The 288,358-nt window shown below is 32.1% G+C and overlaps 12 protein-coding genes and 7 non-coding genes across 52 annotated transcripts in view; 10 read left to right on the top strand and 9 right to left on the bottom strand.

The window, feature by feature from the left end:
• Positions 1 to 59,084, bottom strand: part of LOC116776079 (probable nuclear hormone receptor HR3) — a 63,815-nt gene extending 4,731 nt beyond the window's left edge. The window contains exons 1-8 of one of the 14 annotated variants that reach the window (XM_061525293.1): positions 41,937 to 42,081; positions 37,869 to 38,049; positions 5,158 to 5,271; positions 4,485 to 4,598; positions 2,399 to 2,567; positions 1,540 to 1,715; positions 961 to 1,428; positions 1 to 13 (exon numbers count right to left, since the gene is read on the bottom strand). The exon at positions 1 to 13 is cut by the window's left edge and continues 102 nt beyond it. In XM_061525293.1, the coding sequence (XP_061381277.1) occupies positions 1 to 13; positions 961 to 1,428; positions 1,540 to 1,715; positions 2,399 to 2,567; positions 4,485 to 4,598; positions 5,158 to 5,271; positions 37,869 to 37,974 (1,160 nt within the window). In that variant the 5' untranslated portion in view covers positions 37,975 to 38,049; positions 41,937 to 42,081. Of the gene's footprint in view, positions 14 to 960; positions 1,429 to 1,539; positions 1,716 to 2,398; positions 2,568 to 4,484; positions 4,599 to 5,157; positions 5,272 to 10,494; positions 11,629 to 27,391; positions 27,432 to 37,868; positions 38,677 to 41,936; positions 42,082 to 50,622; positions 51,143 to 58,859 lie in introns of those variants that run through there. The other 13 variants (XM_061525292.1, XM_061525297.1, XM_061525290.1 and 10 more) reach the window with 13 other exon arrangements.
• A 3,910-nt stretch (positions 59,085 to 62,994) lies between these two features.
• On the top strand, positions 62,995 to 118,990 carry LOC116776136 (bromodomain adjacent to zinc finger domain protein 2B). 16 transcript variants are annotated; one of them, XM_061525388.1, is made up of 53 exons: positions 62,995 to 63,012; positions 76,609 to 76,714; positions 83,742 to 83,827; positions 87,072 to 87,221; positions 89,331 to 89,490; positions 89,995 to 90,074; positions 90,766 to 90,879; positions 91,645 to 91,733; positions 92,185 to 92,273; positions 92,501 to 92,518; positions 92,934 to 93,018; positions 93,680 to 93,799; positions 94,100 to 94,205; positions 94,312 to 94,401; positions 94,511 to 94,624; positions 94,696 to 94,773; positions 94,863 to 94,955; positions 95,078 to 95,235; positions 95,565 to 95,703; positions 95,923 to 96,047; positions 96,516 to 96,649; positions 98,008 to 98,140; positions 98,459 to 98,545; positions 99,191 to 99,868; positions 100,444 to 100,509; positions 100,605 to 100,649; positions 101,117 to 101,134; positions 101,514 to 101,683; positions 102,016 to 102,164; positions 102,721 to 102,837; positions 103,131 to 103,277; positions 103,757 to 103,897; positions 104,403 to 104,580; positions 104,832 to 104,950; positions 105,910 to 106,133; positions 106,737 to 106,870; positions 107,208 to 107,323; positions 108,174 to 108,344; positions 108,793 to 109,517; positions 110,159 to 110,394; positions 110,650 to 110,779; positions 111,045 to 111,185; positions 111,434 to 111,651; positions 112,165 to 112,235; positions 113,000 to 113,133; positions 113,328 to 113,449; positions 113,960 to 114,110; positions 114,537 to 114,655; positions 114,876 to 114,982; positions 115,054 to 115,119; positions 116,506 to 116,602; positions 116,821 to 116,964; positions 117,201 to 118,990. In XM_061525388.1, the coding sequence occupies exons 3-53, from the start codon at positions 83,749 to 83,751 to the stop codon at positions 117,340 to 117,342; spliced, it is 7,317 nt and encodes a 2,438-aa protein (XP_061381372.1). In that variant the 5' UTR covers positions 62,995 to 63,012; positions 76,609 to 76,714; positions 83,742 to 83,748; the 3' UTR covers positions 117,343 to 118,990. The 16 variants fall into 16 exon arrangements, with proteins under 16 accessions (XP_061381372.1, XP_061381369.1, XP_061381373.1 ...); XM_061525385.1 differs by lacking the exon at positions 62,995 to 63,012 and adding an exon at positions 63,027 to 63,117; XM_061525389.1 differs by lacking the exon at positions 62,995 to 63,012 and adding an exon at positions 63,096 to 63,117 and having other exon boundaries at positions 76,612 to 76,714.
• A 194-nt stretch (positions 118,991 to 119,184) lies between these two features.
• On the bottom strand, positions 119,185 to 123,293 carry LOC116776191 (DNA ligase 1-like). The gene is made up of 8 exons (XM_032669314.2): positions 123,150 to 123,293; positions 122,886 to 122,928; positions 121,900 to 122,056; positions 121,687 to 121,795; positions 120,712 to 121,151; positions 120,451 to 120,570; positions 119,650 to 119,748; positions 119,185 to 119,463 (listed from the first exon to the last, which is right to left on the bottom strand). The coding sequence occupies exons 2-8, from the start codon at positions 122,897 to 122,899 to the stop codon at positions 119,335 to 119,337; spliced, it is 1,068 nt and encodes a 355-aa protein (XP_032525205.2). The 5' UTR covers positions 122,900 to 122,928; positions 123,150 to 123,293; the 3' UTR covers positions 119,185 to 119,334.
• A 1,978-nt stretch (positions 123,294 to 125,271) lies between these two features.
• On the top strand, positions 125,272 to 144,141 carry LOC116776360 (serine proteinase stubble). The gene is made up of 10 exons (XM_032669562.2): positions 125,272 to 125,491; positions 129,950 to 130,188; positions 134,407 to 135,921; positions 139,193 to 139,495; positions 139,820 to 139,912; positions 141,184 to 141,361; positions 142,058 to 142,210; positions 142,558 to 142,673; positions 142,759 to 142,914; positions 143,378 to 144,141. Exons 2-10 carry the CDS (start codon positions 129,984 to 129,986, stop codon positions 143,539 to 143,541), a joined length of 2,883 nt encoding a protein of 960 aa, XP_032525453.2. The 5' UTR covers positions 125,272 to 125,491; positions 129,950 to 129,983; the 3' UTR covers positions 143,542 to 144,141.
• A 2,605-nt stretch (positions 144,142 to 146,746) lies between these two features.
• LOC133319796 (U6 spliceosomal RNA) lies at positions 146,747 to 146,853 on the top strand. Its single transcript, XR_009753291.1, has one exon. It is a non-coding gene; the product is annotated as a U6 spliceosomal RNA (small nuclear RNA).
• A 1,341-nt stretch (positions 146,854 to 148,194) lies between these two features.
• Positions 148,195 to 148,301, top strand: LOC133319795 (U6 spliceosomal RNA). The gene has a single exon (XR_009753290.1). It is a non-coding gene; the product is annotated as a U6 spliceosomal RNA (small nuclear RNA).
• Positions 148,302 to 149,649: 1,348 nt separating this feature from the next.
• LOC116776422 (U6 spliceosomal RNA) lies at positions 149,650 to 149,756 on the top strand. The gene has a single exon (XR_004353924.1). It is a non-coding gene; the product is annotated as a U6 spliceosomal RNA (small nuclear RNA).
• A 1,346-nt stretch (positions 149,757 to 151,102) lies between these two features.
• On the top strand, positions 151,103 to 151,209 carry LOC133319794 (U6 spliceosomal RNA). The gene has a single exon (XR_009753289.1). It is a non-coding gene; the product is annotated as a U6 spliceosomal RNA (small nuclear RNA).
• A 9,021-nt stretch (positions 151,210 to 160,230) lies between these two features.
• Positions 160,231 to 160,337, bottom strand: LOC133319793 (U6 spliceosomal RNA). The gene has a single exon (XR_009753288.1). It is a non-coding gene; the product is annotated as a U6 spliceosomal RNA (small nuclear RNA).
• Positions 160,338 to 161,685: 1,348 nt separating this feature from the next.
• LOC116776423 (U6 spliceosomal RNA) lies at positions 161,686 to 161,792 on the bottom strand. Its single transcript, XR_004353925.1, has one exon. It is a non-coding gene; the product is annotated as a U6 spliceosomal RNA (small nuclear RNA).
• Positions 161,793 to 163,140: 1,348 nt separating this feature from the next.
• On the bottom strand, positions 163,141 to 163,247 carry LOC116776428 (U6 spliceosomal RNA). Its single transcript, XR_004353929.1, has one exon. It is a non-coding gene; the product is annotated as a U6 spliceosomal RNA (small nuclear RNA).
• A 656-nt stretch (positions 163,248 to 163,903) lies between these two features.
• LOC116776135 (proteasome subunit beta type-4) lies at positions 163,904 to 166,373 on the bottom strand. The gene is made up of 5 exons (XM_061525409.1): positions 166,132 to 166,373; positions 165,838 to 166,050; positions 165,437 to 165,572; positions 164,336 to 164,481; positions 163,904 to 164,090 (listed from the first exon to the last, which is right to left on the bottom strand). The coding sequence occupies exons 1-5, from the start codon at positions 166,266 to 166,268 to the stop codon at positions 163,931 to 163,933; spliced, it is 792 nt and encodes a 263-aa protein (XP_061381393.1). The 5' UTR covers positions 166,269 to 166,373; the 3' UTR covers positions 163,904 to 163,930.
• A 349-nt stretch (positions 166,374 to 166,722) lies between these two features.
• Positions 166,723 to 168,150, top strand: LOC116776350 (large ribosomal subunit protein uL14). Its single transcript, XM_032669542.2, has 4 exons — positions 166,723 to 166,851; positions 167,037 to 167,120; positions 167,470 to 167,597; positions 167,931 to 168,150. Exons 1-4 carry the CDS (start codon positions 166,839 to 166,841, stop codon positions 168,126 to 168,128), a joined length of 423 nt encoding a protein of 140 aa, XP_032525433.1. The 5' UTR covers positions 166,723 to 166,838; the 3' UTR covers positions 168,129 to 168,150.
• A 2,369-nt stretch (positions 168,151 to 170,519) lies between these two features.
• Positions 170,520 to 172,817, bottom strand: LOC116776356 (RNA-binding protein 8A). Its single transcript, XM_032669556.2, has 5 exons — positions 172,604 to 172,817; positions 172,231 to 172,330; positions 171,844 to 171,961; positions 171,360 to 171,473; positions 170,520 to 170,898 (listed from the first exon to the last, which is right to left on the bottom strand). Exons 1-5 carry the CDS (start codon positions 172,662 to 172,664, stop codon positions 170,794 to 170,796), a joined length of 498 nt encoding a protein of 165 aa, XP_032525447.1. The 5' UTR covers positions 172,665 to 172,817; the 3' UTR covers positions 170,520 to 170,793.
• Positions 172,818 to 173,395: 578 nt separating this feature from the next.
• LOC116776307 (uncharacterized) lies at positions 173,396 to 178,503 on the top strand. 6 transcript variants are annotated; one of them, XM_032669478.2, is made up of 13 exons: positions 173,964 to 174,105; positions 174,203 to 174,293; positions 174,563 to 174,669; positions 175,136 to 175,366; positions 175,796 to 175,972; positions 176,201 to 176,262; positions 176,640 to 176,790; positions 176,868 to 177,009; positions 177,237 to 177,630; positions 177,715 to 177,789; positions 177,858 to 177,935; positions 178,026 to 178,168; positions 178,284 to 178,503. In XM_032669478.2, the coding sequence occupies exons 2-13, from the start codon at positions 174,269 to 174,271 to the stop codon at positions 178,424 to 178,426; spliced, it is 1,728 nt and encodes a 575-aa protein (XP_032525369.2). In that variant the 5' UTR covers positions 173,964 to 174,105; positions 174,203 to 174,268; the 3' UTR covers positions 178,427 to 178,503. The 6 variants fall into 6 exon arrangements, with proteins under 6 accessions (XP_032525363.2, XP_032525362.2, XP_032525367.2 ...); XM_032669472.2 differs by lacking the exons at positions 173,964 to 174,105; positions 174,203 to 174,293 and adding an exon at positions 173,396 to 173,778 and having other exon boundaries at positions 177,288 to 177,630; XM_032669471.2 differs by lacking the exons at positions 173,964 to 174,105; positions 174,203 to 174,293 and adding an exon at positions 173,396 to 173,778.
• A 28,560-nt stretch (positions 178,504 to 207,063) lies between these two features.
• LOC116776370 (uncharacterized) lies at positions 207,064 to 216,027 on the top strand. The gene is made up of 9 exons (XM_061525401.1): positions 207,064 to 207,201; positions 208,082 to 208,211; positions 211,589 to 211,693; positions 212,000 to 212,135; positions 212,714 to 212,790; positions 213,165 to 213,374; positions 213,623 to 213,836; positions 215,576 to 215,661; positions 215,734 to 216,027. Exons 1-9 carry the CDS (start codon positions 207,106 to 207,108, stop codon positions 215,922 to 215,924), a joined length of 1,245 nt encoding a protein of 414 aa, XP_061381385.1. The 5' UTR covers positions 207,064 to 207,105; the 3' UTR covers positions 215,925 to 216,027.
• An 11,188-nt stretch (positions 216,028 to 227,215) lies between these two features.
• LOC116776294 (endoplasmic reticulum junction formation protein lunapark-B) lies at positions 227,216 to 241,070 on the bottom strand. The gene is made up of 11 exons (XM_032669455.2): positions 240,842 to 241,070; positions 235,958 to 236,193; positions 235,128 to 235,260; positions 234,571 to 234,679; positions 232,888 to 232,997; positions 231,117 to 231,246; positions 230,845 to 231,036; positions 230,317 to 230,388; positions 229,661 to 230,094; positions 229,477 to 229,552; positions 227,216 to 227,500 (listed from the first exon to the last, which is right to left on the bottom strand). Exons 1-9 carry the CDS (start codon positions 240,866 to 240,868, stop codon positions 230,024 to 230,026), a joined length of 1,080 nt encoding a protein of 359 aa, XP_032525346.2. The 5' UTR covers positions 240,869 to 241,070; the 3' UTR covers positions 227,216 to 227,500; positions 229,477 to 229,552; positions 229,661 to 230,023.
• A 1,938-nt stretch (positions 241,071 to 243,008) lies between these two features.
• Positions 243,009 to 254,053, top strand: LOC116776134 (NAD kinase 2, mitochondrial). Its single transcript, XM_061525405.1, has 11 exons — positions 243,009 to 243,327; positions 248,533 to 248,650; positions 249,035 to 249,199; positions 249,560 to 249,661; positions 250,470 to 250,578; positions 250,831 to 250,940; positions 251,239 to 251,347; positions 251,637 to 251,770; positions 252,104 to 252,243; positions 252,849 to 252,974; positions 253,367 to 254,053. The coding sequence occupies exons 1-11, from the start codon at positions 243,279 to 243,281 to the stop codon at positions 253,483 to 253,485; spliced, it is 1,281 nt and encodes a 426-aa protein (XP_061381389.1). The 5' UTR covers positions 243,009 to 243,278; the 3' UTR covers positions 253,486 to 254,053.
• Positions 254,054 to 254,341: 288 nt separating this feature from the next.
• LOC116776219 (cuticlin-4) lies at positions 254,342 to 287,795 on the bottom strand. The gene is made up of 10 exons (XM_032669355.2): positions 287,528 to 287,795; positions 268,101 to 268,177; positions 266,012 to 266,156; positions 264,897 to 265,038; positions 258,514 to 258,692; positions 257,756 to 257,834; positions 257,393 to 257,535; positions 256,775 to 256,931; positions 256,350 to 256,475; positions 254,342 to 255,519 (listed from the first exon to the last, which is right to left on the bottom strand). The coding sequence occupies exons 2-10, from the start codon at positions 268,168 to 268,170 to the stop codon at positions 255,322 to 255,324; spliced, it is 1,239 nt and encodes a 412-aa protein (XP_032525246.1). The 5' UTR covers positions 268,171 to 268,177; positions 287,528 to 287,795; the 3' UTR covers positions 254,342 to 255,321.
• Positions 287,796 to 288,358: the final 563 nt, after the last annotated feature.

Here is a 288,358-nt window from a genome sequence, read left to right as displayed (position 1 = left end):
ATTTCACCTTCCGCTGTAATATTATTATAACATTCATATTCGTTTAAAAACGAGAATTGAATTTAAAAAAAAAATTGCATTCATTCAACTAGAGATATCAGCATTCCATCGAACATTTAAAATCAGAATCTAAATGAAATAACCAACATTCAAAATAAAATGTGAATTGCATTCATTTAATGTGATATATGATACATTTTATACAAAATAATACTCGTAACTCTATGCAACATAAATTGACAGCGAAATAACAGAAAAAACAACATATATATATATAAAAACAAAAAATGTCAAATCATAAACGTCACAATGGACTATTCGGTGTAAATAAGAGAATGATTTGCTTTCCACGAAATGGCTCTGGATCCGCTCTCCGTGATACTACTGAGTACGTGGATCATAGCGTGCTGGCGTGAGTCACAAAATATACCAATCAACAGATATATCTCAATATTTTACTTTGTAACATATGTACTTTTATTATCTTACTTTCCCTGTCATATATAAAATTGTATAAAACTATGTGAGGCGTATTCGGCAACACAGCTGAGTATGTATTTGCTCCGTCCGTACGTGTACTGAGCGTGCGTTTTATTTCTCAGCATGTATTCTACCGTGCTGCTTCCCGTTCCTGCCGTATCCGGTGATAATTATTGACGGCAAACGACGTAACATTAACGATGTGAGTACCGAGTAATGTTATCGTATATCGTATATAAATAAAGTCATCAGCACTCATTTATATTATTTTACAGACGAAAGCCAACGAACGAACGAGCGACTACGTATGTTTCACGAGGAGCGGCTTCATGTTCAGGAACAGTGCGCCGTTTCAACGTCATTAATATGAACACTAGAGCTACGTCACGAAATCATCTGGCATGAGAAAAAAAAACAGAATATACGTGTATATATATGGGGTCTACAAAACATAGCGTGATAGCCTACAAGCCGACTTACACGGCAGGTCGTCCGCGCTGCCCTGCTGCCGCCGCGTGGACACGGCGTTGGGGTTCACCATACCCATGCCCGACATGTTCATGTTGAGAGGATCCATCAGCCTGGCGTTGCTGTTCGTGAGATCGTCGGGGCTGAGCTCCTCGCTCGTCAACGACACCGAGCTCTGGCCGCTCACTAGCACCGAGTTCTGTATGTCCATGGGACTGTTCAGGTTCGACGGACTATGAAGGAACGTGGTGGAGTCGACGTAGCTGGCCACTAGATTGTCTACGCCCATGGAGGTCTCCGGTTTGATTTCCTGTTTGATAGCTATGACGCTCGCCGGCGGGCTCTGGATCCTCTCATCGTATCTGTCAAACTCCTGCACCCTGGGTCTGTTGACGTCGCTCATGGACTGTCTCATTGTCGTCGTCGCTGTCGTCGCTGTTGTCGTGGATGTGGACGCTCGGATAGTTTTTTGTTGTTCGTCTAATGGGATTTAAATGTCTGGATATCTAATAGTTTCTGTGTTTTTGTACGCTAATATATATTCTGTGTCGTATGTCCCGCTGTCCTGTGGCCAAACGATACTATACTCACCATGGTCTATGAAGTCCGTGTCGAGGAAGCCGGGTTGCTTGGGCTCGTACGTGGTGGAGTCCACGTAGTTGGCCGACACGTCGTATTGGGGAGGTTGGGCCTGAATGTTCAGGTTGGAGTTGAGCGGCGCGTTGTATCCGTATGACGACAGCGGGGAACCGTAGTTCTGGTAGCTGCTGAGCGGAACTGAGCATTAATTTCTGAGCCTTTATTTTTTGTACTGCTTGGTCGTGTGTAGTCTATCTATATTATCTACATATGTCTCTGGTCAATTTTTATTTTTTATTTATTGTTTTTTTCTATAAAAAATTATTAATAATATTGTATTGTTATTGATGCACTGATAATAAAATACAACAAGACTACAAATGTCGGCTGTTTTATTGACATCGCATACATATTTCTGTAACGTTGCAAGATTAAAATTAAATATAGCTGTCGGGAGAATCAATACGTAATTTACGAAACCGCCATCTATCAGCGACCTCAAGAACCATAAAGTCCCGCTACCCGCTGCCAGATGGCGCCGAGTACCGTTAGCTGTCATTTGAGTAACGATCCGTTAGACGAGACGTCGTTAGTCGTTACTCAAAGACTCGCTAACGGTAACAGGAGAAAGCAACGTAACGGTCGACAAAAATACAAGGGATTTATACATACTACATACATAGAACAAACTCTATACTGTCTAGGAATTGACGGGTTATTGCTGGAAGGAAATATTTTATTATGTATATATGTATATATATATATATAAAATATTTGTTCCATAAAATATATAAAAGTTAACCTAGCGGAGTACAGTCATTAAATCAATGTATTATCAGATAAGTTCCGTCCACTGAACGCGAGATGTCACCTGTTATAGTGTCCGTGGAACTGGTCGCTGGAGCTGGGCGTCTGTTGCTGCGCGTCGTACACCGAGTCCGGGGCGGCGTCAGACTGCGCCCTCATCTGCGCCTGGTGGAACCTCACCTCGTCCTCCACCTTCTCCCGCTGCTTCTTGGACATGCGACCGAACTTCACCGCTGGAATTCATGTTTATTCGTATCTACTTCACTTGTATTATGAACGTCATTAATATACAGTCGATCGTATCAGACGCCTGGCGGAGATTGCTGGGTTACGTAATTATAAATAAAAACTATATATTCAATTAAGGCTTGTCTGTGTGCGTGTGTATGTGTGCGTGTGTGTGTGTGTGTGTGTGTGCGTGTCCGTCCATTGGCACAGTGCCTAGTGGAACAATGAACTCTAAGCATGACGTCTGACGGTCGTAAGCCGATCCCGTTCTGTAACCCGGCCGTGTTGTGAGGAACACATCTCAAATATAATCGCGACATCGATCTGTACATTTAAATCGGTCGCATTAACATTTTCGGTCCTAAAGTTTTCTTTTGTCGGGCCGTTCGACGACCTCGTGTAGTTTGAGCCGTGCGTCCGTACGATATGTTAGCTTGAACGGGTCATCTTATTTGGTTGCGTGTAACCGACTTATTGGCCTGTATTGTTGTGTGTTTTGTACGGTGTTTTGGGTCTTGGTATTTTTGCTAAAATTTTTTGGAACACTGACCTCTGCTCGCCGTCCTATTCAGTATAGTATTGTACAACATTTTTTGTATGTCTGTCTCTTTAAAAAAATCTTTGTTATATCCGTCTATTTCTTCCTGTATTTAACTCTATATTATATCTATTTTAACGAGTATTATGTAATTCTAATCAGTAAGTGTTAGTAGGTATTACGTAGCACAAAAACACACATACGTTACGCTTTGCGCCCGCAGTTGCACAATGTTAGTGTTGGGAGATTGTTATCGATAATATGACGCTCTTTTAAAATTTAATCGATACATTTAATAATAATACTTAATTTACGTGGACTTCATTATCTTTAGTTGATTTAATGTTACAGAATATAATGGAATGAATATTACTAATGGGCATATTTTTGTTTAAAAATTTACTCAAAATTAAAATAACTATTAATATCTATTGTTTTAAATATTCATTAAGTTATTTCCGAACCATCATACGTGTTACTAGTGACAAATGTATGCAATAAAATATTATAATATTTATCGATACTTTTCCCATCACTATATATTACGTGCGGTTGTGCAACTTGACGGTGCACGCGAGACAAAACACTAGGACGACTTATATAAGCTGAGAACGGGTTCGAATCCCGATTGATGTACAATGTATATATATATAATATTTATCTATATATTTTGTATGTATGTATATAAATAAATATTTTATATCGTTATTGTAGCTAACCTATATATTGTTGTATGTGCATATACATATATATAAGTTTGTTTATACGGTTTTCATTTCCCCTGTTTCCCCGTAACAACAGCGTTATCAGCACTGATAACAGTTCATTGACCCCGCTTCCTTGTTAGCACGTGGAGTTATATAGTTGAAAGGCTTGATCGCTTAGCTTGTGATATTTTAAGAATATTGTGTATTAAATTGTATATAAATAGTTCGTGGTTTGTTTGTATGTATGTAAGTCACAGAATTAACCTAAACGTAATCGTTGTAAATGTGCCAGGTGTGTGTTTGTCGCGTACGACGCATCTAACGAACCGTCGTTTTAGTGTTCCGTACATTTCAATGTAAAGGAAAAAATTAATGAACAATCAAAAAACTGATCTAGTTCAAATTCAATAACTTTAAGAAAAACTATATATTTTTATATAAAATACTAGAACAATCTACACCTCTGTATCTTGTCTGAATAATAATTGACTGTGGACTTATCATCAAATAGATCGGTTTCCACAATCTTACATACATCTATAGTATAGAAAATCAGGAGTAGAAATCACGATACACGTCCAAAGTAATCGAGACATCTCTCCCTACAAGTGACTGTTATCTCTAATGGCACTCTCATCTCTTCAGTCTCATCTCTCTCAACTCCAGCTGATACTCACCATCGCGGCTCATTCCCAGCTTAAGACACTTCTGGAGCCTGCAGTACTGGCACCTGTTCCTGTTGACGCGGTCCACTACGCAGGCTTTGTTCCTCGGGCACTGATAGTTGACCACTGGAAGGTTCAGCTGTGTTAGTCATACCATTGGTGGTGGCTCATGGTGATCATGGTGGTGAGAGGTCACCTCGCCTCGAGGGACACGAGGCTCAATAGAGGCCAACGAAATAAATATATATTGAGATTTGTATAGAGAATTTATACATTAAATTCACCGGTCTTAATATAAGTAGTGTTATAAGTCAAGCCTTGAACTGCTATATTATAACTTGTTATCATACGTATATTTCAGTAACCAGGAATCGAACCCGGTCTACGAATATTATATTATATGAAAATATATTATAAGTATATAAAATTTTTTTGTAAAAATTTTATTGCGGTTAAAATATATTACAGTACTGAAAATATTACACAAACAAACATACAACACAGAATAGAATTTGTTGAATTAAACCTTAAAAATAAAATATTCAAAAACAGTACGAAACGTGTTGAAGCACAGGAATTATTAATTTTATAATTATATATGACGTAAATTAAATATTCCTGTGCACAGAACTATATGCAAACACAGTACTGTGCTGGGAAATATAATATAATAACGGCGGCCGACCTGTGCTCTGTGATCTCCTGAAGAATCCCTTGCAGCCCTCGCAAGTGATCACCCCATAGTGGACCCCTGAGGACTTATCTCCACACACTTTACAGGGTATGATCTCGATTTGGGCTGAAAACAAATTAATATCATTAATTATTTTAAATGTACTATATTGACATCCGAGTTTTTCTGTCAATAAGAAAATACTTTAGTCTTAGTAATAGTTTGAAAACGAAATACCGTCAGTATTCTGTGTATCGTTCATTTAACCTCACAATGATAAATAATTGGTAACCGCATGTTTTGAATCTGAGAATATTTATGTATAACTTTATATAAAATAAACACACTTTATTCATAAAGTGAAATAATTTGATATATATATATATATATTAAATCTTAATACTATTATTACGAATTAGCATAGTAAACTTACACACCATCATAAATAAATCGGTACAAATTTAAAATAGTCCCTAGAGAAAAGGGCTATTGCAAATTAACAGAAATTTATTATGTCTGTTTGTTAGTCACAACATAAAAATATATTCGTATTTTCTTAATGCATAACTCGGAAACAACTTAATGCTATTATTAAGAATTTAACATTATATTCTTATTCAATATAACTGTTAAAAATTGTTAATTCAATAGTAATTGAATGTTCTTCGTCAAATCTGTGATAAAATCACCACATTTTGTTTTGTATGTATATTATTATTTATATAATTCTCGTTTATAATAAATTTTTTTCACCACCCTGTATAAAATATTTCTATGCTATCTTTAGAGAACAACATGTATCTCTGGGACCACTTTGGCGACAGCCCTAAACGTCACGGCACAAAAAGCAAAGATATACATTTAGTCAATATAACTTTATTAAATAGAATAAATACATTCGACGCTTCCAAATTCAAACAACGAAATAAAACAACCAAAAAGGTTAATTCTTAATAGACATTAGAGGGCAGAAAAGAAAAACATTTGACAGTTCCAAATTCAAAATTCCATGCGAACGTTTTCGGTCGAGTTCATCGACCCCACCGCAAGGTCGGAGCGCGGGCGATGACTCCGTATTGTATGTGTGTTGTGTTGAAATACAATCAATAACCGCCCTTATTTATATACAACAAGGTTTATATTCTATTGACATATAATAGCCGTCCATGTGTGCGTCCATGTTTGGGAGCGTACGGGATCCTAGACCGATTTGCTTTTAATTGGAAGCCAGTATCGTAATGCAGGTGTCGGTTGACAGTTTTTTTTTTATCCTATTACGCATCCGTCCATAGTATACATCTTTGTATTTATTAATTGTTACATTATTAATCTGTTTGACTAATGTTATTTTAATCGTTATTTTATTTGTTATTAAGCTCTAGCCACGTGTGTGACGCAATAAATAGTTACACTATTTCGAATCGAATATTGTGTGAAGACTTCTAATCTTGATTTAGAACTAAAAATGATTAAATATTAAAGAGATGTCTCCTTTGAAATAAAAAATATATTTTAGGGGAATCGACTATATAGTATATGAATCTCGTGATGAAAATTTAAACATAAGTTGTATATAAACATTAATTAAATGTACAAATCTATGAGCATTGTTTTAAAGTTTTTTGTTACAAAATAACAGTATTCAAGAGGAAGCTCGAAACAATGGCGATTGAAAACAAACACAAATAGCGGATTTTGATAAAAATAATGTACACGTTAAATTAAAAACAGACAGGATATTTTTTATCTGTGCTCATTATAATGTGCTTTTATAGACTGTGGCGATTTTAAGTACTCTATTGGTACTATGAGAAGTAATTTATAACATATTGGGATTCTCCGTAACTCGTTAGTAACATATCCTTGTTAGAGCGGGACGGATGACGCGATGCACTCGGTCAGCTGTTCGTGACGTCACAGTTCACTGAACCCCCGCTCGGATTGTATCATGTCCGTGACGTCACGAGGGTTGGGAATTCGGGCGGGGCTTACGGTATTCCAATTTTAAATATTTCAATCGTCACAAATTGACACATGTCATTATGACATTCCATCATGTGATGGATTTTTTTTTAATTCATTCGATGCAAAGCTTCACGTTATGCGTATCGTGAATAAGAAATTTAATTTAATTTCTTCTATTAATTTGATGTAATGTTTAATTATAACAATATTGATGTAGCAATGTTTAGTTTTTACCATTTTTTTTTAGATTTGATTTGTATACTATTATCTATAATAAAATGTAGAAAGAGTACAGTAAATATTTTTTACTACCATGCGTAAGATTTTTAGTCCAATAGGATTTTGTTGAATGGAATAAAATATATTAACCGTATAGGGGTCCTCTCATAACATAATATAGCAAAATACAACAACCAAATGATATCACTATCACACCCACACCGCGTCACAGTTCAACAAACTCAAACCAAATCCAAGACTCGAATTTGAATTTTAATCTAACGGCCTGTACGGTACTCGGAAGTCCATTGTAATGTCGTCTTTATTTCTATAGCAATAAGAGCCACCGAGCCCTCCTTAAGGTGAACGCCCGCAGATGTCCGAACGAACAGCACAACTTTAACTTATCTATCATATATTTGTTATAGCGCATCTATTTCAATGGGCTACGGTTTAATTTCGTATGACAATTAATTCACGAATATGATTCATCTTTGTATAGTCCTTCGTCTTCGAAATTCGAATAGCTCTCAGAATAGGTTTTATATTACCAAATTTTTTACAGCCTCCAAGGACTGGCTGAATACAAAACTTTTGTAAAAAGAGGTTCAGACGAATGAGGTTACACAATACACTGTTCTATAGAGAATTGTGATTTATATGATTTAAGAACATTTGAGAGCGAACAAAAAGCCACTATACGAAATCAATGCTGTGTTTCATTTGTACGCTCAGATTCGTCATCCTAGTACGAGTTTAGTTAACGACGTCTTATTAGTTTTTAGTAATGATTTATAATTAATAAATATTTTTTTATAGCTCTGTTTACAGAGTCTTGCTGAATATAACATTATTTTTAGTTTTGGCTTTAGATCAGCTGACGCTGCGAGTACGTTGACCCCGCCTGATCGATACGTGAAACCGAAATACTCTGAATTACTTAACATGTGTACATTACATTCAGTATTATTTATATGTTACATTAAATTTTATTTTCAGAACTATCATATAATAATTCACATTACGATAGAGAAACAGTAATTAATATAAAAAACCTTTTACTTGTTATTTGTCATAACTGGCAGTATATAATAAAAAGCTTTAATTAAAATTTAGAACGTCAAACTGAGGACCTATTTGTACTGCATAGTATTTACGGAGCTCGTTCGTATTGGGTGCTTTTAGTGTCGGGACGTAACAATTAATGATGACAAGGACGTTTGTGCAGTACGCGGTGCCGACACACTAAACACCACATATATGACAGACTCTCTCGTATATAATATATAGGAGTAGTATATATATTATGTATGCGGTTTATTGGTCGAATTTATCTCGATGGCACAACGGCAATGACCCAATATCGTTCAGAACATTATCAGATCGAAACTGAACGTAATATTTGCTGTGACGTACCGTGACGTCACTAGGTCGATGAACCAGTTCCGAAAATTGCCCAACTATATTAATATGGAATTTCTATATTTATATTAATTTTAATAATAAGGATATTTAAATTTCACTTTTTTTTTACCTTTCGCCATCGCTCACTATAAAGTACCTCTCGCCAAAATGTCCGTGTTACGTGTGCGTTAATTTGGTGCGCTCCCTAAAATAAAAGTGACAGTGACGTCATGTCACAGGTCGATGACCCGCAAGTATTTTTCGTTGAGTCATTTTTTACATTGTTCAACAATTTATCAAGTATATTGTAATGAAATTTTAACATATTCTAAAAATTATCTGGTTTAAACGGACAGACTAAAAACCTATTATGAAAAAACAAATCATGAATTCAGAACTTTGAAAAAAAGGCCAAAATTAGGCAGAAAAACCAAACAAACCATTTCACCCGAAATTCAAAAAATTAAATTATTTTGGCGTATAAAAAAGAGTAAAGGAATAATCGCATTCAAGAAAACAAAGTACCAGGGATGTATGAACGAAAAGGAGTTTCCACCAAACTATAACATCCAGAATTACGGGTTCATAGTAAAGTGCACTCTAACATGATCTGTATAAAATACAATTTCCAATGCACTTAATGCACTTATAATGTTCTGAATTCAAATGTATAATGCACGTGCCAGTTTCGTGGGGTGAATGCACTTGACACAATTTGCACTTTGACTTATTACTCAATCCTTTTACAGCTGTCTGTAGGCGCGTTCCATTCAAGTACAGGCATCACGAATGCACTGTCACACACATTTTATAAATATTTTCATGATATGTTTGTATCATATGCAATTTAGGTGCGTTGTCTTAACCCAAATTTTGTCACAATTAACACCAATACCGAACAAAGAATAACTAATGGCGACAAACAGATCCAGGTCACTCATTAGACATTTGGAGCGTTTTAAATAATTAACAAATTAAAATATTTGGAACGACATATTGGAATTGAGTTAACAAAATATTGACACGTTTCAAACCATTTGTCTTTATAAGAACTATGTGGCATTTAGATTTATTATCGTAATATATAATTATAATTTTTTATAGTTCATACGATAATGGGAACAAACAGGCAAATAAAGAACTTTGTGTTTACTAAATCGTGAACAGATAATGTATTTGTAAAGAGCGATACAGACGGGGCTGGTTATACTGGCAATGATATAAAAATGTTCTTAATATGAATTTGTTACTTTAGAAGGTTATAAAATTAAATTGTACACCGTTTTTTGTATGAAAAAGCGTACAATTCAATAATTGTTATACGTTTAAAATATACATGTGTCTTAAGACACGACGCGTCGCGACCGTCTCAAGTCTGCTCTTCAATTAATTTATTACAGTTACGATATATGAATATTTATTTTGTTATTATTTACTCGGTTTATCCGAAGCGTTTAAGTAAAGTTCAAATTAATTTATTAGCTATAATATATAAGGCTATAAGTTTAAGACTGGACGTGGTTTAAAACTCAGTAACTCGGCTCCAGACGGCCTACATAAGCTTTTAAGCAAAAATCAATGTGAGATTGCGTAACTCGGAGAGACAACTTAGCTCTTAACTAGACCTAACTCTAAATGTACTGCGGCTTTAGTCTCTGTGTAGTTAGAGCTATATATGATAGTTTGAACCGATCAAATGTAACCAAATTTATATCGGACATATAAAATTATTCGGTTATTTTCCATTAGTGAGAAATTTACCTCTGATAGAGTTAGCGGCCTTTTTATCCATGAACATTCCCGAGATGGAAGATCCGAACATAGATTCACTGTTTCCAGGGGGCGGGGAGGTACTGTCGGCGACGGAGCCGCTCGTGATGTCCATGCCCATGGAGTGCATCCCGGGCACGTCGTGGGGCTCCCTCTTCAGTTGCATCTGGGGCTGCTGCTGGCCCTGGTGCAGCATCGTCGTCGCCGACGAGTGACCCCCGTGTTGGTCCGGAGGCCACTGAGACCCGAACAGCTCGTGGAACTGATTGTTGTTCATCATAGTTCTTTTTTTAAAAGTTTATATAAAAACTCTTCTAAGTGATTTTCGGCCAGTGATGATGTTGAACGAATCGTATTCGCATTGCGGCTCAACTGGCGAGTCGGCTGTTGGTGTTCCTTTTTTAAAAAAATGTCTTCAAACTTTGTCTAAGGCAACTTCTTTTGTATGACCATGTGAATTTTTCTTCGAAAAACTATGGCACTCTGTCTAAGGTTTATTTATTAATTAATTTAATATTTTTTTGCAACTTTGTTGACTTTAAGCACCACTGATATATATTATTTTAACTGATGTATATATTCCGGCCGAGCGGCGATGTAAGATTTCTTTTCGCGAAGTTTATTTCTGGTATCAACTTTTTGAAAAGCAACAAGTTCTTTGGCATTTTGTAGCCGTGGTTTCCGTTTTTATTCTCTTTTCCACTTATATAAACATTCTACTAAGGCACTGTTTAATTTATTGTAATTTATATTCACTTGTTCCCGTATACTGTTTTATAGAACACAGAACAAACAAAAAAAAATCTGTAAAAAGAAAACCGAAGCAGAAGCGAGAGTTTAAGAGAATTAAGAAATAGAAACCTAAATGTGTTTTTCAAATTTGGAACAGTATCGATTTTAGAAAACCGAAACACGTTCAATAATCTAAAATCAAACTTTACGATTATTTGTTTCTTATTACAATCCACGCACTAAGGCACTGTCACATTAACATATAATATATATATATCACAACACTGTGATGTTTGTACTTAGTATTTTGTACTATAGGTTTGTTCACAACTCGGCTGCGTTACAAGATGTCGACGCCGCGGCGGTTCAAGCGTTACTGACGCATTGACGAATCTCGTGCCAGTGTCGACCGAAATTATTGTATATTTTTTTTTTCACTCCGTCCGAATAAGTGACAAGGCTAGTTCACTAACACCCGAAACTTAATTTTTAATCTTAATAGGTTTTATACGGGTTGCTGTTACCCCGAAAGTGGGTAAAATAATTAGGACCGGGTAAATATTTGCAGGGTGGGAATAATTAAGGTATAAAACTTCTGCTTGTCAGTGTGTGTGTGTTTATACGTGTGTGGGTGTGTGTGCGGTCAGACGGGCGTGTTGGTGTGCGTGCCGCGTGTCATTGACCCCGGGACCCAAACAGTGGATTTCGGTGAAATGTTGTTGAACTCTAGTTTTGAATATCGGATGTTTTGAGCCTGCATTTTTGGCAATTGAGAAAAAAATATGTTACGTCACTGGGTCAATGACCCCGAGGTATTCAAGACTCCAAGCTCATATAAGTGTAATAATATAATATATATTTTTAATACTAGAATAAATATAGGTAATTTATAATGTGTATAAGTAAATAAATCCATATATATATATATATATATATATATATATATATATATATATAGTTATATAGGTGTATTACATACCTACACAATGCTTCACCAACAATATTTTTCCTATATATATGTATATATATACATGTGTGTGTTCATGTGGTTGTTTCCCGGTGACCTTGTGACGTCATCGCGGTATCGACCGCTCTCGTGACCCGTCCCGCACATTATATTCGGGACTGAGTCTCAGACTGTGCTGAGACTGAGTCTAACAGTCAGACTAAGTAAGGTAATAAGTTATATGAAAGAACAGCACTTGTTTTATTATTAAAATATTATAAAAAATATATATACTCGTCCCACTTTAACTGCTAAACGTGATTTTACAGATACATATAGGCTTATATGGATTGAAGATTGTAAGTGAAGCTGCGGTCAAAATTAATATAAAACATAACAGAACTTTGATCGTATAGACAGACTATTGTTTAACAAAGCGCTATCAAAATCGATCCAGTATAAATCACGTTAATTAGATAACGATTTCATTGAGAATAATAATAACATCCAGTTTTAGTAAAAAATAATCAGATTACATCAAAACATGTTCTGCCATTTTATTATGTGAGTAAGACGGATTTACGGACAGACAAACAAGTAATGTTAAATATATGAATTATCTCCAAAGAAGGCCTTTTGTATTATAATGTCTTTTTATTTAGAAGATTATAATTATATTATTTATAAAAGGCTTTATATTATTTTATATAAGGGTCACTACACATCGTATTTTAGAACATCTCTGACAATCAACGTGAGTTGAAACTCGGAAACTGTAAGAAGAAATGTCTACGGGTAGCCTTATTACGAACTAGTTTTTGGCCACGACCTCGTCCGTGTGAATTTCAGTATCAAGGAAGTTAAAACAATAGGCAAGTTTAACCAACAGGCAGCGTCTGGTGACTTTTTGATGTGATCCCACGGGAGTGAGACGAAATTCCGAGATAATTTATAGTCTATATCGTATTCTGATATGTAAGCTATATTATTGTGAAGTTTCATCATTATCTATTCAGTAGTTTTTGCGTTAAAAAGCAACAAACATACATACGTGTTCACAAACCTTAGTATTTCTAAGAGTAGGATTAAAACAATTTATTATAAAGCTATGAACACATGGAGTATGGCTTGACAGCAGTGACGTCACGACATAAGATGAACTGAAGATGTTGATACAAAACTGTAGCTGATGCTGGGTCGAGATGAAGATTACACGAAAGTTATTGTTTTAAGATATATCAGTTTGTGTATTTCAATTCATTTAATTTTATTACGAGTTTATACTTCATTTATTGTACGTAAGGGAAGTATGAAATACTATGGATAAGTCTTGAATGATACAGCTTTTGAACCCGGTTTTTGTTAATATTTTTTTTATATAATTTTGATTATATTAAGGTTTAATAAATTTCCGATTGTCGTTAGTGTTTTATATAAAATAATATGAAAAAATCAAGTAAAATATATGTAGTAAATTTAATGTAGGGCAAAAAAAAGATAAGCAACAGTAAGTCGGATCACCTAGCTGATGGGTAAGATCTTTGTATGACGATACGTTGTAAGAAGAATGGATCCACCTCTGATTTTAAGGAAATTTCGATCATAAATTTAAGTCATTTTTAAAAATGGAATGTTCCCAAAAAATCAAAAATATAACCGATTACTGGCTGGATATTAAAACAATGTATTCGGAAGTTTAAATTGAGAACATTCGAAATTCAAATCTGTTCGGTGGCGGGAAGCGTCCAACGAACTATGAACCAACGTTTGAACTTGGAATGACCTATGACTGTTAAATAACTATTATACACTAACCCCCCATATGTGACTTTAAATTAATAAACAGAGACATAGTACAACAAATATAAAAATACCAACATTATTTAGTTATTATATAAAATAAAAAAACATAATGTCAATTTTATAGTAAGCATTTAATTTAAAAAACGCCTAATAATAAAATCGAAAAAGTATTTATGTATTGACGAATAAATTTCCTCTATTTAATGTGATGTTATATCAAAAGAAAAAGAAATCCTATAATCTAGGGGTTAATTTCCTAACTAGATGTGACGATGAACTCAATTCGGGGGTTCGCTGACCGGGCGCCGAACCGAGATAACGATATTGATCGTCGATTTACAAGTGACAGTTATCTACCGTAGCACCACTGACGCGTCGCGTTCCTTTTTTGAAAAATTCCTAGTTCAATGCTGGCCGGATGACTATAAAACCGAATATTTTTTTTATTTTTCATGTTTAACTCTGGCCGGTTGACTTCTGACATTTTATTACATCCATGGTTTTTTTTATTGTTCGACGTGTAAAACTGGCTGGCTGCTTTTGCTTTACGTTCTATTTTACCATTGATTATTAATTTAAATATTTAATTTTGATGTTCGATTTTTAAACTACATGTTTTTTTAGACTCATAGTTATAAAGAAAAAAAAAATTCATATTGTACAGTTGAATGTTTTAAGCATATTATATATATAATAGTTTTATAATACGTAAGGGTGTTTCATTTCAACTAATCCAATGTAAGTGGTTTCACTGTTCCCTTCAATATTTCGTAATACGGTTTCGGAGATTATTCCACCACAATGAATCTTTATCGGTATAAGTCACTAGCTTATTTTCTATTCTAACAGACAATACATTTTTTTTTGTTCCAAAACTTTGTTTTGAGATATTTCGTCACATATATCCTTCATAAATATTTTACTATATTGTTGTCACTCCTAATACATACAAGTTTGAAATACTTTCACACCGAAATTATGATAAAATTGATAAACATAATAATCACCCCGCTGACCTCGGAAACTATCGATGAAAAATATTTTTTAAAACGTATCACCCATCATCTGAGCTGAACGAAGCCTTAAATATTTTATAATCAATATAAAACCGTTCAATCAATCCACAGTAACCAATAATTATTATGGTGTTTTTGATTCCACGTTACTCCACTAAAATAATAGCCTATGCCCAAATAGGTAAAGTTATTGAACAAACATCGCGCTAAGAGGCTAATAAGCCTAATAAATCATTTAAATGTGTTACTGTTACATTAGAAAAGTGAAAACACTCTCTGTTCCACGTCCTAAATTAAATATCCCTATAATGTGAACGCGGCTTAACTGATTACAATAACATAGTGTACTACTGCCTTAATATTTATTTTTTATCTATCAAACATCGCATCACCTATTTAATACTTAACACGTGCTTATTAAAATAATGAAAAAAAAAAAACGAAGCTTCGTGGATGGACAATTTAAGTTAAAATAAATTCTGTTTGTACGAAATTTAAAAAAAAAAGGACGCGAAAGCGCGGGAGTTATGAAACAAAAATGGCACCGGGAAGCCACCGCGCGATAAGACGCCATCCTACCCACGTGGTGGGTCAACGGCTGCTCCACTGTGCAATAGAGTTCGCTGAACGCACTCACACACACACAGACACACACAGCACAGCACAGAGACAGACACACACACGCACGCACAACACGTACAGACACAGACAGAGGGACACACACATCGACACCTCCGACTCGCAGGTGACTAATTGTTTTTTCAAAATGGTCTTTTATAACGTCTGCCTTACTTGATGATTTGTTTTGTATTGAATATAATATATTACTCACTTGCCGCGATTATTCCTATTGAAACATTATGACTCTGTATATAAAGCGGTAAGTAGTATATATCTTGCTATATATATATAGTTTGTTTGTACATTGCAAACATCCGTCATTGTACGCCACCCTTAGTGGTATCGGCCGCGAGGTCGTCTAATGAACTAACATTAGGGCCGTTACACTAAATTCGATTCGGTAAAATCAAATGTCTCGTACAGCGGGCGGGGGATGTATTGGGTGACCTTTTAACCTTGAAATGACTGAAGATAATGAGACTGAAGTATCCAAATTTATTGGTAAATTTAACCCACAATTATTAGTTATTTTTTTGTCCCGAAATATGAAGACAAATATGTTTCTTCCTAGAAAAGTACCAGGGGTTCATGGGCGTACAGGAGCAAGGAGTCGTTGCACGATGCTGAACTATATATACATGTACGTCACCGCGACCTTGCCGCCCATTCGGTTCCCCGTACGTCACCTCACTAACGAACTGCGCGCCGTCACTAATGGGATCTGACAGATGACATTATAAAATTTGACGTTTAGAAAAAGTAACGTCCGAATATATTTATATATATATTGTAATTTTTTTTTTAATGACGTCCAAGAAGTATTAATATATTAGAAGCTATTTCGACAAATGACAATTGTTTTAACACTCAGTCAGACGATTTGGTCTTGAGTGTGTCAAAATCTTTTTTAACTTTTATTTTTTATATATCGACATCATACAGATATTTATACAAATATGTTTTTGTTAAATATCACCATATATGTATAGAAATAAATTAAATTAAAATGACTACTGAGAATTTCATATAAATAGCTTTCCACTGAAGCATATGAAAGTAGGTATGTACCTATTACCTACAACAATTTAAAAATGAAATCTTAATCCGTTTGTTGTATTTAAACTTTGAAATGGCTGTACCGATTTTGATACAACTTTATCTTATAGATAGCCGATGTAATAGTTATAACATAAGCTACTTCTATTCAATTTATTTTATAAAAGTATTTATTCTGCGAGTGCGAACTTATGTACTACAACTACTTGTATAATATATTTATTTTTTATTTCATAGTATTATTAATTTTTTAATCCAGCCAGTACACGATGTGGACAATCATTATAATTAATGGCCAGTCTTTGATGGTAGGCCAAATTAATCCCAAGTAATTTTCATCGTTTGTCCAAACACTGGAATTAGTTTGACAGAATTATTTATCACTTTTATACACTTATGTACACTTTTGTACACTTTTTGTTACAACTTCAAAAAATTTTTATAACAAATAAGAATTGGAACTTCTGATTTGTATTAAAGTTTAAAGTAATGGATTATTTCAATTTAATTTTAACGTTAAATATAAAAACGTTAAATTTCAAAATATGCTACGTGTTTGTGAATATTTTGTTCGTCGTAAATTAAAATGCCACTTTATTACGTGTTACGTATATATATTTATAACAATGGTTTTATTAAAATAATCACTAAAACAAACTTAACCTGAAAAATTCCGATAAACATATGAGTTGACATAAAATTCTTTGTATACAAAATTTTAAAATGTTTTTTTTTTTTTAATTAATATATTTTTATATACAATGTATTCTCAATATAAAACAACACACGCATATCATGTTGAAACAACTGTGAGCTGTGACGTTTATATAGAGAGTACGATAATAAATTTTTCATAAACAACATGTTTTATTAAAAGTAATATTTACAAATATACATATATATATATACATATAAATAAATCTGTCCGAAGATCCTGTAAATCATGACAGTGATGAAAGACTGAGAACCGTCGAACCCGGCCGCTATCCGTAATGACAGTCCCAAAATTCGTGAACCCATCACCAATATTTCTCAAAACCCAGCACCAGAAGGACCTACGACAACCGTACCTGACTTTGCGGAAGTACAACGGTCATCGGACAGTGTCGTTCAAATTTCGGCACATTCAACCCGTGTCATTGAACCCGCCTATACAACATTGCCATTTAGAATAGTGTACGAGTGGATACTCTGTATTCAATAGGCTAGAATTTTTTTTTTGTGTGTTTTTTGCCTATATGTGTGCATGTGAAGAATTTCACTGACATCGTCTCAGTTAGGATATCACGTGTAACAGACAAACAGACATACAGAATTCCAATATTATAATCAGATTAATAATTATTATATAATATATATATATATAAAATTAATTCTTCGTAAGTAAAATAAAATTAATATTACTCAAATAAATATTTAAATAAAGTTATGAAAATAGAGTAATTGTATGAAAAAATAACTTTGTATGTAGAGAAATTCTTTGATATTAATTTAAAGAGTATTGAAGTTACTTTCGTTCGATCACCCGGAGGTGAACGACCGCCGAAAATTCGCCATCTAGTAAACTCGTTGTTACAGAGCGTGTCGTTAAATAAAAACCCAAGGATAACAATAGATTTCATGTGTTATTTATATTAATAGGCTTTCTCTGTAATTTCATTACATTTTTGGGTGCAATTTTTTTTTTTAATTTACGTTTTTTTTACGAATCATATATGTTATATTTACTATATACACGTAACGAATTAATTATATATTTTTTTTTAATTTTCTCAGCAACGACCAAAAGAGATACATCTGTATATAGAGATTGGCGAAAATGTTCATGAAATAGCGAAATTGAACAGTACATTAAACTTAGCGTCGGACGATCGTTGAACTTACGTTTTCGGGGGACGTTGACCCCGTCATATTTATAGTGAAAAAGGCAAGCAATACTTTAGCATACGCTCGAGAGGGACGGAATTTTATTATAATTTTTCTATAATTAATCAATTACAGCAATAGGAAATGTGTGATTCTGTCGAATTAATTCTAAATATATTCTAAATATGTATAAGGAGTTACTGAACACAACACACGTTATCAACAAATTTACTTTTAATTACAAACAATTAATAAAATTGACAAGATATTTCCCGGTTCATTGACCCTACGTTGATAAAGACGACAATAACAAAACGTCCCATCAGCCTGGGTGATGGTGACGCCCCACTATTATTCCCCATCAATAATCAAATCAAATATCTATATATATGAAACCTCATCAAAATGTGTTCAGTAGTTTTATTAGGACTAAATCTATTTTGTTCGTATAAGATGTTGTAAGTGTAAGTTTGTAATTTTCTCCCATACTAATATCGACGTATCCCTAACCTGATAAGGCCAAGGTAGCTGACCTCAAACACGAACAATGTGTCATAATTACATACTAACAAAAGAGTGCAATGACCCAGAAAAATATTGTGAAATATAACATATGTACTTAGAATACTTGCGGTTCTTGTTAGAAAATTTAACGGGAGGTTCAAGTTATTTTTTCTATAATAATTAAATGGTCATCATTAAGATGAAATTTCACAGATGATCACACGCAGATGCTTAAAACGTGGTCCAGAATTAATTATTGTATAAATGAAAAATTCTCTACAAATATTAATTTACATAGTAATGTGTATATAAAACACGACGAGGACGACTCCGATAAAATAACAAATCAATTTACACAACCGGAAGGGCATTAATATAACACTTTCCTCATATTTTGAACATGATCAATTGGGGGTCAAACACTTTGATAGGAGCAACGCACCCGCGGCTCGGATGCGAACCCGCACTTGGATACGAACCCTCGACGGGCGCCATCTAGGGCGGAGGAGCGGAACTAAAGGTCAATCACAGGATAATGACCGCTCGAGATTATACAGGAGACTATTTTTAAAGGACTTAATAGATTTAATACAATGTATGACTTTAATAATTACTAATAAGTCACGTTTGAGAATTGTATCGATAACCTTATTGTGTATTTAGGGTTGTCTGTTCAGATATTATATATGTATATATAAGTTATACAATATTAAAATTATATGTAACATGGAAAATTTGTTAATAATATATATGTCAAGATTGTTTCCATTACAATACATAAGTTGTTAATAACTAAATCATACAACAAAATAATAAATGTATAAAATACCTAAATGAGAGTGAATAAATTACTTATCAAAGATATTTTATATGCTCTTATTATAAATAAAGAGATGTATAAATACAGTTTCATATTAAGGAATCTTATATAAATGTAAATGAATTTTAGTAACAAAAAACGTTTAAAACCACCGCCATCTCGTGAGTAATAGCAGTACCAAAGTTCAAACGTTGCCAAACCTGAGTTCGACGACCTTTATCTCAACAAAGCCGATGATGACTTATATTTTACAACCCGCTTATTACTGACGTCAGGTTTTAAATATAACTCGATATTATATTGAAATAAATGAAAAAGAAAATAAGGAACATTTATGTATATTATATGAGCGGCAAGTTATAGGTACTAGTAATTATTAAAAATCAACAACGAAAGCTACTAATATTTATATACACCATAATCTTAATTAAGAGAAAAAAAATATATCTAACCGCTTCACTAAAGAAATCTTGTAGAAAGTATGATTTTTTAAGGAATATATGTATATTATATATTATATGTTTTCTGGAATACCTGCGTCTGCAATGACGTACTAAAAAAGTTTCCTTTAATAATAAATACGACTTAGTTTTTTAGCAACACGAATATACCTGATACCGTAATGGGAAATTCAGAATAAAATTGGGAATCTTGAATCCGATACTTGTGTTTGTTCTTTGGATATAATTCATATAAGAAAAGCGCTAAATATATATATATATATATATATATGTATGTGTGTGTGTATGTGTGTGTGTGTGTGGGTGAGCGTATGTCATATATATATATATACTACCTATGACTACCTATGACATACTACCTATATATATACATATATATCTACCACTTAATTATCAACTTAATTGATTAATATTTTTGTAAAAAAAATATTATGTTTCTGTGGTAATTATTTCCTTGCCTTATTAATTTAATAAGAACTATTTAATTTTCATTTCATTACATTATATACGAGTGCCTTTAACACAACAAGAACTACAAGTTGTTAGAGACGTTATAATAGTGATCGTAAAGCCATTATAATATATCTATTATCATATTATATACATATATTAATATATAAGAGAAGTATTGTATATTTTAAAACATGAGTAATTGTATAAAAATATTCAAATAAGCAATTAGATCATAGATAACTGTTTTAAATGACGGCGGCTGGACCGTTTTTTATTGAACTCGTTCTATGATTGATTGTCACAGATAATGAAAATAAAAAAAGTGCTTGATAAAACACTGTATATAAAAATTAAAATTACCGAACAAAAGGGGATTCTGATTTATTGGATTGTGGAAAATTTATGTTGTGTGTGCTTTGACTATAGACGGGAAAGTTTGTGAGGATGTATGTTTGTTGGTCGTTTACACAAAAAGTAGTGAACGGATTTTGTTTAAAGTTTATAGTAGCGTAGCTTAGATATGAGAATAGGACACGAGGCATCAATCATCCCGAAATTCAGTGTAATTCTCGCGGGATCACAGTGTAATTATATTGTGTATGAAGCCACTTCACACAGACTATACAAGTCACTGACGGTTAGTTAATATATATATATTTTAAACACCTCTTATATATTTCTCTCCGAGTCCAATTTCGAAGTTGCACGGACGAAGTCGCGGGCACAAACTAGTTATACCTACGTAAATTATTTGAAAAGAAATCTTTAATTTTGTGCATATAAATAATTATTTGCTTTTTAAATTTTTTTCCCAATAATTTTTATTTAAGTTTAATTTCTTTGTATGTACGTATATAATTTTATTATATCTTAAATTATGTGTAGTTGTATGTATGTTTGTGGAGTTACAGTGCGCATTATCTCCGTGATTAATTTTTTTATCTATAAATAAACACGTAAATACATTAGAGGCCGTGAAATAAGGACGCTGGCTGTATAAGAATCACTATAATGGTATGCGACTGTGCGGAGGAAGGATACATCATTGAAGTTATCTTCTAAGAATTCATATTCCCCATTAAATAGTATGTATGCATTGAAGTTTAGCTATGATAGGACGTTCCTGATGAAGTTCTCATATTTTTTTATACCTTAATCAATATATTTTTTCGATGTTATCTGTTAAAATAAAATACAAATATGATCCTTCGATTAAATCGTTTACATCCTGATTTTATGTTTATTTTTTTTTCATGTCGTATTAATTCTATATAAAAAAATAATATTATTTTTATTTATATATTATAAGTATACAATGTGTATATCATTATTTATTATTAGATTATCGATGTATAATTATGGACAACGATAATAAGGAAAACATTGCAATCGGTCAACGTGCGATTAGCGGGGCTTAGCGACTGGCGATAAAAATGCCATAATGCGTCACTCGGGCATTACAGACAGCGCCATCTATTGGCAGGTTTCAGAACCAACCATCGAACAAAAATGCAGAGCTTGTGAAACATTAAGTTAATCTTGTTTATTAATATCTTAATTATAATATAATGTTTTGTATCTATTTACATATTTCATTGCTTCTTGAATGTAATGTTGCTACTGCGCACTAGATGGCGCATTACGTTTACCATACATTTTTAACAATATTTAAGGATCCCCGATGAATAGTTGAAATAAATTGAAATATAAGTTGCATTTTTAAAAAAAATGTACAAACCTTTATACAAAAAAGGTTTTCAGAAAAAAATTCTGACGACTTCAACTCTCAAAAGCTTTTCTTGTAAGTTTCTGAGACCCTACAAGTTTGAAGGTCAGCCTCTACAAAAGAACCCTTTAGACCACAAACTATTCAACAAAAAAATCTTCTCCACGACATATTGGGTATTTGATACTATAAAGGCAAATCCTCGTTTTACATTTTATATAAAATCACTGTTATTCGTACGTGATTACAGAAATTAGATCCGTTAAATTAGAAAATATTAAAAAAAAAATATATAGCATATTGTCATAAAATTATAAAAAATTAAAAAAAATTAATTGATTATAATAATAATATAAATTATTATTTAGTATATTTTCTTAACATGAACGTGTTGTATAATATCCGTCTTAACGTTATGTGAGCCGCACGTGTTGCAGACAGTGTTGCGCAATCGGCGAAATCGCGAAATGTCTAGTGTTGGAATAATGTTCATAGACATATTATTAATTATAATTTAATAAAAAAAATATCTTTAATTGATATATATATTTTATATTATTAATATAATTATTTCAAGGTTTGTCCGTTTGTTTGTAAAGTTTTGTATATGAATATCACAGTACAAATTGACTATAATTTTTGGATTTCAATGTTTTGGTGAATTTCGTCCTTTCCGAGTTAGAAAGAAACAGGAATTGGACAACGATAATAGAAATATTTTACAACTAATTCAATTTCAATTCACGAGTCATTTTTTTGGTAAATATTTTTAATAAAATGCTTATACCCAAATACATTATATAAAATTTTGAGGCAAAATCGTTATAATTAATATGGAACGGAACTAATGGGAAAGCAAATCAGGTGACTGTAGTTTAGTAAATAAAATAAAAAATAGGAAAAAAATATATATTTTTTCGAGCAAATTTTTTTTTTCCAAATAATTTTAAACGAGGTAGGTGATCAGTGAAACACGGATAAGGTCAACAGCAAATGAAAATCGCAAGTTTTTAAATGTAATCAAACGATTTGCAACAAAAACAAAGTGGGTCAGGACCGAAATTGTGACCCCAAGCCGGTGAACTTGAGGCTCAAGGCCGCTGGGGTCAGATTAGGGCATTCCAGACCAAAATGTAGAGCGACCTTTGACCTGTATACGATTCAAGTTTGAGGTCATTGTGACCTAACCAGGAAGCACACACAATTAGATATATTATTACTATGTAATAGATATGAAGCGAAGAATGAGATGAGATGAGATGAGATGAGATGAGATGAGATGAGATTCATTAACTCCTATACTACGGCTTGGATTGAATGGAATTGACGGGACATTTACTTTAGGGAAATAAAGCCAGAAACATACTATTATGATGGCATACGTAGTGTATATATGAGTCAGTACTATATGTATATGTTCGTGATAATAACACAAAACAAAGTCAACTAACTATTCGCAAATCAACGAATTCAACATTTCAAGAAAACTGCAGTGCACCAACCGTATTGTTGTTTGTACGACTGTTTGTACTGAAATAATTTTATCAAGTAAAATATATACAATGAAACCTTTAATTCAATACTACGCGGATTTTTGTAAGGACAGAGAGGGTTTTGATGAATGCAATGAAATTTAACAAACTTCTATGAGCACGTGAAACACAAACGGACAAAGGGAAAGCATTTTCATTGATGCGAGGGGTGCAGATGTGAGATGGATCTCAAAGGAACACGTGTGTAAGTTTAAAAGAATCATACGAGGGGCGAAACATATAATAGACAATAAATAGTATACGAAATATAAAAATAGAAATATATTAAAAAAAATAAAAAATAAAATATCCCTGTACAGAGTGTGATAAATATGTTCTACGTGTGATATTGAATAATGTGTTTAATGTAACGAAACAGATCCCCAATTACGGGATGTTCTTTTCACACAGTCGTACCGCAGCCGCATACAAATCCGCAGTCACAACACAAAAGTTGCTTTCATTAAGCTGAAGTCCAAAGGAAATTACTTGCTTTTCAACCACGTGGTAGAAATGGAGCACCCTTTATAATGTTCACAATAGAGCCGTTCCTTACCAACTCGCAAAATAAACCATCGGCGAGAGCAGGATGGATGTACTCGGCTCGCATTATAACAACTATTATGATGTTCGGAATATTTTATCTTATTTAAACCTTATATCATTTATATAGAGTTATTTAATATTCTACATGTATATCATTAATATTAACGTAATTTCTTACACTAACTGTTATGTAATGTGTGTTTGGTTGTTTGCGCAACATTCCTTAACGGGTGAGTTATAATGAACAAAGTAACAATATTAACATTATTACCGAACCAGTTTAGTGGAAAGAAAGAAAATTATATTATTTATAGTAAAAAAAAATATATATGTATATGTAAAAATAGTATCACATATTAATGTTGAGAAAAAAACGTTTTATTTTAAGTCAATTAACTTACTCATATTTGATTATATATATATTTTTTATTATTTCGTACCCCTCTATATATTGATTTTAATTTACGTTTTCATAATAAAATATTTTAGTCATAATAGTATCTTTTTCATGTTACAGTGTCCCGACTTGTGTTGTAACTATTATAAAGGAGTGATACCGCAAAATATGTGATAATGAAACTTATTTTGTTGTATTTTTGGTGTAAAATCGAGTGAATTACTTTTACTTATCTGTAATAGGAAAACCGAGATATCGGACCCAATATCAACTTCTGTGTATGCGGTTTTTATGTTCCCTATTTTCAGAAAAACAGTTACCGTATCTATTTTAATATATAACAATGAATTAATATATTGAATATTTCTTTATATATAATTTGTAAAAAGCAAACACGTGTTCGGACAGAGTGTTCCGAGAATTTAATAAAATGACTAAATTAGCACGCGTATCGTAACACACTCGGGCCGAGGCGAATAATTGAACTTTAAAATAAGAACAGTTAACAATACACTGACATAACGTTAATTATAAACGAAATTCACATGAAAATTAACCACTAATTAAAGCAATCACACCAATTATATCTCTAATGAAAAGCCTCGGCTCAAAACACAATACGTTACATCAAAACCGAGTTGTGTAAAACCTATTCTACCAAACCTTCTTTCATTCCAAATAAAACTTTTTTTTATCCACAACACAACACTGGCCACTGACACTTCACTTTTAAAATATTATTTTTAAATTTCGAATATTGCCGCCGAATAAGGACCCGCTCACATAGATGTTGCAAGCGGGCCATCGGGGGAACAACTAGGAAATGTACGGCCGGCACACCACTGCACTCACGCACACAGACACACGCGTCACCACCGACGTGTGTATTGAGGTGCATTTGACAGGTACATGCGTTTATTTATAGGCCGTTCCATTTTTGAAATACCGAAACATTTTTTTTTAAATCCGTCGCAAGAAATCCAAGGCGATGATTAAAAATATAGGATTAAACGGAACAAGGGAAATAATTAAAAATTTTAATAGCGACCCCAGGAATCGTAGATGAAAAGTCTTAGCATAGAAACAGCGTAGCGGAGAAAAATGTTACAGCTAAATCACAACAACCGTTATTACATAACAGTATAGAGCGAGAGGGGGATACAAAGTACGTGGGTTAGAGCGAGAGGTCGGAGATTGTGTAACCCAACACAGGGAAAGCTCGTACGTACTTTCTTTGTACATAATCACTACCTTTGCCTTTGGTTCTTTAAGTGTAGTGACTGTTAGTGTGTGTGTGCGCCTGTGTATGTGTGCCTGCGAACGAAACAGCCCAAGTGGAGAGGGATATTATTACAAAATGGACTCTTTCCTGATGTAACAGGGATCAAATTCGGATGTCACTCGATGTCTCTAGAGCTATTTTCGTCTAGCAGTCCGAGCTGGCAGCTTTTTGAAGGAGTTCAATGACACCAGTTTGGCATGAATCTGAGCCTACTTATTTTTTCCTCAGCGTTGTAGTCCACAAAAGACGATATTTCCACAAAACGGAAACTAGGGCGTGCGTAGTGCGGTATTTTTTATCGATCTTCTACGAAATCAAAGGATAAACCGTCAAAATGGCTGGAGCTATTCGGTACTGAGTGGCAGAGTGAATCGTCCGAAAATGAGGGCATGCTCGAATGATAATAAATTTAAATAACAAATATACGCTATTCATCAATAGATGGCGTTATTGAAAATAATGATTGTTTTATTGACAAAATTGTATCGTCGCTGGCTAAAGACGCCGACAAGAAAATGTCGTCAATCGTGCATTCAAATCATACCAAAGACTTCGCCGAAATATGGGTCAGTTACTAAGTTTCCCGCCAAAATCTATCTCTACAAGTAACTCGCTTTACTAGACACACATTAAACGTATAATAACTATTGTCTCATACATTCTATTATGATGAAAGTCTAAATTTTAATTGGCTTTGTCTCAAAATAGATGCTTATATTGTAAATTATTGCATCACAGAGGAAGTGAAATAACAAACATAATATTTATATAGCCATCTCTTCCTGCCCGTATGAATCCGTCTCCGTCGCACACGTGCGACTCCACGTAAGAGCTAAGGAAGCGCGTGACGCGAGTCTGCACTCCTCCCACTCGGGGGATGTCTGTATATCTGTCTCGCTCGGGCAAGGCAACGGAGTGCGTTGACCTGTCCTTGCTGTATCTGTGTGCGATACAGTTATATACAGTTTGTGTGTGTGCGTGTATAAGGATCGATCCACACGACGTCAAACATTTTCTATTATTATAAATATATATAATATAAATTTCATTGTCCTCAAACATGGCCTATGTCCAATAAGGATTCAAACACGATTATAATATTAAAGCGTAATTTCCAACCGTCAAACCTGTTTTTGATATGGAGGTCTTCATTTTGATCATGATCATGCCTTACCTGTAAGACGAAATAATATATATTAATAAAAATAAAAAATATAAGCAAGAATCGTGTTAATTAAATGCCAAAAGAATCGCCCCTAGCGATTGTAAAAAAGTTGCGTCAGAGTCCATAAAAAATGTCTGCGAGGCGTCAACGTAGCATTACATCACTGCTGGTGCGTGTGTTGGTTTTGCACACAGCCTCGCGTACTGTTATATACATATACACAAACACACACACACACATGCACTCACACACACGCGAGCATCTAATCTTTTGTGGAATGTGGGTTTCATACCTTAACGAGTAGTTTTAAAAAAGTCTGAAAAGGGAAACTCTTTGAGGCCTTAAATTTCACTTCTGCTAACATTATTCCGATTTCATACGTCATATGACCCATTAATATTAACGAATGACCATTCCATATATTATATTGTATATATAGATTTTAAACTTATTATAAATATATGTATATATATTGTAAACTTATTATATATATATATATATATATATATATATATATATATGACGTTATTTGTGACTCATATCAGTATAATGAACAAATGGACGCTAGCACATTTGACTTGTTAAATTTTATGAAGTTATATTAACTGACTCATTTATCTCATAACCAAAAATTTTCAATGTACACCGTTCACGTCTCTGATGCAGATAAAAAGTTTTTACGTTTTATTAAAGAGACGAAAAGTAAATCTATATATAGTTCTAAAAAAAAAAATGTCACAGCCTTTTATGAATGGAGTACTGCAATGCGGGTGGTCTTAAAGAACCGCTTTCAAACATTTAAAAAAAAGCCAAAGTTTTTTTTTTTAATGGTAACCAAATGTACTAAAATCATAATTTTTTCATTAAAGCCTCTCTTAATATTCGTGGAATATTTAGCTGTGGCTATAAACGACTAAATTTATGTAAATATGTTTATTATAAAAAAAATAAGTTTATAGAGGAAGAGATGAAGTAAAAAGTTGTATTTCAATTAATTTATAACAAATGTTCAGTATGAAGCGTCCCGTCTCTCTCACACCGACACAGATACAGTTCGCGACCTCGTTACAGGCTTCTGTAAGCCATTTGATATATATTTTTATATTAATGCATTTGAGATCCGCGAAATGCACAACATAATTGATTTCCTTAATAAAATATCAGAAATTACCAAAATTAGGCTTAAAATATATTAACATACGTAATTTTTCATTTATTTAAATTTATATGCGTATTTAAATTCATACAAAGAACGCAATCGGGTTCAGGGGTGTGAAACTTTTTTTTTTATAAACAAATAAAAATTAAGTTAATATGAATGTATAAAAAGCACATCGTATGAGAAACCGCGTCTTATGTATTGCTAAAACCTGACCTACAGCAACACAACACGATAACTTCCAATATGACTCAGTTCATTATATTTACGATACTCCAACATTGTCTCGTTTTTGTTTTGATGGGTAGAACAGTTTAAAGCCTTGGTTCGTCCTCGTTTGTGTTTGAGGAAAAAACATCTGAAATCCACATCCTCCATCCCGGAATGTTAGGATGGGATCTTAGATAATGTAAAGTTAGTCAGTCAATACATAAAAGTTAAATAACGTAGACGCTGTCTGTGTCATCATTGAGTCTGAATTACGACTTACTTGAGTAATGTATTATTCATTTGAATATTAAATTATATCATAAATTTTTGATTTTATATTAAATTTAATGTATATCGTGGTTAGTTTTTAATATATATATATATATATACGAGTGTGTACTTAAATAAAAAATTTCCATTGAATGGTTTTTAACCAACTCCGCCCCAACATATCGAGGGCCCTCGACTATTTCGTAACATTCAAACTTATTGCTTCACAACTACATTGACACAATGCCTCTAATTGTCATATTTAGAGACAGATGCCCTGCCGAGGAGAGCGCTGCAACGATTAACATCTGATATATTATGATATTTTCATAAAAATAAAGCAAGCAATCGCTAGAACATTGTTATCGGAAAGGTTCAATGAACTTTGACATATAAATAAATTCGTGTATCAATCCGTTTATACGATCTCGGTGACCTTGATGAAATATAAAACCGCTGCGTTACGTAAACACACCAAGGAGATATAACATGTAGAAAGGACAACCGTTATTATTAAAATAAACAAACATTTCGATGTATGTAATATATTGAAGAAATATTTTACGGTACCTCCAAATATTATTATGTCACATAAAACTTGTGTCCGAAGTTAAACGTTATAATAAGTACGTAATGAAATGCAAAATATCAACAAGATGGCTGATGGTTGGTATTTCTCAAAATCAACATTCACACAGTAGAATAGTTTTGTGACAGGAATATAAAATGTTATTACGCCGATAACCTGCCTGGCTGGCTCCTTGGACGGGACATCTGCATAATTAGGTTTTAAGTTTAGGCCCGACATTAAAACAATTGGTCAGTGTCGTATCTATAATGACCTGTGTCTATACGTAACTGTACGTTTTATTCATGGCTATATTATTCGTTCGAAAACATTAAAATAAATATTTATTTATTTGAAACTTATAATAAATTTAATTTAATTTAATTCATATAAAATAAGTGAAATAATTACTTAAATATAACGACCATTCTATGTCCGATATCCGAATACAAGCGTGTCATTAGAATCGCGTAGTGTGAAAGCAACTACTTTTTTCCGAATGATGCGTGTGCGTGTGTGTGTTTGTTTGGGTGCGTGTGTGTACGTATCCTTGTATGTGTGCGTGTGACCTAGTTCCGAGCGCGCTCGGCAGTCGTCGGGAATTTCCGTCGCACATCGCCATCTTGTACACGACAAGCGTAAAATGAGCCGCGACGTCCTCAAACATTAAATAATAGTATATGTTCGATACGGCTCCTAACATTTTGGTTGTTTTTTTTCTTTATATTTCGTGTTGACACCACTTAATTTACTTCCGAATGTACGAATTATATGGCGACTTTCAAAACATTACAGTCACTTTCGTTTTTATTGAAGATACAGACACTAAAAATAACTCGTGCTATATTATATAATTATTATATTATGAAATAAATATTTATTTTTATGTACCTATTTTTGAACCGCCCATTGAAATTGTTTCAGAGTTGAATATTAGGCTTTTAAAAATTGACCTTGAAATTTAAAAACGACAAGTGATTCTATTCTCATAAGTAATTTATATGAAAAAATATTTATAAAATGTTTTTACATAAACACACACTATAAAAATTAGTTAAATTATATTTTTAATGTTCATTAATAGCTTATTTTTGTTGTTGTCAAAAATTTCAACGATGTTTCTGCGATTACCTTTATATCTTACCCAACGAACAGATCATAAAAAATATATTCTGCCAACAGAAAACAAATTCACATGCGAGATTTTAAATTCAACTTTCGAATGGTGAAAGTGGTGTGTTGTAAAAATTTGACACCGGAAGTCAAGATCTGAGAGCCGCGGAAGTGACGAATGCAATTACCGATTAGATACTCTTTACATACATATATCTATATATATATTTGAAATCTTAAATATTTTGAATAAAGATCTAAAGAACTGAGAATAGTTAACTACATATATATTTTTTTGGCTACTTAGTTAGTAATTTTTTTTTGCATATGTCAGTTTCAAATATTTAATTTTTGCTTAAATCGATTGAATAATAAATAATTTTTAAATTTCCCTTTACAATTCGCAATTTCGTCCAAACTAATATATTATAGAAGTAATATAAAATTTGACAAAATTATCTCCATACAATTATTATTTATGATTAATCTAGTGAAAAAATTTACTATGGTGCGTACATTCCATATAAATTCCCCGTTTCAGCTGTTTTATAATATCTATTTTTTGTACATAAGTTATAACCCGTCCATCACGGACACCCCGTATGTCCGTGCACGTAATGTAATCTCGACCGGAAACGCCTAGGCAGGTGTAATCACAAGTTAACATCAGCTGCCTAAAATAAAATATACATAATATGATGTGAAAGTTAGTTATCGTTACAACATACGTGCACATTAATGGCGTCGCCATCTGTTGGCGGGGGATCGGAAGCGAAATTTGAAAATGGAAAGCATTTCCTCGGATTACACGAATTCAATGTGACGCCATCTGTTGATGGAGAACCGGAACTATATTGAAAAATTCGACTATACAACAAAAATATTTAATATACAATATGAAGACATGTCGCAAATGTTAGACTTTCACTTCGTTAGATAACAAACGGGTTGATAAGGCGCGGCTGGCTTCGGTCGCGTTTGTTGTTTGGGATTTTCCTTAAGCATTTGGTAACCTTTAACTGAAATTAAGATTCCATTTGTATAAAAATATAATGTTTGTGTTTAACTATGGTTTAGGGTTCAATGTACGTCTGCAGACTTATTAATTAAGGACAAATTGGTTTTAATAGCGTTAACACTATCTATCACTTGGCGTTCTCGCATTAAGTTCTTCGGAAGCTTTTTAATACGATATTCATCAAAGATACCATTCGATAATGTGTGAATTTAAAAGACAAATATAATGTATTTAAAAAAAAAGATAGAAATACTTCCACTATCAATGTAAATTATATCATACCATAATGAATAGATAAATTTTTGACTTACTGAAATACACCCATATGTTTTCTATGTGTTAAATGAAATATTTAACAAAAAAAAATTATGTCACTTAGAAGATTAATAAATAGTTTTCTACAGACTTTAAGCAATTAACATTCAAGTTTATAAAGTTTCTACCTACCAACAAAACTCAATAAAATCAAATAAATTGATGGCAGTATAGTGATAATGCTACAAATGACCCGATTTAAAAAAACGAATAGTTATTATACATATTTCATTAACAATAATTCAAACAACAACATGAGTGTAGATTTATACCTGGTAAATTTATATATTTCCCTAATAACAACTCTACCAACAACGAGAGTGCAGTCACGTACCAAAAGTTCTCAAGTTCTATTCGCGTGTTATCACGAGCCTTGATACACGCGAATAGAACCTCCCCAGCCTCGGAACATCCGATATCAATATAACAATTACGTTATAATAAAATTTCAAAAATGGAAAACGAAATATTCATATTAGAACTCCGTGGTGTGATACTTATCACACATAATGGAATTTTTTTAGATAGAAATACATTTTTAAAAATAGAATCATTAAAACACAAACCACTTTCTAAAGGAGTAATATGAAACGAATTCTTAATTTGAATTCTATTAATATATTTCAAACATTCCTTATTAGCTATTTGTTATCGTATAATGTTTATTTGTGTGAATATTTCTGAATAGTGAACTCTATCATCCTTTATGAATGTTTCAATGTCAATTAATTTTTTTATCAGCGCCTAAACCTTCCGAGGCTGCGAGCCTCGAAGGCCGGGAGTGCACGCAACTAATATTATAACCGCTGGTAATTTATATATTTAATTACACTTTATAATGTATAGAGGACGGGGGATTCGAAACAAAAGATAATGATTAATGAATGATTAGAAAAAAATTACGAACGAATGGTTGAATGAAAATTCAGTTATTTCTTAACATCTGATGGTGTTTCTGTTCGATTTTTAAATTAATTTTAATAATATTATTATTGCAAGCGTCGCGTCAACCGCAAATCAAACAGTTAAAATGTATGCTGATTTCACTTTATATCGATATTACATCGGTAATTGTGTGACTTTCTAATATATTTTTTTTATTAATAGAGTTACGGCGGTTATTTGAGAGTTGAATTATTATCTATTTATTACGTAATCGAATAAAGTTTTAACATTCGAGTTTTATTTGACTGTAGGATGATAATTTAAAAAAAGGAAAAAGTAAAATGTTTTGTACTACTGGATCTAGCTACGTCTAAAGGTTGCTATTTTCTCTAATTCTTTTTTCAAGACATCAAAAATGTTTTCTTTGAGGATTCTTCATCGCGTGTTGATTTTCTGTAAAATTTAATATATTTTTAAGATTTCATATAAATACTGTGAATCTCTTGACCCGCTGAGAACATTTTTTTATTTAAATTATTGTTTAAAGAACACATTGTGTAGACTTCGATGCGAAAGTTTCTGTACAATTTATTCAGCCAAGAATGCTGAATCAATTTAGATGTAGTTTTGTATGTAGGTATTAAACAATAAAATATATAATATGCTTGGCGTATGTAATACTAAAATCATCATAGGTAGCGTCAGGAATATAAGCCGAGTCTTATATAAATTGCACTTAAAATTGCATATGTATTAATAGTTATGAAACGAGTATTAAACGGTTTGAGACAGACTCCAATCAAAATAACTTAGATTTAGTCCTTTATTTATATCAATAATAATACTAAAATATTATTACCCATATGCATATTACAAAAGAAGTTATAAAAGAATATATATTGTACAGTTGTTATTTATAACATATATTAAAAGTTTAAATAATATACAGAATGTTTTTACCGATACCGATAACCGTGTGCTGATGACGTCATAATCCTAATTTCAAAAACTGCGAAAATTGAATTTCGAACACGATTTAAATAAACGATAGAAGCAAGGGACGCACATCCGTACTTCGCGCATTCATAGATAGTCCGGCCTTGCGAGTGCTATTCAACTCTGTGACACACTTTTGAGTTGGCTTCGAGCCGTCGCCGGCTGCGATCTAAAAGCGTCTCTATCACTTTCACCGTGAGTCTATTCTTGGATGACGCAGGCCATTTTAATTGAGACGCAACTTTATCCTGCAAATTTCGAAATTTGAATTTCGCGCGAATATTTTATTCTTAAGGGTGTGTAGTGCGGTGGAGGGCTGGGGATTTAATTCATGCGATTATAGACCTTATACTTAACAATTAAACGTTATAATGGCATGCGTTAACGTGCCATCTGGCTACGATTACATGTGTTATGTAATCTTTTTTTATTCCAAATCACACATAATACGCATTGTAAAGTATGTTCGATTAATAATTTATTATTTTAAATGTTTAAATACATTTATGATATTCCAGCTTTATAAACTAAGTTTAAGTTATATGACTTGAGTTATTATGTAACGGCAGAGCATTAAATTAACCGTACACAATAACTTCGTTCTGAATGGGCGTCGGATATATAATGGACGAGATAATTAAACATACTACAAATTATTACTTATTTTTAATAATATTGAAATAAAAATTATATAATACCTAATCATATCTCTCGTGTATAGTAAGTAGTTGATTGAAAGTTGCACCGAAGCATATAAAAATAAGTCTAAACGACAAAAAATATATATATACAAATACTTTTAACAATTACCAAAGTGAAATCCGACCTTCCAAAGACAATTTCAATTTTCGCAACTTCCCTTCAAGGCGACGCTTTTTATTGATAACCAGAACCGGGTCAAGACACTTGTAATAGCAAAACTATTAAACTATTGTCATTTATATTAATATAATATAAAAACAGACGATAAACATGTGAAACAAAAAAAAATCTGTCAAAAATTCAAAATTGGAACTAAACTTTTTAATTTTATTCCAAATTCAAAAATATCCTGAAAAACGATATAATGCTTACTGCTAATAATAATTTAAAATTTTATTCCTTTAAGGAGATCAATTATTTATTAAACGTATGACAGCCTTGAGTCAAATTTCAACTTGCATATTGATGATGTATTTTATGACAGAAACTTACAAACATGAATTCTAGCAAAAATATATTATATAATATATATACATATTTATGTTTATATATACTAGAATATTCCAATAATAACCTTAATTGTAAAGTCATTTGACTACAAAATAAGTGACGTCACGAACGCACGCATGTCGCGCACTGTGTGGTGCTTTGCTTTCAGTGCCACTAGGCTCGCTTGAGTTTTTTCTAATATTAAATATTTTTTAACAATCTTTACTGATGATAAAATTATAAGTACTTTTATTATAAAATAAAAGTAAAATAAGTACAATATATTTTTAAAATGTTCGGATCGTTTTAATGTATTAGTAAGTTGTTAATTCCAGTATCCGGTCGAGTGGACGTGACAGTTCAAACGCTCCCCCACGCACACACACGACAGTTATCAGTTGTACCTGAGCGCATGTTCCACGCATGCGCATAAGTAATGTGTAGTTCGGACGAACCTACTTGAGAATTGAAAATAAAAATTATTTCAATAAAAACATTTATCATATATAACATAAAAAAATATGTGACTGAATATTTTAAATATATTTTAAGTAAATTAGATTAATATTATTGTAAAGTTGATAAATTGGTCTGAAAAAACATATTCTGTTTTATGTATGTACATAGATGTATAGAAAATAATATTAAAGAAAATGTCTTAATTGAATACCAATATTGGATATAGTGGTATAGGTTATACGTAATAGTTTCGATGTGTATATTAAAGTATCAAGACGATTCGCGTCACGAGCCTGCTATATGGGTCTTGGCCAGGCAACTTTTTCTCGCTAGCAAACATGCGGCCCTAACGCTTGCTATGTTCACTGTATTTGGGTTATCTCTTTGTGGTTATGTCCTCCTGGTACTTTTTAAATATCCCTTTTACGATGAATGAATGAAATGATGGATGAATGATCGAATGAGCTTCGAATAACGGTTAGTGAATGAGGTGCAATATTATTATTATTAGTCATTAAGGAAAATTCTCGGTATCTTTCTCATGATTATTGGTAAAACCTTTTTGCTTAGATTTTTATTATATTTTCCTCAAACTGTAAGTTTCAACTGGACCCTATTTGCTTTGGATCTCTGGATATTATTAAAAAGAAAATTTATCGTTTTAAACACATGTGTATGTGTGTGTATTTGAAGCAAATATTTTTTGCTGACCATAGATTTTTTAGCAAATTTTTATTTTATTATTTTTTATATATAATATTGTAATATTATAGTATTTAAATACTTCTCATTTCATATTTGTACATTGAAAAAAGTTAAATAAAAAAGTGACAACATTTTTATTTTATTTTATACGAATTATTAAAAAAATATGTTATACAAATTTTATTGTAGAAAAAAAAAACTTTTAAATTAAAAACGAAATACAATAACTAATTATAGAATAGAGAAGTTGCATATTTTTTTACAGGAGATATATACACATATGAATTAATAAGAAATTATAAATTACAAATGTGTACTTATTTAAAATAAAAAGAATTTTTTAATTTTTAACTATCAAAAATATAAAAGATAAATTGTGTTGCCATAATATATTTTTGTTAAAGATAAAATAGCTTAAATATTTTAATAAAAATATATATATATATATATATATTAATGTTACGTTTTATATAACAGTTATATATAATTCGTAACTTGCAACTACCAGTTACTTGTTGTTTGATAAATATGTGCATAAAAAACATACAAATGTTACAAAACTTGATTCAAGAAGTCGTTTTATTTCCCAATTCAATCATTCTTGTTCTGACCTATAAATCCGTTAAACTAGAAATTTTATTATTGTCTACTGTTTGTCCGCGGATTTCATTCAATATAACAGTAATATTTTATTTATTTTTAATTTTTCAACTATTTATAGTTTATTTTTATAATATAAAACCTAAATAAATTATCGTAATTCAAAACCAACTGGCAGATAATATATATTTTTTTATTATGACAGTGTTCTTTTTTTAAATAATTCCAACCGGCCGTTATCCGCTGTGACGTCACACGATGAACGTTCTCCAAAAAGTAACCAGATTTCGTTTCTCGCAAGGAATTGGCGGCATTTTATTACAATTTCGGTAAAGGGTGAAAGTATAAATATATCTTGACGTCTTTTACTTGTAGAATTTAATTCACGAACTTTTTAATGCGATATTGACGAAAGTTTTAATTAATTTTTGATTATATTTTTGACATTTTTGAAATTACTTAATAATTTTGTACGCTTTTCGCATGTCACGTGTTTTTTTAAAATACATTTTAAAGAATGTAAGTTTAAATATCGAAGGTTTTATGATCTAAATTAGTATGCGGTACTATAAGTTTTCTGTATAGATAAATGATTAAATCATATTTTGTATACTAAGTATACGAGAAAAAATTTAAGAGTATTTTATATAGTGTTATATTATCATATAACATGTATCTGGGTGTATTAATGAGTTTATTACGCAATATGAAGAGAGAAAAGAGTAACTGTTAACGAATTTTAATTGGCAACTTTCTTTGGGCAGCTTTCGGTTGCGTAACCGTGAAATAAGAAACAATTATGTTTTAATACAGCCGAAAGGAAGTATAATGTTTTGGTAGAACTTTCTAGATATTTTTTAACACGCACGTATGTTGAAATGAAAGGCGGATCATTTTGCTTTCATTTTTGTTTTGTTTTTTTTTTTTTCGTTTAATTAATTCGAAATTACCTTTAATGCTCCCACCTGAGGTGTGTGGTTGCTGAGACTGGACATTGCTCTGCGCCTCCAACTTCGTGCTGACAGAATTCCACATATCAAACATGTTTAACATCATTGGCCCAGGGACCCACAGACACAGCGATTATCACTCCGTCAGACGCTCATCCATATTTCGTGTGCACTGCGAATTCTTTTTTTTTTTTGTTTTGTTTGTATTTTTTTTTTCTATATTTCAGTCAACGATCAAAATTGTTCGTCCGTCGTATAAAACTTAAGGCTATCACTGATCCCCGGTTCTTTGTATCGCGTATTGCTTTATCACTAACAATATTTATATATCTATGTATAAACTTTGTCAAATGTTCAACTAATGTAAATACGCTATGTTATCATTTATCATCTACTTTATTCGGATTTAATATCAGTCTAGAATTTCGTTCGTAAGATTGGGTTCATGCGGGTACATTTGCGGGTAACTATATATGTAATTATTTTTGTGAATTTATGAATGTAGTAAAAACTATTGTAATATATATATATTGTAATTTTTTTTTCTTTATGTTTTATCGTGATTATATATTCCGTATAAATGTCGTGAGTAAACGTGTCTCATATATATCCGAGGTGCGTTATAAAATGTTTCGGTGCTCGCGAACCTTTCTGGTGATTCCGCTTTTTCCTCTTCATAGTTTGTCTAATCATTTGTTTCACTGCACACGCCGGTCAGAACCGGGTCCGGGGCATTGTAACCGAGAAAAAAATATGTTACTGCTTTGATGATTTTTTTTTTATGGTTATTTTTTTTTTATGATGCGTTTCAGTTTTGGTAGTTTTTTTAGCCGCGTTCTCGGATGCACTGAAGTGCAGTTGCAGGGGGGATTCAGTTTCAGCGCCGGGGAGGCGGAGGAGGGGGAGGGGAGGGGGAGGCAGGGTCGGAAGCGGTCTGCGCATGCCTGAAATCGATCCCGCGTGGCGAGGTGTTGAGAACTAAAACACTTCTTGCATTGCTATGTTTGTATGGAGCATGGGAACTACTGTATAGTCTATGTCTATGTATATACAGCCTGTATAGTCTATGGTACACGTACATAGAGGCGTCAGTTCTCTATTATGTCATTCACTTTGATGTTTCTCCCCAGGTTGTGTATGTAGGTGTTATATGGAGCTTTGTTCCGTTTCAAATGTACCGTGTCGTATTAAAATAGATACAATCATACTATTATTTCATAAATCACATATTATAACAATGTTGTATATCGCAGTGAAAACTGTATGGTTATTAATTTATATAAAACTATTTCTGTATCTATCACTGTAATGTATATCGATCGTATTGCGGGCGACCTTTGACATTTCAGCCATTTTGATTCCCCATCTGCGGCTGCATTATCAAAATTACAGGCCGTGTTTTAATTTAATATATATTTATTTAATGTTACTATATTTAAATGTTTTGTCACATGAACAAAATTTTCCGAGATCTCAAGGCGTGTCGATGACCTTTACTAATTTTAGCGATTTAAAGGATACATCTTAATATAAAACAAATAACACGCAATCCAAAGTATTAAGAATTTTGCAATATATAATATTAATAAATTCGTTTAATGTGATAAAATTTTTATTGAATTTTTTTCCTGTAGGTGTATGTATGTTCTGTTTGAATATAACGAATTTATATCATAGACACTGATAATATATAGAGAAATTAAAAATTCATAAATTGATATTACAAGAAAAAACATGTATGAACCCAATTAATTAGACTCGGTTTTTAATTTTATATTAAAAAAAACTCACTGAAATAAAATTATAACAGACTTTTAATATACTATTGATTAAACCGCCAAAATACAAATATAAATTTGAAAATGGAATTCCATTTATGCTATCGTATTGGTAGATACTAATAATAAATATTTTTCTTTTTTATTACTACTTTTCAGGATTTTGAAAAAAGAATACCATTTATGCCGTTTCTCATTGGTCAATTCGGTAGTTCTAAAATTCAAATGTGTTCTTTTAATGACATTCTTAGCGTCTTGTTATGAGATGTATATTTGACGGCCGTGACGTCATCATTACGACACAGCATGTATTGTGTCCCAAGTTAAAAACTTAAACGTTTATCACATTTTATAGTAAAGAGAAATGAATATTATCATTGAATTTATATACGAACAATGTTTTAAATAATTCTTTTATATATGTAACATTTTTAAATGGAAATATAGTTGTCAATTTAATATATAAATTGCTATTTATTACATATTATAATAAATTTATATTATGGAATTATGTAATGTTGTATGATATGAATACTTAGAATATAAAATGAGTTGTAGCTCTTGACTTAAGGCATATCTCATAGTGAAAGTTGCAACTGCCAAAATCTGTTGTGAAAGCGGGCGAGAGTGATCGATGTCGTAATTATTATTATATATTACAACAAGATACTGAGCCGGATGTGGACATTTTGAATTTTTGAATTTCGAACAATTTGGATTTCTTTTTTTTCAAGGTCCCTTTTTCTATTCGTGTTAACATTTCCCATATTTTTTTTCTAACTCTCATTTAGTTAATTTAAACGAGCATTCTATTTGTATGTTATAATATATTTTTTTACAAAATGTATGAAAAATTAAATATTCAATAAAATGTGTTAATTCAAAATCGAGGTCAATCCTATTATTTAAATGTAAAGGACATAATGAAAGTGAGTTATTTATAATAATTAATAATTAAATATATAAACGTATTTTTAATTCGACAATATTTATTCGCGGCACGAAATAATGGCCGCTTTAAAGTTGACAAGAGTAACACGAGATGTGAAAGTATGATATCCTAATATCAAAAGCAGTCACTTTTTTGCTCATATTTTTTTTTTCTACTTCCAATATACTTAACATCGATCGATTCATTATTTAATCTATCACTGGCAACACACAGACCTTCGTGTATAACATATTATCTATTATCTATGTAACCAGTCGACATATATCACCTACTTAAATCATAGTTTTTGTACGATTGAATTGTGTCATTAGAAAACTTTAGAACGTTTCAACTAATCTAAGCACTGGAGTACTAGATATTGATAATCTTGGCTAGGCTCAGTACGTTCGCTTTAGCACTAGTACCTAAAATACAGGTTCTCAGTTCGCGTGAGCCGAGGACGAAGTTTGACGTACAGACGTTGATAATTTCAATTCAATTGAAACCACCTTAAAACTCCTTGGTTGAAATTGGCTGAATGCAAAGATGAAAGGTTAAAAAAAAACTTTCACTCGAAATATGACATATAGAATGAAAGCTGGCTGGAAAGGATTTAAAAAGTTGTTTATGAAATGCCAATAGGACATTTGTTTTTTTTTTATATTTGATATTTAAATTTGGAACTATTATTATACGTTCTAAAATGCCACCGTTATATTTAAACATATAAATACAATGTCATCGCAATGTTGTAATAGATTCATTAGCTAAAGTGCTGTACACACCGACTTATTTACGGTTTAAGTTAGTTGTTAGTTTGAAAAGCTGAAGGTTATGTTATATTAATTAATTTGTTTATTTGTACACAGATTAAATAATAAGAGTTGAATGTTACATTAATAATGCATATATAAAATATCGGCCAAGATTTAGGACGGGCAAACAAAGTGATAACAATAATCTTAATGAAACAGATAATTAAAAAAAAAATGCCCTTCAGCCCCGAAAGAGAAAAATCATGTTTCCCAAGAGTTTCCTAACATCTGTGTTCTCTGTCTAACACAAGGTCGCAGGTTCGAGCCCTCCTGCTCACACAGTATGCAATACATCTCTGCGGACCTTGATAATTTGCAAGTTTCGTGATAGATAATAATTTGTATACGGGTAATTATAATACAGGCCTCTGCATTAAAAATACAAGCCTCGTTCGTATAACAACAGACAAGATTTTAATACATACAATGATATATAAATGGACACTAAAACGCAACAGTCATTCCCACATCGTGTTACGAAACCCGTACTGGCTTTAGAGTACAACGGACGAACAATCTTAAATTTATTATACATATTACTCACATCCAACGCAATGCATTTGTTACAATCCAAAAGTCACACACAAAAAAGTTTTGCATCCACTGAAAACTCTTTAGTCAGTTATGAAGTGACAGCTGCGGCTGTCAATTTGAGATTTAAAAAAAAAAATTCGGCTGCCAAATTCGAAAGTTTCGGCGCGAAGTACGGCCGCGCGCGCGCCTTCTGCAACACAAACTGAATTTTGTAAGCGCAAGGCGAATGGTTTGGCTCAGCAAGGCAGGACTGTAAGGTACTGGCCACGATAATTTGAAGACTTCTAAACAAGATTTAAATTTCGAACACTGCAAATGTACATTACACACATACAGGAGATTTGAATTACGAACAGTCTAAAATACTGGCCGAAATTATAACTAAAATATATACTTTAAAACTCATACATTTTATTAGAGGCTTATGTCCTTCGTTTTTTTAAACTTTCAATTTAAATTCCATATAAATTCATGTTTAATTAACAGGTCGAAATTTAAAAAATTTATACCCAAAAATCAATGTTCCAAATTTAATTTTAACCCTTGAGTGTTTTCGTTGGCAAATTTAACCCTTTGTTGGTGTCCCTTTGTAAAAATGACAGTACATGTAAAATCCATTGAGCCGAAACCGGGAATACTGGTCAGAGGGTTAAAAAAAAAATGAGGGGTCAAGAATAGATTATATATTATGTAAATAAGACGGACAACTGGGCGCGGTGAGAACAAAAATATTACGACATATACACATATAACGATAGATATCGTATGAAATAAAACATTAACGAAGAACAGAAAAAATTTATATGTTGTCGTAATAATTTTTTTAAATATAATAAATAAAAGATATTAGTCGAAAAAAAACCTCTACAAACAAGCGGTATAATAAGAAAGTAAACAATATAAAACGTCTTATTAATGTATAATGTTTAGGAGATCGCGTCAGACAGACACACAGTGACCTAATTTGTTCTGATAACGATACGTTATCGTATTTCGGTCAATGACCGATATCCTATTGGAAGCAAAGATTTTGGCAACATATTAATGAACACCTGAGATACTCATTATATATATATATATACAATATTAATAACATACAATAATATATGTATAAGATTTAATTTAGTATCTTTTCTGTCATAAACATACAAATGTATTCTACATTTGTGACTTTCTTCTCATACTGTCTAAAACAAAACTAAAATTAGAATATTAATATTATCAATTAATTAAAATAATTTTATGATTATTAAAAAAAAAAACTTTTTAATTCTAATAATAATTCAGCCGACTTATAAGGGAGTTATCAGCGTGACGAGTTTGTACATAAAAAGCAAAAGTAACGTATTTAAATAACTAAAGTAATATTATTATTATATATTTTCATTAATTCAATCCATACACTGAATATATCTCAATTGAACCAAAATTTGAAAGCTATTAGACGAGAAGTATTTAAAGTTAAAATTAATATATATATACAAATAACAACTATAATAGTTGTTTCGTGGATTTGCTCATTTACTAACTTCAATTAATGTGGCCCACTAAGGATCTGGTCTCCAGGCCCCGAAACAATCAGATATTTAGATAATGACACGAGAGCAGAGTTTAGAAATGTATTGATAGGAATACAACCTTGAAAATTATTTTTCAATATATATATATATATTTTTATATGAGCATAATAATCTGTTAAGCGTCACGTGTCAACTCAAATAACATGATATTCAAAATGGCTGAATCGAAAGAAAAAAAACTATTAATTTAAAAACTCACTCATACTATATATTCTTATTGAATCGGGATAAAAAAAAATAATATCTATCGAATAAAAATTCCTTAAAATAGAAAATGATAATAAAACTGACCTGTGTCTATTTCGTTTAATGAAATATTATAATTAAAAAAAAAAAATATTTACAAAACAATCGGAGAAACAAATATAGTTTTTCTTATCTCGTGACATTTTGTTTTTAGATTTATTCGAAAATTCAAACCAGTGATTTTCATTGTCTTTGTACAAAAAAATAATTATATCTAAAATAATATAAGTAGCAAATCCTTAATTTATTATATATAACAGCTTGGGTTCACGAAAGCACAATCGTAATATGAAAAACGAAAGTGTCCGTCTGTGACGTCAGATTCAACGCCTGAATCAATTTTGATGGGATTAAGACGGAGATAGCTTGCTACTCAGATATATCATATTATAAAACGAATATTAATTGTAAATATAAATTTAGTATCGAAAATATATTAAATCGATTTTTTTCTACATACAATAAAACATGAAAGGAAATACGCGTAAAAATATAGTTAAAAAATTAACCTTACAATACAATATTTGAATATAACAAAACACATTATTGGGCAATTTTTGTCAAAGTCATGAATTTTCATATTTTAATGGCCGGTGTAATTTGACACCCTTTAGTTAGCATTCAGTTTGTTATACAAAATAATACAACTGTTGCTAACTATGAAAATAAATATAATTATAGATTATCAAAAATAGATACGAGAAAAACATGTGAATATTACTATATTGGTGAAGAAAAAGATAATATATATTAAATTATATACATATTTTTTAAGACTCTAATTGAGATCCCGTCTACCAATTTAAATTAATCTTGTAACGTACTCACGGAAACTACGTTCGTTCATAACACTATTTCAGCTTACCTGAAAATTAATAATATTATATTAAAAAACACAATTTAATTCTTGTGGCTGAATACTGTGGGCTGTGGCCGTAAATATAAAAAAAAATATGCATAAAAAAGACGGAGTCATCCTCATAGTAAGGTATCACAATATTAAATACATTGATTAAATATAAACATTGTAAAATCAATCAAATTAGTTAAGTAACCATCATTTAAATAAAGACAAGTATGTTATAGCGCGAATCGTCACACTCACACACACATGCAAATAGTAGTAACACAACACACACATCCGTAACCATAAATATTTGAATATGGAATTGTTAAAAAGCAACAACTCAAAACCGTCGGCCATAAGTCATCAAAGACCTAACAAAGACAAAATAAACATATATCTAAACAGGTTCTCATCGCGAGCCCTAACGGATTGCATCCCGGATTCAGACGCACACATAAAAATATCTACGTTATCTCATTCGTACACATCAGCTGAGCGAAACTGTGTCAGTAGCGGTACCGGCCAACGGTACTCAGCGAAAAAACCAGCCGCCGCCGCTGAGCGACAGATGGCGCACCTTTACCGTAATGAGAAAATTCTCAACTTTTATTTTCTCAGAAGCCTATCGGTAAAAGTCATATCTAGGTTTGTGAACACGAATGTTTTCAACTATACAATATAGGTCAACGATAACAACTCTTCATTCGAGACGGCGCTGTATCAGTAAATTACGTTTTATCTATAATTTATGACAAAAACAAATATTCAAGCACTTCGAGTGATGTATACTATATTCATGGAATTACACTTCGCTAGATGTCGTCGCAGTAAATAATGAATTAATCCCCGGACTGGCGATCTCGCGTCCCGTTAAACGGGTTCTTATCTGTGTCAATAGTTTAATGCTATTCGCCGCTAGATGACACTATAAGCAGATATAAAACTGTTAGTATACAATTAAAGTTTTAAATAAATTACGCAAGCACTCAATGGTTTTGTATGTAAAAGCTTTCTATTTTTGTATAATTTTTATAAACATAATACAGTATGGGAGTAAATTGCGAGTGTTTTAATATATTTCAATCAAAAGAGAACTTTAGTCTTTACGTTGAAAGACGAATCAGTGCTTTTAAATTATCTAGACCATTTACGCGAGTCCCTGGAACGTCCATTATATGAAAAAATGTTGTGGAATATAATATAAATAGAATTAATAACTTCCAAACGGTTCTTTTATTAACAAAAGAAACAGTTTTTTAGCTTAAATGTTCCAAAAAATATATGAAATTTTTAAATATATTATAATAATATTGTCATTATTTTTATTCTCAGCGACTTAACAATGCCACGGCTGTGATTGAAATATGACATAGAGGGCGTTGTTGTCTTTTGCGTAAATTATTTTTATATTTCCCATATAAAAGAAAATACAGGTCCGTGATATATGAGGAAACCTTAATATAAGTGCATGTTATAAATACGTATAGGTATTATTCCCAAACGTTTGAGTATTTATAGAAAATAGTCACAGGAAAGTGCGTACTTTTAAACGATTATTATCATATAAATTAATTAGGAATGTAATACTAAAGATTAAAATAATTTAAAATATTATTCAAACGGGGGTTATAAACATATACAAATGATTTAAATCATATTGTGTACACACACAATCACGTGTGTGTGTATATATACAAGTGAATAGTTACGAATAAAATTAGGTTTACAAAATAATCATATAAATTATAACAAGATTTCACATGTTATTTAATTTTTATTAACTTTTGTGTTATTTTGTTTTAATTCAACTCTATTATGTTTTAATTTGATTATATAAAGGTTGCTCACTATTTACTTTATCGTTAAGCGATACGTGAGGCATTATATATATATATATAATAACATATTAAAATTTTCTGTATTCTTAGAACGAGATTCGTCGTTGACCTTAGGACCAATAGTTTCTAAGTTTCTCATTCTCATTTCTCATTCATTCTATCAAACATGGAAAACTATGTAACTGTCAGTTGTTGCGTTTCGTAACTCATACTTGGCGCTGATCGATATTAATTGACAGATTATTAATATCGTGACCGAGGACGGTGTATTGATTTATTAAATTTTTAAAGTGTTACCATTGTGTTTGACTATATCTATTTCACGTGAAGATAATTTTTATATAATAAGGCGAGTGATTTTTTTTTTGGACAAATTTTTAACAAAAACAAAAAACACTCTCAATAACGTAATTATATTTTAATATTATAATTGAATATTTTAACAGATAATACATATGACAAACTATATCTTTTCAATGTATTATATATTAATAATTCATATATTTATTATATATATATATATATATAATGCCTCACGTAACGCTTAACGATAAAGTAAATAGTGAGCAACCTTTATATAATCAAATTAAAACATAAAAGAGTTGAATTAAAACAAAATAACACAAAAGTTAATAAAAATTAAATAACATGTGAAATCTTGTTATAATTTATATGATTATTTTGTAAACCTAATTTTATTCGTAACTATTTGTAACTTCGTAACTGTTGTCACAGACAGACATTATACTTCTTTATATATAATAATATATCTCATACACAAAACAATATTTAGAATTAAAAAAAATAACCAATACTATATAAAAATTAGGTATACTATAGTATTATAATAATTTTAATGTTCGTAGCTTTTAAGTCGTATTTTTCTGACTGAAGACAAAGCTGTGGTTAGAAATAATTCAGATTTAAACAGAGAATTAATATATATATATATATATTTTTTTTCTATAAATATTTTATTAACAACCCTCATCGAGGTGTTCTCGGATCATCAAAATTTAATTGAAAATTTTAACTTATTCTTCATTTTGAACAACGGGAACCGATGGTTAAGTAATTTAACGTAAACTGATCTGTCATCAGATAATTTTGATTCTTAAAGCCATACGAGATCGAGTCGATAAATCAGTGTAATAAATTGGCCGGAATTTAATAACACAACGGACAGAAATTCATAAATCAGCTGTTTAATTCATTCTATCATTCGTTCATTTATTCACTCATTCGTTCGTTCATTCGATGTTTAAAATATAGACACATAATTTTAATCATATATATATGTATGTATATTATTTACTGTATCGGCGTGTTTTAATTGTTAGATATTTTTCGATAATTGCGTCGGAATTTTCTGTATTATATTATGACTAAAATATACATAAGAGAAGAAAATGAAGTTTTTCCTTACAAAAGAATTTTCTATAATATTTTTTTATATTAAATTGATGCTGGATTAGCGCTTGGAACTAAATATTGATGGCTAAAATCCAGCTCACCTCAATTAATTCATTCCTTTCATATTTTAGAGAATATTACAATTCATTTATGATAAAAAAAATAATAAACTATATACTAACATTGAATTAATCGCTCTTATAACCAGATGTAAATAAAAATGTATATTTTGATATAATTTAAAAACATTCCTCTCTATGAAATGTGATGGTTACGTTCAACCGAATCATAAAGACGAAATATTATATATATAATGAGATCTAAGATTTTCGCGAGTATTAATTTAAATGAAACTAGTATTATTCGGATATACTACGCGGATTTTATTATTTAAAAACTACATAATCCCGACGTTTCGGTTACTTTGCAGCAACCGTGATCACGGTATATATATGTTTTTCTAACAACGATAAAAAATTCCTTAATGGTTTTACGGATAAATTTTTTGATTGTATTATTATAATCAACTTGGTTAATCTAGAGCAATAAAGAGTAATAATTTTATAGCCATCTGAATGTAATTTGGATGGTGAATCCATGGAATGCTGAGATTTCGTCTGTCTTAAAGGTTACTGAATGTGAGAAAAGAAACGCGGCTTATGTAATATAAGAATGCAAAGTTTATAAGCACACTGGTTCACTTGTGACTTGACCCAACTAGGATGAATCCGGGAGCAAAAACAACCTAGTTACATTTGTACATTATAATCTTTGACATGACACATATATATATATATATATATATCCAACTTCTATAACATGAGGTGATAAAAATCTTGGAAGATTGGACCCGATAATGAGATGTTTAGGATCTCTAGACAAATTGAATTGATTTTTTTTAATAATATAGATACAACAAATAAATTTATTATCAACCATGGTCCATTATCATCAATAAAAAGAAGTAAAAGAATATTTGATTTTACTTTATGAATGATTTAGTATAAAAAAAATATATACAATTTTATATGTTAATGAGACTCCGGTAACATTTTTCTAAGGTAATAATTTTCATAGTAATAACATTATATGCTTCTGTGTCACTGGCTGCAGCTAAAGCATTGAAATGAAACAAAAGGGAATCGAAGCCTTTAAAATGATATTATTCCATCATGTTAGTTTTATTTTTTATATTTAGACTTTATATACAATTAAAATATCTATAACAGACCCATTTCTGTGTAAATCGCTCGGTACCCTTACCACAAGTTTGCATCACACTCCATACGTATCGTTTCACGTTATCATTTAATAACCTACGTTAATACTATGTGGGAAGATTTATGAATGGAATACTGAAAACTCTGATAATGTCGATACAAGCTTATGGTAGGTGAACGTAATGAGATCTAAGACTTTCGCGAGACGAAACCTCCTTCCTCCTCTCATGATTCAACGGATCCAGCGTGCGGGTGCCGGCTTCATGCTCTGCAGGGAGAGGAGCTGCAGCCGTGCATTGGACTTGCGATACAGGTGTAGGTTAAATTTCATTTAAATGAAGCTCACATTTTTCAAATTACTACGCGTATTTTATTATTTTAACTACAAACCCCGACGTTTCGTTTACTTCGCAGCAACGGGATAACGGGCAGACGGACGGATGGTAGGCTAAGTATTGTAAATTTAATATTATCATTGATATTATACCTCTGCTTATATAATTTTTGTCACTAAAAAGTCTAACCGATTAAGACTAAGTCAAGCGATGTGACAGAAAACTCATATATTAATAAAATTGTTTATTTACATTTTCTTTTTACTCAAATGATCTTTAAAAAAAGTGGCTTTGTGTTTAGGGTGTGAATAACTAATACTCTACTATTAACTTAAAGTCCTTACTACCAGTATACTATCGATATTACATTTTAAACAAAACCACAGGACAAATAGAGTCAATAGAGTTTTCGTTATATAGGATATTATGTAAGAAAGATGATTGATGCATAGTTAATTACTGACCGTGATTTTCAGTATATCTTATAAAGTACCACAAACAAACAACAAACCGAACGTTACAAGGTATTCGTTAAAACCTATAACTATCCGTGTTTATGTAAATACAAACAATATTTGATTGTTTATATAACAGGTTTGAAATATACAATAAATTGTACTCCTTTATTGATTATGAATGTCCCACCGTTGAAGGGTCCCGGCTGGCATTTTGAGGTCTTCCTATTTGGTGGGATAATACATCATCGTAGAATTATTTATGAGACTTAAAGGACAACTGTATATATATGTATATATTTAGTTTCGGGATTCACAGTACTTTGGTTGTTCACAATATTATATCATAGTCAACTCGAGACTAAAAACTATATCCTCCTTTGCATATCTAAATAAATATTTTAGGGTCTGTGAGCATTTTTATAATTTAATAGTTATAACACACGCCAGAAACAAATTTCAAGGCCCATCCCTCAAACGCGATTCACTTAAACGAAAATTTGGACAAGACATCGACTGACGATGAAATGTCCGTGGGTGTATGTTAAGGTATTTTATGTCGATAAAATTAATCGTATTAAAGCCTACTAATATTATAAATGACCGTAACATAAATTCTTGTGACATTCCCATTATTATTCTATTAAAGGTAAAGCTTGCTAGATTTTTAGTATATCTGAAAGTGCCAGTGGAAATTAAAAATTATCGATCACAGACATCCCTGTATTAAAAGCTGATCGCGAGAAATCGTTTCCATATTACCTGAGGCGGTAGTGGTGGCCGCGGTAGTTATCGATGTGGAGGTCGATGTTTCGTTCGGCGTGGTGGAGGTGGTCATCTCTACGATCCTGTCCACGGCTATCCTGTTCCCGGGCAGGATCCCCGGATTCTCTGCTGGTGACTCCTCGATGACTTCCGTCACCTCGGCCTGAGGGCTCGGCGCCGTCTGTGTCAGGTCATTAGCGACGATGACATTGACGGTAGTCAAAGACTCCATGTCAGTGGAGTTCTGTACCGGTATTTGTGCATTATCGATGTAGACGGCCGCTGAGCGCGCGCCCAGGGATTCCATGACGCTCTCAGCGAGGGACCTCGTGGACATCTCACTGATGTCGATGTCCTGTTTGATGTCGATGATGATCTGGTGCCTCTTCCCGCTGCCGGTGCCCTGGTGGACCTGGTGCACGCTCACCTGCGCCTCCGTCACCGGCTGGACGTGGTGGATGACGTGCGTCAGTTGGCCGTCACTGTTATCACGGCCCGCCATTTTGTTTTATCGATATCGCTAACCGACACTTACATTCAAACACTATACGATCAGACTTATGAATCAGTCGGTGTATTAAAGCACGATCTATTCTAATAGAGGCGCGTTTATTAATCTCTAATGAACACAGCTATCACTAGGGTTACGTCAGTTATATAGTCATCGAGTTATCGTACTCTGGTTCCGTACATTGTTTGTTACTGCACTGCACCGCGCAGATGCATAGTAACTGGGTCAGGGGTCGACATCCTCCTAATTTTTATTGATATAGAATCTTTGTGCGTTCTTTGATAGGTAAATGGCAGTGATGGTTGCTATCAGGCACTGTGTTTCACATGGTGTTTTCCAGCTGCGGCGTGTCTGGCTCGCGACCTAGTGTTTTGTTTGGGACCTAGGGACACATTGACACAGTGTCCTATATATTCGGTACGCGTACCGCGGACGCGGCCGTCGGTCGTAGCCACTGTGAGGCCTACGAGGCGTAGCGCTACGCCGCGCAGTGTAGCGCCAGCGCGAATTTCTTCCCCGAATACATCCTACGATATATCTCGAGATATTATTGTAAGGTATGAAATTATGTCACTTATATGTTATAGTTAATATCACCATGTTAATAATAGGCAGTTTAGATCATATATCAATTAAATGTAGCACAAAAATTATGTAGAACAAATATATGGTATTCTATCCCTCGATATTTCTATTCGATTCTCGTGTAAGCCTCTGAGTACTGCCAGCAATCTTACTGCGCATGTTCGTAAAGCGGTTGTCCTCCGTCCCTCTCTAACACTATACCTGTCACACTCCTTCTTCGATCGTTCGGGAATGACGAAAAAGCATATAATAGAATTTATGTCAGTCCCTGGGCGACGTATTACCGACGTACTGGCTGGACATAATTTTTATTATTATTTTTTTTACGACAAATAATCAAAAGAGGTCGTATATATGTATACTCTTTGGTCCTAATTAATATGATTAATATATTTTATTAAAAAAAGACAAACATGTTTCAATATTAATTATCATTTTAAGTTCGTAGGCTATAAGACGCTATATTTGACAGCATAAAAAATATTATTAATAAATATTTATTTGTCATATAAATATGAACAATATTTTTGATGCTGACGGTCCGTTACATAAACGAATGATCCAACTGTCCAAAACAAGAAACTCAAAGTAAACATGCCTATGTCTACAAGTAATTCATTTTAATATGTCTTTACCTACTAGCAGCAAGGACAGATTATTAAAGTAATGATAACTTGTATAGCATCGTATGTTTTATTAAATCGAAATCTAAATTAGAAAATATACAATGAAAAAATCATCGATACGAACACACAAGCGGGATCTATCGATATCGATGATTTTTTAATTCTATATTTTCCAGTTTGAATTCCAATTTTAGTATTTCTACATTATTTTGCTTTAATGCCCGGAAAGGTTAAATATTTTTATCTTATCCCCTCTCTGTACAATTCAATTGTTGATGTATACCAGGTAGGTATACTTTTTAAGTAATGACCTTGCATGACATGGTAATATTAGTATTTCAAAATTTATACATCGTTTTAGGAATATATATTTATTCAGAATGCATTGTTAATATTAATTCCTAAGAATAATTAGTTATCATCATAATAATAGTGAAAGAAAATATTAAGAGTAAATTTTCTACTTTTCACAGTCATACATATATATTAATGCATGTATGTAAACGTGTATATAATACATATGATATTTGTATGTTTTTCTGTTCATAAGATTTTAGTTAGATTTAATTTAATAAATCTATATTGTTGATTAGAAAGGATAAACTGTCGTTTTGGAGTAACGCGGCCTCGTACGAAGAGCACACAGCCTAATGAACTTGGCCAAAAATCATTTTAGGTTTTCCTGCAAATATATTTAAGGAGATCATATATATATTAGTGCTATGGCTTCATAAGCACTGGAACTTGGAATGTTTTAACAATGTTAAAATTTGTTGCACGAATTATAAGGAATTATATATACTATAGTACTGTGTGGAGAAAATACAAAAAAGTTTGACTAATCGAACAAATCTATAAGGGTTGTAGAATATATATATATATATATATATTGTCTGAATCTAATTAAAACTTAATGTCACTAAGCCATTTATCGTTTGACATAAGTTGTCAATGTCATTAATGTCAAGACGTCAGTTTTCTTCCGTCCCAAGTATTGTATCAAATGAGGTTGTATATGTTGCGAGTCATATCGTATAATAAGCGTTTAATTTACTAACTCGATTATAACACCACTCGCCACTATCATACGGCTTCCGTTTTTAGTGATATTTTTATCTGCCTGTATTGATTCCGTTCCTATTTAGGTTCAGCTCATTTTAATACTAAGGCTGTGTTTAGGAACTTTCATATTTCATCTCAATATAAAGGCTATGTTATAATATTTATATTAAAGTGTTTATGCTTTTTATAGCTCTGAAACTACTGACGGATAAAAGTTTAATTTGTTATGATACATGCTTAATAAAAAGTTTAGTTGTTCGAAATTAGCTTATAAAGTTGCGTCCGAGTTGCAGATTTCAGCATAAGGCTTGGTTTACATTAATAGGAGCTAGCGAGGAAACTTCCAAGAACTTCTTTTTATCTATAAAATGTTACTGGTTGAGTTACTTAGTATAAAACCGATTGCCTATTAAAATACTTGTTTTTTTTTGAAGTCAGCTATATATAATAAAAATTTAATTTATAAAATATAAATAAGGGTTGCAATTAAGATATATTATATATGGCCCTTAATAATGTTAAGATTAAATATGTGTGGCAGACGATTACAATAACTTCGTACAAATATAGAGATGGCAAACAAAACATATAATATCTATATTTATATATATATAATATAAAATATATATCTATATATATAAAAATATATATTTTATATGTGTGTGTGTGTATATATATATATATGTATATATATGTGTATATATATATATAGCACCTATTTTTATTTACGAATAATCAGCTGTGATTTGTTTTTTTTTTATTTAAGGACAAAAATTTGTCTATAATAGACATCACGTGACTTATTTGGGGTCATCACTCTGAAAAGTTGATATAAAATTTGTATCGAAGATAAATATGAATGACGTATCGTTTATAGATTTTTTAATAATAATTTATTATTATTATTATTGCTAATAAAATTAAATGTGTTATTGTATACGTATATATATACATTATACAAGTTATGACTGTCTGTATGAATATTGTTCCACACAACGAATGTATGCGCTATACGAACGCCCCAAGGTCGCGGCCCGGTGAACAGCTTTTCAGGTTTAGCAATGCCAGCATTCAGAGCTTGCGGAAAACATATTCTTTACAAAACCTCCAAACGAACTATAAATACGCTTTCAAACTGCATCCATACAATTTTAATGTTTTGATGGACATATTTTTTTTTATTAGCAGTGATAATTTTTTTGCTACTAAAAACCGCTAAATGATTTGCAACAGAATATTTTTTCGGTAATCGATTATAATCAAGCCATTCGCAGTCCCATCTATCGGTGGATAGCGGTACCAAATTATTGCGAATCTAAAAGTAAAACCGTCACGTGCGCCCGCTAACGGGAAATAGCCGAACCGCGTTCATCGACCTGCCATTACGCAACTCTTACGGTAAACTATGACATTGACAGCGCCGTGGCGGGAATATTAAGTTTTTTTTTTTTATATAGGTCATGATTTTTCGTACTGTTATGTGTACAGGTTACACAAGGCCATTTGAGAATTTTTTTTTTTTAATCCTAAACCTATTTGATAAATCTTTTTTAATTCTGCATTAGTTTAACAATTGTAAGTATTTTATTCATAAAATTGGAATTATACAGTGGGTCTAACATTTTTTTTTTGTTCTGTTAACTTTCTCGAAATTGTATGAAAAATATATAAAATATAAATAGCTGTAAAATTTAATATTTTTACAAACATAACGGAATTATGTGCGTGTACAAAAAAAAACTCGTCTCTTGTCGGACCGGTCGGTGTGAATGAACTTTTTCGACATTCATAAACGATAAAAATTTGTTATTTATATTTAAAAAATCACATGTTCTGAATTAGTGAGTTTTTATATATTTCTTAGTATGATATAATATTGTAATAAATCATTTAAATATGCTGCAGTAATAATCGATATATGCACATTAAAAACACAATTTCTTTGAAATTTTGTTAATTATTTTTATATTATAAATTATTTACATTATTACTTCATAGTGCATAGAAATATATTACGATGATACGAGTTTGAGGACGAGCGGTAAGGTTCATTATAACAACTTCCTTATTGTAGGGTTAAAAAAGTATGTCATAGTTTACGCAAAGCCAAGAAAATCAACATGTCTATTTACATAGTCTAATAACAAATTAAAACTCTCGTCCCTTCCATGATTTTAACAAAGACGTCTGTAATATTTGATTAACTCTATATTAAAATGAAAATATGATGTTTTATTGCTTTTTAATTATGTAATTAATTAGGGAAATGTATATTTAGAAGAAACTTCCAGGTAGTGGGTTACAGCGCCATCTACTGTTGTATAGGGAAGTATTGTTGATGATTAAGTGGCAATTTAAGTTAATATAAGAATTTCCTCTTTCAATGCATGACATTATAAAACTTAATCAGCTAGTCCCGTTAAGGCTTTACTGTTAAATAATTTTCTCTTTGTTTTGTCTGTGAGTACAGAGTTAGTAAAAAAAAAAGTGACAAGTAATTTTAAATTATATACAAAATAATATATACGGGTATTTTTGGTCTTTAAAAGACAAGAAGAGTCTTTTAATAGGACTAAACCTCTAAGCATTCCATGGATGCATCGTGTTGCAGGGAGAGGAGCTTCAACAGTGCCTGGGACTTGCGACCCAGGTGAAGGTTTAATGGGTAACTAACTCCTAACTAACGTAATTTATTATTCTAATTTCATTTGTAAATTAACGAAATAAAGAATATTTTGATACAAATTTAATGAATGAATTAAGAATTTTTGTCAAGTACTTAAATATTTGATTGTTAAAGACAGTAATTTTTTTTCGTTTCAAAAATAATCTAAATTATAAGTTTTTATATAATATGTTAATCTTTATTTCTTTTTGTCTTTTATCTTAACAACTTAACTTGTAGATATGTTTGATTTGAATATGTCATAATATTCAAAGTCACGCAATGTCTCGTTTTTAATAATTACAAAAGACCGAATTTCAGAAATTAAACGGCGTCTAGACCTTATCTATATACTTTTAGTACAAGTTCAATGAACTTTCATTAATAAATGTACCTCAAATATAAAGAATTTAAATAAATTTCGAACTAAAAATTTATTATAAACGATAAAGTCTTAATATATATATAAAGACTTTGTCGTTTAAACCTCTTTATGATTTTCGCGCCATTTTCTTTTTTTTTATAGCAGACAAACAACGTGTACACACACACGGCCTACACCTGTCATAGGATTTTTTTTCCAGTCCCACGCCGGATCGCGACCATGTAACGGAGCGTACAGTTACACAGTATGTGGGTGAGGTTGAACCGTTAACTACGTCACGTGTAGGGACGTGACGGCATATCGATATGTCTACAACAGAAACGTGAGCAACGATCAGCCGATATGTTAATATTAGTTATATTTCACGTGTAACAGCATAGAATCTGTATAGTTTCATTTAATGCAAGCATAGTTTTTGAAACCTCGATTAGTAAAGTCAGTTAATTTAAATTAAATTTCCAAAAGGAGTATATTTATGATATAATAAATCGCCTTTATCGTTAGTATCTAACTAGACAACGCTTAAATAAATGAATTATTAAAGTCATCACCCATGAATGGGTCAATACATAAAAAGTATGTCAAAAGTTCAACAGACCCGCTCATTAAAATTCCTGTCAAGTTTATCGATATGTCTATCGACAGCCGCAATCCCTTAGTACCGTATTCTACGTCACGAAGAAAGGGACGTGCCAACGGTACAGGGCTGTGTTACAAACTATCGCTTTTTCCGCTGTTCAGTAGACACAAACTGTAAACTATATAGAGAAAAAGATTCGAAAACGAAATTCTCAGCCAAACTATCAATACTTGGGATTACATATATATTTCTAAGTGAATTAAATTTTTACTTTTATAAATTTTTACTGTATTACAATGATATATAACATGTTATACAAGGACTATTTTTAAAGTTCCATAATTGTTATTTTTTTAACAAGCCTTTTTCTGGGCTCGCCATGTTCTATAGCTAAACTTTGTTTGTGATAACAAATTTAACGAAAACTATTTAAGTTTTACTTTCAAATATTTTGATTGCAATATTCTTGAGTCATAATTAGCTTGTAGCCAATAAATTGCAATTTTCGAAGATAAACTTCGCTTAAGTAACGAATTTTAAAGAATTTATTCATATAGGTACATATATTAAAATAAATTAGACAAATAATGATATTAGAAATAAGTTTAGGATTTAACAATGTATTAGTAAACCAATTAAAACTGCTACATATCATATATTACAAATAACATATGGATTTAAAATAAAATAGAAGCAAAACGTCTTCAAGAGTTAAATTGAAACAATTATTACTGTAATGAAATGACGAGAACACAAAAAAACACTTAAATAATAATAATGATCTTGTAAATCACTTAATCTTATAAATTTCACATAGTCTGTTGCAATTTGTATTACTTGTATATTTTTACGTGAGGTCATTGACCCACCGTTAAATTTCGCTAATGTTTTACGCTCACCATCTGTTTCAATTCGAAAACATTCATTTTTAAGTTAATTTGAAGCAAACTAAAAATCTTCCGACCGTGTTTCGCTGGTTTCAAACTTTCATATTATTATATTATAAGCGTAAACTTACAATTAAACCGTCGAGGAATATCCACTCACCACTATTTTCCATATCACATATAGGTCAAGTTTTAAAAGTGTAAAATGTATGAAACGTTTTAAAATGGATTCTGTTTGCAAAAAAATTGCCGCCATAATGTTGTAAAACATACAGATAATAAATACAATTGTAGCTTGTACAGAATCCGAAGCTGACCTACTTTTTTATATTTCAATGTAATTTAAAAAAAGAAATATTTTTTATTAAATGGTCTGTCATCTTTATATAATTAAAAAGTTTTTTTTTTTGATGAATTAAATGACTTGAGCTTAACGGTAACTTCATGAATATGTAATATGATAATGATGTTTTATAATAGATACATGTATGTGTGGACTAAACGATGATTTTTATTAGTTACCCCAAAATATTTTTTGTTTTAATCGAACAAAGTCAGGATAAATTTAAAACTTCGGTTTGTATGAAATACATAAATACGAACGAAAGTGACACATTTGTAATTGTAATTGACATCTGTCGAATGAAATTCAAATTTCATCTTTGTAAACACTTTGTTTCCGTCAACACAAAAGTGCATTCACCTCGGAAAAAAAAATACCTCGGTGCAGCGGATAAAATGCAAATTTCGAGCTATAGATGATTTAATATATTTTTTGCGTAAAGAAAATCTTACGCTTATAACGTTAAGTAGCAAGATGAAGAAATTTTCTGCTTTGTAAATCCTCCAGTGAGGTATCGCAATCTAATACATCCAATTCTTGTTAACATATTAAATAAACTAAATGATAAAGGTAATAAATAAAAAACTCACCTCGTATAGTGCTCGGCATTTTGTTTTAATCCTTATAAAATCAAACACAATCACTAGAATCTAATGCATCCATATTTTATTGAGAAAAGAAAAACAAAAAAAAAACACACTAAACACTGTCAGTAGTATAGTTTCGCGCCACTCGCTGTCAAAGTCAGAAGTCAAATCGCGCGGGTTGTTAACTGCTGTAAGGCTGAACATACGTCCATGTAACTTGGTGTTGTGATTGCTTGTGCTTTTTTCGTTCCGCGCGGCGGGCAGCACTCGAGGTAACTGTAATTTTTTTTAACACAGCTGTAACGGTGAGGCCGGTTCTGTGGATCTTCAGAATCTTGAATCGATTGGTGTTCAATCAATTCTTTGAACGCGTATCTAATGCTGTTTTTGCACGACGAGGATTCACCATGACCGGATAGTTCCAACGACCCCTCGCCACTCTAAATACCGCAACTGCATTACCAATTGAATTTATTAACACATTTCGATGGTTATAAGTTCCGTAGACAAAATGTACCTAGTGTCTATAACTTGAGTCAATATCTTTAGAAGTAATTGATAATGATCCTGAACATAACGGGCAGGCTATGACTATGAAATAGAATTTAAAAAATAGACATATTCAGAAAGCAGCCCTCTAATAACCTGCATAATGACATTTGTTCTCTATGAAAGTGCCATATACTATACCTCTCGAAAACACTTGATATAACAATAGTTATCGTCACAGCTGAATTCATTGATATTGAAAGTATTAACTATAGTTTTTGATTTGATCATATTATGTAGTATTAATGAAGCTACGTACTATTTTAACAAATATAAAAGGTGTAAACCTAAAGGAATACAGCTCATTCACAAGACAACAACAGTATTATAAATGTGTGCCTAAAGTTCAAAGTACTCGTGAATATGACGTAAAAATATGTTGTCGGAATGTTATTTTTCTTCGTATATAATATAGGACAAATTAAATAAATCATGTCTCTTATGTATATATATATGTTATAAATAAAATAAAACCACGAAGAAGTAGGTACAACACGATTCCTAGCTACCTCCTTGTTATGAAGCTGGTTACAGGACATCCCAACGGCCAACACCACACTACACTAAAATGTATTTATTGTTTTATAATTTATTTCTTTGTTTTTAGCTTTATATGTTACCACAGAAAATACGTATTTTAATATGTACTTACATATGAAAAATAAAATCATTGACACTGGCGTTTTTGGGTCGCATCACTCGTCGAAATATTAATTAAACATTTGACATAATAATTATTATTTGAATTATTTTTATTACAATGATATCTAAGACTTTCGCGAGTTTTATTGGTTTACATGAAACTAATGTTTTTCGGCAGACGAGAGACGCTTGCTGTAAAGTAACCGAAACGTCGGGAGTACGTAATTTTTTACAAAAATAAAGCACGCGTAGTATATCCGAAAAATGTTAGTGTCGTTTAAAATAAAAGAATATTCTAGAATTACTAGTCCCTTGTATTAACCGAGCATCGTTTTTTAATCTGACTTAAATATCAGTTATGAGACGAAATGCTATCCGACAACATTTGAAACAAGAATAAGTTTATTTATTAATTCTTAAAGTCATTATTATTCAATATTCATCTGAGATATGCTCGCATTTATCACAGACAGTCGAATTCGGGAACATCTATAAAAACGACTGTTACTCCGAGCGAAGCCGCGGGCAATGAGATAGTGAAATAGAATTGTATGAAACGTAATATATTACTTAATTACATATACATTGAATGACTATTTGTATATATTTTTTTTTATTAATTTTTATAGAGCAGTGTTTATCGATCATTTCCGTGATGAGTCCTTTGTTTTGTGTATTTTTTACAACAAATATTCGATCATACAACAATTTAAATAATTTCCATTAATACGAATTCGAATAAATATATATTGAAATGAGTAAAATGATAATTTATAATATAAAATTATTGAGTATTTAATAAATATAGTAAGTTTTAGTGACCTCTTGCAACTCCGATGTGGAGGTTCCATGACCCCTCAGGTCGCGGCCCATTGATGTGAAGGATTTTCCTAAAATTTATGTAGAAAATGATAAATATCAAAATTAACGTACTTTTTATGATTATCCCCTATATATAACATATAAATATAAACTTAATACTTTCTTCGTTTGTGTTTTGTACTTCAATCAAACAACCGCTGACGTCTCGAATTATTGTACTCACGTTTTTGTATTAAATATTATTAAATCGAATTATTACTCGTCTTATAACATAGTAGAAACCTCGTTTAATATATCGACACGGAGACATCGTAAATAAAATTTATTTCACGTACATACATGTAACAACAAGCCTGTTTCATAGAATTATCATTCAAATATTTATAATATATAAAGGACATTAAACTGTTTTTTATATATATATTAAATGCGAATAACAATATTTGATAGGACATAAAAAAAATAATTTTAATAAATACTTCTATATGTGTTCATAAATACAATCTGAAAATTGTCTTACGTACGTAAAAAGATATGTTAAGTGCTTTATTATGATCAAAAAACAAAACCAAATTAATCTGGAGAAAGTATTGACCTATGTAATATTCTAGAATTTAAGACATTTTTTTTTTAACTAATAGTAAACGAGTGTTTTAATGTTGATCTATTGTCAGTTGTAGCTAACTGTTCCGTCTTTAGATTCGTAGGTGTCCTAGAAGGCTTTGTGATGCATATGCAGTCCGATTCGAACTCCCCTGACCGTTTAACATGCATGCATGCATTCACCATTATAGCTTTGACCTGAACCTAAAAACAGAACAATACAGAAGGTCTGTTAAAATATTAAATGTCTATTTACTACTGTAAAGTGAAGGCTCATTGAAATTGGACAATAAGTGTGGTTCACGTACAAAATCTGTAAGTCTTATATATGTTTCTTATGTATTGTACACATACATTTGTACACATATTGTACACTGATTTGTATTGAAAGTAATTTTTTGTCACATTTTGTTACTATCAGTATTTTGAGGTAGTCCTTGAAAATACGTCTATTAAATTTATTCCTTTACAAGATGTGATCGATAGACTTGAATCTTATTTACCTTAAATAAAAAAAAAACACAAAATTCGATTAAACCTCAAACTTCTTGAAATAGGTTATGTAAAAATGAAGATTCTCTAAATCACGTAGAGATTGTTTCGCAAATGATGATTTTAACAGACGATAGCCTTAGTAAATTACATTACGCCACTATAAGGCTATTTGAGAATAGATCGCAATATTTTAATATTTAATATAATCACAGTTTACCTAGATTAATATAAGATTATAAAAACTAACGAGGGTTTTGTTTTGTAATGCCTGAAGCATGGAGGTAGTTGTATTAGAAAAAATTAAATTATAATCAAAATTAATTAAGTCGTAGAGAAAAACTTGGATTCTTTTTTAGAATAAAATATAATTAACAAAAATTTTGTGAAAATTTTCTATTCGTTGTTCGCGGATCTCGGAATTCCGTTCGTAAACAAAACTTGTGAGTTCGTTCAACCCAACGGTACAACTCGACCCAGTCGCGTCTTGCGGCCTGTGACGTCACTATTATTACGTTACCCACCGCCGCTCCACACAAATGATTGGTCACTTATTATATATTATTTGTAAATTTACGACGTCATAATACAGTTATTATATCTGTTATTAATTGGAGCATAAAAAGTGCTTGATTAATTAAAATATAATTCCTGACATCTAGCGGCGAGCAGAAAAACCACTCTTGAATTATGATTTGATATATTAATTTTTTTAATATAAAAGTATGAACCCCAATATAATCTATTTTGTAATAAAATAGCACTTGATTAAATTATTTGAATATTATTAACTTTTTATTATTCTAATGTTATAAACTTATAGTATTAACGCTAATATCTTAAAGCGCCATCTATGTATTTCTATGGAACATCTGAACGGTACTAACGAAAGTCATGAGAGCTCTACACGAACTTCATAGATGTCGCTACCAGTCCTCACTCGTCAACATACACTGTCGTCAATTTATCCATGTTTGTGAGAGCGATATAATCATTTTGTTTACAATTAACATTACTACAAGTGATTTCAAGAACAACAGATTATACTGTAAGTGCCTTACCCTTGCGTCTTTAGCGTGTTATAATTAGTTCTTTGTGTTATTTCTCTGTTTTATTACGAGATGTGATTGGAGCCAGTTTAAACGTCTTGCAGGTAAAGATGTGTTTTCAATCAATCAATAAAGACTGATATATGATTGGAGAGTTATTGTTACAGACTAATTATTATTAAATATATATATTTTTTATGATATTATTAAAATAATTTGTCATGTTAAGCTAGTTTTATATTTTATGTTAGTCAAATATTTAGTAAATTAATTGTTTTATTGCGATCGCTATAATATTTTTTCGTCAGTCACGACTGATCTTAGACTTCAATTGGCGATGAGTATAAAAAATCAACATTTAATCAACATTACGTCTCATTTAAATCTCATATTAAATAATTCTTCTATACTAAAACCATGTATGACAATTCTTTTATTGAAGTATTAATTAAGAATGTAATCAAATAGTGAAATCAATTCATTCGTAACCGAATGCCGAAATCCAAGAAATGAAATGTATTGAGACCTAAGTGTTTGAAGTGGAACAGATAATGTATCTCCGTCTCGCTCTGACATATAGAATTACTAGTTTCTTTCTCACATCTCACTGGCCCTCAGACGATACATCCGAACCTAACCGCGGTTTAGGGTTGTGCATCCCATCCATTTTTTTAAATCTTCAAACGCTAAGAAAAACCGTTAATACTTATAATTATATAAAAATAATATATTTAATTCATAACAACAGTTACACTATATTAAATATAGTAAGTAATACATGTGTTATATATAAAATATATATATGTTCAAACGAACTAATACAAGTAATATTCTTTATTCAACATATTATATTTACGTTATACCAATATTGGTCGGTTCAAAATGTATATCGTTTGTTCAGCCCTGCCGGCCGCCGCCCCGCACATAAAATCAATATTTATGGACACGAATGTATTTCACCTCTGCATACTGTCTCTTACTCCTATTGATTCGTGTATTGCTTTGGCTTTAGCTTCACTAACGGGTTATATCTGTCTATGACACTTCATATAAAATATTAAATGTATCCATTAAATGAATTTACTTAGTAATTTTATTTATTTATATTAAATAATTTTAACTTTGATATATTAAGGTCTCGAAAAGTAACATTTGAAGCGTTAACTTATCTTATATACTGTTGTTGCCCGCTATACATCATATATATATATATATATATTATTTTATATAAAATACACTTCACCATATAACTAACTAAAAAACTGTAAGTATGTACGTTTTCGTACCTTAATCTTGCATAAATCGTCGTTATACTATATTAGTAAAATAAATATATTATTAATGTAATTTTTTGATGATTTTTGATATTTTTTTTATGCAATTAAATAACTACTTAATATATAATGTCACTTCATCTTCGTACGCTTCATATTTTAAATATGTAATATTTACGAAACACTTGTATGAGTGTTTTTATATATACTATTTGGGTGGCGTTAACTTATGGTTAACTTTGTTATCATTAATTTCCGCAAGTTATATTTCTGGTACAAACAGACCAGTTGAATGCTATCTAAAAGATATAGTTCGCCACAATCGCCTACATTAACGGTTAACCTTGGATTAAGTGATAGTAACCCGAGTAAAATTCTCTAATTAGTTCCCATAACACCTACTCCACTACCACCCTGGAACACCTCTGGTTTCCAGCATGCACAATACTCACCATGAGAGCCACCTATCTGATGACATTAAGCATATATCATAAACTAGTCACTCCTACAGCTTTGCTCGTCAACGTAAAAAGTTCAATAGATAATATATTTGGATTTTATTATAATTCCTTTATATACTTACCTTAGTAAAATATACGAATAAAATTAAAATAATACGAATGTTTAAATCGTTTCGTTTTATAAGAATTTATAATTTTTTTAACCGATACAACCAACTTAGTCAGCAACGTGTCTAATGTTAATGCGAGCTTCATACATTCGACAACAAAGTCTCTACCATCAGATAATTATCTTCACATCAAAACTTTTAGACGTAATGTTAAAACGCCATAACGATCGAGTTGGCGCGAGATATATGTTGAACACACTTCAACATACTACAACATTAAATAAATATTGTTAAAAATTTAGTTTTATATTGTAATTGTTACTTTAAAAGTACTATTTGTTATGTTTATGAGTAATGTTTCAGAAAGGAATGTCACATTCAAACAGGCAAACCGAGAAGTCGTCTATTTTGTCGTTTATGTCATGAGACGGCTTTCGCTTTTTATTGAAATAATTTAATGTTTTAAACTTTGTTATACCTTCAACGGTATATGTATATGTATTTTGCATGTAGAAATAACTCATTTTTTTTGACAAAATCAATATACTCCCTAATGTGATAGTTATAAGGGTGAAAATACAATGATTTATACGTCTTACAATATAATTTAGATCTTCGTATAATGTCCACAATTATGATTATTTTGTCATGATGTATATATTATATAGGACGTACAGACGACACGATGTCCTCAGTACACTGTATTATTTCACAAGAAAAGTCCAGTGTTATAAATATATTACGTGTTCTGTGTTATGACCGTTCAACTAACAATCTCCCGATAAACGCTAGAAAGAAACACACACATACAATATGTCGGTGTAAGTCTACCCATTCCAAGATCGTTCGCTCTGCTAGTACTTGTTTTATTACTGTCGCAGGTACTCAAACGAAAGAGACAAAACACATTTTAAAACATTTCATCGGCTACTTTCTTTCCACTTTCAATCAATACAAATAAATCGACATCTCGTCACGCATTATTATAACGTTACAATGAACGACACGGTCGTATAGAGCGGGAAAAATTAGCCTAAAATCATGTGCGACATGTTTATGAAGAGCGCTGTAATGTACGGACGGTTTGTCGTTTAGGTTTTGAACAATCGGGGGACGCCGTAATCTGCCATCAAAATGGAAGCCGTCGGCCATCTTAGGTTCGCCACGAGCGAGAGAGCGCGTCCGCTCGGGAATTTGGGAAATTGGTGTTTTTTTTTGTTGTAAAGAGAGCAGTATATAAGAGGTCGGAGGGGGGATCGCCTCGGTGTGAAGGGAAAGAGGTGACGCACATGATCATCACATCGGGAGACTCGTCCTCGGATATTTAATTGCATTCTTATTATTAACCATGTTTCAAATTATTTTAAATCTATCTAAGAAATTCGATAACCAATATTTATTATACTAACATCTATGAATGAATTATATATAATTAATGTTCATATTTTATTACAATTAATGTAAGTTGTGTTGTTAAATCTTATTATAATGACCTTAATTTAATGATATTATTTCTCCACTATCTCTACATACAAGATAATAATTTTGTTTAACATTATATCAGTATGCATCTCATTAACATGTAAGTATTGCATTCAATATCCTCGGATGTATGCCAGCGCCCGGCGCGGTGTACTCCGGCCACCTATCTTTCATTGCACGTACGCGGCGGGGGGGGACCGGTCGCGGCATACGTAGCCGAGCCATCTTGCTAGCGGCCGTCGAATCGTACGCGTCTCAACAAATACACTAATTCGTATTAATTAATTATTATTAATAATATATGTATATATAATAAGTTATACAGTGCCGTGTTGTAGTGTATCTGGTGCAGTGTTTGTTGTTGTTGTGTGTGTTGTTAGATGTGGATCGTGGATGTATAGGTGTAGGTGTGTAGTCAGCAGTCTTTGTGCGCGACAATTATCATTCTGATCGATTCGTCCGCGCGGGGGTGTGCAGCCGGCCCGTTTTATATCTTTTGTTGTTTTGTAACGCTGCTAAATCAATAATTTTAGTGGCTAGCGGCCATCGCGTTCTTAATTCGAACAGTTTGACGTTTAACGCTTTAGGTGTTTTAACGGTGCGCGATCCGAACTGTTACTTTAACGAGGTTCTTTGTGATGCTTTGAATATCCTACGGACGTACGAGATTCTATTATTAATATATAATAAAGATTGCTGTGACGGATGCACTCTTCCAAGGTATACTATATATAATTTATCATTAATATTTTTATAACCTAATATTGTCTCAACATTTCGCTTTCCCCGCATCTATAAATAGATCGACCAGGTGCTAAGCGTGCTGCTATACATAAATAATGCACTTGTACCTATTTAGGCATTATGTCGATTGCAATTAATGTTAAAAACTTCTTAAACAGGTATAAGTGTAAGTATGTAATACAAATATATTTACTAAGTGTTTAGATATGAACGGTGAACGACCTTGTAATGCTATGTACATATCATTTTTTTTATCTATGCCATGAATACACTGTTTAAAGTTTTCACGATGTCAATAAAAATAATGCCCTTGTAATTTATTACACTAAATAAACAACGCATCAAACGCTCTTAAAGCAATTAAATTATTTAGTGCTATCTGTGTCGAGACGTCGATGAGATGACATAATTTATTCATAGGCATTATAATACTATTAGGTAATCAGTAATCACAATACAAAGAAAACAAACTGAGATCGAGCTATCTTCATGAATAATATCAACAAAATTATCTCTCATTCATAACATAGTAATTTATGTATAAAATAAACATACACTATAGACATTGGCTGGAGCTGGTGATTTTTTTTTCTTAACCATTCAGCCTGGGATTCGAAATTCAAATTTAAGGAGCGTCTATGACGCCGAGGGCATACCCTATACAGCATGTAATAATTGCATTCGTTCAAGACCGCGCCTCATGAACGAGTCGCCGAACATTGCCTATAAGTTATTAACCGTTCGTTTTAAACTGTGACAACGCTGCCCATCGTCCGCCATCATACAGCTATGTTCTCTAATTTGTCGCGTTGCTTCGGACGAGTTCATTTTTTACAACTTTCCGACATCGGCGAGGTGCTATTATCCGACCGGTGTGGAATGTCGATCTACTTGTACCGTACATGTGGCGTCCGATGCGATTCATAAATAATACGGGTTGTCTTTTTAAATGCTGATTCATTGGTTATGGCGGAGATAAATTGTTTTTCTCTCCTTATATTTAATACACTAATCTTGTATATAATTTAATAATTATCTTACAGTTTATCCGTGTATATATAATGTATTATATGTCCTATATTTTAAAGCGACATTCAAATCCCGATTACATTTATTTGAGTTCTAGTTATGGGCGCCCATCAAATCTTCCGCCAGATGTTTTGTCGTTTGTAATTCTATACTTCGGATGTTTTTGACTACACGTATATGTATATTATTACAATAAAACTTGGTGTAATATATTGAAAATATGTTGAACTATATAAAATATTAAAGGGCTCCGTAAATTATGTATATGTGAGATATTTATTCGACGAAATTAAAGGCTGATTTAGGAATAGCTACTTAGATATTATCCAAGTGGTGTCAGGATTTCAATCGTAACAAACAAACGCACAAACTTTCGAAACTATAATTAGGATCAAGGATTTGTAGCTAATGTACATTTAAATCTAACATTATCTGTCTATGATGTCATAGTTTAATTCATCCGTCAATAATTCCACGAACTATCTAGCAATATGCAAAACCCGCATACAAAAATGCCCATATAAGACACTGATTTTGCCGCCACGTACTAAGAAATACTACATAATGCATTAAGAAATGGGAATTGTACAAATGTACTAATTGTATGCTAAACGGTATCGCTCTCGGTAACACAGCACAATACACACGTTGTATTGTAACGATGTAATTTATCGGAGCCATTCAATAGCATAGCTGAAGAAGATTCCAGAAATATCGCTAACAATAAAAGAAATTAAATTTGGTACCAAACTGAGGTAGAGCTCAACTTTTTATTGAACTCACATCGTATTACTGAAGAATGTCATGACTTCTAATTTAATGCCGTGTGATTTTGATCCTTATAACAAGCATGAAACGCCGTATACCGCACGACGTGAGTCTCAAAGTTTTATTTCTTCGACGAATTCGCTAAATTAGTTTTTGTGGTGGCATACCTGTAGGAGAAAGGACCCTTTTAACTGCGGTCCTCTCGTCCAGAGCGACCAACCTTCAAAACAATTACACATACGGAATTCCGACTTGGGAGACGTAATTATTATATATAGTATATCATTATTAAAATGTTTATTAAATCCTCTTTAGTGTTATGTAAGGTAAAACCTAGTGACAGTATCAAAGCATTCAGATGTAGGTCGGAGTCAAGCCCCGCCCTCTTCTCCTTTGTCTAAATGTACTTTTAGTCTCGGCTCGTGTTAGTTTGTTTTAAATCAGTATAAAGCATCGCTTTGTGAACGCTTCGATTGTTATCAAGGTTTATTTATCTTTAATTTACGTACATTTCTTTATATTGTAAACAAATTTTGTGTTTTTTAAAATTTTGTACAAACTGATATTACCGTTATATATATATATATTAATAATTATATCCTTTCATGCATTCAGTTCTGCTTGAAATTGCGAATTTTTAAGTGTGTATGTACGTGTGTTTGTTACCGTTTTACGCAAAACAATTATTTGGATTTAAATAAATTTTGCAATAATATATTTCGTACATTTAAATGACACGTACGTGTTAAATAATGTAAGTGTAAATCGTACACATTATAATATTATGTTTATCAATATCCAGGCGGACGGAGAAAGGATTCAAGTATAGTATAAAATATAATATAACGAAAAAAAAACAAACTTAATTGGAAAATTAATAAGTGAATAAAGGCTTATGTAATATTAAATTAGGAGTGGGTCACAACACTGAGGTAATGACATATAAATATGGTCAAAAAGAGATTCTTTATTTCATTAATTATATATTATTACTTTTTAATAATAAATATATTTCAAGTTCGTATTTTCCATTAATTGTTCCTTAAGACTATGATTACTTTTAAATGAAACTAATGTATTTCGGATATACTACGCCGATTTTATTATTTTAAAACTACATAATCCCGACGTTTCGGTTACTTTTCAGCCACCGTGATCACGGGCAGACGAGATGTGAATGTTCACATTGAAAATATATTAGTTTCATTTAAATGAATAAAACTAGCGAAAGTCTTAGATCCCATTACTATGATTACTTTTTTATTATTATATATTATTATTTAGTTTTCAAACAATTGTTCATCATAATGGAGTTATTTGAAACCTCACGTCAATACAAACTCAATCCGCCATTTTATTTTTCTACTCTACACATTCACACCACAACCGTATCCTATCATCTGTTATTTGATACAATCGATTAACGAGCTTCAAAATTAGAATAAAACATACGTCATATATAAATGAAATATAAGAACTCTTTAGACGAACATAAAGACTTTTTATATGTAAGTTGGCTGTATGCAAAAGACCGTACGTTTTATATATACGAGTTTTATTCATCACATGTGATTAAATGCTTTCGATCTGAGTTTTTATAAGTTGCGAACGATGATCGAATGTATCTGATCACGAAAGTTATTCGTATTAACATAATTAAGGTAAAAAAACCTTACGTTAATACTTAATATTAAAATATTCCACGTGAATGTGTTCGTTCGTTTTCTTTTTTTCTCATACTGATTATATTAGCAACGCATTGGTTTAAGCGGTTATTTTTTTAAGTTTATATATATATATATATATATATGTATATATGTATATATATATATATGTAAATAAATAAAACAAAACTGTGTAATAAGGATCATATCAAATATTAATTAAATCACAAAAAATCATTAAAACAGGTATATTTTGTTCCGTCTGTTTTTGGATCAAAATATATGTTAAGATTCCTTACTTACATACTGTTTATGTTAAAATATATTATTTACGTATATAATATTCTTTGAATAAAGTTTTATATAAGCTAAATGTTACAGAAGAAACAATTTTTGGTATGAGTATTCAGCGTGTACTTACTTACTTAATCACGGATAGTTTAAGCGTTATCTTCGGTTACTGCGACCTCGTACTTATGCATTTCTTTATTTAGTATACTGAGTACATATATTAAGCATATTTTAATATGAATTTTATAGTAAATTTTGTTTTTATTTCGTTGTATATTATTAAGAACGTTAAACGATTTACGAACATTATTCAAAAGAAATCCAGTTTTAGCCATCACAACGCTATAAATGAATTAGAATTGTCAAAATAAAAATAATATTTTCGGATTACTAAGCGTTATATTATTATTTTAAAAAACTACACGCACCCGACGTTTCGGTTACTTTGCAGCAACCGTGATCACGGTCTTAGATCTGACTATGAATCAGATTTATGCGTGATACAAGCAACAACATATCACAACTTGGTTACTCATACGAAATCCGGCAAAACCTGGTCATTTCACACTCATCAGTCGGAAAAGAATGTGCCCAAAATTAGCATTCGGACACCATTCAATGATAAACATAACATATGTACATTAAAAATGTAAAATTTCATTATACATCACTTTAAAAATATTAAAAGCGCTTTCAAAATATCGTCTCTGTTCTTCATGAAGCATCACGAAGCAAAGTATATGATATTTTTTTTCTAAATTAAATAAATCTTAAAACACTAGCTAAGTGAAACGTCTTATCTAGGTCACAATGAATGTGTATCTCGCTCGCTTTGTTGCTGCCTTCAACACTGTTTAACCTAGATTCAGACATAGCATTTTTAACATTAATAACTACTAGATATATTCCATAATTTTGGCTAAGAACGAAAACAATGACGCTACATGTTCCGTACAAGATAATTATCATGAAACGCGGAACCGTTTGTAAATCTATACTAAAAAAAACCACCTAAGTTATTATAGATAGAAAATATCTCATAGGATCGTTTCAATAACTAATAACGTCTTAATATAAATAAGACGAATGTTTTATCACACCAATTCTCTATTAAATATATAATAAAAATATTAATTTACACTTCACGTATAAAGCAAATATAGTCACAATAATTTGCTAAATCGTTTTTGATATAACTCAAACAGTTCTGCAACATCTAGTTTGTGCATCCGTCAGTTTTTATAAAGATAATACAACCAGCAATATATTTCCTTCTTCTGATATATGTTGAATCAATCGTTGGCTCTGGCCCAGCTGAAAAGGCGACGGCGACTTTCAAGTGGTGCGGCAAATACAATGTCTTGTTCTGACATCCGCGATATTACTGTATCATCTGTGTTAAATGCAGTTCCGTTGAACATTCGTCGAAACAGCATATATTATAGAAGTTTTTTTCTTTTTTTTTTTTTTTGATGGATTATGTATTAAGAAACTTAAGAATTCATAAATACAGTAATCCCCCCTATAACACGGTACTCTTATAACGCGATTTCATGTCCCTCGTATAACACGTGTTTTCGATATTCTTCGGACATTTTGCTTGTAGTCTTATATATTAAAGAAACTGAATTTATTAATAGTTAGTGTATAAAACATATCTTAATTATTTGCTTGTAATCTCATTTTGAAATATATTTGTTTTCATTATAAATTATCATAAAGCAATACGTAATTAAATAATATATATTTAATGTTGCTTTATATATATTGTGTTTCAATTGGAAGTAAATTTTTGATTATAATTTAGATAATATTAAGAAAAAAAAAATGAATAAAAGTTATCGGGATATCAATGAAATAAAAATATTTTTCATATAACATATGACATGTTCACTATATCTTACATAACAGTACCCTTAGTTGGAGAACAAACCGTCGAAACTAAACTCTATACTCATAGTTTTATCTTCATCCATAGTATCAAAAACGTAAATTTATTAGTCTTATTTATACGTCACGAAGAACTTATACTAAATGTATAACGTTGGGTTGAAGCATGAACTAAGAATCAATAATACTGAGAAGTCTCTCTCAATCCATATCAACCCTCCCACACATACACACACGTCCTCACAAGTTTGCCTGGCATTTAACATAACATATTATAAAGGATAAAATTAATCAGAAATGTTTATTTGAATATTATTATAAACACGGAATTAACAATACAAAGAAAGTCCCGCAACTTCACTCGTATTTTATTATACAATACTATTAAATTTCATGAGATAACATTTAATTTAATTGGTTAAAAGTTTGATACAGCTATACAAACTCTATACAATCAAACATGCAGTTATTAATAGTATTATCAGGACGTGATTGTTAAGATAATATAAAAATTATGAAAAATATCTTTGTAGTTTAAATATTGTTGAAGGCATAACTTAGTACCGGTGCGATTCATCTTGATACGGAGAATGCGAGTAGAGTAGGAAGTTCTGGCCGCTAGCAGATGTATACCTCTAACAGACTTATACCTCTAGTACCTATACACATATACGTAAAAATAATTTAAAATCATGTTTGTACATTTTAGTTGATATATAAAGTATTAGTTATATTTTTGTCACACTTTAAATTTATCGTTTCTATCTACGAAAAATCTCCATATCTAACTTATGTCATAAAGAAATAAATAATTAAATATTCGATTATCAAAAGAACATAATTTAACTAAACATTGAAAGGCAAAGTCGCGGGTAACAAATTGCTAGATATCAAGGCAATGAATATGGAAACCGAGAGCTCACTAATAAAACTAACAAAGGCTGCAAGGGTCCGATATAAGCTGCATTATGGGGCGAATATTTTTCTTCCATCTCCCTCCCGCGCCGCACGAGTGTGAAGGACAGCTGATTCGCAGAGACAATGTGTTTTTTTTTAATCCATCAGATTATGAACCCCTGTCAGGCATTCGTTTTATATATACGTACAATCTCAGTTCGAACCTGTAGCTTTTGTAATAGAACCTACTTTGATTTGTCCTTTTTTATTTAGCAGATATGGACATGCAAAATTTTAGTTGCTCTTTGTTGTGACAACTATTCCTATGAATGCAACAGACATTTCAAGTACATATACATGTATAATTTTGTATTTCTTAATACGTCTCGAATGATTACAAAACAATTGTTGTATGAACTATTATATTTTAAGGTTGTATGTCTGCTTGTTCTGTTTTATATCCTACACACATCTCCCATACACATGTTAAGTACATGTTAGAATAATAGACAAATATATATAAGTATATTTTGTTCCACCTCCTCCATTATACATTTTAAACGCACGCTAGCTAAAGAGGTATTGCTTCGGAATTAGAAAGCGTCATTGTCTTCCATGGAGTTCGCGAATTGCATTGCGAAACGATGTCGCTTTGCCGGCGATGTAAAAAAAATATATTACACTCGCAAATAAATGGTTAAGTTAGGAGCCGAAATGTTGCCATAATCAAATTACACCCCAACACAACGTCCCCGATTTAGGGGAGCACAATGCATCCATCAATCAAGCTTTCGGAGATTTTATATACCAACTACAACGGAGAAGTTTTGGAATAGTTTACAATAAAGTGGCGTGACGGTTTTATAATGTAGGATAACGTTCCTGACGATAAATTAAAAAAAAACATCGAATATTAATGCCAGGGATGACGTATTATCTTTTAAGATTAAATCTAGTGTCTATGCAGCCTATGCTAAAAGTATACCAGTAACTAATTTCTTTTAAATCTCTCTCATTCCCATGCCCTCTCTTTAGTTCTTCCAAATTTAATATATACATAAATACACATTGTAATTAAATCATATATGTTTTGGATTATTTAACAATCTATTTATGATTTTTACCAATATTATTACGATGTAAACCTAGATTACTGTCAATAGTTTAAAGTGTGACAAACATACATACACTTATAAAACAATCTTTCATTATTTTTAATCTGTAAATGGTATAACGATACCATTATTTTTTTATAAACGTAGTTGTCAAATCATTAAATTTAACAATCGTATATCGAACATTTAAAAATACATCAGTAAGTGTTTGAAATGAGGGTAGGAGTATGTTCTGTAAATACATTTGTCATTGTAATTTGATTTTTATGTATAAGTGATACGGTTCAGTTTTCTCGCTCACAGTTACATATTGTAACCCTTTGAAGACGAAGGGTTTTCCCCTTTGTAGTTTACTATAATTTCGAGTTTTCTTTTTTAATTTATAACAAATGTAAATGCTTTTTAATTTTATCGGAGTATAATGGAGTTATGTTTATTAAAATATACTTGTCCGTTTGTCCTACTATATTATACATGCGAAAGTTTGAGGTTGGGTGGAACATGGGTGTTTGTTGTTTTACGGAAAAACTACTTTAAGGATCCGAAAGAAAGGTTATAAAAATGTAGCTCTGGCATCTGAATAAGACATAGTTACTTAATAATTTATCGCGGAATTCCGAGCAGTTCCCACGGGATCAACGCATAGCTTTTGTGTTTTATGTGAAGTCACGTGACACATACTATAGTTAACTGCCGGTTAGTTACCATTTTTATTATTAAAACAGTTCATCGCTTTCCGAGTTGAACAAAGTCACGGGCAGAAACTTAGTCAGGTATATTTTTACGCATAAATATAGAAAAAATAGTTATCAATATGAAATATTAAATTCTTTACTGAAATTTAATGATTATATAACAAACTAAAGATCTTCAAAGTAATAACACAGACAGATATACCAATTGTGAGTATAATAAATCCTCCTTTAATTCTGTCAAAGCATTGGGCGTTATATTAATCTACACAGGCATTCCCAAGAAACTGTTATCTCTTTCACACAAGCCCGACTTCCGTAGGTGGGAACGGAAAAGAAAATGAATCAATATTGAAGTTTTATTTGTCGGGACATTCTGAATTGGTAACGAATCAAATACATTTCGTATATCAGAGTTATGATTTCTTTAGAACTATGTAGAATAATGAAAACCCAGAGGTTATTATATAATAGTCTGACGATAAAGCTCTGTGTATAATGCATAATATGCTACATTTGTAGTATTACAATTCATATAATAAATATTAGAAAATCGTTGATTGATTCGTTTCGTTATGTTACGGAGATGTTGTTTTTATGAAAATACCATAAAGATGTATTTAAATAAGGAAGTTCACCCTATGTTTTGGGCGCTGTATAATTTCGTTTCCCTCGGCCACCCCTCGGTCATGCTATGGGGTGGTTTCGGTCGTAATCGATGTTATAGCACCTAATATTAACCGACGGCGAAGAGTTATGACGTTTGTTATTCATAATTGTCAAATTTTTCGATGAGGTCTTCGTCATTCAGATGTAAATAGTTTACGATAAGTACTGTCTTTATAAAATCACTAGTTCTGTCCCTCGTATCCTGTTATATTACTTGCAATCTTGTATCTTTACGTGAGATCGATAGGCAGTCTGTGTTTAGTATGTTTGTTAAATTATACTACAGTAAACACTTAAATTATGGTGACCAACTAGCTATTACATACTAACAAAGAAACCATTATATTAAAAAAAATAAAAGGAACGTCTTATACAACCTCATTTTAAAGCTCAACAAAATCAGATCATTTTAGGACCAACGTCTTTTTAAATCAAGAAATTATATATTAAAAAAAAAGTTATAATCACGTGTGCTATATAATATGTGAATGTTCATTATATTGTTACAGCAGTCATCGTCATGTGAGTGAGAGTGCTGTGAGAGTGGAGTGCAGTGCAGTGATGAGTGTAGTGACGGAGTGCACCCGCACTTATGAATGATAGCGGTTATTGAAGGTGAGTTAAAAATTATCATTATACATATTTAACTTGCAGTTAAATCATTCTGAACTCTTTTGATTTTAATTAATTGCTATCATTTTGATAATCAATCGATTCCTATTCGATATTCCGTTAATATATAGATTTTCATTCATTCATTAGTTATCGTGTAATAAACAAACAGACATGTGCGTAATATAAATAATTTGATTACAATATTTTTCATACACATCACTATGGGACAGTATTTTATGTTTGTGTATTATGTGACACGTTTCCATGGCAAATTTAATGCGCTCACGCTTAATAATATCCACATTAGTTACGTAACGTAATTTCTTGTTATTTTTTTTCGTCTCAGTTATTTTCTGTATATATATAAATTAATTTTTTTTTATAAATATACATAGAAAATTTCTTTTTAATTTCTATATCTAATTATATTGCAGACGATAATAAGGTACGAAAAAATTATTAATTATTAAAATATATTTGTATATATATATATATTCTTATTCAAATTATACATATATGCTTTGTTAAGTAGTTATCTGTTTTACGTTCATAAAAATTCAGTTTATTTTGTATATTATTTATACTTTAGGATAATGAGCAATGGACAGTTCTTAGACATTGAAATAATTAAACTAGTGTTTTGAGCTCTGTCCACGTAAGTTTATCGGAGGTCAATGAACTTTGTTTTTAAGTGTTTAGGATTTTATACTTAACGTGAGAAAGGAAAAGAAATAGTCAAATTTATTTGAATAAATACCATATTTAATATTTGAGTCTCAAAACGGGGATATTTTTAGGTAATATCTATATGACATGATATGTCATAATAATTGTAATTAAAATTATTAATATATTATTATTGTAAAAATATATATTATAAATTTTAAAGTAACTTTCTATGATTGTTAAATCCATTTGAATTAGTTCAACTATTTTAACATAACCTTCCCCATGGAGGTAGTTATAAAGAAATATTTTTTTATAAACTACCTCCAGTGACTTATAAAATAAAATAATCAATCCCATATTAACTCACGTATCAATGATATATAATTAAAAACCGTATGAGAAAAAGAAATGTCCAGTTAACTTTGTACATATTCATGAAAACGAGAATTCCTCAATAGGCGATACAAACTGTTCCACAGTGACCGGGGTCGATGACCCGTCTTTGTCTCAAACACTGGCCGTGAGAAACGGCTAAGGGTGAGACTGTATACACAATTGTATATACTATTTTGTCTATTAAGACTTTTTATGTTTTAAGACTATTGCTTATTAAGGTAAGGTAAATATATTTTACTAATGAGTGAATATAGAGAAACAAATCAAGAAAATGCAGTTGGTTAGTACAAAACTACTTTTCAGTTTTTTTTTATTACTTTATTGAATTGAATTTAATATTTTTTACATTTCAGAAAATAAAAGTGTATCGCTTTTGTTTTTTTTTTTAATTGTACTTAAATTATTTTATTAGAATTTAAAAAATAATACGAACAGTAATGACATTAATTGTCGTAGTAACTTCTAACAGTACGGCGATTTTCGCAATATTCTTGAGTAAATGTGTTAATTACAATTAATTCAATTTCTGTTATCTGGTCTGTATGCTTAGCACGAGTTTTCATCATACTACACACGAAGCGTTTAACGTTTGTCATTCAAATAACCTACGTTAATAATATAGTGCAAACTATGAACGAAAAACTATTAACTCTCGGTATGTTGTATATCTTAATAAAATAATATTATAACTTATTTTGTATAGAATAATACAATATGTATTTCGTGAGTTCGTTTAAACTCAAATAATTTAACAAATTCAAAGGTAAATGACTTTTAAGTGCTACGCTTTAAAGTCAATTTTGCCGTTGTAATAACAATCATTCAAAGCGATTAGTTTGAGATTTTAGAAGATTTATATATAATAATTTTAAATACATTTGTCTCGGTGTTAGATACTCAAAAATCTAACTACCTACTGTGAAACATAGAGTACAACATGGAGTAAACTTTTCACATGAAATACGCAGATAATGTACAGAATGTATATAATATTATGATTAAAAATATATATTTGGGTCTAAGTAGTTAATCTACATTCGTCGCTGGTTCGCAAACCAATACTTTATAAGGAGAACCAGTTCCTATGACACTACTTATATATTTTCCCTTCAATGGGTATAATAAACTTATTTAAATGAGTATTTCCATATAATCCTTGGTATCTAAATCTCACACAGTCACAGCTGATAACATCAAGTTGTAACCATGTAGGTGGGTGTGCTGAACGTCGTTAGTCGGCAGTTCAGTCCGGAGCAAATATTTTTGCTGTATAATGTTCAAGTCAGTTCCCACAAGAAGTACAGTTCTGGGCTGGTGTACGCGCATATCAATTTTGAATTGACTCGGTTGTCTAGAATCACTGGCTCTCACACTGTATTGAACCTTAAGTGGCAGGAGAGATCTTGTCTTTACGTGTGTGTTCTACACCCTGTGTAATAGGATTTCTCTCAAGAATTCTTGGACATAATGCCAAGTAATACTTTTCAGTACCACAACCCTCCATCGTTAGGCTATCCATATTATAAACTGCCCGCTGAGGTTTCCAAGGAACCTTTGTATTGGTTCCTTCCAAATTGGAGTTTTAAATAAGTCAAATTTAATCGTCAAACCACAATATAAGGAAGGAAACATCTGGTAAACGCCCTTTCAGATTAATCAAAACATTCATATCACCAATGAAATTGTTATTATCATTCATTCTTTTATTCCCTAATGTAAATAAGAACATTATGTCAATAATTTGAAAGTTCAGTATTAAAAATATTAAAATGAAAATAAAAAAAAAATAGTTCAGGAGTTTTGTAACAGACATACATACATGGTTAAAGTTTTTATTATATAAATAATATTAATAATAAACGTCTCATCTATAACGACAATTTATCTAAAGGATTCAATTCATTTTTCTTTATTATTTTAAAACTATCAAAAAAGTTCAATCTATTCTAATACCATCTTTTATGAATGAAAAACTAAAAACGCTTCGTATGTAGTGTGACAGTGCAAACTTTTGGTAAACACACAGTATCAATGAAAATACTTCGCACTTTATTTCTTTATAATTATATTCTCAAATTTGTATTATAGTTTTAACTATTATAGTATTATATACAAAAATAATAGATCGTGACAAAGAAAGTAAACTTACTGAAGTGAAAATTAAGTATATTATGAAAAAACATGATTTATAATAATGTTCTGTTTGCAACATAATAACTTAGGAAGTTTTAACGTTCAGATTTTTTGCTTAGAAATATTTATTAAAAATTACCTCCAACCCGCTCGTTGGCGACTAACGAAGAAATTACCAATTTAGATAGTATTGTATTTATAATATGGTTTGAAACTAGGACGATAAAATCTACGAGAATATCACAGTACCTGAAATCCGCTATTTAAAGCTGAGAGCTGTTCGTTAAGTATTGAAGTCAAGTCACACATGATTGCAAGATATATGGTGGTCGGGAAGCCATTCCGTATGAACGACGTCAAGATAAACACGCATTTCCGGGAGGCGTAAATAAAAGCAATGTAAGAATTGACGTGAAGGTAAATTTCGTTGAATTTCTATAAAGTAGAGCTAAACATATCTCGATTGTTAGACAGCTCCGGTGGTTCAAAGTTTATATTATGGGATTTTGTTCCCAAAATACAGAAAAGTCCTATTATCATAAGACAGGTAGAAAAGAAAATGCTTTATTATTCTCGGGTTACAGACGACGATCTTGTTTTGATCTCAATAAAGACCATAATTTATGGAGACATTAAAAAATTTCTTTGCTATCAATGATATTGTGTATTTTTCTCTGTAATTAGTTATAAATACATACATACATAACGTTGAGACTAGATACGTTCGTATCACATATCAATCAATAATCAATCAAGGGTTGTCATCAATAAATTATTAAGGGAAAATATTAGCCCTTGAAGACACCAGTCAATTGTAAGGTACAATTTAAAGGGCCAACATTATAATTGTAAAACAAATACAAAACTGACATTAGAACCGAAAAGATAGTCTTAGAAAAACAATATTTCCGTACATAAAATAATAATATTCAAGAGAAAAATGCTAAGAATATCGTGATCAGTTTTAAACGCCTTAGAGAAATCGATCAAACCAACACAATTAAGTGTCCATAAAAATTTGGTATTCCCAATTATTTAGTAATGAGAAGAGCATTCAGACAAAAAATATAAATTAAAAAGAGGCTCAGAATTCTATAAGTTGTAAAATTTTATTATATGATAAAAATAATATTTTTCTATTCATTACAACCATTACATTAACATGCTTCCTACTGATATTATTATGTGAAAGTTTGTTATGATGTATGTACGTTTGTTGCTCTTTCACGTAAAAACTACTTTTCAGATTTTGATGAGACTTTACAGTAATGTAGCTTGAAGATGAGAATAAGACATAGGCTATGATTTAACTGAGAAACCCGAACAGTTCCCGCGGGGTCGTTGTGTAACAGTTGTATTGTGTATGAAGTTCTGTGACACATTAAAGATGTCGCTTGCTGCCGGATGATTACTATGATTGCCGTATCTATTGTTCTTACACGCCATATATACATTTCTCTCTCAACCTAATCTCGAAAGAAATCGCGGGCAAAAGCTAGTGGTTCAATAAAATCATTATAAAGTTACACTAACAATACAAGGCCAATGACTAGAAACTAAACGAAAACATTGAGATTGGGAATTAAAAAATATGATCATAAAAATAATTAAAAAATAATATAACTTCAATACTAAAGAATAAATTACAGTATACTATTACTAAACACTACCTACTATTCCAGTACCTCTTTACACAAATAGTGAACTCCGTAGATTAATATATTAAGTACTTGTAAGACATTTCTCATCTGCTGTTTACAACTAAACTTATAAAAGATTTCGAGAGAGATTTAGATTAAATTTGCTTGCAGGTAGTTTATAAAATGGTTTAGAATGCAGCAAAACATTTATGTTTTGTTTTAAGTACACAGACGCTAGATGGCGCTTACACTTATGATCCTATCATGTAGTTTTTTAAAACTAATAATATTATTTTTCCTTTGAATCTAAAGCCGGAGTTCTCGTGGACGAAGTGGAGAGCAAGAGCCAGTTATTATATAAACTAATGGATTACCTATCACTTTGATTTCTCGTTTCAACTTTCCTATCCTATTTTGGATTTATTAACCTGTAATATATAAATTATATGATAGACAACATCTGCCCATAACTGTGTCAGTGCTGAAGAAATGTTTTTTATTATTTATATTAAAAAAATATATATAACATTATTAAAATAGAAGAAGCCTTACTTCCTCCTCATTACCTCGGCTATGATCTAATGAAAACGGCCTCAAAATCAATTCAGCCGTTACCGAGATAAGAGATTAGCTGGAATAAACAGACAGGCAGAGAAACATAGTCTTATATACCTACTATGAACCAAAACTAAGGATTTAGTAAGAAGCGATTATATTATTATTTCACACGAACACTTAACTTTTTGTATACCTACATATATATGCATACATACATACACATTATGTTAATGTACTAATGAAAAAAAGCTTCTCACAGCTGCTGATGTATAGATATATTAAATTTAATATCATAACACATGTTTTTTAAAAAAGATACTTCTATCATATACATATGTACATAATATATTATAATGTCAGTACATTCGTTTCGAGTCACGTCACGGCCTGACCTAGGTCACTCTTATACTCTCCAGTCTACATACAACCTCCCACGCTGCGGGCTACAAAAATATCTTAGAGCGTAGGCTTTCATTTTCAGATAAAGATATGCTTTTATAATGTTTCAAAGATTATCTTTTCACACATAATGATGTTTTCTATTGAAAGTAACCTACATACTATGAATTGAATTTGTTTAAATATAATAACTCATTTCTGCTACGTATATACTAAGTCTACGTCTTGAATATTTAGGTATTGTGTCCACCATAGCCTAATTTTTTAAATCACTCGACACACCTTATTCCAGACGATTGGGCTTCGATTCCTGCTCGTTTCCCTGTCCTCATTAATAAAATTATTACTTGAAATATTTTTGTGCCTTCAATATGTTATTTATATTATTATGTTAATTTCGTTACTAACGCCTATACTATGTTAATTTTATAAAAAATATATTATTTTATCTATATATATATATATATTTTTTGTGTATTAAAGTTATATACGTTGAGCTATTTTATATATATATAATACAAATTATACATTGTTATTTGCTCGACGTAAAAAAAATTATTGCACTATAAGACATAATAACTTTACTAAATATTTTTTCCTCAAACTTCTTTAAAATGAAAAATTTTGGATGGTTTCAATCCTGATTGTTGTAACGTTTGAAATGTCGCATTAATTATCATTATATCGGTAATCGACTGAAAAAATCGATATTCTTAATATTATCGATACTAAAATATCGATAAGTCACACACGGCCTGGAGTTCAACTTTCAGTTCATCGACTGATTAAAATGACAAACATGTGCTTGACATCACTTTGTCATATTGAGAAAAATTACTGAATTTAGGTATTATCGTTAATAGTAACAAAAAGTTATATTCAATCAAAGATTTAGAATACAAATTATTTACATAATTTATTTTAATTTTATATATAAATAAATAAATAATTATATAATATAAGGCATAAAAAATATATGAATTTTTATTAGAAATCTATTCATTTATAGTTATAACTATCTACATAATGATTTAATTAATCGGCTAGTTCGTGACTAACTAACCTATTACATTATAACTTATTACGTTAAAAGAAAAAAATATATATATAATTTTAACTAACTCTGTCATATAAAGATTTAACTGAAATAAACTTACAGATTTCAATTCTCGTACAAATTTTATGGGTGATTATTTTTTGTTATAAGTCCTTTAACAGCTGGTTTTTTGCAGGTGTGGTATGGATAAGGAGAACGGCGAGGATCCGGCTGCGAAGCCGCCTCCTGATGGCCTCCTCGACCCATCAGGACTCTTCGGAGGTGAGACACACTGACATCTGTTTATACACAATTGAAACTGTGTCCCAATAACTTACCATTTGTTTCGTTTCCGGATGCCGCTTTCGTCAAATTAATTAATATCAGTACATAAATTGATAGATACTTTAGAAGGTTTTACTGAAAAAATTATGTATAAAATGATTATAATAATTTTAGAATTTATTAAATATCTTATATGTAGATATACAGCGTGTCCCAAAATGACCACTTCCCAGTGATACAGGAGTTAGATGAGCTCGAGATCTATCAGAAAATCACAATTTGACCTCAGTAAAAATATCACGGTTTTCGAGATATCAGCACTTTTTAAATATTTTTATTAGTTACTTTTCCATTCCGCACTATTCGTGTAATACGAATTATATACGTCTTATTCGGTCGATATTTATCAAATAAATAAAACATATTTTATGCCTGCATCATCTTAATTTCTCACGTATTATTTTGTATATTTCTTAAGGTTCCGTACACACGAGGTTATAAACCCTCATGAATCACTCACGTCTGTATTTCGGTTAAGACCCTCGACTCTAGCGACTAAATACTTAAGTCTAAAAAAATCTGGAACTAAATGACAGCTTTTATGTCTTTAACTGACCTTAAAGAAAGGTGATAATAATTCCGACGGTATATTTTTTATGAACCTATTTTGATCATTACAGATCCCATATATATTTTGCTTACATCGTATCTAGCTGTTGTATGCAAGGAACATAAATCACTTATCTATATGAAATATTAAAATATGTCGAATATTATTTTTCTACAAAATACTGATTAACATTCAGTCAATAAAAGTATTCTGGTTATTTAAAAAAGTTACAATTTTTATTTCAATGTTCTTCATTCAGTATGAAACTGTCTTCAAATAAAATTTAAAAATTAAATTATTTTTGTTATATCATACATAATATTCATGAAACGTCCATGAAGATTTTTTCCGTCAATTTTATTTAAGACCTATTAATCTCAGTTATACTTCTATAATACCTAACTCTGTAACCCCATACTGTAATAGACCTTTCATTTCTTCCTACGTCATGCATTACAGTTAAAAGTAAAGCACTCATTATACAATTGGATGCCTTTCCGTCTTGTCAACATTTCTTGGTGCGATCTTCTCGGTCTACCTTCAAATTAGAACATGCGAATATCAATCTTATGACATTGTGATAGAGTATATAATGATATGTGCGCTTTTAGTTAAGCGCAAAGCCAGTCGGTTTAAGAGCGGTAATCGATTTTGATCCATAAATAGAAGTAATAAGGACGAAGCGCACATCACAGTGTAGTGCGGCTTATGTCGTGATTTAAGGACATACTATTTGATTATAGTACTTATCACGTGTGTATAAGGTTCAATATGTTAGTGACGACTGTTACACCATAAAACGTAAACTCGCTTCGAGGTCATTACCCTCACATCTATCGCATTGCGAACAAATGTACATTTGCGCATACAATGATTCATATAACAATGTAATACGGCTTATTTTAGTAAAGCACATGTGTAAAACGTTTGTAAAACAAACTTGAATTATTAGGGAATCTAATAATATGGCTGTTAGGAGTTAGACGTGGAATTACATTACTGTTCCTACGGAAATAGGCTGAGTCACATTTAGAATGGAAAATAATAACATTGAAATTGACAATTAGAATAATTGTACATGTAAATTGTGTCTCAACTCTCCCAGCGCTAACTGTATAATTATTACTATTATGCCTTAAATATATCTGTCAAATTAAAATAGAGACAGTTTTAACGAGTGCGATGGACTTCTTCAGGAGAATTTAACAAGATGGCGTCTGAAAAGATTTAAAAGGGTAATATGTATTTAGAGCATTTTAATGTACTTGTAAAAATAATATACTTAATCTGTATGAAGTTATTATTATATTAAAAAAACAACTCCTGTACGAATGTTCATAAACCTTGAGTTTAAAATACTGTAATTATAAGAAATCATACGTGTTTCAGTTCGTGATTAGTGTGGCTAGAATTATTTTGAAGTCATGAAACATAAATCGTTTGAAGCATCTTCTGTGTACACACACACGCACGCACACACACACACAAACACACAGACATATATATATATATATATATATACAGATTATTAATACATTTTTGAGTGATTTAGTATAAAACTAACACAAATATTCAATTAATTTTGCTCCAATTTATATAACTACGTTATATAATTTTAACACATTAAGAAAAAATAAAAAAAAAGTTCGTACATATCCTATTACAATACTGATATTTGTTATATTATTTATTGTTTCAGACGAACATGAATATGTTCAAAAAGTACTTATTATCTTTGTCTTTATTATATATCATTATATATCAAAAACATATACATTCATCATACATGTCTCGTTGATAGCCGCCATATTGTTTTGTTAGCATTATTATTTTTTAATTTAATTTCGTCTGCTGCCTATTAACACTGTGCCCCGGCTTGGGTTGGATGTAGGTCAAGTTTAGTGTTACTGGGTTACAAGGACAGATCAAGGACGTTTTAGTACACAAAACTAGGTCATTAAATACTAATATACACTGTTTAATATATTATGTTATATCTTTATAATAATACATACATTATTAATATATTTAATTCGATAACAATATGTGTTTTCCTAATCATCGTCTGTCTGATCCTGTTGTTAATTTCCAAACTGAAGAGGGCGCTACTAGGCGTGTCCTTACAAGCATATATAATCTCAAGAGCTGTTTATCTCTTTTAAGATTTAGTTAGAATTACTCATATAGGCTACAGAAATGGTAGAAGTTTAATTTGTTTATAAAAAAATTGCGATATCTTAAGGGATGTAATAGCAATCGTCATATTTTAGAGGATTTATTCACTTCTTCATATATTCTATGTCATTTCTCAAACCCAAAACACTACACCAATAGTAATTAAGTCACCAGTCCACCTCACATTAGAGTTGCGGATATTTTTTTTTAATAATTATAATAAGATACACAGTAATTCCTTGTTATAAGTAATATATATAACATACAAAGGAAAATAATTTATCTTCATATGAAGTAAATATACTTAAAATGGCCTTAATTTAAGAAAAGTCTTATCATCTCATAGATACTGTTAAAATGTACTTTGTAAAAGTTTTTCAACATTTACCAATACCTCCTCAGGCTTGAATTTAATGGAATGTTTGCTTGTGTTGTTATATTATTATAATGTTCTAGCGTACTGGGGTCGCGAGGGAGCGTCCGCTGCGCAGGCGCAGGCTCAGGCCCAGGCCGCTCTGTTTGGTTTCGGATCGCGGTACCCCCCGCCCACAACACTCGGGGTCGCCGCTAACCAGGCCGCCTCGCTCAGCTTACACCCCGCAGCCAGTGAGTATTTAAAGCAACTATATTTTTTCGGATTTACTTCGCGTATTTTTTCCACTTTTCGCCCATCTTTCCAGTAATGTGAGGTAGAAGTGTGCGTCAGTCAAATGTGAAATAATAAAATACGCTTAGTACAGATAAGTACGAGAAACACTTTATTTTAAAGTGTACTCAAGAGCCCCTACTACTAATATGATTGCGACATGTCGTAACGATACTGTTGTCTATTGGTCTTTCACTTGGAAACTATTAAACGGATTTAAATGCAATTTTCTAATAACGTTGCCTGCGATATATTTATAATATATAGGGTGTTATTTCTGTATAAGTTCCTTGTATAGTTCCAGAAGGAACACTGTATGAAAATAGTATTCTGTATGGACTCGCCAACTATAGATGGCGCTTGCTGTTGGTTGGCATACTTGTTTTATTTTCTACATTATTAATCTTTCTCTTAAGTCGACACGGACGAAGTCGCTGTCTTGAACTAGCAACATATAAAAGTGATAAACGAGAAGTAGATTTGAATCATGTTCGTACAGACTTCTCTTTTATTTTAAATTTCTATTTTATTTAAGTATTAAACTCAAAATTTCCTTGATACTTCAAAACATAACAATACGAACACACACATACACACACACACACACACACACACACACACACACACACACACACACACACACACACACACACACACACACACATATATATATATATATATACGGTTTTCAAACTAGTCATTCAATAACCTACTTCAATACTATATCGTACGAAGATATATGAATGAAAAAATTTTAACGTTCCGTACTTAGTTACGATGCAAACTCGGACTAAGCGTATAGCCTATAGACGTACTTGCGTTTCGAAAGCAGAACCATCAGTCTAGAAGGAAAACGTGTAGAAGGTTAACATAATCATTGAACTGAATAGTCAGGGCTAAGTTAACTTAAACTGTTCGTCTTGATGTCTGTTGATATTGAAATATCTTTATAATACATAAATAAATAACGCATTTGTTGTTTCGTATTTATTCTATATAATATTGTATTTAAAAATATAAATAGGTATTTTAATATTTAAGTAGGCATATTAAAAAAATATTATAAACATACTTTGGGATGTGTTTTTTACTATGGTTTATTTTTTGTGATCTTATACTTAAGCAAAGGGGTCAAAACTTTAAAGTCATTATACTCGTTTTATGAGAGGCGTTATATATAAAAAAATCTTTACTCCATAATGATATATATATATGAAAACTACTTAGGTCTTGTATAGGATTCTTATTATATTAAATTGGGATTTTCTGTTGATAAAAACTAAAAACTTTATTCCTCACAAGTTCGCAGTGTTCATAGACAAGAGACATGAGTATAGACTAAAGTAAATACAGATAACAATATATATATATATATATATATATATATATATATATATATATATATATATATAGTTGGTACGTTATTAACGTAATATATGTATTTATGTTGTTTACGTAATTGATAAAAATGCTATTAATATCCGTATTAGTATAAAAATATCCGATTAATGAATAACGCTGTTCGCTGACTCAGTTCAGAGTGACCACAAATTGGGTTTATCTTGTTAATACGAGTAAATCAGATTATTGGCTTCCTATACAAACAGAGTCGGGTGAATATAACAGTCTCAGACGGCGCAGTGACCAGTACGTTAGCTATAACGTGGACCTAAATCAATAGAGACGCATTTTCAAATATTTTATCAATAAAAATTTAATGTCAATAATTGCTTGCTTGCGAAATTAACTTTCCGATTATTGAACACAGTACAACCCTGTTGTGTATTGTTTAGTTATTTACTTGCCCTTGAATAAATTTATTTAAAATTTGTTTTAAGTCGTGTCTTTTACTTATAAAACCGGCTCTACACATTTGTCAGATGGCTTTGTAGTACATACTCGATGTGTGATAGCAAATTTTGTGCTTTAGAACACAGGAGGTATTATGTGTGACTTTATGTACTGTAAAGCCACGTACAGACGACTGGCGTTATTGTGACTGATTAAAGCCTGTTCTACACCGCTTAACATTTAATAAAGTTTTTTCCATATATGTTCGTGTGTTCCAGGTGCGGCATGGTGGTCGATGGCGTCCCACCTCGCGGCTCAGGATTACCTGGCGCGGTTACAGGCATCCGGTCTAAGTTTCCCACCACTCGGTGACCCCTACGCCGCCCTATCAGCGCTCGCTGCCGGCAAGCACAAACAAAAGACGCAACGGAATGACGGGTAATGGTTACTAAGCGAAGCGATGAACAAACCAATGACTGAACAATACTCTAGTCACAATAACTTTAATATCTTTTTGCAATATGTCTTTAATTTTATTTCAATCCATTTAACACATTACATTATTGAAATTGTATAATTTATATACAAAAACAGTATACAGAAGGAGAATATGTGAATGAAAAGTGTAAAAAATATATAATAAAATAGTTTTATATATAAAGGGGAAGACAACAACAAACATATATGTCAATGGACTTAAATTGTAGACACTAGAAATACTACAAGATTTAAATTACATAACATATATATAGATATATGTGTGTGTGTGTAATATAAATATATGTAATATAATAATTTCAAATATTCTATAATTAAAACAGGACAGATTTAAGCTTTTTTATTTTGTAGTGCTAATATTTAAATATCCTGACACACAAACATACTAACAAATGAATATATATATATATTTAGTGTCCATGTTAGTTCATGATATATATCCAGCAGGTCTGGCCGTGGGTCGTCCGCCAAAGAGAAGCCTCCAGCTACCAGCACCAGCTCTCAACCGACCATTCCTGACTGGGGTGAGATACATTACTACATTAATACTGCTTACCTAAACAAACCTTGCGCTGTCTCATCAGACAAAACATAACACCAGAGAGCTGGTTGAGGGGTATAGGTGGTTGTTTTCAAACCATAGATAATGGAACCGGCATAAGGTGGTAATACTGACAAAACCCTGACTCAGTAATTATACACAAATAAAATATAACATTACTTTAGTATCGCGAGATCTTTGTAAAGATGATGGTATGCGATATATCAAACAAAAGATAATATTAGAAAAATTTACAATAAAATTTTCTTAAATTTTCTATCCTTCAGGGTAGATTTCTTATTTTTTGTCTTTAGTAACAGTCTTAACAGACACATCAAGAGAAGAATCATCAAAATCTGTCCATCCCTCCGCCGGCGTCAAGGGAAATAGTTGTTGTGGATGTAATTCTTATATCAATACATTTACTATTATCTCATTCTTAAATCCAAAACGCCAGTTTTATAATGTCATTTAATTTGAAATATTATTTATACATAATAAACTTATTCTCATTTTCATTGAAATGACATTATTTTGTTTCGTATATCATGCATTTATTAATTATTTAAAAACTACATAATCACAACGTATTGGTTCATGGTTGATGAAATTTCTCATATTGATATATCAGAAGCTATTTGTATACATACTTCATTGTGAGCTATTTCTTCCAGGGTCATCGTACGGATTCCCTCCATCATCAACGCCGTCTGGGTCGCTGTCATCGTTGGCGTCTCTCAACAGTCTCGCACAACAGCCACACTCCAAGCACAAGCCGCCCACTAACAGTTAGTACATCACTACTTATAATGAACTACTAAAAATATATGTCTATTGATACAATTGTTTGTTTTTTAAACACACGGATTTAGATCCAAATCTCATATATATATATATATATATACATGTATGTATGTATATATATATATATATATTCCTTCTAGTGTGTTCACAAATGGATGAACTAGCTGCACATGTTCCACTATAATCCTATCCCTTATCCCATTGTTTAAACCCATCCGAAGCCCACAACTCCTCACTCAGTCTCTCCTTGCTTGTCTTAACCATAACTTATTTCTATGTACGTGTACATATCCTTATCGTAGCAGTCGTCACATTGACTTCAATACATTACAATTGTCACAGTCTTGTTATATTTCTCAATTGATCATTAACTGATGATAATTACTAGCTATTCATATAAGCACACCGTCTACATGTCACATGTGTGTGTGTGTGTACATTAAATGTGACTGATCCTCTTACAAGTATATTTTAATATGAAATTCGCATGCAAGTATGTATTACAAAATATATTTGTTCGTCTGTCTGTTCGGTTTGAACTGTGAAACTGATTTTATTTTAATATATAGATACACAGCACAGAGGCAGAGGCATTGCTTTAAGATCTGAATCTACACAACAAAAGTGAATATGCATATATGTAAATATATATAAATATATATATATTTGAAACATACTACATGTAGTTTTAATGTAACATGAGGATTTTATATATATATATATATATTGAAACATTTGTCTTTTTACAGGAAAAAGTTCGAGTGCCAGTAAAGAGAAGGAGTCAAGGGATTTAATGCTGGCACATTCAGCGTATCACGCAGCACTCACTAAGGGAAAGGTGAGAGGACGTATCTATGTAAACCTCGAAAATATGTTGAATTTAATATTTATAGTATTAATTCCATTCAAATAAACCAAAAATATAAAATGATCTGATGCAGACGTACAACCCAGCAGCAGTTCAGTGTGGTCTTTGAGGCTAGGTTGAAATGCAGATTGAATTAGTGATTTAAAAAAAAATTAATACAAACTGTAATGTGAGCATTACAAGAGGTTACATTATCAAAAACTTTCTCTTGTATTTTCAGTCCACTTATCATTCTTTCATATATATATATTATATTATATCAGTTAAGTCAGACACTTCTCAGATGTGATATTAATAGAGACAGACCTATTTAGCCAACATCATATTTTTAACATTGAATATTTATTTCATAACAATATATAAGATAATAATTTTCTATTTCTTTATCTTAATAAATTAATATACATATGTTTATTCCCAGGGTATGTCCTCGTTGTACCCGTTCGGGACTCCTGACAAGGACCGCCGCGGCATAGATTCCTTCACGGGTTTGCCGCACACCATACTCAGGTATACAGTGTATATGATACTATACACTTTGCTGTATTGATTTTGATAAGGCTTTGCGACATATGTCGTTAGCGGTCAAGATAAGTTCCTATATAAGCTGTCGTTAGTGAAAAAAATGACTATATATAGTTAATTAAAACTCTAGTTGTCAGTCACTGATAGTTTAAAGTTATATACAAATACTCTCTTCATATATTTCAAAGACAGTAATATATTTTTCTTGCTAGTGCTGCTCTGGAAGGAGGGTGAGTTATCTATCTATATATTTTATTATATTATTGTTTGCGGACACTTAACGTCTTAAATATTTGTTCACACTAACAATACTTCTACAAAACGGCTTAACCGATTTTTATTAAAATGCGTTTATAAGTGTTCGTGTGTATGATCTGCTTCCAGTATATGTTTTAATGCCCCGGCATGAGAACTATTTATAACTAATTTTTTAACTCATATAATCAAACTATTTATTCAGTAATTTAACCTTAGTGTAATTTTTAACCTTAGCCTATGATAATAAGTCATTAACTCCTACCAGGCGTTTCTCGGTAACTTTTTGATTGTCATCTTTCCTTACGTCGATTCTGAAGCCACACGACAGCCGGAGTTGCGTTCAGAAGCTAGTGTCATATAAGTTTAATATATATAATATTGTTGTAGCGATCCCTCATCAGTGCTGGGCGGGGTTCGGCTGCCTCCGGACACAGAGATCATTAAATATACCTCGTCTCTAGCGGGGCCCAAGGTAACCATATATTAATTACAATCAAATTATTTTCCCTTACAAAGATAATATTACAAATTGTTCTTATCCCATTAGAAGTGTTGTTCTTTGTATTTACTTATCACATTGTGTGTGTGTGTGTGTTTTGTCTAAACAGCCTTACCAATATAAAAACTTTATTTATTTATTTATTTAATCGATACACCACAGTATTTGAAATATAGCACTTAAAACAAGAATACGATAAAATGACAGATGCAATTTCAAACACTTAATAGGTAAATACAGCATTAATAGTTACGTTAGCCTCCATTAACAATTTTTTTAACAATACTCTATTTAATAAATACTACAGACTGCAATATAACACGGTTATTAATTATTTAACATTTAAACAATTAGCAAAAAAAAATAACTAACAATAATTACAAACAATGACAATATAAGATTTTTAGAGATAATACCATAATTTACAAAGTCCTAATATTAAGTAGAATACAACAAACTAAATATAACAGTAAAGATACCACAATCACAATAAAGCTCAATGATAGACATGAGATATTTGTCATATTTGCTTAAAGAACTGTTACAATTAATTTTATCATTATATTACCAAAATAACTAATTAGCTAACGAACTATAAACAATAAGAATGATTAATATATGTTGTCTTTAACAGCTCGCGCCGGGGTCGACGACCCGTGGCCGAAAGAAAACTATCTCATTGGACCCGCCGCGGGTGTCGGTGCACCCGGCGTCACCCGCCGCGCCGCCCACACCCAACAAGAGACAGAAAGTGGTGGGCTATAATCTAATACTCATATATCGTATATAATGACTTTAATATGACATTCATATAGAAAATATGCATTGAAAATATTAAAGTAGAATTAAAACCTATCTCTAAAATATCGCTTAAATTCAATTTAATAGTAAAAAGCATTAAAATTTGTATTAAAAAGATATTATATTATTTGCTATATATATATAAGTGTGTATAGTTTTTCAGTGCAATAAAAATAATTTCACTAAATTGCTAAACATGAACAGCTCAATAATCATCATGAAATCTATTTACTTCATTATAATGAACGCTCAGGACGAATTCGGCAACTCCCGTTCGTCGGTGGAGGTGATCCGCCTGCCCAGCAAGCCGGACAGGAACAACGTGCCCACGCCGCCGCCCAACCTGTCGGACTACGCCGGTGAGCTCGCGTCCGCACAATCTGATGCATTACTACTATAAGGCGATACGAAACACGTGTGATATTAAGAAATATATATATGTACTAACGATGATTCAATATCCAGGTATATCACGGGAGTTACTACAAACTATCGCCAGCCAGAGCGGAGTGAGTCTAGCGGCGTTGGAGAGACAGCTGCAGCCGGCTAACAACGGTAACCAATACATATATATTAAATAATACTATGAAGTACCGTTCATATACGTATCCACTTCTCGCGAACTGCTTTGGTTAAGAAATATTAACTAATATAATTGTTGTAGAACCAGGTCTCAACCTGAGCACGAAATCCGCGAACAACTCCGAGGACACGCCGCTAGACCTGGGCCTCAAGGACGAGGACACTCCGCTGAACCTCTCTCTTAAACCCACACCTCGTATGTATACGTAATATTTTACTATATGTATATATGTATATGTTATAAACTAATTTATATGATTGTTACAGCGAACACTCAAGCCTCGGACGCGTTATCCCGGCTCACTTCGTTAAGTAGTTCACTAAGTGCGTCTAACGACCGGATATGTGAGTTAATAATTAAATAAAAGTCAATATAGTCTCCTTTTTTTTCTTAAGAAATTATAAATAGAATTAATGAACGTTACTGTGACCAGCTCGCCGCAAGCCCGGGGCCAAGCCGCGCCGTGTCGCGCCTGACGCTCACGACTCGCCGCGACCCAAGTCCAGTGGCAGTGAGGATAGCGAGTGTGAGTACAGTACAGGGGCAGGGACAGTGCCAGGGGCAGACAAACTACGAGTCCGAACTAACTAAACTACTAGTCCGTGTAACATGTACCTAACATATATCTAATGATTACAATCATTCCAGCTCTCCCAACATGGCCGTCGAGAGAAGGTCGTCCGCGGAACCTCGGGAGAGGAGTCAGCAAGCCCAAGAAGAATACCGTAGCGTCCCTCCTCGCCCAGAGCAGAGCCCTGGGACTCCGCCCCGCGCTCGCCCAGCAGCTCCTGGCGGAGACAGACATAGTAACATACTTCAATGTTTTATTACATAAAGTTAACTGCGCTCGGGCTGTGGGGAGCTAAATTTTAAGATTTGTGTGTCTGAACTAGTCTAAAATGTATACACACTGAGGCTTAGGACATGAGATAGATTACATAATAATATGTTCCATATAAGAACATAGTTATTAATGTTCTGAATTTTATATCTTCATATATACTAACAACAACCATTATTCAATTTTAAAACTCATTATTCAAATTAATATATATATATACTTTATATATATATATAAAGTATATCGTTTTAACTTTTAATTAATAAGTGATAATTAAATAATTATTTTGCCCAGGACAAGTTGCGTGTTCTGCTGGGCGAGACTGCCAGCACGGACTCCGAGTGCCCTTCAGACTCGAACCCCTCAGACTCGGACACCTCGGACGGGGGCAAGAGAAGCAACGACCCGCAGCTGAGACTACCCCTGGCGCTCGGTACATTACACTCGTTACATACTATAACATCCGTATTACATTTACACCAAAAGAAAATAAGCTATTTTTGATTATATAGAACAAAATATATACATATATGTGAATTAAAAATTGTCTATCTGTTCATTGCATTATGTATATAGATTTGTAGTTAACAAGAAAAGTAAATAATTTGTTTGTGAATAATAATCTAATTACTATATATTTAAATAACTCCAGGCTGGAAGCGAGTAACTGTCATCAAGGGTCTGTCTCGTAACTGTAACATAAAGGGGGACGTGAGCTACACGCCGCCCGAACCCAACACCGGCATCACTATCAGGACGGCGGACGAGCTGAACGCGGTGCGTACACTTCACACTAACAGTTAAAACTATATTACGTATAGTTAAAAACATGTACTAAGCTCAATGACGTCCAACCTAGCGAACTGATGGATGTCTAAGTTATGTTTTATATGGAATTGATAGGATTATATCTGTGCATATAATACATTATATTAAAATTATTAGAATTATTACTATTATTTTTGGTACTTAAATAAATTAGAATCTATATATGTATATATATATATATGTATATATATGTATGTATATGAATTTTATGTTTGCCGAATATCTTGTAAATAACAATACTAGATAATTAATATGATTAGGATAGATTATCACTCGTCTGTCCGTAAAGTAACCGAAACGTCGGGAGTATGTAATTAAGATACTAAAATAACGTTATGTAAACCGAAATTGTATTGTATATTAATGCTTTACAGTGACTATTATAACATTATATATATTGTATGTATGTCCGTTCAGTTCTTGGAGTCCAACCCCAGCGCGCCGCTATCCCGGGACTCGTTCAGCTTCAGCGCCCGCGTGTTGCTGGGAGAGTACGTGCAGCACACACACGAGGAGCCTGTCGTCATGACCGAGACCGAGATCACTAAACGGTTGGCTAACATATGAGATACGGATATATAAAAATAACTTAGAGGAAAATCTAAATATTTATATACATTACAAGTAACTTTGAAATTAAGTAACTCTGTGAGGAAAAAATATATTGTTACTTAGAGTGTCTTTTTATGTCCATCATCGACGAGAAGTACAAAAGTAAAAAAATACCCATAGTAAAGTAATGTTTGTAATGTGTGTAGCACATGAAAAATGCTTGGTATAGTGTAGACCGCTCGCGACACGAAATAATATGGGATATTAATTATACACATATTGCGGTAAATAATTAAAGCTCCTATTATAAACATTACTAGAGCTGTGAGAATAATATTCTGAAAGACTGTTTAAAATCTAGACATTTTTTTTTCTAAATCTGGATGTATATTCTCCAATGTTGATACTGAAGTTGGGATGTATCTGAGAGCGGATCCTTATCATGGATGTCTAACATCGAGTTAAAATTTATAACGAAAGAAACGTATATGTACGACTTACCGACGACGCTGTGTGATCAATGGACAAGAAGCAAAAACTTTGAATGTCATAGTGACGTGCCCTTCTACCCACCAAAGAAACGTAAGAACGTGTTTAGAGAAAATGTCGCGTAGTTATCGACTAATGAAAACTCAATATAATAACTATCGACCGGCATCCCTTACTCAATATAACTGACTTATTCGATATCATACATAAGTATGAGACAGACAAAAAACACTAAATAATTCAACTCATTTAAAATTCAAACGCATGGCTTTTGGATTGATTGGTCTCATCTATGGCATTTTCGTACGCTTGCACTGCATCTTGAGGGCTCGTAAAGCGAATACCTCGGATTTTATCTTTGGTTCTTGGGAATAAATATAAGCCCCAGGGCGCCAGGTCGGCACTGTATGGCGGGTGGCTCGTTACCTCGACACCTGCCATAGTCAAATATTCAAATAGCTCACTCTCTTGTCTTACAACGAAAGCCGTAAGAAATCATCGATCGAAAATTTTCCCGCGTTAGGTTTATTTTCACGTGTAACAAGAGTTTCATGTTGGCCGACAATTCACAAAAAACAAATGAAAAATGAGTGCAGTATGCAAAATGCGTTTTCAATGGCAATGTTCCTAACTTGCCAGGGCTAAACATTTTCAACGTTACCCGCGTATAACGAATACTTTCAATTAATTTCACATATTTTTAATTTACGAAACATTTTTGATACACAATCGTAACTTACTCTGTTCAGAGTTGGATACGGCCGTAACTTTAATTCTTACTTACAACGCCACATTAAGTTGGAACATTCAAACGTTGGTAGTTTAGGATCCGTGACGTCGTTTTATTTTCGCATCTACTCTAACTCAGGTTAGAAGAAGCTCGAGCTTTGGCGGCCCTGAGTGGACGACCCACCCCGCCCCCCCTGGAGCGCCGCATGGAGCTGGCGAGGAGGCAGCAGGCCGCCAGGGACGCGAGGAGAGACGGCAGAGGCAGGGACCAGGTGAGGATATGACAGAGAGTAGGGACGCGGAGTGGAGCTGGCGGGGAGATAGAGAGCTGCAGGGACACAGGTGAGGTGAGGTGGGGACTGATAAATGATAGTGTACACGGCCCGTTGAGAGCGCTGGCGAGGAGATATAGCAGTGATGGGGCCGACGAGGTGAGGAACGGATGAGATATAGAGTGCACGTACCTGACTGCTTGGCGACACGTCGGCGGTACGTATGGACACGAACACATTGTTAACGAATGTTTTAAGATGAATATAGAAGTTCGGTAGCAATAAGTCATATACAAATCGTTCACACATTTTTTGTAGGCTCGTCTAGTCAGGGAAATAGAGAGATCCGAGAAGGCGGAGGTAGTTAAAAGAGAAAAGGAGGCTCGGAGTGCACAGCTACTAGAGGTACGACACATTACATGGTACCCATATTATAGATATAGGAAAATGTACTTTATTATATGGCTCTTAGGGTACTTATTATGTAATTTAATTAGATAATATACTCTCATAGTAATCCTTTTTGTTATTTTATTAACATTTATTGTACACATATAATACGTTGAATAGTTATATATAAAAACATACTCAGTGAGTTTAATCCTATTCGGCCAATACATATAAAAGTACTTTTGTAATATACTTAATATATTCATTTTATTTACCTACTAATATATATTTTATAGTCTGTGTGTCTATAATATGGGAACGTTTGTATATTTATGTTTTTAATATATGTGCTTGTGTTTGTTTTTATTTTATTATCAATTTGATGCTTGGCAACATTGTGCTCACACGTAGATCTCTGTTCTCAAAGCAAAAATGGACTCTACGGCCTATACGATAGCGTTCGGAACGGTAAATTTTTGCTTTTCTGTAGTTAGAATTGGAACTCTCAGCTTCTAGTAGTGTTGTGTTTCGAGGTAGCTATATAAATATGTATGTAGACGTATTGGCGATCGCAAAACCCGGACAATGGCAATGTTGTCAACAATCTCATTGATAATAAATAAAATAAATACAAAAACTAACGGAGAAAATTCGAAACAGCAAATCAACAAGAGCAGATCGCAGCTCACGATCGAGGCTTTGCCGCAAAAGCATACGGACGAATGGAAAATACCAGAGATCGGGCCGGTCGTGAAAAACAGAGACAAAACGATGCCCCAGATAAGCTTGTCCCTCATACCGGTCAGCGGCCTGAAAGACAGCCCCATAAAGACCCTGAACTTGGACCAGAACTGGAAAGGAGAACTCGAGGAGTACAATGCGCTGGATAAGATGAAAGACTTCGCTGAGAAGGCGTCCTTCGACCTACCGAAACGTCCCAACGACAAATACTTTGACTTCAGCCTGACCAAAACCCCGGACAAAAGAAAGGCTCCAGACAAAGAAAACAATCTAGACAAACTTATAGAATCATATTCTAGGATAACGGAGTTCATAAACGGCTGTGATTGGTCGAAATTGAGAGGCGACAAAAAAGCCGACGACCCAAAGAGCTTGGAACAGAAGTATCTGGACGCCAAAAACGAGTTCATGTCACAGAACCTGATGCTGATGCCCAAAGACGGGCAGAAATCGGTTCTGAAGGAAGTGATAGATCTCAGCGGGGATGACGATATACTGAAAGACATTATAACCAAAAAGATAAACAGAGGAACGTTCCATGTGGGGAAAGACGGAGCTTTATCGATATCGGTACAGCCGTGCAAGGACGCGAGTCCGGTACGTTGGTATGAACTAACTTTCGGGTGTCACTAACACTGGTTGGGAGGAACATAGACTTGCACTAAACATCTTCAGGCTTTCAGACGAAAATACCAAAAAAACACCTCTTGAATGTCACAACGACTGATCTGATTAATGCTTTCCGTACTGAGTTACTTGCACGCTTCGCAATTTAATATTTACCTATAACTTTTGTATTATTAATTTGTATGTTTGGTTATTTTTAACTATTTTGATTGTTTTTTTTGTTAACATGTCGTGTAAATTTAAAGATGGTTTCGGGTGATCTTGATTGAATTAATCATGTTTTTAACGTCCCGAGTATTATATGACAATTTTTTATATATTTTTGTTAAATTTGATCTCATTATTGAATTATGTCAGAAAATACTCCAATATTTTTCTGATTGTGACTATAAAATCAAAAAAAAAATAGTTTTTTTTTTCATTATTCAAAACAAAAAAACAACTTGAATGGTCCCCAAATAGGTTTTATTTAATTATTTTTTTTTATTTTGTTTCATGTTTGCTGTTTATATAATTTGCTGTGCTTTCGTTGTTGTTGTGTAAAGGCTAAGAAGAGAAAACAAGAGGAGTTGGAGAAGCAGAAAATGGAAGATCAGGCGAAGAGGCAGCAGGTCTGTAGTTACCACACGACACAAACACGGACAGACAAACACAGTAAAAAGATCTATTGGAGCGATTATGATATACATGTTTGTGTTTGTTACAGGAGAGAGAAATCAAACGTCAACAGGCGATGCTCCTTAAAGAGCAGGTAAGCATTGGGCTTGAACGGGGAATAGTACAGACATATATATATATATATATATATATATATATTTATATACAATATTTAGCTTTCAAGAAAAATCTGTTAACTGAAGGTTAAATGAAACAAAATTTTGTTAGTGTACTGACGTTTCATTTACTAAGTAGTAAGTGACAGTAGAAGGTCGTGATCGCATTACGAGAAGACGAGAGGGTCCTCGTAAATATAAAAATAAAAGCGAGAGTTTTATTCGAAAAACTAGATTTTTTTAATGTTCCCTCGTGATAATATTAGGAAGGGACAAAGTTTTTATCTCATACTAAAATATTTTTGATATTAAGTAACTGCTACTTACGTTGTATCAGAAGACATCTCATGTATAACAGTGAACAGAGTTAATATCTTTCTAAGTAATACATGAATATGATATTAATTCTTATTTTTTTTTCCAACCCGGATCGTCTCTGGCACAGCAAAAATACATAACGGAGGTAATTTGGACATTATGTCTGCTTAGTTGGGCTTCAGTGAGCTGACTTTTCTTTCCTTACTTTTCTTTTAAGTATCTTTGGTTATACGGTTGTTGTTACTTTTCTTTCGTCTTGTCTTTGGTTATTTCTTCCGTTTCAGCTGTTTTGGTACCGCATAGACGGCGTTCATATTTAGTGTACATATCTCTGCTGGTTTAGGTAGTGTTTCCATATCTAGCGAGGCTGTGTTCAAACTATCCGTCAATACAACACTACTTTGACGTAGACATTGAATTTATCAAAAAATCTACTAACATTTAATCGCTTCCTCGCTTTAATGTGAATGTACCTTAATTATAATTCATTCCATTTTCAAATAGAATTTATTTTTTTAATAAAGGAAAGGGAAAGAAGACGACAGCACACAGCGTTCATTCGTCAGCTGGACGCGAGGAGACGCTGGGAGGATCGCGAGAGAAGAAAACATCAGAATCTTCTGGATAGACTTCTGGCTAAAGAGAAGAAGCTGCAGCAGAGAAGGAAGGAAATGGAATTACTAGCTGAGTTAAGGTTATCATCTTCAACTGACTTCATAAAAAAAAGTTACTTCGTAACTCGAATAAATTAGATTTGGGCCATTCAGATTATACAAAAATCTGTTATTTTTATTTGAAGTGGGGTACATTTAACCCTATAAATTTGCTTTGTGTCGTTTTAAACAAATACATATATAGTTAGTTATGATCTGATCAATGTATTGAAAAGTAGGCAACGTTGGGGTTGCTAAGTCGCAGCCCTATACAATAATTAACACAATCCAGCTATAGTGGTATTATCAATCTTCTGTGACGTCACACTCTGTTATGTTATCTAACGTTTGCTATTTCTCCCACACCAACCAGACGTCCTCAAGAAGACTCGTCTCTATCAGATCACAAGCCGCTCCCCAAGTTAGACCGTATCCCAGGTCTTCGCATCCCGGGCCAGGCGATGGCAGACCTGTTGCAGGTGTACGAGTTCCTTCACAACTTCGGACAGGCGCTGGGATTCGGTGAGTCGAATCAAACGTTTGACCGATTTCAAATAAGGTGGTGTTCTATCAAATATTGCGTTGCCATGGCTACAAAAAGATCAGGGTCGGGTATCGATAGTCGAGTTTCGACAACACAGTAGATTATTATCAGTCCGTCGAAGATTTGGACACGTCCAGAGCAGGAATCGAGATGACTTTCTGTTAAGAAGTTTAGTCAGACCTTAGTGAGGGCGGGGTACTTGATACATCTAACAGTCCAAAGACGCCTTGACGAGATCATTCATTTGGCATTGCTGGTGGAACCGGGTCTTAGTATGTTTGATGTTTTTCATATTGACCACTGAAGCATAAAAATAAAATAGCTAATTATAATATACATCCATATGTATATAACTATCTCTTGAAACCGAAATTAATATATTTTTACATGTAGCCATTACTTATTAAGGTTTTCTGAGGGCAAGATATTTCATATGTAAGCACATAGTCTACTTTATCACATTTATTTATAGAAATGATTTGATATTGAATAATAGTTTTATTTTTTATATATAATAGTTTTTATTATTTTTAGAAGTGGAGTCACTGCCTACACTGGACACGTTGCAGATGGGTTTGATACCGACCTGCAGCCAGGAGGCCGAGGACGAGCTGATGAGTGTGCTAACTAAACTGCTCGTGGTGGCCATCGGTGGGTGAATTTTGAACAGTGAAACGCACTATCATTGTATACAAAAGTCACAAGTAATATCGGTTACATCTGTTCAGATGTTGCTCAGGAAGATATGACTTGACCTTAATTACATTGTATTTAAACAAAATGCATTAATATCATGAACTGATCTAAGTAAGCTGTCACGGTTATGCACACAGCCTTATAATTCTATTAACGATGCAGCCAAAGGAATGAAAGACTTCCACCACAGTAGATACTCAATAAATTACAAGTGACATCGTAATTCGATTAAATAATTCTATATTCAGAGGAGCCGGGCATACCTCACCCGGGCCGCCACACTACGTTGCTCGGTCACGCGCTCCGCCTGGCTGAGCTCACCCCGGACACGCTCAGTGAGGTGCTCAGGATATACTTGTACGCTTGTGCCACCGCCGAAGTTAAAGCTCTCACTGGTAAATATATACGTTTAGAATTAATTAATTACCTAGTTAGTGATATACGAGGGTAGTGTTTTATTACATTTATGGGGTGACTTTGTAAATTATCTACCCTTGACTTAAAAGGATTGACGAGCTTCAGCAAAACTTAATTATATTATGTTCTGTTGTCATAATTATTATTAATATAAGAATATAACATTAATTCACGTCCATTTCATTCAAAAATTAAATTTAAATAAACATACACTATGTACACAATATGTAAAACGCAAGTTTAGTGTAAAACTAGAATTTGTCACAACTAGTGATGTGCTCCTTCCAAGGTTCGTAATTTATTAACGCTTACTACCATTCACACGTTACAGTATACTTGCACTTGCACTGTAACGCGTGTGGCCGGCGATGTGTCTGATATCTTATATCACCAGTGGTGAGATATACCCGGCTTTATCAATGTGAAGTACTAACCCGGTGGCACCTTCCCCCGTCAGGTCTGACCGTGGAGCGAGAGCGAGACCGTCGCGTGGCCGACCACCACCAGAGCGACGCGGAGATGCAGATGACCTTCGCCAGTAGTAAGAACACTACCTACTACGAGCACCTACATAGCAACGCCACTTATAAACTATCTGGTTAGTATTGAGATATATATAGAATATGTATTTTTAAATTTAACAGTACCCAGTGTTTTTGTTTGTGCGAAACTTTATATATATATACATATATATATATATATGTGCAGCATGACACTATAGATCCATCAATATTTTCATTCTTTTAATTTTATTCTTTAATATATATGTACTATTCGGTTTTAAGCGCGTCACACTATATACATTTCTTAAAGTCGAAGTTAGTACGAATTAAAGATTCGATTAGTATGTGCCTAGTACAAATACTATGACATTTGATTTTATCATTCAGTACTGTAATAGACATGCAATTAAATGGACTCTTGCTAATATAGTCTTGTTATTTCACGCTTACCAAATAAGGTGCCATAGATTAAACACACACTAAATAACATTAAGAACAAGTACAGACGTGTTATTAATGTAATGTGATGTGTATACAAACAAGCTAGAGTGGACCTTAATTACCGGAACAAAATATATATAGTATAACGTGATACTACAGAACTCCTCCGCGACAAGCCGTTCGCGTCCCTGCCTCCGTCCAGTAAGTGTCGTATGATGGCCCGCGTGTGCGACGAACTGCTCCAGAGCCGCTCGGTGTTGAGACAGCTGGATTCGTCGCTCGAACACCTGGCACAGCTGCGAAGAGACCGCTACCTGCTGGACACTAGGATACGCAAGTAGGAAACTACAACTACCATAACCTATATAATCACTACATAGACAAGTCAGAAGCACATGTACGCGCTTATTCTCATTTCATAAGAATAAACGCTTAATAAGAAGTCAGTAGATATAACCCAGCGGTGTTGAGACAATGTCGTTAGAACATAGATTCCTTATTATAATAATCTATAATATCCACAATAAACATCTTCATCACTTTTCAATATCAAACCTTTTTGTTTAATTATTTTTTCTATATTTACAGAGTACGTGTGCTACAACAACGGAAAGCCCGAGCGGAGGCCGCGGAGAGGCAACAGGCCGCCGCACTCGATCGCATGCACAGAATGGTCGACGACTCACACACACACGCACACGAGACAGGTAGTACAAACACATGCTGATGACGTATACGACTCACACACACACGCACACGAGACAGGTAGTACACACACATGCTGATGACGTATACGACACACACACACGCACACGAGACAGGTAGTACACACACATGCTGATGACGTATACGACTCACACACACACGCACACGAGACAGGTAGTACACACACATGCTGATGACGTATACGACACACACACACGCACACGAGACAGGTAGTACACACACATGCTGATGACGTATACGACTCACACACACACGCACACGAGACAGGTAGTACACACACATGCTGATGACGTATACGACACCCACACACACGCACACGAGACAGGTAGTACACACACATGCTGATGACGTATACGACTCACACACACACGCACACGAGACAGGTAGTACACACACATGCTGATGACGTATACGACACCCACACACACGCACACGAGACAGGTAGTACACACACACGAACATGTGTACACACACATGCTGATGATGTATACAACGCACACTGACGAAAACGACTTGATATAAATTCCAAGTCAATTTAATACGAGTATAATATGAAGATAAATATATATGATCTCTTAATGTCACGGGCTTATGATTGCAGCCGGCGGTGATTAGTGAATTTTTTTGACAGCTTTTGACATGTAACTTCTTAGAATATTTATAGAAATAACTTAATGAAGAAACTACGCGGATAGTTTAACTTTGTTTTTATATTACATATGTTCCCTCAACCAAGTTTTAGTTCCAGAGTTGTAAAGTACGATCGACAAAGATAAGATATTTGGAGTATGCCCCATTTACAAGAAGCCCGTAGCAAACGCTTTTCCCACTACTACTAATCTAGCACTAATTACTGTATGAGCCCCTAAACTCCTGGAAGTGCGATGAAAAACAAAAACTGTATATAATAAGCTGATACATTAACAACATTTCCCCACAGAAGACAAACCGGAAACGCCCAAAAAGGAATCGTCGCCGGACAAACAGCACACGCCGTCGCCGTTCAAGGACGAGAGCGACAAGGAACTGTCCCCGCTGAAGGACCTCAGCAAGAAGATGTTGAACAACAACAAGGACGATGACGTCAAGGACAAGGATGACGTCATGGCCGACTGTGACGGCTTGCTGAGTGACCTGGAGAGCGAGGGCACGCAGCCCGAAGAGGTACACAATGTTAAATAGACCAGGGCTTCCCAAACATATTTAGTCTACATCACTTTGAGAAATAATTATATTTTAGGCTCCAATTTATCTCACACACTGAATAACCGATATAACTTATCCTGGCTTAATGAAATTACGAATCACCTCCCGGCCTCCGCACAACGCCTCTTTGTTGTCTGGGTCTCTTACCGCCCATTTAAGCCTGCAGCGCCCACGAGGGGGCGTTATCATGCACTTCGGGGAAGGCTGATATTCGATTAAAATTACAACTACATACAAGCATATTAATATTATGAGATCAGTTTAATTATTACTACAGATATTTATAATAAATAAATCTCTTCTATATATAACATTTATCAGCAAAATAATAAACACATACATAATAAAAAAAAAAAAATTAACTTTTAAGTTCTTAACATGTTTGTTCTTTATATATAAATTGCTAACTCCCAGATGATACATTCAGTTCTAACTTAATGATCCTCACGTGCGGATCCAAACATGAAAACTGCTATAAATCTACAGTATTACCAAAAAAATATGGTTTACATCCACTTGAGGGTAGGCGCAGTATTTTAATTCTGTTCTAAACTATCACAGGATGAAGACAAGAATTTATCTTCAGAGGAATTATCTAGAAAATTGGAGAAGTTGTTGCGACAGTCCGAACAACAGTTGCTGGCCTTAGCTGCTGGTTCGCACGAGCTAAGGGCCACTTGCTACGGACAGGACAGGTATGACATGACAGGAGACACTCATGCGTAATGTAGAATACAGAATAATATAGTTTTATACACTGACACCTGTAATAACATTATCTGTTACTGTTCACCTTGAAATTTGAATTTTATTTAAAGACCACCAGTAGTTGCAACACAAACACATACATATGTACATACATGTATATATGTGTGTGTTTGTGTGTGTAAAAAACTTTTTGTCTCTTCAGGCATGCGACAACACAATATAAGAATATTATCTTACTCTCACAGTAAGACTTATTACAACGGACTTTTAAAAAGATATTTCCCCTCTCAAATTCCGCGAAGCTATTAATATTGTTGATAATAGATATTGGCGGCGTTACTGGTCGCTGGGGAAGGCGGGCGGCGTGCTAGTGGAGGCGCTGGAGTCAGCACAGCCCGAGACTATTGATTACCACGACCGAAGGGAACGGGCGGCGCTTGGTGAGCATTCATTCACTCATTCCGCGCACACATTGCAATGGATAATATGTAGATACTTAAATAACACTAACTTACTTACTTAGGATTTAATTGTCATGTGAGTTAAGTTATTTGCAACCATTTAAACTAGCGAATGTTACATAGTTGAGTTGATATGAGGGTAAGGGATTATTTACAAACTGACTCGTTTTCAATCAATTCAATCAAGGTCAACAAATATTAGGAGCTCACAAACGATCTCACTCGAAATAGGTTCGTCGTGGATTTATATTCGATAGAAATGGGAGCGAGAGGTATAACGGAAAAATCTCTCTACAACGTAGTAAAGGACCTGGGCCTGTCCAGAACTAACAACAATTCATTATTAGAATGTATTTCGAAGGCAGCCCTAGTAGATTTTTTTCAAATTTGGATCGATAGAGAGAGGAGCTTGGACGGTGGAGGTGAGCGTTTAACGCGTTAGATAGCTCCCCTTAAAGCTACACCTGGGTCGCAAGTCCCAGGCACTGTTGAAGCTCCTCTCCCTGCAACGATGGACCCGCCACCCTCACGGAGAATCCATTGAATGCTGAGAAGTTTCGTCTCATAACTAGTTAACCAGATTTGTTCCGGAGGCAGATACATATTACGTAACATAGATTTAAATCTAACACAACGGCTTATGTATACGGTAACAGTTTTGTACTGGAAACATAAGAAAGAGAGTAATTGAATTGAATTACTTTAGAAACACAATGGATGAAATTGATAAAATTAACGTCACTTGTGAGAACCGATAACTTTAGTTAAAACACTATCAGATTTTTATACTAATTTATGTTCGTAGTAGTAATATTAACTTTGGTTGCAGCAAAGGAAGACACTCTGAATTCTGATAATCCTGACCCTGAGTCGGTGGAGGTCGACGCTGAAGCTGAAGCCCAGGAGCTGAGGAGCATCAAGAACGAATTGAACCTCAGCGACCGGACACAGATTATAAAATATGAACCAAACGTAACACACGGAGTCTGCAAAGTTGAAGGTTATATATGGTTTGATATTAATAACTAACCAAGTGAAATGTATTTGAAAATATTCACGGAATAGAAGTTGCAATACAGGGATAATGTAAAATTTATAATCAATAGAAATTTTATAATTAAAAATTTTGCTTTACAGCCAGTTATTAAGCAATTATATATTATTATATGTAATCGTACAACAAATTTAATAATATTTTATCTATTCGATTATTAATTTTTATATGTCTTACTTCCTCTGTATATATTTAACTCATTATTAAAATCATTTTTCTTTATACCAATAGATTGTTTAGTGAAATACATATTCTAATAATATAGTCTTAATTCTAAATTATTAACTAAGTGTTTAAGAAAATCAAAGCAGCTTAGCATGAAAACTGTAAGTCTTCAATCGGTCTTTAAAGTAATTAAAAAATATTTAAAAATCATATAAATCGTAAATTGCAGGTTCAATAAAGATGGAAGAGAAGTACATCCAACATAAACAAAGCAACGAAGAAGAGGACATGCTGGATATAGAAGACTCCATACCCACGGCCTTCCTGGTGCAGAAGCCAACACACAAGCCCATGTTCGCCCAACAAGCGGAACAGATAGACAAACCCCAAGAGATCGTGAAAGTAGAGAACATCGTTAAGAGCGAAGCGGAACAAGAAGAAGAGAAAGAGAACACGGTCAACAACCTAGAAGAGTTGAGGAAAATGGCGGAAGCCGTCTCCTCAGAGCTGAACGCGGCCAAGAAAGCGGAAGCCGATAAAATAGAGATGGAAGCTAAGATGGAAGAGACCAAACAGGCGGAGGTCGAATCAGCTCACAGTGTACTGTACACCAAGATGTTAGAAGGGAAATGGTTCTCAATACTCAGACACGAGAGCTCATTTTTGAATGACATCAACGATAAGCACGATATAGCGGTGTTCTGTGACAACGAGCACACGTGTTCGGAGGTCATCAACTGTCAGGGTCACAAGTGGGACGTGTCCAACAATTTACACCTGCTGAACGACCCGAGTCTGTTCACGTTGAACTCTATGGTGACGAGCGTCCAGGTGCCGGCCAATAACGTGTACGCCGACTCCAGCCTGACGATGTCGGGCATAGACCAGGACGAGTTAGACTCGAGCCTCGGCAAGGACGCCCAGGATGTGGACATGGAGGAGAACAAGGAACTGGTTCGTATACAATACTTATATATGAGACGAAACCTTTCAGAGCGTGCCATGGATTCACAGCCGGGTCCATCGTTGCAGGGAGTGGACCTCCATCAGTGCCTGGGACTAGCGACTCAGGTGTAGGTTTAAGGGAGCCCTAACTAACGCGCGTCAAACGTTCACCTCCACTGTCCAAGCTCCTCGATTTAATAAGACTGTAAATTGTCGTCCTTTTATGAAATGTTTTATAACATCAATAGCGCATTTTATAATTTTCCGCCTCAGTGTCCTCGTGTTGGCTTAGGTTAATAAGGTTAGTTAGTTAGTGAGATAGGTTTGTAGAATGCCTAATGAGAATTTACAATCCGAGGCGTCTGTAAACTGATTTTGATACAAATTTCCTGCGACATATAGATTGTGTCCTACGGTTTGATTATTTCTTATTCCTTTTACACAGCCTCTCCGTGTATAAACTCCAAATACTAGAAGTAATTCAAGCAATATGTAAGCATTACTTGCAATGTTTTTTTTTAACTCTGATAGAAATTTCAATAATTCAATACTTAGTCCACCGCTTTTACTAGTTTGCAATACTTCATATATATAAGCCGCAAGTATTTTTATTATATTATATAAATATTGACGATATAATATTCTTACAGGAAACGGATGTAGATAAAGAGGTGCAATCCGTAACTAAGGACATATCCCAAAAGACGAAAGCCTCCAACCTATCAAGTCTAGGTCTTCTAAATTTCAACGCCCTCTCAACCTACGTGACCTGCGACAGTCCTCCTCCCATACAGATGACGGCCGATGAACTGGAACAGCTGGAGAATGCTAAAATTCACGGACTACCCAAAAAAGTCGAGGGCAGCTATGTACCTAAGGAGCTGAGGTAACGAAAAAATCAAAGTACATATACTGTATTTTCATAAGTTAGCCCTTTTTCATTTTTTAAACTAAAAATCATTGTTTATCTTGTGATCACAAACAGCAGTGGTATTTAGTCGAGAGGAATCTGAAAGTAACATTATTTGTATTGATTTATAAAAATTACTTAATCAATTATGTTACATGTTTTCCTTTACACAATAAGTTTGTTTTGAAACATTCAATATGTTAATGTTCTTAATGTATGTATGTCTTTCAGACACGGCTGGTGGCGTATCTCCCGGCCGGAACAGCTCCAAGAATTGCTGGAGGCGCTTCATCCTCGAGGAGCGAGGGAGAGGGAGCTACAGGCAGCACTCACACAACACCCGCCCACTATTAATAACAAGGTTAACATAATGAGGCTAATATATATATATATATTTATATTCTAGTGTGTGGCTATAGGTTTTTTATGCAAATTTACACTTTATGAAATCATTTTACTGTTTCAATACTGTGTACTAACTTCTATTTAGAATGTACAATCTTTTTACACTATATGTAACTCACATACACCTATTACGACATATATAATGTTACAGGATATATGTATGTGGATAAAAATTAAGTCACGATACGGATTATGTATTAATATGTATGTTTGTATCGCAGCTATACATAGACCCCGGTAGTCCCCGGGCTCGCCTCACTACACCGGCCGACCTCTCCGAGGAGGGTTACCCTCCACCCGATACTCCCGGGTCGTTTTGTGCACTAACCGCGCGCAGGGTGGATATGCAACTGTTAGCTATGGTAAGTATATATATAATAGTTTATAATACTTACGAAAAAACCTGTGAAAGTAATTTGTGTTTTATTACATTTTTTTTGCTAGTATCTTTTATTTGATGGACAGCAAAAAATATACCTAAAACTTCCCATTTGTTTATTGAGATGGATGATAGATATTTTTCGTGTATTGGGGATCTATTTAGGTATTTTTGTTAATGTGAGAACCGTGACAAAATTATAATAATAATGAATGTCATTTAATGTTCCAGGTGGAAGCTTTAGAGGAGAGGGTCGCAGCGGCGTCTATGCAGGTGAAGGGCTGGCGAGCAGCTCGTCTGGCGTTACCGGCGGCGGCCACGGGCGCCGAGATCGTAGCGAGAGCCAGACACAAGCTGGCGTCGCTCGAGGCTCACATCGAGCGACGGTACCTCAAGCCGCCGCTCGTACAGAGGTACGTGCCCGACGGCGGCCGGACCGCGACTGAGAGGTGAGCGTCTGATTCGAGTTGACCGTGTGGGGGAGCGGGATGGATATATATAGTCGCATGTGTGTGAGGGAGACGGACTACGAAAATGGCCGTGTTTTGGATAGAATAGTGTTATGATAGAGTTGGTTGGGTAGCATAAGGTATGTAGCAAAAGTATAGTAGTTTTGCATGAACCGACTTTTAAAACAAAATTAAACGATATAAAACCGACGAAGTTAATATTATGATTAGATTATATTGTCTGGGTTTATACAGTTATCAGTGAAAATACAATCTTTATGCTTATGAAAGTTTTTAAAAGGCGATAGTCCATATTGGAATCCCTTAGCTTATTAATAAAAAATATTTTGTCTGACTAAGAAAAATACGCAGATATTAGATAATAAAATTAACAAGCAATTACTGTAAACATTAAATTAGTTATGTCTATACTAACAAGCAGCTGAACATAACGTAAGATATAACGTATATTTTATAAATAATGTCTTGTGTACATTGTTTGTCTGTGTGTAGTTCATCGGAAGTGCTGGGAGCAGCGCTCCAGGCGGACGGGACCGCGCATTCAGATGCACAGGAACACAAGTGTAAGTAGATACATATATATATATATATATATATTATCCGTATATATCCGTATAATTTCACAATTTCACAAGATCTATTTAAAATTATTCTGTTTATCCTCTCGGTATAAGATAGTCCAAGAATTTTCGTTGCAAACTCTTATAAATTAAACGCCCAAGTCACAGACAAGAAGTGAATTTTATTTCTAATATACAGTACTAGATATGTACGATAGATGGCGCTCCTGGTACATTAACAGAAACAGACTGCTATATAACAAATAAGATATAAACATCTCACATATAACATACACTATGTTACTAGACAAATAATTTGTACGTTATATACAGGATGTGAAGAATTTAATATCTTCACAGACCAAAGTTTAGCTAGCACATTATATTTAGTTCCCAACTATATTCCTATCTGCTACAAAAACGCCTCCAGGGTTTACTCAGTAAACTTGTACATGCGCAATATCTTTAACTGCTATTTTGTTTGCAATGTTGCCATCCTCTATAATTAATTTAACTTAATCACTCTTAGTATTAACTACACTAAAATGCTTCACTGTTCCGGTTAGCGAATTCCTGACTGGGCGGTGTAACTGACAGCCTCTACATTTACCTTTAAATGTAGATGAAAGACATAGTATTTTCCTTAAACGTGTATATATATATATATATGTAGCTCTATGTATTATATAGATATTTGTTTATTAGGTTTACCGTATATGTGACTGTCTTTTACGATTCATATACTTATATATATGTACATGTTCCAGCGGATAAGGGCATCTCCCGCGGCCTGTGCGTTTGGCGAGAGGCGGTGTCTCGCTGCAACACGTCCGCTCAGCTCGCCATGTTACTGCACGCCCTGGAACACGCCGTGGCCTGGGACAAGAGCATCATGAAGGCGGTCAGTGACACACACACACACACACACATATATAAATATTTGTAACTGTAAAGTTATCGAAACGTCGGGAGTATGCAGTTTTAAAATAATAAAATACGCGTAGTAAATACGAAAAATAATATTAGAAAAGAGCAGTATTTGATATAGAGAAATTTTAGTTTTTATAGACCACAGATTATATATATATATTACAGAATTGTCAGTTCTGTTTGTCCGGTGACAACGAGGATCAGCTGTTGCTGTGTGACGGCTGCGACAAGGGCTACCACACGTACTGCTTTAAACCGCGCATGGAGAAGATACCCGACGGAGACTGGTTAGTGTGACGCGTGGGGAGGTGGGGAGGTTGTTGGGGAATACAAAGACATACATGTTATGTATTGAGAACGTCAATGTAATATTTCAATAGATAGATATAGACACAAATTCGTATTTTTAATGAATTTGCCTATAAAATTAGTTTTTATAGTGACTCTCACCTCTATTAATGCGATGCAAATGAAATAATTTTAAAAAACCGGATCTAGACTGCCATTTCTTTTTTGTGAAAATTTATTAAAATATCATATATTATGTATCACCTCAAGTATAAAACATATATTATATTGTTTTATACTTGAGGTGTATAAAGATCGAATTAATAAGCTGCCTAACCTTAAAGGGTTCTCTAGGTACAGATTTCACAAGCAATGTGACCAAGAGAAATTATATCTGCTATAGTCTAGAAAAAAAAAAACACTTATTCTACCTAGAACTAGGCAACTGCCAAATCGCATATATCTCTGTGTTATGTACTTCGTTTAATGTATGTCTGTCTGTGTGTCAGGTATTGTTGGGAGTGCGTGAACAAGGCCCGCGGCGGCTCCCGCGAGCGTGTTTGTATCGTGTGCGGCGGCGCGGCGAGGGGCAGAGCCCTACCCTGTGCGTTATGTGTAAGGGCCTACCACCTGGACTGTCACTACCCTCCGCTTACTAAGGTATGAGATATACAACTACTTGTACTACCATCACTAGTACTATACTGCGACAGCGCTTCTCAATATATTTTCCAAAAACTGTCTTTATTACGAAAATTGTCATTTATAATTTTAGTATATGACATATAAATGTGATGTACAAAATTGAACCTTAACTGTTATCATAATATAGTCTCTATTTACTTGAGAAGTAAAAAATTTATTGTGGTATGTAATTGAATATTTAAAATATATATATTTACCCTTAATTTTTTTTTATTTCATATAAATCATAAAGTTACGGATACAGATTCACAGTATGTCACATGCTACTATGTCCAAGTACATTAACTGAATCCTTATACGTATCCTTAGTACGTATAACTTCGTGTAAGTGTGTAACTATAACACTCTATGTTTAATAGTAACATGTATTCCTGTCACCAGATGCCCCGCGGCAAGTGGTACTGCTCGCAGTGCGCGTCGCGAGCGCCCGCGCGTAGGCCGAGGAAGGGGAAAAAAGATAAGAACAAAGATTCAGATCTAGACGGAGCCATGGTGCCGAGGTTAGCTGAAAGAGGAGACGTGACTTATATGAGCTCTGATGATATATAATGAGAGGGAATCCTCTTACATTAAGATTTATAAGTACTCACATCGACAGCGAAGACAGTGTCTCTGTATTAAATAATACATAAAACAATATACTGAAAACTATTCCATAGATATTTTATTCAAATTGGTGACATGTTAATGTTGTGAGTAAAATGATATATACTATTGCAGTCCCGCGGCCTCACACGCCTCGACGTCGACTACGGCCGAGGAGGGCGTTCTGCCGGCACCCGAGCCGGAGAGAGATGACCCCGACACCGACGGACTTACACATAACGGTTAATATATACATATATATATCATATATTAGGAGATATAAGTATTCATAAATAACAATTTCCGTAACCAGTTTCAGTTGACACCTGCGATGAGAGCCACGCTTCAGGTAACGGAGCTCTACTCAATGACACCAATTGTGAGTATATATATAAAACTATTTAGTTAAGATATCTGACATTAATGCATATATAAAAGTTCATATAGTTAGTAGTATGTTAAAATATTTGATTTTAATAAAATATAATAAATAATTTAAAATAAAATAATACTATATGTAATTCTATTTTGGGGCCGTTCAGGTATTACGTAAGCAGATTTATTACAATTCTTTACCCCCCCCCCCCATCCCCCTTGTCAGCAAAAGTAAGCAAGGCTCTTACCCCTCCCCCCATGCTTACGTAAACATTTTCAATTACTGTATTTTTTTTATATATTATAATAATTATAATTTTAAAAATAAGAAAACAGATAGGATATGTAATAGGATATATAATAGGATAAAGATTAGATTTTATTGATACGGTAATCAATATAGAGAGAGGTCCAAAAATATTATAATCTTACAAACATGAAATTGAAATTAACAATCTTCAGTCCGTGATACCCGTTTGCATGGTTTTAAGTGTTCGATGACATTGGATTGCTTGGATTGCAGCTCAGTATTGTGAGTCTGCTCCCTTTCATCCAATTTTGGAATGTCTACGTCGTTATCATCGAGCCATTCAACATCATGGTGCTCTAAATCTTGAATAATGCACATTAGTTCATTAGCGCGACGAGCAGCGACTCTGACAGGTCTTACTTTCCTATCAGTGTGCGTGTTTACTTTGTTATGGATCTCCTCGATGTGACGAGTTAGTGACTTGACAGAAGAATGATATAGAGCTTGAACGAAGTCAATAGTCTACTCGCTATAGTATCCAAACGAAACAATACACTGACAGAGGAAATTACGACAGGTGAATAGCGCGCGGGGATTCCTCTTCTCGGTTCTAAAGCGAGTGCCGAAGCGTCTGCATTTTTTGCGGTAATCCCCGAAAATGCGTTTTGTTTTCAAGCTAAGACAATGTGAGGTTTCCCATTCGGTAAAAAACTAAATAACAACCGATGACGTAATCATCATCTAGACTCCCCTACCCCCCATGTCATCCAAAATAAGCAAAGCAAAGAACCCCCCGCCCCATAGCGCTTACGTAATACTTGAACGGCCCCTTTACTTCAATATAACTTTAAAAAGAATATTTCCACACAAAACAAGATAAGAATATAAATTCATATTGAAAAATTACCACTCTTATATCTGTATGGTCGGTGTGATTATGTGTTAAGGGAAATAATTATTGCTATTGCGCAAAAAAATAAATAAAGAATATCTGAAACACTATATATATATATATATATATATTAACTGTAGTTTGCTATATAGAGCCTCTTTTAAGATATGTTCCACAGATAAGACTTTGCCAATAACAATAACTATCATTATATATTGAACACAGAATAACTATTTTTGTTGATTCAGCGGAAGACCACGAATCGGAAAACCTACCGCTTCTATCCCGTGCCAAGAAAGAGAAAAACAGTGCCAAAAAACAACTCAAGGATATGCAATTCTGCAAGTGAGTGACGATAGACACCTTTACTGTACTATAAACAACAGAGTATAACGGAGGCCATTACGATTTTAATGGCAATTTTGCACTAGCCTTAGTATTATTCCTCAAAACAGTCCTGAAATAAGTTTAATATAAAATACATAAAAAATGTTCAAAATACTCTCTTTGTTATAAATGTATGTCATATATATATGAATTAATTAATATATAATAATGTCCAGGAATCTTCTGTGTGAGATGGAATGCCACGAGCACGCTTGGCCGTTCCTGGTGCCGGTGAACACTAAACAGTTCCCGCAGTACAGGAAAGTTATCAAGTCTCCGATGGACCTGTCAACCATCAAGAGGAAACTCCACGAGTCCGGGTAACTAGTGAACATTGTGTAACAAATACACCGACTTAGCTCTCGCTGACAGTGAGTGACTATTATGTACTCACATAGTTATTTGCAGATATTAACTTGATCATAATGAAAATGTTTATCAATACAACTAACTAACTATTACTTAACTAAGTAACTATCGTTGCATGTAAGGAGTATTGAGTAAGTTAGAGTACCTAACACTTGAATATTATATATGTCAATATTTGTGTCATCAGCTACAAATGCAAGGAGGAGTTTGCTTCCGACGTCCGTCTGATATTCAGTAACTGCGAGGTGTTCAACGAGGACGAGAGTCCCGTGGGCCGAGCGGGACACTGTATGAGGGAGTTCTTCGAGAGGAGATGGGAACACGCATAGACGCCGTGGCCGTGAACAGGAGGGTCGATGACCGTGAACGCTAGTCGATGACCGTGAAACTCGAGTCATCAGTCGTGAACAGCGCTGCCATCGACCGTGAACGACTCGTGTGTCGTGTAAATATTAATGATATAACCTCGTCAGCCGGAGCGGAAGTCGTCGTGATCATATCCGTACCGGTGGCGTGAGATATATATTATTGTCAAATTTTAACTGTATCTATCTCTGCCTAGTAACCGATGTGACAAAATATTTTTTCATATAATTTTCTATCTTTAATAACCTAGTGTTAGTGGACCGTTATGTACGTCACTGCCAAAACACGCGTGTGTCGCGACTCACTCAACATTATTTATTGTGCTCTGTGCAAGCTCTCGCTGTACAGACGATGTGTTTTAATGTAATCTATGGTCTAGGCGCTGAACGCGTCGGTTGAGTCTACTTCAGGCGCTGGTCGCCATGTTTGTTTTTGGATTATGACTTTATTTCCTTGGGCACATCATATAGCATATCGAACATTACTTTAACATTCCCAACAAAATGTAACCTTACGGCCTCGAGATTAGGTCACAAAATCGAACGGGACGGGCGCGTTAGAATCTCAAACGTAAATGTTACAAAGGACGCACAGATCGGACTGTTTGTAAATATTAGTTAGTGACCCGCAGGACTCGCGGGTCTAGGGAGCTTAGTGTCGATGTCGTTTCTGTATCATTTTTGTAATTTTCGTAGCAACGAAGCAGTATTCATATTGTCTGCATTTTACTAATCGATTCCAGTCGTGTCTAGATGTACGCAGGCGGGTACAGGCGGGTACAGGCGGGTACAGGCGGGTACAGGCGGGTACTCCGCCCTCGGCCGCTTCAGATGTTTGTCTAGGAGCGACTGCCGGATACTAGCGGGCATACTCCCCGGGGCCGATCTTCTAGCATAGGATAGTTTAGGCCTAAATTCGTGAAAAAAAATAATAATATGAAAAATCTCGAATTTATTCCTCTCGTATTGATATCTCGTTATATTTATGCTCTCATATAATATTTTATTACATTTTTTTTCGTGTATTTCAAATTTTTTTTTATATGTTTAATATTCTGATTCTGGTCATAAAGCGGTATTTCCATAATATTTTATTTATTTCGTTAAGTCTTCACGCGTTCCGTGTCGCTGAACATTATCCTAAGTCTCGCGAGCAGGTCGCCGCGTGTCAGTGCCGAGTCTGACGCGGCCTAGTTAGTCTCGCTGATGTAAATTATATATATGTATTGTTACAGTATTAGCCGGCCGCTCGCTCCGCGGGCGCGTGTGTAGGTAGCGTCTCATTCCTAGCACAAACGTGTTCTCTATCGAGTATTTCAAAGTATTACTTGTTCTACTGCAGCTTTTAATTTTACTACACTGTGGTGGAATACACGACGGGATGGTCGGGACTTAAATTATTATATCTAGTTGTGTGTCTCCGCCGAGGTATGTTTTTTGAAACTGAACTCTACTGCCAGTGAATGAGGTCTGTGTTTGATTGCGGAACGTATTTCGGCGGCGCTCGAGGCGTGTCTGAGAAGTTATAGTTTTATGTGTGAATTGGTTGATTTTAAACTATGAAATGGATATATGAATTATATATACGAATAAATAAATAATTTTTGAAGCACTTTGATATCGTTTTCTTTATATACGCGAAAATAACTTATTGTAGGGACGATGAAGCCCACAGCTAGCTGTGGACGAGTGTTAAAAATTAATTTATTGAAGAATATCCAAAAATAATACTGACTGGATCACACAAGGAGTTTTAAATACCGAGTATACATCTTATGTTAGGGGAGAGTGAACAACACAAGCAGCTGGACTTAAGATGTATTTGTAGGACATTTAAAATACATATTTAGAATACTCAACAAAATTGTGACATTCTAAAGAAAATGTCTGCTTTATATTAATAACGTGAGGAGAGGAAAGTACAGCGAAATAAATGTTAATCAATACATAGAGTATTCAGGCCTGCTCAGGTTTCTTCTGTGCTAACTTTGCTTTCATTCTCCTCTGACTTCTCTTCTTCTTCAACGGGATGCTCCCCGACAGTTGACCCGACTTCTGTAGCGCTACTAGTTTAGCCGATTTACCCTAAAATAATATATTCATGTTAAGAATTACAGTGAAAACAACAATAATAAATCTATATATACTGAAAAATCTATCCATGTATTTTTAATTCAGACAGTATTAACGTAAACGTTAAACGCTTCGTCAACAGTGTGACGGAGAACTTGTACTAAGCATACAAGTGATCTATCATGCTACATCTCTCACCTTCGCCTCAGTCTTGGTGATCTTGCTGTTTTGCTGCGTGGAATACAACACATTGATCCGTCTGTTGTCCAGCATCGTGTGGTGCTTGGAGAGCGCCAACTGAAAGAATATTGAATATTAATAAAGGTAAACATTTCATTACAAACAACGACTTAGTACACGGCAGACATTATTTAAATACTTATATCACATTGATGTTCAAAGTATAGAGATATTATTTACGATAAAATTAAGAATTTCATAATCGTAAAGATTATATTATATTATAAAAAATTAAATCTATCATCAAAATTATAATCGTGGCGACCAAGCAAGTGCGGTTCGGACGTCTAAAAGCAGCACAACATTTTATTAGATAACGATTTTGCATCAGAGCGTGCCGAGCGCAAAACAAAACGAATGTCTAGGCCTGGTCATTACTAATAGTTTAGTTAACACCGCCCTACTCCGCACGGCCGCGGACCCGTCTTTGGTCTACGCTAATGACTGGGCGGAGACTCCCACGCAGAACGGTCAAGTCCGACTCTTAACTATAGTTACGTAAATTTTAGTATAAATGTCAATGTATTATTTCAAATGTACTGGCTGCTTAATACAACGCTGTTACGTTCGTTACCTACTATTATTCCCTACCGTTTGGTTGCTCGAGCACGACTCGCTGATATACATATATATATATATATATATATATTAGTTATATATATGCTTAGTAAGTAGTATACGGAGTCTTACTACTTCAATAATTGTATTCATAGTGATGATATTAACAGATATATTATCGGAGACCGTGTAATAAAATACCTCATAACTGGACTCGTTCTTCAGTTCCAAGTAAGCGATGCAACTTTTCTTCCCTTCGGCCGGTTTCGGGATGCGGACGTCCACGACGAAGTCGCTGATGTCCGAAAAATGCTTCATCAACTGAGAGACAGACATGATGTAACATATTTTAAATCCACACAGGACACAACCGACAGTAATTCACTTTGAAAATTAGTTATTCTGTAATTTTACTACAAAATATACTGCATTTTAACAGTTAAGACATATATATATACACACCCTTTCTTTATCAATATCTTGAGCCAGATTTCCGATGAAGACAACATATCTCTTAGGCCCCTTAACTTTTTGATTGTCGTTAGATTTCCCTTGATCATTCTTCTTATTTTTAACTTTCTCCTTAGCATCTACGTTATCTGTTGTCTTATCTTTATCTTTTGGGGGCTCATCTTTAGCTTCTTTCTCTTTAGCTTCCCTCGCCTTCCTTTTCCTTTCCTTCCTTATTTTATTTTTACTCGTATTCTTGGCTTTTGTCTCAGGTTTGTCTTTATGCACGGACAGCTTCAGCATGTTATACAGTATTCTTATTCGTCTTAACTCAGAGTCGTTCAGATTTTGTGAATTCTTCATAATTGATTGAATCTTGTTGTTGATCACATCAGGCAGTTGGTCCTCGGCTGTGCCCTTCAAACTTTCCCTCAATACTTGCCGAATCCGTCCTGTAATATTATAATTGCTTAGATAAAATATTTACAGAAGAAATCATGTTGCTCGTAATAAACTAAAACCACACAAGTTATGAATCTATAGCAGAGAGTTTGGTTTAGTTAAAGTTTTTAGGGAATTATATATCATCATCAGCCTATCGGAGCCCACTCCTGAGCAGACACCTTTTCTCACATGGTTAGAGCATTAATCACCACGCTTGCTCAAGACGGGTTGACGATTTCAATCTTATCATTTGAAATTATAAGTCCAGGTTTCCTCACGATATTTTCCTTCACCGTCTGTCAGTGGTGTCTAAATACTCTTAGAAAGTACATACGACTCGGAAAAGATCACCCACGCCACATTTCGAACCCACGCCCTCATACATAAGACGCAGGCTTTAACTTACAGGCAACTACAACGACTGAACTATACATATATATATTTATATATAATGATTATTCCTTTTTAATGTATTATATATATATATTGCAGTGGCATATCGTGATCAAGACTGGATGATTTTGATGCTAATTAATATCTTACCCTTCTGATTGTTGGTGAGTTCCACACTCAGGAACTTCTTGACGAGTTCATCATTTTTCAGGATTGGATATTTTTTGAGGATTTGTTCTGGTATTGGGTTTTCCTTAACCTGAAATAATATTGTATGCTTATTATTGTAGTAAACGGTTATAAAAAATTCCTCATTTAAGTAACATATTTGATAACTCTCTATGACTATGGAATGTAAATCACCTGTACTTCTACTGATTTTGGTTTCACTTCGGTTACTTTCTTCACCTGTTTTAGAGCTGCTTCTGAAGCTGCACCGGCTTTCAGATTTTTGGGTTTGGGCTTCTTATTCTTGAGCTTGCTTTTCTTAGCAATTGTCTTAATGACGGGGGCTTCAGCTCTAAAAGATAAATTATATGATTAACATCTATGGCTTGAAGTTATGAGCCGCCAAATCTTTTTATTTTTTATCATAAGCTAACTTAACAGTTTTATGGAGATAATATTATAATTTAATCTTTTGTAATCACAAATTGTTTCTTCTCCCGGCAAAAGGTTTTTCAATCTCTCTCCAATGGTGACGACGAAATTGAGGTGTTCGGGGCATGTATCCGATTGTATTTCGTTAGATTTTACAAATACGGAGGAAATGCTGAATTTAGGGGGATACATGGAACAACTATATATACAAATATTTATGAAGCAGTTTACAAAACTATTATGGTGTATTTTGTAAAGGTTCTGGTATTGTGACCGATGGTTCAACTACTATGACAGGGACAGTGTCAAAATTTGCTGTACTTTTAAAACAAAATGACATTGATTGCCCGTTATTCTACTGCAGTATTCAGTAAGAAACTTTGTATTGAAAATCTTTGCGTCAAATGAAGGCTACGAAAGTTGTTGTTAGGTTAACCAAATTAATTAGAGGTGAAAACAGAAAATTTTGACTTTTTAAGCGAAATTTAAGAAATCAATGGAGATTTAATATTGCCCTCAGAAATCAGATAGCAAAGTACAGAACATCGCTCTAAGAAAAGAAGTACCTTTATTTGTTGAAAATGCAATAGCATTATATCTACAACAAAAAATGTGGACGACACGAGTAATTAAACAACACTATGACAACCGTATTAATTAAACTTTAAGAGCATCAATGCTTAAAAGGAAAGATTTTTCAATTTATTACCGTAGAAAACATAATTTATTAAAAAATCTTAGCTACTTACACTGTTTTCGCCATGATGCGGTTTGAGGTTATATCATGTGTTCCTAAAAATAAACATTATAAAATTTATTTTAAAGTAATCGCGTATGAGGAATTAAGTGAATATTGCTTATATTATATTTATTATTGATTAGAAAATCTATAAAATATCATAAAAATTAAGTTCACGTAACTGCGTAAAACAGTATTTCGGGAATTAATGACACAAAGACAAAAAATATATAAGCAAAAATGAGATATAAATGTCGATAATAAATTAATTTACCTTGTAACAACGAAATATACAAATTTTATGGGAAAAAGCAATGTAATTATGAGTAAAAATTTTAACACCGCCTGACACCTATATTAACACATGCGAGTCGCGACTAGACATGCACGATTCAAAAGACGCTACACCATGTGTCAAAAAAAGATACGTTCGAAATAAGTAATATATTTCATTAAATTCGAATCTTTAAAAAAAAGTATTACAATGAATATAAAACTCTTCTTTCACCATATATTTTTAAATTAACATAAAACAATAAAATTTGTGTTATTTGAACATTAACCGTTCAAACACATAAAGTTCAGTTATGATAAATATATATACACGGATTGGTGTAAATTAAACTCATGGAAATAAAAGATCTTTTCGTTTTTTTTTTCAGTAAATTAACTGGTTTATATGTTAACAAAATAATTAAGCCACACCAGTTTTACGAAATTAAAAAAATAATTATATTTTCTTTTTATACCATAACAAACGTCATTATAATATATATTGTTATTGTCATTTATTATAAACTTTATACCGAACATTAAATTTCACAATATAATCAAGAACGAGTTAATAAACGAAAGAAGGAACAAATAAATATTTAAATAAAAAGATATACATTTTCTTCCTCTTTTGAAATTTAAAAGATTCACTTAAAATTAAGTCTATAAGTAGTAAAATATAAGTCATTGCCAACAAAAATATTCCCAAAAAAGCTTATTTTGAGTCTTATAATAGAAGCTTAAAATATTTTTTCAATTCTAATTAATAACAATCAAAGGTAGTTCGAAAATTAATGTTATAACTTCATATTCCATTAACACGATATAAAACCTTAGCTATTTGTTATTTATGGTATATCTGTTCATCAACACAGATATACAACAAGACATAACTTAAAGAGAAGTTTATTTTAAATTAAAGGTTGTTATAATAATTTTTATATTTAAAGTCTAACTGCAGTTAATAGATAGCAACACTAATTAGGACCGCCATTTTAATACCTTCATCTCATAAAAGATGGCATTGAAGCACTATTATTATGCCAATAAGATAAAGGAACGTTAGGTATTAATTTTCGTAATGATTTAATAAAAATAATTATTTATGATAATGTTAAACTAAACTCTCTTCTACTTAATTCAACAATATGTTTTCTGAATATGATTATCATTCGATTTCAATGAGGGAAAACCCGTTGAAATTTTGTACAAATATGCTTACATATTATAAACCTTTTTTATGTCTGTAACATTAATTTCCTAGTTCATTTATTCTGTAACAACAATGTTTAAATTGATGGCATATTCGTCAAGTGGTCAGCTTTCTTAACGGTTATTCTTAAATAAATTATTTACTTCATACTTACTCAATTATTTAATCAATACTTGATTTTAAACTATTTTCAATGATCGTTGCATTATTTTGAAATTTATTCCTATTTGAGCTGACAAAACACCCTTCCAAATTCATTTGATGTGAACATTAAATAAATAAAGAAAATAAATGCTAGCTTTTATAGATAGTAATACTTTTGTTTTACAATATTCTCAAAGGCATTTTTTATTACCTCATTAAGTATCGTACTTAAAATAAGCATTATTCACAAAATTTAAACTATTTGAAGGATATAACTTGATAATTAATTGGTAAGTACGAATAACTGTTGTTTATTAAACAATTGAACATTATTATAAATATTAAATTTACCTAAAAGGTTTTTATTATGATAAAATTCTATAAATACAGATTACTTATTTGAACTTTCTCAGTGACGGATGGTTTACGTTTACGGTGTATTAAAACTTTCAATCTTGTTTACTTTATAGAAGACAAAAGATTGCCTTTTATATTAGGTCTCCAATATTTAGACGTACTTTAAAAAAAGTTATCGTTAAAAATACTTGAACAAAGAGTAGTCATTGGGTTAGTTTACGTTGATGGCTGTTTCTCGTAAACATGTGTCAGTGATTTGTTTCTAAAAAAACCCAAACAAAGCACTCTAAAAGCCTCTCCACTTTATCCGATAAGCCTTTCTTTCGCTAAAAAGCTGACCGTAATCAGTGCATCGAAGCGAAAAATAACTGTTGGAAAGTAAAGAGGACGCGCTCGTGTCGACGCGCTCAGTGAGACGGCAGTCGTCTAGCGGTCAAGGCTCTGCCAGGCCGGGATTCAAAAAAAGTAAATTATAAAAAGCGCGCGTAACTGTCAATGTCAATTGATAGATTAAAAAGTATTTCGTTTTTATTTTTTTTCTTATTCCATTCAGATAACGATAATTTTCTTTAGACAATAACTGTGTGCGGAATAATGCTTTGGTGATTGTGAACGGATTCGTTAAACAGGTGATTATAAAAATAAATAAATTTCAATATAAAATATAATATTTTAACTAATAATTTACTGGTTATTTATTTAATGTTATATTATAATATGTGTCTTAGCGAAATGACGAAATTCTTAAATGAAACAATCATGCCTTGAATAAATGTAATAATTATTCCGTTGCTAGTAGCTAATGGTTGAAGGAATCTGCTTTTTATTCATAGATATCAGTGCTCAGTCGAGACGATCGGGAATAACGGCCCTGCAATCATAGGTTGTTGCTCTTCCTACTGCCATCCGAGATATAAAACCTTCTTTATAGAGGAAAAGCTCTAACCAGCTTTCAATCTAGTTATTTCGCCCCGTTTTTACGTTTAATAACTTACGAATATAAAGCACTGCATTGTTTTCTACATAAAATGTAATATTAATGAATAGGTAAGTCGTTCGCTGTATTATTAAAACTTTATTGTTCTCGTTTAAATATGAAAAATAAATAGAGTTACAATTTTTCATGCTTTCTTCCGTAATTCGATTTTGCGTGAGCTAAAAACACGTTCTAAAAAGTGCGGTCGTGGTTGTGTTCCGTTGTGTGAATGTGGGTCAGTGAAATGATCGAAACACGGTCCCGTATGGAATCTGACCCGGGCGACTGACGCCGGCACAGACCTACCAGCTTTGACCGACATTTGACGTTTAATAAAAAAAAAAAAACAAAGAATCCATTAACAAAAAGTACGAATCACTTGACATTTTACTTTCTTTTTGACACTTGTGTTATTTTAAATTTCGAACACTAAAGCTATAAGTAAATCGTTATGAAAGGTCCGTTTTTTTATATTATTAATAGTCCCGATATCTGCGAGGCGGAATGTTTAATATTTCAATTGACTTACTTTTAAGATAAGCTCGAGATAAGCAGGTTCTCTCCGAGGTCATTAACATCCGCACAGCCTTCGCATCGGTCGAGAAACACTTACATTTATCCGTTATTTAGATATTATATTAATGTTGGCATTATGTTTGACACCGTATCCTCAATTTTGATACGTGAATCAGCTTATTTTATGAAATTTAAACTTTTAGTAACGAGTAAAAAGACTTTAAATCGATTAAATTCACTATAAAGGAATTTAATTTAACTGTTTTTAATAAATTCATTTTCGATTAAATCTATTTTAGTAATTTATAGACTTTAAAAATAGTGACCTCTCAGAAGTAAAACCTCCTTGGTAAAGATAAAATGCTTTGTTCTTAAATTCTTTGCAATAAAATAAAAGTTGGAGTGGTAACTTTTATAATAGAAAACGCTTTTTTATGCGTTTACTTATGAATTATGAAAAGCACACAGCTGCTAGTGTTGCTATAAAATAAAAAACGAATACTGAAAAAAATAAGGAAAAAATAATATATTGCGTCTTGCAAGCGATTCGTGTAATCAATATTTTAAAATATCTCGTAAAAATATGTATGTTACATTATTATTCTATATTTTAAATGATAATAACATTAAAATAAAAATTTTAATGTGTTAAGGAAAACGCTTAACATTAATTAACATACAATGATGAAAAAATATTACAGATTAAGATTCCTATCACATCATACGAGGATACGGAAGTTGTTTTGGCGAAAAATGGCGGATGATATATCAATTAAATTTAATAGAGTTGCAATATTCTTTAACGAATAAATAATTTTACATCAAAGTTACCAAAAGTTATTATTTTATATTTCTTTAATATTAGACAAATTTTTGTGTTTAATGTTATTATAATAAAATGGCGCACTTTTTTATAGTTACGTTTTTTGATATATTCGGTAATACTCACTACAATTCAATGTAACTCCGGGGTATTTTCTTAGTTTAAAAGCTTACTGGTTCATGTTTTAAATTAATTAGGTACTAAAAAAAGTTTATATGTTTATTGGAATTGAAAAAAAAGGAAATTTACTTAATTTCAAAATCTTAAATCAATGTCTACAGGTTGAAAATATCTAACTATTTATTCACTTATCTAGTTAATAATAAATAAAGGATGTTTTTTAAATTATTTTTCTAGAAATCATTAATTCAAGAGTTTATAATGTCGTCAAAAGTCAAAACGATAACATAAATTAATTATATTAAAATGACTTTTATACCTTTTTTACGTTACATTATATGATCGAAAGCTATTCTGCCGTATGTTAAAGTCGACATCGCCGACGCCATATTTAAATACCAACCTGTAACACAATAGATATGAGTTTTTTAAAAGACAGAGATAAGAATATACATCACACTAACATAATTTTAACTTATAGAAATAAGAATATAAAATTTAAAAAATGTATATGGCTGTATGTAGTGGTGCTTTTCAAGAAAACTATGGTTTTTGGCGAATTTTGTTTTTTTTTATTGTCCTTATAAGTTTAAAACCCGCAAAGGTTTAAATACATCATAATCATTGTAAAGATTGTATACCTTTACATCTTGTTGTATTAGAATCCCGTTAGAATAGAAGTAATTGGTGCTCAGAAATAACCAGTTCCAAGGAATCTTGAACAGTTCCGCGATCCTGACTTCGTTTAATTAATCTAAACATAGACAAAAAACTTCAAGAGCTTCTTTTGGAAAATTTGGCTACCATAGACAAATTTGATATGAATAGAGGAAATTAATTCGGATTCATTCAAAATATTTTGTCAAATTATATGTTTTTTTTTTATTTTCTTAACTTGTTTATATTTATATTGGTTTCTTTTAAGGTTGAAAAATAAAAGTAAACATAAAAGGTTTATATTTGAATTACGAATTGATGTTTCTTTGAAGGCACTTTTAGCGATTCTAACGTACAGTTAAAATATAAGGAGAAAGGACATTCATAACTGTTTATTAATAACTTTGTGTCCTTTAAAGTTATTTTCGTATTTGGAATAAATGTTCAGGTCTTACACTGTGACCGCCTCAATAAAAAAAAAAGTTTGATTTAAATTGTTAAACAAAAACAGATACTTTTATAACAACGTAGGAATTATAGTCTTTTAGGTGTTTTTCGTGGTATAGTTACAATTAACCCAGATGTTATGAATTATATTTGCAGCGAGTTCATAGTTTGGTGATGGAATATGTAATAGATGATAATTTGGTCAGTGTATGTGTGTCAGTGTTACCGTTACTCGCGAACGTGTGAAAGTATTCACGTGCTACGTCTAGGACCTCAGTAGTGTCGTTTACATTATATGGCCTTTTAATATACTGCGAGTCGATTTACTCAGAGAAACCACAATATAAACTATTGGAAGAAGATTACATTTTAATTCAATTCCATAGTATTTTTTAATTTGTCAACATCGTCTAACAATGACAAAGTGTTCTAAAAGAGATGTGATGTTTGACTTAGTAAAGAGTATTTACAGAAATACAGACATGTATAAATAATTTATAGTACATTATATTGTCGAGTCTAAAAATTACAAATTAAATTAATATTTATTGAACTTTTAGCTCACAACCTCTTTGGTTAAAAAAACAATTTTTTTTTAATATCCTGACAGTATTTTTTTTTTCTGGTATTTTTTGTATAAAATTTTGTTAGCGATATATTAAATATATAATATAATGAACGACCGCGCTCTACAAAGCACGCAAGCCGTTATAATACAGACATAACTACAATTGTGGTAATTGAATAATCACTTACGAGTACAGTTATTATATATAATTGGCATGATTTTATGTTTAAATTTTTTTCGTAAATATTAATTTTGTTACTGGGATATATGAGAGTAACATTTATGTCTTGGCTGTGTGGACTGATTCTTTGCCTTTTTTTTAGAGGTCAGTATAGAAAAAAAAATACTGTAGCAAATATCAAATTAGAAACAAGCATAGTAACCTAAACGGGGTGAATAGGACACAAGTAAAATTTATTTTTCAACAGCGCCCATACAAATCTCAACTTGTTATTTAAATTAATACAATTTTTTACTTCATGTCAAAAGCTGTTTACAAAAAACTGTAGCTCGTAAACCTATAAAAAACATTACATTGACACAGAACCACAAGTCAGCAGGCGTTCATTGATTCTAATGTGGATACAGTTTGTATATAGATCATGTCTTGACAGATCATTCGTCTGTACGTTTGCATATTTAAAATATATTTCGTTGTTTATCATCTACCAACAAGCGGACGTGTTATTAGTAGCTGAACTTAAATAAGTCTAAATTATGAAGTATCCGAGTTACATTTACATCATAGCTGAATTGATTTTTCTAAAAATGAACTATTTTTCATATACTCAGTAAACTAATTTCATCGTGCAAAATCTTGCCGCCAATTGTTTTTTAATTGTGTTTTATTAAGACTAAAAGAATTAAATAAACCCTCGAAATAAAGATTTTATTCAGAACAATCACACAGATGGCATTATAACGATTACTTGATACAATCACAATAAAACAATTAATAATATTTTTTAATTTTGTTTCAGATAAAAATGCAAAGATAATTGCCAAACAGCCAACATGGGTCCTCCCCTCAACACCTGGCCCTACAGCCACCATCGAGAACTTAAAAGCGCTAGTGATAAAAGTAGTTTAGTTAATATTGTAGACAATTTACGTAATTTAAGTATAAATTTTACTTTTATATTTATATTTATACAAGTGTTTATAAATCTGAGTGCGGTTAGCGCGGGACCCGTGATACTCAGCTTGGACCATTTGCGCGGTAAGTTGAATAAATATGTTGTATTATCTTAAGAAAATCATTAAAAAGATTAAATATGTTTTGTATTAAATATTCAATATTTGGAATATGCAAATAAAACTCATTTAAAAACAAAAGAGACTTGGTTATAAAAACAGCTCTAAAATCAAATGTTGGAACAATCGTTACACATAAAGAACACAAACGATTTATTATCTGTATCATGTATGTAAGAAAAGTGCAAGTTAGTTAAAAATGGCCACATCCAAAGTGTAACGAATTATCTGTTCTCATGAAGAATGTGAAAGAGAAAAGTGAAAATATTTGGACTTTTTGTTTTTATTGTTTGGCGCCTTTTATCATTCTCAACGTATTCAGCACATGCTATACAGCCATTTTATTGAAGAAATATAAATGTCACAGATTATTAAGTTGTATAAAATCAAGTTATACTGTTCACGGTTTTTAAAAAGGATAAAATATGTTGTTTTTAAGTCACCTTTATGTCGCCTTTGTATATCTCAAAGTCAATGACAGTTATAAAACAATTTGAATATTATAAAAACAGAATTGTTATTTCAATAATATTTCTTTATTTTTAACGGCAAATTAATTTTTCGTTCTCAAATAACAAATAATATTTACATTATTTTATATGATCGAACTCATTCATATTAAAATTAATGGAAATAACCGATTCACTAATTAAATTTATTCAAAGTATAATGATTTTCTTTCAGTTAATTCGCTGATCATTATCTAAGCGAGTCAATGATATTTAAATGCTATTATACTTAAATAAAATCCTGGCATCATTCACTTCAACCTGGCAACGTTTTCTACTTTCACTTCCTTCGTCATCTGGGTCAAATTTGTCACTTGACTAGAGTCCACTACCTTCATATTTTTTTTTTAATATAACATAAATACTATACCCATTAATATTTCTCACATTAATACTATTTGTTTTTATTATATATAACTAAAAATCCTATCAATTTATTCTCTCTGAATAATTACGTTGTAATCATAACGAAATGTCATTCTGTTTTTGACACATCTGTCCGACATGTTTTTATTTTACGTTTGTCGTTTGATAATAAAATATTAAGTTAAAATGTCATTCGAATTTATGTTTCGATTAACTTATGGCATTAAAATTTTATAATAAATTAATATATATAAAATATTTAAAAACTTAAAAGTTGAAGGAGTGAGTGACTAATTTTTTTAAAATTGAAAATTATAGTATAAAATTAAAGATATCCCTTCGTGTTGCCTTCACACAGTACTCGTGATTATAATTCGTCCAACAAAAAGAAGTCGACATTGGCAGAATATCCCACGATTCCGGTGTAAATTAAGCCAAAGTATAAAAAAAATATTAAAGACAATTGCATAAGAATAAAAATTTTCGACCTAATTAATAAAAAATACAGACAGATATTATAAATTTAGCATCCGAATTTCGCAAGACATTTTACCGAAATGTCAAACGTTAAACAAATCTTTACATAACAAAAACGTTGAGTCAGAGGTCGTTGACACACATTTCACTATACTTTGTGACTCGAGAGAAATTGACTTGTCACATATTAACTACCTGTTGCCCACGACTTTTTCCGAGAATTTGGTTTATTGCCTTAATACATATTACAAATTCTTTGATCCTATTTGAAATGGAAATTAAATATGTCATGCGCGATTTATATAGACGGACACTCACAGTCAAAATATCTGTTTTTTCCGTTCTTATTAATCTATTTTTGTTTATATAAATACTATTTGCTACAAATTTTAATTTTAAGATGTGAGTGAGTAAATACCGTATGAAAACCAAGAGATGTGTGTATTTTTTTTAACTATGTACTCGGGTGGTAATTGTACCGTTTTTTTTGGATCCGCATATATAATTTTTTTCGTTACTATAACCCTTAGTAATTATTTTTATCGTCTCTACAAAGATTGTCTTATATACATCATTCGTAAAGAATTTAATGTCCGTAGCACCTGACATTTAAAGTCGGCCGATACAGCGGTAAACAACTAGTATTAAAATATTATTTACAGGCTATATTTTTCATAAATTATTCTATTGCTTCCTTCATTATATCTTAACACTTTATCTATAAACGGAGTGTGAAGTTTTTTTTCATTTGGCGTTATATATTACCTTTCAAATATGAAAATGTTTGTACATTCGTGGCTATAATAATAACTTGATATTTGTCTGAGGGGTGTTTTTGAAGGGAATTTATTATCTTTCTCTTCAAAACTAGTGGAGTCACGATCTCTTTATAACTTGGACCAGCTCTAGACACTTGAAATTAATTACAGTCTTTGATTCTATTGTGTCCCAAAAACCACACATAGCTTCCTCACTACCATCAAAATAAGTATCTATTAGTGGAATCATATAAGATAAGGTTTTGGAATTGACGACTCCATTATTTATAACGATTAATCTGTTGAGATGCCATGTTTTCTGACGTGTCAGAAAAACTTTTGGTTTGATTCGTAGTTCAATTTTGTACTTCTGTCTTTTATGGCAAGGAATTGTTGTAACTTGATACGGTGTTTGTTATTTATGGCGGGAGAATCCTATAACTAATAATCATTATCAGCCTATAGGAGCCCAATGCTGGGCAAAGGCCTCTTCTCACCTGGAGAAGGTTAGAGCATTAATCACCACGCTTGCTCAAGACGGGTTGGCGATTTCAATCTTATAATTTAAATTATAAGACCAGGTTTCCTCACGATGTTTTCCTTCACCGTCTGTCAGTGGTGTTTAAGTACTCTTAGAAAGTACATATGATTCGGAAAAGATCACATTGGTACTTGCCAGGTTTCGAACCCGCGCCCTCACGGATGAGAGACGGGCCTTTAACCTCCAGACCACTACGGCTAACTAATAATATCATTATTAATATTTAGTGTCTCATTCAGTGTTAGACAAATAATGTATAAATCAAATATATCCTATAGTAATCATTGTCACTCCTCAGATTTTTATTTTTATTTTTTTACTTTCAAAAGTCTTTATTCTATACATATCTTCGCTTTACGAGCAAAAGTTAGTTTCAAAGCAATAAATTTATCTATCCCAATAACTACACTCCATTTAAAAAGTATTAGAACCGAAAATAAATTACAATTTTTTCATAAAAACACTTATTTAATCTGTGACCACAAACTGGCTTTAAAAAAAGTACCGTTTAAAACGTCAAGGTGATATTTTGACATCTGACATTTTAAATGGGGCTATAAAGAATAGTAATGGAATATATTGATGGCAAAATAATTATATAAGGAAAAATGATTCAAAGAATAACATAGTATAGTATATATTGATCTGGGTTAACAATAAATTATTGATATTCTTAAAAAAATACGATGAATAGCATCTTTTATACCTAGAATAATATTCACAATTTTTTTTTTTGTCACCGTAGGTATTCGTATTTAGAATTGATTTTTTTTTTAATTTTAGAAGTTAGTAGTTTTAATACAATTCGTTTATACATAATTAAAAAGTTTTGAGAAGGAATTATTGGAATAAATTATTTATACTAATACAGGATACGGATTGAATATTGTCTTTTATTTTTTAATGTGTGTCGAAGGAAGCAAACATCGAGTCTGCGTATAATTGCATTTCTAGACGATGTTATATTCCTCTGACATCAACTATACTAGTATATATACGTAGTTAATTTAAGACCCAAAATTAATTAATAAATAAGGTGCATTTTCATTCATTTTTTATAAATACATTTCAGATACTAAATGACTATAAACAATAAGATATATTATTAATATCTGAATGTTTTTTACTTTTGCAAAGTATTTGCATTTGAAGAGTTCACTTTTTACCATATTCGTTCTTTTTCAAGTTGAAAATTATGTTGAACTGTTTGTTCTTTGTTGGAAACTTTCAAATAACTTAATTAGGAAATTCTAATGATATTCACCTTAATTTTCTAACTCTACAAAATAGAGCTTCTTTTTGCTTGAATTTTTTAGTTGTTTGAAATGTTATTAACGCCATCTATCGTATTTTATAGGTATATCAATTAATACAAGTATGTTTAAACAGATGGCGCTGCTATCTGTAGATTGTTGAATGTCAAACATTAAATTCTGGATCAGTTTAAAAATAAATAAACCTAGCAATAAATCTTTATACTTATAACATTGACATTAAATTGATATGTAATTAATATATTTCCTCTTTTTCAGGCTCGGTGCCAATAGCTAGAAACATAAGGCATTTACCATGCATATCAAGGAAAACTGCTCAAGAGGGACTCTGCATGTTCGCGATAGACTGTCTTAAAGCAAACGGAACTCATTTGGGAACATGTATAGATAGGTTTTACTTCGGTTCCTGCTGCCAGCTGACAGATAAATCTGCTATACCAAATATAGCTGCCAACAATATTGAGGATAACGCCATAGACGGCGCTAATTTCGTACATCCGCTCATAGACCACAAAATCCATAGTCAAACAAGTAAAAAACCCGATAAAATAAACGCGAACACAGATAGAGAGAATGAAAGACCAATACAAGAAGATATCGCTACTAAGAAACCGTCAACAGTTCAGGATGTGACTAGCTCTGACAAAATGGAATCGAAGTCTGATGAAACGGTATCTATTAACCATATAACAAGTGATATTAGGACCACAGAAGCTGTCACAGCTGTCAAAGAAGCTACTACACAATCTATGAAAGTATCCGTCAATGAAGTGACCGAGATTCCTGTTAAACTGTCAACATTCCAAACAGTATCCGCTGCTGGTGACACAGCAACTGCAGCTCCGGAAGCCAAACCCACAAAACCACAAACACCAGAAGTACCAGTCAAACCAACAAGGAAACCGGTGAAACCAACGTATAAACCTAGACCATATAGACCCACGAATTTCACGAGACCTCCAATAAGTCCTAAACCGAAACCGACGAAGCCTGTCGCATTATTCAATACAACAAGGAAGCCGCCTTACCGACCGCCCCCGAAACGTAACTCAACCAAAAAACCCCTGCCATCTCCACCGAGACTTAATATAACAATCATACCTCAATCCACGAGTTCACGACCGACATTTACAAGACCTTCCTCTAGTGTCATTACATATATCAACTCAACATCGCCCAAAGTTGAAGAGCCTGCAGAAACAACCATAAAAACAACTCTATCAACAGATACAACAACATTAAAGACCACAACTACGACAACACCTCCTCCACCACCACCAACAACGACAATTGCATCTACTACCACATCTACAACTACAACTACAACAACTACTACTACTACCACCACAACCCCCCCACCATCCACAACAACTACACCAATACCAACAACAATGATCATAACAACAACAGAATCAATCCCAACTGCAACAGAACGCGCCACTATAACAACAGAAAATATCGTAACCGAAACTTTACCTATAGAACCATCAACGGAGAAAGCAACAGAGATACCAACAGAAAAAAATACCGAGCGAATTACTACAGAACTCGTACCAGAACCAACAGAAGAGAAGGAGAAAGAAACTGTCACTGAAAACGTCACGACAGTTGTCACTGAAAAGGTGACATTACAGGATGTCATTGAAAAAGATACCGTAAAACCAGCTACTGAAGTTGATAATCCTGTGACAACGAAGCCTACCACTGACTACCCTCCCTTTGTAACTTGGACCAACGAGGCAAGTTCAAAAGCACCGGCTACTGTCAGCGACGGTGAGTACAAACTTGTTTAATGTCTCAAATAAACTGAATATGCAAAGTATGTTCCGTAAACACTACTAACAGATACGTGATTGAATACAGAATAAACATTTTAATTTACGAGTATACAGAACTAGAGTACTTTGACGTTGAATGATATCTGACACAGGCTTCTAACTTAGAAAATACCAAGACTTATCAAATTAGTTACACGTTGTCACATTTTATGCTTATTTCTGTATCTCCAAATCATTCATTCCTACTCATATTTGTTTATTTCACACTTGTTCTGTGGTTTCCACTCATCAAATCTCATCAGTCATCGCCACTCGGACAACGTCAGCATAGGTTCAGGACATTCGCCAAATATTCAAACCACACTTCATGTATACTAAAAGCTCACAGGACACGAGCTGATTGTAATTCACGTCGCTCGAGTTCGGGTCAAGAAACTAATTATTTAAAACAAAACCTAAAGATAAAATCATTTCGTTTAACTTGTGTTTGTTCCTAAATAGTTAAAAATAGTTCCTGTTTCAATATCTCTCTTACATAAACTTATATGTATTCATATAAATCTGGTGGCTAATTGTAAGGCTGTGTCTACACAGGAATATGTTATGGCGTGACAGATAAATGACTGTTTTAAATACATATAGATAGGTGCATACTACATACATATAGGTCTTGTATGGCTTGTTTGAGACACGAGTATGAATGTTGTGTATTGGACACTTTAAACATGAATTACGTGGCGCGGGACTGTTTGAGACACTTACTAACAAACTTGACAGTTGATTACATTGCAATAGAATTATATGGTGAAAATTAACTGTGTAGACGTTACGAAGAAAAGTGATTGTTGTGAGTGAATGTTTTATTTTAAAATAAAAAACGACAATAGTATAACACATATTCAGAGAGATTTATGTGTATGTTATTTACATGCCTTATATATAATCGTGGGAGAGCCTTTTTTAATTTCATTTGATTCTACTTTTTACACAAAGAATTTTTGATCGAAACACCCTGGAATTATAATATTATGTACTATATTTACTTATTCAATCTGTGAGACAACAGAATGAATGTTAAAATAGGGAGACATATGTATGTTATTAATTTTACGTCAAAATTAAATAATATTAATATTTTATTAACAAAAATATGTTAAAAAACGAATCCTCAAATAATAAGTGATTCATAGAGTGCTGTTTGAACTTATTTTTTCACTCGCGATTGATGACTGAGCTTACAAACTCATTACCAGTAGGGTGACACTCGTTCAACTTAAACATATTTATTATAATTCAATCTTAATAATATATGCATTGAATGAACGAAAGTCCGTAATGTCTCTCCCTCAACTGGTCGCCCTACACGTCTGCTTCTACGATTAGTCATCGAGATAAAAATTCCATTCCTATTTCTGAGTCATTAATTAAAAGATTTTAATAACATTCGTTTGATAAATAACTGAAAGCAAGTTAGTAATATATTTATTACGCGTATAAAATTATATAATTGATGTGAAGTGTGGAATGGAATATATTGATTGTTTTATATTATAATATAGATATAATTCTATTGAGTTGGGGTGAAAGTTCAAACTATCTGTCTAGAAGTTTTTACCCAAATAAACAAATGTTGAAAAGCAATATCTTAGAAAAAATCTTAGTTGATCTTTGGACATACAACAGTGTATTTGTCATGGCAATAGTTAACTACCATTACGCCTTGCTTCACCTGTCCCAATTCTTGTTGACATCACAAAGATATAATATAAATGTAAAAAATATATATATATTTTATATGTTTTTGAGTACAGCTGATTGCATAACGAATAATGTGTGTAGGTGAATCACAAGTGAAGTAGGAATAGAGAGTTGTATTGCTTGTGTGAAATTGCCACTTTCTATACTGACGAAGTTTTGTTTATTCGGAAATGAATTAAAAAATAACAACAAAAGGAGGTTATATATATAATGTGGATAGCCATAATGTAATATTTCTTTCGGTTTTCATTGTAGAAATAGTTTGTAATCAGCTCATTTTTTTACAACTGTCTGAGATATGACTTAAGAAGAGAATATGCATATCATGCATTTTGCTTCAAGTCACTAAAACAAATTATACTATCGAATAAAATATTTTTTTCTTATTAATTAAGTTTGGTCGAAACTTGTAATTTTTTTTGTAACAAGTTAAAAAAAAATAGAAATAGGCTTGAAATACGTTTCTTGTTTCTTCTTGTCACTTGTAATTATGGTAACCTATAAATATTTCCCACTATTGTATCTATTAATTTTAAAACTATATTGTTACATTAAATACAGAGCAAAAAGATCAATTAAATATTTTGACATATATATAAATAATAGTTCCAAAAGAGAAAAGGCCGCAACGTATCAGATAATGGAAACGCAACACACTCCACGTGTTTCCTTTATAGCGTATACCACATTTCGTATTCGTTAGTCCGCATATAAGAAATTTAGAGACATTTCTTTTATTTCACTATTAAGATAAACACACACACACACACACACACACACACAAAACACACACACATACACAGACTATCTGTATTTTATACTATTTCACACAGTAAAAGTTAGAACGACAATCTAATAATAACTTTAGTCGTCACGACAAACGGTAAATCGTTACACGGCGTTCGTGATCATCGGGAACCTATTTCTTCATAAACTAAAAAATTGTCAACTGTCAATATAATTTAATAACTTTAGTACATTCAACTTAAAAAACACGATTTGACATAATTTTAACGAGTGCTGAAGTCTATGTAGGTTGTAAATAAATTAGTACTACTAACAAACTAGGTACTTCTTAACCCTTATCATGTTACTATTGATAAGGAACATTAATTTAAATGATAGGTATCTTTTTTTTAAATGAACGATGTCTGTAAGAATTAATTCGTGGTTGAATGTCAAAGGTCGATTTTAGAATGTACGAATGATGTGTTGGCTGAGTATTAGGTTAGAGGAATTATTGTATGATTCTTCGTGACGTGTATAAGTCGAGGCGGAAGATGGTATTAATGTTCAAAATATATATATATATATTTATTAAACGTGTGTGATGTTATAATATTTATAAAATCTGAACAAAATTAGGTCAAAATGCGAAGATCAGACACGAAGCGGCCCAAGATAACTCACAAATTTGTTAAACATAAATGTGTAAAAAATAAAAGCCCCAGAAATTTTAAATATTTTATAAACAATAAAAATATTTTCCATATATGTATATATTCCAGACTGGTCACCAATCACACCTCCTGACGGCTGGGTCTTAATATCTACCATGTCTCCCAAACCGGAAACAACAGTGAAACCACAAACAACAGAAACTGAAACAACACAAAAACCAACTTCGGTTCTAACTGAAGCGACTTCAATTTTAACATCAACTTCAACCACGGCCTCGCCAACTTCAGGAATTGAGTTTGTTGTGAATGTGACATTGTCCCCTACAACCCCCACTCCCACCTCAAGTATGGCGCCAACAACAAATGTCACCTCGGACGAAACACAAACAACAACAACAACAACACTAGCGGGTAAATGAGTTATTCTTATATTAATATGTACTTATCTATATATAATTTGTTAATTTATTAAAAGAATTAAAAATATATATTTTATTCATGTTAGTGTATTTTTATTGTATTTTTTTTTAAATTGCGATAAGCAAAGATTTCAACTCATTCAGAACAAATTACAAACATACATTAAAATCTAAATTAGAGAATTAGGCAATAGAATTATACAGTTTTTTCATAATATTGTACCCTGATTGCTGTTCCGAAAAACGTAGATTTTTATACGGTACTTTAATTAAAATCCGAATATTTTTTAAAATATGACAAATACTTTTTTAACAGCTCTGACTACTATCGCGAACGTGACAACCACAGAGGCGACAACCACTATTACAACGACCACAGAATCTTACAATATGTCGAATTACAAAGAAGGTTAGTATTAAAAAAAATATAAAAAAATATTAGAGATATCTTAATTATGAATTATTTTAGATTCATTAATCAGTTAATATGGAACGAAATTTTAAAAACTAATCAGATTTTAATCAGAAAAATCAGAAAAATAATCAGTATTTTATATTCAATATATCAAAAATAGAGATTTTTTTTTAATAAAAAATATATATTATAACATAACCACCATATTAAAATTATAACGATGACAAAAACACGTTAACTGCAGATATAATTGTACATCTGGTTTTATAACCTTAAACCTCTTCCTTGTAGAGATAACAAAAAACAACACGAAATATTTTATAATTTTGCAACAAAAATTCTAGGCTTCTAAATATAAATCAGAATGACAACTGAATTATTCTGAAAAATGAATTCAAATAGAGAAATAAATTGATAATTTTTTATTATAAATTTAATTATAAGACGTTTTATTAGTCGATTAACGTCTCTTAATGACGAGATTTGATTTTTTTTTCTACGATTGAAGTAAAAAAAAGTTTTATTTTCCATCAAATCGATCATAGAAAAGTAAGTGGTGTTACTGGCAGTCAATTAAATAAATTTAAAAATATATATATATCAATCTTCCTTTTATAAGAATTTTTATACGGGTATTCAAATATTTAAAAATATATCATTCCCATCACAGACAGGTCAAAGAACTAACAAGTAAAACACATGTAAACATTAAAAATATAATAAGATTCGAACAAAGACTTCTCAGACGGTATCCGACCGACCGTAAGGAAGCACTGTATGTAATTATTAAGTTTTTTTTATTGCAATTTGGACCAAAGAGTTTTTATAACGTCATTCTGCCAATTCAATTATATATCATAGTTTGTGTTAAAAAAGTGTTCGCTTACAGAATAGTCAATTTGATTTTTAAATCAAGATGTTTTATCAGCTGCCAGAATTAAACCAGTTCAGTGATTACAAGTGTTACAATTTGTTTGTAATTTATGAAAATTCTCGATCACATTGAAATATAAATAGCAAGACCGAAAGCATAAATATAGCAAAGAAGAAAATCGTTTAAATTTACGTTTCTGTAATAAATGCACTTCAAACATTAAAGTGATACGAGTGTTAAAAACATCGCGACTAATACTCTCCTTGCCAATCACTCCAACTAACTGTGACATATGTCAAAGACTTTGAAACTCTTTGGTCGGCAAAGAGTTTTACATTAATGACCAAGGAGGTAACAATGATTATAAACTCAACGTTGCTGATGCTGGCAGTATGCGGTAGGCGCATGTGGCCTCAGGCGAGGATCGTTGGTGGGGCGAAGTCCGGCTTCGGGCAGTGGCCCTGGCAGATATCGCTCCGACAGTACAGGACTTCGACCTACCTTCATAAGTGTGGGGCCGCTTTATTGAACGAGAACTGGGCGATCACTGCCGCTCATTGTGTTGACAGGTAACGAAAAATTTTAAACGTTTAATTATTACGTAAATATATAATTTTATTAATATCCGGAAAATTCAACGAACAAAAATCAAAACGAACCAATAAATAACTATAGCATTATCAAATCGTATTTAAAATACACATATAAATACTAAGTCGCATTCAAGTAGGTTTTGGTCTCATCGCAAAAAAAAAAGCACTGGTATATTAAATGTCCTTAAAGTATTTTGTATCAGAATATTTTTTCATACATATTAAAATCTTAAATAAGGAAACTAATTATTATCATAATAATCAAGGAAAATACGTGATAAATTACTCTCCGTTGTTATTACATTGACCTTATTTGATATAACGTTCGCATTGTAATTACATCGTTTACCTCAAATATAAAAAGATATGTGATTACAGTTTGTATAAGTGCGAACAACAATGAATAAAAATTTGTTCATTATAAATAAATTAACATAATTTTTTCGTTTAATCCCTTTTGCATCAAATAACAAAGATAATTATAGTGACATTTCGTAACAATGTTACATAATCGTAAATCTTATTAGGGACCAACTGCATTTGCAAAATACTTCTAATCCATAGCATACATCACTGAATCGGTTAATTTTTTTTTTGATATTACCTATGACGAAATGTATAAAAAATTAATACAAAACAACAGTTGTAACTATAACCTCCTTTCTATCTCAGGGTTCCTCCATCGGAGTTGTTGGTGCGTCTCGGTGAATATGATCTCGCGAACGAGGACGAGCCCTACGGCTTCGCTGAGAGACGAGTGCAGATAGTAGCCAGCCATCCTCACTTCGATCCGGCTACCTTTGAATATGATCTAGCCTTACTGAGGTTAGTTCCGCTATATATACATCCGATAATACAAAACCATCTTAGAGAATCAGCTAATATCTATACAAAACCCTCTCGCATATCATAAATCGTTATCTGAAACCATCCCGTTACAAATCACATATCACTCAATAAAATCCTAATCATCACATTACCCATGATAATATTCAATTTCGTTCTAAGCCACCTTACATCACATTATGAAATCAGCTCCATTAAATTACAAAACATTTTCTAAAACCATTTCATAACCATCGTAAATCACACTCCGAAACCATGTCATAGACGTCATACATTATATTCTAAACCACTTCATAACCACACAAATTAAACCATTCCCTCCACAGGTTCTACGAGCCGGTTACATTCCAGCCGAACATTCTTCCTGTGTGTGTCCCTGATGATGACGATTCTTACGTCGGACGAACAGCCTACGTCACGGGCTGGGGACGTCTCTATGACGGTACGGAAAGATAACAGTAGATTAACATTAAGATAATTAATTATCATCATTTACTCATTAATTGTTACATCTCTTTCGTTTTCAGAGGGTCCCCTCCCGAGTGTGTTGCAGGAGGTGGAGGTGCCTGTGATCAATAACACAGCCTGCGAGAGCATGTACCTCGCGGCTGGTTACAACGAACACATACCGAACATATTCATTTGTGCCGGATGGAAGAAGGGAGGCTCGGACAGCTGTGAAGGTGAGATAAAAATTCCCATAGACAATATCCGCTTTACTCTACCTACGCCACAGAATGATGGGATCTGAGACCTTCGCGGGTATTCATTTAAATGAAACTAATATTTTTTTGCGATTACTACGAACTATGTTATCTCGTCTGCCCGTGATCAAATTGGCAAAGTAAACAAAACGTCAGAAATATGTAGCTAAGAATAATTAAATATCGCGTCGTACATCAGAAAATATTAGTATCATTTCTATGCTTTTGGCATTCAGAATTCAAAATTCAAGACACACTCCACACATCACCTACTACATATCACAAAATACATGGTACTGATCACAATGTTATATCACAAAAAGACACTATGAAACACATCACACACTACAAGCTAAGTACAGCCTCATTCCCATTCATCGATCCATTCACTCATTCATTCATCCGTTCACTCATTCACTCACTCCCTTCACTACTTCACCAGGCGACAGTGGTGGACCGATGGTGGTTCAGAGAGCGAAAGACGATCGCTTCGTACTGAGCGGAGTTATCTCGTGGGGTATCGGATGTGCGGAACCCAACCAGCCCGGGGTCTACACAAGGATATCCGAGTTCAGGGATTGGATCAACCAGATACTACGCTTCTAACTTGCTGAACCCTAATTAAATGATCTTGAAGTGTAGTGAAATTTATTTTTCGTATATTTACGCACGGTTGGACCTGTTCTGTATTTTTTTTTTTGCTCTGGATTCTTTTCTGATATTTCGGATTACGGGAACGAAGACAACTAAAATAATTATATCAAATCGAATCTCCGTAAACCTCGAATATCTCTGTCTGTCACATTTACGTTGGACAGCGAATGTATTGAGAGTAAAAACAGAAATTAGATGCATAATAAAAAAATATAGACTTTACGAATATTTTGTAAGGAAAATTTAACTAGTAACGTATACAACGAATTTAATTTAGTTAGCTGTTATTTTGGCGAATATTTTTTTAATTTTTTTTTTTTGTAATATATATTTATTTTTTTTAATTTAAAAAAAAACTAGATTAAGTTAGGTTATTGATAATGCCGAATTTTTTTGATTATTTTTATATAACATTCCGTCCTTTAAATAAATAAAACAATTTTGTTGTAAATAAATGCATTTATTAATATTTTTTTTAATATAAGCCATAATTGTAAAACGGTTGATTTTTTCGACCTCAGTGAGTATTTAAATAAACATCTTTAAAAACAGCACTCCTTTTTTCTTTTAAACGTTTAGAAAATACTTACATATCTATTGCACAGATAAACCCACTTACACGAAGCTTGTAGATAGGTGATCCTTGGCCTCTCATTAGGCGTTAACCTATAGAGCCATACTTTCATGGGTTTCCACTCCCTGGCCTAGATTACGGACCTTTCTTACAATGCAAAACACGCTCACTTTGGTAAGCCTTTTGGTCTCCTGACTATCTCGAGATTCGTCCCCAAAGCATACGACATTCAAGCCAAGGGGCAGACTAATATGAAAGACCGCGTCATATACAGAGCAGAACTAAACCAGACCCTTGCAGTAGCTGTACCAAACCTCATTCTGTATTGCCACACCGTTGGGAATGAAAAAAAATTAAGGTCCAATCACGCACGCAGACTTAAACGACACACTTCAAGTGGAAAGGCGCGTTATGAAACTCGAAGACTTCCCTTATTGTATAGGAAAGGGGACTACCAAAGGCGTTGGCGATATCGAAATTTGTTGCCAATGCCAGCAAAATGCCAAACCTACCCTCTAACATAGACAAAGCGAGTATTAACATCCGACTCGGAACACCATCGAGATCTGTGTTACATAGTCTAGCCTCGTGTTGGCTGGATGAAGCCCACTAACCATCACTCCGTATGCCTCAGATTTGATTTGAGCATGTCTTTACTTCTAGGGAAGAGGATGTGTCCCGGACTTTCCAGAAAAACCGGTTCCAGATTTTTCTTCAGTGACTCACGGACTGAGTCACACTATGATCACCCCATTTATCTCTATACACTACCTAGATGAGCTTTTCCTAAGCTCGAGCCCTGATTTCATCAGGTTCTACAGTGAAAGCCTTACGATGGTTCCATACTCCCGATGAGCTATATTTTCTCGGTAATAGCATAGGATGCCTTGTTCGGGTCCAAAGTTAAAGGCAACGTGACCTTTAGACTGTTTCGGGCATCACAAAACTTAATCGCTCCACCAAGCCTGTTTGTCTGATAAGGATACTGATTGCTGCCCCATAAAAAAATGTTTTTATAGGTCCAACTTTAATTAACATGGACATGTCACTACCAATTAACTTCTTGTCAATTAATATTCTGGACACACCACGAGCAACTAGGCTAGTTAGAGCCTTTGCCATCTTTATTTTTCAATGTACTTAAATTTTCAACATCTTTAAGTAAGATGCTGAATATTTTGTTTTCCTCTACCAGTTTCGTCGTAAACCCAACTCTCAGTTACTGAAAAATTGTAGCAAATTTCAACAAGTTGAATTGCTTCAAGTGAACTGACTACAATGACTGTGATCGGTTTGAAATAACTTCAATGAATAGTCAATATCATTAATAGTCAATATCATTAATAGTCAGGTCTCTGGTCATATATACGCTGGCCATATCTGCCTACCACTATCCGTTACATTCCTTATACTCAATAATTCTATCCACTGGTTACATTTTATGGGATATCTTACAGAATTGTATAAGTTTTTTTACCCTGTATTACACTAAATTATAATTAAAATTTATATAAATGTATTGCTTTCAAGAGTAGAAGCCTTACTCACTTACACTTCACTTATATAATTTGATCTCAAGCAGTTCCTATCATGATATAATGGTTTAAAGTATGGTTTTAATTAATTCAACAAATAATAGAATTAATCTATTACAAATAAGTATAATTGATTATAAAAAAAATTACATGTTCATCAATCTTTCTTGCTATGACCAGTATCAGTTGACACCTGATCAAACCCGCTTTACTTAATGACATCAATTGTGTGACTATATCATACTAAGATAATTGTATAAATTTTTACTAAAACGGATATGTCCCTGTTGGCTAAATGTAGTTCATAGAAGGTACATTAACATATTGTTTAATTTTAAATATAAATCTTAATTTCAAGAAACAAGTTAAACAGTAAAAATATATTTAACTTGTGTGTACTACTTGTAAATACATGTATTAAGAGTGTCGAAGTGATTTTACAGATACCTTTTAAAAAAAAAATTATGTGTAAACTCTTTATATAATACTATTTATTAATTTAAGTGTAAATTTATTTATTTACCTTAATGACATGGAGAATGTTGGATATAAGAAGATTTTTTTCAGGTTTGTACCATCAGAATTCAATATATGCTTGGTTTAATACTGTCAGCTAGGAGAAAGAAAGAAAATAATTAACATATGTAAAAACATTAATTGTGTATAAACTGTCAGATCACAGACGAGAACTGGTTTTGGACATTGTCCATTGTATAGTTTCAAAAAACGACAATATTGGAATTAAGAACATGATGAAAACTTTATGACGTTTGCGTTACATGTTACTTGTGTGCTTTGTCCATTTAGAAAATGCTGACGGTCTACTAAATAGTTAAATTTTACATTAGTAATGAGTAATGACCTTTACAAACATGGTCGGTTTAGTATACAATAAGAGTATATCTAAAACTGACTAGATGTCGCTTTTCATAAAAAGTTACAGCGCCATCTAGTGTCATTCCAAGTAATGAAACAAGGAGTTCTAAATCACGCTAATAAAGTTTTTCAAGTTCGTGAATATATATACAAAATTGAAAGCAGGACAAGTGTACTCGCTTCGGCAGTACATATACTAAAATTGGAACGATACAGAGAAGATTAGCATGGCCCCTGCGCAAGGATGACACGCAAAATCGTGAAGCGTTCCACATTTTTTTGACAAATTTAATACACGTACATTATGTATTAGGATTTATAACTTTTATTTCAGATCACATGGTGGGGATAGATCTGTAGGTGTGACAATGGATATTTGTGTGTTTGTTGTTTTAAGAATATAATTATGTATTTTCTTAGGAATGTCACAGAGGATTGTTATTATTCTTACAGCTGTTATTATCGTTCTTCAGTAAAGGGTCGCACAGTGGTCACAACAACAACAACGTGTAATCCGATTTAATTTTCGATACAGCAGAGTATGGATCGAAATTATTAGGACCTAACAATAAAATTGATGATAAACATTTTCTATAATTAATTTCTGTGCTGTGTGGTTCATCTAAAAATTTGGTTATATATATCTGTATTGTTTCTCGTTTTGGTAGATTTGTTTTTTTTTTTTTGGCTCATTACTAGTAATATGATGTCACATTATAAAATCGGTGGCCAGACAAAGGGCTATGGCTTGTTTTCGTCTGCTGTGAAAAGATATTTTAAGTATTTTTATATAGTTTTCATGAGACCTTTCATTATTCTATGAGAGATTTTCGTGGTAAGACTTCTGTGAATATCTCAAGAAAACTCTAACGGGCAAAATTCTCTAAGAAATAATTTATTGTACTGAAACTATTGGGTCCAGTAGACGAACATGTGCTCTAAGTAGTCTACCGTCTAGTACCTACTGTGTTTGTCCTCTCATTAAAAGTCTCATTTCTCCGAATCACTGAGACAATTGTAAACCGTTCCAAATAGACCAATTTTTATGGACTATGACCATACTCAGTCCCGTTTGTTTGTCGATAATCAGTTTTTAATAGGCATATAGTTGATATATATTTTTAATGCTGTGTACCACCCTTATCTACTTAACAGCCTTCTTGCACTTTACTTACACATTTACCGATTAACTTTCCACGCGTCTGTGTTCAAGAAACGAAAACGGTTATATTCGTACGTACGTATGTTATTAGCGTCCAAAATAAGATAAAATTTTTAATTTTATTTGGATTGACAATGACAATATAACACATGCACATGCTCCCACCGGCGCAAACTGGAGTGTTTTTCATTATTTATCGCCGTTGACTAACCGAGTAGCGTGTTTACCGTTCACGAAAGTAATCTCTGACCTTTATGAGAATCGGTCGGATAGGTTTACAATACGACCATAATATATAAAACTGAACACCAGGCGGCGCTTGTCTAAGAAGCTGTGATGCCATCTAGTGTCGATATCATTGACATTGTTATTTTTTAATGCTGAGTGATGTTCTGAATCACGCTAACGATGTTTTAAAGGTTCCTGACTATATAGACGAAATTGAAAGCGCGACAAGTGTACTCGCTTCGGCAGTACATATACTAAAATTGGAACGATACAGAGAAGATTAGCATGGCCCCTGCGCAAGGATGACACGCAAAATCGTGAAGCGTTCCACATTTTTTTGACAAATTTAATACACGTACATTATGTATTAGGATTTATAACTTTTATTTCAGATCACATGGTGGGGATAGATCTGTAGGTGTGACAATGGATATTTGTGTGTTTGTTGTTTTAAGAATATAATTATGTATTTTCTTAGGAATGTCACAGAGGATTGTTATTATTCTTACAGCTGTTATTATCGTTCTTCAGTAAAGGGTCGCACAGTGGTCACAACAACAACAACGTGTAATCCGATTTAATTTTCGATACAGCAGAGTATGGATCGAAATTATTAGGACCTAACAATAAAATTGATGATAAATATTTTCTATAATCAACTTCTGAGCTGTGGGGTTCCTCTAAAAATTTGGTTACACATATCTGTATTGTTTCTCGTTTTGGTAACTTTGTTGTTTGTTTTTTTTGTTTTGGCTCATTACTAGTAATATGATGTCACATTATTCCATCGGTGGCCAGACAAAGGGCTATTGCTTGTTTTCGTCTGCTGTGAAAAGATATTTTAAGTATTTTTATATAGTTTTCATGAGATCTTTCATTTTTCTATGAGAGATTTTCGTGGTGAGACTTCTGTGAATATCTCAAGAAAACTCTAACGGGCAAAATTCTCTAAGAAATAATTTATTGTACTGAAACTATTGGGTCCAGTAGACGAACATGTGCTCTAAGTAGTCTACCGTCTAGTACCTACTGTGTTTGTCCTCTCATTAAAAGTCTCATTTCTCCGAATCACTGAGACAATTGTAAACCGTTCCAAATAGACCAATGTTTATGGACTATGACCATACTCAGTCCCGTTTGTTTGTCGATAATCAGTTTTTAATAGGCATATCGTTGATATATATTTTTAATGCTGTGTACCACCCTTATCTACTTAACAGCCTTCTTGCACTTTACTCACACATTTACCGATTAACTTTCCACGCGTCTGTGTTTAAGAAACGAAAACGGTTATATTCGTACGTACGTATGTTATTAGCGTCCAAAATAAGATAAAATTTTTAATTTTATTTGGATTGACAAGGACAATATAACACATGCACATGCTCCCACCGGCGCAAACTGGAGTGTTTTTCATTATTTATCGCCGTTGACTAACCGAGTAGCGTGTTTACCGTTCACGAAAGTAATCTCTGACCTTTATGAGAATCGGTCGGATAGGTTTACAATACGACCATAATATATAAAACTGAACACCAGGCGGCGCTTGTCTAAGAAGCTGTGACGCCATCTAGCGTCGATATCATTGACATTGTTATTTTTTAATGCTGAGTGATGTTCTGAATCACGCTAACGATGTTTTAAAGGTTCGTGACTATATAGACGAAATTGAAAGCACGACAAGTGTACTCGCTTCGGCAGTACATATACTAAAATTGGAACGATACAGAGAAGATTAGCATGGCCCCTGCGCAAGGATGACACGCAAAATCGTGAAGCGTTCCACATTTTTTTGACAAATTTGATACACGTACATTATGTATTAGGATTTATAAATTTTATTTCAGATCACATGGTGGGGATAGATCTGTAGATGTGACAATGGATTTTTGTGTGTTTGTTGTTTTAAGAATATAATTATGTATTTTCTTAGGAATGTCACAGAGGATTGTTATTATTCTTACAGCTGTTATTTTCGTTCTTCAGTAAAGGGTCGCACAGTGGTCACAACAACAACGTGTAATCCGATTTACTTTTTGATACAGCAGAGTATGGATCGAAATTATTAGGACCTAACAATAAAATTGATGATAAATATCTTCTATAATTAATTTCTGAGCTGTGGGGTTCATCTAAAAATTTGGTTACACATGTATGTATTGTGTCTCGTTTTGGTAACTTTGTTGTTTGTTGTTTTTTTTTTTGGCTCATTACTAGTAATATGATGTCACATTATTCCATCGGTGGCCAGACAAAGGGCTATTGCTTGTTTTCGTCTGCTGTGAAAAGATATTTTAAGTATTTTTATATAGTTTTCATGAGACCTTTCATTATTCTATGAGAGATTTTCGTGGTAAGACTTCTGTGAATATCTCAAGAAAACTCTAACGGGCAAAATTCTCTAAAAAATAATTTACTATACTGAAACTATTGGGTCCAGTAGACGAATCTGTGCTCTAAGTAGTCTACCGTCTAGTACCTACTGTGTTTGTCCTCTCATTAAAAGTCTCATTTCTCCGAATCACTGAGACAATTGTAAACCGTTCCAAATAGACCAATGTTTATGGACTATGACCATACTCAGTCCCGTTTGTTTGTCGATAATCAGTTTTTAATAGGCATATAGTTGATATATATTTTTAATGCTGTGTACCACCCTTATCTACTTAACAGCCTTCTTGCACTTTACTTACACATTTACCGATTAACTTTCCACGCGTCTGTGTTTAAGAAACGAAAACGGTTATATTCGTACGTACGTATGTTATTAGCGTCCAAAATAAGATAAAATTTTTAATTTTATTTGGATTGACAATGACAATATAACACATGCACATGCTCCCACCGGCGCAAACTGGAGTGTTTTTCATTATTTATCGCCGTTGACTAACCGAGTAGCGTGTTTACCGTTCACGAAAGTAACCTCTGACCTTTATGAGAATCGGTCGGATAGGTTTACAATACGACCATAATATATAAAACTGAACACCAGGCGGCGCTTGTCTAAGAAGCTGTGACGCCATCTAGCGTCGATATCATTGACATTGTTATTTTTTAATGCTGAGTGATGTTCTGAATCACGCTAACGATGTTTTAAAGGTTCCTGACTATATAGACGAAATTGAAAGCACGACAAGTGTACTCGCTTCGGCAGTACATATACTAAAATTGGAACGATACAGAGAAGATTAGCATGGCCCCTGCGCAAGGATGACACGCAAAATCGTGAAGCGTTCCACATTTTTTTGACAAATTTAATACACGTACATTATGTATTAGGATTTATAACTTTTATTTCAGATCACATGGTGGGGATAGATCTGTAGGTGTGACAATGGATATTTGTGTGTTTGTTGTTTTAAGAATATAATTATGTATTTTCTTAGGAATGTCACAGAGGATTGTTATTATTCTTACAGCTGTTATTATCGTTCTTCAGTAAAGGGTCGCACAGTGGTCACAACAACAACAACGTGTAATCCGATTTAATTTTCGATACAGCAGAGTATGGATCGAAATTATTAGGACCTAACAATAAAATTGATGATAAATATTTTCTATAATCAACTTCTGAGCTGTGGGGTTCCTCTAAAAATTCTGGTTATATCTGTATTATTTCTCGTTTTGGCAAACTAGTGTTGCTAATGACTGGTACCTAACATAAATGTTGCTTTATTCAATGTGACGTTAAAATCTAATGGTGCCTAGGATTGGTGGCACATCACGATTCTTTGATCAGGTTTGCTGTAAAGGAAACGAATAGTCGGAATTTATGTAGTTAAAAAGTAAATGATAATTAAATTAGCACGCGCGAAACTCTTAGACGTCATAACATAATATTAGTAATGTATTTATAATTAATATATTGTTCTCTGCTTTCAGTTATTTATCAAACGAATGTTATTAAAATCTTTTAATTAATGACTCAGAAATAGGAATGGAATTTTTATCTCGATGACTAATAGTAGAAGCAGACGTGTAGGGCGACCAGTTGAGGGACAGAAGTTACGGACTTTGGTTCATTCAATGCATATATTATTAAGATTGAATTATAATAAATATGTTTAAGTTGAACGAGTGTCACCCTACTGGTAATGAGTTTACAAGCTCAGTCATCAATCGCGAGTGAAAAATTAAGTTCAAACAGCACTCTATGAATCACTCATTATTTGAGGATTCGTTTTTTAACATATTTTTGTTAATAAAATATAAATATTATTTAATTTTGACATAAAATTTATAACATACATATGTATCCCTATTTAACATTCATTCTGTTGTCTCACAGATTAAATAAGTAAATATAGTACATAATATTATTATTCCAGGGCATTACAATGAAAATTTTTTATGCAAAAAGTTGAATCAAATGAAATTAAAAAAAAGGTGTGTGTGCGATTCACACACGATAGAAGTGAAACTTCAGTAAATCGAGAAAAGAATGAGATGAATATATATAACAAGGGTAGGATAATTACAAAGTTTATTCGTTAAAAATGAAAGTATGTATTTTGATTAATTTTAAAAGATATTTTATTTAACATATGTTACATAATTTATTGCTCAAGTTCCATATTTTCAGTTTCAACAAATGATACAAGAGGCTTATACATATTGACGACACATTTCGGCATTAGTTTTCGGCATCTTATAAAATTTATTATTTAGCACAACAAGATATAAAAATACTGACAAACACACTGTTAAAGAATAACAAACCACGCTGACATCTTACTACAAAGCTGTAATACGCAGCCGCATACAGTGTAAAGTAGTATTAGCTCACGTACTTTTCACATATAGTAACACACGTTAAATGCTCAAATACAAGCAAGTATTGAACAGTGTGCTCTCTCGCTTTGGCTCACTAATTACAGGCGACTATGCTTAGAAGACGGGAGTGGGGACGCTACGAAGTATGGAACAAAGAGGAGACACCGATAATATAAAATAGTATGTATATTTCTGTCTCATTCTTTACCGGCTTCATTCTACACATTTTTGTATTTGTGTCTTTTACCTGTCGTTTTTTCCGTTGCATCAGGTTTGAAATCACAACGATTCTAAAGAAGTTTCACTTCAATAATTTAGTTGTGTATACGCAACCTGTTAGCTAATTAAAACTATCATAAAACTTTTAACTAAAACGAATGACTTTACCTTTCTTTTAGTTCACTCTTAACTGGTCACATACCCTCCCTTTGTGATTATCTTAATTTTATTATCAAACGACAATATGGAAAATCTAATCGTAATTAATTTCGATAAACACACATCACCAGCACAGAGCTCACAGCTATAATTTTCCATAATTCGTTAATAAATTAATTCACTGTTCACTAATTAACTAATTAAAATTTATTCACTTGCGCTTAGAAAGACAAATGACAATATTAATTATTCAATAATAATAAAATGGCGGAAAAAATATATGATCAGTTTATCGACCAATCAGAGTCCCGTTTCATTTGACAGTTAACGGACTTTCTACGAGATTTTAAACAATATAAAATAGTATGTATATTTCTGTCTCTTTCTTTACCGGCTTCATTCTACACATTTTTGTATTTCTGTCTCTTACCTGTCGTTTTTCCGTTGCATCAGGTTTGAAATCACAACGATTCTAAAGAAGTTTCACTTCAAAAAGGTTCTCTCACGATTATATATAAGGCTTGTAAATAACATACACATAAATCTCTCTGAATATGTGTTATACTATTGTCGTTTTTTATTTTAAAATAAAACATTCGCTCACAACAATCACTTTCCTTCGTAACGTCTACACAGTTAATTTTCACCATATAATTCTATTGCAATGTAATCAACTGTCAAGTTTGTTAGTAAGTATCTCAAACAGTCCCGCGCCACGTAATTCCTGTTTAAAGTGTTCAAAACACAACATTCATACTTGTGTCTCAAACAAGCAATACAAGACCTCTATGTGTGTAGTATGTACCTATGTATATGTATCTAAAACAGTCATTTATCTGTCACGCCATAACATATTCCTGTGTAGACACAGCCTTACAATTAGCCACCAGATTTATATGAATACATATAAGTTAATATAGGAGAGATATTGAATCAGGAACTATTTTTAACTATTTAAGAACAAACACAAGTTAAACGAAATGATTTTATCTTTAGGTATTGTTTTAAATAATTAGTTTCTTGACCCGAACTCGAGCGACGTGAATTACAATCAGCTCGTGTCGTGTGAGCTTTTAGTATACATGAAGTGTGGTTTGAATATTTGGCGAATGTGTCCTGAGCTTATGCTGACGTTGTGCGAGTGGCGATGATTGATGAGATTTGATGAGTGGAAACCACATAACAAGTGTTAAATAAACAAATATGAGTGAGAATGAATGATTTGGAGATACAGAAATAAGTATGAAATGTGACAACGTGTAACTAATTGATAAGTCTTGGTATTTTTTAAGTTAATAACTTATGTCAGATATCATTCAACGTAAAAGTATTCTAATGTAATCTAAGACTTTCACGAGTTTTATTAATTTAAATGAAACTAATATTTTTCGGATATACTACACGTGCTTTGTTTCTTTGTTAAAACTACATACTCCTGACGTTTCGGTTACTTTTGAGCAACCGTGATCACAAGCAGGCGACGGGATATGTAGTTTTAACAGAAAAATAAATCACGTGTAGTATATCCGAAAAATATTAGTGTCATTTAAATAAAACTACTCTAGTTTTGTGAAGTTGTAAATTAAAATATTTTATCTGTATTCAATAACATATCTGTTAGTAATGTTTACGGAACATATTTTGCATATTCAGTTTATTTGAGACATTAAACAAGTTTGTACTCACCGTCGCTGACAGTAGCCGGTGCTTTTGAACTTGCCTCGTTGGTCCAAGTTACAAAGGGAGAGTAGTTAGTGCTAGTTTCGTTGTCAGAGGATTATCAACTTCAGTGGCTTGTTTTGCGGCATCTTTTTCAATGACATCTTGGTTATCTACGAGTGCTGCCACCACAATTTAAAAACCTTCATTCAACACTGAATTACAAATAATTATCTTGTTTAGGAATTGAATAGAGTTTTCATCTAACAGCTGTTCTATATTTTCTTAACGAAGTATATATGTGGGTACATACATACAAATGCACTACAATTGTATATACAAACTTTTGATCGGCATTGAAAATTGAACCCAATTACATTAGGAATAAAGACATTATGACCATTAATTAACTTTTGATTAATTTTAAATTATTATTTGTCTTTCAGAAAAAACATTTCCTAATTTACTTCTTTGCTTACTTCCTTCCCTAACTTTTTATACAACTTAATAATCTGTGACATTTATATTTCTTCAATAAAATGGCTGTATAGCATGTGCTGAATACGTTGAGAATGATAAAAGGCGCCAAACAATAAAAACAACAAGTCCAAATATTTTCACTTTTCTCTTTCACATTCTTCATGAGAACAGATAATTCGTTACACTTTGGATGTGGCCATTTTTAACTAACTTGCACTTTTCTTACATATATGATACAGATAATAAATCGTTTGTGTTCTTTATGTGTAACGATTGTTCCAACATTTGATTTTAGAGCTGTTTTTATAACCAAGCCTCTTTTGTTTTGAAATGAGTTTTATTTGCATATTCCAAATATTGAATATTTAATACAAAACATATTTAATCTTTTTAATGATTTTCTTAAAATAATACAAAATATTTATTCAACTTACCGCGCAAATGGTCCAAGCTGAGTATCACGGGTCCCGCGCTAACCGCACTCAGATTTATAAACACTTGTATAAAAATAAATATAAAAGTAAAATTTATACTTAAATTACGTAAATTGTCTACAATATTAACTAAACTACTTTTATCACTAGCGCTTTTAAGTTCTCGATGGTGGCTGTAGGGCCAGGTGTTGAGGGGAGGACCCATGTTGGCTGTTTGGCAATTATCTTTGCATTTTTATCTGAAACAAAATTAAAAAATATTATTAATTGTTTTATGGTGATTGTATCAAGTAATCGTTATAATGCCATCTGTATGATTGTTCTGAATACAATATTTATTTCGAGGGTTTATTTAATTCTTTTAGTTTTAATAAAACACAATTAAAAAACAATTGGCGGCAAGATTTTGCATGATGAAATTATTTCACTGAGTTTATGAAAAATAGTTGATTTTTAGAAAAATTTATTCAGCTCTGATGTAAATGTAACTCGGATACTTCATAATTTAGACTTATTTAAGTTCAGCTACTAATAACACGTCCGCTTGTTGGTAGATGATAAACAACGAAATATATTTTAAATATGCAAACGGTACAGACGAATGATCTGTCAAGACATGATCTATATACAAACTGTATCCACATTAAAATCAATGAACGCCTGCTGACTTGTGGTTCTGTGTCAATGTAATGTTTTTTATAGGTTTACGAGCTACAGTTTTTTGGTAAACAGCTTTTGAAACGAAGTAAAAAATTGTATTAATTTAAATAACAAGTTTTCATTGATATGATATTAAAAATAAAATAATTCATTCTATTCGCGTCACTTATTGTTTTGTTTTTAAACATTATGGTACAGACAGCGGGCTTATTACACTAAAAAGATATACAGGACTCGTTTGTAACATACACTCCTTTCGATTACGCTCAGGAACCGTATTCGGGAGTATATTCTTCTAATAGCGCTTTGACTAGCACATCGTAGGCTATATCCTGATGACTCGATTACAAGAGAACACCTTGGTACTTTAAAATGATTTTATATTTTCAAGTACTACCGTCTCGATCGGTATCCAACAGCGAGTGACCGATCGAGTTCCGTTTAAAAATCATACCATACTCATAAACGAAATAAAATAATACCCTACCGTAAAAAAAAAACTATTACTTTACAAAAATAAATCGGTAAAACATTTCCTTTAAATCGATATAAGTTAAGTAGTCATAATTCAATACATTTAGAAGTTATTATAAATATTAACGTCATTTAACAAACAAAATGTGATATTCCATCATCATCATCATCATCATCATCATCATCATCATCAGCCTATCGGAAGCCCACTGCTGAGCATAAGTCTCTTCTCGCATGGAGAAGGTTTTAGCATTAATCGCCACGCTTGTTCAAGACGGGTTGGCGATTTCAAACTTATAATTTGAAATTATAAGACCAGGTTTCCTCACGATGTTTTCCTTCACCGTTCGTCAGTGGCGTCTAAATACTATTAGAAAGTACATATGACTATGAAAAATCACATTGGTACTTGCCAGGTTTCGAACCCGCGCCCTCACGCATGAGAGGCGGTCCTTTAACCTCCAGGCCACCACGACTTATCAAGTTATATTATATTCCATATCAAGGATTAATATGTCGGTAACTCGTTGAATTCAATATAATAACTCGTTCCGGGGGCTGTTGGGTCTGCATCGCATTGTAATGCCACAAGTATGTTAGCTTATCTTATACTGATTGCTTCAGTATGATTCGCAAACGATGTGCAAGTGTATAGGATGAGGGCCAACGCTATCATGAACACGATATCCGATAGCCGAAACTGTCCCTACATCCGACCCTACTGTGGTACACACGTTCCGATACCAGCTTTTAGAAGTTAGGGCCTAGTAAGTACATTATATAATTAATTTAATGCTTAGAAAGTGTTCATTATAAGTTATTTTCAACTGAATTTGGCAAGGATACGATAAATGACCAAATTTATATCGTAATTGAGGCATCATCAGAAAAAAGTGCTTAAACTTTGAGAGTTATTGCTAGAATTATTTTGTAACTAATTTTTTATTTCATAAATATTATTGTTCAGTGTATCCTGTTTGTTTTAATAACCTAAAAATTTTTTTCCATATAGCCATGTCTGAAATTGGAAGTTTGTGATTATTTTTTTATATATTGATCCTGAAAAGTCAAGACAAAAAACATTAGTCCATACAGCCAAATTATATATGTTATTCCTTTTGATTTCTAATACGACCTATATTTTTACGTCATCATCATCGTCATCATCATAATCAGCCTATCGGTGCCCACAGCTGAGCAAAGGGCTCTCGTTACACGGAGAAGGTTAGAGCAGTGGAGGTAAGCGTTTTACGAGCGTTAGATAGAGGGACCTTAAACTTACACCTGGGTCACAAGTCCCAGGCACTGTTGAAGCTCCTCTCCCTGCAACGATGGACCCGGCACCGGCACATTGAATCCATGGAATGATGAGAGGTTTCTCTCTTATAAATATGGTTTGTTCATAAATTCATTGCAATTTATTTGTTGTTTCGTTTGTTTGACTTTCGAAAATGGATTCAGTAAGAAATCTATAACCCGTATTTAAACAATAGATATGGTATAGGTAGAGCTGACAGCGACATCTATAGAATGTAATGAGATCTAAGACTTTCGCGAGTTTTATTCATTTAAATGAAACTAATATTTTTCGGATATAATACGCGTGCTTTGTTCTTTATTAAAACTACACACTCCCGACGTTTCGGTTACTTTGCTAGAACAGCTCAAAGCTTTTTCATTGTTAGTCGATGTCGACAAATTAAAAAATACTATGGAATTGAATTAAAATGTAATCTTCTTCCAATAGTTTATATTTTGGTTTCTCTGAGTAAATCGACTCGCAGTATATTAAAAGGCCATATAATGTAAACGACACTACTGAGGTCCTAGACGTAGCACGTGAATACTTTCACACGTTCGCGAGTAACGGTAACACTGACACACATACACTGACCAAATTATCATCTATTACATATTCCATCACCAAACTATGAACTCGCTGCAAATATAATTCATAACATCTGGGTTAATTGTAACTATTCCACGAAAAAACTCCTAAAAGACTATAATTCCTACGTTGTTGTATATGTATCTACTTTTGTTTAAAACTATCATTTTTTTGTTTATTAAAGACACAATGGAAGCCCTATATTTTTATCTCAAAGTAGTTCGATCTCTTGAAAGACAAAAACTAATGAATCTTATATTACCCTACAGGTTATATATAGAAGTTTTTTATTATAGAGTATATTTCACATGAAAAGTTGTCAAAAGGTCAAGAAATTAATAATAAAATCGTTATTATTTACTTTACTGTTCCGAATTAAAAACGAGGCAATTTGAACAAAACAAACAAAAATTACTCACGAAAAGATAATAAGTAACAAAAATGGAATTAGCTTCAATAAAAACAGATCTTAGAGAATCACAAAAGAAAGCCTAAATAACTTAGAATCTATAGCAAATACATAATTAGTTGCCAGCAGGTCAATGAGATTGGTCAAAACGAACGTCTTAATAAAATAGAGTTAAGAGGGAGTTCATCGTCATGAAATAACACTAAAATCCAATAATATGAATCTAACTGATTACTGATCACAAAGACATAAAGGATTTAAATAAGTAAAGCAACAAAAAAACATCAAACACGTAGTAACAAATGAAATATAATCTTAGTATCTGATCATTGGTAGAAATACTACCGCAAAGCAAAACCTACCGCAAAGAACAGTCGACAGCGGTGTCATTGCTTGATTGGGTAATAAGGAAATTTTATTGAACATGGGAACGAATCGAAAAGAAAACAACCCTGTCATGATCTAGGAAACCAAAGTTAATACGCTGAAGTTTTAACTTAGAACTGTAATTAAAGTATAAAACAAGGGCACAATACTCAATTGCTATTAAGAGAAGATAACAAACAATAACCCTTTGTCTGGCCACCGATTGAATAATGTGACATCATTTGAAAACGAATGTATTTCAGATATACTATGTGACGGGCACATCTCGTCTACCCGTGATCACGGTTGCTGAAAAGTAACCCAAACGTCGGGAACATGTAGTTTTAAAATAATAAAAAACCGCGTAGTATATCCGAAATATATTAGATTTCTTTAAATGAATAAAACTCGCGAAAGTCTTAGATCTCATAATGTGACATCATATTACTAGTAATAAGAAAAAAAAACACAAAAATACCAAAATGAGAAAAAATACAGATAGAAGTAAATCGTATTACACGTTGTTGTTGTGACCACTGTGCGACCCTTTACTGAAGAACGATAATAACAGCTGTAAGAATAATGACAATCCTCTGTGACATTCCTAAGAAAATACATAATTATATTGTTGAAACAACAAACACACAAAAATCCATTGTCACACCTACAGCTCTATCCCCACCATGTGATCTGAAATAAAAGTTATAAATCCTAATACATAATGTATGTGTATCAAATTTGTCAAAAAAATGTGGAACGCTTCACGATTTTGCGTGTCATCCTTGCGCAGGGGCCATGCTAATCTTCTCTGTATCGTTCCAATTTTAGTATATGTACTGCCGAAGCGAGTACACTTGTCGTGCTTTCAATTTCGTCTATATAGTCAGGAACCTTTAAAATATCGTTAGCGTGATTCATAACATCACTCAGCATTAAAAAATAACAATGTCAATGATATCGACGCTAGATGGCGTCACAGCTTCTTAGACAAGCGCCGCCTGGTGTTCAGTTTTATATATTATGGTCGTATTGTAAACCTATCCGACCGATTCTCATAAAGGTCAGAGATTACTTTCGTGAACGGTAAACACGCTACTCGGTTAGTCAACGGCGATAAATAATGAAAAACACTCCAGTTTGCGCCGGTGGGAGCATGTGCATGTGTTATTTTGTCATTGTCAATCCAAATAAAATTAAAAATTTTATCTTATTTTTGACGCTAATAACATACGTACGTACGAATATAACCGTTTTCGTTTCTTAAACACAGACGCGTGGAAAGTTAATCGGTAAATGTGTGAGTAAAGTGCAAGAAGGCTGTTAAGTAGATAAGGGTGGTACACAGCATTAAAAATATATATCAACGATATGCCTATTAAAAACTGATTATCGACAAACAAACGGGACTGAGTATGGTCATAGTCCATAAACATTGGTCTATTTGGAACGGCTTACAATTGTCTCAGTGATTCGGAGAAATGAGACTTTTAATGAGAGGACAAACACAGTAGGTACTAGACGGTAGACTACTTAGAGCACATGTTCGTCTACTGGACCCAATAGTTTCAGTACGATAAATTATTTCTTAGAGAATTTTGCCCGTTAGAGTTTTCTTGAGATATTCACAGAAGTCTTACCACGAAAATCTCTCATAGAATAATGAAAGGTCTCACGAAAACTATATAAAAATGCTTAAAATATCTTTTTACAACAGACGATAACAAGCAATAGCCCTTTGTCTGACCACCGATGGAATAATGTGACATCATATTACTAGTAATGAGCCAAAACAAAAAAAACAAACAACAAAGTTACCAAAACGAGAAACAATACAGATATGTGTAACCAAATTTTTAGAGGAACCCCACAGCTCAGAAGTTGATTATAGAAAATATTTATCATCAATTTTATTGTTAGGTCCTAATAATTTCGATCCATACTCTGCTGTATCGAAAAGTAAATCGGATTACATGTTGTTGTTGTTGTAACCACTGTGCGACCCTTTACTGAAGAACGATAATAACAGCTGTAAGAATAATAACAACTCTCTGTGACATTCCTAAGAAAATACATAATTATATTGTTAAAACAACAAACACACAAAAATCCATCGTCACACCTACAGATCTATCCGCACCATGTGATCTGAAATAAAAGTTATAAATCCTAATACATAATGTACGTGTATCAAATTAGTCAAAAAAATGTGGAACGCTTCACGATTTTGCGTGTCATCCTTGCGCAGGGGCCATGCTAATCTTCTCTGTATCGTTCCAATTTTAGTATATGTACTGCCGAAGCGAGTACACTTGTCGTGCTTTCAATTTCGTCTATATAGTCAGGAACCTTTAAAATATCGTTAGCGTGATTCATAACATCACTCAGCATTAAAAAATAACAATGTCAATGATATCGACGCTAGATGGCGTCACAGCTTCTTAGACAAGCGCCGCCTGGTGTTCAGTTTTATATATTATGGTCGTATTGTAAACCTATCCGACCGATTCTCATAAAGGTCAGAGATTACTTTCGTGAACGGTAAACACGCTACTCGGTTAGTCAACGGCGATAAATAATGAAAAACACTCCAGTTTGCGCCGGTGGGAGCATGTGCATGTGTTATTTTGTCATTGTCAATCCAAATAAAATTAAAAATTTTATCTTATTTTTGACGCTAATAACATACGTACGTACGAATATAACCGTTTTCGTTTCTTGAACACAGACGCGTGGAAAGTTAATCGGTAAATGTGTAAGTAAAGTGCAAGAAGGCTGTTAAGTAGATAAGGGTGGTACACAGCATTAAAAATATATATCAACGATATGCCTATTAAAAACTGATTATCGACAAACAAACGGGACTGAGTATGGTCATAGTCCATAAACATTGGTCTATTTGGAACGGCTTACAATTGTCTCAGTGATTCGGAGAAATGAGACTTTTAATGAGAGGACAAACACAGTAGGTACTAGACGGTAGACTACTTAGAGCACATGTTCGTCTACTGGACCCAATAGTTTCAGTACGATAAATTATTTCTTAGAGAATTTTGCCCGTTAGAGTTTTCTTGAGATATTCACAGAAGTCTTACCACGAAAATCTCTCATAGAATAATGAAAGGTCTCACGAAAACTATATAAAAATGCTTAAAATATCTTTTTACAACAGACGATAACAAGCAATAGCCCTTTGTCTGACCACCGATGGAATAATGTGACATCATATTACTAGTAATGAGCCAAAACAAAAAAAACAAACAACAAAGTTACCAAAACGAGAAACAATACAGATATATATAACCAAATTTTTAGATGAACCACACAGCACAGAAATTAATTATAGAAAATGTTTATCATCAATTTTATTGTTAGGTCCTAATAATTTCGATCCATACTCTGCTGTATCGAAAAGTAAATCGGATTACATGTTGTTGTTGTTGTAACCACTGTGCGACCCTTTACTGAAGAACGATAATAACAGCTGTAAGAATAATAACAACTCTCTGTGACATTCCTAAGAAAATACATAATTATATTGTTAAAACAACAAACACACAAAAATCCATCGTCACACCTACAGATCTATCCGCACCATGTGATCTGAAATAAAAGTTATAAATCCTAATACATAATGTACGTGTATCAAATTAGTCAAAAAAATGTGGAACGCTTCACGATTTTGCGTGTCATCCTTGCGCAGGGGCCATGCTAATCTTCTCTGTATCGTTCCAATTTTAGTATATGTACTGCCGAAGCGAGTACACTTGTCCTGCTTTCAATTTCGTCTATATAGTCAGGAACCTTTAAAACATCGTTAGCGTGATTCAGAACAACTACTATATTTTTATCAACATTGACATCTAGTGGAAAAGTATAATCAATAGGTTCCTTTAGTCTTCTTTTTTACACTAGATGGCACTTCCACTTTCAAATTGCGCCATCTAGTAGAAGTAATTTTAAGTGTTTATTTAATTTAAAAGCATTTATTAAAGTATAGTCTTGACATTCATCTTACTAAGTAGTAGCATGGAAATAAATTAATCATTTATAACAGAGTATATATTTTGTAGGTACTACTTATAATTACAAAACTTGCTAATATATGCCTGTTAAATATATGGCATAAGACATGTTTATTTGTATTTAGTGCAGTGACCATTCAAATTTGTTCATAAATCTAATTTTCTCCCTCATAGTTTTTATGTAGCATGAACTTTTTTATCTAAGATAAATGTGCTTTTGTCCTTACCGTGCAAATACCATTACATAGTATGTTGTGTGCTTGCGTTTAAAAAAGGGTTTACTTTATTTTATGTTAAAACACAGCCAATACATGGGTACATAACAAAAAAAAATTTCTTTATGAAAGTTAGTTTAGAAATTATATATATATAATTAATTAAATAATAAAACTATAATAAATCATCAATTCTTTATATTATAAATCAGTTCATATGTATCATGTGGGCCAGGGTCCAGTCATGTTTGAGTTCAATGGTCTCCGATACAGTGACCCCCTCGGTGTTCACAACCCCGAGCTGATAGCGAGGGAAGGATCTGGCGTCCCGATAGAAAAGCACCTCCATACATTTACGGACTACATTCCTGGACAAAGTTAAAGTAAAAAATTAAATTAGCCTAATTTACTCCTGTTCATTTGACTATGTGCTGTGAAAGTTCTATCGAATCTGATCCCATTGTTTAGGGATTAGCCGGAACAAACAGACATACAGATAAGAATAAAGTTTTAAACATGATTTTTTGGTATACATATGATATTAAATATAAATCGCTCGTAGTATATTCATATACAGTGACAGGAAGATTCATATAATGAGTTCCGAACATACTTAGCAGTTTCCTCATCTATAGGTCCTTTTTCAACGGCATCTCTTAGTAATGGTGTTGCCATGTACGCTCCAAGACCTGTAGCGATTGCTGCATCTTCATAAGCAGTTCCAAGCTTGTCTACAGCTCCAAGAAACGGTTCTCCGTCCTGATAAATTATAAAAAATATATGTGATAAGTACTAAAAGTAATTTTTTTGAATAATCTTCATGTTGACAAAGTAATTGGTCAATGATGATGGTGCATCTGGTAAATAAAACCAAGTGTTTCGGATATACTACGTGTCTTTTTATTATTTTAAAAACTACACGATATGTGATAACGGTCGCTGCACAGTCGCGACTAGGTAGCTTTTTAAATAATAGAAAAAAAACATGGGTTGTTTATGCGAAAATCTTGGCTTTAGTTGAATGATTATTCGCAAAAAACTTTTATATTATTAGTGTATGTTAATATACTTGTAAATTGACTTATAATATTGTCGGTTACCCTTAAGATTAGTAGGGACATCTATCTGATTGGAATTAAAAATTAAACAATGCTTCTAATATCCTCAGAAATAAAAAAAAATAGGCTATTTTCAGTATAATACTATATATCATACATTTTAAGCTGTATCAACACCATTTGGGTTTAGAATATTATTTGATAAATAAAAACTTGATGGAATTTATACCTATTACGATACAAATATAACAAAAGTTGCAATTATAAAATTGACCGAAATTTAATATATATAATTAAATAATATTAAAAAAAATATAAGATTTTGTAAGCAAAAATACATATATTAACTATCAGAATTATTATAGAATATTTTTACATTAAATAAATATATCATATACTGAGATTCTTATAAATAATATCTATATGAAAATTGTAATTGCGTAGACAGTTTAATTTCAATTATTTATCTAATGTTCACACTAAAATCTGTTATGTCTATTTCTTCGCTGACATTATTTCCACATCGAGTTGAAGATGATCAGACATAAGGTTTATTTATATAAATTATCTGACAACAACACATAAATTTCATCCTCGATCGGTCATACGTTACTTTACTTGGTTACAATATTTATAGATAAAATGTTTTGTCATACCTGTATTCCCGCCACTATGTAATTGCTCCACAAGGGATCCATCTTACTGCGCTTGTTGTACAGCACGCGAGTCAACCAGCAGTGCAAAGACTTAGGCTTCAAGTTGAGACCGTCACCGATACATTGTTCGTCAATACTGTTATGATGATTATATTGTTTTAACATAGAATTATATAAATTATGGAAATATTTAAATTATTATTTATTTGATATTGATGTTAAATTTAATGATTTATACATATTATTAAATTGTAGCAACAAATTGTGATCAATTTCTAGCCTGGGTAAAGTAAAAGTTTATGTCATAAGGATGTTATTAAATTATTTCTAAAGAATTGTTACTTAATAACAGTTCGGAAACTATAATTAAAACTGATCATGCGTTCTCCCTTAATACTAACATTTTCTGTTCAATGATATCTTTCAAATATTGGTAATCAGCATAGTCTCCGCCAGATCCTAACAGGATCAAGTCGTTGACCTTCAGTACTCGGGGACAGTCCCGGAACCGGGCCAGGGACCCGTAGGAACCGAGCGTGTCAGCGGCGATCACACAGCCTTTGTCGAACTTAAGGCCGATCACAGTAGTTGTGGTTGTAATCGGAGTGGCTGAGCTGTTAACGAAGAGACGACATCATGAATAAATTATATTTTATAAATAAAAAGTAAAAAAATAGAGACCGTTATCCACTTACTGTGCCTTGAAGTCTGCAACTGTCTCTTTGGATGGACCCATAGATGTGGTATTTGCAGGAAAGCTATAGAAAGCTCCAGGAGATGGACCATTATGCCATAAAGGTGCTGGATTCATAAAATTACCAGCAAACGCCATATTGATTGAAAATTATTTTTTAAAATGTAAAACTATCTCAGTTAGTTCAATTTAAAATGTTTCTTTTTGATACTCTGAGAATGACAAGCGGCAATGTAAATGACAAACACTTTTTCAAAGTGTTCCGTTTTACCAAAAGAAGTTTTTATTAATTATTTATTAATTTCATTAAAGTTTTATTTGATTTTTTGAAACTTGGTAACAAATTTAAATAAATAAATAATTATTGTATATTCAAAAAGTTGAACTGGAAAAAACAAAAGCTTAAGTTTTAGTGAAACGGTGTATATATACGTTCAGAAATATTTTAGAAAGAAAATAAATGATTGTTTTATACTATGTGTTTATTATTAAATTAACATTAAAATTATACTTTCCGATTATTTTTCCGTCTAAAGTAATTGTTGTAAATTAAAATATAATATCTTTGAGCATCATTTTATTTCTACCTAACTTCAGGTCGTTACCATGAAATGTCAATGTATTTCTAAACGTAAACAAGTCGCAGTTTTACGCTACCTTCACTTTGAGGTTCTTTCAATTCCCTCTTCAAAAAATTGACACAACAAAATGTCTAAGAGAGGTTCGTGAATTATAAAATATCCGTTTGAATCTCGTTATATTCCTTGAAAATTATAATTTAACGATGTGATAAGTAGACCTAACGCTGTTATAACAGTGAATGCATGTTTATTTTCTTTTTCGGTAACTTTTCTCATGTGTTGCGGTTTGGTGAAAGATGTTTAAGTGTTTTAATATTTTTTTAAGGACGTGGTGGTTCCGCGGGAGCGAAATTCCGCATCTCGCTGGGTCTCCCAGTGGGTGCCGTCATAAATTGCGCAGACAACACGGGTAACGAACCAATTTTTATATTCATAACCTTACTTTATTGTTGCGCCCTGGATATACTAGTGATGATTATATATATCGACACAATGTGTCTTGAATCATGATGATTTTTCCTTGGCTGTGTCTGAAGTTATCCAATTGCGTACATACCCTTTGCATTTGTGTTTACTTTTTGTAATTTCACACACTGAAAACACGTTATACAGTTAGTTAATAGTAAATGTGTTTATTTAATTTATAAATTAAAAGCAAACTATAACCTTAAATAAATAAATGCTCTACAATGAGGTTATTTAGGACAAAGGTATGTATGTATTGTTATTTTTATATATTAATTATAACATTGTTTTAGGTGCCAAGAACCTGTATGTCATTGCTGTACAAGGTATCAAGGGTCGTCTGAACAGATTACCAGCGGCTGGTTCAGGTGACATGATTGTAGCCACCGTCAAAAAGGGTAAACCAGAACTCAGGAAAAAGGTTTGTCTCGGCCTATTAATATACAGATATAATAATTATCTATTTGCTATGATGATATGCCATGGTTTCGCATATTTTTGTCTGAATTGTAACAAACATGTTGTTATGCCTTGGCTGACTGAGCAGATACAAAAAAAAAACAATGTTTTAAGCTGTCTCTGAAATCTTTTATCATGTATTCAAGAATCATGTCTACAATTTTCGAAAGTTTTTTTGTAGAGTACTTTATATATAAGTAAAATCTATTTAACCTTGTTTTTGTATATAAAATAATGCAGATATTTAGTACTTTTTTAGTTGTATAAACACTATAATTTGTCTATTTGCTTTCAGGTAATGCCAGCGGTGGTGATTCGGCAGCGGAAACCGTTCAGAAGGAGGGATGGGGTGTTTATATATTTTGAGGACAATGCGGGTGTCATTGTTAACAATAAGGGTGAAATGAAAGGTTCGGCGATCACAGGCCCCGTGGCTAAGGAATGCGCTGACCTTTGGCCCCGTATTGCATCGAATGCCAGCTCGATAGCTTGAAAAATATATGGATAAGGATAAATCATTGTTTTATTTATATCCCTTAATTTATATGTAAATTGACCTTTGCTAAGAATCGTTACTTTATTCTGCAAGTGATGTCTTATATCAATAACGATTTAAGTAATTTTTTGATAGTATTATATATTTATTTTTCACTAAATAGAAGTCTATATATTGGATAAATAGATTCCAGCAAAATCAATAAAGACAGTATGTCATTAATTTTCAGACATGATGATGAAATTAAAAAAAAAAATTATAATTGGATATTAATATTTAAATTACTAAATAGCCAAACTAAGTTAAGTTATAATTAAATATGAAGATGTTTTTTAAGTGAAGAACCTAATCAACAATTTTATCTTTTAGAGAAATAGAGCCAAGTAGGAAATCAATGTTTTGACTGTTCATGAAACTTGCAATTCATATTTCTCATTGTCTCGTAACAAATCTGTTGTTGTTGATGTTTGCATGTTCGTAATTTATAAATCTATTTATCTGCGGAATTCCTTTTATTGGAAAAATCAATAATTGAGGGTAGTCAAGATTATCACTCGCATAACCACCTGTGTTGGTATAAATAGAGGCGAAAGTACAGATTACAAGGGTTCTCGCTCGTGCCGTTGCAAGGATATGATCTCTTCGAAGTAAGGTGTTTGTCAAATCGTCTACGAGGTTACCTTCACCAGTCTGAGATCGTGACGACATGAAAAGAAAGTCATTGATGACGTCAGTTTTGCTGACGTTCTTCAAAAACGACAAAGTGCTTCCACTACGACATATTAAATCCTTTTCTGATAATGGAAGTGATAATCTATTCTACATATTCGATCCCATATTTGTTCCAATTCATCTAAATGGGGTGGCAAAATTTTTATCATATTTTTTTGTATTTCATTACGCCCGGGAGACTAAGTTACCTAGTTAATTCATTATCTGTAGGTAGGTATTTGGTCTTATCTTAGTACGTATAACAAAGGTTACAACAATTCATATAGGGAATGCAGAATGAAGTAACATTTTAAGTAATGAATATCAAGGCGAAAGATGTTAACAATCCAGAATATTAGACGCTCACAAGGACAACCTGCTGCTTTGTTATACAAATATAAGAAAATTACTTCACCTATGTTGAACTGGGGACAGTTTAAGGCAATTAAAAGAGTAATACTCCTTCAGGTTAGTTTAGCGTTTCCCTCAAAATTGATGAGGAACAAACACCGTTCGATATTATGTCGATAAGAAAGACTTCGATTACATCCATGAGCTAAATACAACTGGAGCAAGGGGGAAGCTTGGATTAACTTATTTTTATCAAAGACCTTCGACCGGACTTAGAAACGAAATTTCTGTCTAAACTCCCAACGTTTCTATTACGTGTGGGATTATGTAGGTCGGTTTTTAAGCCGTTGCTCGGAGTCCATGCTTGGACCTCAACCACATGACAGATAATTTCCCTATAAATATTACTGTACAGGTAATTTCCTTTTTTATTGCAACTCCATCGTACTTGACTCTAATTCCAACCTTTATTAGGTCAACAGCCTACTCATTGTTTAATTGAAGACGCCCAAATTATAATTCGGTCTGAACAACCGCAAACAACTACGACTAAACCCATGTTGTCGATCTCTGAGATCATTGCCTCCAAGGTATGCTATGAAGCGTCCGTTCAATCACTCCACAATCCTACTGATTATGTCATTACCACTGACGATTATTAGCCGAATCTGCACGGATTTCCTTCTTCGCTTAGAAACTACATACAGGATCCAAGGTTGTTTATTTCTGATTTTTCATTATTTTTATAAAGTGAATATGGATGTGAGTTGATTGAAGCTTTGACTCAAGAATTTAGCTGGACTCATGCTAGTGGGAACTTGATCGCCAATGCCGGACCCCTCCCAGTTCAGTCTGACACGATAGCGGATAGTTACTCTAAATACGACTACCGGAAATCGGCTTAAATATTAGCGAGTGTTAACGACAGTTTAAATTTCTAAAGTGATAAGCACAGTTCTTTTAGCTTTTCCAAGTTAGAGTTGACTTGAGTTGGGTTTTGATTCCACATAAAAACGGGTGTGAAAAATTATTTATGAAGTTTACCTTGTGTTTTGTATGTTTAGTGGATGGATTATAACATACATACATACATACAACTCCAACATAAGGTAGGTTTGAGTCACAGTCACAATTCTCCTTATATAGAAGATGTCTCTATTTGAGCAGTTATTTACTTTAGATCTTTATCAGATCTTTATTTAGATTCTGTTATAGAGCTTTTAATGACTTCCGAGTTTTTTTGGCGAAATCAATTTCTAGAAGTACTCACTGTACCCAGTAAATGTCCCTAGTATATGGGAGTCAAGGCAAAGGAACATGTGTAAATAATAAGTGGAAAAATTCTTATATTATACAAATACAGCTAGCTTAAACAATGTTCAGTAGAGACTATGTTAACTATGAATGAAGCCTTTAATGACCAGCGTTATAAATTATAACACCAGTTTTTAATAAATTATTCCAGACATTTTTTTGTTATTTGACAGATAATAAATGAAATATAGATTAAAAATATATCTAGTAGAATTTACATAGACAATAATTACCAAAAAGTATGTACTTAATACATTTAGATGTGATAAACTATTGCAAAAAATTATTATCGCCGTTTCTTGTGAGTCTTGGTTGGTCCTTTAACAAAACACCAGTCCACGGAGATTGCCTGACCGAGTATGTCTGTGCCGTCTAGAGCTTCCCTGGCACTCTGCAACATATAATATTATTCTAGAATATTTATTTCTAGTAGCTTTTAAAACAATCCATTAAAATCCGTGTCTTAAAAGTAAAAATCTTATTTATCTACAGTTTAATGTAAATAAAATATATAAAAAAATTATTTTTTACTATATATCAAACTTTTTTTTACTAAAATATATATAATAAATTATTTAAGATCTTAAAAACAGTTTGTAAAAACAATTTTGTACTGCAATAAAGACATTCCATTAATAAATTATGTTTAAATTTTTGTTGACATAAGTTAAATAAGTTTATTAACTTCATTAGTAATATAGTGAACTAAATAATTATTACAGCAAATAAAAAAATTATAAAAAATATATATACATTATCCGTCTTGTCTTTTTACAATCGACATTTAACCCACACAATATGTATACAAAATTTTAATCAAGAGAAAATATTTTACACAGTATTAATACTCACAGCAGCCTGTTTGTACGTCTCGTACTCGACTAGGGCATAGCCTTTCAAGAATCCCGTGCGTCTATCAAGATTTAAATGAATATTCTTTATCTCCCCAAACTCTGAGAACTGGTTCTGCAAAAATTAAGAAGTGGTTTCTTACAGTGATATCCAGCGTTTTCTCATGTAAATAAAACTAATATTCGGTTTACTAGACATTTTAAATTTTTTTTTATACTAGACTTTTTTTACACTACAGGTTGTCATGGTTGCTGTAAAGTGTAAAGGAACCAAAACATTGACATTATTTAGTCATTAAATAATATGAAATTTAACTATGCATTAACCCAAACGGAACTTGTATTTAAAATTTCAGCAAAGATATCTAGATAACAAATGGGGTGAAAGATTTAGACCCTAAAAACTATAAACATTCATAGATTACAGTGTTTGGTTTAATAAAATATCTAGAGTATTATATATATATATGGTAGCATTATTTTACCTGAATATCTTCTTCCTGTGCTTCTTCATGCACATTACTGACAAACAGGATCCATCCTTCAACTGATCTTTGTGGCCCGGGAGTATTCCCATTACCTTCTGGTGCAAGACTGTCATATCTAGAAGATTATTAATTTATTTAGTTTTATTTATTTTTAAAGTTTAATTTCAAAATCCCATTAATGTCATATAAGATTTTCAGTATATGACCTGTTTTACACTGTCCTGTTATATAAAACACTTCTACACTTAAGACATTAGAGAAGCATATCTATTGGATATGTTTTAAAATATATTGGAACCTAATTAATAGTAAAGACATTTATTTACAATGGAATAGATTTTTTACTAATATATGACGTATTTGTTTGCATTATTAATAACATACCTGCCCCTATTGCCTCTTTCGGAGCCGCCACCGCCTGCCTCCGACCCAAATCCACGACCTTTACGTTTGCGCGCCTTTTCCTTCAGACGGACAATACCCTCTGAAATTATTGTTTTTTTTTTTTACATAAAGATAATTTCGATACAAATATTCTCTGAAGCAGCTACATACATTCTGTTTTGTCTTCTCTATTATAACATATTATGTTCAAGAATTTAACATCCAAGCATAACCTAATTATGTATGAAATGTAATCGGTGCGATTTACAAATATGGTTTGATTTCTTTTAAATGATATAAGATACGAAGTTGGTCGTAATATTAATTAATAGAAAATGCATAATTATGAAATAGTTTACAAATTTAAACTCACGTTCACCATCTTCGTCCACTTCAAATTCTTCTGAATTTTCAATATCTAACACGTCAGCCATTTTAACTTAAATGCAGTTGGTATTCTAAATCCTTAGTTCGAAACTCACTTTAATTAACTTTTATTACATTTATTTACAGTTATTAAATATTCAGTAAATCCACAAATATATTAAGCTTGACACGCTACAACAAACAGTAAACTCGAGAAAAGACAGATAATAATAAATAGGTAACGATCAAATAAAGTGATTTATATTTCATATTGTTACGTTTAAATGTAAAAAAATATTTAATATATTCCTTTTTCAGCTTACATGAGGATAATGTTTTTAATCTATTAAAAATATGTATAGAAAAAAAATGCTTTAAAATAAAACGTCATATTTTATACTGTAAACTTGTTACATTATTATTTGGTTAGGCTAATTGAACTCGAATGTCGTAAAAATTTTGCTATTATGGAAAATATATTCCTATCATTTTATAAAATTTCATTATACTAAATACAAGCAAGACATCTTGATTAGTAAAGCAACCAAAAAAGATACATTCCCGACATTGTAGGGTTGAATTTTGGTTGTGTACTTTTCATTCTGTGTCTATAATTTCAATATTAATCCAAGAATTATTTCCGCTAATAAAACTTGTTCTTTTTCAGAATTAGGGAAAAAGCATATCGCCAATTATTAATATAGATATTTAATTATTAACTCCTTTAGTTTGACATTTGTAAAATAAAAAAAAAAACAAACAGATGATTCTTCTTTAACATTACCTATATTTCTGTCAAAAATACCTACATTTCAATCTCAGATTTTAGGTTTATAATAATATTTTCAAAATTAATCATGAGTTTATATAATCTCTGGAATAAAGAAGTTAAAGAACCAAAACTTAAATCATCTTTGTCTAACTCAAGTGAATGGAATTTAAAATCCCCTTTAACGACCCCGAGATCCTCTTCTCCACCGAGTAGAGCTGGTGAAACAATTTTTCAAAACTATATTGAATTGATCAAATCAAAATCAAATATATCAACAGAAGCTAAACAAACTGAACAATTGGATAGACCTTTCGACTTTTACGACGATGAAGAGTTCGCGTTTGGAATAAATTTATTAAATAACAATGTAGCTTGTGTTGGTGATAACATAACAAAACTTATTCAAATGGGTAAACAATATATACGTATTTTGTGATTTTAGATTATAGTGAAGGAATTTATAATATATATATATATATATATATATATATATTTAAATATCCTAAGAAGATCCTAGTACTTATTATGAACAGGGCAATATAATTAAAAACTTTAAATGTCAATATGTCAGATTCGAGGATCACATGAAGACGTCAAATATAAATCGCGTTTTCTTGATATTCGCATTTTAAAATTTTATGAAAAATATTTTATCTTTTTTTATTTATTTGTTAATAAATATTTTATAGTTATGCCGGAAGTATCTCTTAAAGATACAGTTATAACTTCTTTAAGCGGTAAGCGGTCTATTGACATCGTATTATTTACAGGGATTCGAATTATATAAGTTTTGTTTTAGTATATTTGAGTGATGACATGATTATTTAATTATAGATGTGATGCCCTAAATACTAGTGAGTTCACCGTCACTTTGTCTAAAAGCCCTTTAAGTTAAACACGATGTGGGGCGAAGATAATTTATATGGTACCTTTGAGTGTGGTGTTTTGTATAGGTTTAGAAGTTTTGTGAAATGTATTTTAAATCATAAACGTCTATAAATAACCCTAAAAAGCCATGTGAAATGGTACAGTTTGTATTGTTTTTTTAATAATTGCAGCATAATTACTTACATAAAGTATTTGTTTAGTTAATGAGTTTAATGTCTTAACAGGATCGTAATTAAAATAACTTAATTTTAATTATATAAAATGAAATTTATGTATGTAACTTATTGTGATTTGAAAAAATTTCAGCTCAAGAGCCGTGGCCTGATAATGTGAAGTTATTCCAGCCATATGAAGTGGAGCAGATCCTGCTTCCCGACAATGCGAGCTGCCTGGCTGTTCAGGCATTCTTGAAGGTTGTTCAACGTACATATTAACTCGAAAATATTGTATGTATTATAGCTAAATGAAAATTCTGTAGGTACATTGGAGCTTAAAGTTTCTGAAATTTCTTAGTTGACTGATGTCTTGATAGTTGAATGGAAAAATCGATCAGCTTTCTTTGTTTTCAAACAGAACAATATTTCAAACAGTCTCTTTATGTCTACAATTGTATTACAATTATAATACGTCTATAAAATTATCACTAAATGTCTTTGGAGACACAAACTCATATATATTGTGAATTACGTCAAAAAATAATTTTTGATTTGAATTTCTTTGTTTTTTTTTTATTATTGTTTAGAAATCATTACAATTTCAGTGTTTCATAATTATTTGTATTACCTTAGACAAGTAGAACTCTTTCAGGAGTAAAGTTCAATAAGTAATGATTGTTTGTATGAAATGTATATATATATATTTAAAAATTATGTTTTTCAGATCTGTAACCTTCCCTTTGAAGTCGAGATGCGTTGGAACGCAGAATTCATGTCACCATCAGGTCGGGTACCGTTCATAAAATGCGGGGCTTTTGTCGTGTCGGAATTGGAGCCGATAGTACAGTTTGCGGCCAACAAGGGGGTTTCATTGTGTTCCCGGCTGAGCACCGAAGAGAGGGCTGAAATGAGAGCTTATATGAGTTTGATAACAAATGTGCTCGTTAATGCCGAGGTTAGTTGTAATATTTGTTTATTCCTATAATAAAAATACTTTGATTTATTTATTGGTAATCAAAGTACTAGTAAGTATGAATTGAAGGGTTTGTATGTGATTAAATTCAACTATGACACTATACAAAATTTTAGTATGAAAAGGTATGGGATTCTTCACTACATTTTATATGCTGAAGTTGTGTGAAAACCTGTAATATATATATAAATTTAATGTGCATGTGTATGTTTATTTATATACAGAATATATACATCTAATGTATATTCACTTTATCATTTTCATTAAAACTTAGATCTGACATGTTTTTTTTTAAATCTCAAATTTGTACACTTTATAACCTGCCAGTTTGAAAAACATGTTACTAAAGAGGTTGACCAACACAAACATATAATTTATACAGCAAATTAATGTATTATTTTTCTCTTCCAGTTATACATATCTTGGTTAGACCAGGAGACATTTAATACGGTGACGAGAATAAGAAACTCATCAGTGTATCCTTGGCCGCTGGGTTGGCTGCAGACTAGATCGAAGAGGTCCACGGTTATTAAACGTTTGAAAGCTCTTCATTGGCACGATAAGACGCTGGACCAGGTGTTGGCTGATGTGAGAGTTATACGATACTATGTTAAATAATAGCATTAAATATATATATAACATTTTAACATTTAATTCCTTGCTTTCTTGCTTGGTTCTATTAAATTCTCTGCTCCTTGGTATATATATATATATATATGATTAAGTTTTCTAATCATCATGACTACTATTACTATAGATTTTCTTTATAAAGATATAAGAATATTAAAAGATAGAATCAAAAGTTATCTTTTCCAGGTGGAACAATGCTGCAACTCTCTGAGCCAACGACTCGGTGATAAAGATTTCTTCTTTGGAACGTGAGTTTGCTTAGAAATTATAGAAGAATGCCTTTCTACACAAACACTGTTGGGTTATGGTCCGAGTCTTATTCAACAGGGCTAAATTTAAGGGAGCCTTTTTACAATAAAAGTAGGTTTTAAATGACGTTTTGTTAGCACGTTAGAAGTATTACAAAAACTAAGTGGATGGCTTACGTAGATAGAAATAAATAAGATATCACACAATGGATCCGGATTACAGAGTAGTTCGTAGAGAGCGCCTCATAATAGTTGCATTTAGTATGAAGTTGCGTGACACACACGATAGATGGCGCTAACGGTTGATGGCTATAACTTAAGGGAACTTTTCTAACCAGTTTATAATATTAATAGGCCTTTAAACTTTTCCAAACCAGTCCCACGCCCCTCGATGCCCTTATATACGGTCACCTGAGAGCCCTACTGTCCGCCAGGGGCCCCAAAGCCGGACTTATGATAAAACCCATAACGAACGCGTTATTGAGACATCTCATAAGAATGTCGCATCTGACCAAAATGAAATTGACGGTATATCTTTTTTGTTAGTGTATATTAATTTGTTTATGTAACTTTGAGTACAATTTGTCCGTACTTATGTGTGATAGTTGCAAGAAGAATATTTAGTGGCTCAGGGTTGTCAGCTGTGCCGTCGGTTGTCACCAGTGAGAACCGTGTCTAGAAGCAAGCGATCCAAACTCTGCATGCGCAACCCTAGCCGCGAAAATTTCCGAAATAAGGATGTCTTTGGTTATTATTAATAAAAAAAAAGTTGTAATATATTTCACTACATGCAATACATTTAATGGAATTTGTATTTTAGACATATGTAGATAATATATATCGTAGTAGACTCGTTCACAGGTAGCTAAAAAATTTAAAATATTGTCTATGGAATTTTTTGAGTACTAGTTTGTCATATAATTTATTTATGGTTAAACTAGTATATAGTATATTACAAATTATACGAAATACAGGTTTCAAACCTTTCGCATCCAAACAAATAATAATAATGACGTCAAATGAAGGTGACGTCACCTGCGAATACGACCAACCAAAGAGTGGTGTAACAGAGGAGGAGCTGGCCGGCATTATCGATATTATGATGGAGATTATCGATAAAGTGGATGACATTATCGACAAATACGATAGGAACGGGTTCGAAGTGATCGCCGGCTACGATAATATGAGGAATATGGATCTTGACACTATCGATGAGAGGACAGATGTCACTGTTCTGGATATAGGGGAGGAGGAGATACAGGTTATAGATGGGGGTATAGATAGAGATAGTGATGGGACAGATACATATAGGAATATCGATACTGAGAATGTTGCCAGTTGCGATGTAGAAAATAAAGTCGATACTAGGTAACTTATATTTTGTGTTCTCTATATATTTTATTATTATTATTATTATTTTAATAATAGAAAAGATTCTTATTTCTTAAACAGATACGAAGAATATATTAGAGACGAGCACTTGAGTGACAATGTCGAGAATAGTTCGGAACATTATAACGAGATTAGGTAATTTTTAACTACAATTTTCGCTTTAATTTTTTTTTTCAATTAAATAATGCTATTTATTTTATCAGCCCTGAAGCTTGCGATATCGAATCGGATAAAGCGATGATTTCCAATATGGATAGCCCAGAGCATGATTTAGACACCAGGTATTTTACGATTTTAACGGTTTTTTTTAATACGTTCAAGATTATTTTATATTATTTTTTTTTTTTTTTTATATCTAAATAAAAATTTAGTGTCGATGAACAAGAGTATAATATAGTTAGGACGCCGTCCAATAATATTTTTAAGGACTCGGATATATTTGTTGAAGAGGATGATAGCAACACTGCTAACGTCAAACGTAAAATGTCTAAATCGTCTTTCGGAACTCGTTCAGGTTTTATTTATATTTCTTTATTTAATTCAGATTTTAGAGTAAAAATATTACTTTTTTTTATGTCCTTTTTATTGTAAAATAATTAATATTAAGTGAGTTTATAAGTTATAAACAGTTGCAGATTCGAATTCTACTATAAAAAGTACATTAAAAATGCCAAGTAACGAAGACATAAGCGTTGAGAGTCTTTTGAAATATCTCCGCAAACAGAAAGCAAACTATCGTACTTATTACCCCGAAATTGTGGATGTAGATTAATTTATATGGCAACACTGATCGTATATTTATTTGATTCAACTGTTTTATGTTATAATGAAATAAACGAATTAAATGTATGCGTTTTGTTTGTGTAGAAAGGCAGAATATTTTCTTTTTGTGCTCCACGTTTATATGATTAACATTAATTATCGATGTCAAAAATATATTTGACAAAGAGTTTTTATTGATATATCGATATTATAAATTAACACAAAGCTTTATTGATCTCGTTATTCCACTTTGCCACCCATTTACGACACTATATATCAGCGTTTACAATTTTTCATTCATAAACCTATATCAATGCTGAGCGCTATTGATTAATGACAAAATGGGAAATATTCGTATCTTCGTATACAAGGTTTTAAGGAAGCTGAAGTGGTAACAGATTATAACAGAATTAACTATTTAAAGCAGTTAATAATGTCATATATGTATTGTTATCAATTACTCAATAGTCACTCCCACACTCAAAGCTTAGAAAAACTTTGTCATATGGACGAGTTATATCAGTATATACATATGTTTTTTCCTTACAGCCCCACAGAGCTGGATGCGCTAGTATTTGGTCACGTGTTCACTATTATAACAACGCGGCTCCCATGTCGTAAACTCGCAGACACAGTAAGGAAACACACAACACTCGTAGCTCTAGCCAAGAGAGTAGACGAGCAATACTTTAAAAGAGCATAGCATGAGATTTTCAAGGACATCTCAACTATATTTAGAAGTCCTTGAATCCCCCTTCAGACTCAGCAACTTTTTTGTGCTAACTATTTCTATGTTTAATCTATGATTTAAATATTTTCAATCTGTGCACCCTAAAGTAATGTCAACGTCATATAAACGTCAAATATTAAGTATATTTTTATGACTTGTAGTACAATTACAAGACACGAGTACTGTTGTTATTTATATATACTAGTCTTGAAATACTTTACTTGCTTCATTCATTAGAATAATACCTAATGATAGAATAAAATTATTTGCTTCTATTAGAAAATTTCAGAATGTTTTTGTATTGTACTTAGTCATTGATGTAGCTGCGGAAGTGATCGCTTCATAAAACTAACAAAGTCTCGCTATGCCTCATTCTTATAATAAATAGGTATAAAAACGTTTATTTTATTCCTATGTAATACAGAATTGTATTGTAAGAGTATTTTTCATAATTGACATGCATTTTTAGAAGGTAATTTAATTTCTATATACATATATATATATATATATATATATATATATATATATCTTAATAGTGCACAAAAGTACATATAATGCATATCCTAGATTGAATGTTAGGTATTTATTAATAAAACAAATTGTTGATTGATTATCGATTGTACTATTTTTAATTTGACAGTTAATTTTTTTAGGTTATAAGTGATCTTCGCCGTTAAACATCTCAAATGCAATAAAAATCTGTTTAATGATTAAGTTGCTGAATTTATAATAGATATAATTATAACTTATTGTTGTGTACAATATTTTTGTCTATTTTAAAGTACTTACTTTGTGTATTTTTTCGCTGTATCTATAAACATTGAAGAGTGATTTTGTCAAGGTCAAAGTACAATATTGTATTATTTTTAAGAGGTGTGCTTGTGTTAGATTTTTTATCTGTTAATCTGTTAAATAATCGTAATTAATAAATGTTATTAAATATATAGCTGTTTTTAATTTCTGTGTCCTGTTAATATATATATTTTTTTATAAAAATGGTTATGAATTCAGATATATAAGAAAAGAGAAACATCACAGTTTTGGTTTCGACACAATTTTAAATGGAGCACTGATTTATTTTGTACTATATATAACGTAAGTAAAATTATTTTTTCACAAACTGTGACGTGGAAATTACCTCAGATATGAAAAGACAGAACATTTTTTTTGGACATGGTTCCGTTTTGCGACCCTAAGATTGAAATCGCTGGTCCAAACTATTTTTTTTTATACAAACCATACCAGATAACTGGGCTATCGAACAAAAAATATCCTCGTCTCGATCGGACCTTCGAGTGCCGAAATCATCTCCGTATATGAATGACCTGAGATTATTTTTACTATACAGATTACAACAATTTTGCACATGGACGGACAATATGAAAATATTCTCAGTTTTGTTATTTGTCATCTGTCGCCAACGATTCTTTATTTTCTCGCGTAAGTTCTGATCTGGACGCAATCAGAATGCGCTGTTTCTGACGGAGAGTGTTCTGGTTATGGATATAGGGTAAATATATTTTTGATAAAGGAATTCCATGTGTAAGATTATTGCTAGCCATCTCCTCTATTGAAGAGACAATAGTTTTTTAAATTATAATAGCTTCGCGATTCAATCTTGGCGTCTACCAATTTACACAAACAAGGTTCTGTGTTTGTCAAAACTGATGTAATAATTTCGCTTGTTCAAAGTATATTCACACACAGCTGACTCCAACGGACATCTTTATTAATATCTATGTTCTTTAATCCTTGTAGCAATGTTATCTTCGCTTGTTCAAAATGCGACAAGTAACAGTCACAATAAAGGAATGATACCCTTAAGTGATCTCAAGAATTGGCTCACTTGTGTATGTGATTCCATTTTCAGTACTTGTTAAAACGAAAATATGTCGTTTCCTTTTAAATTTGGTTAGGTAGGATAGGAGCTTGGACGGTGGAGGTGAACGTTTAACAAGCGTTAAATAGGGGTCCCTTAAACCTACACCTGGGTCGCTTTTTTTAGTTTCATATTGTCTATTGCTGTTAGCCCTAATGGCTGTTACTGGGAGGGCCACTGGATCACAACATTTTAATCGGGCCCGACGGAGGAACCTGGGTCGCTTGTCCCAGGCACTGTTGAAGCTCTTATCCATGGAATGCTGAGAAGTTTCGTCTTCCCTACTCTGATCTAATGTTCAACTTATTTTGAATTTCGTTAAATTGTAGAAATTTAGGTGCAGGAGGTTGATCGGAATAGTAACTTGTTCTAGTGGACCGTTCCTGTAAATGTTCGCGCTCGTGAGCTGCTTTTCACTGCGCCCATACCTACATAATTTTAAATTATTTTAACATATTGAAAGTAATGTGTTGAGTATATTTATAAATTTTTTCAAAGTATTTCATTCTTAAAAACTAGTTGTTTACGATTAAATAAAACCTATGTTTTTTCGGATTTACGGCAGGTTTATAATTATTTTTGACAACGTAATCCCGAGGTTTTGGTTACTTTTGCAGCAACCGTGATCACGAATAGACGACATGAGAATGTCTGAGAATGATAATATCTTTTTATTAAAACAACGAGTAACATTACCTTTTTTTAAAAATAAATCTAAACTGGGCACGCCTTCCATTTGTAATTATTTTAATTCAGTCATCATACGAAAATATTGAAAATGTACACGTAATTAATTTTGTTAAATACGCTTCACCACTACAGTACTAACAGCTGTAATTTTCCCTAATTTGTTGATAAATTGACTAATTAGCTAATTAAAACTTATTCACTTGCGCTTAGAAAGACAATAATAACAAAATTTGGAAAAAAATATTTGAATGGTGTACCGACAACTTAAATAGTACCTTTTCATTTGACAATCAACTCAGTTTCTATGACGTCTTAAACGAGTAGGGTTAAAGAAGCGGTGTATCTTGAACACTAACACATGCATAATTTTATGAACAAACACATGCAAACATTTTCTGCATACAACACGAGATTTGTAGATCGTCCTTGAGATTATTTGTATGGAATATATGCACCTAGTAGTTGTGCTTACGGCCGTTTGGACCGGGAAGCGTCGTTAGCCGCTAGCAGCGCCGGCCGAAAATGTTTCTTTTTACATTGATAGATGGCACTTTTAACAATTTTACCAGATCATGAATCTAATGACATATAAAATGTCTGAAAAAATTCGTAATGTATGATCAAAGCATATGTAATTAAGAATTAAACAATATAGGTTTAGTTTTTATATGGGTAGGGTAAGCAGTGCTATTTTGGCATCTATTGTGTGCACGCCACTGGGCACCAGGACATCCCCCAAAAGGATAAGAATTTGAAACTTAACTACAAAAATTAAAGTAAAATTGTGTACAACTTAATGATAAATACAGTATGCAATATGATGCAAAATAATATTATAATTCGTTTATCAAACAAAAACTAACTGGCAAGATATTCCACGATTCCAGTGTGAAGCTGTAGGAGAGGAAGTTGACGAAGCATCGATAAGAGATGGCGCTTCTGTACATTTGAGTTTTTTCCCGAGTTACGCGTATTCTGTTTGAGAAGAACTTTAAATAACTATTTATAAAACCTATATAGAACAATATGGTTTAAAAATACACAAAAATTATATTTATAATTAATAAACTTCTCATTATTCTATGGATTCACCGTGCGGGCGTCGGGTCCATCGCGTTACAGGGAAAGGAGCTTCAACAGCTTCAAGACAAAAAAAAGTAAGTTTAATTTGACATTCTTATATAGAAAAATATTTGTGAGCGTTCAGATATATCTCAAATAGAATTGTACAAAATATAACTGTTGAATAGTATGTGGGGGCAATTAACCTTCTCAAGCAATTGGGGGTGTAAGTTATGACATCACAAGTGATAATTATATGTCATTGGAGTACAATATTAATTTTATCATAATATATAATGTTATGTACAAAATTAATATATTTTTTGTGAAATAAAACAAACGCTACTTAGTGTCTATATTTATTTGGTTGGCATCACAAACTGCATCAAGGTACCATTCAATCATTCGTACAAATTTATCTAAACCACCCATATCGTTTATTAAAAACTTACCGCTAAAATTTAAAATAATTACCTAACAGGTGGCAACACAGTCGATCACAGTAAAAAAAAAATATATAATAAATAAGTTACGATTTTTTACATTCTCTTTTACGATTTTTATGCACTTTTTTTCTCTCACAACACAAATTATAATGCAATCCTGAAGTCACACACTTGTGCTAATATAATGTGCGTCCTTCAAAATTGCGCCATTTCGATTTGACGTTGACATTTAAATCTTAAAATGGCGTCGCGCGGTATTGTTGTTGCTGGTTGTTTTTAGATTCTCCTGGACTGATGAAGGATCATTTGACGGACACTGAAAGTCGACAGGCCAAGGCCGATCGCTGCCAATGCTAGAGCCGATCTCGTCATCATTTTTTCACGACTCGCAGGCTGTGAACAAATATAACATTGTTAACACCATAAAAAAAGTACGTTCAATTGACATTACTGTGGAAAATTCGATATCAATAATGATTTTAAGGATCTAAATGACACAGCTGTAAGGTTTTTTGTATATTTTTTTTATTAAAATAGTCTTCACAGTTTAAATATACATTTAGCAAAAAACGTTTATGTAACAATTGTACAGCTCATGTAACTAACGGTAACAATTGGCTTGCTTCCTAATTGACTCGTGAACAAACAAACCATACATAACACAGAGTGAATACACGCACACATTGTATAATGATACAAATATTGAAATACAAAATCCTTATATTTTGAGACGAACCAAAAATAATCTTTATCATGTGATTGTGTTGTTTTGCGGATAAATTAAAATATTTTTAAACGCCATGTTGGCAGAATGACAAAATTAAAAATAGTTCAGGAATGTTGTTTATATATACATACACATATAATGTAGACAATTGACAGAGGTCCGTAGAAATAAAACAACAAATATATAATAGAATAATTTTAATTAAATATTAATTTAGGAATATAAATTAACATTGCAAGTACAATAATAATGTCTATTTATTGTAAACAACAAGAGATAATACATTGACCCAATTATTAATTAATTTTATAATATTTGTGACCTAAATATATATATGAGAAGAAATTTATTCATTAGTATTGATATTTTTTTTTTGATTTGATATCTTGAGAGGCAAGTGTTTAAAACATTACATACAAAATTATTTCACCCAACAGAACTTTTTCTATAACAAATACGAAAAGTCTTGTGAATAGATTTTAAATGTACATTCAATAGATTTTCACAGTTTTTCAATCATGTTATCGATTCAACCGTCTGAATAGCTATTGACGGTACAAAGTGCAGTCTTAAATGTTCTGAACTATGTTAATGATTCTCTATTACTTTTATTAAAATACATTCCTTTCATTATAATGCATTTTAGTAATTAATTTATGTGAAGTATCAAATAAAATATAGTTTTTATACACCAATACATTATCCTTACCATGAGTGCGTGTGAAAGTTAAGGCACAATGCTTTTCATTCATATAACCATTGCTGTCGATACTATACTGTGCAAAGTATGATAACTTTGAACTGCTAGTTTAGTTGATGATGCAAATGATTGTAGATTAATTTTATTTTGTTAAATGTAAAATTAAGGTGTTCAGTTTACAGAACGTATACTAGATGTCGCTAGTTATATTCTGACAAACCGATTTTTTTTTTATTAGTGGCCATTACAACTGCAATGCGTATTTGGCAAATAATAATATTTAAAGCTCTTTGTCTAGTTATGAGTATGATGCGTCGAAAAGTGATGCGCTTGATATAAATTTATTTATATATTTATATAAATAATATCTATATTTTCAGGCTTGGTGAAAAACTGCTAGCCTAGTGTGTTGAGAATTTAAAAAAAAACTGGATTTATAACAATATTTAGACAAAATTTTTATACGCATTTACCAAAACAACTTAGACAAAGTGAAATTGAATAAAAAAAGTTTTATCAAATCGTAAGACAAACGTAACATAGTGAATCTACTTAAATGATTTTGTATAATTAACTTGATACCGACAGTTTTAACGTATTTCTTACATAAAATATCCGTCACAAAATAATTCAAATCCGCTATCTTCATCACCAACTATTATTATATTACTAAAAGGAAATCATTTGTAACAATTGATTAAATAACTTATATTATTATGTAATTACTCTTTCATGACAAATAGAACTTCCCAGCAATCGGTAAATTGGCTCCAAGCCATTATTCAGAGCTTCAAATAACTAAATATCATTACCATCGGTGAATATTCTTACTATATGTTCGCATCACACAACTAAACAGTCCTTACTATTATGAACGAAAACTTGGAAACTGTTCGTTAATTCGTTATTCTACTTATAGGTGATAATATTCACCAGTATGTCTTCTCAATCATAATCACCAGCTTTGAAATTTTCATTGTTTATATAACTTTTCAATTATGCTTAATTTCTTATACTTATGTGACATATTAAAACTTGTTGCTATTTGTATGAGGCCTTTTCTAATAAAGGACGATGTTTTTAATCAGTGCTCATGCAAAAAGCATGAATGCTCACCAACAAACTATCGGTACTTAGTCTGACGATGCACTCATACTAAACATTCAGTATTACAAGTTAGCATCGTCGAAATAAACACGGTTATTTTACAGTCTATAACGTTTAAGTCATCACGCATAGTATCAACGTAGATTTGAGTTAGAAACGTGCAAATCTTCGTATATAATTTGAAACTCGTAGTAAAGATAAAGGTATTATAGTATATTAAATCGTCTACCTCAAGCAAAATATGATTCAGGTACATACTTGATATGAAAGTTATAGTGACAATATTTTTATATCTATGTTTGATGACCGAAATATTTTATCTGTCGTCAAGCCCCGCTGTACGAATCAGCTATCAGGATTGACTGATCGCTTGTGGTCTGTGTCATGAGAGAAAGCGTTTTAGTTTCAATTGAATCAAATAGTAAGATTATCATAATTATTAATTAAGATAACAAACCCATTGATATAAAACATTTTTTTTTTTTTTGGTATGAGTACAAAACTGTAGTCCTTCCTAATATTTCCAAACTCTCGCTTTTATCATTACATTCATGAACTCTCGTCTCCTCTTAATGTGATCACGATTACTGCATAGCAACTGAAACGTCCTTTTTGTTTAAATTCGTATTTCAATTTAAAGGAAACTTGCGAGTTTAAATTATTATTATAATTAAAATACTACATTGTTGTTTTTTATTAGATATATTACAAGTTTTGTCCGCAATTTCGTCCGAGATATCAGCAAGAATTAAGATACAAATGTTTCTTTGTAGTTGGAAAATATAATTTTATACAAACACGAATACCGACCACAAAATAATTATCTGCATTATAATCAGTCTTACGCACGTGATTTTTATCGGAAGCGCCATTTTTCTTACAATGTATTGTAATCTTGTAGAAAGTCGATGGTGTTGCCAGCACGCGTTTATCACCCAATTAGGGTTGCCAAAGCTATTGCAAAACTTTCTTCAAATAAAACCTATTTAGATTTTGCTATTTTTTTAACGCAAATATTAAATTTATTAATTTTGTTAGTTCCAATTATTTTTATAATTTGATTAAAAAAGCATTAAAACTATAAGTTCATACAAAAGACTCGTGGTAAGTTAATTTCATCTCTATTGAAGAAAATTTTTTTTTTTTACAAAAAGTAGTATTATTATCAATAAATCTTAACACACGATATCGATTAGAATGAAAAACTTCAAACTGTTCGTGTTTAGTTTAACTTTGAAAACTCGTCCTTGGGTATAGAATATAAGAAAATAAATTGGCTCAATGGCTATCAATAAACCTAGTTAGATCGTACTTATCATAATCAAATTATATGATTCTGATAAAATTATACCAAAATATTTATCAAATTTAAATACGTGTGAAAGTAAACATAGGATATTTAGCGAACTGTCGATAATAGTCAGTTTGAGAAGTAATTAAACTTGTATTGTGCACGCAAAAGTTTTTGAGGATGTACTAAAAACTACTAAACCCATTTTGATGTAACTTTGCAGTGATTTAGCTGAGAAATTAGAAAGACTTTACCTATAATTTATCCTTAAATTTGAGTGGTTTTAACAAGACCACTTCATGACATTTGTATTGTTTATGAAGTGACGCGTGACGTTGACATATTTAATATGTCTTTACTATTTTTTTTTCCCAGCACAATTCCGAAGTCTATATTGACGAGGTCGTATAAGTAGTTATTTTTTAATCTTTAAAAAAAAATATATTATGGAAAACTACTTCGAATATTATGTAAAAAAAAATACACAAGATGTCATTGAACTTTCAAATTATCTTTGGGGTGATTGATCAGTTGATACCTACCTATATTTATATGTTACTGATTACACGCCTCTTCGTATACGTCGTTCGAAGTATAGACAGTTTCTATATCATAAGGTATCACTTAAAATAGCGTTCAGAAATTTATATTTTTAACTTTAATGAGTTTGTATGGAATTAACTTATCGGATATTTTTTTTTTTAATAGAGGCGAATGATTTGAGTATTTTTTTTTTATCTATCGAGTCACCTATAAAACAGATGTCTGTACAAAACTTGATGATTCGATAGGTAGGCCTACCACATGTTTATATCGTCAAAACAAAAAAGAAACGTCATTTTTTCATTCACAAATATAGCAGACGTATAGTTTGAACGTATTTATTTATCTTCGTAAATATTAAACTCTTAAATAAAACACTAAACTTTTCCTTAAAGATACGGAAAAAATTAGGCAGTCTACAAACGATTGTCATATCGAACCCGGACGACGATTTTCCGCATGCATAAAATTAAAAATGACGCGTCAAAAACGATAAGCAAAATAAATGAAACATGAAGTAATAAAATTCTATTCTTCCATCCCACGTCAAGAACATTTATTTGTTATCAATAAAAACAAGACCAAAGCGATATGAAAATTAACATCTGCACCCTTACCACAAGTTACCAACGTCACACTACACAGGAAGCGTTCTCAGTTATTCATTCATAAAACATGACACATAGTATTAGGTTAAGAAATGATCCGTATGTAAATCAACGGTGCAGAGACTTGTGTTAAACATAAAAATTCGGACACATTACTAAGATACTTGAAGTGTGTTCGAGAGTTTATTAATTAGAAGACTGATATATATATACTACTTTTTGACCGCGACATCGTTTTTGATTTTCCGTAATAGACTAACGAGTGATGTATACTTTTAAAACAATAGATAAAATAAGAGGCAGCGACAACCTAGTCTGTGTCGAAACGGAAGTAGACTTACGTGTGTGTGTGTGTGAGTGTATACACACATATATATATATATATATATATATATATATAGATCAATGAGGTATATGTCGCAGGATGTTGTACTTACTGTTATTTGATTTATATATTACTTGCTTGTAACCAGTTGGAATTGGTGAGCATGGAGTTAGTAATACTTGTTAGCATTAATTATATATAAATGTCTTACAAATGGATATATCACGAAATGTGAATATGAATACTGGCACAGAAGATCACAATATTATTTAAAATTCTTTTAGCAGTACCTATTGGAAATTGGACCTACAGCCTGAAAAATTATATATTTTTTAGTTAATCTTTCTAGAATTTTTATATAAAAAGTATTAAATTTTATTGTAAATCAAATATCCGATACATATATTCTCTTATTTTAAGTCACACTTCCTACAAAGTAATGTGAGTATGGTCATACAAATTTAATAAATGTGTGCGTGCGTGTGTGTGTGAAAGAGTGTGTGTGTGTATTGTAAATGACAAAATACATTCAAAACAAAACACACCGTGTGTAAGTTAAAGAATATAATTTAAATACAAGTGGCATAACATTTTAATATATGAACACGATTTTTATTTTTTTAATCAAAAACCGGTTAATGATTGCAAAGTATGATGAAAAATCGGTAACATTAAAAAGCGATATCTACCCCCGCACTAGTTATTATTTTGCGTCAGTATAATCGACTTACAATTCTATAATTAAATTAATAATTAACTAAAGGTGACATTCTATTCATACGTCTTTCACTATCTGGAGATCGAAGGTTATTTCTAAACTCAGAAAATCTATATAATTAATTACGCAATATTTATCATCTATTTATATAATTAATGCGTTATCATGAGAATATAATACATAATTTATAATCATAATACTAGTTAGATGATAAAACATATAACATATAAGTAACAAGTTCTAGTTGGAAACGGTAAATATTTAGAAATTTCTAGAAAGTGCATCACAGAGCATGCGCATTGTGTTACTGCGGCTGCTGTATGCAGTAATGAAAAAGCTATAAATAGATATCGATGTGACACAGATTATATATAAACTTTTAATGTCGACCTCCTTGGATTGGAACTTGTACATGTAACTGGTTAGAAGTTATAAAAAAGATAATTAATATTATTTTTTTGCTATGTTTTACGTTATGTTTAATTATAATAAATATTGTCTATTTACTTCTTCTAACACAAAAATGTTTTTGGTTACATAATATTCACATAAAATTTAAATAATACTTAAATTCCAATTATAGACAAAATATTTAATATATTAATTTTTGTTCTACATGCAGATAATAATAATAAAAAAAGCAACATTATGTTAGTTTCATTGCAGCCAATATTGTAAAATGAATGGTTTATAATTAAAAATAAAATAACCATCAAGTTTAAACTAAACAGCCAATCTAAAATTTTTTTGTGCATATTATATATCAAAAACAGTTTATTTTTGTCTTTGATTGGAGAACCAAATAATATTAATAAAATATGTATATGTAATTAATTTAATGTTATAAAATTTTTGGGAAAAGTATTTAAACTAACATGTTAGTCAAATTTCTAATATTTATTAGTAAATGTAAATGACAAAATAATAAAAAAATATTATGCCCTGTTAAGATACTCACAATATACACTTACTCATTAACTCAGGTATTGTACTTTCAAGAAACAGAAAGATTACTTGGAAACAAAAAGAAAGATTTCATATACCAGTTAAATATTAACAAAATTAATGATTGTAATATAAAACGCTTCTATATTTCTATACTCGGAAATGACACTTCTCAGCATTCCATGGATTCTCCACGGGGTTGCCAGGTCTATGTAACCCGCACATATGAATCATATATGAATTAAATTAAGAACAAATGTTTGGCACTTATAAAGCCGCAAGGATGAAAAGCTAAAATTATCATTCGAGTGCGGAACAATTACAAGTCTTTTTTTAGTTAAACTACATACAGATAGTATAAAAGTTTTTCATTCCTATATCCATCATATGTATGTAATGCAGGTTAGGTTTATAAAAAAAAACTCTTTACTGTCTGTTTGTTAGCTGATGTTAACTGGTACTGAGTGTACCTGTATGAATACACGCAAAGGCAGTGTTATGCAAATGTTGATACTTTTTTCGATGACGATATTTTGAAAACTTCCCACTTACCATAATTCAATACATTATTTCGAGAAGGTTTATAAATTTGATTCTACCAATTAAATTGTACAGGACTATATATATACATATATACAATTCTTATATGCACACACACACACACACATATATATATATATATTATATATATTTAGTGTTAGGGAAATAATTTCAACAAGCTTCTACTTGTTAAATAAACATTTTGCACATAAATATATTGAATTAAACCTTTTATTGTATAGAAAGTCTACATTAAAAGAAGTATTATAAATAGCAATTAAAAGTAAAGATAAACGAAAATTGTAAAATGTTTGGATTCAGTTAACAAATAATATATATATTTATAAATTAACTTAACTGTGTGTTACTCATGAATGTGTACTATTACCCTTAGCTACTAATCTGCTGCTCTCATATTGATTTTACCAGCTAAATATTGAAATTCTTTTGATACATAAAACATAAATATAAGTATAACGTTGTAACGTTAAATATATAAGTATATTGACAAGTTATTAGTATAATTTCTTTGTTTCTAATAAATAAATATAGAGCATAAATCTTAATGATGTTAAGGAGGCAACTTATTTAGTTATATATGGTGATATCTTAAATAGTATATATTTTTATGTGTTAAATTTTACAGTTTGGCAATATGTTGTCAGATATGTGTAGATCATTGCAAATGATCATGAAACACTGTGGAATTAAAAACAAATCAAGTAATGGCCATACTAATCACCTCTTATAAAAGATTCAATGTTATTAATTTGTTTAGCATTCCTTAAATAATTAACACAATTTATACTGAATTAATAGAAACAATGTTATTAAAAGCTATAAATAAATAATTTCGTAATATGTGAACAATAGCAAAAAAAAAAATCTTGTTCTGATTTGCTACGTAGACAATGGAGGTCTTGTATATATTAAACAACTCCAAATAAAAAAATAATTTTGTAATATTTTCGTTGTTAAATCGTTATATTAAAATAGCATAATAATAACTACATACCTGCGAATATGTGAGTCTTAGAGCGTAATGTGCGATTTGCGTTGTTTTCATTATGCCTGAACTAGTTGATTTACTGTAAAGGAATAACACGTTCAGATATAAAACACAAAAAGTTAACTACAAAACACAATATCCTTATAAAAACCACATAAAATCACTTTTTCAAAGAACTTTTACATAACCTATGTCAGATTTAACAAATTACTCGTGAATTTTGACAGACTTTACTATTAATGATGTTAGAAAAGTTTTGAAAGGCCACTCGATATTCAAATTCGCGTAACTCATTTATTTTTATTCTTGTAGAAAAAAATTCAAATTTTACGTACATGCACCCGCCAACCACTGCGAATGAAAAGAAAGTCTCACATTCGACTTCGTCCTAATCGGCTATCTTGTGGAATGCGGTTTTCAACCGGAGTGTTGTCATCCTGACTGTCAGATAATATATCGATTTATTTATTTTTTTTCAAAATATATTGATAATAATGATTTCAATGTTATCCAAATCACGTCTTTTCTTTATTCATTGTAAAATAGTAATAATTACGAAATAGTAACTATTATAATCGTATAAAATTTGATTGTCTATTGTGGCAACTTTTTAGCAGTAATGCCAACAGATAAAAAAAATTCTCAAGATGTTATGTCCAGAAGTATTGTCAACCGTGTAAAATATATTTCCATAAGTATTTTTGTAGAATAAAAAATTACAAAACGAATGTTTATTTTATTTATTAAGTAAAAGTTATACATGAATTTCAGCTCAGTTGTTGTGTGACGATCACACGTGCATATAATATATGAGCACAATACATTCTGCAAATGTTCCGTTCTACGTAAAAGACAAAACAAAGATGTCGGTTTGACTTACTGTCAATGTCTCCGGCTGAATTGTTTGTATTGATACACTAAAGTCTAAACCATTAAACATGTATACAAATTATTTTATTTAAAAGTTAATCCCGGTTCGTGTCCCCTCCATTCTACACGACAATGACAGAATATACTGTGTACGTCTTAACACGGATGAAGGCCATATTTTAAACAAACAACAACAACACTAACACAAATATTAATTATTTTATGAATGCTCTTATTAATAGTACATGTATAACAGAAAACTAGTTTCACATTAGTTTTGGGCTATGAAAACAATTAAGTAACTTCATTGAGAGGGCATTCAAGAGGGCATATCCATGCGGAGAAAATGCATGCACAAAACATAGAAGATGCAATTCCTAACTCAGTGTCTATTGGAAGAACATTCAGAGGCGCCTTGGTGTATTTGTCCGAATTATGTTTACTATTTTAGATGAAACTTAAAACGTGGTTAAGGTCTCTTCCTGATCCAGATATCAGACCTCTTAATAACAGCCTTTCGTAACAAGCTTTTTGGACTATATAATCTGTGTTCATATGGACATCCATGCTTAGGGAGAATTAAATTGAAAGGTAATTATAATTCATAGACAGGTTGATATAATCTTATATAAATCATAAAGCCCCACATAGAAAATATAATAACTGTATCTTGTAACATTTGCTTTTATAAAATATCAGGAGTTATATATTAATCACTTTAACATTATATCGAGTGTTACCATTAGTAACAAAATGGGTTATTAAAATCGACCTTGTAATTAAAAAAAAAACTTCTGCAATATGAAAAGAACATATAAATAAGAATTTCATAAATTTTATCCCATGTCAAATATGCACACAGTTTGTTCCATAGATTATGTTGTTTGTTGTTCTTATCTGCGCTATCTTGGAAACGAGGACGCGATACGAGATGAAACTGAAAATTACACATACATTCTTCAGTTGGGAATAAAATTTTGAAGAATTATTTATAATTTTTTTTTTACTGATATAATTACAGTACCTAAATAAGAAATTTTTTTTTAGTACAAGTAATACTTTTAGATCAAAAATAGTAGAAATTTTTATTCAAATTTGAGCCCTTTTCTTAATATTCTCATGATCAAAAATAGGAATGAGTTAAGAAGTATCCCTAACACGAATATCATTCTCTTTATAAGAAGGAAGTCGAAAAGAAAACCATTTTTAACGCAATTCAATGCAAAGCAGTATGAAAACTCATAGCATTGGTAAAATATAGTTAACATCTTCAAGGGTTTTCAAAATAGATTACTCTTTAGCACTTAAAGAGACGGATTCAATAAGAATTGCATCTTTTAACGCATGTGTTTGTAATAACAAAACATAATCCAGTCTTGATATAAAATTGTCTTAACCGAATATAGAAAATTCATAAAATCACAAATTAAATACGACAATACTTAGATTTATTTCAAATTAAAATCAGATATTACCTGAAACCCGGAAAGAAGTCAGTTAAGTGTTCATAATTCATCATAAACGTATTCAAAATGTACATCGACACAAACGCTAGGTTTCTAAAACAATAAAACTTCTAACCGCAGACTTAAACCTGAGCTCTAAGTAAAACAATAGTTGAAAATCGAAAGCAATCCTGGCTTTAAGATCGATTTTCCCGCATAGTTCGAGCAAGATAAGAAATTATGAATAATGTCCCACAGGTGTGACGTAACAGGTGAGTATGTATAAAACGCCACACTTGTAAGACGAGCCGCCATTTTAACTTTAACCTTCCACTAAACGTGTTAGCTTTGAGAATTATTTTTACATAATTATCACCCAATTAGTGTCTACGACTGAAATTTATTTAAATTACACCTTAGAAAATTTATGGGCGTCTTTTAATTTGATTGTATAAGTGGCTCAAATGAGTTGTGTAAAAACGTCAAATTGAGGCGGGAAATTTTTTTTTTTGTTATATCTGTAATTTCGATATGTATCTATGACCCGATTGGATGATAAACTATCTATGAGTATAGATTGTTTTAGTTTTGCCGCTCTCTGATTGGTCACATGATGAACAGTTCGACCATCATAACGAACTAATGAGAAAACATGTGATACAAAATGGCTGAACATTTTCAGAAGAATTTTCGAAGAGCTGAAGAGAAGCTGCGGACATTTTGGTGAGAAATATATATTTCTTAAATGATCATATTTCACCTTAATAAATATATATACGTATTTTTTATTCTATTTATTTAAATATGTTTATAAAAAAAATATGATTATAGAATATTACGTGACTTCCTATATTTTTATATACAAATTACTTAAAAACTGTTCTATGTTAACTCCGTATGGCTGGCTGATAAGAAAATGATGATAAAACAGCCGTAATAAATATTTATCATGTAATTAATGCTAATGCAGGTAAAGCGTATTATTTAGGTTATTTTTTTAAATGAAAAACTATTGGTTCTACTTATAAGTCCTTAACCATATTTCTTTTTGAAAAGAACGAAAAAGAGATCATTTTTTAATACATTCCTAAAATATTATTAAGCTGAATCAAGTACCAAAAAACACGAGCATTTAAGAAGACTTAAATCCTTTCTTAATTTCAAAAAATTCTGAACAGTATAGTTGAATAGATAGAATTCTTCTTCTTCTTCTTCTGATAGAATAACGTAGTTAAAAGAGCATACGAGTCTTTAAAATTCAACTAATTTCACTTTGAATATAAAATTGTTATGTTGGTATAACTTCATATTTACCGATAAATGTTAATAAAATGATTCACTCTTTAAAATATATGTTTAAAATTTTATAAAAATCTAATATAATTTTGATTTCATTTAAATTTTAATTTAATATTGATATTTCTTCATAATTAATATCGTAGTGGCCATAATGCGGAGTTCACTAAGCCCTTTATCAGTTAGTGCTATAATCTAAGATACAGTTATTTGTACAGTTCGCTGTGGTTTAGGAGATATTCTTGATCAAATATTTGTCAACTAAACCGCCCGTAATTAGGTCTACGTCTACGTGTTTTTTGTTTGAGATAACAATTAATAGAGACACCCTTTGATGTGCTATGATATTATGCTTTTCATGAAAAAAAAAAACAATAATTATAAAGAAAGTATTTTTTTTTATTATTATAATAAATTTAGAATAAAAAACGTATATAAAAGGAGATTGTTTAACATTGCCACCCGTTATGTTGGTACGCCTGTCGAGAGACAAATTGAAAATGTGACATATTTAAAACCGAGTTTTATTTCCTTACGACGATTTTTATTATTTGAAGTGACGTCATTATTGTTCTATTGATAATTTAAAATTACTTTTCAATGATAAATTGAATTTAAATGTAATTGAAATATTGTTATTTTTATGGAATATTGCTTTGGAATAATGGAATTTTGGAATTTTTTTCATGTTGTCCTATTCACCGTCTCGTTCTCATTCTGTTAATAATATTATCTCCACGTCTATTTCTTTCAATATTAGTTCAGGTGATTCAGAATTCGTTGTATTTTAAACTCTCTTCCGTGCTATTAACAATCAAATTGTAACAAATAACGTTTGTTCACTCAGCTGATTTTTGAATTCTTTACCAGCGAGAACCTCAGTATGATAGTTTTCCAATTCTCAACTTAAACACTGAAAGTTTTTATGTTTTGGATAAGTAATTACCATGTATAAAACTGGATTTTTATCGAAAATTTCGCATTAAGCGCACAACGCAACTCCTTATAGGTAACCTTATTTGAATGTGCCTATGTACTTTTTAGTTAAATCATACATACTATACATACTTTAAAAGTACGATTATCAAATAAAAAAAATTTAAAGAAATATATTTTTGTTAATACATTATTCAATTCCCTTTTAAATGTATGTACAAAACACATTATAATTGTTCTTGTAAATTTTATTTTACATCAAAATGTCCACAAAACTATTAATAAATGTCCACAAAATTGTGTAAGTAAATTCCGTTCAGCAAAACTAGTGTTGGGGATCTCGTCGTGATATTACCAAGGACAGTGTAACAAGATTTACCGTACGCTACTTTTTACAACATTCATATTTAAATCCCATTGAAACAACCGACATAGATTTTAAAGAGTAATTAACATCTGTTTTCATGCATTGTTCTTCATGCATTTGTCTCCTCGTGATGCAATCAACCTATTTAAATAAGTCGGTATGCAGCTCATGACTTGAAAACGAATGCATTGCCTCCGCCTCTTTGCTTAGGTGTTAGAATAATGTATATTAATGTTCATAGATTTTTGACTCCCATGGTTTTTTAGAGCTGCTATACTACTAGTATAATCTCTTTCAGACTTTCAAATAAGTATTTTTTTTAGAATCGAGTCAATGTAATGTGAAGTAAATAATAACGGTCCCAACACGAGCCTTGTGCAACCCCGGCAATTAAATTAGTCGTTCGTGAGAGATCACTTCGCACGTTAGATAGCGTCTGTTAAGTGACTGACTTCTTATATTTGTTGACATTGGCCGATTTAAATTCCGCTGTTTTAGGTTATTTTTGCATTACGAATAAGAAAATAACATAAGTAACTATGACATTGATTAAGACCTAGTAGGTGCGTTACGTTAAATTTGGTTGCGTTAAATTTGGTTAGGTAGAAACAGGAGCTTGGCTAGCGGAGGTGGGTGATTAACGCACGTTAGATAGGGGCCTGATACGTACACCTGAGTCGCAAGTCCCAGGCACTGTTGAAGCTCGTCTCCCTGCAACCCGCACGGTGAATCCATAGAATGCTATGACGTTTCGTCTAGTATTATTTTGAACTAGCATAAATAAATTACTTGTTTTAGCCTTACATCAAGGTATTGTAGCGGGCTTCATAGATAAAAGTAAAAAAGTAAAATTAATAGATTTCGTTAAGAAAACTAACAAATTTTCAATTATAAATCAATGTCACGTGATCTATAAAAGAATCTTCCTAAAAAACAATAACTTAGTAACCCAGAGTGATTTCAAAATGAAGTCACTTTGTGTTCCTAGTATATTTCCTTTGATATATAACAAATTTAATATGTCCTACAATAGATTTCCTATATGCTTTTCTATCAGATACTTTTACGGTAAATAATATTTAACTATTACGGAATAAATATCGTATACGGCAACTTCTGAGCTCAGACTTTTTTTCGGCTTAGTTCTGTCATTGATTATTAAAGAAGCATCATATTCATCGGTTATTTTTAACGACTCAAAACATATTTTTTTAATCTGTGTTAAAAGATACTTACATGAAACAATCTATGCGAAAGTTTCAACCACAAATAAATTTTGTTTACTATATATCAATAGAAAATTAATTAGAAGGAGTACTGATTACATAGCGGTTCTGTTTGATAAATAGGTTTATATATTATATAAACGATTTCTAATAATATAAACAAGATCTCTGCTGTTTCTTCTCTCGTCTTTAGCTTATCCTAGGATAAAAGTATCATCCTCAATAAGTGTGATAATTCGTAACATTTGGGCTGTGTTTTAAGTTTTCCTTAAACAATCTCATCTCGTCCACCAGTTACGCTGTTGCTGCAAAGTAACCGAAACGTCGGGAGTGTGAAAGTTTTTAAAACAATTAAATAACGCGTAGTAATCCGAATATATCATTTTAATTTAAATGAATACTCGCGAAAGTCTTAGGTCTCATTATTTAAATTTCTCTGGCGCCAATAAATAAACATCGGGCTGACAGAACTTTGTGCTTCCTAATTAGAAATGACTATGTTTTGACCGCGTCTTCGTACGCGTGAACGTTTCGGTTGCTCTCAGGCAGCAATGTATAGTTTGCATTACGTAATACTATAGATATGGTAATCCCCAACAGCGACATCTTTAGTGAGTCACGTGCCTTGATACACGATACAAAAGTTATACCCTCATCGTAGGAACTACACGGAATTACGGAATAAAGTATACCTTATAAAACACTCTGATATGTAAGGTATAGTATTGAAAAGTTTTATAAAAATAAATTGAGTGCGCTCTGCGTGGAAGAGTTACAAATGTCCTCGCAAGCATTCTTTATAATATCAAGATTTTATATATTATAAATAAAGTTTTACCTTAAACGAATATATTTTATATTAACAGTAAAAATGACCTATTTTTACTGTTAATATATAAAAGTTATTACATAGTAAATATATAACCAATAATTAATGATACTTTTGACGGTTTAACGTACGAGAATTATTGGCGATTGTTGTGATGGCCTTAAAAATTGTATGTACCTATTGTTTTATGATAATATTGTCAATACTTCAATCCTTAGTACAAGTTAGACGAATGAACGGTCTGTTATTAAGTTAATTCGTTACGTGTAGATTTATTTTATAATTTAATGTTATTGTTATTACAATTTACATATGCATTACGATGTGATCTTATAAGCACGGTTCGTTTACTCATAATTTTTCATAGTATATTATAGTACATATTTTTTTTATAAATGTCCAACTTACGAAGTTGTCAATACAGATACAACCTCCACGCTGAAGCTCGGTTTGGACGAATGTTTGCAGTAACAACAAAAATATGTAAAAAAAAAAAAATATTTATATATTTTGTCACTAAGCATTCGCGATACGATGTGTCGTGTCGTTCTCGTGGGTGTGTAAATCCAACAAGCGGCTCAGAAGCGAAACGGTAGCCTCGATCCGTTTACAAATTGTACAAACTTGCGTGTTACACCAATTTACATTTAAAAACCGGCCCGTACGAATAGAAATAAACCTAAACATAACATATTAAAGCTCAATTCACAACAACATCTTAGTAAAATCGAAGGCGGTAAAAATGAGTACCTATTCGTTAACACTATTGTGATTCTAGCGTTCCTTGTACGGTGTTATTGTAACTGTAAAATATTGAAATTTGTATATGACAAAGAGTGGACTGTTATTGAGGTGTTGGGAAATACTTCATTATGTTCAAATATTTAAAAACTACTCAACCCAACAGACCTCGTCCATGTCAAACATATTCAGATCAGGCAGATGGGTATATTTATATTCGTGTAGTTGTCTTAATTTTTGTCTCCTATAAGAACCTTCACCTGAAAATAACAAACACTACATTAAAAAAAATGTGAAATCGATACAGTCAATTCAGGATTAGAGGCCGTAACAGCGGATTTAGGATTTTATTAACTTATTTTTTTTTTCTATATTTTCTCGATCAAACTCGACGAAAGTTATCCTATGTCAATCTCATTGGTCTTAGCTAGCCCAACATCATTTTTCAGCCAAATCTTTATAGTCGTTCTTAAGTTATAACCAGCGTAAATAACACAACTTTCTTTTAAATATATAGATATATAAAGACTTTTCATTGTAAAGCTTTCGCATTAAAAAGGCACAGCCCTAATGTGTGTATAATTTTTGTTGTGTGCGTGCGTATGCGTGTGCGTGTGTGTGTGTGTGTGTGTATAATAATTTTACTAGTGATAATATTACTTCCCAAAAGTCGTAAGAAATACTGAATGAATATTTTTTATACACATAACTTTATGTTGGAATACCATTGAAAAATGTTCTCTCAAAATAGGTTTGATTGTTGGACAAATCAAGGGCAAAAGTAGGTATAAGCCTATAAGCCTTCTCGTACATTTATTATAACTACGTGAAAAAAAAACTTTCTTCTCGATATACACATTAAGTACGATGCCTGTATCTGAACACGACCTAACTATACGTTTCAACGTCATAAATAACATATACAAACAGTTAGCAGTTATACCAACATTAAAACTACCATGTCATTCGAATTAAGAATAAAAAAAACTGCAAACTCTTTGTATTGAAATAATAAATTAGAATCAACTTGATTTTAGTGATTTATTAATAATATGCATTTTTACAGCGAAAGGAGGTTTCATAGATATAATTGTATAGTTCCTAGACGAGTTCTATTTGAACCCTTATATATGTCTATAAGTATATATACACACACACTCACACACACACATATATTTGTTTCCAAATTTCTGGAGCCCTTGTATGTTGTTCCTGTCTTTATAAACTCAATATACTACTATTCCTAATAAAAAAAATAATATAATTATTTGTACAATTCAAATAGACAGCTTTAGATATGAAAATACATACGACAAAAAGTTTGTTTGTCTATGCATGAACATATTTTAGAAGGTATCATAATATATCAGACATTACTTTAATTGTTTTACTATCTGTTTGTCCTTATAGTATTATTGGGAAACGCTATCCTCTGAACTGATTTCAATTTTCCTAACCACCCACCATCGCACTTGACCTCTGTCGTACAAGTTTAACAGGACTCTGTTATTATTAGCTGTTATTAAGTTTATTAGTTATAGGTAGCTTTACTTGGGCTTTAGTACACTGTTACTTGTCTATATGCCTCTGAATTTATTTTACTACAACGATATTTGTCTTATAATATTTAATTATTTTATATATTCTTTCCATGTGAAAAGCTATCCTGGGAAGCTTAACTGGCTTCAAAATGAGTGAATCTGTATTCAATGCCTAGTGCCTACGTTTGTGAAGGTACCCTCATAAACTTCGTATTACTATTATTCTTCGAATAATTTACATTTTATGTTCTGTTTGTAAATTTACTTATTATATAAACAAATAATAATTAATAAATACATATATATATAATTTTTCAAACTAACGATATCCTTATCATGAGTTTTCGTCGTCACACAAAATCACGTGCTTAGATCACGAACAAAACATTTCAGACTCACCGTATATAGTTATATATATATACTATATAATATAGGTATACTATCTTATAATAATTGGTGCCCATATCTCGATGTCCAGAAGCACCAATAATCTGTTAATGAAGAGAGCTATCCGTCGACAGTATTGACATAAACACTGTCATGGAGTTGCTCTCTTTATGAACGGATGCTGGTACAACTTGAACATTACGTCTAACCGAAGGATGAACGGAACGGAGCGGAACGGAACGGAACGGAACAGAACGGAACAGAAGGGAACACAATGAAGAATTGAATATGTAAATGAATGAATAAAGCTTTGAATTCAACTTGTATTTTTTAAATGAATTCAAACGAGTCTGTGAATTTTTTTTTTTTTTGTTATCCGATTTATGTTTTTGTGCTGTTAACATTAAAAGTAAAACTTTTAAAATTGAAAAGTTTTTAGTTTTTATTGTCATTTATGATTTAACGATTATTATTATTTAATATGACTTGATTAACACGAGGAATCTGGTTTTCAGAGGAAAAATCTACATAGAAATTGGTCGATCGACGTACGACACATACGATCGACGCACACTTCAAAGAAACGAACTTAATTTGATAATGTCTTTTTAAGGGGCTTACAATGGAATTTTTCATGTTCCATACGAATTTGAAATCAGGTTTTTTTCGGAGTTTCTTAATTCTTTAAAATTTTTACTTATCTATTTTTAACGGTCTGAATATCATTGGAAAACATGTCCTTCGCCAACCTTCACTGATTACAGCTCAATAGTCAATGGGATTACTATGAGGATTCCGTAGCACCATATATATATTAAAATTAAATTTACTCTAAAATCTATGAATCAAAAACATTTTGCAACAACTTAAACACGGACTGTTTGAAGGTGGTCCACACTAAAATTTGGTACACCAATGACAATAGCTTTCAAGTGGCCAACGCTTGCTGCTGAAATATTGAGATCATTGCCTTTCCATACAAACTCCTTGGGTACTACATTCTCAGTTTATTTTTTTTATTTTTTGACAGCTGTCGTAATATTTGACACAGATTAAAATATTTTAATGTAAATATTGTCAACGTAATGAGAGCGTTTGTTTAAACAATTATGCTGTGATAACGTCAATCATAATAATGTGTTTCAAAACATGTTGACATAATCGCATCTAAGAATGATAAATTTGTATAGTCTGTGACTAGTAGCATTCAACGGTTTTGTGTGCGGTTGTTGTTAAATCAAAAATTACGTCTCGTTTATAAAAAAATAATGCTAATTGTTTCGTATAATTCTTTTCGTCGTCGTCTTTTTTATCTATCCTTTGGAACTTTATAGAAAAAACAAAACTCGTAATTTTTCATATTTATATGAAAATATTATCAGTATTTTATGTTTCTTTTCGTATTTGTTCTCTTTAAAAAAATCAAAATAGTGGTCTTGGGGTTACAAAAAAAAAATAATAATAATAAAACGAATAGAGTTCAGTAGTTCAACAATTGTGTTCAAGACACTTTATTTTATTGTTATAATAACAAAGACTAAAGTATTCGGTTTAAAAATTTTACTCAGCTGTGTCAAGTATCCATAGATATAAAGAGATTTAAATTACCCATTGTCTGTCTGTCAGGCACTACATATTTTATTTTATGTTTAAAGTTTAACTATGAAGTTTATACTGGTTTAAATAACAATTCACCTGTTTTTTTTTATTTCTGGCCAAAAATTTAACACAATTAGAATTTAAATAAAAAAAATATTATTATGTTTAAAATCTGTATATTTTTACGATATAAATATTTAAAAAAAAATTGTGTGATTTAATATTTATTTTAAATTAAGGGACCAAGTAGAACAAAAGATAGATTATTGAACTTAGATATATATATATATAAACATTTAAGAAACATATAAAGTCATATATGACCTTATTCGTATTTGGTTAAAAATTAATTACGTCCTCAAAGTCATCTTTAGCTACTTCACACAGTTGCCTCAACGTTTACTTTGCATTCCATATCAGTGATTAGATAAGAACGATAACGGTTGTGTTCTGTCTCACTTTTAATTATTTCTTCATATTCTTCATATTTCATCGAATAAAGTTTGAATAAATGTAACTAATATTATCACGGGCAGACGAGACGTGATCACGGTTGCTGCAAAGTAACCGAGACGTCGGATATATGTAGTTTTTAAAAATAATAAAGTAAAATACTACTAAATTAAAAAATTAGTTTCATTTGAATGAATGTAATATATTTTTTTAAAAACTAATATACTTTTCAGCAACCGTGATCACGGGCAGGCGAGATGTGATCACGGTGATCACGGTTGCTGAAAAATAACCGAAACGTCGGGATTATGTAGTTTTAAAATAATTAAATCCGCGTAGTAGATCCGAAAAAAAATAATATTAGTTTCATTTGAATGAATGCCCGCGAAAGTCTCAGATCCCATTAAAGTTTGAATAAGTATTTTTTGTATATATCGAAAACATCGTGCAAGGTATTTAAAGTTGTTTAATGGCAGGAGTGAAATTTGCAATTTCATATGGAAATTGCACTTTAATTTGCAAAACTTTTTTAGCTTACCCAGGTGATTCAGGTGTTGCAGAATGTCTGATGCTGATGATACATATAATCTGATTGCAAAGAACAGCATAGTAGATATTATATCTACTTAGTACTTCTTATAAAAGTATAATACTTGTATTCATAAAAAAATAGGAATGATATTCGATAATCGCCTTTTCTCTGATCCTTAAAACTTTTAGTTCAAATAAAATAATGTATATATAAAAATTTATTATGTACCTACATTAATTTGACAGTGTTTCATCCGAAGATTCTTATCTGTTCGAGAGTCAACTTATTTATCTCAATTTTTTCATATTTTTTTATCTTTAATAAACCTCTAAGATTTCATTGAATTTGTTTTTACGTTTTATGACCAAAATAACAAAAAAAAGTTGTGTTTGTCCAATTCAATGAAAATTATATCCTCTCATATATGTCAAAATTTTATAAAAAAAATGTCAGGCATTTTTATAATACATCACACAGGACATATGTTCCGTCGGCAAAAACATCAAACAAAGTATAATTTTAATATTATGTATAAGAGACAAAAGCTCTCAGCATGCCATGGATTCACCGAGCTGGTGCCGGGTCCATTGTTGCAGAGAGAGGAGCTTCAACAGTGCCTGGGACTTGCGACCTAGGTGTAGGTTTAAGGTGCCCCTATGTAACGCGCGTTAAACGCTCACCTCCACCGTCCAAGCTCCTCTTTCTACCTAACCAAATTTGAACCGAACCTGCTAGGGCTGCCTTCGAAGCACGTTCCAAGAATGAACTGATGTTAGTTCTTGACAGGCCTAAGTCTTTTAGCAGGTTGTAGAGAGATTTGGCTGTTATACCTCTCGCTCCTACTTCTACCGCGTACAAATTTACAACGAACATATTCTCAGTGAGTTCGTTAGTGAGCTCGTAATACTTGTTGACCTTGATGGCTTGGTCTTTGGGGATGTTGGTTTCCCAAGGAATCATGAGCTCTGTTAGTACAACGCGCTTCAAAATTCGCGAATATAAAAATATGTCCGGTCTGGACGCGGACGACTACACTAACAGGACTATTGAAGTCAAATGTGTAATTGAGTGGGTATTCAATATTGAAAGAGTGCATTATGCCAATCTGTTTAAATTTACCCGCTCAAAATTATTAGAATCGTTATACAAAGGTTTAATATGGATACAGAAGAAATAACTCAATTAATGCTCGAGGATGGAAAATATTTGACGCCTAGCAAAAGGAGGCGCTTAAATAAAGATATATTGTGTCGGATTTGTTTATAAATATCTCAAACTATTCCTGAACCGAAATAAAAAGGATTCTGACTGTTTATGATTAAATAATATGAAAAGTTTAGTTATCCGGGTATGTTGTCTCAACAGAAGATAATTAATCGTCTATTAATCTGTAACTTATCTAAAAAGACAAGGCAGTGTACGTGAGGAGAAGGTACTAATCGAAGAACGAGACACTTTCCGGGGAAAAAAATATTTGAAGTAATTTTAATGTGCAAAGAAATGAGGAAGATTTTATTGGTAAAAATTGGTGATCTTGGTATTAGCTGACAAATCTTGCTGACGTCAACTCGCTGCAATCTATCCTAATTTTGTTATTTTGTAAGTAAAGGGATTTAAAACTACTTTTTTTCCAATATTATCTAGTGTACCCCAGGGCTCTCATCTTGATCCTATTGCCTATTATCTTTTTCCATTAGAAATTGCGTCTTGTATTTGGAACCCCAATTTCATTAATAGTATTAAAGCAATAGAAAATATGCAAAATTAATATTTAATAATGTTTGTACACAAGTATTGCATGATAACATTAAAATTCATCACTATCATTCTTTGGAGAAGAGGCGAGGAAAAAGGGACATTTTTTTCATATAAAATTGTAAACAACTTCATTGATTCTCAATATCTATTAAACAAAAATCGACTTAATTGCTTTCGTTAAACACCACCTCTTAAATAGGCCTTCTACGTTCCATTTTGCAGAACTTATTATAACAAAAAAGCTTTTTTTGTCATAGTTTGCAATAATCATAATCATTTATGTATACAATAAGATTGAAATTTTTAATCCAAATATTTTTCAATTTATTTAAAATTGACAGAACAATCCTTATATATACGGAATAAGATTCTGGTGTATTTTTAAAATTATTATAGTTATATGCAATTGCCGTTTTGTAACGGACTAACCAAAAAAAAAAGTTATTTCAAAATACATTCGGATGAAAATGATAAATTCTTTGAATGTTGAATTTTTTCACTTTGAAGAAGTTATCCAAACTTCGAAAAAATGCTGATTTTTTGGAGCAAGTTCTTGGGAGGTCGGTGGAGGTCTTAGACGTTCCAAATGAGGCTCGTGTATTTGGTAACAGTCTATTGTGCAGTGCGTGGTCGAGTCTAGTTTTGAAGCCTCTAGTTTTACGCCAATTGACCAGTCTCGGTTGTTTAGCAGATAGTTTTTCCATCATGGTGTGCAATCGCTAACAACGCACATCTGCCGTAACCGTCTGACCAGGTTTAAGAAAGCTGAAGCCTGAAGTGAACAACGCCGGCTTAGTCCAAATCCAGTCACATTTAATTTTTTGTGTAAATCTTCGCTTGTGGCAGGATTTGGCTAGTCCGCCAGAGTTCCAGTATTACAATCAGCGTTTCCGACTATAGTTCAAGATCCACTTTCAATTACTGGTAATTGATTCGATTTAAAATCCCTTCATTATAGATTTTTCACCTTCCCTATTTGCTTCAAGAGGTTTAAAACAGTTTTGTCACAAACAACGCAGCCTGCAGCTAACTAGGACGTGGTTTTTCAGTGAGTTGAGCGTATTTCACTTTACCCCCATACCGCTACCGGTTGCAATTTGACAAGCGAAATATGTATATATGCACAAAATAATGAGGCTATGTAGTAAAGATTGGATTGTTAGACTTATTTAAAACTAACCAGACACTTAATACAACTCATCCTAATTCAATTGTGGCGCAAATGTCCCAAGCCATGTAAAAATGCAATATTTCCGACTTATTATTTCCTCTATCTTTACAAACATGATAACTATCAAACGATTAAAGTAATTTCTAGCAATTTTGATATCTACGAGCGATATATCCGATAATTAAATTACTGATAGGAAAATCAGTGCTGTCCTCAAAATGTACAAAATGGCCGTGAATTTAGTTTTGTTTTGTCTGGCATTGTTTATTGTGAACGTTTACAGTGACATTCTGTGTGAGACCGGTTTTTGTGAGGTAAGTTGAACATTATTTGAGATTAAAGGCGATAAATATAATTGTAATATAATGAGATCTAAGACTTTCGCTAGTTTTGTTCATTTAAATGAAACTAATATTTTTCGGATATACTACGCGTGCTTTATTTCTTGTTAAAACTACATAACCCCGACGTTTCGGCTCCTATTCAGCAACCGTGGTCACGGGCAGACGAGATGTGAATGTCTCGGGAGCACGCGTAGTATATCCGAAAAATATTAGTTTCATTTAAATAATTGTAATATGCCTTTATGATACAACTTCTCAGATGAAGTGGTCAGCACTGAAATTACAAACAAATAGCACAAAGCTGCTCATCATTAAGATAACATAATTTTTTCTTAATAATATATATTATAATAAACCTTTACATTGTTCATATGTTTAAAAGAATATAAGTTAATTTTCAATTTGAATTTAATACAGATGGGTTTAAGGTAATTTATTAATATTCAGGTAAAAAGAATTACTAGAATGTAAAATCATAAATAAGTTTGATAAACAAATTTAAACTGTTTGAGTTAATAATCCAAACTGTATCCTTAGTGCAAGTGTTACCCTACGTACGGAGCGTTTTGAGTTTTCTATTCATAAATTTACGCAAACATCTCAATTAGAAGCTAGAAACGTAACGTATGTAGAGTGACTGTGCATACTTATACCAGGGATACTTCTGCTATTGTGTGTAATAAACCTCATTCCAAATAATTTACGATAACAATTCACATTAAAGAAGCTTTCGTTTAAAAAACTTACCCTTAATTACGTATGAAATGAAAAAAAAAAAATATTTTCACGACAAGTGCTAACAAAACAACATAAGAGTGGACAGTTTTTAATGTAATTTGTTTAATGTCAGCGTCATATTAGACAAAATCCCTGCGCAGAACCAGCTCCAGACTGCGATCTAAACAATGGCACACATTCTGGAATTTGGCTGCCTTCGCCAACACTATGCAACTGTTGCAAATTCTGTCTCCCGATGTATAGTACGTATATCTATTTAAACCAACACTGAAAATTATTTGTTTTGTATTTGCACCGCGGAATATGAATGAAAGAAAAAAATTAGATTCATAGAGTAAATTTATTGCTAGAAACATTAAAGCTAGGTCGGAATGTTTCATGAGTTAATATGCCATATGCTATATTATAAAAAATCTTTGCTCAAAAATTATACATAAGAATTAACACAGAATAAATGATTATTTATCAATAACAGTATATAGTGAGTTACACGTGAAAAATTAATAATAATATATATAATGATTTATATAGTAATCAAATGTCAGCTTTGAATATATGTACATGACAGACATCGTGTCATTTTGTGGCAATCAACAATACATGGCTACGTTAAAGCTATTTAAGGAAAACTTAATCAAAATCGGTTTGTCCGTTTAGTATTCTCAAAGCCGTCGACTGAAAAATAATTTCACAAAATAAACATAAAGTGTTTCGGAAAATTTAAAGTAAGGATAATAGATAATGATTAGGATAGTCCACTAACATATGACAAAAAAAAATTTTAGTTAGGTTTTTCGCTACCTCATTATTTTGGATGTATCCATTACATCCATTTTAAATTTCAAAACTCCTATCTAATGTTAAAGTGGGTGCTCATTGACTTAAGTTAACAAATTTTATGAAAAAATACATTGATATGGGAAAGTCTAGATATTGGATGAAAAAATTGAGTGTGCTTCTTATCAACTGACTTTTATAAAAAAAAATTGTTTAAATATTAAGAGTCTTAAGAAACAAGGCAGGTCATGAACAAGATCATTTTTCTTTTCCTTAAACTATGTTTGTTAAGTCTTTTTTGGATGTTTCGTTAGGAAAGATTTTTCTGTTTTATTCCACTACGTGTATAAGTTTCTTTTCTTCCTCATTTTTACCAAGTATTTTATTGTAATCTTCAAATAATTTCACACCTCTTTCCGCAGTATCGTTAACGACACGTAAGTTTCAATGCAAGTTTTACCTTGAATGTAATCACCATCCTCGCCCCAAGTCTCGGGAGGCAACTGCAGTAATGAATCTTTAATGCCAAGAACTGTGCGCGCCCGTAATGTTCTTTCGGAAGCAAAGACTCCCACGGTAACCGTGACTGATAGTTTAGAAGAGTCACCTCGTACTGTACGACATCGCCCCCAAGCATTCATTTTTTGAATAATACCCACTTTCTCGTCACAAGAAACCTTGTCGGAAAATAAGTCCGAGCCTACTATTTCATCTGATAAATAGCACAAATGACGCTCTAAGACTTCTCCCGCTGCTGTACCTATTTCAGCATTTAATGCTTCATATGTTTTCAGTCTTTCCAAAGTTGTAATTCATTGGTCCGGTCATTTGTGTCAAAGGCGCTTCTATCCAAATTTTCTTTTAAATAACTGCACAAAACGTAACGAATCTAATAATTTGTTTTACTTCTCTCTTAGTCAGCTTGAATATATTTGAATTAGACCGAAAGAGAAAAATCTTAATAGCACATAGCAGTTTAGCCACCCAACGAGCACGATGAACGCCAGTGAATCCTTTCCGGTGGCTTGTTCAGAACGATCAGGGTAAGCTCTGTTAGCTCGTTATAATCATCTCGGATTTGTTATACTATTGATAAAGCAGCTGTGGGACTCTCAAGCGTAAGTGCAACGAACTGATCTGTGCTAGAACTGAAGTCAGGGCAATCATAGTGTGCTCGTGAAAATATATCCCAAGCGTCTCTAAGTCTCTTGAATAATGGCATTTCTAGACGACCGAAACAAATGATGAATATCTTTGAAACCATAATTTCAAACAAATGATGACGATATGCAAGCCATAAAAGTTTACGCCCTGTCTTTGCCTCTGGGAGAGCACACGCACCATTTTTTGCTCCGGTGTTAGAGGCTGTAGTATCAAAACTCAGAGCGCGAACTCTCTTCTTTCTTTATTTTCTCCCGTTTCTGCAGTAAGTTTGGTAACACTTAACAGTTTTTCAGTATCATTGCCAGAAACAATAAACAGTAGGCGATCTACTTTCTTATTGCCCGTTATATCAGCATTATATCCCCGTTATATCTTTTCATCCCAATGTATCACTAATGAACGTTTCTTGTGTAGATTTTTCCTGGTTTGTCAAATTGTGCTTCGTGTAATTGAAAGTGAAGCAGGATTGCTGCCTAGTGTGACAGACAACGGGATAGTCAGCCGCACTGCTTCTCGATCGGTTATTTTGTGACGGTCAAGAGCGCCAGTCACATATTTTGTAATTTGAAGTGACTACTGTCACTAGCGCTTGTGATACTGTGTGCCTTTTGTTGTAAAACCGCAACAAACTCCACGTTTTGCTATTTCTTAGCAAGGCTTGCAGCACTAGAAGTGCTACTAAAGCTGGAATCCAGTGGTATTTCTTGACTCGATACCACAAAAGATGCACTCCTTTTTTCTGCGGTATATTCTTATTCTTATTGAATTTAAAGCATTTGAATGAGCAACATCAAATAACTTATCTCCAGATATGCTGTAAACGCATTTTCCCACTTTTTCTGAGATTCTGAAGTTCTTGTGGTTTTTTTTTTAAAGCAGCCAGTTTTTATGAATATCAATAAGTTTTTCATTGCAATGATTTTGTTGTTTTTTTAGGAATAACAGATTTGTTCCATACCTCTTTTACTTCTTGAATGACTATTTGTACATAATCTTTCACTGTCTTCGTTACGTTTAATATCTGTTGATAACGCAATAGACCTTGGCAAATAGTTGGTAGTTAGTTTAGCCTTAGTAGTGGCTCAAGATCTCGTCATCCAAGAAGAAAAATTTTATCTTTTTTACGTGTTGAAAACTCCTTTCATTGCACTATTTCACAATCACACAATAGTTATTTAAACACACCAATCGTTTTTCTTAATCTTAATCCTTAAAATACTATATTTCCTGTATATTCAAATAGTTATCATATAATATTTTCTACTAACTAACAAGAAAGTTTTCTACTAACTAACAGAAACAAAAAAAATATTTAAATATTTATCACAATAAATTAAAAATAACAATTGATCGAGCACCCCCTTCCACTAAAGATAGATTGCTGTAAGTTTACTCGGTCAATACTATAAATATGTGTAACAAATCTATGGGTAAAAAAAAATGAAAATTTTTGACCACCCTAATAATGAAGTCTAAGATTTTTGCGATTATCATTTTCTTCTCGTCTGCCCGTGATCACGGTAACTGATAAGTAAACATCGGGAGTATGTTGTTCAAAATAATTATAAACGCGGAGAAAATATGCTAAATATTCGTTTTATTTCTAGGATAACATTTATTCATAATACAGTTTGTTTTTGTGTTGTTTGTATCGGCTTTATTTAAAAAAACCTTTCAGATAAAGGAGCTGTGTGTAGTATTGGAGGACCTGGTACAGGCATAACTGTGGGCAGATGTGGGGAAGGTCTTACCTGTGACAACACAACCAGAGTGTGTGTACGAAGTAAGTGAATTAAACGAAACATGCATACATTTAAAGTGATTTTATATTGATTTGTTCTACTGCTGATAATGTACAAAATAATTTAAATTAATTATAACGTTGAAAGTTAAACAATAAGTTTCAATCGATATCCTAAAGTATACACACCGTGTCATGGCAATTTACGTGTGCACGTCCTATAAAATTTTTTGTTTGAAACTTGGTATAAGGCAGTATTATTTAGCACAAACCCCCTTCGATGTTTTGGCTCGTCGATTATTTTGTTGGACATCAACTAAGTACCAAATATATCAATGTTATTCCCAGTGAAGACGAAATGCCATGACGCTCAAGACGACTACGACGCTCGTGAAGCCCGCTCCCAGACCGGTTTCACTGAAGTTCGGCCCGAATGTGATGATAAAGGAAAGTTCTTATCCTACGTCTGCGTGCCTTCACAGACGTAAGAGAATATTTTATTTTTCCATAGAATGTGTTGTCATTGTTAGCAATGTGCAAATAAATTTTTGTGTCCTTATTGTACATAAACGTAAGCTGTAAAATATACAGCGGTTAACTTTAAGCTGCTCGAAAAACTCGATATCGGACTCAATGAATCCTTTTCATAATTCTGGTTGTTATAAATCAGGAAAATTGTAGGTTGTAAATCATTTACCGTGCATACAAACTCGTTACAGAAAAGATAGATGGCGTTGCAGGTCTTCACCAGGTGTGTGGATATAGTCATGGCCAAAATAGTTTATAAAACGAAGTACATTTACATTATTCACATTCCCTATAATTGAAAAAATTATACTTAAAATTTTGCTATTCTTGTGGATTCTACCCTTCAAATTATTGACTTACGAATCTAATTGTAAAGGTCTCATATTATCTATGCCTAAACTTTGGGTTTATGAACCGAAGGGAATTATAATATTTCTACACAAACAAATTTAACTATTACTTGCGATTACATAAAGTTCTTTACAATTACATACAATGATTGTTTTTTAAATGAATTCTGTAAATTATTTTCAGATGTTTCTGTCAATCCGAAGACGGCGAGAGGATTTTCGGTGAAGTGGCCAACACCGGAAGCGTATCGATGCCTTGCAGTAAGAAACTGAATACTTTTCCTGTTCACTAATGTTACTATTTTCAAAAGATATTATCCTATTATTTATAACAAAATAGAACTAGTTTAGAAACGTTTTTGAAAATGACGGATCCTCAGCACGACTTACTTCTAATGACGCTGAATCCTAATTTGACCAAAAATACTATGTTCACTTAAATTACTTCGTATTTATGGCATAACCGATGAAATTTAATTTATTGAATCCAAAGATACAAGGAAGATTAAAAATGATCATCACTAAGCCTGTGTACTACGTACCTTATCCAAAAAATCAAATAATTTTTATAGCATTTAATTTAAGAATATAAATACATCTGTTTGTCTAGCACAAATATATATTTTCTCTTACAGGATGTTCAAGAATGTTCCACAAAATCCAGAAAACCATTTCCAATAGCGTTCCCTACCCAGTCGTAACATTGCGATGTACATCCGACGGCAACTTCAACCCGGTACAATGCTTTGACAGGAAATGTCATTGTGTTGATAAAATAACTGGGATCAAGACTGGCACAGAAGTCATAGATTTGGATGAGAAAGCGATTACGGATTTGCCATGTTGTAAGAATTATTACACAAAATATTATAATTCCATAATAATTTGCTGTGCAATTAAAATGTCCTCAATTGTGACGATATGATAAAGCCCTGTGTCCTCTAATACTGATCGTTTTTTACCTAGTACAGGGCATAGAATACCTTTTTAACTAACCTAACCAGATAATTCTGTACTAAATAATTAGCCGTGGGAAAAAATATGGGCATGGTTTTCTTTGAGACCATAAAAATAATGTATTTTCAACTTTCAGATGAAGCTGATTTGGATCTTTTTCGTCCGAGAAACGTATCCCAGCGTCCATTCCAATACACGACGCCATGCTACGAGAGCGTCAACGAAAGGCGGCAACTGATAGACCAAAGTAAAAAAGATGGTTATAATGTTGACTATTTCTCAAGTTTCACTTCCATCAACTGCTTACCTGACGGGACGTTCGGACGGACATTAATAAATTCAAATGGAACGTAAGTATTAATATAAAAATAATAATAAGTGCCTCTTTGATGTCATGAACGATCAAATAGTCTTACATCTCACGTTGTAACTATTTTGGTTAGATAACTTGCTTATTTATATTAAGACAGCTGTTGACCATCATGACCACATTGTCCATGACCTTTGAATTAAATGTATCGGGGGCAGTTATCTTTTGACGAAATTTTAGTACCAAGAACTGAGATTGGTCGGTGCATTTCAAGAAATTTTTGGCAAAATGGAGTCAAGCTGAATGGATATCCCTACTGCCCAAGGCCTATGCTTATATTTTGGGGGCTTTACATTTAACTAGTTTGGCATCGTCGTACTCGGAAACTGCCAGAAGTGTGAAATTTACAAGATCTATCAAAACTATCTTTCAAACTTACTTTAATACGGATGGGGTTCAAATTTGGATTGCAATCACTTTACAACGGGGCCTGTATCTGAATGACCGATCACTAATAGCAGGTCATTAATGTGCAGCAAAAAATAGGGATGCGGAAAGACTGTACCCTTAGAGTACCTTGCGATGACCGCCAATAGCCCATATGAATAGCTATGCCACAGCTACCAATCGTGCAAATTTTATCGTATCAGAACTTGTCGCAAGCATTCGAAACATCAAATAAAACTGCTTTATCGCTCCAAGTATCGCTGTTTCTCGCTAGAACTCCAATAACTCTGAGTCTTAACCAAAATAAGCAATTACGACTTATTAATTTCAAGGTAGTGGTGGACTGGAAAGAGATAACAGATATAGCTTCTGAGTCTGGAACAATCACCGCTAGCTCCAAAGCCTTTTTGCTTAAGCGCAGAAGACCTTAGCGGTAAGGGTGATCAGATGGTATAGCACGGTCAGCTTCACTGTAGCCAAACTTTGGGATATAAAGGTGGGAAATTCTCAATCGGGTGTACTGTCACCGGGCGGAGACATTTTGGATCAGATTTGATGGAGAGAGGAGTAGCTGCGTTTTCTCCTCACTGAGTTGATGATAGTTTCGCGATTCGCCACACGTTGATCCGTGAAACACCCGTCTACACGGAACACTGACGTTCAGTCTTGTGCAGGTAATTACGGGACATGGATGCTTCAGTGGGTTCTAGCACAAGATCGCTAGAAGGGAGGCAAACCTCCCCCCTCACAGAACCGTGACGAGCCGATGAATATGGTTCATTACACTCTAGAAAAATGCCCTTCATGGTCCTGTCTCCGCACAGTGGTGGGTCACCAGGGCATCCTTCTGTGAGCAGGTGATTGCGCAAAGAGTCGGTGGAGCAGAAAAGGGAGTCAGTCTTCTCCGTTAATCCGCAGGGGGAGGCTGGGAAGGAGGCGGGAATACGCCCTACCATTTCTTACTTTTCGTCGGTGGCTAGCCCATTAGTTGAGCCTAATCACGCCTTTTTGTTTTTCCGTTACCATGCACTCGACAAACAAAACATTGACATATCGAAGAAGACTAAAATTTAAGTGTAACTTTTCAAAGCCATAATTCATGTGGCTTCATCAGAAATTTTACCGCAACCTACCAGCGAAGGCCTTTAAATTCCATTAAATTATAATTAAGATAAGTGCAAGAATAGATCAACCTAAACGAAATAATATTATAATCATTTCTGGTTCACCTACAATTCATTGTTCTCATAGATAGGTTTGATTAAGTATAGGAAACTTTCATTGTTATTATATTGTATATTTATATATATTTGAAACATTTTATTTTTATAGAAAAGTATGTATTAATGAACGGAATGCTAGGATTGGAAATTTCGAAGCGAGAATAAATACGCCCGAATATGATGACATGGATTGCAGTAAGTGTTATATTTAAATGAAATAAAAAAAATTCTACAGGGTTTTATAAATTCGTTTCTCTCTATTATCAGAATGCGCGATAACATCGTCTCTAATGAGTTCGTCGGAGCTTCCCCGCTGTTGCTCCAACGGTAACTTCCGTCCAATACAATGTCGACGTGGCAGCTGCTACTGTGTGGACTCTGACGGTCGACAGGAAGGGATGCAAACCGCTGACATCAGCAGTCTGCCTTGTTACACGGCTAACTGGAGAAATTGTTGATGAATTTTTTTATAGCATTACCTTAGTGATTCGAAAAATACACATATTGAAATTAAAAACTAATAATTAAATTAAATAAATTGTTTTCAAACTTTTAAAATGAGTCCTGTTTTTATTTCTATCTCCACATTTAAAAAGTTGTACAAAAATTACTACTACTGTTCGTATTTCTCAGAAATCTTAAATTTTTTTAGTCTATAAACAACAATGGCTACTATTTTGTCTATTATCATTTCGGTTTCAATCATGTGATAAATTCTCTTGCAACTCTGAGACTAATGGACCTAAATATTTTTATTAAAAAGGTTTGAATCCGCAGTTTTTAGAGTATTTTATCCGAGGCACACCAGTTTTCTTTAATGTCAACTGGATAGTGCTTCCGTAAGAAGGTGGAAATAAAACCGTGGGGGATATAGAGGAACCATCTCTGTAACTGATTAAGAAAGATTAGAAGGAGACACAGATGCGGGAAATGTGTTCTAATCCTTTTCTGTTTGCATGTAGAAAGAGGCAACGTATTACTTCGTCCGGATGCGAGAAAAGCCGACGAGGAAAAGATTGACATCTAGTTTCCTTTCAGTTGTCTTACCTTTTTACTTCATAAAGCCCTAAAAGTTAAGGTTCGAGGACATCTCAATACTTAAAACTGAAGGAGATCGGAGTACACTAAGTATGAATTATAAAAATGGGGAATCAAGGTGAACGGATTGCTCTCAGTAGTAAAAGACAAACCTTTGTTTGATGCGGTAAAATTTTTGTGATGATAGCGTTAAATTTCAAATTTTCATCTCGATCTTGGCATTTTTGTTTGTTTTTAAGTAATTTTTTTACTCGTGCTTGATATTAATACTATCTGTCAATAAGGACGAACACTCTAGACATCTATTCGCATCAATAGGCAAACATTGTATGAAGCTCGCGCTCAGACCCCCCACCTTTTTATACGTCCCGCCGCGCCGCGTCGAGAGCGGCGACCGTTACACAAAAATAATCCTTATAGCATGATTCAGTACTCACGCGCGATGGCTTAATAGCGCATTACATATAACTTACATACGATTTATATAATTCTTTTTTTATTGAATAGGTAATATTGTTAACTTTAATTAGGGATGAGTGAGTGTTATAAACGTAAGAGTAGACATATAATCAAAAAACTCGGAACTGCTAAGCTGTCGGGAGTTACGAGTGTTATTGTGAGTCAACCATAAAAGATAGACATATGCTGTCGTGTGGAATTATTTCTATAATTTAAGGGAGAACATTTCCGTGATACATGATTTCTTTGTCGCTTTAACCATAAAGCTGCACACGCAACGGAAGCTTAACAAATTAGTACCTTTTTCAGAGTTCCCAACATTTCCCTTTACTGCTCTGCCCCCATTTATCGTAGCGTGATGAAAAGTATACTATAACCTGACCAGAAGTATGAAGAATCATTGTACCCAGTTTCGTTAAAATCCGTTGAGTCGTTTTTTTTTCTATAACGAACATACAGACAGAAAAAATTTTATTCATCACTCATCACCCCCTGATAGTTATTGTACAGAACTCACCTTTCTACAAAAGTAAATATAGATAGACTACAATAACTGAACGCTTCCGACACATCGTAATGATTGGTCCTGTGATGTTGACACGAGTATGTGAAGAAAGACAATAACCGAAAGATAATAATTCCACATATTATATTGTTCTAAATGAAACAACTATGTTGACCGATTTATATTTTATATAAATTATAAGAATAGAGAGGTAAAAAAATTTAAATTGATAATATTAACTATTTTATATACCTACCTTCATAGTATTTGAATATTTTAAACACATATATACGTTTGGTAACTTTTGAATATAACTGTACAATTATAAATATGAAGTGATGAGAGGCGAGGGTGCACTGTGGGAAAAAATACGTATATCCATGTGGCTTAGCCTAAAGCGGATGGAATTACTCACATGTACCCATAGTGTACACTTGCCCGATATGCCTTAGGCAGTGAAAGAGTATAATCTAACCACCAAACGCTTTTTACATTAAATTAAATTCTTTTATCATTTAATTCTTAATTTGAATTATTAAAAAAAAAGTACAAATTTTTAGTCTGGTAATTTATAAAGGGGTGTCTTTGTAATTTTATTATACTTTTATTAATTTATTTTAAACGAATCATTGTAGTAACTGTCTCTGCATGTCTTTATGAGACAATATTTTTTCTTAACAGTATTTATATATTGTATTACGTACTACAGACTGTGTTATTTGACTTTACTTAAGAAACATCTATAGTCATCAACAGGAGATGGCTGATCATCATGTGTTATTAACCCTCTAATGCATGAATTTTCTATCGTATTGAAAATTTCAGCTAATTTTAGATTCATATTTAGAACAACAAATATGAAGAAGAAAACTGATTTTGTTATCAGGTGCGGCTGTTATAGGTAAAAAACAATCATCCGCCTCTAGGCGGACGCATGCAGTGAGTAGTATTAAAAAACTTTTCCTTTATTATACATTGAGTGAGACTTTCTGTATTTTACAATTACTATTTGTTATGAAAATCATAAAAGCATGTCTTTGTTGTTGAACTGCACAAAGATAGATTGCATTTAGTGCAGTATGCTTGAGTTTCCGATTTACATTTAGGGTATTTGCACTGCTTCTTGCCAGACCGATCCCTAAAAACGCACCAGTGGCCAATTTGGTCATAACGAATATCATCGGTTGGCAGATAGGCTCGTTTCGCTGTTGGTATCTTTGGTGGCGGTGTCGTATTGGATGGTCGGCCAACGCTTCGTTTTACTGGAATAGTGCCGCACACGCAGAGTGATTCTGCGACTTGTGTTCTGAACGTTGGCAACTCAATTTTATCTGCATGGGGATGCAACCGATGATAAAGTATATAAGCATTCACCATTGCCACGTCGACCATATGATAAAAAATTCGGTTGGTCCATTTCCGGGTTTTCATACGAATATGATAACGGCCTAATAAGCCATCCATCAAATCGACACCCCCCATATGCCGATTATATTCTTTGATGATTTGTGGACAGTCAATGTCATAGTGGGTTTTCTTTTTTCTATCCCAACGTGTTACTTTTGAAATCTGTTTGTTTATGTTTTTAGACGCAAATGGTTTTACTCCAACGTAGGTAGACAATAGGCGCACAGTTTTCGTATCATTCCATAGCACAGAGGATATATCAATACCATATGCAGTACCTACAAACTCTTCTGAGTAACCACGATCAACCTTTTTCTGTTGCAAAATTGCATCGCTAGACAATTTACAGTTGGGTACTCTGTTTACTCGCACAGTTCCCAAACTGTAAATTCCTCTACTTCGGAGATACGTAAGCAGGCCAAGGGACGTGTAGAAATTATCGAAGTATAGGATGTGATTTACGAAATTTGGTATTTGTTTTGACAAGCGAACTACAACATTTGACGCAGCCCCAAGATCTGGCATACCATCAAAAATCACGTTATCTTATTTCTTCATTTTGATCAAGTTGCTCTGGAACAATCGGACAAATTGTTGACACTGCACTGCCCGATTCTGTTGTATTAGTAGGTATTTCCGTTTTCTGAGATTCGTCAGTGAGTGGTTCCAATTCATCTTCAGTATGCATGAAATCAAGATTTGGGGCGCCTTGATCGCTATCAACGTCGTCATCGTTGTCATCGTCTGTCCCTTCATCATCAGTAGGAATATTATCTAGCAATTGCCAGATCTCCTCTTCACCCATTTCAGATAATTTTATGAAATCTTTACGCATTTGGTTTGCCATATCTGAAAATATATACTTTATCTACCGCATACCAACACAAGTCAAAAATATTGTAGCTCGTCGAAAGAAATTTTTATTTTGAGTCACATGCATAAGTCCGCCTAAAGACGGGGTCCTCAAATGGGCCCAAAGAAGGACACCAAATTTGATTCGACTCCACTCAAATGAAGAAATGTATAATAAAGGTATCTAGTCACTCACCAATAATTTTTTCTGCTTCAACCGAAGTTCCACAAACGTATAATTATTACACAAAGATTGGACATTCACGCAGAACAATTTATGCATGTAACCTCACCACTTGTCCGCAAACATGTGACTGAATCCGCTCGACCACGTTTCATGGCATGATCCCCTCCATACCAACAAAATTCACGTATACCTATTAGTAACCTCTAGGCGGTGTTATGCAGATTGGCAAGTAAATTTACATACAGAGCAAGTTACAAGAGTGTGGTTTTATGTCCGCCTCAAGGCGGTTGAATGCATTAGAGGGTTAAAACTGACTATGAATCAGGTACCTAACAACATCAGTGTGTGATTACACTAAACATAATATATTAAAGACAATGAGGCACAAATAATATGAAGAGGGAAGTGACTTTGACTTAAACATATTAGGATTTAAAGACTTGAAGTATCAACTCTAGTAGTGTCCAGTACAATGTATGGTATCTCTGTTCAGTATAAACTCTCTGACGATGACTTCATACACAAGGGGAAGTGTTGGCGTCATTGGAGCCATTTGTATATTGCTCCTACAGGAACATCTTCCTCAAGCTGAAGCTGTCTTTCACACAAATGTTATATTACCTTCTCACTCCTAACTGGTTATAGAGCCAAAAGTTTACATATTTTCTGAAGGTTTTGCCAGAATTTTATTGAAGTAAACAATATTATTTATCTCTGAATAGAACACTTTAAACTATAGCTTTAATATCTTACTATTTTTGTCTTACTAATGGACATGTCTTTTACACTGTTAAATTGTAAGTGAAGTTCTTATTTATACCTCAGTAATTCCATGTGACAGTAGAGACATTCTTCTCATAGACATATTTATGAGGACCAAAGGGGTTTTACTCTACATAGTATCCGTAACATTTAGTGAGGTAGTATAGAGTAGTATGAGGTAGTATATGACGTTGAGAAACTCCGCACGTTTAACTAGGACGTACAAGCTTCTCAAAAGATTGTTCACAAGGTTTTCATATTTTGGGCGAAGACTCATATTTCGGGCTTCGGATGAAAAAAAACCTCGAAGTACTTTGCGTCATTGTTGTCGTTCCCACCCTGTAACACGGCTGTAGTCAGGTGACAACTGATGGGGATTTCATTCATTTGACTCGCAAATCGAGCCAAGTGTTCGTTTTATTGATTAGCAGAGTTACTAGAAAATGGATTGCGTCTCCTCGGTTTTGTCCAACGTGTACTAGGACCATTAGAGTGGACTTATATATACATACGTATATTCTTTCACACGGTGTCGCTTGTAGTGGGTAATTTTGTGACATCAGGTCCTCCACTATTCTGTCTTGGTAGCTCACAGAGTAAAATATTACTAACTCTGCGAACTGACGCTTCTCTTCGTGCGTAAGAGTAGACTTGGAGATTGACAGACTTGCGCCTGGCAAGAGGGCTTTTACTATCGGGGGAGCTGCCGTCTGCTATAAACTAGAGCGCAACTTGAAGGGCTGGAGCGGACTCCTCCTGCTGAGATATCACGTCGATGTTCTGTGCTAGCAGAAGGACCAAAGAGATGGAGGAAACCCTCGCGTCAGCCGAAGGGTCCGCAAGCCTCTGGTGCTGCGACCCTAACCTTTCAGGCTCTAAAGGTTCTTAAGGGCTCCGAACAAGAATCCCTGTGTGCAGGTCAAAAGAAGACGTCATGTGCGTATACTACGAGGCGATCGATCTGCCCGAACTACAAGTATTTGCGAAAAAACTGTACGCATTCGTTGAGCACGCGGAGCTCATCAATGTCATTTACAACCTCACTAACTTATAATAAAAGATTTCACTATCCTATCATATGTCAGTAATTACCCTCGCTTCCCGGAGTCAGTTAGAGTCAACCTACAACTGAGTGATCTTGTGTGGTTGAGTTGTTCCTGAACCGTGTTCCCTAATACTACTAAGGGAGCACGGCCCTTCAAGTAATTTTTGTATTTAAGCAATAATCGACGAGTACATCACTCGTTTTATGTTAAGTGCTTGTTACACTGTGTTCGTAAGTTACAGCATTAATAAATAATTAATATGTATATTGCTTAAAAGTCTTTCTTTGATTTATATTCATATAAAGACAAGACCCGTAACTCTTACAATAAGACTGATAATAAAGATTTTTAATAAGGGCATTTTTTAGGGAAGAGTAGTTATATTTTTACCAGCACCTACATTATTATTGATTACGGAGCCAATACAGTGACGACAGGACTGTCACCGTTGTTTTGATTAATAAATTAATAAGTTATTGCTGGGATAAAATTGTGGGAACCCGATACTAAATATAAGTTACGTAGTAGAAATATATAGTAGGTACTGAACATATGTTAATTTTGTGATGGCTACGTTTGGTTATTAACTTGTATTTGAAAGCCATAAATACTGGCTACAGCGATTTTGTAGCACATCACTATAATAAATGCCGAACATTATGAGTCAAGACTGAAACTGTACCTCAACACTTTAGAAGTGGGATGGAGCGCAACTACGGGCAATATTTCAATGGATTAGCCGAGATACGACGTACATCTATCGAAGATAAAAGTGAGGAAGAATAAGAATTTTTTTTCCTGTCGTCGGAAGAGAACTACCCTCAACCACGTAAAAGGAAAGAATGTCTTATTTAGATGCAGAAATTATTCCCATATTCGATCCTGGGAAGCAATCTACAAACGCTTTGAGTCACAAATCGACCAGCTAGCTAGGAGACCTGTACTACTGGAAAGAACGAGACAATTTTTTTATTGGGCAAATCCGGCTATGTGGTGCGGCTCGCGATAGATACGACGACTTTGATAATTACGAAGATACTTGGGTTCTATAGATAGGTTATAAAGACTTTTCCCCATCAGACGGATTTTATGGAGCCACTGCAAGTGATGTTGGCACGTGTATAAAGTAGTGACGAAACTGTGCTCTTATGGCAACCCTCAGGCTCTCGTGTTGGCAATGTGTCAGCACGCGAGCTTGTTGAGTGCTGTCGGTGCGTACCAAGTCCTCTCTGACAGTCGCTTACAAAACGAAGGGCCTATCTCCTCAGGTAGATCTGGTGCTGCAACTCGTAATAAAGCATCAGATAGATATACTTTTATTGCAAGAGTCTTTATTGAAACCTTGGAAACGAGTAACACGTATTGAGAATTACAACTTAAAACGACCGCCAAGAAAGCCGGAGGGGGTACAGTATCTACCACAGAAGAGCTCTTCACTGCGTCCTCTTCGAACCCCCATTTAGAAAATTTTGAAGCATCGATTTGTTAAGTGAATAGGACAGGCCATTAGCCCATTCTAGTAGAATCCGTATACCTATCCCCATTAACAAGTTTAGAGGAGAGCGACCTTCCTTCACTCCTATCGCTAGGGAATTCTAGCTTTCTGGCTGGGGACTTAAACTACAAGCATCTTCGCTGAAACTGCCGACAAACATTGAGATCACTGCTCCTCTTAATCCGAAGCCATATCCATTCCACGTCGGGACAGACACAACGTGCTCGACATATCCCTCCTGAAGAACGTTTGGAGGTGTCTTCAAGAACTTGTTGCAGAAAGTGAAACTCAAGTAGCTGTAGTGATGAGAATGGTTTACGCGCAAAATGTTCATTCTTATCTACACAAAATAATTATAACTAACACTATTAGATATTAACGAAAATATACAGTCCACTGTCATTGGTTGCTTGCTGTACAACCTGCTGGTTATGAAGCACTGTCCCTTTTCCCGCGGCGTTTATATAAATATCACTGCTCGCGGGGCCGATCTCAGTTTTGTGCGTTTGACATTTCCTGTTGCTGGTTGACAAGACTGAGGTGAGCATACGACGATGTTGTGTGGAATAAAGTTACAAGTACTTTTCGGGCCTGCGTTATGATTGTAGCATATTTTTTTTAATGTCCTGTGGATGAACAGCTTTGTCAAAGGGTTTTAATGTTTCAATCTGACCAATGTAGTCACGTTCTCTTGAGAACACAATATTCCTGTTTCATTTCAACTCATGTTTTCATCGAAAAACTTATGCGATTTTCTTATCAGAACATTGTTTTTCAGCTTCTTATGTATATTGAAGTGCTACAGTGCTTCGTCTCAAGTGAAAACGAACCAACAGTTCGCTTGAACCAAAATTTTACCTATAATTGAAATTAATAATCATAAAATAATTAAATGGAACGACCTGTGTAGTCTGTACTTGACACATTAATTAGTAAATAAGTTACACATTTTTATAATTCATTTTATTTGTCAATTTATAGTTAAGTGATAGTTTAGTTCTAAGTAACTGTATTAGTTTAATTTATGGCGACACTGGTGCACGTGTTATTGTTGTATATTTATTCGTTTTAAGTAATAAATAAACACGAGGAAAAGATTAGGGGTAATTTGAATAGATTGGCCAATGACTGGCCAACGAAATAATGTCTACACTCCTTTATGATTACGCCAAAAATATACAAGTAAATATAAAATCTACTGTTAAAATTTCAGGTTCAGAAACTACGAAGAAAGTTTGCTCGACCAATTATTACGCATATCATTTGAAGATTTGTTATAGAGTTACCAACGATGTAACTGAAATGGAACGTTTAAATTTTTTTTGGGTTGAACAAAGCCAAATTGTTTATTGATCAGTAATTTCAGTTACGTGATCCAGATTTATTTATTACTTTTACCTGTAATCCAAAATGCATAGAAATTCTTACTCCCCGAACAAACATCCAGGGACCAACACGAACACAGCAAGTGTATTCAGGCAAAAAAATTCGGTCTCTGATGAACTACACTGTTAAACAAAGCAATTTTGAACACACTCGAGGACGGAAAAACAATGCCGCAAACACGCACTAATTTTTATTCGCTTAGTGGAAAGAATATAACCAGATCTAATAAATGATATCACATGTGCTAAGATTGCCTGCCGATCACGAAGCCGATCAAGACCTACATGTTGTAATTACAAATATGATTCAGGGCCAGTGTGGTGCCATCAACCGCTAATCACCTTGGTTAACGGGGTGTGACAACAATGTCCACGGATATTAACGGCACTGGCAACGGTGGCTATACAGTGTCGCGATCTTTGTCAATCACCAGATAATAGCGCTCAAAATATCACAACAAAAGTGAAAAAAAAGGATTGGAACAGTTGGATTGTTTCATATTCAAACCTTCTCCCATCTATGCGATGCGGTTCCTAGCTATCCGGATGTGCGTTCCTCTGATGCTCTTGGTCGTATGTATACAGTTCATCCAAAGAACGATGCATGTCTCTATTTGCAGTTGTTGGTAAATGTGCGTAGACCAACGTCATTTGAGCCGCTATCGGCTGTTAATGTCAGTTTTCCTGACACATCGTGCTACGTGTGGAAAACTTAACATACCAAAAAACGATGCCTATTGGGATACGAGAATAGTTGTAGCATTTCTTGCATCTCTAAGCCAAATAAGCACATAATTTTATACCATCATTTCGACTTGCTTTTTATAAAACCTGTGGCACAGATACAGGGATAATATGTCAGAAGATATCTTTTAATACGTGTCATTTATAGATATCACGATCTTGAAACAAATGAGGACAAACATAATCTGTTTTTACTCTTGATCGAAGACGTTTTACCTCATTTGCCATAATTTATTTAACAGCGTAGGAATGCCTGTGAAATGAATTGAATGACGCATTTAAGGGAGAATTGAAACGTCAAAGTGAATAAGACCAACAGGAATTTGATGTAGTAACTAAAACAATTTTTGCCCCTATTGGATACCCAACCGAAGAAAGTTTAAGACACTAAATGAAGCTAATTGATAATGGAATTGTTTGCTGTCATTTTCTGGTTCTCCTTTTAGACTGGTAAGACATTACTCATGTCATTAGTTTTTGCATTTTTCGTGCGGGTTCTAATATTGCGGATACAGTTGCTTCTTCGGAAAAAGCAACCGCTTTGTTTAATAATGCCGTATGGCATTCAGCATTTACTTTTCAAACTATCGACGAACCAAAGTGTAATAATGCAAAAAACTCAGCAATGGAAAAAGTTTTATCTTTAACTTTGAAAGATCTATGCAATGTCTCGAAACGTTTTAAAGGAACAATGTATTTTCTGTGGCGATATCCGCCAAACACAGCCAATAATTCCATAATCAACAGCTGGCGATGGAATATACACTTGCCTAAAATCATCGAATCCTTGCGAACAAAATTTAACGAACAACAGACACGAGAATTGCATTGCATAGCAATAAATTTGCGGATGACACCTCAGAGCAATTGCTAACTATGGGTAAGTCGAGTATCTGTCGAGGAATCACACGGATTGATTTCATTTCCTCGTATATTTCTGTAACTTTTGTCCCATCGAAAGATGAACTTGTCAACAAAGTTTTCCCAAACATCATTACTTGGCAAATTTTGCCGCGAAAAATAAAAATGTGGACCACATAATTCAATATGTGACCATCGAAACAATGCATTCATTCAAATCAATTCACTGTCCAATAAATGAAGACAAAGTCACCAACTATACAATTGCATTTTTTAAACTCCATGGATGTACTGGGCCCAGCACTGAACAATTTACACAAAAAAATGGCGTCGTTATAATCATGCTTCCAAACATAAACCTTCCAAAATAGTGTTATGGTTCGCGTTCGGTAGTAAGTAAATTGACGAACAATATGTTTTACACAACGATACTCGTTAAGAGAAATACGTAAGGGAAGAAACTATTATTCCGAAAATCCCAACTCATAGACTGTTTGAGTTTAAAAGACTTCAATTTCCGATTCCAAGGCCAATCATTCAAGTTTATGGGTTGAATCAGGAATATTAGTGTTTTTGGCAAGGTCAATTTTAAAGGGCATTTTTACGGAGCGGAAAACCATCTGCATTTTTCTCTTGCCCGACTGCCTGATAAGAAAACAAAAATTGTGTACCCCAGGTTAATAACCGAAGAGCCCAACCTATGCACAGAAATACATGAACAGTAAAGAATAATTAAAAATTTGATTTTTTTCAACTAGCACTTATTTAAGATTTATAATAGTTCCGTCAGAGATTGGATTCAGAACACGAAAGCTTATTTGCAAGTGACTCATAACACAAAAAAATGCAGATCTTTAGAATATTAAAATCAGTCTACCCTCAAAGATAATTTTTCGCATAACCAATAAACAAATTATAACTAAAACCACGTCGAATACAGTCACAAAAAAATGACATTGGTTATATTTAACCTTTCTAATGTTGACGTAGAAATAAGAACAGCGCTCATTTATAAATTTTGAAAACATTTTTTATTATTATTATTAATTTTCGATTTTAAATTAATTTTTCGATCACTAAGATAATGCTTTAACAAAATCAATCAACAATTTCTCCAGTCAGCCGTGTAACAAGGCAGACTGCTGACGTCAGCGGTTTGCATCCCTTCCTGTCGACCGTCAGAGTCCACACAGTAGCAGCTGCCACGTCGACATTGTATTGGACGGAAGTTACCGTTGGAGCAACAGCGAGGAAGCTCCGACGAGCTCATTAGAGACGATGCTATCGCGCATTCTGATAATAGAGAGAAACATTTTTCTGTGAAAATAAAAATGTGGCGAACATTTGGCTTAGAAATTCGTACTCACTAAGTTTAATACATTAATAAATATACAATTGGAAAAGGGTTGCTTTTGAAAACATATTTTTTGCATTTTGTCGAAATTTTTGGTTACTTGTAGAAAAAAATGTAATGATATTTACATTAACGAATTACGCAGTTTCGTTAGACGGACACGATTTCAAAGGAAATTAGCCCATCGCATAATTGACTACCATATAATTTTTTTTAACCGAAACTTAGATTGCATCGAACAATCAACAAAAAATTGCATCAAACAATAGGGGATATGGTGTTTTTATTTAATTTCAGACGCATTACTCTAACGAAATTTTATCAAGTTCTTTTATTTTCAAATATAATAAAATTATCTATATATAACTATAAATTATAAGAATATTTATGTTAAAAATAATGCCATAGATGAGGTAACCACCCAAAAGCCATTTAAAGTTATAGCTTTCATATAAAAACAAAATTTCAGAACAAATCAACACCCTAATGTATATATTTCCTTTCTCAGTTATTTTGTATAAAAAGTTTGTATGCATATTTTTAATTCCTTTAATTCGTTGACTTCATCCATACCAAAAAAAAAAAAAATCACATCACAAAAAATTTCGTAAAGCCATGTAGAATAGATTTTCAGTATCGCTTCTGTTTTTGCATATAGTTGCTATTTTGACGTATAATAAGAAGCGCTTGTTCTTGTATCTATTTTCTTATGTTTTAAAATGTTTAATATTCAGTATAAAATCGTATATAGGGTATATAGCCTAAATTATTGCTTTCCAAACCTTAAACGAATAGGGACTCATACATTTTTAATCATTACTTATAGATCTGCTCCTTCTATAGAGCAAAAACAGTCAATAATTTTCAAGAACGTTTAGATTAATAAATTAGGACGAGCAAATAAAGAGCTGCTATAGTGTTAGATTCCGAGCTCTTTTTTGTAAAGAAAATTGTTGTTGACCGTTTTTCAGTGTCACTGCATTGGTGGACACCTCGCTTTGTTTAGAACTACTTGGAAGCCATTCTAGGGCATTAAGTTATGATCAGGCGTCGGTAATTCGAGGTACGCCCCACTTGCCAAGGCCAAGCCACCCCCACTGCCATCAACTCTCAGAACTAAGTCTTTAGTTCTCCTAAGGTTCTCCACATATTCGATTCGATGACCTACTAAAACTTCCTACACAGCCCTTTCCATTGCTCTCTGAGTTAACGACCATGTCTCTAATCCATATTACATCACAGGCAATCCATATTGATCGAACTCTACGAGTAAACTAAATTCGACGAGATGTCCCTTAGGTTTCCGAAATTTGCCATCCAAATCCGATACCAAGATTTACCTGGTTTGGTCAAGGTGTGAGTACTTTTAAAAAACTTCGAGTACAAAATTTCCATCGCTGAGCAAAACCGACTTGACGCGGCCATTGAACATAATATTAATTTTGCCTATTAAGACTTTTCTTTATTCATCGTAAATTTATACGCGGTAGAGGTGGGAGCGAGAGGTATAACAGATAAACCTCTCTACAACCTACCAAAGGACTTGGGCTGTCCCTTGTCCAGAACTAACATCAGTTCATTCTTGGAACGTGCTTCGAAGGCAGCCCTAGCAGGTTCGATTCAAATTTGGTTAGGTAGAAAGAGGAACTTGGACGGTGAAGGTGAGCGTGTAACGCGCGTTTGATAGGGGCCCATTAAACCTACACCTGGGTCGCAAGTCTCAGGCACTGTTGAAGCTCCTCCCCCTGCAACGATGGACCCGACACCCGCACGGTGAATCCATTGAATGATGAGAAGTTTTCTTCTAAGTAATTGTGTTAACATAATTATATATTCGTTGTGAGTTTAAGTAGAAACGCCTCTCCTGAAATATCTAATTTAAAATCTATTTCCTAGACTATAAGGTCGAACTTACTCGCAACATCGCTTTGAGGTTCGGATTTAAGTCGACGACTTCAGTAATTGCCTCTGCCGGAATGTAGTCGGTGTTGCTGCAATGAAATTATAAAATGGCTATTAATTATCTGTGTAAGGATATTTTTTTTTGTCTGAAATAGTTTATAGCCTATATTTGTACACTTTTTTTATCTGATACTAACTTTTAACACATCAAACTGCTAGGTCCCATCCATTAGCATGTGGGTGTGAGAGGAAGTATTAAACCGTTTCTATGTTAAGACACTATTAGTGTAAAATAAGACACTTTTAATGTTATATAATTAAGAAATATGTATTTGCTGACTGACATCTGTGTGGACGCGTATCTGGTGACACAGATAACACAACTCAAGCCACAGAGTATCGAAGTATCGTCCTTACAGTTAATATCGTTTTGAGTTTTTTTTTTTTTATTTTTATTCATCAATTGACATATATATTAAAAATTTCCTTATATTAATGGGTAAGAGGCACGTTTATTGGAAGTTTTTTTTTTTTAATAAATAATTATTAAGATTATTTAATCAGTCTTCTTTTTTCTCCTCTTCGGACTTCCTCTCCCCTTCCGCTGGAGAGGGCGAGCGATTTGTTTCACCTTAAAGAAAACGCAAACGTTTATATACAGCCCGTTCTAATATGGAGGGTGCTGGAAATTATTTGAACACCCTTTGTAATCATTATCGAGGATTTAATGACGATTCTATTTGTTACGTAAATACGTAATTGAGTACGTCAAAAAAATTAAATTGTTATGTATGAAAAAATTTCAATATTATAGTAATGTTGTTCACATTTTACTATACAGTGTGTTTCTAACCGTTAGTATGTCTGTCATCCTCATCTTCGCCGGTCCTCACGGGCTCCGCGTCAGACGATTCGTCGCTGCTGCCTGCGAATGAAGGTGGTATTGACAATGATGTAGGAAAAACATGAAAAATAATTAAAAATTTAAATTTAAATTTTTTTGGTAGTAAAATTGATAATATAGATACACCATCCTTAGATGGAATAGTAGACAGCTTTTGAAAGATTCTAACAAGGTCGATAGCCAACCGATAACTAACGTCAAAAAAACTTGGGCCTGCGATAATGAAAATCAAATATCACGTTTGAATTGATCTTTCCTAATCTATGATTTTAATAAAACCTTAAGGTAGATAGAGGAGCTTGGACGGTGGAGGTGATTAACGCACGTTAGATAGGGGCCATAAACCTACACCTGGGTCGCAAGTCCCAGGCACTGTTGCAGCTCCTCTCCCTGCAACCATGGACCCGGCACCGGACGGTGAATCCATGGAATGCTGAGAAATTTCGTGTCTTATCATTATTTCAAGGTCAAACTAACACGTGTTATTATCGGTGTCCATTTTGAATGGTATGACAGCCCTCGTGGTTCGTGCGGGAAGGTTGGCAGCGGTGGTCCCAGGTCTGGGCATGAGAGGCGGCGCTATGGGTCGCTGCTTCCTCGCCAGGTTCATATTGCCGCAGTACGCGCACTTGTATGAGAAGAAATCGAATTCCTCTATCAGGGCCATACCTGAATCAATTGTGACCACATTGAATAAAAAAAAAATTAAGACTTTGAAAGGTTTTTAATTAAATGTCAGCGTTTTATACCGTTATGTGATGAGCACCGAGAACAGATCAGTGCCATCCTGTGTTCGGGGCCGTCCTTCAACAGGTAATCTACGACTTTGTCGAACAAAGTCGGATTCCTGGGTGGTATCGGACGTGGAAGCTGGTCGGACTGAAAACATTAATATTATTTGTCCGGGATGGCGTATCGCATTATTATGACCTATCTAAATGTTAGTTTCATATAGATGTAATAAAGAAAATGAAAATTAAATTTATTATCAGTTAAAAGTAAGCGACTCGGACGTGTTCATTAAGCGAGTGATATGATGATAGTATGCGGAAGCCAGGTCTGGGGAACTGAATCCTGTGTGGGGTCTTTGAGCAGTTCCAAATCCCATTTGGGGAATAGCAATTCTAAAAACGCAGGCCATAATAGCTCTATTTTACAAGTATTCCCACAATTCCTCCAACGTCCCAAAAATTACACGCTGTATATTTTCCAACAAAAAAACAACCAACAAAAATTTCTTCGCTTTCAGAGACAAGGTTACTTCCATAAAGATGAACTGTTATTTCGTTTCTGGATCAGAGTGTTCTTTGGTCCCGTCCGTGGTCACGAAGAGACAAAAAAAAATCAGATAGATTGGAACTTTTCGATTTTCCGATATTCTTCGGGATATGAAAAATTTTTTCTTTTATCGGTTAACATTCTCGTAACCCAACGAGAAGCCGTACACACAACCGGTGCTGCGCTTGATAGAGACAAAATGGCTGCCCTTGAGTAAAGCATTTCCGTACCTGGCAAGGACACTAAATTTCCTCGATGCTACCTTAGCCTTAGACTCAAACAACCGCCCAAAATAGACGTTTTAGGATACCTGAACACCCAGTAACTTCAGCTGGGTGTATTCTACGAACTTTTCTAAATTTTTAGTCGACGTAAATGGATTAACTTCGCGATGAAAAGATACGCTTGCGTTGTGGTTGCGTTAAATTTTACGTAATCGTAGACAGCCTGCAGTGGGAAATTGACAAGCTTTACTGTGGCCTCTCTTTTCAACTAAATTTGACGAAAGTTTACAGGCAGAATTAATGAGTAGCAAAATTAAAGTTGAAGAAAGGAACACCCCGAGGAAGCCTTACTGAGATCGCCAGCCCGCTAGTATTGCCTCAGATGAGCAGATATTACAAAAAATTCTTAAAGAACGGACCCTCAGAATTAAATTTATAAGAGTTTGGACGTACAATGTATGAATGAGAGGACTTGGGGCCCCCTATCGTTGTAATTTTCAATAAAATAGAAAGAATAGTCTATTATGCAGGATGCAAACAAGATCAGGGCTTGAAGCAATAACCCAGCTATACAACACGACTTCTCCAGCTGGTGTGCACTGGATCTGGAGACTATAGAACCCCTGAACCTACTTAAGAAATTGATATCTGAATGTAGGTGGCTAGAGTACCAACAGAAGCCTCTATAGATTGCTCCTGGTCCGTGGATCACCATTATGAATCTATCCACTACAACTAAGGACTCGATAGAGCAAATAATGTTCATGTATCAAATTTGGCTCCTAACTGAAGAGAAATATTCAGATCCATCCTGAATACGCTTCGTGAGGTCATATCGGATTTCTACAAACCGTTTTGAATAGCTCGCTCTGATGTGTCGTACACGCCAGTTAATGACAGTCCAAACGACAGAAAGATCCGTATTTAGTAAAAATATAGATAAAAAATGTGCTATATAAAACTTTTTCGTTATGTTTGAAAGATATTTATTTATAAAAAAAAAAATAGACTAACTTACTCGCAACAACGGACTCTGTTGTCCAGGATTGTCCGTCTCCAAATGACTAGAGTTTAATGACCTCGGGGTCGGCAACACCAATTGTCTTTGACGCATATGAACCGGTGTTGCTGCAATGAAAATATAATATTATTAATTACCTGTGCCTTTCGGACGACTGTGATATACAATGACTTGGCAACCTTTTAAAATATTTTAAGCTTTTTAGAATAATTTTAAATCACATATATGTGACTGAATACCAATTTCCAAATCAAATAATTGCATATTATGAGTATAAGCGGAAACCTGCTAGTTATTAACTGCTTTAGACATTAATTATATAAGATTTTTTATTTTGTTAATATTTAAGTGGTATAGATATTAGCAGAATAAAATTCTTGCATCATTTAAAAAAAATACGTTTATATTTATAATAATTAATAATTTACCTAAAATACATTTTAAATATTGGATCGAATATTAGTATTATGAACAATTTGTAGTCATTTAAATGAAAGTAATCTTTTTCGGATATACTACGCGTGATTTATTTTTCTGTTAAAACTACATACTCCCGTCGCCTGCCCGTGATCACGGTCGGTGAATAGTAACCGAAACGTCGGGAGTGTGTAGTTTTAACAGAAAAATAAATCACGCGTAGTATATCCGAAAAATATTAGTTTCATTTAAATGAATAAAACTCGCGAAAGTCTTTATAGAACGGTAACTTTTATGAAAACATTGTATTTCCTATATATATATTATGTAGAAACTTATTAAAATTTGTGAGAAATTAATACTTTTTTTTTTCTTATTCAAATCCAACAATCCTTTTCGTCATTTCCATAAAATCTTTCAAGGGTAAGGTATAAAAACAATAATATAATTACATATAAATTTGTATATTTTGTATAATTTTGTTGTATATAATACAAATGTTTGAAATTTTAAATTAAATTAATTACATTTCAACTCAGTCAGCTATCTTTGGTATTTATTAGTAATTACTTATGAATACTAATTTTTAATTTTTATTTTTTTTCTTTTATATATATATATTAAAATCTTAACCGAAACATCTTTAACATTGTCATAAGCAATACTAACTACAGGCATAGGAAAATTCATAATTTTACCGTTTCCATTTATTTAACTTATTCAGACAATTCTAATCAATTGATTCTTAAATATAATATATAAAAAATATACTAAACAGTTCTTAATTAATAATCAAATTATTATATACAGATAATATATTTAAAAATAAAATATATAACTCAATACAAAACACTCACATAACTAATGATTCACTGCAAATATCACAAACAGGCATTATAATACAAAATATGTATGTATACAGCAATTCAATTTTGATTTCCCGCCAAAAAAAAAAAATGTATAAAAACTATTTTGATTAAAACTCCTTCAATCATGACATTTCAGTTATCCATTTTTCTATGTAATATAAAGACAATAAAAATTCGCTCACACTTAATTAAACCCTATTCAGTCGTAAATTCAGTCTAGATTGGATAGATTTTATTATCTATATACGAATGGAACAGATTATATATTTTTTAAGTCATATTATTTTTTTATTTCAAAAATGGAATGTATAGTACTTTTAATATATAAGTTTAATAGATCAGACTATATTCTGATAGCCTTTATACTTTGTGCCAAAGATGTATTTGAATCTACCTGGAGTCGCGCTGGATGCCTTATTGGAGATGCTCAGCATTTTTTGGCTCACCAGGCTCTTGGATTGCTCCTCTGGGGTGCCATACTTGTCGAGGATCTCCTTCGCAACCTTGAAATAATAAAAAGATGTAAGGAGGTTTTACGAAATTTTATTTGGCTGAATAATTAATGCTATAATATTGTACAATTTATAAGAGTTTATATATAATAATAATAAATATACATATATATATATATATATATATATATATATATATATATATATTCTATAAATATATATTAAATTCACTTGTTATATATTAGTTCGTTCAGATATAAATATTGGTAATAGTTTTACAGTTGTTTTTCTTCTACGTAGTTTATTTTCGTGTATTAAATTTTACATAATAAACACATATTCCTTACAAAGTCCATCTGTTTTAGAAGCAAGACTTATTTAAAACAAAAAAAAAATAGGATTTTTCAAAGGTAATTTTATTGATATTCTAGAATATTCCATACATGTATTGTAACTCTGAATACATTTATATATAAACAATGATAAATATAAAACTTGCCTTATAAGTCTCTGTGGTCATAACAGATTCTAAGATCTTCTTCTTTTCGTCTCTTAGTCTTATCAGTTTCGATCTGTTCCTTGTAATTGTCCAATCAAAGTACCTGGACAGGGACGCTCGGAGAAATATAACTCTGAACAAAAAGGATTACTATGTATATATACAACAGCATAATAATTTAATATAGATTATACTATACAAACATATGGAAACAGAACTTTAAAACTATAATTTTTAGTCTGTGACATTCGGACAACGAAAGTATTGATTGAAATGTCACAAAAATATGTTTTCTACCTTCTTTTTTTACTAAAAAGTCAAAAACAAAATATGAAGTTTTTTTTTTTAAATAGAAATTTTATCAAGCTTTTGACTTATTTAAGTAAATAATGACAAATTCATACATGCTTACAGCACATTAACTTTATGAGAATACTGAATGTATTCAACACTTTGATTTTAGATTATAAATTTGTTTATAAACAGAACCAAAAGATTATTTGTGAATAATATATGTTTTTAAATCTTTTTTTTTTTACTGACAACAATATCTTTTTTTTTTTACTGACAACATTACTGACTAGATGAAAAAAAAAACTTTTTTTATTCATACAATTATGTCAAATTACAAATATCTTGCAAAGTTTATTTATATATATATATATATATATATATATATAGCTATATTTGGGTACGGAGTAGTGCTATGAGTATTTCGGTTTTTACAGCGTCAAAGTGAGAGTAGTTTATATATATTTAAATACCAACATATTTAATTAGAAATTTGAGTTTTGTTGTGATATAAACTACCAAATTTTCTTTATACTTACAACATAGGCAGAAGGAGCAGCGGCGACGCGTATAACAACGAGTCCAGCCAATGCTGGCTGCTTCCAACGTACTTGTAATAATAAACAATGGCTATGATGACGTACAGTCCTATGGAACTGGCCATCATTTGACCCACGAGCCGTTGGTGAGCCAGCTCCTTGTTACGGCTGTCTTGCTCCAGCTTTTTAATTTTCGTATCCAGCGTATCCAGGACTTCAACTTTAGTTTTTTTGATCTGGAAAACGTATTTATCGTATTTGTGCCTACATTTAAAATAATACGGAATATTTATATTTAGTTGTTTTTGTATTTTCATTGTCGCTCGTGAATGACAGTGCCATGGTAAGTTTATGACAAAGAAAAACTAATAAGGCACCGTATGCAGTGTAACGTGACGAACACGTAGTAAAATTCCAGCCGTTTGATTTTTGGAGATTATGCCCAAATGCTTTTTTTTATACATCTCTGACAATAACTTGATTTTGCTATTTTATATAACTTTATTTATACATTTTGCCTACTTTCCGATTGCTTTACAGTTTACAGCAACCGTGATCACGGGCCAGCGAAATAAAAGTGTCTGTCAATTTACAGTTAGTAATGCTTATTGTCGTCTACCCACAAAAAATAAAAAACCTTATTTTTCAAGCGTAATACATTGGATAGACGGCAAATGAGCTAACTTGGTTGAGTGCAAAGTAGTTGAATGTAATATGAAAAAAATATATTTGCATTTAAATTTGTCCTCGCGTAAATAGTAGATATTTAAAAAAAAAGTCGATATTTTTGTATTTCTACAGCGTTTTTTGGGTCTTTCTGTTTCAGTATAACGACTTTACAGTATTTCGTAATGAAATATCTGATTATTCTTATTATAATTAATTTTATTTGACAGTGTTTTTGGTCCAACACTAGAAGACGTGACAAAAATATAAAATAATCGTAATATAGAGAAATAATGTTTTGCAATCTGTATTTAAACTCGTCTAATCTGCTCGAATTCTATAACTTGAAAGAGTCAAAGGACTTGTTAGCAATAAACTAAACTAAGTAAATACATAAACAATTCGTGATACTGGTTTTACTTTAATGTCAACTAAAATATTATTTTCCTCGACAACATGTGTTTAGTTTTGTGTGGTAGGAATTATAATTTAATCATTTATACAAAGACTATAACATCATTAAGGAATACAATTACTCATATAAGTTATTATTAATTTAAATTTAACACGAGGAGAAAAGAGATTGCCATCAAAATTGGAGCATTTTGTGAATTTGAAAGTGAAATCATATAATCGTGACCGAGACAATTTAAAATCGCGCGTTGGCCTCTATTACCGGGTAATAGAATTCAAATCACTTCAATGTTATACACTTTCGCTGTTTCACGAAACATAATCTGGTATGCTGTAGTTTTTTTTAAAAACTTTTTTTAATTTTTTAGCTTCGGATTCATTCATAATGAAATTTTTCAAAATTTGACCAATGTCAATGTTTTATATATTATTACAATATATTTTTATGATTTAGCACTCATTTTTCCCATATCTACTATTGACATTGACATGACATGATTTAAAAAATTAAATACAATCGGATCAATCTATTTTTAACTACTTCAACCAGGGTCATTCGTAAGCTTTTATATCATGTAAATTGTGCTATGAAGGAAAAGTTAAAAAAAAAATCTTGTTTAAAAAAAGAACAGCAGTTTTAATGCATTTTTTTTTTCACTTTAATCTATTCCAATTATTTTCTATTTATCATTTGATTTCTATATCACAGAATCAAAACTAACTAGCTTTACTGTCTTGATTGTTCAACCATTTTGTAAATAAACAGTTGCAATAAATTATTTCATATCTATAGCAAATGTCTGCATCAAAATTGAATCCGAAGTATACAACAGAACACACATTAAATAAAAATATTTTTATATTTCGATTCAAGAATTCCTTTCACTTGATAAATAATACAAAACATAACATAACACAATAAAACGGTTCACACATTCCTGCCAGTCTCAAATATGTACAGACAATTAAAAAAGGGCACAGATAAAAAAAAACACCTGTCACTTGCTGTCAAAAAAAAAAATACACTGTCACCTTAAAATTAAAATGAATTCTAAGATATACATATATGAATATAAATTATAAGGAATAACCAAAGACGTAAATCCGTATAGTACAGAATAACAATATTCAATCATTAAACTCATGTTATCAGTATGTATATTTTATATGAAAATTGAATGGTGAAGAACAATGGCTCCCTTAGAATAAACATTAGCTATTAACGAGTCAGAGACATTGTATGAAAATATATGTTATATTAGTACTGAAATTTAAACCTAGCGCAAGACATTGTTTCTGGAATAACAAGTAATAAAAGGTCGAAAAAATTAAAAAAAAAAAGGTATTTAAAAAATTAAAAAAAAAAGGTAAGGTATAGATAAAAAAAATAATGTTTACGAAACTATCGTAATGTTCCTTACATACTAACAACATTTGCCACATATAATAGACATATAATTTGTTTAGCAGTCTAAATTCCGGTACAAATAATTAAGGTATTTCTAAGTTAAAAATAACTTAAAGTTACTCGATCATTTTAACGGAACCATAACCTAACAACAAACACGTTAATTATAACGTTGTTTAACATTTCAAAACGAAACGATCTCAAAACGTAATAATGGTTGATGTAATCGAGTTAGTCATAAAAGTGACTCATTTTTTCTCATTATCGATATCCTAGTAGAACGATTTTCACAAAATGTTTATCTAAAAGTAATAATAATAATGATATTTTCTTCTTACAAAAACATCGTTACCCCACGGCTATCGATAACATTTGCAAATAAAATTTATTCCTATGAATTAAACGTTACTATTGTTTATTCAAGGCCTAACGGAAAGAAAATTAATCATAGCTATACCGAGACATATGGATAACGATATATATACTAGCGGCCCGCTCCGGCTTCGCACGTGTATGAAATTTAAATCATATGCTGTAAACTGTAAAGGATCGTATAGATCTATATTAAATCAACAACGTATTTAAAGTATTTAATTGTATAGGGATTGGTTAAAATCGCTTCTAAAGTTACCCATTATTTGTCGTAAAAGTGAATGATAAAAAAAAAGTTATAGTGGGATATCCATAAGAGATAGGCATATACCATCACAGAGTTTTCTGTAGACCTTTTGAGTGTGCACAATACTTGGTACATTATTTTGATATAAAAGTAAGTAGTAGTAAGTAAGTAAATATTAAGTAAGCGGAAAAAATGAAATCATTTACAGAATCACATTAGAAATATCATAAACAGTATTTCTCCACTATTTAATGTATATTATTATACACATAAAATTACCTCTTCAATCACTCTATCTATTAAAAACACACCAAAACCCTATCCACAATTTTAAATATTTAAGCATACATACGGATATAGGGACAGAGAGCAACTTCTTTTTATACTATATATATATATATATATATATATATAGAACAGATAATTAATTATTAATTACCAATGATATCTATATAATCAAAAAAAATTTTTTTTTGCAACATACATACATCCTTGAAAGTGTTTGATATTGCCAAGCATATGGCGAACACTTGAGGTATGTGTCAATCCGTCTGTCACACAATAGATAACTAACTATCCGACAATGTATCGAGTTACCCTGATACAGTTACATAATAATAAAATATATTGAAATATTTATAAGGGGTTATGTGATGTGTTAGAGATAAATTCTTATTGGGAGACTATTTACTATAATTAATGTTAATAATGAAATATAACAAGACAGAACTAAGTCTCGTTTTTATAATATTAATATATATATATATATGTTGTTGTAAAAGTTCGAACTGCGGTGAATGTTAAGACTTTCCAGTAAATTTTTGTATTGACCGATATAATTGGTAAATGTTAAAAATAGGACAATTTTTTCGAGTTTTTGACCTTTAGAATTCAGTATATGCTAGGTAATACTGCTGACAGCTGGTAGATTTTGGTTTTAGACACATAACAAAATAAAGAATTCTTAATTATTTACTTCAATAAACCTAACCTAAACTGATACCTCTTTTGGACATTTACTATTAAGAATTGGTAAATCTTAGATTTTACTGGATAATCTTAGTATTTACTGCAGTTCGAACTTTTACAGTAACATAAACATTATTATTAGGAGTTGTATTTTATTTAAAAATGGCTATTATAATATGGAACATTTCTTTTGAATTTATTATCAAGTTGATTTGTTTGAAAAAATAGATAGACCAGTCATTAAAAGTTGTTTAAGTTAGTTTTAATATAGTATTCAGACGGTTTAAAACTTGTGGATAGTGGATACAAAGTTAATAATATTGTGAACTGTTCTAAAGTTACAAAAATATATATGTTATATCATTTGAGTAACAATCTGTCTTATAATGAATTTATATAAAATAAATATAGATTTAAATAACATAAAAACAATTCTGTAGCTGTAATATAAATATTAGAGATTTAGTTTATACAAAATGTCTGTAGGATAATCAAAATTAATTGTTTTAATTATGGACTATGGAAGTGTGTGGGCTAACTTATAAAATGAAAGTTTAAAAAAATGTTAGTCAATTGTTTAATATAATGTAACTAATATGTTGTATAAGCCGTACTTAGATTGTCGTGAATTTTAAGTCGGCAATATACCCACAAGCCGCTATCAAATCACTGACCGTACTATGTAAATTTAAAATGTAATAGGTCACGGGTGATCATTTGAATTCACGCCAAAACATATTAGACCATCAACCATCGAAATAGTTTTGGCTGTGTTACAAATCATTAATATTATTCAAAAAATACTTACCCAGAAACGCGATATAATGAGACCCATTTTTGTTATTAAAGTTGAAAATAACCTTTGTACTTTTTAACACTTAAATTGTATGGATAGTATGTATAAATATTTAGATTTTCCTCGAAAACTATCCAACAGTCAGACCCGAAACAAACACGACCCGAATGTAATTTCTTTATATATAAATGACTTTAATTCTGACGTTACGGTTTATTCAACTGTCTCCACGCTCCACATATGTCAGTTTTTTAACCATAGACAAGCGGTTCTGAGTTTTTAGATCCTATAGACAAATAAGCGCTTATCAATTTATTAATTATGTGATAATGATTGAAATGATTTTTATAATCAGAATGTAAATATGTATAAGATTATTAACTATATTTTATTTATAATCATGTAAAAGAAATGAAAATATTGGTTACTTAATTTTCGCTGAAAATGAAATGGTATTTTTTTTTTAATATTTATAATTACGTTACAAAATTAAAGACTTCTGTACTTTTGTAATTGATTCCATAAACTTGTCAACCAGCGAAAAAAGTTTGAAAGTTTTCATTACCCGAAAGTAATGGGTTCAGGTTTTCAATTTCAGCTATTGCCGTTCTAAATTTGTTGATTGAGTTTCCATTTGACATTTAAACTATTCGACTTAAAGGTTGAGAACTATGTAAATAAATATCATAATGTTGAAGTCTTTCATTTCCATATTCACTTTGCTAGAAGAAAGCCTATGTAGGCATTAAAGGGAACGAGTTTTGAAGGGAACGCGTTTAAAATTTTACGATTAAAACGTCATAATATATATTACTCTGCTGTGGCTTCATTCACAAAGGTACAATAATAACAATACTAGTGACACGAAATTACGGGACGTGAGTAGAGGGAGAGAGAGAGTGAGAGAGAGTGAGAAGGATCGAGTGAGAGTGAAATAGAGTTAAAAGATTATCAGAGTAAGAAATATATTTATTATCTTATCGTTAATTTACGATTTTAATGTTTTAAAATATACAAATTAATTTCAAGAATTCTGTCTATTCAAAATTAATTAAAAAGAAAATAATATTCACAAAAAACTACGTGGCATTATAATTTACAATTCGTGATTTGAGATTTAAAATAATGTTCATAAAATATAAAATAATAATGTTTTTTTTTTTTATTTAAAATTAATTCATAAAATATACTTCTCACCGTCTACAATAAACTTTCGAATATAAAGCTTCATATAAGATAGTATAAATATAATAAAAATATTTAAACAAAGACTTCCCTTCTGACGTGTTCTTTGTACGCACACACTTTAGGAAAAGAATAATCTGTGTATTATTTCTTTCACCTGCTGTATTATTATTCTCTGCACTCGGATACTGGAAGGACAATATCAAATCCTGTTCCTGTATTTTATATCATTAAGTTTTAATAAAATCTCATTTTAATCTTTTTCCTATAATACAAACATCAATTTCAAATGCTAAAGCTGAGAATGCCTGTGCTCAGAAATTAGCAAAAAATCAGCTAAGCGCTAAAATTTATACTTAAAGTTAAAGAGTCTGGAGATTTTGAAAATAACTTAAACTATAATAACCACTCAACCAGAAAAGTTATATTTTAAAAATACGCCATGTTTTAAATTATATAATGTTTTAATTCCGAAAAAAAAGGGATTTAGTCCTTTAATGGGATTTAGTTTCCATTGACTTAATATTGGAAAATGAAATTGAAGTAATTTTTCATTAATTATCATTTTGAGGGGTGCCGATGGACTTGTCTAGATGAGTATTATCGTTCGGTGTAACTTTGGACCCAAACTTTTTTATCGCCCAATAGAAAACCAAATCATTTTATCCTAATTTTGTTTATATAATGTCGTGCAAAAAAAAAAGTAAATATGACGTGTACGGCCATGCGTGTCCGACTAAATAAAATTCTGCATTGGCAACTTATCTTGAAATGTATGTAAGCGCTACTGCAATGTTTAGGGTGTCTTATTTCCCCTCGACTAATTTTCTCATTAATTTAACTTACTTCATATGACAAAATAATTTTTGTTGAAAGCTAAAATAAGAATTTACTATAGAAGTCAAAGATATTATTTATTTTGATTAAATATAGAATTAATTCGTTGACACTGTACCAAATTTACGAACGATAAACTAAATGTCAAATTATATCTTTCACACGGTATCACTATTGCAATTCGCTATCATTTTTCATAACTCAAAAGCAAGGTTGTATAAAGAATGTTCAATATCTTACTTATTTTTATCATAACGAATAACAATTAAAGCCGCGATTGATAATATACTCTCGTATTGCCACGCCTCTGTTTTTATAAGATTTTAAATTCAGTTTATACACCGCCGCGAAAAAGTACAGTCCCGTGTAGTGTTAAGCGGAATATTTGTTTATTTATTTACGACTTTGTTAATATAAGTGTAATATTATGTCTGTGTTAAACAATTTTACAGTGTCTATAGCGAAAGGATTAAGACGTAAGTATTTAAAAAACATTTTAATTTATATATCTCGAATTAAAAAAGTCCAACTTGTGTAAAAGTTACGATCACTCGCTTGACATTTCACTCGTAATTATAATAAATGGAAACCTTTTGTGACCTATTTATTGAACAGTGATATAAAAAAGTTACATAGATGCATCTGTTACAATTAATGCTCGACTTTTCAACTTGTTCTAGAAAGTGTCTTGTTGTTATCATTGTAATTTCCCAGTTATTTATAAATAGTTCTCATTGAGTCTTTTTTTCTTATTATCATTGAATCAATAACAGCATTTTTTACATCATCTAAGTACTAATTAATACTTAAATTTAGAATATTCAGTTCAAAAATATAAACAGTGTGTGTAAAATAATATTTTATTGGTATAATTAAAATTTCCTGTTTATCATTAGCAAAGATATCATAATGTCATTAATTATAATAGCATTATGATAAACATATGATTATTTCTAGGGTTAAGGTTAGATATGGAATGCGGAAAAAATTAATTCCAATAGATATTACGTCAAATATATTACATATTATTGGAATATAGAAAAAAAAACTTTTAATACCTAAAAGAGTATTTATATTGAATGTGTAACCAATTCATTTTTAACCGTTAGCGCAAAAGATGGGTGTTGTATGTTTGATTCCGATGTCTGTGGCAATACACTTGCTAAATGGATTAACTGATTTTGATAAAGTTCTTTCCATTTTGTAGCCAGTTTTCTCGTGGTGTTCTTAAGCATATGGTTAATGTTGGCTCAGCGATGTAAGAGTTTCTTGGTACCTCATTACTTGATAAAGAACTTCGAAATTGCCATTACAATAGTTTATGTTTTGGGAGTTATTGGGGGTAAAAGTATAACAAAAAATTCTTAACTTTTTACATATGACTTTTGAAACCATCAGGAAGGTATATCAATTATACAAGCTTTGACTGAACTCACTATAAAGTGCTCAGTTTCATGTTTTTCACAAACATTAAATTAAAATTGATGCCATCAGATTATTACATAGAGAGGGATTTTAAACAATAATATATCATGGCTGAATATAATGAGCATAGATTATAAAAAAAAAAAAAATCATATCCGACACAAATCTGCCAACTTTTATTAGAAAATTACTCAAATCATTCATACAATTAATTTTGTACCGTCAAAATAATTACAAATACAGACATAACTATAAAAATATATTTTAGAAGACATTAGAATTTAAAACCGAGTAATGAAGCAATGATTATTGTATTTAGAGAAATAACAAAGACTTTGAAGTATTTGTCAATGGAAGATAGTGTTTTAAGAACTATCCACACAATCACAACTTATAAAGCAATCAAAATATACAAATTGACTAATAATAGTAAGTATATGTGTGTATATGTTTGTATGTGTTGGTATCAACACCAAGGTCTTCAAATTATTGCATGTTTATATATATATATATATATATATATATATATATATATATATATATATATAGATTAATTTTACCTATTTATATAAACAGGATGTTCACAATCCTGAAATCTATATTTGATGGGCTTTTTAATTTATATATATGTATGTATATTTTTAATTTCAATTGTATGTAGAATTTATATATGCTTTAAAATCGATATATCACAGGAATTTATGTGTTTGCCAATTTCAGCACAGAATGTAATCTTTTTTTATTAATAGATAGATTAGATAGATTGTGATAAGTTATCTAAGTGTTAAAAAAACTGAGTCAATTCATTTTTATATTTAATTATACCAAAAAATCTTTTTAATATATATATATACTGTTCTACTTTGATATATGATTCATTATTTTATATTTTTTTTATATATGTTTTGGAAAATTAAATCTTTTTATAATTATATATACTTATAATAAATTATTTTAATATATATTATTTTTAATTTTTTTTTTTATTTTTATTCTCTATATAGTACTATTATTGTATATATGGCCGAATAGTTTAGCCTTTATTGAAATACAAAGCTGAATGTGAATGACTTAAGCCTGAAATATTTCTATTGAAAATTTATTAAAAAAAAATAGAAATTTCGGCCAATCCAAAAACCAAAATATTAATAAAGTATAGTCAAAAAAATAGTCAATATTTCTATATCAACACTTATAACATCAACTTTAAATTTTGTCATTTATATCAAAATCAAGGAAATGATATATAATAATATTTTATTATACAAAAACTATATAATATGTATTTAAAATCTTTTAATATAGAAAGTTATCAATTCAGTCTAGTATTAAAATAGTTTCACTAAGGTTAGGTTGTTTTAAATATGGCCTTCATATAGTTTTACTAACATGAAAAAAAAAATTAAAAAAAAAGAGTTCTAAATTTGTTTTCGAACTACCTCCGTATGTGTGCTTACAATTCCAACATGCATTTTTAAAGATAGAACTTCATTCGCATTGGAATAGTAGAATATTTTCCCAATGACAACGTTTTTATTTGTTGGATGACTTATAGTCTTGAGTACTGTGTGGAGTTACTTGCGCTATTAACAGTTCAGATGTTTTTTCATTCATAAATTATCACTGCGTAATATCAAATGTAATAAAATTAATGATCTATTTTAATATCATTAACATGTGACGCACATACTCATTTTACGATGTTTTGATACGGTTATCTCATTAAACGTTTGTAATGTTTTTTAAAACATGTGTAAGGAAATGGGAGTATAAATTAGGTCTTAGTGTATCGTCTCAAATTTATCGCCCGTCTGTCGCATGTCGCATTACATTCGGCAAAGGAGTAGGGCTAATGGGAAAGGCACTCAGATGAGAACCAATGGCCTTTCGCATGAGCTAACTATGAAGTTCTCGGCAATGTTTTTGTTTACAGTGATTTAAACTAATATTTTTCTCAGTATTTATCACGGGACTATCACTTAAATGATTGTAAGTATCATGTTATAAGATTTAAATTAACATTTACTGTAAGATATCTTATCTGATATTGATTTTCCATTAATGTTTATTTTTTCAAATTATTTCTCAACAATTGGCTTGGATATGAAATATGGGTTTCGCCCTAGCCCTTCTTTATAGTGTTTAGAGATTTTAAATTTAATAGAGGCTTTGATGGAGGCCAAAATGTAAGTGCTTAGAAGCTTACTAATGAAAATAAATAAAACTATGACTGTTATCAGAAAACCTTTTGTATGACGATATTGCGAGCCTAAACTTTTTTAATTTACCCAAATTGTCGTTTTTTTACAACGATTGAATATGTCTGCGATTTGAAAACTTTCATCCAATCAATATATTCATCCGTCCACCGTGGATAACATATTCCACGCTGGATGGTATGACTATCACGTGATAGTATTGTTTCAGTGCCGACTTATAATTTTGCTTCAATAACATTAGAAGGCTTAAACCGAAGGTCGTCGGATAACGTGATTTTATTATTAAGATTTTATTGATTAATGTATTTTATCTATACATAAGATGTGCGTGTTTGCAAAATTTTTTTTTTTTTAGATAACGATGATCGTGTATAAGTCATTTTAATCATTTCCTTATTGTACAATTTACATAATTGTATTTAGTTAATATTATTTTCGAGAATCAATTAAGTGATTACGAAGTGAGAGTCGTTTAAAAGAAAAAATCTATGAATTCAAATCGAAGAAATACAATTTTAAGTTTAACACAAAAGGAAGATATCTTTTGGTTCGTAATACGTGTTATCTGTTACTTGTTGATGGACCACTTTTCTTCTGGAATACGATTTTCAACAAGTTTCGGTATCAACTCGCTTTGGACAGTACCAACTTTTCAGGGACTATATATATATATATATACAGCTACGTTTCCTTAGCGAGTATTTAAAGCCAAATTCCATACCACTTTCAGTTCAATGCCATAGCTACTTATGTTTCTATGATTCCTAAACAAAAAATACCTACGATCAGCTTCATATATCCAAAACCAAGTGCGACTATAGACACATCCGATTCACAATAAGACATTGAAAAATAACCCAGAACTCAACGGTTTTTGTCCTAAAATTTCCAATCAGTGACGCATTGACGTTCATAGTAATAATTTAACTATGAATTTATTTTGCTAAATATATATATAAATATATATGAAGAACAAACATCCAATCTGTGATAGCTGTATAATATTTAAAAAAGTATGAATGATAAAAAAAAAATCTTCCAAAGACCGTATTTTGTGCACTCAGTTCTAAAGATAGCTGGGTTAATTTTTTTTTTTTAATTCATATTCCTAAGTCATATCAATTTGCTAAATCTTAGGATGAGTGAAACAGACGATAGTCCACAAATTTCGCGGTGGAATTCCTAGGAAAATATCAAAACATTACGATTATTCCTCAGCAAGTCGACAACCCTGTGTCATCAGCGGGGCGAATGATTAACGCCCATTATCTCCCTCGACCCTGTTTAATGAAAACCGACCAGATCTGGTCTGTCTATATATAACTGTGGAAAATAACAAAGCGTGACGTGTAACACGCGGTTACTGTGTCATTGTTTATCTTATCGTTATAAAAAAATATCAATACATCAACTATATTCATGTAAAATGAATAATTTTTTGTCATAGATTAAAAAGAAATAAATTAAATTAGAGGTACAGATTAAATATAAATGCTTTCACCCCGTGAATCTATACGCAGAGTTGTAGCAACACATGCTAGGAGTATTATTAACGCGTAAGTTTCGACGTATGCACGCATGTTTGTTGCACTTTCGCTTAAAAACTACTGAACTGATTTTGATGTAACTCCATAATAATATAGCTTACTCATCAGAATAACGTATAGGCTTTAATTCATCGTCGTGTGAAGTCGTGACACGCTCCAGATGTGTTGTTTTAAAACCCCACTTTCCTCTCTGAGCGTAACTCCGATGTCCAAGCGGACAGTCGCGGGCAACAGCTAGTATATAAAATACAAATTACAAACCATTACTTATATCAACACTTGCATATTCCAATTATTTATTTAGCTACGTTCTTTAATAATCTTGTTTTTGAAGCGCCTTATTGGTTGATGTTAGATAATAATTATCAATTGTGGGAATGTTTTGTTGTTTGTCATTTCTCTATCTACTATATATATACGTAGTAGATAATTATTACTATTACATAACAATAACATGTCTATATTTAGATGTTACCATTTTTATTTCCAGGTCTTCGTCACAATAAAGAGTTATGCGGGCATGGTTCAATCAGTCGCAAAGAAAACACTCGTCTCAAAATGGAAAAATGTCTCATAGTGTCAAAAGTTACCAGATACGAATATGAGAGGTGGGACAATATATATGTGTATATATATGTATGATGCGTGCGTGCGCGCGCGCGTTTGTGTGTGTGTGTGTGTGTTCGTCAATAACATGAATATTTGGCTAGTGTAATATTAGAACGAAATTAATTTTTTTTTCTTAACTAAACTAAACTTTAAAAAAATAATGTTTAAAATCATTAATTCATCCATTAACATTAAATTCAGTTTGTCTCTTACGAAGTTTTTATTGCAGTATTTAAATATAGTTTCTTTCTCAAATTCATTGTAAAAAAATAATCTTATATCATTTCTTCCGCCATGTTTGAATTGGTTCACAAAATTTAAGCTAAGCTATTTAGGTAGCAGGTTCGATTCCCGATGTGATTCTAGTGTACGACCTTTCACAGACATATGCATGACAATATCGCGGATTCTGATCTGGAGGTCATCCTGCGGAAACGAGGGTCGGACTTCGACTCAATGATAGAGACCCACAGACAGCAGAAGGCTTTCGAGGAGAATGTGGCCAGCAGTTTGAAAAGTATGGGTCTGCAGGTGGAGATGGCCAGCCGGTGAGAATACACATCATTCCATACTAACACAACATAATACAAATATTAACGGATTGTGAGAAATCAATGTCTGATTGTATTATTGCTATCGTATAGACACAGGCGTTTTGTGCGAAAATTTAATTAAATAAAAAGCGATTTCTAAATATTAATATTTGTTCGCCTTTATATTTCGGATACATACAAAAAAAAAAATTGCTATCAAAACAGCAAAGGAGCTACAAATAAATAGACTCCACTTGATCTAAATAGGACCTCATGAGTCGAGAAAGTCCCAATAGAAGTCGTAACCAGATACTATACTAAGAAACTTATAATTAGATTATTACTTTAACCTCACTCAATACTACTTTTGTACAGTTTAACCTACAACGACGAGTTAATAAAGTGGTGTGACGTAGTGGTGCCGTGCGGCGGTGACGGAACCTTCCTACTGGCAGCATCAAGGGTCAGAGACGCCACGTGAGTACACCGAGGACGGCGCGGCAGAATAATATAAGAGTTCACAAATTCCATAAATATAATCAATCAATCAGTCAGTCAATCAATCAATCAATGTTGGGTAAAATTATTAGTATGTTGACTAAATGTGTAAGAACAGAATCATTACTATTATCGTCAACATTTTTGTATATAGAAAAATTATTTAAATGAAACTAGTATTATTCGGATTTACTACGCGGATTTTATTATTTAAAAACTACATAATCTCGACGTTTCGGTTACTTTGCAGCAACCGTGATCACGGGCAGACGAGGTGTCCACCAAATGAGTACTCGCGAAAATCTTAGATCTCAGAAAAATTATTAATTACTTTATATTGCCTTTTTTATGAAAATAATTTCTGTGAACACAATTCTTTTGCATTTTACATAGATTTTTTTTTTAATAATTAGTTTATTTATAGTGTTTCTCTACCTGAAGCTATCAACGTCATTTCTATACAAAATTATCACGGGAATACATTTAATTATTGAAATTAAAATATTCAAAAAATATATATTATGATATCTTTGATTGCAAATTTTTTTGTCCTTAAATTTGGACATATTAAAAATATAACTTTTTTGATTTTTTCATAAAACATATAATATATACTGTGGACTAGAAAAAGAAAAATTTTAAAGAGTATTAGTACAAATATTTTGTCGAAATAACAATAAAAAAAATATATTTTGACATTCATAAATAGTAAAATTATTTACTATTTATATAAAATTTACATCGTAACGTTGTTGTGTATTAAAAATTATATATTTTTTTGTTCTAGCAAACCCGTTATAGGCTTCAACAGCGCTCCACACAAATCTGTCGGTAGGCTGTGTTTACCCACCTGGTGTTCCAACGACGTGAAAGGTGCCTTCACAGCCCTAAAGGAGGTAGAGATATCATCATCTACGTATCTGTCCATCTATCTATCTGTGTCTACATATCTACATATATCTACAATTATTATTAGGCTATATCAATACAATATCTTAACTTAATTCACGATGTAGATATTTATCCGAAATAGGACTGAATAAAATATAAGATAATTTAATTATCATTATAAAACATATTATACACTCTTATATTATATTATTAAATATTTTTTTTTCATAAAACGTGTCCCATACATTATGTTACAGGGTAGATTTAGATGGATGCGTCGTTCCAGAATAAGGACAACCATAACGTCCGAACCTAAACAGCTGGAAACGATAACACCTGTAGACCTGCACACCATGAATTATTGCAGGTGTATTATCAGATATTTTATAACACTCGCTATATATAATTATGTAATAAGGTATCCAAGTATGTTTAAATGCAAATAAATAGCAAGCCAACAGTAATATACATATATATATATATATATATATATTAATTGTAATAATTTTTTTAGTACTATTTAACGAATAAATTGGACCTAAAATGTATTTGGAATATTTTATTCATTTGTCATTAAAATTTAAAGATCTTCTGAAAAAAATTCTTAAGATATATCTTAAGATATTGTATTTTTATGTCGTTTATTATATTTTTATTTTTTCTAGATATCCTCCCGTAACTAATCCTCACGATAATTCTGATACTACCACAAACTATAAAGAAGACAGTTGTACGTTAGCGACCAAAGTGTTGCCATTATTGGCTTTGAATGAGGTAATTAAAATTGTTTAGTATATAATATCATAAGCCGGTGTTATTATATGTATATAGTGTGGCTGATAGAAATATATATATATGACACACACACACACACATATATATATATATATATATAAACAGACTAACAATCAGGTCTTTGTGTTTGACAACTAACAGCCTCTGATTTCCAAGCTTGCCTTTTTCTAAGATAGCTATCTTAAGTAGTACAGAAACACACATATAACTCTCACTACATGTCAATATATACATGTGTTGTATGTAACCTGGATGTTTTTCTGTCCAGGTGTTTATAGGTGAGAGTGTGACGTCACGCGTGTCCCTCCTCAGACTACAAATTGACAACGGACAGTGGACACACACCAAGAGCTCGGGGCTTTGTGTCACAACTGGCACGGGGAGTACATCCTGGCATTACAGGTACACACACACACACACACACACCCGCACACACACATACACTCACGCACACAAACACATATATATATGTACAGTCTCAAATCACACACACAGAGACATGCATATATGCACACACATATTGAAATAATTTATGCCATAAGTTTTCTTTTATCAACTTACAAGCATACTTTGTTATAAAACAGTTTTTTCATATATTTTCATATAATTTAATTTTCCTATTGTATTACTCAATATTCATTATATATTTATGTAATGTCAGTCTCATATAGTTTCATCATAATCAGTTCAGTAGTTCAGCTCACTGTGAAAAACATAGTTAATGTACAATTTCAGTATCAACTGTCTCCGGACCCATTCAGTGCTGGAGCTGATGCAGATACTAAATGAGGATTTTGATGTGAAGATGGATACAACGTTGGAGAAGGCGAGGGAGGTCGCTGAGAGATACAACCAGAAATTAATGTTCCCGCCAGGTCACAAATCATAATATTATTTTATTATCATGCTTTTAAATTTATTTTGAACAATTTAGCCATCAGCTCGCTCGTTAGATTAGTAATTTTGTATTATGTCTGTAGTGGAACAATGAAGACTTGAGGCATAGCAATAACTGTGATGCAAGCATATATAAAAATGTATTGTAGTCCGCTATATAGTGTATGTTTGGGATTGTTTTGTGTTCATAAAGTTATGCTATTACTATAAATTCACTATGAAAATATGGTCTTAGTTTATATCTCTAAGATTTACTATCAAACAAATTGAATGTCATAATCTGAAATTTTGTGGTGTATGTACGCAATTTAAGTGTTGTACCACATAAAAAAATCTTATTACCTTTTTTTTAAATTTCAATTTAAAAGAGGTTGACAATAAAAAGGTTCTAAAGATTTCTATAATGTACAAAAAAATAATGCACGATATAGGAGAATCTGAATAAAATATGTTTTCCTTGTCTTTATATATATATATTTATATATATATATATATAAATATATATATATATATAAAGCAAAGCAAACATATATAAATATATATATATATATGTTTGCTTGATAGTATTTGTTGTCTTGTCCAGACTCAGCGTATTTGGCGTATTCTGTTCGTGAGTACATCACGTTTGAGGAGTGGCCAGCGCCGCGCGGCCTCAGGGTGAGGGACAGGGCTGGCTGTGTCAGGGTCAAATCGCACTGTAGTGATGCTGGTGAGATATATTATTAATATGAAACTAGGTCAAAGGTCTAGCTGTGTGGGCAAAGAAAACTTATGTTATTGAAACAATGTTATTTATATATAATCACATAGTAAATTGAGATTTTTTTGGTTCCATAAAACAGCCTTTCCCAAAGTGGGCAAAACGTCCCCTTGTGTACGCTGTAGGCCTAGAAAATGGCGTTGTGTAAAGGTCTGGGGGGTGAATTTTAATTTTATTAAGCTAAAATAAGTTATAGTAGTTTTTCAGTAAGAGAAAAAGTGGGGTCCGCAAAAAAAAATTGATTCTCAAAATGGAATAGACAAAATAAGTTTATAAACCTCTGCTCTAAGACATCACACACAAGGGACGTGGTCATATTTAAATTTGTTTAATTATTTCAGGGCTGGTTATAGATGGCAGTGTATCGTTTCCATTCAACGATGGGACTAAGGCATTGCTAGAAGTCTACCCCGAGGATTCCTTGATGACAGTACAAATGGACGACTCCCTGCCTTATTAATGATTCAAATAAAATGTTGTCCACAACTCTAACACTCAAACCAGTCCCTTAGAGTGTCCGGCTATGAGACATTGTAATTTAGAATACTGGATAATGTGAAAATGTTGCTGTCTGTCATGCGAGTGGTGTGTATGTTGCTTTTGCTTGGATATAACTTATAACTATTGATTTGTTTTAGTATTTCGGTACTTGTGATATGAAATTATTGTCAAAACTGTTTTTTTTTTATTCTTATAGTTATCAAAAATTCTGGCATGCAATAAAATATTGAATTCAATATAGTCACCTCCGTCTGTCCGTTCTGATCGGGGAATCGTTAAGTTTGACTGTAGTTTTTCCTTCAAAATTACTCGGTTTCATTTTAGTTGACTTTGTTTCAAGATTATGCCTAAGGTTCATTGCAATTAAGTTAGTTAGTCAAGACTGAGTTGTTAAGAAATAAAGTGCTTTGTATAATTTTATGTGATAATTGAACATCACTTTAGTAAATTATTATTATAATATTAATTATGTACTTATTGTTATTATATAATTGTTTATCTTATACAATACAAGTTATACTTCTGGACTTGTTTCATTATTCTTTAGTGAATTTTTTAATTACTCAGGATATGAGTAAATCGGTAACCGAGTTAATAGAAGACTAAGATTTGTATGAGACAAAAAATAAATTTAAAAACTATCCACAAAGTATATATTTTGTTTAGTTTCACGTTTCCAAATCCTTTTAAAATGAACACAACACTGTATAATATGAAATAATTTTTTTAGACCGACTCCAAATCACTCATTAGCGCTGATGTCTTTTTATTATGAATTAAAGAAATTGTCTTATTAGTAAAATAAAAATACCCGATTGTTTTTCAAGTCAGTATATTTGTTAAAAAATTAAAATATAAATCGTACATACTCAACCTTGTAAGGTTCACTCTCGATATGGTTCCAGAACTCCATTGCAACTAAGAAATAGGTAAATTAGTAAACAATAATCAATGGAGTAGTATGAAACGCATATCAAATTCGTTGTTACATTATAGGAAGCGAAGAAGCGTTTAGGCTAATCATAATAGCACCTATATCGGACGGATTGTTTAAAACGCTTATTCAAAAATATATGGCATCGTGCGAATGTAATCTAGACAAAAATATTTCTCCATAATATGTATTTTCATACTAAGCTTCTACTGTATGACGGATTTTACCACAGACCTATTTCCCGCCACCGAAAACTATAAAAAACCCTCGAAAATCTTATATAGCTGTCATTTTTTCCAATAAACATCATCGAATACCATATTTTTGTTAGTTCATATATAATTATATTTATATTTGTTATTAAGTAAATAATTACTCTCGTGGGTTTATATATGAAAATTAATATTAATTAGATCACATAAACACGGCCATTTTATATAGAATTAGAACAACCGTGTTTCTGTTATTACGTAACGCAAGGCAACCTTCCATTTAAAATAAACTTAAAAATATATGGACGGAGACAATAATGCACGAATTATCACATATTAATATAAAATTAATTATATATTCCTGGTATAACTAATATTAATTTATTGGTAGAACTTAACTAAAATTGACTGAATGTGTTTCTGAACACTACATTCTTTAAAAGAAAATACGAATGACAGACCGCGCTTGAAACGTCAAAAAGAAAAAAAAACCACTTAAATGTCACAAAGATAAATATTTACAAACTGATATAAATTTTACATAAAATTTCGTTGTATTCCAATGAACGATTTTATATTTTGATTGTAATGCAGGCAGCACTATTGGCACATGTATATATTTTGTAGAGGGCACATAGTTTGTTTTTGTTTAACTAGTGTGTGAATATCCAGTGTTTGTGTAAGGGCCGCTGTATAGTGAGCTGCCGGTCCTGGAGTAGGTCTTGGGATTCCTTCGTCTGGCGAGTATGAACGCTATGGCAGCGATCACGCATATCATGAGGATGACTCCCGCTATACAGATACCAATCGCGAAGTTCTTCTGTGATATGCATATCTCGTCCTCTTTCTGTTAAACGTAGATTTGAAAACTATTTAGTAAATAATTCTTATAACTCGGCGTTCTCTGAAGTGGACGAAAACGCCTCCTGGTGGGTACTGCAGGCCTAAAGGGGTGCGGCAAGAGACACAGAAAAAATTGTGATCTTGTGTAGAGGCGAGGGGTCGGGGGGTTGATTTGTAATTTGAATTAGCTAAGTCATAGTGGTTTTTCAGTAGATGAAAAAATGGGAGCACTAAAAATTACTTATTCTCAAAGTGATATAGACAAAACAAGTTTTTGATCCCCTGTAATATAACTAAATAATTGTATTAATCAATAACACATATGTTAAGTATAAATCTGTTTGAGTAAAATCTTCATTGGTAAAGAAATTATTCATGAACCAGTAGGATAAGGTAATCTGAAATGGCTATAGAGACAGACTTAATGCTACAATTAAGAAAAATTTTAATATACCTCATTATATCGTAAAATAATCTCAAAGTTAATGTATTTTACCATCAACTATGAACAAATATCAAGGATAAACACAAAACATTGCATAAGACGGGACTTCGATTCTATTCTTTATGTTATTGACATGTCCTCGTAGGTGTCACTAAGGTCTTGTGTGAAATTACTCTGAACTGTGTAAAGAAGGATTTGTGAACAAGGTCATTGCCTGTTACTGACTTAAGACATTAAAAAAATTGCATGTCACGTGATCTGTCAATGACAAACCCGGTATGTCATAAATGTTACGCGCCATACAACAAACATCACAGATGATATAATAAAAAAGTTATTATTCTTTTGTTTAAACAAAGCTGTGTGTAGTGAACGTGTAGTGATATAACCTTTTCGCTGGTGACGTCATTGTCGGGGGAGTCGGCCTCGTTGACATACAGGCCCGAGAACACCTCCACGGTGGCCGGGGACTCGTCAGACTGGCGACGGACACGCCGCTTGTGACTGCACGGCTCCTAGACAGTAAATAATTTTCATATATATGAAGATAATTTTGCTGTTTGATTGAATTTGTTTTGATAATCTATTCAGGTCTTTTCGCGTAAATGTTTTTAAAAGATATCGAAATATTATTTAAGGTTCGTGTTATATATATATAAATATATATTTAAAGACAATTACTACATGTCTCAGTCCCGAAGACTATATCGATATTTCTTGAAAGTAATAAATGTTCATTCTTTTTGTTTTCTACTGATTCAATAATCAGTAGGTATATATAATACTACAGGTTATGAAAGTGTATCTGACTCACACAGTCAGTGGGATGGTTGAGGTCGCAAAGCTTCACTTCACACGTGTAGTACACGCTGGCAGTGTAAGGGAATTTGTGTGCGGGGAATGAGACCTTCGCCTCCTGCTTCTCACTCGAATACTGGAACAGACCCATGATCTCCCCGTCGAGAGGGCACCTGTGACGTCATCATGAAAAATATACACAGAGATAGACCAACCAGAACTCTGCCCATGGTAAAGATAGAGATTTCAAGGATTCTGTATTAAGTTATATTTAAGGTATTTATCGAGTATTCAATTAAATGAAAATAATATTTTTGAATGCACTTACACGTTATTTTATTATATGTTGAATTAAAAATTACATAATGAAAAATTCGCGACTCTATTCTGTTTGTTCAAGGTTCGATTCCTGGTCGTTTCCGTTTATTTTCCATACTATATATGCCATTTACATTAGAAATCCATGTGACATATACATTTACATTTATAAATTTAAAGTGAATTTTAAAAATATACATGTAAAAAAAAATTTTAAAAAACTATATTTTTGTTCTTGTATATAAGTTAGGTTAGGTTAGTCTAACCTAACTAGTTAGGTTATATCAGCATGTACGTCACCGTTGATGAGACTCACCCGTCGTCAGCTATGAGGCTCTGTTCCGCCCAGCCCAGTCCATCACGGACGGTACACTCTGACACCAGTAGACCATACTGCCGCTGTTTCTCAAGAGACACAACTAACGTCAGAGTGTCACCGATCTTCACATTAGACGCCACCTGATACGATGTCACACATATAAATCTTGGACTTCTGCAGTGATATATAGATATATAGATATATATATATATATATATATATATATGTGTGTAGCCCTTTTTAAAGTGCAAGAAATTATAAAGCAAATATATTTGTCACATTCAAACATGGTTAATCATCTCCTTGCCGATGGTTGCACTCTATATTATGTAACGTATGTCTTAATGAAATATATATAACCTCTTTATCTTCGGGGTCTCCTTTGTATATCTTCATGGTGACTGATGGGAGCAGGCCTGAGTCCTCGTCGTACTCGTCACTAAATACAAGCAGGTTTGAAAACATGTCAATTATGAAGTAATCTCGAAAAAAAAAATTCAAATAATTCATACAAAAAGTTTGTTCAAATCAGTCATTCTCCAAAGAGCATGTAAGTATTTTGGAACTAATGTTAGATATGGGATATTAGAACACTTGTATATATATTTACGTTGATAAAATTATAAAATTTTGACAATGTTTATTATTTTTTTACTAAAACGGAGCTTCTATAAATCTGATATCATTAGCACGCCCTCATCTTGAAAAACCTATCTTACGAATTTCGACTTAAGCAAACAAGTTGGTATGGAGTACAAGTGACATTAAGTTGAGTTTGGCGCTCGCTTTAGGACTTGAACACGTAAAAATGACTTTTATGTTATGCTTTACAAGAATATAGGTTAGGTTCCACACAAATCAGCAATTTTCTTTGTGAGGAATTATTCTTAAGAATATTGTCTTCATAGAAGAATTTAATTTTTGACCGAGAAATCTTTTTGCTTAGGTACCTTAAATTTTAGCACTGTAGTTTTTCTTTACAATGATTTGACCCATACCAACTGTATTAAGATCTAAGCAAGAGATCAAAAGAATTTGCCTAAAATTTTCCTTACAAATCTCTTATATAGACCAATCGTATTTGTCACTTTTCATTACTTATTTTTTATCATCCGTACCTGTTATAATCGTTGCTGGAGCCGATGTATCTGTCGGCATGAGGTCTATGTAGGTGGTACAGGGTGAGGTCTCTCCGACGATACCTACACCTGACGTGGTACCCTCGACCCTGGCCGGTCACCAAGCGAAGGTGAGGCTGAACTATGATGTTGTTGTGATACTCCACAGTACCATCATCCTGGGAACGTCGTTTATTCATCATATCAGAGTTTTCTTACCAAATTAATTACACGATCCGGATAAGGATAAAAATATTTTACAATCCCTTTACTTGTTCTTTTTTTGTGTATTTTTTTGGAGTGCGACTTCTAATGCGACTTCCAACACGTAAATGTCCAATGCTCCTGAGGATGGTGAATAGGAAGAGATAGCGAAAAAGTGAATTTGTGGCTGACAACACATTTACGCGATTAATTGCTTATTGTAAGAAATGCTTATAACGTTTATTTTAAGAAAAAAAAAGTACGCTAAAATCTATTTCCAGCCCTTCCTATTTTTATTTCTACATTACGAAGTTACACTTCTTCTGGAGGGAGTCCGCGCACTATTTTTATTATTATTAAATTAGTTGATCGGACCACTTTCAATTTTCTTATACAGGCTTTGCGACCCTCCCAAACAGGTTTGAACCAACTACCCACACTTTGGAAACCACAGGATTAATTTAGGAATAATCAAGTGTATTGAATCTATATTTAGAGATAATAAGACGTTGCTGGATGAAATGAAAAATATGTACCACTCCGTTTTAAGATAGTATCTTCATATACTTTAGCTGAGACTTCAATTTCACTTCAAACAGTGATATAAAAAGGCTTTATAATTATTATTCCTTAGTGTTATCTAAAAAAAAAAACAGGAATGGCACTAAAAAAACAAGACCTACTTTTGTTTCTAAATATTAACGCGTACAAATATATAGATAAATATATTTTATTTAACAAAATTTTTGTTGAAATTCCACGTTTTCACGGTCGAATGTTCGAGTCCTATGACGCCCCAAGTTTAGGATGTCCGTTAATTTAGGGGGGTCTCGTGACCGTATCATGACTGCACAAAGCTCTCCAAACTTGGAAATGCAGTTAAACGATCACATTATATACTTGGAGGGCGATTAATAAAGAAAAATAATCATATGAAAAAACGATCGATTGTTTTTTATCAATTAAAACGAGCGTTTTTCTTTTTACATCATAATTTTTTTAAGGATCAATTTTTTTTTCGTCTTATTTTAGGTATGGAAGAGAAAAAAAATATTCCTTACCTAAATATACATAGTATAATAAATAGCATTCGAATTTCATGTGCCTTTAAACTTTTTAGTGAGAACCTCTTTTTCGTGGTGTAGATAAAATCGGACCAGGGACTTATTTATTCACATCACCGGTATCCGTTTCCTACCGACAGCTGGCACGGATGTGACGTCACGTTCCATTGTCATGTAATACCTATCTTAACCCTATTAATTGTAATTATAAATATTGTATTATAATTTATAACAGTTGTGTGTGTTGATATTTGGAAATATCATAGTTTATGTAATGTAAGTGAAATTAAGTTATTAAATAGATTTTACTCAATATTTTCATTATAAATGTTTTTTTTTTTTGTTAAAGCCCAATGTGGTTGTTTTACTACACAGATAATATAATGACGAGGAAAAAATTGTAGGTTTTAAATATTTAAAAAGTCTGTTACTTATACATATATTGATAATTTTTTTTATCTATATCATTTAACATTATTTTTCTTAATACGTTTTGGTTTATAAAATAAAATTCAATATCTTTGTATCGATATGAAAGTTTTGAGTTCCTTAAATTTACGTTGTTTTAATATGTACTATAGGTACATTAAATGTTTTAAGGACTTTAAAAATAAAATATTCTGAAGCTGTACTCCTCAAGGTCTTGCAAATTTAATTTCTTCTGAGAAAAGGCTTGTTTTTGAATCATTATCATTGATTTCAAAAGATCGTCAGCTCATTCATATTGTAAGCCTTCAAGGCTAACGAAAGGTTCTGGACCGGGTGCAATCTCTCATCTCTTCATTATATTTTTATGACAAACTATACTTAAAACTGTTGTATACACAAAATAGATAGTTTAATTACAAGTAAAGAATTATCTAGACCTAAATAAAAAAAATAATTTTCATATACTATCAAGCAAGAAGTATTTACCTTCAATAAGACAAAAATATAATGTATTTAAATGAAACTAGTATTTTTCGGATAAACTACGCGTGATTTATTTTTGTAAAAAACTACATACTCCCGACGTTTCGGTTACTTTTCAGCAACCGTGATCACGGGCAGATGAGATGAATCTTAGATCTCAAATATAATGTATTTCGCAAAGATATTAATTCATTTTATAGTGTCGTGTACGTTTTTAAAAACGCCTTTTTCTATAACGAATCTTTTAATTTGTTTTTCATAGTAACTTAAGGTATTAATCGTACAAAAAAGTCTTTACAATAAAAAGAAATCCATATTAAACTATAGGGAAAGTCATGAGCTAGTATAAGTTCAGACACCAACCAAAGTATATATGAAATTAAAATAGTCACATCATTACAACGAACAAGATCATAATTATTCTATTATATTAAAAGTTACGGAACAAAAAAACCTTGTTTACTTTGAACCATCAAAAGCTATTTATAATTTTATTACTCAGACATATTGTTACAGAATTATATTACTAGAAACCGCATTTTATTATAAAAAAAATAGATCCTCAACAAACTATAGATTGGTAGTTTTAATATATCAAAACACGACTGGGTATAAAGCTGTAAATAAGTGATGGATAACATAGGTAATGGACAAGAATGTGGGTATGGGTATTAGTCATACTCTGCATATCGTGCATGCTTCTCATGACTTGTGACTTGAATGCTAATGTCACGTCATTGTTATAATTATTAATCTATACGCATTGGACTTAATTTTTATGTATAATTCTAGTTTAGATACAGTTATCACTCAGAAAGACTTTAAAGAGGGTACTTTTAAAAACATTGTTTAAAGATTTTTATAGTAATAATAAGAGAAAAGAAATATTTTTTCTAAATTTACTTAATATGTCTCAGACAAATACGAATGTCTAGAGATATGTTGTTGCTTTAAAAACTTATATACAGGCATGTTTAGATAAAAAAAAATTATGTATACATACATTTAAATATCCGATTAAAATTTACTTAAAAATTTTAATTATTTCTAAAGAAAAATGTGTTAATACTTGTAATAGTACAGAACGAATATAGTTATAGTTAGCTGTCATCATTTAAAGTAAGTATTAAGTGGTAAGTAAGTAAGAGAAGTGTTTTTTTAAGTCGACTTGTAAATAACGTGTTAATTATAATAAATTGTAGATGTTTATCTCAAGTTAAGCTGGTTCTACGTAGCAATTACTGATGTATGAAACAATGAAGGCAGATAAGACCGGGCGGAAAGAATGGACCTTTATGTCCAGTATCGCAGGCTGTTCACGACGATTACCTACACATTTGAGATCTGTGGAGGCGTTTCAGCAAGGAATTATCACATTTAAGACCTTATATATTCTAAATTAATTTATTGTGTTTAATTTAAAACGAAGAATCTTCATTTATAAGACGTCTATGCAAGAATTTGTCCTATTAAGGCAATGCTGTGTGTAGTACAATCTTATGACAAACCAATAGCATTACTCAGACATACTATATTCACCCTAGCGTCCACCCATACGAATGTATATAGGAGTTAGTTTGAAAAAAAAAATTAACTTACTTAACATTTCACAGCCTTCAAAAGGCTTTTTTGTCGAACTATGGCTTAATTTGGACTGGAAGCTCAATCACTTTATTACAGTATACGTAAGTCACTACAATTTTTTTTCGTCAAACGTCATTATTGATTATACCAAGGAGTACCTATTTAACAATACTCAACAATTTTCTAAGATCTCACCAATTGACATTGGCAGAATATTACACGATTCCAGACTGAATGAAGCCATAATTAAAAAAAAGGTCTTGTCAAATTATTTTTTTTTATTGTAAGAAAAAAAAATTATCAAGTACGTGACTATTTAAATGCAAAATTATAAAACTATTGGTGTCAAGATAAAATGGGAGTAACAGACGGACAAACAAATCAATTTATTACTTATGTAGGTACACATTTCTATATCAACCATAAATACAAATAATATATATGAATATATGTAGAATATTAATAATATATTATTTTATATTAAAAATTAAATACATTTAATGCATTTAAAGTTTTTTTTGTATGGAATCTATTTCAATGTATAATTGTTTATTTGATGATAAAAGAAGAGAATAAATAAATGTGTTTTATTAAAATTATCTAAGTTGAACATTCTTTATATACATAGTTGTATATAATAGAGTTTCGGGAGGCAAAGTTTGAGTACATAGTTATGTATTTATCGTGACAATGTTTCTTACCGTAAACATCGTTAGACTATTTACTCTTCATATTTATGAAACCTCTCAGCATTCCATGGATTCACCGAGCGGGTGCCGGGTCCATCGTTGCAGGGAGAGGAGCTTCAACAGTGCCTGGGACTTGCGACCCAGGTGTAGGTTAAGGGGCCCTATCTAACGCGTTAAACGCTCACCTCCACTGTCCAAGCTCCTCTCTACCTAACCAAATTTGAAACGAACCTACTAGGGCTGCCTTCGAAGTACGTTCCTAGAATGAATTGTTACTAGTTCTATAATAATAAACTTAAAGTAGTAAAAATACTTTATCTCGATATAGAATAGACAAATTTACGTACGTACACTTTCATTTGTTTTCTTTTACTAAATAAAAAATATTAAAATATTTACGAATTAAATATGAAGAACAATATCGTTTATTTTAGTGATATGAGTATTCGATTTTTAATATTATCTCTATATATAACAAAGAATTGTGAGACAAATAGAAATAGTTATCGGCAATGTCGGTTGTAAAACATCGTAAAATAGATTTACTTATGTAATATGCAAGTGAAATCAAATGCTTGGATATCTTTAAATATTTTTAATTAAAAAAATGTATAATACATAATATCAACATATATTATTGTCTTTTCATATCATATATAGGGGTTTATAAAAAGAGAATACGATAAGAAAGTACCTTTGACTGAGCTCGTTTTGATAAAAATAATAACGTTTTTAAAAATACATATTGTGTATATATTTATTTATTCCATGCTGTATTAGATTAGAAACCGTGACACACAGACACTTTAAATTAGTTTTTTTTTAATAGTTAGTTCTAATAGTTTTGGAAGGACGTATAAAAAAAATGTCGTACAACTTTAAGTGCGGTAATTTTAAAATGTTGGTATCACTCAAACAAGCATAATTACTTTAAAGTTAAGGACATACAAATTAAATAATTACTTTAAAGTTAAGGACATACAAATTAAATATATAATAGAATTTAAAAAAGGTTTTATGAGTTGTTCTTTCTTGATAAAATATATAAATAGTTACAAGATTGCATTTCCTCGAATCGAAAGCCTACAATGTTCAATAAAACAAAGCCATTATGATCTCGTGAATTCATTTAAAGTAATTGAATATCGGGAAAGTTAAAAAAATATATATATTTATCACCTAGTTTTTCCGAAAAACACAGTTTCATTAGATAAAGAGGGTCTTCAATTTGAAAGGAATACGTATAATTTAGGTACCTTATAATTTTAAATATTCTACTCAGGTGCGTCCTGTCGCTCGCAATAACATGTATGCAGGTTGATTTGATAATTAATTATGTTGCTATGAAACGGTAACGGTGTAATTATATATATATATATATATATATATATATATATATAGTCTAACTAAGTGTTGCCCGCGACTATATATACATATACATATATAGTCGCGGGCAACACTTAGTCATGACGAATCATTCTACATGATTTGTTAAATAGGATTCCTCGGTTTACTTTCAATGGATAATATAATTTCATTTCTGTTTTATAGCCGCCGATGGCTAAGACATTCCTGAATGTAAGTATTAAGTATGCAGGAATTTTAAAGCTGGCTTCTTACATGGTGACGTAAATAAACATCAAAGTATTTTATTTATAAAGAACATATATTTTTTTCTCTTCAACAATTGCTTTCTATAATAAAAATATTCTTAGTTGCAGTCAACAATTTTAACAGCTATATAAAGACATATGAAGTAATCTCTGTCGCCGCCATGTTTTTCCATTCGCGCTAGTTGTCTTTGATTTTTTTTTTAAATCAAGAAGCTTCGACGGCAAATATTTTTGCCATTCATCCAATATAATAATTAGGAAACTTCAAATAATTTTTATTGCAATTAAATAATATTTTTTATCATTATTATACTTACATTATCTGTGCTCATTGTGTTACATCCTTTGAGGGGGAGTGTGTACTGAAGGTCGCCCCTGGCTGAGACGTACTCTCTCAGACACGTCGAGTTACTGCCAAGACCCGCGGGGTACACGATACCGTTAAAAGTATCGTAAATACTGCAAGGAGTTATTGCGTAATTAAAGACAGAGGTCAAATCTAGGTCAAGCCTTTTTCGGATCATTCAACATGCGTAGCATTTACAATTTTATCTTGCAGGCATTGCAGGCATTTATGCAATGAGCCGTAACACTTATGAAGAAATGCCTATACACATGACCTTTATGTCTTTAGTTGAAATAAAAGCCATTAAATAATAAGCTCTTTGGGCGTATATGTTCTCATTAAATGTATTATATTATATAATCTAAGTTTTAGAACGCTGTCTCTTAATGTGCTTTGCATTCGTCATGTATTGGTTGAAAGCAAAAATGATATGATTGTGTCATTGAGAACAAGATCGCCTTGATATTAATAAAATCATACCTGTGTCTAGGACAGCATCCTTAAATTAACGTTTTAATTTATATTTTACATATAAGACATTACAAAACTAGTGCTATTATAATCTTAATATAAAACGTTGAGCTAATATTTAAATTATATTTTAAATTCATTGACTCGAGTGTGTGGGTAGGAGCGCAATATCCAGAAGCAAATGAAACGCGAGACGCGATAGATTGGACGGTAAAGTAACTGGAACGCAATACACTCGAGGTTGTAGGTTCGAACCCAGCTAGTGTGATGTAATTTTCATTCTTTATTTTGTGATACATATTTGTTTAGACATAGTAAATAAAAAAGTAAGTACGTAAAGAAATATGTTTCATTTTTTGTTAGTTATAGGAAACATTTCTAAATGAAACAGATATAATTTGAAGATTTATAGTTAAAATATTATAAAATAATGGTAATAGGTAGGTAGTTTGTTCGATGATGCAAATTACTTCGAATAAGATATTTCAATGTAAAAAATACATTTATTAAACTATCGAATGAAAGACAGAAAAACAAATTGCGGGTGTTTAACTAATATTTTCCAGCGAGTAATGAAACCTAACCTAGCAGTAGCCGTAACCTAACCTAACTCACCTGTTGGGATGTCGTGTGTGTGCGAGCGAGATGGTGACATGCATGTTCTCTTTCTCGCAAGTGACCGTCAAGGTGTCCAGAGGCGCGAGAGCCGCCGGCCATTCTGATAGCTCGGTTGCTGTAGCGACAGTCGTCGTGGCCAGTTCTAGAGACCAGATTATGAGAAACCATCAGTTAGATTGATTTGAAGAACCTTATTACTAGCTAATTATCATATAAAACCTTATTTTTTATACGTTTTCATGCTTGGAGAATATAAAAATGTATTTTTTTAAATATCTTATACAAAATAAACTAATAATAGTGATTGAAATTGAGTACTATACATAATTTGGGTATAATATATTAAGGTGGGTTATATATTTTAAGGTAACTGACCACTTGTGTTCTTTAAAAAGCTTTTAAATGGAAAATTTAACTTGTCTTTATACTAAAATATCCTCAGAGATTAAGTTATAAGAATTATTACATTTTACAAAGCTTGATTTATACAATGCGTCGTGGTTATACTTTTCTTTGAAAGGTATACCAATTAGAGAGCGCGGAACTGTGTGTATAGTGCGGAACCATAGTAGTTATAAACCAAATAATTAACACTATCTTCTTACATCCTGTTAGATATAACCTTCAACTGAGACTTCGGTTTTCAAGAGTATGATAGATCTTTAAAGTATTGAAGTTTTTGAAATATTCGAACTAAAACATTTTAATTACTATTGTTTTTTGTTCACTGAGATTGAATAATGTACCTATTATTTTAAAGTACTTACAAAAACTTTACACGTACTTTATTTACGTCAAGTATGTCTCTCGCACAGAGTATATTCTCTTATATAATCTGAGATTAAAATTTAGCCTGACCTGTTTGTAACAATCGGATTTAAAGGCAAATAAAAATAGTTATACCTACCAAACCGGAAGCGCCATCTATCGTGTGTCATGTGGCTTTATACAAAATACAATTGTTATATAGTATTGTTATATAGTGAAAGTATATATAATTTTGATGTATATTATATACTATTTTTTGGTATATAAGCTAAATTATTGTAAAGCAAATTGTAGATTATGTTCAGAAATTTATTTTCTGTATTTATTTCATTTGATTGTTCGTAATTGTCTTGGTTTGAGATGTTTAAAATAATTTAAAATTTTCAAAAGTATTTAATTTGTAACAGACGTTGATAAAGAAATCGGTTTTTGAATAACAAAAAAGTTTATTTATTGATTTCGTCTGGTTGCTTGTGAAAAAATCTTTTGCAAAAATATAAAACAATTGCAATAACTATTTATGCATTCCTCGGTAGCAAAATAAAAGACGCAAATCTATACAAACGAGTAAAAGATTGCAAGGATAACGCTTAAGGATGCACGGTGTAGTTCATTGACCGGGTCGTCCACCCCGGGACAGTTAGCAGTACTTTTGGACATTATGACACCACACTTATAAAATTTATATGTATTACGACAGTTGCGTAAAAAAAACATATTAAAATTCCATTTGAATAGACACGCGACTGACAAAGTGACAGTTGACAGATTCTTATCAAAATTTTACATATTCTACAAAGGAGGTTACACGTAATAGACATTTTTTTTTTATTATTTTAGGGTTTTTTTTTAATATCTGTCAGTTGGATTCGAAGTTTAAACCATTATTACGTCATCAGTCACACTGGCTGAATACAACAGCGCGCTGTAATTTATGTATAACTTGATATATTTATTAGAATTATAAGTACGGACGTGTTGATATTAAAACAGTAACATAAAATTTATGGGACAATAATGATATGTACAGTTAGATTAAATATTCCTAGTAAATTCTTATAACAGTAAAATATACTTTATTACAATTGTGTTAAAGTTTATTTAACAAAAACAGAATAGGATATTTGAAAATTACTTCAATAAAAATATACTGCATATTAAATTAATTAAATATTTACTCAAGCGGACATTTCAAAAGCAACCGTGAATGATCAAAACACATTATACAATACGTTATATTGATTTATCGATCAATCTATTGATCTGTCGCTCGACTGATTGGTCGACTGGTCAGGTGATAGATCTATTCGTTGCTTACCGGTGTGTGGTGGTATTTGCTTGGAGCGCGCAGTCGCGAATAGAGCGGCTATGAGAAGAATACTCCACATTTTCAGTCTGAAACAAAACAAAAACTAAAATAGTCTAAAACATATATATTTTCATTGTATTGATGACATGTTACTGTATATGTATTGCCTTATTTTTAATTTGATATAAATAATTACAACTATTAAATAATTTTTTGAGATAGTTCTTACACATTTTACTAGATGTCGCTGCTCAAACAAATCAATACTAATCGTCTATATTTTTAGTTCAGATATTATTATGAATTTATATGAAAATAGTTTGTATTTTTGGTATTATAAAAAAAAAACCTTTTTACGTGACTCTTGACATTTTGACGGTTCTCAAACACGTTATATGTTTATTCGAACTAATTTGTTTGTTAATTTGTACATAAAGCAGAAGAAATATTTATTCACATATAAAAAACAAAGCTTTTTCATGGCTGTGCACATTACAAGTTTGACAAAATACCTTTAAAAAACAGTGAGGCATCTTGAAAAATTTATAAATTATTTTTTATCTATACAAATCGTTTAAATCTATACTCGTATATATAAACGCAAATTGTGTTAGTTACACTATTTATGACTCAAGAACGGCTGTAGGGTTATGGTTGAAAATTAGTGACGAGATAGCTTAGAACCAGGAAACGGATATAGGATATTTAATTCTGTTCGATCTAAAGAGAAAACAAAAATTCCAGTATCTGCTTCTGGTCATTTTTGACCTCTATGGCGAGATGGTTCGCCCGGTCAGCTATACATATATTAATGCCGAAATTAACGCGAACGAAGTCGCGGGCAAGTGCTAGTCTATATAAGCATCCTTCCAAATCATTATCTAACCTGACTAACCTGACATCACAATCTCAACGGGTCGTGAGTGACGTAATATGAACTACTTTCATGTCTTACCTGTCAATGCGATCTACAGATAGTTAAGACTTTTGTATTAAAGTCAGAGCTCCTCAAACTTTAACATTGAGAAACAATGATTTCAAACATATGCTATAATGGCTTATTAATTATTTTAATATCTTTTTTATGAGATTATAATACAAGACCTTTATAAAAATATATATATAATTATATGCAAGTAAATCTCTTACGTATAAATGAAACTAGTGTTATTCGGATTTCCTACGCGGATTTTATTATTTAAAAACTACATAATCCCGACGTTTCGGTTACTTTGCAGCAACCGTGATCACGGATCACACCTCGTCTGCCCGTATGTAGTTTTTAAATAATAAAATCCGCGTAGTAAATCCGAATAACACTAGTTTCATTTAAATGAATACTCGCGAAAATCTTAGATCTCTTTTACGTATGTTTATGAAAATTCGAGAGTGTACAAAGTTTTATAGCCTCATAAAGAATTTACTTTTTTACAGTCCGTTAATAGTAGAAACAACGTTTTTGAATCTCGCTTTACTATTATTAAATTAAGAACGACTGGCTTATATAGAATACATCAGATTTAATTTATATTTTACTTAAATTTAATTTAAATAATAAAATAATAGTTTTATTATATTGTTTTGTCTTTATATTACTATCATATTATTTGTGAAATATATATATTTTTTTATTTAGTTATATAAAGGTATTTGTAAAATTTTATGTATTTATTAAACAGCAAGAAGTCTGTTTGATTAATATGCATGGACCCATCTAGATTAATAATATGCATCAACATATCTAGATTAATAAAATTCATGGACACATCTAGTTTTGAAACAAGTTTTAAAAATGTCATATTTATATTATCGTCCGGAGACGCCTCAATATGAATTGTGTCCTAAATTTCGTATTTAATGTAAGGTTTTCTTACTTTCAATTAACCACTTGTACAATCATGTCCACAGCTTTGTACAACTATGTTATGTAACCGTATAATGTTTATTTAACCCGGATAAATTAATGTAACTGTGAAAACTGTATAAATGTAATGAATGTTGTACAATTGAATTAGTTTGTTCACTATTTAAAACTATGTTTGGGAAAAGTTTGTTCAATGTTTGTGCAAACTGCAGTCAACTCTGTGTTTTTTCTGTGCGGGTCAATGTATACATACATACATAACTTAATCTATAAGAGATTTTGCAATCTAGATATACGCCTAGTTAGAAATATTTTTAAGTACATATATAATAGTTGAAAAGGTTTTAAAATCCACTGATTATAGATATTCGGTTTTTAACTTAGTCAAATTATACATTACTATTAAAGAAAAATTAATAATAGAAAATGCCACCACTTCAGAGTATCAGATGTATATATATACATATATTTATATATATATGTATATATATATATATACATATATTTATATATATATGTATATATATATATATATATATATATATGTATATATTTCTTTCTTGTTCCTGACAGCAATTCTGACACACGAACCATTAATTCTTGAAGTCATGCTTCGCAGACCAAAACGTCTTCCGTATTTGACTCACAGACGTACAAAAGTGATTTATATATATAGATATATTATCAGACAAAAAACCAACCACCTAAATAATTACATCCGTTATTCAGCGATGTTTTTAGAGCTTTTTTAAGCTACGGTTTGATATAGTGAACTTTTTATTTACATAGAGGATCATTAACGTTATTAAAAAATATATATATTAAGAAAAATATCAAATAGTATGTATTATAGTTTTGCTTACGTTAGTTTTGCTTACGTTTGTCTGTTTATATGTAAATATGTATGGAAACTCAATTAACAATATGTAGAGATTAAATTCGTAATATATTTCAAAGAATTTATTGGACAATTTAATAGCTGTTAGGAAAATTAAAAAATTGTAAAGTTTCTTTGTCCCATGATATAGGATTGAAGAGAAAGAATTAGATGATACTTAAATGATTATAGATAGTTGAATCTATCTGACAGCAATTTTAATCACACCTTTTCGTTCCCCGTTCTATAATCTAAAACATAAGTGTAATTTTTTTGGATGTCAATGGAAAATCCTTGTGTTAAAATGGTCTGATACATCCGTCAAGGATAACAAGTAATTACTCTCATTTTAAGATCACATCACTTAGTAAATATCTTTAAAATTATCGACATAAAATAAGAGCTCTCGGGTGACGACCTCGTAACCTGAATTCTGTTTATAAACCCAGGTCATCCTGGTTTTTACAGCACCAGCTGTTACCAGCTTCTGTCAGAATCAGATTCGTCAGAACATTATATCTATGTAATATAAATAATCAATTTAATTAATATGTAAATATTAAAATAAAGCTCTTCATTAAATTTCAAACAATTATTATTATTTACATATATATAAAGAAATTTGTTTATCGAGAATATTTTTAATATCGGATGTGCTTAGAATTTAATAAATAATTTGAGAGATGATATTTCCTTGTTTTAGATTTATATATATATTTTTTTATATTTCACGTATTTTAATATTTTTCTGTGTCATAACTCGTAACTTTGAGTAATGACGTAAATTTTAATATGTGATGTCGAACTCGGATACGAGGAAGAAACTTTTTAACGACCAACTATGACATCTTATTATATATTATCACATATTAGAAGTTTATGGTAATTTTTTCACAGTGAGTAATTAATTTATTACTCAATGTGAAATGAGCTCTAAAGTCGTTAATGTAGAAAACATATCAGTTTAAACCTTATTCTGTAAATCTGCTTCAAATACAGACGCGGTATTGTCCAATGCTAGTTACGGATTTGCACTATCCCCAATGCGTTCTTTGCTAAGTTACTAGAGTTAATCCAAGGGCGTTACACTCTCAGATCTAGAGACATTTTTAATATAATTAGTGTCACTAAGAAAATATTCTGTTTGATCCTGAATGGTTTATATATTCTATATGTTAGTGAAAATTTTCCCTGAAACGGCATTGCTTCTAATAATACTTCAATCTCTCTCTCTCTCTCTCGCTCTCTCTCTCTCTCTCTCTCGTAATATATATATATATATATATATATATGTATATTAGTTTCAATAACAGAATGAGGACATTCAAACAACCTAAGGCCAACTTTAGACAAATATCTCATAACATAATTTTATATTTAATATTTATTTTAAACGCATTTTGTTGTAATGTTTAAACTGTGTACGAGTTATCGTCGTGGTTATAGATTCGTAACTAGTTGGTAAGATAAATAGTTCACTGTTATATATATATATCATAACATATAAACTCATTGTATAATATATAATGAATAATCAAATTGAGGATTAATTAATGATTGAAATTTAATTAATGAACTATCGAAACCCAATTAAGATGTATATATATATGTATATATATAACGAACGGAAAGCAATGTAACATTAGTTTAAGAACAGTTACCAATCTCTTGAACATTTGCTACATTTAAAATTTCATAACCAGATATGAAAGACGGCTTGAACAAACAGTCAATGCCACTCCGTAAAAGCCGGACCTTTCCTCGCCTAAGATAGGTACAGTTAACGATAAAAGTGTTTCAAGTTATATAATATGAAGTAAGAAAAAATAGTACTTTGAGTCCCTCCGCACGGAATGCGTTTTTTAATGTGGAAATTAAATGGGGGGGGGGGCTTAGAAATCAATTTTCACTGACCTCTTATTGTTTCTCTATGACTTTAAAAACATTGCTTACAATTCACAATGGACAAACCCATTCACTCTCACTCCATCTCTTCCTATTCCCCTTCCCCAGGAACGTTGGACGTTTAACGCAACCTTGTTGGGAGTAGCATTGGAAGTTTCACTTCAATGACTTAAAAAACAAAAAAAAATCAACTGCAAGAGTATTAAAGATCGTGTTCAGTATAGCACTTTGTGGTACTACTATGTAGGGGGAGTCAAGTCGACTGGAGGTTGTGATGTGATGCTGTGATCTTTGCAGCATAGCTATCAGGGTCATCAAAGGAACCATATGATGTATTTGTTGTTGTGCCAACAAGACATTCGAGGCAGGAATCTCCACATTAAAAATATTTAAAATGGCGTTGGATTGGATTTAACATAGGAACTGTAGAAGAGAAGTCAGAGGGAAATTAAAGTGGAGTCATTTGATGAGAAATAATAGGAGAACTATAAAAAAAGTTAGAAGGCTCTATCGGGTTATTATAGGGACATTTGATCGCGATTTTAATTAATTGCGTTATGTACTGAAAAAGTACCAAATAGTGTAGAATATTACTATTCCTATTTGAATTTGATAAATTTGATTGGAATTTTGCGTTTTACGTGTAATCAACTATACTATATGAGACATACATACATATTTACATATATTTAGTCTCCTTAACTGTACCCACCGGTCACACAAGGTTGCTGTTACGTAATTTATGCCCATTTTGGGCTCCACTATCAGACGTTTGGAGTTCGGTTGTAAAATTCTATTATTCTGTACACCAATAGTTTTCAACGGCTTTTTAAGGTTATCTCTAGTAATATTTAGGTGTCTCCCTAAAAAAATCCTCTTAAAGCTAAAGATTTGAATTTAAAAAAAAACTAAAAAAATTTTACCAGTCGGTAAAACTTGAATAGTGAACCACATATAAAAAGATATTTTAAACTTGCCCTTAATATATAAGGGTAAGTCAGATTTGATTGACAGTTAGTACAGACGAGACAAAACTCGTAAAATGTAGAGGTGGTATACCGTGGGTTTAAATAGATTTATAGAGAATAGACGCGTTATATACATACATCATCATCATCATCATCAGCCTGCTATGCTAAGACATAGATTATATATAGTTTTATTATAATTCTCCATCCGCTAAAAATATTAATCTCAATTTTCCTTCCATCACCTACTGTGTCTGGATTAAGTGGCTCTTAACAACAACCCTGCCATGACTACTTCTATAGATTCCTCTGTTTTGTTATTGTATTGTATTCATTTTCTTCATCAGCACGAACTAAGAATACTCTTTGAAATATTCATGATGTTTAGAAGAGTTTTACGTTGGATAAATAAATTGAATCTATGGATATTAAAGCTGAAAGAATAAGTAGAGAATTTCTGTCTACTTCTGGATCAATTTTAATAACTGAAGACGTATTCTTTATGTAATTATGTAAAAGTATCTATTACATAAAATATTAAATTTGACTTTACCAATATAATGAAACGTAGTGCTATATTTGAATAGTTAATTAATTATGAAATTTTATAAAAACACTATAAGCCACAAAAAAAAAAAGTTGATAAAAAAGTTTTTCATTCATAAATAATAAGATGAATACATAAATTCCGTGGCGGAATGTTTAAACGTTAAAAAAAAATACGTTTGACAGCTGAATGAAAATTATTAAAAATTTGACAATCATTTTGACAGTTGGATAAAACTCATCCGACTCATTCGGTCTCAAAATATTCTATTCTATAGCTTCATTCAGTTTAAAAACGAAACAAACAACAAAAGACATTCATACAAATAACGAAATAATTATTTTTTTCCGAGTCGTATTGTCAAAGAAGGTCAATACCAACAAACATGGCGTGTCAAATGAGTGTTACATAACGGATCGTTTGGAACACGACAGTATAGTTGTATAATACAAATATATTTATTTATGTCATGTGATTTAAATATTGTCGTCTATAGGTAATATATGATATGATGTAAAGGCTGTTTAAGGCTTTCACTTTCATTAATAGATCGTGTTTAAATTAAAAATATCTAATAATTGACTTAAGATTTTTTTTTTGTTAATAAATAATAAATTATACATGCATGTTCTTCACTGGCAACATTATATGTTAATAATGTTGCCAGTTGGAACAAATGAATGGCATGTAAATTAATTATAATAAGTATTTACATTTTTTAATGCCTTCATATAAGTTACGTAGAATTATAACTGATAAACATAATTAATAGAAAAATAATATAAACGGTATTATACTAGAATTTTATATGGATGGATCATAAAAGTAAAAATGAAAATATGCCAACGATGAAATGTAAATGAAAGTAAATGGAATTAAATGAAAGTAAATCTAAGCGAATGAAAGTTGATAATGTATTTCGTGATTAAGAATTATAGAAATCTTATTTATTTCTTTATTTACTTTATTCTAGATACGTTAGATTTAGCTAACAAATGTAGCCAACATGCTCTGTCATTACAGCGATGAATTACTTTGACTTATACTTAGAGTTGTTTATATTATTAATTATAAACTCACTCTCTTATTAAATGAGAAAGTTTAATCGGACTTTGGTAAATTAAGTATTATCATGTTTTAAAAAATATATATGTAATTTAATTTTAATATGTGTTATCATTTAAAAATAACTGACTGTTTTTGTTAATGCGTTTGCCAGTTGGCAAAGGCTTCTTTCAACCTACCCGTCTATTCCATGTTATACTCGCCTGAATACTACACTCCTTGCCTGAATACTGGTTACTTGTCTATCATATAATTTAAAAATAACTAAATTATGAATCTAAATATATCAGGTGCAATGGTTGTTAGCTTCATACAATATATATAATACGTCTTTAACAAATACCATTGATGTACACGCAAGTGTATATAAAAACTTAACAAATTATATACTAAAACCTTCCTCGAGGATCACGTTATCGAGTGGTGATAACTATTTGATAATCGGTGCATTAGTTTTTCCGTTTATCGCGAACAGACAGACAGACAGACGTGGCGAGGGAATTTTTTACAGAACGTATTGATTTATATCCAAAAGACTAAAAAAAAAATATATATGTATATAGCCAGTTTGAATAATAGTAACGTAATTATTTATAATTGATATTCGCTAAGGTTAAAATGATTTGTTTGACTGCTATATTAAGTTTCGCATTTCACACGGGTCTTTGTTTGAGAAAATTATGAAATTGTACCAACATTGTTTCGTAAGACCATGTTTATTGTGTGCCACACGTGTTAAATGATTACAGCTATGTGAGATTTCCCTAAGGATATCATGGATACGATATTTTCCTGCTTTATGAGAAAAAAAATCCATCATTATAAGTCTAATTTGTTATTTAAGCAATTCATAACTGACAGGCACAATCGTTATGCGTTAAAGGAAGGTAATATTTTCGGATGTACCTACTATGCGTTTTTTTTATTATTTTAAACTACATAATCCCGAAGTCACGTTGCATTTCCGCAACCGTGATCACGAGTACACGGGATGAAAGTATCCCGTAGTCACGGTTGAAAATCTAAGTTTCATTTAAATGAGTGCTCTCTAAAATCTTAGCTATAATCATTATACTATCGAATATTATACATTAAATATAAAGGTCTTGAATAATACTATTTAGACTAAAAATATTAATTATATTATAAATTAGAAATACTGTATACATTTTTACTAGCTCTTCAACAGAAAACACATAAAAACATTATTAGGATGAAACTAGTATTTTTCGGATTTACTACGCGGATTTTATTATTTAAAAACTACATAATCCTGCGAGGTGTGAACCTCGTCTGCCCGTGATCACGGTTGCTGCAAAGTAACCGAAACGTCGGGATTATGTAGTTTTTAAATAATAAAATCCGCGTAGTAAATCCGAAAAATACTAGTTTCATTTAAATGAATACTCGCGAAAATCTTAGATCTCAACATTATTAGGAATAAAATCGGTCGAGTAACGAAAATCTCAATAGAATATTAAGGAATTTTTATTAATAAAAATATAACATTAATATATATATTAAATATTTAGCTATTATATGAAGTTTAACTAACTTAAGAATAATTTAGTTAAGTAAGTAATTACCTTGGTAAGGTGATACAATACGTGACTTCATACTATTTGTTAAAATTATTGATAACAATATAGTCTCAATGTACTACAAGGTTCTAGCACATTGTATACACTATCATTATCTATAGTTTGTGTTATAGAATACTAGTTTTTTATCGCTACTTCGTCCGCATGGACTATGCGGACTATAAGATTATATATACGGACTATGTCCGCATAGACTATTAATGTACAGGGTTTAAAACGTTACATTGTGACGTGACTTCGTATATAATACAATTGTATCTTTATTCTGATATAATCACACTGGAATATTTTATAAATTATATCCTATGTCTTATCCTGATGTCTAAGCTACATTACTGTAGAGTTGCATTAAAATCCGTCCAGTAATTTTTGCTTGAAAGAGGTACAAACATGCAGCCTCACAAACTCTCTGAAACATAACATTACTTGTTTTAGTCATATTATATATGTACGTAGGTTTGTTCATACTTCTTATACCAAATCAGATATTTGGGAAAGTGTGCATAATATTTCGTTAAGGAAATGAATAAAATAAAATACGTAGAAAAATACCCGGCATTTTCTTTGTATTCACAACAAACTATTAATTATATGTAAATAAAATACAAGGAAATAATTTTTAAAATATATTTCTTAAAGAGATGATGAAATAAATGCTATTTTGTGCTCATGTTTGAATCTCAAAGATTTGTTCTTAAATCCATTATATCTGGAGCTCAAGGATATAACAATTTTAACCAAACCGTAGATCAAGTTACGTTGGACAGATCACAAACCAAACCTTGCTTTGACCTCACCGTATGTGTCAATTGTTATACAATTCGTTGCTTATACTTATGTAAGTTTTAGCATATATTATGTATGTATATGTTAGAAATATACTAACTATATCCTGGAAAATATATTATATGCTTCCTAAATATTACATAAAACCTTCATTCTCGTATTGACAATAATATCACTAAAGGAGTATAAATATCAAATTATTTTATTCTTCTGTATAAAAACTCTTTCTTCTTATATAACGTCTATTTTATACTCTAATTGAATTCATAATATACAACTAACAATTTAATTATTAAAAGAAGTCCGCCATGTCTCATTTGAATTGCGTGTTTTAAATCGGCGAAGGTCTGAATCATACTGTTAAACTTGAATTTATTATCTGTGATATTTTCCTTCCTTGTGATGTCATACATAAAATATGATGTAAATGCAAATAATAGTATTCCAACGGATATTGCCAAGAATATTTCTTTTTTCAATGTTATTTAATTTTTTCTTCTTTAACTTTGTATAAATTTTTATTCTCCATATGTGGGAAGTCTAGATAGTATCGGTGTTGCCACTGTGTTTACTAACCACCCACATAGACTAAACCAAAACGGTGACATCATTACTTAAAGACGTGCCTACATTTGTTAATTTAAAAGACAAAAGTTTTTAATTATTTTGTATATAATAGTAATAATATTTTTATTATTTTTTAAGTATTGATATTTTTACTGATTATGGCATAATGATTACATGTTACTGCTTTATTAGTATAACATAAAAAAAAAACAAAAATCTGAATTTCGAATTTTTATTATCATAGAAGTTTATTATTTCATGTGAACTGGCCTTTAAAGCAGACGTTACAGGTGATTACGAACGACCTCGAGCCGAGGACGTGCAAGCGATATATTTATTAATCACGCCTTATTTACACAACAATAAAGTTGGTTTTCCCTTGAACATAATTTGATATAACTTTGCATGTTATATATTATGATAGTTCATTAGAAAATAAACCTTGTTTTAAAGAGACAAAGTTTTATTTCCATTGAATGTTTTATATATATTTTTCTTCCTTGCAAATAGCAGAGATTATCTAATTCATCAATTATTCAATATTTTTCTAATTGACCTAAATCATTACATAAATTACATTGACATATTAATATATATATATTTTAAAGCGAAATTCTCAACATTATTTAATACCAGTTGGACACTATTTTTGTCTTTATTTGAAAATAAATTCAAATAATAACTCACTCACTCGCTCAAACAGGATGTCAACTTTGGACGTTAGTCAACTTATGTTTGTCTAAAAAAAAAAATGTCTGTCCAAATCACTAAAATGTGTACACCTAAAATTAGTAAACTAGAATAGTCAGTAAGTATGATATAACCTTAACTACCTGTACTTTTCTCTGTAATTATATATTAAGGAAGAAGTATAAATATCTATATGATGTATAAAAGCAAGCAAAGTCGGGAAACGAACCCGGTATGATGTCGTTGGTGGGTGTTAATGTCTTTGCCTTGTACATTACACCCACTGATATGAACGAGCGAATCCTTGTAAATATATAGGGGGATTGTACAATCATAAGTCATACACTAGTTTGTGACCGTGACTACGTCTATATTTATCGAATAGATAGTTTTAAATAGAAATTATTAGTTTTTTTACATAAATATGTGGTAACAAAGTCATCAGCGACATCTATAGTTCGTATGAAACTACTATTAATCTGTATTGCTAAGATAATCTGACATTTAAACTAATTTAATGCAAAGTTTCATCAACAACTGTTTAGTAATTACAAGGAACAAACAAGATTTGCTTAGTTAATATTCTATGTATTTTATTTTAGTATAGATTTCTGGTTATCCTTAATTTTATTAACCGACGACGTAAAACGAGAAATGTTATAAGTTTGACTGGGATGTATGTCTGTGGCATCTTAACTAACAAACGGATCTAACGGTATCGATGAAACTTTTTTGAAATTGAAAGGAAATCCTTGCGGCGATTCTTAGCTGTGTTTGATTAATATCGGTTCAGCAATATCACCTATAAGTATCGGGTCTTTCCAATTTAGGTCTTCATATAATACACATAAATATATATATATGCTAGTGTAAATCTTAAATGTAAATTAAAATGAAACTAAGTTTTTCGGATGCTGCGAGTATTTTATTTTTTTATTATAGGTGTATGACTGAGACACTTTCATCTCTGTTCGCGATCACGGTTTCTATAAAGGGAGCGAAACGAATGGGTCATGTAGAAATAAAATAATAAAATGGCTTAGTATCAGAACGACTTACATAGACTTAAACAAGTGCACGAGGATATCTTGATATCATAACTGATAACATTACTATAAATTCGTTGATAGCTTTTTTTTTAATAATATTATAATCTATTTATTGTGTATTTCCAGGCTAACATTTCATTAAATTAGATATATTTCAAATACTGATTATTCAACGCGACTTTCCTCGCAGACTGATGTTAATAGTAACATAATGAAGTTACCATACACTTTAATGACATATATCCAGACTATTTATATATATTATATTGTTACGTCATTATTTATCACTTTATGTAAGTATAATATAAATAATTGTAGTGTAAGCTTATAATAAGTTTTTACTGACAACTTTATACCAATAGTTTGATCGTTCTTCGTTCACCAATGGTAATAATTTAGTTAAAACGATAATGAAACTATTGAAAATTAGGGACAGGTTAAAAAAATTGTTAGGCATGTCGCGTTCGTTTGAAGGATAAGGTTCTTTGAGATGTCCTTTCTTACCACCGTCTTCTGCTAACAAAAATATAGCTACGTAAATACTATTAATAATCAATAAAAGTTGTGGTGGCCTGGAGGTTAAAGGCCCTGGTCGCCTGGAGGTTAAAGGCCCGCCTCTCGTGCGTGAGGATCCGGGTTCGAAACCTGGCAATTACCAATGTAATCTTTTCCGAGTTATACGTACTTTCTAAGAGTATTTAGACACCACTGACGGACGGTGAAGGAAAACATCGTGAGGGAAACCTGGACTTATAATATCAAATTATAAGTTTGAAATCGCCAATCCGCCTTGAGCAAGCGTGGTGGTTAATCTAACCTTCTCTGTGTGAGAAGAGGCTTTTGCTCAGCTGTAGGCACCAACAGTTGATGATGATAATGACGTTTTATGAGTTTCCAAACTAGGAACTGTGTGTATTTATGTTAAGTATCCAAATTACACTCGTACTAAGCGATTAACTTAAAAAAAAACGTAATTTAATACTGACGCTGGTTTGTATATGTGATTTTAAAATGTTAATGAATGACATAAGCACACGAAAAAGCCCACTCGAACACACACGCGGGTCAGAGTTAAGTAATTATTTTTGGTAACCCGATGTATGTCAAGTATGAATCCAAAATCGGCGAAGAGAAAAAACATATTAAAGTGATATTTCGAATCAATTTAAATCCCACGTATACTGTGAGGACATCACGGTATTAATTTTGTTAAATGACAGGACCATAATAGTTATATAAACATACTAAAATTCGCCCGCGACTCCGTTCACGTGAACATCAGAGTTGTATTCAGACATATAAAGTGTGTTAAAACAGTACATAAAGCGATCTACGTTGCAGCCTTTTCATTTTAAATAACTCAGAACTGACTGCAGCGCCGTCTACCGGCCTGATTTGTGAATAATATTAATGTGGGCGCCATATAAATGTATTAACTTCACCAAAATCGGTCCAGCCAATTATGTGTATAAAGATATATTACTATAATATAAAACCATACATATATAATTAAAATTATACAACGAACGTTGTTTTACGGAAATAATCGAAGATAATGTGGTACACATCGACGGGGTTAAAAAAAATTGCTGTACCCAAAGTGATAATGATTTCCTCTAATTTAATATCAACATATAGACAAACTTACTTGTCGCTGCTATATTGATATTGGATATAAAACAATATACATATAAGGAAAATTATATTACGATATATATGTTTGCCAACACGCCTACTTTATGTTCAAGCGACTTACAAAATTTTGTAAGATAATAAATTATTTCATATAACGTATATTTAATTATTTTTTTCCTTACATGTATCAATAGTATTAAGTATAAGGTTCAATAGTTAGTCAGTTAAATGAGAAATATATATGCCTTCTTTTATAATACTAGGTACCAGCCCCGGCTGTGCACGGGGTCTTAACAAAAAATATAAAATAGCCTATTTAATTTTGAGAATTATTAAACTTATATTATGATAACTTTCAAATAGTACGCCCGACTTAAATGATTTAAAAAATAATTTACAGATACTGATGTAGGCTTGAAAACGAAGTAATTTATTTTGATAAGACTTAATACCTTATTTATGTAAATAGCTTCCAGTTGTAAAATGGATATAATATGTTATCCTTAAGGCATAGACTTATGCCACCGCGGACTTTTCTGTAGACCTATATAAGATATACAATTCCACCATATATTATTTTGTTATATCTCAAAGGCTTTAGTCAGCGTTTTCGTTAAAAGCTCCCAGACGGCTCATGTTTTCCCGACATCTTCAACAAATATCTTTAATGTACACACAAGTACATACGAAACCTTAACAAATTATATACTAAAACCTTCCTCAAGAATCACGCTATCGAGAGGTGATGACTGTTTGATAATCCGTGCAGTAGTTTTTCCGTTTATCGCGAACAGACAGACAGACAGACGCGGCGAGGGACTTTGTTTTATAACATGTATCGATTATTGATGTTATGTATTAAACTGAATGTGTAGTTTATAAAAATATTAGTAAAGTTATCCTGATAAATAAACACGTGATATTTAAATAAACAAAATTTATTATAATTTCTTAAAATTTTTCGACACTTAGCACAGGTGCCTCACACTATACGATAAGATTTTTCCCGTTTGTCATTCAATAATCTACTTTAATACAATGTGATAAAGTTTATTTATGATGAACTCTTAACTCATTCGTAGTGGATGCACACTTGGTAAGTATATCGTCCGGTCAAGCTGTCTATACTGTTACAGTAACTTCTCAGTCTAACGTACAAAAACACAATGATACTTTCCGTTTTAAGTTAAAATTAATATCGTTCGTTATATAATGGCTTTAAGGGCACATTATATATGTGTATTTAGTATATATATATATGAATAATCAAAATATAATTTAAGTATATAAGATTTAGACGTTGCCATACATCTATTTACATATTTGATTAATTTGATAGCTTTGTATCTGTACCGAGTTCGTGAATCACGAATACTATTACTAATTTTAATATTATTCCCCTGCTAGGGAAAGTTAATTCTCTTTAAATCACAGCCATATTGATGTTAAATATAAAAATAATTGAAGTTAAAGGTTAGTGGATTTCTTTAGAGTAATACTTTATAACCTGGTCGCTGGCTGTGATGAAAGGGAGCGGTATCCGAGTTATGTAAGTCAAAGACATTCACTTACATTCACGGTTCACAGTACCAGGTTTATTTATGCATATAATATATTAAATGTAAAATCATACAAATATGATTATAATGATCACCCGATGTATTACTGAAACTTCCTTGAAGTACAGTTATCTTAAGAATATAAGTATATATATACATACAATCTAGTCTAGTTAGTACAATATATAAACAAATTTTTGATTTGATTTTTGTGTGTAATTGTATATTATTTGTGCCCGGATTTACCTCCCAATCCATAGATATTGTCAATAGAATTATAGGCCAATGTAACTCTATATATATATATATATATATTGTTAGTTTGTTTATAGAACATTCTTATTTATATGTAGTAAGTGATAATGACGATAGAGATAACGTGAACAATCTAAGTCACTGACATAAATTGAAGACAAACAAAGTCACAAAATAATATAAGGCTTATATGAAAATCCTTTGCTAAAAAGAATTTTTACCTATTACGATTACAAATTATTGTTAAATATTAAATGAAGGTAGACATTAACAGTGTGAGTGAGTCAGTTTAAGGTGCACCATATTAGTCAAAACATATTTGGATTAAGAGTTGAGCAAGAAGGCTATTTTAAGGTCATGTACCATTTATTTTTCAAGTCAACTGTATAAAGGTCGTTGGACTAAAGCTATTTGGAAATGATTTTATATAGTGTTAAAAGAACTACAATTCAAGTTAGTTAGTTGACAGCAGTTATTAAAAGTATAGGAGAAAACTAAAATATTATTTTCTTTATAAATTACGTAACTTTGAATATTAGTAGAAATAAAGTGGACCCTGGTTATCCGACCGTGGTCTAATCCAGCACCCCCGTAATCCGACATGGCATATTGATTAATATTTTTTTGCCAATCTTTGTCGGATTACAAGATACTTTTTATTTAAAAAAAACAGATTACCAAAGTCTGAGGTTAGTGCTCTATGATCCGAGTTTTTTTGCATGAAATGTAGACCTGAGAATGAGTTCGTATAGTCAAAAACGTCAAGTTTGGAGTTTACATATTCAAAAAATAACATATGTTTTAGACACAAATCATTGTAACTGACGGTGTTAGGTTTTCATTGGACACTCATACTAAAGTTATGTGGTATAACCTATTACCCTTAACTAGAACTTCGGAGGTAAAAAAAAGGAAAAGAGAGCGTTTTCGGTGAGAAATTCTCCGAAGGCTTTATAGGTATATCTAAGAAAATTTTAGTAAAACTAACTATACCTACTGGGGCTTTGGTTTTCGTCTGGTAAGACCATATATATATATATATATATATATATATATAGCTCACGTAGTCCAAAACAGATTATTGTCCCGTAAATTAAGGAGACAATTGTAGATATCTTGTACGCGCAAAACCTCGGTAAATTCTAGTTTTACACATTTCAATTTCGATCCAAGTTTAGTTTAATAAAATATAAAAATTTATAATGTTATAGAGTTTTTCGAGTAAATGAAAAAAAAGGCTTTTAATGTAAAATGACTAATCAAATAGTAATTCTTATCTCCATCAGCTCATTAAATAGCGTGATAGTTTAAAAAAGACTAAATAATTGACTATGTCTATGGACTTTATATTTCTTCATAGAAATCATATATATATATATATAATAAAAAAAAAGCTAAACAAACAACCAAGCTGTTATAATACATTTGTGTAGAATAGCTTAACATTATTCCTATGATATTTCATCTGTATATATTTTTAGGGTAGATTTGAAATCACCAAGATATTTACATCCAAATAACTAGTAACCTTTGTGTTATATGGGTATAAAGTTTCACTGATATGGGTCTAGTAATCTAAGTGATAACTCTTAGATTTACGTTATATATAAAATATGACCACCTTTTTTATCATCCAGCCATAACTGTCAACTGTCACGTGTGGCTATTGACAAACAGTACGGCCATATTTGCCACAAGGTTTATTACTCGACCATGGGATTTTTTTTTGGCAGTCATTCAATGAGTTCCCAGGTGAAATAGATTTTAACACTACAATCATATAAGTGATATAATATATATACTTATGGGCGATCAAATAAAAGTCGCTTATTTTGATTTAAATATTAATCATTGAAAACCGTTAATTGGAAATTTTAATCATCATAAAACCTATCTCCATTATACAAAAATGGCGGTAAATTTTATAATTTAGAATTAGCATAAACAATATATTTATCTGTCTAGCCAAGGTTGCGCTGCCCACCGTCTGCCCACGTGGTGACGTCATCACGGAACTCGGCGGAACCTGATCTCAGCTTTGCTTTTGTTACTTTTATATTACTTCATATCGTTTCGCATTTAAAACTCTTTGGTGTATAACCTCCTTTGTCTGGGACTCTTTGATAAATAGAACTGTCACCTGTCAAACTTTGTAGGATGACAGTTTGAATTTAAGATAGGTATTTTACAAGATATATAAAGTAATCTCTATTCTATAACAATCCATCGTGAAAAAATTACTTTAAATATCTCAATTATTATTAAAGTAATTTAAACAAACAAAAATTCTGTATTTTATCGGAAATACAAATTTATTATTTTGTTTTTAAATATACATATAAGAATTGGATAATAGTATTGTCTTTTTTTAACTAGTTACTGCCCGCGTCTTCGTCCGTGTCAATTACAGAATCATAAGTGTACAAGCTTGTGTAATGTATGTAAAGAAGCCTCTAGGACGTATATAGGAATATTTTGGATTTAATGTAATGGGATTAACTGAAATCTATCTGTGATCTGGTTCCTTGCTTTAAGCTAGCCTCGCCAATTTTCAGCCTTAACAGTATATAAATATACAAGATTGAAATTTGTCAGCATTATAGTTTATCTGGGATACAAATACAAAGCAAGATAGTTATAATTTTATAATCATTATGTTATGTTGTACACGAGTTTAACTTATTCAGCCAATATCAATTTTCAAGATGATGAGTGGAGTAATGTATTTCAATACATTAATTCTATATAATATTACTGTATGTCCTCGGTAACTCGTTCAATGAAGGGACTGAGAGATCAAGCGTGCACATCAATGACAATTACATCTATTATTCTTCCGCAGATATATATATATATATATATATATATAAGCCTTATATATATATATATATATATATATAGATTTTTAATTATAGCAAGATATATTTGTATAAAAATATAATTATTAATAATTTTTATGGCAACACAGTAAATCAAATATGGCGGATCACCGGGTAATATTGTAATAAATGAGTTATTTATCTCGTTATAGCTTACAAGATACTTATTTAATTTAAACGTTAATCTTGGAACGCGGCCATGTCGTCAAAATAATTCCAACACTTATTGACCAATATTAAACAATGTTGAATATCAAACACATATACAAACTATAATAAAAGTTTTATTTTATTATATACATAATACTAAACTCGTTAAAAGATTTATTATCTGTGATATTTATTATTAATCTGTGCTACATTCTTAGATGATGTTATTGTAAACGATTTTTAATCATAATTCTTTTTTTTTAATACTTTCCTCATCAAAATATTTATATTTGTGAAACGAATCGTAATGAAACTTATTAATAGTTATATTTAAACATAATATTATGTAACGTAATATTGACACAGTAGCGAGTATCAGATCTATTCGTTACGAGACATAGATTTTAATTTTTTTTATTAATAATTAAAGATCATGAAGAAGGACCCATTTTTTAATAATGCATTATGCGAGACCCACATTGTTTTATGTGAGGATAATAATTTTCATTTATAATATTTATCGTTAAATAATATATATTAAATGCTTTTGCAAGTACTAGAACATGGGATTCAAAATTTTCGGTATATATATATATATATATATATATATATACCGAAAATTATTATTATGATCTGATATATACATATATATATATATATATATATATATATATATATATATATATGTATATATCAGATCATTTAAATACTAAGAAGTAAATACAATTCTGTTTAAGTTTCAAAACGTATGAGAAAAAAATCTTAAGCAAATAACTTAAGCTAATTTCCCCATCACAGTTACGTTACTTTGAAAAAAACTGACGTAATGGGTTGACTTAATATGTACCTATTACAAAACTATTTATATATTAAAACAATAAAGACAAAATAATTAATAAATATAATGTAAAGTAAAGCGAATGTATATATAGATCAATTGTATAAATAAAGTTATACGTCCAATGCTTTACAACTCAAAGCGAATGTAAATGTAACAGAACATGGTCAAGAAACTTTAAGGCACGAAACAAAGCCTTACCTTTTAAAAATTTATTTTTAAACACTCACAATATAAAACGAGATTCACACAACACACGTCCTTATGTGCATTTACACTGATGCCACATTCCTTTGAACACTATAAAAACTCATTACATCCTCGTATAATATTTATTCTAAATTTAAATTGTATAAAAACATTCGAATGATTAAATTTGAATTTAGAATTATTTGGTTTATTCGTTTTCGATCGTTGATAGCATCGCGACCGAACGCTGTCAGCTCGACTTCGGTACTGAGCTGTGGCGACGCGTTCGACCGGTTTGAGCGAGCAAAAAGGTCGTATATCGATTATTTTTTTTTTTTTGCCGGACGAAAATCGGTTTAAGATGATGTCAGGAAAGGATAAACTCGTTCTGCCGTAACGGGAATAATTTGATGTTTGAAAGAGGTTGAGTTTTTATAACAATCTCTGGTTAAATTGAAGGCTTTATAACTTTATATCGATACTGCATATCGTCCATGACTTATATTATTCTTTATTCTAATGTTCATATGTTTGAATCATTAAAATTTTTTGTCTTTTTATTGAGCTTAAAGTAGTATTCTTCTTTAGGTGGTAGAGCCAACCACTTAATTTTTTCCACCCCTACCTTTTCCTCGACAATGAAGGTTGGCAACGCATCCGCAACATATAGATGCTGTGGATGTCTATGGGCGAAAATCACTACTGCCCATCAAGTAGGCAGTCAGCACTCAGCTCGTTTGCCACCTTTCGTATAAAGAAAAAGCCTGAGACCCATTTAGGTCGAAATATAAACAAAAAACTGTTAAATAACTTGATATATTAAAAATCAAATCATTTATAACG

The sequence above is a fragment of the Danaus plexippus genome, chromosome 28 (assembly GCF_018135715.1).
Source record: "Danaus plexippus chromosome 28, MEX_DaPlex, whole genome shotgun sequence".
Taxonomy (NCBI): Eukaryota; Metazoa; Arthropoda; class Insecta; order Lepidoptera; family Nymphalidae; genus Danaus; species Danaus plexippus.
The sequence above is the reverse complement of the archived record's forward strand: the minus strand, read 5'-3'. Positions and strand labels throughout refer to the sequence as shown.

Coding starts and splice junctions, on each gene's coding strand:
- LOC116776136 (XM_061525388.1), top strand. CDS start 83,749: ATGGATAAGGAGAACGGCGAGGATCCGGCTGCGAAGCCGCCTCCTGAT. Junction 98,546..99,190: donor GGAGTGCACAGCTACTAGAG/GTACGACACATT, acceptor AATTCGAAACAG/CAAATCAACAAGAGCAGATC. Junction 103,898..104,402: donor CGCCACTTATAAACTATCTG/GTTAGTATTGAG, acceptor GTGATACTACAG/AACTCCTCCGCGACAAGCCG.
- LOC116776191 (XM_032669314.2), bottom strand. Junction 121,796..121,899: donor CAAAATCAGTAGAAGTACAG/GTGATTTACATT, acceptor ATATTATTTCAG/GTTAAGGAAAACCCAATACC. Junction 119,749..120,450: donor AGAACGAGTCCAGTTATGAG/GTATTTTATTAC, acceptor ATATTCTTTCAG/TTGGCGCTCTCCAAGCACCA.
- LOC116776360 (XM_032669562.2), top strand. CDS start 129,984: ATGGGTCCTCCCCTCAACACCTGGCCCTACAGCCACCATCGAGAACTT. Junction 139,496..139,819: donor AACAACAACAACACTAGCGG/GTAAATGAGTTA, acceptor CTTTTTTAACAG/CTCTGACTACTATCGCGAAC. Junction 142,674..142,758: donor CTGGGGACGTCTCTATGACG/GTACGGAAAGAT, acceptor TTTCGTTTTCAG/AGGGTCCCCTCCCGAGTGTG.
- LOC116776135 (XM_061525409.1), bottom strand. CDS start 166,268: ATGGCGTTTGCTGGTAATTTTATGAATCCAGCACCTTTATGGCATAAT. Junction 166,051..166,131: donor GTTGCAGACTTCAAGGCACA/GTAAGTGGATAA, acceptor CTTCGTTAACAG/CTCAGCCACTCCGATTACAA. Junction 164,091..164,335: donor ATAGATGAGGAAACTGCTAA/GTATGTTCGGAA, acceptor AACTTTGTCCAG/GAATGTAGTCCGTAAATGTA.
- LOC116776350 (XM_032669542.2), top strand. Junction 167,121..167,469: donor AAATTGCGCAGACAACACGG/GTAACGAACCAA, acceptor ACATTGTTTTAG/GTGCCAAGAACCTGTATGTC. Junction 167,598..167,930: donor AACCAGAACTCAGGAAAAAG/GTTTGTCTCGGC, acceptor ATTTGCTTTCAG/GTAATGCCAGCGGTGGTGAT.
- LOC116776356 (XM_032669556.2), bottom strand. CDS start 172,664: ATGGCTGACGTGTTAGATATTGAAAATTCAGAAGAATTTGAAGTGGAC. Junction 171,962..172,230: donor GAAAGAGGCAATAGGGGCAG/GTATGTTATTAA, acceptor ATAATCTTCTAG/ATATGACAGTCTTGCACCAG. Junction 170,899..171,359: donor AGACGTACAAACAGGCTGCT/GTGAGTATTAAT, acceptor TATATGTTGCAG/AGTGCCAGGGAAGCTCTAGA.
- LOC116776307 (XM_032669471.2), top strand. CDS start 173,454: ATGAGTTTATATAATCTCTGGAATAAAGAAGTTAAAGAACCAAAACTT. Junction 174,670..175,135: donor CTGTTCAGGCATTCTTGAAG/GTTGTTCAACGT, acceptor TATGTTTTTCAG/ATCTGTAACCTTCCCTTTGA. Junction 176,263..176,639: donor AAAGATTTCTTCTTTGGAAC/GTGAGTTTGCTT, acceptor TTTCCAAACCAG/TCCCACGCCCCTCGATGCCC.
- LOC116776370 (XM_061525401.1), top strand. CDS start 207,106: ATGTACAAAATGGCCGTGAATTTAGTTTTGTTTTGTCTGGCATTGTTT. Junction 207,202..208,081: donor GTGAGACCGGTTTTTGTGAG/GTAAGTTGAACA, acceptor GTTTAATGTCAG/CGTCATATTAGACAAAATCC. Junction 208,212..211,588: donor ATTCTGTCTCCCGATGTATA/GTACGTATATCT, acceptor AAAACCTTTCAG/ATAAAGGAGCTGTGTGTAGT.
- LOC116776294 (XM_032669455.2), bottom strand. CDS start 240,868: ATGGGTCTCATTATATCGCGTTTCTGG. Junction 235,261..235,957: donor CTGCTCCTTCTGCCTATGTT/GTAAGTATAAAG, acceptor CTTTTTGTTCAG/AGTTATATTTCTCCGAGCGT. Junction 230,095..230,316: donor GGATGACAGACATACTAACG/GTTAGAAACACA, acceptor GTTTTCTTTAAG/GTGAAACAAATCGCTCGCCC.
- LOC116776134 (XM_061525405.1), top strand. CDS start 243,279: ATGTCTGTGTTAAACAATTTTACAGTGTCTATAGCGAAAGGATTAAGA. Junction 251,771..252,103: donor AGTACATCCTGGCATTACAG/GTACACACACAC, acceptor GTACAATTTCAG/TATCAACTGTCTCCGGACCC. Junction 252,975..253,366: donor ATCGCACTGTAGTGATGCTG/GTGAGATATATT, acceptor TAATTATTTCAG/GGCTGGTTATAGATGGCAGT.
- LOC116776219 (XM_032669355.2), bottom strand. CDS start 268,170: ATGTGGAGTATTCTTCTCATAGCCGCTCTATTCGCGACTGCGCGCTCC. Junction 258,693..264,896: donor ACACAATGAGCACAGATAAT/GTAAGTATAATA, acceptor CGACGTTCCCAG/GATGATGGTACTGTGGAGTA. Junction 256,932..257,392: donor AGCCTCATAGCTGACGACGG/GTGAGTCTCATC, acceptor ATGACGTCACAG/GTGCCCTCTCGACGGGGAGA.